The following is a 276722-nucleotide window of genomic DNA, read 5'->3' as shown; positions in this document are numbered from 1 at the left end:
TTACATGTAGGTCCGAAGGAGGCGGGGACCACTGTTGCCACTGGTGTCTCAGTGGTCCACCCACCAGAAAGGGTGCAGAAATTTGGGGCACTCGAGAGAAGAAGAACGTGGGTGAAAATGCCCAATGGTCATCACGAGTGCACCACACAATGACGCACCCGGCCCATGCCTTGAAGGCACCGAAGGGCGAGGAGGTAGAGTCCGGAGAGGGAAAGTTGAGCTCCTCCGGGGAGATGGCCGCTGACACGAACGTCAACAGCGGTGCATTGCTGCTTTCAGCTACAGGCCTCCAGAACTTTTTCGAGCATGACAGTCTAAACGCTCGATCCCTAAGAATGGCTTCTTCGACGCCTTCCCACGCTTCCGGACTGTCGGTGCTTTTGTGGCAATTTCGCGTCGGCGACGACAGCCGAGTCGAGAGATTGACTCCAAGAGAACTTCCACATTGGCGCCGTCCCACGCTGTTCAAGCCCATTCAACAAAAGGGTTGTCTAGCGAAGCATTCGTTGAGACCCAGCCACTACCTGGAACGTCTACAAGGCAGCAACTAGCCGACTGGGCGCCAATGGGGATGAAAGCATCCTAGCCGACCGGTTTACGCACAATGGCGTCTACCGAAATGAACTGCCAGGCCAAACGTAACAACGGCCGTGAGCGTGGTATGAGCGTGGCATGTAGTCATGTTTTACACGACACGCATTTCATGATTATCATGTTTGGACCTGTCATATACCTTCGTCACCCATTGAAATCACGTAACACCATATTTGGTATATGCGGAGCTAGCGAAACGGCCGCAAGCGAATCGTGAGCGTGGCATGTCGTCATGTGATTACATGACGGGCATCTTATGATTATCATGTTTACATCAGTCATAAACCTTCGTCATCCATTCACGCTACGTAATACTATATTTAGTACACCTGAAGCGCACCATGAGTGCATGACGTAGTCATGATTAACATGACATTAAATGTCATGCATGTCATGATTTCCACGTTAGGGTCCGCCACTTATGTTCGCCATGCAGTTATGTCATACCATACCAGTTTTGCAACATGTCACGTGAAAGAAACAACCGCAAGAGTGGCAAGACCATGAAATGTAAACCATGACACGTAAATCCTGACATAAATGTCATGACTTTCATGTTGTGACTAGTCAGTTATGGTCGTCATACAGTCATGTTATGCCATACCAAGTTCGGTATTCGTACCATTATCGAAACGGGCAGGAGAGCTAAAAGTCGTAGGCGGATAGATAGATAGATAGATAGATAGATAGATAGATAGATAGATAGATAGATAGATAGATAGATAGATAGATAGATAGATAGATAGATAGATAGATAGATAGATAGATAGATAGATAGATAGATAGATAGATAGATAGATAGATAGATAGATAGATAGATAGATAGATAGATAGATAGATAGATAGATAGATAAAGAAACGCTTCGCATTTAAAAATCACACACGCACCGGATGACCACAATTCACTTCATATACACAGAACATTGCATATTCTTCCCACCTGGTTTGTTTATTTTTGTACTGTGTCACGAGCCAGGAACTGTTGAATGCTTTTTTCTCACGCCTTGTCCACACTCGCATCACTCATATGGGTGCACAGCATAGCGCATATCGCAGAAGATAACCAAGGTTCCCACGTTGCGAGACCCAAGTTAACACACTCGCACACATGCATGTGGCAACGCTGATACCACGGCTTTTGCGGGTCATACATCAGAGACGCTTAATTCCACAAAACACAGACGCGCCAATTCCGCCTTCATTTTCACCTCACTGCACACGAATGAGCCTGACGAGCTCGTCGGGAATGGTCGCTTGATGCATCCGAGCGGCTGATGAAACAGACACCCAGTTGCTGCTTCATACTGCCGAAACGACGGAACGCGATGAAGCTCTGCCGCTTCGGTGCACTTCGAACACTGCTAAATCAGAAACGTCACAATCGAATGACGGCCAGTGCGTATGATTCTGAGTGTGAATCGATGAGATAGCTTCTTGACGAAAAAAAAAAAAAACATCCCGGAAAAACCGAATAGAAGCCTCCCGGTCCCGGTGCAGCGGCACATCAACTCTCGGCGCCATCGGCGCCATGCTGATTTTGTCATTGGTTCATCATGATTGCTACGTCATAGCAAAGAGCAGCCACAATAGGACCCGCATAATACAAATGGACTGCGATACACTTTACTTTTAAATGCGAAGCATTTCTTAGCGAACTTCAGTGACTTTCAGCGTATCTATCTATCTATCTATCTATCTATCTATCTATCTATATATCTATCTATCTGTCTATATATCTATCTATCTATCTATCTATCTATCTGTCTATCTATCTATCTATCTAACCTTGCCGCCAACGACTTTTAGCTCTCCTGGCCGTTTCGATAATGGTATCGATACCAATCTTGGTATGGCATAACATGACTGTATGAAGAACATATTTGACTACTCATAGCATGAAAATCATGACATGTATGTCATGAATGCCAGGATTTACATTTCATGATCCTGCAGCTCTTGTGGTGGTTTCGATCACATTGCATGTTGCAAAACTGGTATGGTGTGACATGATTACATGGCGAACACATGCGACAGACCCTAACATGAAAATTATGACATGCGTGTCATGTAACAACATGATTACACGCCAAGCTGACGATGCACTCGCGGCCGTTTCGCTAGCGTCACATATACCAAACTTGGTATTACGGTACTTCAGTGGATGACGAAGGTATGTGACTGGTGCAAACATGATAATCATGAGATGCTTGTCATGTACCAACAAGACTACATACCACACTCATGATGCTCTTGCGACCGTTTCGCTAGCTTCACATATGCCAAATTCGGTATTACGCGACGCCAATGGATGACAAAGGTATCTGACTGGTGCAAACATGATATTCATGAGATGCGTGTCTTGTGAGAACATAAGAACATGCCCCAGTAAGGGCGCTGATACATTTCGACGTGACCCGGTGCGCGTGCGCGCCGGCGTTGTAAGCCACGCCAAATGATGGTCCTGCCACATACACGGAGCAGTGCGCTGCGCTGCGTTTTTTTAACGCATGCGCGTTTCAGCGTGTGCGGCGTTCTCCGTCATGAAAAGAGGCAGACGCAGTGACGTCTGGGTAACGCATCGGCGCGAACTGCAGCATGTGACATTTCGCGCCGGTTGCCGTCGGGCCACGCCGACGGACGCTGGTCGCGTTTGTCGCGCCTGGCGTCAGACTATAGAGTGCCCGAGTTAACATAGCGTCGCTGTGACTAGCGTGTTCGCGCATCAGCGTTACGTTATACTATACTGGGCCCTTCATTATGCGCTCGTGGCCGTTTTGCTAGCTCCACATATACGAAGTTTCATGTTACGTGACTTCAATGGATGACTAAGGTATATTACTCGTGCAAACTTGATAATCCTGACACGCGTGTAATGTAAGAACATGAGAACATACCGCGCTGATAGCGTGCTCGTGTCCGTTTCGCTAGCTCCACTTATATTGAATTTTGTATCACGTGAGGTCAAGAGATGACGAAGATAAATGACATATCCAAACATGATAATCATGACACGGAAGTCATGTACGGCTTTATTTACCTCCACCTCGTAACGTTGTGCTAATTTTAAAATTACATATTAACTTTTCTCATTCCTGCTTCGCATATCAGTGATTGCCACTGTACGTAGGATCTGTCAATTGTTTATTCTTAGCTTGTCACCGACTATAGAATTAAATAGACCCTTTCATCATGATTGATATGTGGGATTTAACGTCCCAAAACCTACGTATAAGGATGAGAGACGCCGTAGTGGAGGGCTCCGGAAATTTTGACCACCTGGAGTTCTTTAACTTGCACCCAAATCTGAGCGCTTGGGCCTGCAGCATTTTCGCCTCCATCGAAAATGCAGCCGCCGCAGCCAGGATTCGATCCCGCGACCGGTCAAGAGAGGACACTTTCATAGGCCCCTGCGGCTGGTTTAGGTTCGCAGCGCACCAAACGAGCGTGGTGAAACTTTGCAGCCTCAGAGATGGCAAACCGCAGAAAAGACTGTCTTGAGGGCCATTTTATTACACAACCTCCGAGACTACATTTACGTGCGTTTTAATCTCTGAGGTCATACTTTATTTTTTTAACGCGTTGTTTGCATGCATGGGTGAGCTTCGTGTAAGCTGCACTGCTCGAGCGGCAAAAAAACAATGTCTAAGTGTGTCTATGCACATAATTTAGTTAAAACAGCAGAATCACTGGAAGAGCAAAAACTTTTATTTCCAAGTGATATTCTTGGTAAGCACATGCCAACTTCGTTAATGCTTTATGAACGCCGGCACAAAGAGAAGTTCATTGCACTGCGAGACGCGAGAATACAGCCGCCATATCATGATTATAAATTGCACTCAAGAAATAAACATATAGGCAACAATATAACAACAACCGCAGGAGAATAAAACTGCAATAAACGCGCAAAACTACACATACATCGCACAACGTGACACGGCATTAGTTGCCTCAGCACTTGACTCCGGCATGAACCTAAAAAAAGAAAAGCAAATTGTTGGCTACGTTTTTTTTTCCTACCTTTGCACTAATGTTATCCTGCACACTTTACATCACTCTTTCATGAAAAACAGCAGCAAGCAGTTGCCGCAGCAAAAACAAAGCAATTTAGGTGTCATGCAAGCTGTTAACGAGGCAGGATTGTTTACTCAAAGATTACGTCCTAGCTTTAGTTAGCAAACATTTTTTTCTAGATTCACCACTTCTCTTAATGTGCTCGTTCGAGCTTCAAACAATTTTTGAACGGCACAGATAAGGATACTGAGCATAGCTGCACTTTTCACAAAATTTCACTCATGCAGTGAATGCGAATACATTTAGCGGCACAAAGAAAATTTAACAACGTGAGCGGCGACTCAATTTCTTGAGCCAAGAAATAATTTTCTTGCAAACGTGCTGCGAAGCATTCCAGACAGTTTTGTTTCGTGTGAAGCAATCCACGAAAATAGTACGCGAAGTGAGGAGCCCCCCGAAAATTCGGCAGATTCCGCGTACTTGGGAATCAACTTTATGCGAAGCACGTGGAGGGAAGGGGGCCATGTTGCATTTTTGTTATTGAGCGACACATCATGAAATGACGCTAATTATATGTACAAATGTTGAACGCAGAGACATATGTTGAAGAGTTGCATATGTTTATATAACCAGTTGTTTGCACTTGCGCAATGATGTCAACTGGAACATGTGTATTAGCAACACCAGAAGCTGATATGAAGCGCTGATGCTCGCGAAGATGCTGGCCCTTGAAACTGCTACTTAAATCAAATTCTCCGCATGGCACCTCACCACAATTGACGTTACCCGACGTGACGGCTGTATGAAAGGAGTACATATGCGATGTTTATAAAATTGGCTAGGCAGCCATGCAACCACTATTGACGCTTCACGAAGATTGGCGTCGATTTGAAAAGTAGTTCCGAGACCTGGCGTATCTCTGTGGTAGAACGCTTGACTGCCACGCAGAATGCTTGGGTTTGATTCCTGCTGGGACTCTTAAATTTATTATTTCTATTGGTCGGGTGGCCAACGCTGCCTATGCCACGTTTTTCTTAACACTGACATTTATTATATGCCTTCGTTGGATCGACGCTATACTGATGTCAGGTATTGCTTAACGCTCACGCGTTAAAGAAAAATAGGAGGAAAAGAACGGCAGGGACGTTAACTAGCCTATAGGCAGCCGGTTTACTACCTTGCGCATGGGAGGAGGATGGGGGAGATTAAAGATAGAGAGCAGAGAGGGGAGAGAGATAAACACAGCACATTCGGCAGCACACGCACGCACTCAGTCATAGTCCAGTCTAGTCTTTCGCGGTGTGTGACATTGCTGGTACAGCCGCTTGTTCAAGTCAATGTCGCGTAGAAATTTCAACAGAGCTTTTGTTGCCTTCTGTTGCAATGTCTCTTCTGTGCTACCTCTCTCCGGCACTAGACAGAATAGTATCCACAGACCCTCGCGCGTTAAAATTGCACATGTATGTCCTCATCATTCCTCGGTAGATACAAAGTTTGTATCGCCTGTGGCACATACCCGCTTACCAGCGGCACATACCCGCCCGTGAGTATGTGCCACTGTCTGGCGGGGAGTGTTTGACAACGTACGCGACGGGATTGTGACATTATTCATGTCTTGACCAGTGCTCATATTCGTCAAAACATCTTACCCTCCTATGCTAATTTTGGTTCACGCCAGGTTAAGGGGATGACCACGAGAGCACACAAACGTAAGCGGATAGATAGATAGATAGATAGATAGATAGATAGATAGATAGATAGATAGATAGATAGATAGATAGATAGATAGATAGATAGATAGATAGATAGATAGATAGATAGATAGATAGATAGATAGATAGATAGATAGATAGATAGATAGATAGATAGATAGATAGATAGATAGATAGATAGATAGATAGATAGATAGATAGATAGATAGATAGATAGATAGATAGATAGATAGATAGATAGATAGATAGATAGATAGATAGATAGATAGATAGATAGATAGATAGATAGATAGATAGATAGATAGATAGATAGATAGATAGATAGATAGATAGATAGATAGATAGATAGATAGATAGATAGATAGATAGATACGCTCAAAGTCACCGAAGTTCGCTAAGCAATGCTTCGAATTTAAAAGATCTCTGCGCCAAACAGCACAATTCCAGAAACGTTAGGTTAAGGCTTTAATGACTAATGCAATACGTCCTTAACGTAGTATTGATGGCGTTCGTACCTTCCAGCAGCCAAGCTGAGAGGCAGCCGAAACAAGCGAAGACCACGATGCACATTAGGCACGTTATCACACATTTTTTATGGCATATCTCTGCTGCTGCCCGTTCTTCTTCATTGCCACAAATGCATATGAACACGGAGCGTCACAACGTTGCCGTCGTGCCAACGCCATGTGCACTTCTCTCGCGTCCGATTCATGCCTGATCCCAGCCCGACGATATCGCACCATACAATCACAGACGATAAAGACGGATTCAGGTCATTATCAAGGTATCGCATACGCAAAAATACGTAGACGTGTAATGCAATAGAAAATGTACTGCAGTAAATAACTGGTGCGCGTGTTTCCTTGAAGCAGTATAGGTGATGTGTTGCCGTCTTACGGCTGCGGTGAAGCTGCTTTGCTGAGCCGCTTTTTGGCCCGAGTGACCACTGTTGTCATTTTTTGTGTTACTATATGGTTTCACTGTTTACAAACAGAGACCCTTAGTGACATCCGGTTTCGTCCACCGATGTGCAATAACAGCATCCGTGGGCAAGAAGAGCTTTAGAAAATAGTCCGCCTATTTTCAACACTTTCCTTATTTCACGAAATGTATACAAATAAATGTTCTTTTCAGCTACATAAAAATTGTGAGAGATTCCTTCGAACTTTACGCACGTTTGTTATATCTCAAAAACTAAAAAAAGACTTTTTTACCCTTGAAAAAAACTTGAGAACGTGCTTTCAGTTTCGAAGTTAGGAGCTGGTGAACGAGATGACCGGAAGTTTTTGGGGGTACAACGCTTGTCGTCTTGAAACCACCTGTAGACAGTTTGCAAGCAGTGGCGTAGCCAGAGGTGACACACCGGTTCCGTGCCACCCAAGTTTTTTTTTCATGATGTACAGAGCCCACAATGAAATTCAATCTACCCGCTCGGTAACCACTTCAGATGAAAAGTATGCACTCCCCCTCCCTAAAAAAATGTCTGCAGACGTCTCTGCTGGTGGGGCACACTGTTTTGGCTTCTATCAATTACTTTAGCGTTAAACTACATAAGTGAACCTATTAGCGCATTGTCTATTGAGGCCTGGTCTAATGGGCTATAACTATATCACACATGTTATCGATCGCCGCAGGCAGCACCTGAAAGTAGGGCAACACTCTCGACTGTTTTTCAAATTCTATACACACATTGCATTGCACGACGTAAATAGCCATAGTACATACATGTTTGAACCTACGCGGGCACCAGCGATAACGCTGCAATGAACGATAACCCGGCTACGAAAGCTACGAAAGCAGGCGCATTTCACTAAAAGTCAAATCTTCAATAATCCCGCTCACCACTGTCATTGTACTGCGAGTGTTCTGTTTTGCCGGATACAAGTTGGCCCTGTAAACAGATAAATCTTTACAAGGCTCGGGCTGCGGCATTGTTCACATTCGCAGGCCTGTGACAATCCGTGGACTTTGACATTGCGATAAAGCGTGCAACAGTCGTTTTTTATCTATATTAGTGAAGAAAAAAAATTGCCCGCAGCTTCCCTCGGGGGAACACTGAGGAGGATGCGGACCATATAATTGGTTAACGGGGTGTTAAAGTGCGACTTACTTGGGTCGATGGCTAAATTGGTTAACGTGGTTGTGAAATGGGGTGTTAAATTGCGACTAACTTGGGTCGATGGCTAAATTGGTTAACGTGGTTGTAGGAGGGGGTGTTAAATGAGTGGACACGTACACACGTATGCGAAAGGGCGGCACTGGTCGAAGGGACGTCGATCATTGTGTTTGTGGATTCGTTGGAGTTCATTTCACCGCGACCTTGGACGTCGACGCGCCGTACAAACCAACCGACGAGCGGCAACTGAGCGAGCGAGCGCCGACCTTGAGTATATATACAGCTCGACGGCGCATGCACTGTCAGCTGTTGAATGTTCTCGAAGCGCGACGCCACATGCGCGTCCACTGGAGAATCAGGAGAATTGTAGATGTCGAACGCGGTGTGTAGAGGAGGAAGGGTGCACAGATGGTGGAGGAGTGAAGCGCGCGCGGTGTGTAGAGGAGGAAGGGATGCACAGATGGTGGAAGAGTGGGCGACGGCGCGACGGCGCATGCGCGCGCGTCAGCTGTCGAATGTTCGAGAAGCGGTGCGGACGGCGCGGACGGCGCACTACAAGGCGCGAGTATAAGATGCTCCGCATCTAAAAATGTCACAGCTTTGCCGCAAAGAGGAGACCGCCAGGGGCGCCGACTAGTGCGGACGCGCTGGTTTCGGCTCCTGCTTTTTTCGATGCTTTGGTTGGTTTCTTTCGTCGAAACCGAGTACATTATCCCCCGTATTCTAGAACGTCCCTTCACTCAACACTCCACCTTCACCTGAGAAAGCCGATGGGAGTGCCGTCTCTAGTCACAACAAGTCACTGCATATTGTCACGATGAGTCACGAGTACTGGGGGATATATTGAACGACCGGGTAGCTAGCTCTAGGACGATGCGTCAGTCGTGGCTGGCTCTCGAGCCGAGAAGAGACACGCAAATCTTCTTTCTTTCCTCAAGATGGTAGAGCCGCTTTTGCAGTCGACCCACTACGTGTGGGTGGCATTATCCCCCCTTTCGAAAAGAAAAAAAAAAGTCCCAAAAGGGGGAAAGAAAAGTACATAGCACCACCATGATGTTACGACATAGGCACGTGGAAAAAAAGAAATTAGAAATTCGGATAAAGTAAAAATAGAAATGAACGAGCGTGCCAATATAGGAAAAATCAGTGAACGAAGAAGCAAGTTCACAAAAATAAATAAATAACACAAAGAACGCTGTACGGCAAGAAAAAAGTTATGAACAACGCGCAATAAATGGTTTCATGCGCAACACATGAACGACGTCCGACCTCGGTCGTGTCCTACTCCGTGCCTGCGATGTTGAGTCCGGAACCACTTCGTAGTTCACGTCACTGACGCGACGTAACACTTTATAAGGGCTAAAGTACCGGCTCAGTAACTTTTCACTAAGGCCACGGCGGCGGACGGGCGACCACACCCAAACTTGGTCTCCGGGGTTGTAAAATACTTCACTATGGCGGATGTTATAGCGCCGTGCGTCTGCCTGCTGTTGCTGGCCGATGTGTAGTCGCGCGAGCTGCCGGGCTTCCTCAGCACGCTCTGCGAATTCATCGGCGTCAGTTGCCAACTCGTCTTCGTCTTGACACGGTAGCATTGAGTCCAGCATGGTCTGCACTTCGCGGCCGTAGAGAAGCCGAAATGGCGTGAATCGCGTGGTCTCTTGCACGGCGGTATTATACGCGAAGGTCACGTAAGGTAAGATCCGGTCCCATGTTTTGTGCTGTACGTCGATGTACATTGAGATCAAATCTGCGATGGTCTTATTCAGTCGCTCGGTAAGTCCATTGGTTTGCGGGTGGTACGCAGTTGTCTTTCGGTGTCTGGTGTTGCTCAGTTTGAAAACCTCGTCCATAAGCTGCGCCGTGAATGCCGTCCCTCTGTCCGTTATTATACTGGAAGGAGCACCGTGTCGTAACACGATGTGGCGCATGAAAAATTGTGCTACCTCAGAAGCCGTGGCTCGTGGGATCACCTGCGTCTCAGCGTAGCGTGTCAGATAGTCGGTCGCGACGATCACCCATTTGTTGCTGTCCGCAGATAGGGGGAATGGCCCGAGAATGTCCATGCCGACTTTGTCGAATGGCGTGCAGGGTGCTTCAATGGGCTGAAGCAAACCAGCTGGTTTAACAGATGGTTGCTTTCGACGCTGACATTCCCGACAGCTCTTGACGTACTTCTTGACGCTTGCCGAAAGTCCTGGCCAATAGTACCTCTCGCTCACTCTGGCAAGTGTCCGTGAGTAGCCCAGATGACCGGATGTGGGTTCGTCATGGCAAGCGAAGAGGACGTCGTCTCGCATGTCTCGAGGAACCACCAGGAGGTAGGTATGGTTGTTCGAACGAGCGTTCTTCTTGTACAGCACACCCTCTTGAAGGCAGAACGACGGCAACGAGTGGGATAAATGACGTGGTATGATTGTGCCCTGGCCCTCTAAATGATCAATAATCGGACGAATCTCTGCGTCATCTCGCTGCAGTTTACTCAAGTCTGATGAGCTAATGGCGCCCAGGAAGCCTTCGTCTTCCTCTGCTTCCTGACTGACGACATGAAGGGGTGCGCGTGACAGTGTGTCAGCGTCTTCATGCTTACGGCCGGATTTATGGACGATGGTGACGTCAAATTCCTGCAGCCGCAAGCTCCACCGTGCTAGCCGTCCTGAAGTGTCGCGCAGGCTTGCCAACCAGCAGAGGGCATGGTGGTCCGTCACTACCTTGGTAGAGTGTATATCAAAGGACATTCAGGAGTTAGGAAGAGAGTGCGAGATAATTATACTAGGAGACATGAATGCGCACATAGAAGATATAGATGGGTATATCGACCCGACAGGCAAAATGATCATGGATATGTGTGAAAGGCTTGATTTGATCATTTGCAACAGTACCGAGAAGTGTGAAGGGCAAATAACATGGGAGGTAGGAAGGCTTCAGTCGACGATAGATTATGCACTGATGTCACATAGGATGTATGATAAGCTCAGGGAAATGCACATAGATGAAGGTGGCTCCAGAAGTCTGGGTAGCGATCACAAACGTATCAAGCTAAGTTTTGGAAGAGCAGTGAAAGTGGGAAGGAGACAAGATGAGCAACTACAGGAAAATTTTTATCCAGAAAGGCAAATTGAAATAGCCACTAAACAAATTGAGAAATTAATCACGGAGGATAATAAGACAGTGTGGACATACACGAATCTAATTAGACTCTGTGAGATAGAGCTTGCTAAGACGCGTGACAAGTCACCCCGGAAAAGGAGACACAAACCCAAAAGTTGGTGGGATGAGGAAGTTAAGAGAGCCATAGCAAAACGTCAGGAAGCCTCTAGGGAACACAGACATGCTAAGCAGCGGGGTGAACCGACAGATGATGTGGAAAGAAAATGGGCAACCTTTCTAAGCTGTAGAAGGGATGCATCCCTTCTGATCAATGAAAAGATAAGAAGGAAGGGAGCTCAGTGGCTGGCAGAAGTACATAAAAAAGATAGAAAGGCAGCTGCGAAATTTTGGAACCATCTAAACTCCCTAAGAAATGAGACGAGCCTAGAGCAGAACTTTATAACTACAGCCCAAGGTGCTAGGCTAGAAGGGTACGAAGCTATTGAATATATAAGAACAAGGGTGACAGAAAAATTTCAACAAAGAAGTACTTTATGCACCACAATAGACAAAGACGAATCAAGTGGTGCAATGGCTCCATTTTCACAACAAGAGTGGGAAAGGGCTGAGAAAAGGGTTCCTAGTAGTACATCAACAGGCCCAGATGGCATTCCAATTAGGCTGATAAAAACATTAGGTCCGAAGTCTAAGCAGGCTTTGAGAGAGGCAGTGAGTACAATAATAATCGATGGTGAAGTTCCCGATGGATGGAAACTTAGCAGGATGAGCATGATCTATAAAGGAAAGGGGGACAAAGCTGACATAAACAACTACCGTCCTATAACAGTGACATCAGTGGTCTACAGGCTGGCGATGCAGATTATAAAGGAAAGACTGCAGGCGTGGATAGAGGATGAGGGGGTGCTGGGGGAACTGCAGAATGGGTTTCGGAAACACAGGAGGTTGGAAGACAATCTGTTCTCACTGACGCAGTGCATCGAAATAGCAGAAAAAGAACACAGGCCCCTGTGGCTAGCATTTTTGGATATCAAGGGAGCGTACGATAGCGTGGTTCAAGAGGAATTGTGGGGAATACTGGACACACTAGGCGTGGAACATGTAGTCACTAATCTTTTAAAGGGTGTCTATAAAAATAACAAGGTAGTTATAAAGTGGGAAAAAACAGGTATCCAAGCCTGCAGAGGTAAAACGGGGGCTTAGGCAGGGGTGCCCCCTGTCACCCTTATTATTCATGATGTACCTACAAGGATTAGAGGCAAAATTAGAGGGAAGTGGACTGGGCTTCAACCTCTCTTTAGTCAAACAAGGAAAACTTATTGATCAGGTACTACCAGCATTAATGTACGCAGATGATATAGTGCTAATGGCCAACAACAAGGAAGATTTGCAGAGATTGATTGACATCTGCGGTAATGAGGGAGATAGGTTAGATTTTAATTTCAGTAAGGAAAAATCAGCAGTCATGATTTTTCAATGACAACGAAGGTAGTGAGCTTAGAATACAGGAGGTCACGCTAGAGATAACAGATAAATACAAATATCTGGGTGTATGGATAAGCAATGGGACCGAGTATCTGAGGGAACACGAAATATACGTGACGACTAAAGGTAACAGGAATGCAGCAGTCATGAAAAATAGGGCACTGTGGAATTACAATAGGTGTGATGTTGTGAGAGGAATATGGAAAGGGGTCATGGTTCCTGGACTGACGTTCAGCAATGCAGTCTTGTGCATGAGATCAGAAGTTCAAGCAAGATTAGGAATTAAGCAACGTGGAATAGGTAGGCTTGCTTTAGGAGCTCACGGGAATACACCAAATCAGGGAGTACAAGGTGATATGGGATGGACATCATTTGAGGGCAGGGAAGCTAGCAGCCAGATAAAATTTGAGAAGCGATTGAGAGAAATGGGGGAAGAGCGTTGGGCTAGGAAGGTTTTCAGCTACTTGTACATGAAGAATGTCGATACAAAATGGAGGAAGCGAACCAGGAAGTTGACTGGTAAATACGTAGAAAACAGCAGGTGGCCAAACCAAAAAGAACTATCGGTTAAGAAAAAAGTGAAGGAAATGGAGACTGACATGTGGAGAATGGGCATGAATAAGAAGTTCGCACTAGAGATTTATCGAACTTTTAAGCAGGAAATTGCCAAGGAAAGGATCTATGATAACACTCGGGGTGGTTCTCTACTGTTTGAGGCCAGGACGGGAGTACTGCGAACCAAGACATATCGGGCCAAATACGAAGGGGTCGACACAGTATACAGTGCGTGTGGAGAAGAAGAAGAAACTGCCGAACACTTGATAATGTTCTGTAAATGGCTTCACCCTATAGTTCAGGATGATGGCGCAGAGTTTTTCAAAGCACTGGGATTTAGGGACAGCGAGGGCAAAATAGACTTTAAGCGGGTAGACTTAACTAGAAGGAGGTTATCTGATTGGTGGCTAAAGTCAAGGCACGAGTGAAAATTAAACCCTTCACTGCGAAGTACGAATCCTCAACTTCATTATTTAAAGGGAAAAAAAGATAAATGTAATGGTTAGTTCACTAAGTATTACGGCTAGGTGGCGTTAGCCGCCGCCCGATCTAAAGGGTACAGCCACATCCATCCATCCATCCATCCAACCTTGAAGGGACGACCATAAAGGTACGGGCGAAACTTGGTGATTGCCCACACGACTGCGAGGCACTCTTTTTCCGTAGTGGAATAATTCGCCTCGGCACGGGATAGAAAGCGGCTGGCGTAGGCTATCACCCTTTCGATGTCGTATTGACGCTGAACGAGCACTGCACCAAGCCCAACGTTACTAGCGTCAGTATGGACCTCCGTGTCAGCATCATCGTCGAAATGAGCGAGAACGGGTGCTGATTGCATGCGCTGTCGCAGTTCATCAAAAGCGGCTTGTTGCTCGTTTTCCCAGACAAACGGCGTGTCGTCCCTTGTGAGACGAGTCAGAGGTTCTGCTATCTGTGAAAATCCATGAATGAACCGGCGATAGTAGGCGCACAAACCAAGGAAGCGCTGGACGGCTTTCTTATCGACAGGAGCTGGTAATTCGGCAACAGCGGCAAGCTTGTCTGGATCGGGCCGGACTCCTTCAGCGCTAACTACATGTCCAAGAAATTTCAGTTCTTCATAGCCGAAGTGGCACTTCTGTGGCTTTAGAGTGAGGTCCGCCAATCGGATAGCCTCCAGCACGCTGCGCAGGCGCTGTAGGTGCTGCTCGAACGTGGCAGAGAAGACCACCACATCATCAAGGTAGACAAGACAAGTGTGCCACTTGAGCCATGTGAGGACAGTGTCCATCATTCGCTGGAAAGTTGCCGGCGCAGAACACAAGCCGAAAGGGAGTACTCGAAATTGGTATAGGCCGTCTGGAGTCACGAAGGCTGTCTTTTCGCGGTCTCGCTGATCTACCTCGATTTGCCAGTACCCGCTTTTGAGATCGAGAGAAGTGAAATAATGGGCACGACGAAGTCTATCCAGTGAATCGTCGATACGCGGTAGCGGGTACACATCCTTTTCGGTCACGTTGTTGAGCTTTCGGTAATCGACGCAGAAGCGTAGCGATCCGTCCTTCTTTTTGACAAGCACGACTGGAGATGACCACGGGCTGTTGGATGGTTCAATAACGCCATCGTCAAGCATCTCGCGAACTTGCGTACGTATCGCTTCACGTTCTTTAGCCGGCACGCGGTAGGGGTGCTGGTGTATTGGGCGTGCGTCCTCGTACGTGATGATCCTGTGCTGAGTGATGGACGTCTGGCGGATCTTTGAGTAACTTGCGAAGCAAGACCTGTACTCGAACAAGAGCGCTCGCAGCGCAGTCTGGTTATCGGTGGACAGATCAGGATTGATGTCAATGTTGCTCATTGATGTGTCTGCGTTATCCACTATTTCTGACGTGGGACAGTTGGTTACGTTTGCTACTTCGTGGGCAAACGCTATCGAAGTGCCACGGAAAAGGTGTCGATGCTCGTTGCTAAAGTTGGTAACGAGCAATTCAGATCGGCCGTCACGAACGTGTATTACACTTCTCGCTACACATATGCCTTGCTGCAGGAGGTGTTCTAAATTTGTCTCGGCCACCACATCGCCATCGCTCAAACCACAGCACGTTACGTCGACTAGAACACAGGCTCGCGGAGGAAGTGTCATGCTCTGTTCAGAAATACGGAGTACGTCGACACGCATTCCGTCATCCTGCACGTTGATTGCTCGCTGGGCTGAGAACGTGACGCGGCGCTCTTGCAGATCAATGATAGCTCCATTTTCCTGTAGAAAATCAACTCCCAGAATGACGTCACGGGAGCATTCACGTAGAACAAGGCAGCTTGCTACGAATGTGTACCCTTGAATCTGTACTCTAGTTGTGCAGGCACCCAGTGGAGTTACGACATGGCCACCAGCTGTCCTAATCTGCGAGTTATGCCACGGCGTGATTACTTTCTTCAGCTGCGTTGTCAGTTTCCCGCTCAGTATGGAATAGTCTGCGCCGGTGTCCACTAACGCACTAACTACACAACCATCAATTGTTACTGCTATGTCGAGTGAAAGCCGGCTATCCTTTGCAGCAGCAGGTGATGTCAGACCAGTTTCTGTGCGGTTCTGCGTCAATAGGAGGTCTTCAGCGCTTCGACGTTCAGCGACCCCGCCCCCAGAGGTCGCCTCGGCTAGTTTTCCCGGCGGGGGCTGGGAGATCGTGCGGTAGAATACCGCTGGGGCATTGATGAAAATCGCCTCGGTGATGGCGAGCGCGACTGGCGCCCGGCAGACGGTGGTTCATGCTGCTGGGAGAGGTAGTTTTGGATGTCGCGTGGTCTCTGACCGTAACGGGGGGGCGGCGAGTACGCAGAGAAGCCGCGAAGCCCAAGACGGCGATAAGGACACTGGCGGTACAAGTTATCAGCTTCTCCGAAATGAAAGCATAGAGGCCAGTGATCGGGTGCGCGCCAGACATCAGACTTCCGAGAATACGAGTGCCGATCGTCGATGTACTGGACCGGTTGTACCGAACGATGGGCAACAGAAGCACCACGGCCAAAGGGCAGGGGCGGTGGCGTGTACGTGCCTTCGTAGTATGGTATGTGCTGCGCTGACTCGAGTGAAACTGCAGGGACAGGATGAACGAACAAAGGCGGCGATGCAGCAGGGCGTTTCAAGGCTTCCGCGTAGGTTGTCTTACGGTGGTATTCAGCAGGAGCTGGCGCAGCTGTATCAAGAGGCAAGGTGTCCCGGAGGGCCTGGTGCAGCTCATCTTTGATGACAGTTGCAATAGAGCTAACCGTAGGATGAGGTGTTACACCAGCCTTTTGCAACTCTTCACGTACGATATTACGGATGAGTTCACGTAAGGAGTCATTGCTGGTCCCAGCGGCGGCGAAAATGTCAGCAGTGGACATGCCACTGACTTGCCTGTCGTATTGGTTTGATCGCTGCTGTAGCATTTTTAGATGCGGAGCATCTTATACTCGCGCCTTGTAGTGCGCCGTCCGCGCCGTCCGCGCCGTCCGCACCGCTTCTCGAACATTCGACAGCTGACGCGCGCGCATGCGCCGTCGTGCCGTCGCCCACTCTTCCGCCATCTGTGCATCCCTTCCTCCTCTACACACCGCGCGCGCTTCACTCCTCCACCATCTGTGCACCCTTCCTCCTCTACACACCGCGTTCGACATCTACAATTCTCGTGATTCTCCAGTGGACGCGCATGTGGCGTCGCGCTTCGAGAACATTCAACAGCTGACAGTGCATGCGCCGTCGTGCTGTATATATACTCAAGGTCGGCGCTCGCTCGCTCAGTTGCCGCTCGTCGGTTGGTTTGTACGGCGCGTCGACGTCCAAGGTCGCGGTGAAATGAATTCCAACGAATTCACAAACACAATGATCGACGTCCCTTCGACCAGCGCCGCCCTTTCGCATACGTGTGTACGTGTTCACTCATTTAACACCCCCTCCTACAACCACGTTAACCAATTTAGCCATCGACCCAAGTAAGTCGCAATTTAACACCCCATTTCACAACCACGTTAACCAATTTAGCCATCGACCCAAGTAAGTCGCACTTTAACACCCCGTTAACCAATTATATGGTCCGCATCCTCCTCAGTGTTCCCCCGAGGGAAGCTGCGGGCAATTTTTTTCCATGGTCACGGCTTCAGACAAGAACTCCGTGACCGTCTTCGGAGGGCTTCGCACGAGGCCGGCGAAAAGCTGGTCCTTGACACCACGCATCAAGTGACGCAACTTCTTGTCCTCCGTCATTCTTGAATCTGCCCGTCGGAAGAGACGCGTCATGTCTTCGACGTACGCGGTCACAGTTTCGTTTGGCGACTGGACGCGGGCAAGAATAGCTCGTCCAGCTCTTTCTTGGCGGTCAGCGCTGGCATATGTCTGCAGAAGTCTACGAGAGAATTCTGGCCACGTCGTCAGCTGCTCCTCTCGATTTTGATACCACGTGCGAGCCCCGTCTTCGAGATAGAAGTAGACACGACCCAGTTTCGCCGCGTTGTCCCAGTGATTCAAGTTGGCTACGCGCTCGAAGTCCGCCAACCAGTCCTCAACGTCTTCGCTCTCCGTACCATGGAACGTCGTCGGTGCCCGTGGGCTTTCCAACGTATATCGGTTCGACGACGTGCTTCCCGTGCCGGTTGGCAAGGTTTGTACCGAAGTGCTGGTCATGTTTGTTGACGTGGTGGTAGCAGTATCGTTGACTTCCAGAGGCAATCCCCTGATTCGGCGGCTCGTCCGATGCACGGGAGTATTGACTGGCACTGGACTCGTATTACGGCTTCCTGGGGGGGTCTGCAGCATCCGTGAGACTACCCAGCACCTTCCACCAGTTTGTCACGATGAGTCACAACTACTGGGGGATATATTGAACGACCGGGTAGCTAGCTCTAGGACGATGCGTCAGTCGTGGCTGGCTCTCGAGCTGAGAAGAGACACGCAAATCTTCTTTCTTTCCTCAAGATGGTAGAGCCGCTCTTGCAGTCGACCCACTACGTGTGGGTGGCAATATCAACGATAATTTGCTGCGATTCTTGAAAAGCGCAGCGTCATTTTCCGCCGAGCGATGGCCCAGTGCTCAACTCTGTCAAGTGAAGGGTGAAATTCGAGTCGAGGAGCGTTTGTGAATACGGGGGTATGTGTTAAACGACGCAGTGCGTTGCGAGGACTTGACCAACACCGGCCTTTCTACGGTGGGTGACTTTTCCCCTTTATGTGTGTGCAGCTCCGACCACGCCACGGCACAGCTAACCCTAACGCAGTAAGCCTAACCTCGGCGAGGCAGCGCAGGTAGGCCTAGGCCTAACCCTGCGACTGGAGGCGCCTTAGACCAAGATGGAGATCGTGGAGGGAGAAGAAATCTCTCAGGACGAAGCAAGCAGCCCCGGCTGGATGACGGCATATGGCCGCAAGAACAGCAAGGGAATGAGATGGCGACTACTACCCGCGAATGCACCCCAACGCGTGGCGGACGAAAGGGCGGTGGTCGCACCGCCGCCCCACGGAACGCGTACCAACGCATCGTCGCCACCTCGATGCTCCCTCAACTTCCGAGGGACACGTATCGCATCATCGCAAGACCGAGGGACGGTCTGAATGTGACCAAGGTCAGTCAAATACGTTTCGAGCAAGCCCTGGCCATGGCGGCGGCCCTGGCTCCAGCCAAAATTGAAGAGCACAACATTTGTCCCAATGGCACTCAAAGCATTTATGTGGTGTGTACTCCTTATGAGAAGAATGCGTGCGCGTACGTAAAGGCGCAGCAAGTCCGATTGGGCGATTGCACGTACCGGGTCTCTGTGTACCCGGCTCCCCCCGATGACACGTGCGAAGGTGTCATAAGGGGTGTCGACGTGGATATCAGCGAGGCTCAGCTCCGAGCACGAATTGTGAACCACCGCAACTTAGGAGCCATCGAGGTCAAAAAGAATTAAGAGCACCACAGCTGTGGTAGTATTGTTCAAGGGTATGAAGGTGCCCAATTATGTGTCCTGTGGCGCGAGCATGTTTCGCTGCACACTATACAGGAAACACACGGAGATCTGCTATGGCTGCGGAGGTTTGGGACACCGTGCTGACGTTTGCCCTAATCCAAACAGCAAGTGGTGCCGCACGTGCGGACAGAAATCACCAACGGAGGATCATCATTGCACTCCAAAGTGTTCGCTATGTGGAGGTCTGCATCCCACTGCAGACAGAGCATGCAAAGACAGATTTCAAGTCCCCTACATCGTCAGGAGACGACGCCAACGCCACCGGCGCTCCGAGAAGACGCAGATGGCCCTAGGAATGCAGTCACGTGAATCCAGCGTCTCAGCTAGCGTCTCTGGCACACGCAGGAGAGGTCGCTCCGTCACGCCAGCTGCGTAGCGGCACAAGAGCCGCTCGCGTTCCTTGGGGCGTTCGGCGTCTAGAAGGAGAATCCAGGAGGAACTCACATGGGCGGATCGAGTCAAGAGGAAGACCCCCAAGCCCAAAAAGGCAACGCGGTCGGCGTCGCCGGAGCATGATGAAAAGAGTGAGATTGAACAGTTACGTCAGGAGATCGCTAGTCTCAAAGCAGAGCTACGCAAGCAGACAGCCGCGCAGGCCATTTCCAGCAGAGTCGAGGGCGCGAACGTGGCGGATAACGCCATGCATAAAAGCACGCAGGAACCCAAAGTCGAGGTCAACAAGGCCCAGCGTAAGGCTCCACCTCCAAAAGATGAGAGCGACTCGGAGATGCAAGTGGAAAGCTCGCAGAACAAGATGCTAGAAGAGTTACTTAGGATTTCCAAAGAAAATCAGTTAAGCATTAATCAGCTCGCGCTGCGAATGGGAGCACTTGAGAGTAAAGTAGGAGCCATAGAAAATAAGGTAGTCGCACTTGAGAATAAAATGGCTATTAAGACCAGGCCAAAAGTTCGTACACAAGCTGCAGTTAATGATGATGCGGGGGCGACCCCGCAGGGTCAATAAATCTAAAACTAGTAAAATGGCGGGCACTCAAAATAATCTAGTAATTTGGCATTGGAATCGCGCTAGCTTTCAAAGGCGCAAGACCTCACTGCAACAGTACGTTACGATGACGATAGTTATAGCGCGAGAACAAAACGACGACACAGAGACAAGAAGGACACTTGTCTCTGTGTCGTCGTTTTGTTCTCGCGCCATAACTATCGTCATGCCATACCAACTAGCCCAAGCTGCCACACTTCTAAGTACGTTACGGCTCAGGCAGAAAGGCCCCAGGTGATTTTGCTACAGGAAACACTGCGACAGCGTTTCCGATGGAGGCGGAAACGTTGTAGGCCCGTGTGCTCAGATTTGGGCGCACGTTAAAGAACCCCAGGTGGTCAAAATTTCCGGAGCCCTCCACTATGGCGTCTCTCATAATCATATGGTGGTTTTGGGACGTTAAACCCCACATATCTATCAGTCAACACTGTGCGACACACCCACCTTCGCTGGTTACAAATCGGTGGCGGAAAGGGGGGAGTCCAAGAGAGGTATAGCTACGCTGGTGAGCAAAAAGCTCGCATACGTTGTACATGACATTCAGCCAGGTCGTGGCAGAATGGAGGCACTTTTCATTGAGGTTATTCTTAACCGGTGGCTTAAACAAAGCGTGTTCATTCTAATTGTTTACAGCCCACCATCCGATCAGAGACAGTCTTTCCACTCCCTGTTTATGAAGGCCACTACACTCGCTAGACAGTCACCGTTAGTAATCGCGGGAGACTTCAACGCCCCACATAACGCATGGGGGTACATCAGGCAAACGGCTAAGGGCATAAATCTAGCGCGGGCAGTCGATGACCTAACGCTAACAATCATCACTGATCCCCGGTTTCCCACGAGACTGGGCACGTCGGTGGCTAGAGACACAACCCCCGATCTCGCGTTTATCAAAAATTTACAGCAAACAGCCTGGGACAACAAGCAAGAAAACCTGGGCAGCGATCACTTCATCATTAGTGTTACCATTCAGGTCAGAGCCCCCCAGGCCAGGGAATTTAAAGTGACGGACTGGGATGCTTTCCGAAAGCTCAGAAACAAGGACACGGGCGAATACGACAGCTTCAGCGAACTTATTCAGACACTCAGGTCAGACGTTAAAAAGGCCACAAAAACTATTCAAACCGAGCTCGATGTTCCCAGGATGGATCCGCACCTCGCACATCTCTTGGAAGCCAAAGCCTCCATTTTGAGGCGATGGAAAACACAGAGGCTTAACCGATGGCTACGAAAGAGGGTTGCGGAACCTAATAGGGAGATCGAACAGTACTGCACCGAGTTAGCTCGGCTACAATGGGATGAGATCTGTTCAGCAGTCGAGTCGATGGACGCATGCGTACAGGGGGAAATAGAATCTTCTTAAACGCATGCTAGACGACACGCAGACCAAAGGCAGTCAAAGACAGGCACTGTGCCGCCTGATTCACAAGCACAGACAAGAGGGTGGAACGGAAGAAACGCTCTTAGACGAGGTAGCGAATAGATATCTCCCGCTAGGCGCAGGACGCTCAGAAGAGTATCTTGAAATAGAATGTGACACGGTAAAAGAGCTCGATGACCCCTTTACGGAGTCTGAACTTAGGGCCGTCCTTCACAACTTGAATAGCAGGTCAGCCTCAGGACAAGACGGCATCTCAAACAGACTGTTAAGGAACCTGGATGATAGATCAATTGAGATGCTAACGAAAGAGGTCAGCAAGTCTTGTGAGAGTGGAAGCGTGCCGCTAGAGTGGAAATCTGCCTCGATTGTGCTTATTCCGAAACCGGGTAAGCCCTTAAATCTTGACAACCTAAGGCCGATATCGCTAACCTCCTGTGTAGGTAGGCAAGGTAGCGGAACATGCGCTCCTGAATAGGATCTCGAACTACATAGAACGCAAGGAACTATTCCCACATAACATGATCGGCTTCAGGCCTGGCCTTTCCACACAAGATGTAATGCTACTTCTTAAGAAACACATTTTCGATAACAGCGCTAGGGACGTTAGGGGGATCTTAGTCTTTGACCTGACCAAGGCCTTTGACACCGTGTCTCATCGCTTTGTCTTGCAGGCCACGGCCAGCCTAGGTCTGAGAGCAAAGTTTCAGGCCTTTGTTAGGTCATTCCTGATGAATAGAACGGCTATAAGAATCGCTCAACACAAGTCAGACGAGTTCGCCTTAGGAGCCAGAGGCACTCCCCAAGGGGCGGTCATCTCCCCCTTGTTACGCAATATCGTCATGAAGGGCTTATCGGAGAGGCTCAGATCCCTGCCCAATATAGGCCACTCGCTTTACGCGGACGATATCACGATCTGGTGCCCGGGAGGATCACTCGCAGAAGTAGAAAACACGCTGCAATCAGCCCTAGACGAAACAGAGTCCTACCTAGAAGGCACAGGCCTCCAAATCTCTCCAAACAAATCAGAACTGTTACTTTACAGGCCGGCCAGGCAAGGCGTTTGGAGACTTCTACACCTCAACCAAATTCCCATCTCCTTTATTGCAAGAAATGGACAGCGCATTCCACGAGTAGATTCAATCAGGATCCTAGGACTACTGATTGACGCGAGAGGGTGTAACGCCAAAACCCTGACACACATCACGGCCAAAACCGAAAGCATGCTGAGACTTGTTGCTAGAGTATCAGGACGCAAAAAGGGACTAAGTGAAGCCAACCTGCTTCGGATCTATTATGCCTTCCTAATGAGCCACATTTGTAGCATCGGCGCTTACCTGGACTAGAACGGAGAAAAATAAGCTAGACACTCTCATCCGTAAGACCGTCAAAAAGGAGCTAGCGTTACCAGTAACCACATGCTCTGACAAATTAAGACAACTCGGTATGCACAACGAGATTGATGAAGTGATCAAAGCGCAGGTCACCGCCCAGGTGGTCAGGCTCTCGTCAACCAGGGCAGGAAGACGCATCCTGGACGAGGCTGGCATGGCTCCCAGAATGCTTGCTGAACGGGAAATTACCTTATCCCGGGAGGTCCGGGAAACCTTTGTGGTCAACCCATTCCCTCGGAATATGCACCCGCAATACAATGTAGGGAGGCGAAAAGCCCGAGCACGGGCGATATTACAGAACGCCGCCGAGAATCGAAAATCAACTGTCTTTGTCGACGCGGCTCAGTACGGCAAGTCTAGCACATTCGCGCTGGCAGTCATTGACGGTCACGTGAAATTACGCTCCTCAGCCTCGGTCAGGTTAGCTACGAGGGCAGTTGCAGAACAGGTCGCCATTGCCCTGGCCATGACCAACCGCTCACACACCACCGGATTAACAGACTCACGAGCGGCCATCAAAGCTTTTGAGTCGGGTAACACAACGCGGGAGGCTGCCTCCATTCTAGAAAAAAGAACAGACCCTGGCACTCACTTAATCCCTTGGTTTCCCGCCCATATGGGTGCGGACGTTCATCAGCACGTACCTAACCTCAACGAGCTTGCCCATGACCGTGCGCAAAATCTAACGCGCCGCGGCGGCATGGAGGCCTTATGGGGTCAGGATGAAATCCAGCATAACGATCCACTCCTTACGTTTAATGAAATCACATCTCACTATCGGCTAAGTGGAAGAGCCTATCCTCTTCGTCACCCGAAGTTAGATAGGTCTCAGTCAATTACACTTAGAATGCTCCAGACGGGCTCGTTCCTCTCGCGGGGCCTTCTTAGTCGTATCTCCACAGACGCTGACTCAAGTTGTCCGGAATGTAATTAAATTTATTGTTCCTTAGCGCACATGCTTTGGCAATGCCCCGCGTTATCTAATGGCCCTCTATCCAGCGAAGCCGACTGGAAAGAAGCACTCCGGAGCTTATCGCTTCAAGCACAAATCCAGGCAATCCAGAGTGCCCAAGAAAGGGCGGAACATCACGGTGTCCCAGCCCCGGCTTGGACGCGGCCAGCGGCTTCCGCGGGTCCCCGATAGGGGTTCCCACTAAAGCTCCTCAGGATCAAATAAAGTTCATTGTCTGTCTGTCTGTCTGTCTGTCTGTTTGCCGCAAAGACGAAGCGATGAACGTGATAGGTAGTAGAGAGTTTTAGTACTGCGGAATGGTGCTACGTACGCATCACGCAAGCGCCTTGCGTTACGTGGCGTCGTTTGCCTTTAATCGGCTTTTAGTACGTCGTAGTACCCGCGTACGTACCGAGCGTGAAGCTTGTTGTGCCATCAGGTAGATCAAAATAGAAGCACGTGTTGTTGGCAGCCAATGTGAGCCAATCCAAGTGTTATAGCCAGATTATGGTCATATTTTAAGCCACAGAGCCGGTCGGTGCTTGCCCTCGATGCCGCCATTTTGCAAAACGAAGTCTCATGCTGTCGCGAACTTGTTCGAGAGCGGCGCGGTCACCTCATACGTACGCACGCACGCATCTCATGCGTGCGTACGTAGCGGCTGCGTACGTAACGCGATACGTGCGCGTTCCGGTCTGCGCATGCGCACTATGCAGAACGTGGCGTCCTTACGTACGCAACGCCGCCACGTACGCAACGTACGCAGTACTAAAACTCTCTAGTGACCAATTGGAAGGTCACGCGTAGAATGGCAAGCAGATCTAAACGTGCCCCGCGTTTCTCACGCATAAATGACTCACGAAACGTACTCACAGGTACAGATGAATGTGAATAAGCGTCTCAGTTGTTACTTTGTTGTGTCAGAAAAGCACGCCCTTTTCGCAAACTGTGGCTGTGCAACGATTGCAGCGACCTTTGTGCACCCCGTAACTACAACAGAATCGTTCCAGTGCAAGCCCAACCCTACTTAAGACTTATGATCCTACCCTTCGGGAGATAAGGGGCGCGCGAGAAATCGTCCACTCCCCTCCTTTGCGTGGGCCAAAGTACGCGTGAGAGGTGAGAGCCGCCACGCGCTCATTGCTCCATCTTGCTGACAATGCTGAAAACACGATAGCACCCCCCCCCCCTCTCCGAGATGCCTGCGAACAGCGGTAAGTGGTAGATATAAATAGCTTGTCGTTTGATCGTTGAAGGAGGTGCCTTTCAGTGGCTCAGTGGTTAACGCCTCGAATTCACGACGCAGGTGTCCCACGCTCAATTCCGTGCGCCGGAGTCTTCTTCTGGATGTTTTTTCTTTCCAGTGTTTTTATATATATAGGTACGTACGCATATACGGTTAGTGACGGCCACGTCGACGACGACGCCGGCGGCCAAATCCAAGCCGAGAGTGTCCATATAATTGCTATCGCAATAAAACTTTGAGATTTCTAAGGTAGCATACAATTTAACGAAACAGGAGTGGCCCAGCGCAGATGATCGAAGCGTGACAGCTGATCGCCTTCACAACGCAAGAAACAGAGAGCGTGCGCTGACGTCGTGGCAGCCACCGTTTTGTTTTACAGACACTCACAGTAAAAGGCGTGCTTCTTATCTTGATCTGCTTATCTCTGCAAGAGAGAAATTGCGAATTGTACAACAGAAATTGTGGGATACTTAAGCTTCGCCTTCAGGAGTTGGACACGATAGTGATAAGCAGTTCCTTGTTTAGAAAAAAATTATTTACAGCATGTACAGAACACAAAGGCTTCATACCATTTCAGTAACAGGGCATATACACCTCGGTCCATCTATATTTCACGACTAACATCACTACATTACAGTGAAGACACTTGCTCTAATATACATGACAATGTTGGTATATATGTACACAAGAACTCAATGTGATATGATACTTCGCCTTAAGGGAATAGGCGCAGTAACGTGTGCGCCTTTTGTAGTAAGTGTGACAGGCTTTAAATCACAAAGCCATTATGATAACCACATGTTCTGACGCCCACTGGCAATGGACGCTTGCACCACACATTATTACTGCAATATTTCATGTTCCATTGTGAAGCATGTATAACAGGACGCGTGTGCCTGTAAAGCATTGCAGTTACTTTCACTGCATTTCCAAGCAGAGGAAGTTGTTTTCACTGTATTCACAAAGAGACACGTGGTTGTGTGGTAGAACACCCACTTGCCACGGAAACGACCCGGGTTCGATCGCTCCTAGGACCGAATGGTTTTTATTATTTATTTTATTTGCATTTTTCTTTATTTTTCGCTCACGCACAATGGCTTTTCGCTCACAACCAACGACGCCGACGCTGGAATTTCCGCGAAACCAGCACACGTTGATGCCACGTGAATACAGAATGTAGTGCCGCTCATGCACTCGGCAAGTTCTCCGCAGGCCGTCCGGCTCATGACGCAACTCTGGAGGGCGCACCCGGCGGCCTGCATCCGGTTTTGAGCAGGAAGTGCCGCGGAATCGTATGTTTCTATATAACATTTTAACTGTTACTCCCATAATGATCGCCGAAAGTGTGCGCATGTTTGTTTGGTATTATTACCATGATGTCACAGATTCCCCAAAATATTAAGTCTCAGGTACTTTAGCTGAAGTTCTTAAATTCCAAGCTCGTTGAGAATACGAAAGTTCGACGCAATCAGGGTACTATAGCATCTTCTTTAATAATGAGTAATATTGTTTATTTGGCGAAGGCAATAAATGTTTATTTTCTTCACTAGAAATGTTCTAGTTGTTAGGAAGAACCATTGAAAGAGTGGGAGTCGTTTTCAAGATAAATAAAAGAAGTAACTGAAATCATTGACGCCACTACGCATTTCATGCCGGTGAAGTTTGTTAAAGTTTGCTGAAGATAGTAAAGGCAGCACTACACTAAAAATTAATAGGCAAGTGAAGAAAAAGAACATAACACAAGTGTACATTTCGAGTGTGGGTTGCTTTTTTTTTCGTTTTATATTACGTGAATGCTGGCGAAATCTTTCAGTGCTTTCGGATACGTTTGGACAAGTTTATTTTTGATACGTCACAAAGACTGCCGCTCGCAGAGGTGGCTTTTCGGGTCGCACACGAGTCCTGGCTTGCATTCAGATTGTAACGGAACGCCGCTTGCGGGAAACGGACATGGCTGCTCCACTTCTGTAATTGAAAGAAGGCTTGTGGAAAACGAGCAAATATTTGTAGATTGCACGCTCGCTACCGGGTCCATCAATGAAGGGAGTATGTTGTTCTAAGCACCACATAACCGGCATTTACTATCAGCCGACTCGAGCAATGATTGGTCAATACTGATATCTCCATTGTACTCCTATACAGCATTGGTATCAGCTTTACCTGCATTCAAGTTTATACTCGCATCTACTCACACTTATTCTAAAGCAATATCCCTCATACACCATTCGAATATTTATTCATTAGAAACATCAATTACGGGGGTGCTTTAACATACACCGTCAACTCTTCCAGAGCAATGCTTGACAAATATATGTGCTGTCATCTCTTTCAAGAGAAATGTACACCGACTACGTGAAATATTGATTTTAAAAAGCATTGATACCATGGCTGAAAAAAAAAAACTAGTTATAGGCCAACGAACGCATGAGTCGACTTACTCGGACTTACACAGGCTCAGATAGAGCTGTGATTCTGTGTCTGAGTGAGTGCGCGTGAGTAATATTTTATCAGCTTGAGTGCTAGTGGATCCGGTTGAAATAAAAAAAACGTGAGTGTGAGTCCTAGTGAGACCGATCCACAAACATTTTGGTGAGTCTGAGTTAGAGGGAGCACTAGGCGTGAAAAAAATTATATTTCTTGAGTGAGTCCAAGTGAGCTTCCGAATTTTTGCCGACCTATGCTAATGAGCATTGGCAATCGCTGAAAAACTCGCAATGACCCTTTATGCATCCGTCTAAGACAACTTGGAGGCCAAGGTCATCTGCTTCTCACCCGCTGTACTGATCAACCCCACTCACTGCCCTCGGTAAGCTTCCCGCACCTCACGAGGTTTTACATTGCCTCCAAGATTCGAGGCTTCGCACGCTTTTAGCAGCTGTTCTGGTTTTCTACCGCCTTCGAGATCGGCCCGTCTTTGACCCAATGCAAGGTATGACCAGTCAAGGAAAGATGTCATCACGTGGCGCCGCTTTATGAGGTATCAAGATGTCGTTACCACTGTTGATGACCTGTGACGTCACGAAGACGTCACATGCTGAAGCAGTCACGTCGTGAATTTTGGCCTCACTCAATTTGAAGCCAACGCCGAGAGACACCGCTAAGTCCTCGCGTTTGACAAGACATCCAGAGTATTTTTACCTTAAAGGGACACTAAAGATCAAAAAGGCTTATCGCGTATTTGCTAAGTACAATTTCACAGTTCTGAAAACCCCAATCTTACAGCGACACGGCGCTTGGAAAGTGAGAAAACGCGCTAAAATAAGTGCGGCTGGAGGCGCCGCTGTAAGATTCTCGCACCAAACACCGTGACTTCATCATTTTCGAAGGCGTCTACTGGGTCCTACGTAGCTGTCAATCAATAAAACTAGAGCACATGGTCACTTATGGGGGCCATAAATCTAGCATACGAAGTTTCAGAAAATTTCGTCGAGCCAACGTCGCAAAGTACGAAAAATACATTTTTAAATTTTGTACGTCACACGTGGAGATTTCGACGTGAAATTAAAAAAATGAAACTTCCCCCTTGATTTTCTCCACTAATAATTGACTTATGACAGTGAAACCTGTTATCATAGTTTTCAGAGTGCCGTTTTTTAATCTAAAGAGAGTCATCGTTTCTATTTAGTATCCCTTTATTGTTTGGATAACATATTTAAACCAATCTTACGGAGAGAAGGATCCCCCCCTCTCGGGGCTGTTGCACGGGAGCACAAAAGTTTAAGTCACAGTTTCAGCCCCGCAATTACGGGAGGGGGGGCGGGTACGCATGTTAGCAAGAGCCCAGAGGGTTTTATGGCAGTGCCCAGAGAGCCTTCAGTAAAAAGGTGTATACTAGCCAGTACAAACGACAGTTCTGGAGCCCCGAAGATGTCTTCACGAGCAATATGCGCAGCAGTGTCCAAGAGTACAATACGCTGTGTTAAAGCAGCAACACGTAATGTGAAAAGTACGCGGAACACGGCACGATGTCACATCTTGCTGTACGCAAAGAGTATGGCATACCTATCCAGCGAATGCAGCCCGCGCAGCATTCGCAGAAGGTGGCTTCGGTACTTAAGCGCCCGGAACATTCTTCTGGTGTGAACTTGGGACACTTGACGGTGTCGCAGTAGTTGGGTGGACAGACGAAGCCGCAAACAGCCGACATGAACAGTAGAGTCCCGAACAGTCTCAGCATCATGGCGCTGCTTGCGAACATCAGCAAGTGAACCTGCAAAGTTAACAGCATAATTTATCTGATAGCAAACAATTGTGCTGTTATACAGTCGGCGGTAATTCTTAGGTTTCTATCGCGCTTGCAAAATGAGGTAATGTTCTTCTAGCTCAGCGTTAGGGCTCAAAGAATTGCTTCAAGAGAACGGAGTCGTCCTCCTCGTTTCTACCACGACGCCTGTGCAAGTTACTGGGAATCACCTTATGTTCTATATAGTGCAGGTTGAGACACACGAGAAAGCTATAAACTCAAGAAAAACTGGCACTTCTACTAGCTGGAAAAGCTAGTATGAGTACTGTGTTTGTGTCATCGACCTTTTTTGCGTTGTATTTTCCCAGCTAACAATGTACCAACTAACCCGAATCAAAGTCCTGCTCACGAACTTGTACTGTAGGCTGGGGCACATCTCGCAAAATCAAGAGCGCCTGCTGAAGCACTCGCAGCTGCGCACAGCGTACGTCAGTCACGCAGTGTGTCACTGTGTGGCCGTGGTTGCAAGCCTGTTAATTCTATCAGGACGTGCAAACACCGACACAAGAAAGTAGTCACGACCCCACAAGACGCCAACAAACACCTGAAGCAGCTCACAACGGCGCAAGAGATAGAAGGATCGAAAACTTCTCAGCACATGGCCATGCGAACCTCTAAGTCTGGCACGCGTGGTGGTCTGCCTGAAAGGTTAATGCATTTGATTTCATGCTTATGCAAGTTAACCAATGACTTGCTGACGCATGTGCCACCGTTATTACCGATGTGTCATGCCTCAGTCGTGAAGCACACTTCTTCGTTCCTATGCCAATACGCATTGATAGAACGTTTGCGTGCACTTACACTATCGACAATGAGATAAATTAGAATGTGAGTCTCTGGTTAACGATCTCTTACGTCCCATTAAAGTCTGCTTAATGTTGCTGTCGGTCTGTCCAATACGTATTCATGTATTTAGGAATGAATGCCTTCCATGCTAACCTCTCTGCTATTCTGAGTTTGCTGAGTTGCGCCCTTTAAATACTCAAAAATAACTTAATAAATGGGGCGATTGGATGCAATCAAGATAGCACACAATCAAAAATCAACGGGGCCTCACGATTAAGATTTACGTCCACATTTACGTCCTGAAGTGTCGATTATATTGTAAGGTTCGCCGTAGCGTACGTGTGGCAATGATAGTCTTATTTGACCACTAGATTGTTCTGGTCTCGTTCGAGCACTAGTGCGACCAACCAAATGCCGAGGTCACTCTTAAAAATGGGTTAGAGTTAATTACTAATTACGTTCATCAAATTTTCAGTGTATTTAAGTTGCATTACAAGTTTGAACTACCCAAACTTAATTATATTACACTACCATTACTCTTTAGAGATAGGTAAATTCTTTTTTGTTTCTTCTTGTTTCAACAAAAGTTGATTATTCATGCACAACTCATGTGCGCTTCATTTAGGGCACGTACGCTTTGAGATCTGAACATATCTTCGTTCAATTTCAAATGCCTTATACTCCGACAAACTCTTTTTGTTATCTTTTTTTTCCTCGCATGACCACCACTTTTGGTGATGCCATAGCAAAAGCGAAAATGCCATATTTTAATCGTAGTTGTGTAAAGCTGAAGTCATTCGAAGTTATAATCTATTGAGGGAATTATTTTGGTTCCAATTCGCCAGCCCGCAAAAGCTGAAAGTTTAGGGGAACGTGGGAGTTTGAAGCAATGAAAAACCCTGTGAAAAAAAAAAGAAAAAAAGGCGGGGGAGAGGGGGGGTGTACTGGAGCGGACGTTTCCATAAGCAGGCTTGTGTTTGCAAAAACAGCGACTGTTTTGACAGTGACAATGGGTTGAATGTCTAGCATGCATGACGTTAGCTTGCTGCCTGGAAAAGGGCATCTGCTTATTGAAGTATCGACTCCAGCGCCCCCTTATATTAAAAAAAAATTGGTAGATCGCCCGCCTTGCGGGAATCGGTTTCTTTTTTTTTTATTATTGCGACTAAGACTTGCCTTTAAGGCATAATATTTTTGTTAAATGTGTGCTGTTATGTCGGTGTTGTGTATGAAGTAAAGTAGTGTCTTGTAGAATCTGTTTTCATGTATCCAGCGGTTGTAGCTGGCTGTGTCGCTTGAGCGAGGTGACAGGAGCGTTCGGCCTGCAACCATTTACGTGTCCATAAAAGGTGTTATGTGTCTGCTTGCATCGCCGGAGTGGGACAATACGGACATGTATCACCAACTCGTAAATGTGACCAGTTCCATGACGATATAACGGCCGGTGTAAGGGCAACTACCTCCGCCCTAGTAAGGTGAGGGGGGAGAGAGCAGATACACGCTGGAATAAGAGCACGTGCGTCCTGCCGGAGAACATTTTTTACGGGTATGGAGTAAGTTTAGGGGCTGAAGTGGAAGGGGAATGGCTGGAAGGTCTACGTCTGGAGGGCAGTGCGCCTGCTGGTGAGCAGCAATGTTGTGTGGGTTCGCAGCATGGCCTTGAATCCAATGTACTTTTACGCAAGTAGCCACGCAAGGCAATCTGTAAAGCGTAGTTCATGCTGCATATTATTGGGTTTTAGCCAAGCGTTAGATGTGTGTTTTAAGTGTGGTAGTTGTGTGCACGCTTGACTAAGAACGCCGACTACACAGGCGCTTAAAGGGAAACTTATGGTGTTACCTAATGTCACCACCATGGTGGTCAGCACTCACATTCGGGCGCAGGCATTAGTGCACAGTGTCACCGAAACGAAAAGTATAAGGAGCGACAATGTCAATATCATCTGTTGGCGTATTCCTCCGAGTTCCAAGCAACGCTCGAATAACGCCCCGCTCGTCATGAAGCAATTCATTACTTATAACACAAACAGTAATCTCTGCCAAAAATTTTTTCAACACACGAGTGCTGTTTACAACCTAATAATAAATAGGAGATCAACCCTCACGATTGTGACGCGCTTGCCAGTCATCTGAGCAAGACGGCGTGATACAGTTGGTTCTTGTTCTAACAAATTAGTACTTTTTTGTTGATAATGTTGAACTTCGTGCATTATCAAATAAAAGTTCGTCGTCTCTTTTCAGAAATATTACGGTAAGCAGAGCAATGTTTCCATAATCTTTGCTGCGATTTGTCAGAAAGTTTGCGTTTTCGACCAAAACTTGTGACATGAACATGAGCCTGTAAATGTAAGTCGCCAACCTCAAACATGCTATGTGTTCAGGATGTTTAATCACTAACGCGCCGTTCACATTCGGGGTCTAAACCTCGTGTGAGGCCCCCGGGACAGCTTCACGCTCTCCCATAGTAGAGTACCTAGTACTCTGAATGGGAGAGCGTGAAGCTCTTTCTACCCCCCCCCCCCCCCGGGCCGACGGAATGGCCTTATGCTCTCTTATAGTAGAGTACCGAGTACTCTGAATCGTTAACTCTTCTTTCTGAACATCAACATGCCCTAGTTTGTTTTCGCGGGACGGCTCAGTGCTTTCCCATAGTTGAGTACTAAGTACTCGAAATCGTTAAACATTTTTTTTTTATAAACGCAGTTGGTGTACCAAACCTGATGTGTCATCATATGTGAGGCACACGGGACGGCTTTCTTGCTCTCCTATAGTAGGGTCCCAGTACTCTAAATCGTTAACAACTTTTTTTCAAATCACAGAAGTCGTACATGAAGACACTGTGTTACGTGTTCTGTTTTGTTGAAATGTTCTGTTGAATAATATTGACGTCTACCGTGTGACTCTAACAATTAATTTTTCCGAACACAGAGGGGATTTTTCCTTTCTTCGGGAAATTTTCAGCCATCATTTCGGACGAAAGGAAGAAAAATGAAATTTTTGCGATATTACCTTCTCTATGATTTTACAGGGAATTTCAGAGATGGTGAAATTCACCAATGAGGACCGATTTATTGCGGTGAGAGTGTGCCTTGGTCTTCTGCGATCTGTTCTGGCGCATGCAGTACCAAAGCATATACCATGAGACTAGTTTGATATATATGAAGCGTTTTTTTAGTTCACTCGTAGTGTTCCCTCCAAGCCCACTATTTGCGATGTAGTATACTTAGAGCACATGAGTTAAGAAAATCATGATTTCGTTGTGCACAGGTGCTGTAGTGTTGATTTCAATAGTTACACACACGTCACACACATGCATTTATAAGTATGTCCGTGTGAAGGGACGCACGCACATTACAGCTACTATGCAGAGAAATATTTTGAGAATTTCGTCAGCGTTTGCGGGGGAAAATGCCCGAGATAAAGAATTTTCATATCTCAAAATGGGCATTCTTCGGCGTAGTACGGAACTTCCACTGACAGCGATGAACATGGGAATAGTTTACATTTGTGGTTGTATTGCACTTAAAAATTTCGTGAACTTTAAATGAAATAATAATACACATGTAACCACTTATGCCCAGCCGCGGTGGTCTAGTGGCACTCGGCTGCTGACCCGCAGGTCGCGGGCTCCAATCCCGGCTGCGGCGGCTGCATTTCCGATGGAGGAGGAAATGGCGTTGGCCTGTGTGCTCAGATTTGGGCGCACGTTAAAGAATCTTACGTGGTCGAACTTTCCAGAGCCCTCCACTACAGCGTCTCTCATAGTCGTATGGTGGTTTTGGGACGTTAAACCCCACATATCAATGTCAATGCAACCACTTACTGAGGTTCCTTGTCACCGCGTCCTCGCAAAGTGGTCGTACGCACACTGGACGGTGGTCTATCTTTACGGGCCACTCTTATAACACGTGTTACGCCACCAACGGAGATACGGGCAGCACGCGACCAGCCGGTGAACCTCACAAAACAGTACGAGATAACGCACTCAACGGAAAAAATACCGGCTTAGTCGCTTATAATAACATGCGCCACTATTGTGACAAACGTTTATCTAGAAGTGACACAAGGATGTCAGGTGCAGCAGTCTATTGTATCTTTTGCTGTGGTCTTGATGACTTGCTTGTCGAGAGTGATAAGGCAAAAAGTATCCAGCTTATTTAAACAATTTCTGGCATAATAAACAGAATATAATGCCTACCAAGGCGTGTATATCGTGCTGCATGACATTTTTTATATATTACGCCCATGAAGCTTGCACATATAGTGCAACTTCTTTGTTTGTTTGTTTGTTTGTTTGTTTGTTTGTTTGTTTGTTTGTTTGTTTGTTTGTTTGTTTGTTTGTTTGTTTGTTTGTTTGTTTGTTTTGTTCTTCTGACGGGCCTTGAGTGTTTCATACTGTATCAATGGTGAGTTCTATTTTTTAATATGCATATTGTGGCTTCACAGTTCTGTATGCGAACGTCCCATTGTTTCAATTTTGCTGCGTTAAAGTGTGTTCCTTGTTTGTTTGCTTCTGTCTCAGAAATGTTGCCATTCATGAACCACGCCAAGCCTTGCTGACTTTTTTTTAAAAATTATCCTCAATATTCCCCGGTCGTCCTTTCAGATAAAATTTGATTTGACTGTGATTTTGCGTGCATTAACCACCACACGATTATAAATCACGCCGCAGTGCACTGCTACAGAGATTTCTATTCTGCGTTGCTCTTTAATTGCACTGACGTTTGAAAGTACAGCCCCGCCGCGGTGGCGTAGTGGCTCAGGTACCCTGCTGCTGACTCGCCGTTTGCGAGATCTAATCTCAGCTGCGGCGGCTGCATTTTCGATGGAGGCGAAAATGTTGTAGGCCCGTGTGCTCAGATTTAGGTGCACGTTAAAGAACCCCAGGTTGACGAAATTTCCGGAGTCTTCCACTATGGCGTTTCTCATGATCATATGGTGGTTTCGGGACGTTACACCCAAAATATCTATCAATCATTTGAAAGTACACGGGGTTTTTAGAACTGCTGCTCAACCAAAATACGACCACTGCAGCCGTTGTCAAAGCGGCGAGATTTGAGCGTGCACACACACACACACACACACACGCACACACACACGCACACGTGCGCGCGCGCGCTTACATTTTTATATATAGATATACAGGTAGACACGCGTTTTAATAACAACTGTTTATATTGCCAACGTGAAACTCGTCTTCTTCAAGGCTTAACAATAGTTACAACAGCGGAAAATCGGGGAAATGGAAACTTAAGAATAACTAAACAAAAAGACAAACACAAAAAAGAACAGGATGTCAAGAGGCTAGCCAAGCACAATATAGCTTCACGAGAACATTGTGGCTCGTACTTACGACGCGCCGTTTTAACACGAAAAAAAAATGCACGAAAAACGCAGGTAGAATACAACACGTGCGAGAACTAAGAACTGTTCATTTGATGGTAACCCGACACATATATAGACTATTTTGCGAATAAGTTTGAGTGCCATCACACTGGGCTGTTAACCTTTATATTTTGTATCTTTAACTACTAAACAAACGGTGTTACTGACAACGCGTACGTATGAGAGCAGTTGGGTTGGTGCGTACGATGTTTCATAGCCTTCCAAACGTACGTCGCGATATATAAAAACAAAAAAACCTCGAGTTAACAGCCCGAGATGGCGGCGCACAGATGCCTTGAGGGAAATCGCCTATACAGAGCAAAGAAAAAGAAAAAGAAAAGAGCGCAAGCTTGCGCAATGTACACGGTAGGAGAGCAACCATCTACGTCGAATCGCCGATTCTGGCCTTGTTAACCATACAAATTATCACGTAAAAAAGAAACTTATAATCGGCGGTCGAATGTACCAAAGGCGCATTAACACAGATATCACCGCCAAACTTGCGCATCGCAATATTGTGGCAATTTCAGATGCGATATTTTGACAATTTAGACTCCACCCTCCCTTCCCCCTGATCCTAAGTGGACAGTGTGATAAACCCACGCTTCTTGAATTGCAAATTCTGTAGTATTGCCCGGATGGCTTCATACCGCACACCATCAAGCAAGGTTAATTGGGAACGAATAAATCACGGAAGTAGTCCCGCATTTCGCTATTTCATCCTAATAACTTTTAAAATGATAAACCTAAAAAATTCAAAATAATAATAAATAATAATTCACCCAGAGCGTTCAACGAAATAATTTAAACTTCTCTTCTAAAAAATCTTCTTGAAAACGTGTGAGGAAAGATTTTTCTATATTTAGGACTGCCGTGATCACGCTCACCCAAATATGTAGAAACCATTTGCATTATTGAAAATGATCTGCGAGTGAAGGACTTGAAGCACCGCATCCTGTGGTCGACGCTTGTGCGATACAGAAAAGCTGCAAGAGGGTACAATTTTGAAAATAACTTGATTGGACTACGCAGGGGACCCTTTTGCTTAAGAGCAAACCACAGATCACTGTAATTAAAGCCAACCCGTTTCCTGTTCAGGAGGAGTTTGTTTAGTCATTGTTTTCAGAGGATTCAGGGACAGCCCTCTCGTAAGCTCCTTCATCGAGCCGTGACGTTTGGAGTCACTGTAGCTAACTTAACCATCATAACATGTGGTCCCATAAAACGTGTCGCGTTGGGCGCTTAAACGCGCTCGAATAGCTTTTACTGAAACTCCCTAAAGTGAACCTGGGAACCACCTGATACCGAGCCTGGAGAATGTTTGAAACTTTTCGTTACGCTTTGATCTCCACTTCTTCCACTGTCCGCAATGACCAATGGTGTTGGAACTATATCTGGTGAGGAGTTTTTAGGGGTGAAGCTCCTGTTTAGAAAAAGTTTATTCTTTCATAGGACGAAACAAACCTAAGAGACAAGCGTCTGTATAACAGGTACAATAACAAACAAAAGACAAAGCACAACATACACTACACATTTAAACTAAAGTGTCCAAGTCCGTAGCATGTCCATAGTCCGTTGTACTAATAACTGTACATATACTACGTAAATGCACTAATCACAATATGGACAATGTACATGATGATATATGTACAGAATTTACAAGACTTGGTGAAGATGTTAGAAAATATGTACAACAGGTATTAATATTCATAAAGGTTACATAACTTACAGCGTTCGAATGAAATGCATATATAGGAGAGCTAACACCCATATTGAACACACACAAACACATAAAAATAGTAAGCACATAGTGATTACATGCACCCATCAGACATTGACAGGTGACCTGGCTATAGGAACCAGGCCAGGTGGAAAACTAATTGAACGCGTCTGTCAACTACGGACAGAAAGCGGCACGACCATTGTCGCAGAAATTCTTCCTCCCCAAGGAAGAACAATTCCTCCGACAGAAACGATATGAGTTCAGAGTAGAGGCGTTCCAGTATTGGAAAAAGAGCACGACGACGATGATCTGCCGCAACAGCTTCGCACCTATTACGCCATAAACAAAAAGCTCCCGCAGCTATGAGAAGGCGTGCAAAGCGACTACGCGGGCAGCGACCAGATGTTACAAAGCGATTAACACCTAGGCCGCGAAAACTAGTGTTAACTGACTTCCAAAACACCTTTGCAATGACACATTGCTGCAGCATATGCTGGTTAGACTCCTGTAACGGGCAGTTAGGACAAGTGGAAGATGGGACCATGCCCCACCTCTCCCGTCTGTCCCGTGTTGGGAGTACTCTCCATCCAAGACGCCACATAAAGTCACGGAGGTGACCAGGCAAAAACAATGCCGTTATCGCGCTCCACGAGACTTGTCTCGATCGTGCTAGACGGGCTGGAGGAACCAGAGGAAGCAGAAGAGCCGCCGTTGTATCTACAATGCGGCTTTCAAGAATGTCCACATCGGGACAAACCTGCTGCGCGTGTCGATAAAAAGATACTGCCGTTGAGTAAAATGCAGGTACGTGAAGTGTTTGTGGTGCAGAATTAAGCCGTGCACCTGGTAGTAAATAGCGTAACTTGGTGCCTAAGAAGTAGCAGGCGAGATCACGCGCGGGGCACTGATCACCATGCAACAACCGAAGTAAGAATCGTAGGGCAAGTAGCCGGCAGCGAACAGAAACGGATGGGAATGCGAATCCACCGCAGTTTCTCGGTTGCCCAAGAGCTGCTCGGCAAACCAGCTCTGTTCCACCCGACCAGAAAAAGGAGCCAATGAGGGATTGCAACGACCTGGTGATTTGTAATGGGGGCTGTAAGACATGAGATATATACCATGCACGGCCGCAAAACACCGTCTGTGCTAGATACCTTCTTTCGAGCATCGGTAAATCATACTCTTGTGCTTCCCGGACGTGTCGTTTTACATCTTCGACTACTGAATTCCACAAGGAGGCTGATATGCCGTAGCAAGTATAATCAAGCCCTAGAATGCGAATAGAGTCACTCCTTAAGCCGTGGCTTCTGCGTTTCTCGTAGTACGTGACCACCAGTGGCACATACCCGAAATAGGTATAACATTTGACCTCCAAGGTGGTGCCGGTCAGAGATTTCTTCTGTGCGTTGTTTAACAATAAAAAATAGTGCTCAATGTACATGCCAATGGCTGCTAATGGAGAATGAGAGACAGGAGCATTCGGCTTTTAGTCAACGCGCACGCTGCGATCCCCATTAGCAGCTATTGGCATGTACATTGAGCACTATCCGACAAGAAAGGGTTGCTACGTTATACTCGCTGGGTGTAACCTCCTTAGTTTTAGAAAGGTTTAGCGAGCGTTGAGCCGCAGGGCCATGAATACAATGAACTAGTATATACCATGAATTAATTCGAGGTGGTTAAAGGGGGGAAGCAGATACGAAGCGCAAGCCGTAAGAAATTAAAAGCTGAATCCCCCTGTCTCTCATTTCACATTAGCAGCCCCTGGCATGTACATTGAGCACTATCTGACAGGAAAAGGTTGCTACGTTATACTCTCTTGGCGTAACCTCCTTGGTTTTAGAAAGGTTTAGCGAGCATTGGGCCGTAGTGCCATGAATACAGTGAACTAGTATATACCATGAACTCAAGGTGGTTGAAGGTGGGAAGTAGACCCGAAGCGCAAGCCGTAAGAAAGTGTGCGTGTGCCACCTCTAGTTTAGTCCTTGGAATGTCCACTGAATGGCGGTGCTTCTATATGGGGAATATATGATAAAAACATGCGAGATGGTGGGACTTGGAGTGTTGAATAGATGGATGAACGGACACACAGACAGATGCATGGATGGACGCATGAACGGACGCAGGGGCGGATGCATGAACGAACGCATGGACGGGCGCACGAACAGACGCATGGACGGTCACACAGACGGACGCATGGATGGACGAATGCTTCGCCCCACTCTCCATCATTCACTCCTTGTATATGCTGCCATTTTTTTTACCACGAAAGCGACAAACGTACTACTGAATTAGGTACTCAGTCGGTGAAAACAGAAGAATTCATTCCTATAGCCGAAGTCACCTGGACTTACCAGAATAGTCACGCTATTCCAGGAGCACAACTACAGGACTTTTAAGAGCCGGGTAATCATGGCTACAGACGCCAGAGTTCTCGAGTTATCAGCAGGCGCCGATTATTCGACATAACTTCGGCTGACTTAACTAGGACTATAGACAATGTATGTGGTGAAAAGCGCAGAAATGTCCTGCCCTTATGCTTTCCGGTCGGGAATAGAACTACGGTTGTTGATACATTTGTGGACTGTGAGGTGTGTGACGCCCTCACAAAAAAAAAAAAGATCACAGCATATCCACAGAGAGAATGATGATGAGTGGAGCGAAGCTTCGCAGGGTTTTATCGGTAAACCATGAATACACTGTCCGTCTGTCTGTCCATCTGTCTGTCCGTATGTCTTTCCGTCCATCCGTCCTTCCGCACCTGCTGAATGAGTCACAGAAGTAGCTGGTCGTGTACCAAGGAAGACATGCAAACACAGACACATGGCTTAAGGAGCTTCGTCCCTGAAAAACTCACGACTGTCATTTTGTATTCACCTAAGATGACTTGAATATAAAACCCATGCATTCTTTTTAGTAAATTTCACCACACCAATCACCACCGATATGTGCCACTCTGTATTGGCCCACCTAAACTGAAAATCCGAAGACACAGTCGGTAAGCACGAATTAAGATCATGCACGAAACGCCAAGCCATAACATAATGCCGCTTGCTTGAGCTTTACGACCTAAAACGAGGAGTTTATTATAAGGAACGCCACATATTTTGTTATGAGACACTGTCCCACTAAAGCGGTTAGATATGCACCGAGAAAGACGACGTGATTTTGGTGTAGGGCACAGCTCTTGTTCTCCATCTTGGCTTGCGCGTTGGCGATGTGTAAATATATCTTCAAACGCCTAGTTTGGCGTGTGCCTTCACGTAACATTTTGGTGGAAGGTGCCGGGTTACAACGCACGACGGAGTTACGCAGTGGACGCCTAGTCGCTGCTTCCAAACATGTCTACTGGCAGCGACGCTTCGTCAACTGCCGCGCCCAATGCATCAACGGCGCCGACCTCCCCCGTTTTTCTCGTGGCCTTTCCACCCCGTGATCCCGGCAACTTTTCGGGAACGGAATGCGAGGACGTGGATGAGTGGCCTAAACTCTACGAGCTCGTCAGCGAAAACCACATGTGGGACCCAACCTTTATGCTGGCAAACATCATTTTTATTTCCAAGGTACGGCCAAGGCATGGTTTAATAACAATGCGGACGCGATCACGAGCTTGGACGTATACAGGACCAATTTACGCGAGTTGTTTGGTCAGTCTGTCGGCTGCAAGCAGGCCACTAGGAAAGAGCTTGGCACACGTGTTCAGACGTCCACGGAGTCATACCTGGCGTATGTACAAGATGTGCTGACCCTTTGCCGTAAAATTGACCGAACCATGGCTAAAGCAGACAAGGTAGCGCACGCGCTCAAGGGCATCGCAGACGATGCATTTAACCTCCTTGTGTGCCAAGGCTGTTCCACCATGCAATATGTTAGCTTGGAGCGCCAACACTTTCAAGAGGCTAAAAGCCATCGCATTTCCCACCAATTTACGCGCCTTCCCAACACTGCTGCGACGTCAACTTGCGAAGATCTCCGTATAGCGACCCAGCCCAATTCACACTCCGGTGACATCACGAGAATTGTACGCCGCGAAATCGAGGTCATATCACCCGCACCCTTGAGAGCAATAGCAGCGAGTAATCGTCAGCCAACTATATCGCTAATACAGACCGCTGTTTGCCAAGAACTAGCCAAAGCGGGTATTCACATGGTCTGTTCTGTGCACCGTCCTGACGCTGTCAGTTTATCTACCTCTAGCCACCCACAGCATTATCGCCGCCCTGCTCCACGTAACCGTGACCCAAATGCTTGGAGGACGCCTGACGACAGGCCCATTTGCTTTCAATGTGAACGAGTGGGACACATTTCCCGCCATTGCCGAAGCACGTGGGCCTCGCCGTATCGGGCAAACTCGCGCTTCTACAACCTCCATTGACCAGCCCCTCTCTATGGCAAGGAACTACCATGGCGTGATGGCTCAGTTAATTACGACCCGACCACTACGACCACTGCCCAGTACAGTCGCTCACCTTCACCTCGACGTAGATTTTCCCGGTCTCCGCCGCCACCCCGTTTCCCGTCCCCATCCTCTGCTCGGCGGTTTTCTTCGGAAAACTAACGGCTGCAGCTCCTGGAGGTGACGCTGCTGATACGACTTGCTCTCCGATTCCTCTGTTGACACTCCCGACCAATCAGAACATGATCGACGTTGAAGTGGACGGTGTTTCTGTTATTGATTTGGTAGACAATGGCACCCATATTTCTGTGATGAGCTTGCACATTCGTGACAGCTCAAAGAAAGTCCTTACTCGAGCCCCTCCACGCAGTGTTCGTGTTGCTGATGGTGGTATAGCTTCTGTTATTGGCATCTGTACTGCACGAGTTACTATCGCCGGCAGTCAAACTTCAGTTCTCTTCACTGTCCTCTCTTACTGCATCAATGATGTGATTCTTGGTCTTGAATTTTTGTCCACTCATTCCGCCCTCATCTACTGTTCAGCCGGTACTGTGCAACTTGACCTACCGTTTCCGATTGATCCGCCCAGTCCACCCCAAGCTCGTATATGCTCTGCTGAGTATGTTCGTTTGTCACCGCAAACTGTGACCTGCATCACCGCAATGCCCTCACCACCTGTATCCGATGGCGACTATATGCTCGCGCACATTACATCCAATCTTTTGACTCACAGTGTTACCTTACCACACACTGTTATTCAGTTACGTGCAAACCGCGCCTTCATTCCTATGCTCAACTTTGCTCTGTGTCCACAAGTGCTCCCGCGTGGAATCGCCCTCGCCATGCTGAGTCCCTCTGACGAATGCGTCATCTCAGCTCTGTCTTCGAACGATGCTGAGCACTGTAGCTACACGCATGCTCGATCTTCGCAAGCAAGCCCGTCCGCTGACGTTAAAAAAATTATCGCGTCAGACTTTTTGCCGCATCAAGCTAACGTACTCCTTCACGTCCTTGAGTAATACTGGGACGTATTTGACTTTTGTGATCGTCTGCTAGGTCAAACCACTGCTGTAAAGCACCGCATCGACACCGGCGATGCCTCCCCTATCCATCGACGGCCATACCACGTATCTCCAACCGAGCGTCACATAATTCAAGCAAAAGTTGACTAAAATGCTCGGCATAGACATAATTGAGCCATCATGTAGTCCATGGGTTTCCCCTGTAGTTCTTGTCAAAAAGAAGGACAACACTTGGCAATTCTGTGTTGACTACCGACATCTGACAACATATTGGAGGCGGACTGCGCAAAAATTTGGCAGTCTAATGTTATTTCACGTGCTTCTAAATTCAAAGGTATGGGTCTACAACATTTCGACTCTATCGAAATGCAGACTCCGCCACAGTGATTCGATTCCACGTTTGGGTGAGCTGTCGAGCACCATGGCGCTGGCCAAGCCAGGCATGGTGACGCATGTCACCAAATGGAGGATGCAGCAAAAAAAAAACGCAAGTACAATGGTGTTCGAGCATGAAACTTTAGAGCAGCATACACAAAAATCAAAAATGAAAATTATCTGAACCAAGTATCACAACTTTATGCCGCCCTATGCGTGACAAGCGGCGCACTGCCCTCGCAAAACCAAGCGAAGCTGTCCGATGCTACTATTCGCGTGGATCAGATATAAAATCGTAACGGATGAAGCTCCAACGTGACCTATTCTTTCGTTGCGCATGCGCCCACTACGGTGGGGCTCTGCGTGACAGGGCATTTTGGTTACTCTCCAGGGGGCGCTTCCTTCAATCGCACGTTTCTGGGCAGTATACGAACGAAGCGTTGTCACGTGATGGCGATGTTTCCCTTTATTAGCGCCGACTATGCGGAGCCTCGCTTCAAAAGCGGCACGCTGGACGTCTTGGCCGCAGTCACAGATGACCGCGTAACGATCGACTCGTCGTCCAACCGCTGTGCACGAAAGCCGCTCCGCTAGTAAGCTCTTCGCCCCAAGCTTCGTCAACTGTGGACGTTGGTAAATAGTTTATTCGCTCGTAGCTGCCAGATTTTCCCGTTACGAGCACCCGAGCTTTTTTCGTCATGAGCGCCCGGCCAGCAGCCCCAGTTTGCCTTGAAGAACTCTCTTTCGCACGCGTTTGAGCACGCGTTTTCAATGGTAGTAAGCTGTATGTCGCTATACGACTGGTGAAGTCTTGCGCTACCATTCGCGCTGCCGTTGTTGCGAGGTCACGGTATTCGGTAACGTGATCGTTGCGGTTTTACGTGCCGAAACCACGGTGTGATTGTGAGAGACGCAGCAGAGTGGAGGACTCCGGAACGTTTTCGGCCACCTAAAGTGTACTTTCACGTGATCCTAAAACCGAACACACGGGCCTTCTTCAGCATTTCGTCTTCGTCGGAGTGCGGCCGAGATTCAAAACCGCGACCTTCGGATCAGTAATACAGCGCCGGGACCAGTAGACCACCACGGTGAGTCATGTATTTAGTGAGCTATTCGAAAGTATACGCATTCCTTCGTTACGGCAATACAGAAGTTTTCACAGCGTGTCACTCAATAAGCGTTTCGGCTACAGTGCTTTACCGTCAGATTGAGACATTAATGACAACGCATGTATTGGCACAAGCAACACCGACGTTAGCGCGAATATGACATAAGATACGTGCCTGGACGCACCGGTCCCGAGATGCAGCTTTTCTGCGCGCCCTGGGTACACATTACCAGCACACCACTTCTTTATCAATGCCCGCGACGATAGACTCGTAAAAGTCACTCGTTTTTCTTGTGCATTCTTGTTCCTGAACGCGCCACAATCTAGCGGTTCTGGGAGGATATGTACGTGGTTATACCGATTTACATTTAGTATACGGCCGTTCTTGTCTTTCTAAATGGGGCCTGGAATGGCAAACGCATCACGTAGCTGCGTAGCGGGATACTGTGACCATTACATGGCTTTTCCTTTCGCTTAACGACGCCCTTGCGTCTACATCACAATGCGGATGGCTCGACGAGATGTCGAACGTATACCTGATAACACGGTGGCTCGTTTACGCTGTGAGCAAATCTGTAACCATCGTTGTGTGCCGGCGATGCTTACGCCTCGATACAACTAAGCCGGTGAAGTTTATTTCTTTATTTGTTCACATTTAAATTCAACTTTTTGAGCAAGGTGCAGTCGTTAAAGGCGTATTTTGGGGGGGAAAGTATTTGAATAACACAGCCGCGCAAAATCGCATTTCGATAACCTCGAGAAAACAAAACGCAGCTGTGGCTTATCGTTCTGCTGTACCAGGATATACGTAGCGTGAGCTCAAGGAGCGTCGCTAAACTCGGCGTTTTACGCGTGACAGTAATTAAGGGCGTTAAGACATTCATTTACCGTAGTCTTTAACACACACGTCACACACATATCCGAGCGGATTGTTCCCGAAGTCCGTCTCAACGGTCCGAGTAGCACTGGCGTTTTCGCCCTGGCGAAGCCGCTTTGTTAGACGTTCCTCCATTTGCTTCGGTGTCTCCGCAGCTCGTTTAGCTTTCTTCTGTTCGTTCTTCCTACGCTCAACCGCTGATTGCCAAGAAACTACTTCGGGATCCGATGAGATGAACCTTTCCGCTCCTCTGAGCAGCAATATCGCTCTTCTCCTCCGTGGCTACATCATATACTGGCAAACGCGTCGTTATATTTACGTAGAGCCACGCCAGAACCAAGCCTCGATGTGCAAGAGCCCTGGGAACTATCGAAATTCGTATGTCGCGGCTATGACCTCGTTCCTTTAGAATGTGCAGACCGGCTAGGCGCGCGCGCAACACGGCTCTAGTACTTGCGTGCACGCGAAACCACTTTGACTCGGCCAGTGTTGCTAACGCTATTGTAAGCGCTTGTGTTGTGCGTTCTTTGTAATAGTGGCTGCGCTTCCTAGCAAGATGGATCCTTACCAACTGGCCCGATACAATTGTTTATTAACGCTATAAAATCGGCTCTTGAATCCAAGCACAGCTGTTTGACGCTTCCCGAGCGAGGTATCTTTCGCTGCGGCAAAATATGATGAACGCATCAACCTGAAAAGACTTCTTTTTTTTTAACCAGGTCCATTGCACTGGTAATACGGGATAAGCGACGTTGTTGCTCCTGCTTTGCCGCCGCTGCTTATCCAAACCTCAGGTGTTGCCCGGGATGCTGTGATGCCGCTATCGTTATCGCCAACGTTCCACTCACTCGAATAAACGCGCAACGTGAAAAAACCGCCGCACACACGAGCTGCGATTAAGATGGTGTATACGAGCAAGGGCGAGCAAAGAAGTTTCATCTCCAATCGTGGTGAAGGCTTTTTTTTTTTCTGTTCTGAAAAGTCGTGTGCTTGCGAATCCGTGGAACGGGGCATTACCCGGTGTGCCGTCATGAATTTCGCTCAGCAGTATTCAGTATTTCAACAGTTTCAATATTCAACAACGGTATTTATTGATCTAATGTACCCTATTTCTGGTCGACCGGGAATGCCTGTAGATACTATGGCCGCGTGAGTGACGCCATGGGCCCCGTACACTCGCCAAAAGCTCGTTGCGTTTAGCGCTCTCTGCTGCTAATTATTATTCCTATTGCTTCACGTGCGCAAACGTGTATGCGGCGGTGCACGCGTTGGGATTTCAGAAGGCCATGAATCGGCCACTCCATCACTGCGAAGGCGAGGAGTTGCCCGCTGCTTCGGCACCGCGTGGACTGCGATTTGACAAAACACCGAAATGTAATGTAAAGGTATATATAGCTGGTTGAGGTGTTATGAATGCATTTTGGGAAGGATTTAGCACGCACACACCACAGGCGAGTGCGTAACGAAAGCGGACAAATGCGCGCTCGAACTCGCGACTCGATTTACTGGTTAAAAGGAAGTACATGCACATATGCGTAAATCCTGGCGTGAGACCAGCCAAACGTTTTTACAACATATGGCAATGTTTTTTCAGGCAAGATATCTACAACACCCACCAAGAAGTAGCAGTCAAATTGCACTGGAAAAAAAAGGGAGGGGGGGGGGGCGTATTCACAATTGATTGCTGACTCGGCTATCTGTGCTCGTTTTGATATCAAAGGCTTAGGCTGTTTCACGGGTTAGTTTACTTGAGTGATTAAACAAGTTCTCAGTGTCGCACCACGTTGGATCACATCGGCAGTTCATACGTAATCGATTAGGTTTGAGTAATTACTTATAGCTAATGACCGCTGTTGTTCCTCAAGACGAGTTTAATTCATCGGCCAGTCTGACCGATGCAAGTATGGCCGCAAGTTGGGGATAATAAACTAATCCTGTCCTGCACCTCAATCTTCCGCTTTCTTTAGAAGAGCAATCGCACTTTTCCTCCTTTTGCCAAATTTATAGTGAATCGCACGGCCGATACGTTTAATCTTGTTCGGTTCACTGAAACAACCTTGAGAACAAACCATTTGGCAACGTGTTGAAGGTCATGTGAGAAGCGATAGATGTATGGTAAAAGAGCGAAGCATTTGCGTTCACTGGCTTGCTTTGCAGTGTTCTCGGGTTTGGCCCTTTTGATAGCTTGAAAACCTTTTCCAACGCCCCGCCGCGGTGGTCTAGTCGCTAAGGCACTCGGCTGCTGACCCGCAGGATGAAATTCCGGCTGCGGTGACTGCATTTTCGATGTGTACGAAAATGCTGTAGGCCCGTTTGCTCAGATTTGGGCGCACGTTAAAAAAAAGACCCCAGGTGGTCGAAATTTCCGGAGGCCTCAACTACGGCGTCTCTCATATATTCATATGGTGGTTTTGGGACGTTGAACCCCACATATCAATCAGATCTTTTCAGACGCTCTGCATTTTATCATCGCGAGCATCACCGGCAGCTTTTACAGCTAAAGCTGTTGTGAAATCACAGAGCTCTTGTCATGCGCAGTTGTGCCGCCGCCGGTGTTCATAACCACATCACGCGAAATTAGGTAAACCTAGCACCGAAGACACAGTGGGGCTAGCCCAGTGCCAGCCCAGTATTCTACCACTGAGCTACGATGGTGCTTGTGACTCGGTGGCAAACCTAGCCCTAATGACACAATGGGATTCGAACCCGGCCGGATCCGCTGGGTGCCAGCCCAGTATTCTACCACTGCGCTACGCTGGTGCTTGTGACTTGTTGGCAAACTTGCCTTAGGCAGGCTTGATGGCGGGGAAGCAATCCCGTTACTACGGCTTAAGAAGCGTTTTAAAATAGCGAAGGAACAACCTGTCGTCGCACAATGCGATGAGCGTAACGAGCGAGTCGTCCAATGCTCCAACACATTACAGAAGCTTGTTCTTGTTCATCTATAAACTGTGGCGCATACCGACTTCAGCCATAATTCCTCATCGTCGTTAGTCACTGTACGAACAATTGGCATGAAATTCCTTGCAAGCGCTTGGCGGATACCACGTTTCTCGGAAGAATGACGAAAAATAGCATAGCGAATGCCGGCCTGCTACCTAAAACTTTTATTAATGCCGTGGTAAACATCAAGCTAGTGTGCTGGCAGCAGTTACCCAATGAGTGCTTTGAAAGGCTCTAAAAGGCCGCTGTACCCCGCGTGGTGGTCTAGTGGCTAATGTACTCGGCTGCTGACCCGCAGGTCGCGGGTTCGAATCCCGGCTGCGGCGGCTGCATTTCCGATGGAGGCGGAAATGTTGTATGCCCGTGTGCTCAGATTTGGGTCCACGGTAAAGAACCCCAGGTGGTCGAAATTTCCGGAGCCCTCCACTACGGCGTCTCTCATAATCATATGGTGGTTTTGGGACGTTAAACCCCACGTATCAATCAATCAAATGGCGCTCTTCTAGCTTTCGATGTGACTGCGCGGCGTATTCCACGCAAACCTGGCGTTTTTTTTTTTTTTTTTTAAGGGCGAAGCTCCTTATGGCGTGGCTTGTGCGTCCCTCGTAGTACGTAACCACTAGTGGCACATGCCCGAAATAGGTATAACATTTGACCTCCAAGGTGCTGCCGGTGAGAGATTTCTTCTGTGCGTTGTTTAACAATAAAAAATAGTGTTCAATGTACATGCCAATGGCTGCTAATGGGGAATGAGACAGGAGCATTCGGCTTTTAGTCAACGCGCACGCTGCGATCCCCATTAGCATCCATTGGCATGTACATTGAGCACTATCGGACAAGAAAGGGTTGCTACATTAAACTCGCTGGGTGTAACCTCCTCAGTTTTAAAAAGGTTTAGCGAGCGTTGAGCCACAGGGCCATGAATACAATGAACTAGTATATACCATGAATGAATTCGAGGTGGTTATAGGGGGGAAGCAGATACGAAGCGCAAGCCGTAAGAAATTAAAAGCTGAATCCTCCTGTCTCTCATTTCACATTAGCAGCCACTGGCATGTACATTGAGCACTATCTGACAGGAAAAGGTTGCTACGTTATACTCGCTGGGCGTAACCTCCTTGGTTTTAGAAAGGTTTAGCGAGCATTGGGCCGCAGTGCCTTGAATACAGTGAACTAGTATACACCATGAACTCAAGGTGGTTGAAGGTGGGAAGTAGACCCGAAGCGCAAGCCGTAAGAAAGTGTGCGTGTGCCACCTCTCGTTTAGTCCTTGGAATGTCCACTGAATGGCGGTGCTTCTATATGGGGAATATATGATAAAAAGATGCGATATGGTGGGACTTGGAGTGTTGAATAGATGGACGAACGGACACACAGACAGATCCATGGATGGACGCATGAAAGGACGCAGGGGCGGATGCATGAACGAACGCAGGGACGGGCGCACGAACAGACGCATGGACGGTCACACAGACGGACGCATGGATGGACGAATGCTTCGCCCCACTCTCCATCATTCACTCCGTGGATATGCTGCCATTTTTTTTAATCGGCAATAGCGAAGCGGGAGTGCCAACTTTGGGGCCTTGTCTCCATTGTTTCAGTCAGCTGCAGCTACGAATCGTCTAACGTATACATATATAGGACCCGAACTATTTGCCACGCACCCCTGCCATAAGGTTCTGGCAATGTCGTACATTGTTTTCAACCCATAGCGATATTCAAACGTTGCCCTTCCCGGAGCTTTTCTGCAAAACGCCCACAACATAAAAAAAAGCCATCCAAACACCCTACGTATATTCGAAAAACTTTGACGGGGATTCTACCTACTTTTTGAGCTCACCAAGAAGAATCGCGTTGGAGTCTTTTATTTTTTTTTTGTCTTGACCGCATGTTAACGTGCTGTTTCGCTGCAATTGGGTTACGGTTGTCTCTAGCTACACACGCTAGCATTGTTTTTCTCCATTAATTTGGCCGCTGCGAGACTGTCCATAGGTCTGGTAATTTGTGTAGTAAAATTATATGGACCAGAATGTTCAATTTTTCTCTGTTGCCTCCCTCTGCTAGCCTTTCTGACAATTATCATTCTTTAACGAGACACATCTTTTTACCGCTTTCTCTGTGTTCAGGACAGCCGCGGTTTCCCAGGGAGGTGTGCAGCAGATATGCATCCACCGAACTACAGCCACGAGGCCCATCGAGGTGGACAAGATGGCAATGGCTTCAACGGGTGTGACCGCTACCAGGACTGCCGTGGCAATAGCTTCAATGGAAACGCAAATTACAGGACTGGGCCGTTCGCTGGCCGCTTCCCTGCACCATTCCGTGGTCAGACACCACGGTTTCGATTCGGAAGCTGGCGTGGCGGCGGGCCCTTTCGCGGCGGTGGCCCTCCGTCCTTCCGTTGCCCACCACCATTTCAAGGGAGGCCTCCCCCTTCATTCGATCCTTGTGGTCGTCCACCATACTCCTTCAGGCCTCGACGTTTCCTTTCTCGACCCCCCTACTTCCAGAGGGAATGCTATCGGGGTCACCACGGTGAATTCGGCTCATCGCCGTGCAACGTCAACTGCTCCGACAGCGCTCAGCCGAAGCGTTGTGCATCCCCTCAAGTCGGAAGCCCCAAGCAGGCTTCACAGTCGGAGCCTAAAAACAATATAGTTCGAAAGGATAAAGACTGTGCGCATTTCGAGCCCAGTGCTTCAGCAGCTGGTACCAAAAAGGAACTTCCTGAAACATGCAGAAAAAGTGTCGCAGGAAAGCCGAAGCATCTTTTGTCGACTCCTTCAGAGCGGCCTGTGAATGGTAATAGAAGTCCCCCGAAACGAATCGACGAGCGTGACTCGACCAATGTGGACAAAGTGCGTGTGAATCGTGATCTTAGTTCGAGACAACGTGCTTGTGCAAGTAGGATAATAGGTTCAGGTGGGAGTGCAACTAAAATACAGCGTGGTTCCAGTGCCAGTGTTGAAGGTCGTGACATGCAATGCCCCTCAAAAACCAGGACTTCTGTCTCGTGTTCTCAGCCAAGGACCAAGGCGCTCTCCCCGACGTCAGTAAAAAGCAAGGCAGGTTCCTCAATTAAGCTGAAATCTGTTGTACATGTGCCAACAAAGAAAACTTCTTTGCAGATTAAGGACGGCAAACATACGACTAGCGATACAAAAGCTGCGCGCCGTCCCACTTCCTCAAATACGTTGTCCTCGACAGCTCCAAACAACGAAGAAGTACTGAAATCGTCTATTGGAAGTACCAGGCTAAAATCGAGCCTCCATGACCAGCGATGTGACAAAAGGAAGTCAAAGGTTCAGCTGCATGCGATTTCTGGTACCAAGCAGCGCCCTCATAATTTGGTTGGGGCTCGCGTTCGTAGTGCTAGCCCAGATAGTACGACACCTCCCTCCCCAAAGAAGTTCTGCCAAGGAGGAGCTGGGGAGATTACAAGTAGCGATACCACTGTTTCCTCTCCGTCCCAAGAGGTGGAGACTCAGACTGGCAAGGCTAACCACGTGTTACCCGAAAGTGCCACTGAGAATGCAATAAGCTCAGCCACAGCAGATGACGTTTCCTCCAAAGGCACCGGTGAAGACGCACCTGGCAATTCCAGTGCTAGTCCCTGCTCGGGATCGGACTCTACTCATCAGAATGACGTGCCTGATGTTGTGAAAAAAGCTTCTAGTGTTCTGGGTGACGAAACAAATGCGGGAACTGAGACTCGCATTAACACTCTTTGCGCACCACAGGAGTCCACTATTGGTACTACGGGAGATTTTATGGTCAATCCACTGGCATCGTTTCTTGATAGAAGAGAAGAAGGCATTGCTGCGGTTCAGCGCTGGCTTGCAGTCAACATTGACGGTTCCAAGACCAGCGATTGCGTTCTAGAATATCCGACAAACGTTTGTAGATATGGTGCTTATGCAGCTCAAGAACTGCACAATGTCAATCGTAACACCACATCAGCTCCTGAAATACCTAAACAGGACATTGTACCCTCTCAAATGCCTGTGATGCCTGAAACTCCTCTTCCTGCTTTGCTGCAAACAACGACACAGTCCAAGATTCCTGCACCTCTTTGCCCTACGGCCAAGATCGATAGCGACCAAGAAACTGCGTCATTCGCATCGACGGAATCTGATGATGACTGTGTAATCTTGAGGTGTGAAAACCTTACCAGTCAATACCAGGGATACCAACAATTCAATACAATAGCTAATCTTCGGCCATCAACGTACCCATTAACAACGGGACGTAGCTTACCACAGGCCACGGTGTCTACACAAGCTGGTTTTGGCATTTCTGTAGAAGACGTCCTCTTTCAACTCGACTCGTACACAAGGCTTTGCGTTTTGGAAATTTGTGGAGACGAGACTGCAAAACGGCAAGTTCACGCTTTGTATTTAAAAGGAATGCGCTCAGATTCGAAATCGACCTACACTAAAGAGATGCAAAAGATTGCTAGTGCCGCAGTTCAAAAAAGGCGGGCCAAGTGGAAACGTTCGACAGGTGTGCTTCGGAAACTGGCAAAAGTGAAGTGGACACTTCCCGAAATAGGCTGCGCGCCAAGAATAAGTGAACTTTATGAACTTGAAAAAAAAACATTAGCTAAGTGACACAACTGATAACTACAATATCGACAACAGTGAGCTGCATTGCTGTGTACAATAGACCATTCCACAAATAGTGTTTTATGTTTCTCTAAAGCTTGAACCATTTAGTTCCCTGTTCCTGTTCCACTTATAGTCCCTGTTCCACTTTATAGTTGTAGTACACATTTTCATATTTTTTTTGCAATCTTTTCTCGGAAATGAAGTGCTCGCGTTTACTCTGGAATTCTCGACTGTACTATGAGCAAGAAGTAGGCAGTCACTTTTATATAAGGCTACTACTTGCTCATTCTGGCAGGAAAGCGAGGGTTTTCTTCTGCACGGCAGTGTGAACTGCTCTATTTATTCTGTAGGTGCTGACATGGTCATTTGACACACTCGTCATCCACGTGTTACCTTATGTGTAATAAATGACTGCTAGTCATCTGTACATTTATGTCTGTACCACACGAGATGCCCCCAGGAGATGTTTCTGCTCTATCCAGAGACTGCCGAAAGTTACCCTGCTAAAATGTCCTGCTGCAGCAGCTATTGAAACCAACAGACACGAAGTCAAGGAAAGCATAGTGGGCGTTGTTTTTAAACGAACACAACATAGCTAAACGATTTTTTTCGTATTAGTAGAATACGCTTTCAGCAAAACAAAAAAAAACACTGTGCTTGAGGTGGAGAGACGCTTGGAAAGCGAGAAAACGCACAAAATGATTTGATTGATATGTGGGGTTTAACGTCCCAAAACCACTATATGATTATGAGAGACGCCGTAGTTGAGAGGTCTCCGGAAATTTAGACCACCTGGGGTTCTTTAACGTGCACCCAAATCTGAGCAAACGGGCCTACAACATTTCCGCCTCAATAGGAAATGCAGCCAGTGCAGCCGGGATTCGAACCCGCGCCCTGCGGGTCAGCAGCCGAGTACCTTAGCCACTAGACCACCGCGGCGGGGCTGAAAATGCACAAAAAGAAAGTGCGGGTGGCGATGCCATTTTGAAATTTTCTTCTCATTCCCCATGACGTCCCATATTTTTACGGCGTTTACTAGACCGCACATAGATTCTAATCGGCAAAAATTAAGTGTATTGGCAGTTCACGAAGTCTATGAACTTAACATATCAAATTTCTAGAAATTTTACACTGCAAGTGCAGCTGAAATGCAGCACATACACTTTGCAAAACGTGACGTCACCCGCGCAAATTCTGGTGCGATATTTAAAAATGAGACATTGAACTTGATTTTTTTTCTCTTAAGAATAAAGCCCAAACTCCATAAGCGCGAAAATGCACGCGAAAGCGACGAGCGACGCGACGTAGATCGGCGTCGCGCGATCAATCGCTAGCGCAGGCAAACCTCATTCACGCGACGTCTTCGGCGAGCGAATTCCACTGTTGCTGGCATGAGGCCGTCAACTCGCACCAAGAAAACCGCGTAGCGAGCGGTTTCCAATTTAAAAATACAATATATTGTTGTGTAATGGAACGGAAAGTGTTTATTATTGCCTTGCAGCACTTTTTTATATACACATGCGTAATAAACATTGCGTTATTTCTTGTTGCGCATACGTGACTCGAACAGGGTCACGTGCACCTATGTAGTCTGTGTCTTTTCCGGTATTTTGCTATTGGCTGCTTGAGCCCAGCACTTCCGGGCGATGAGCGACGGTTTCCAAATCTGGAGAACCGAGCGATCGCGCGAAAACGAGCACGCGACACGTCGCGCGAACGATATGTTTCGTCGCTCATAGCGTCGCTCATCGCTGTCGCGTGCATTTTCGCGCTTATGGAGATTGGGCTTAAACCTATGGCGATAAAATAGGCAATGTAGAGCTTTCAGAGTGCACTTTATCAATCTAAGCCAATTCATTGGTTATCGCTGGTTTCCTTTCAACTTTCACGTAATTATTCTCACTTAACTTGAAAAGAAAGTGAAGTGGCGGAATATCGCCCTTTCTGTCGGTGAGACTCAAACATAGAACCTCAGAAATCGCGTCTGAAGCCCTGTTTAAGCTACAACAGAGGGTGCTCTCGTTTCCTTTTTTTAGGATATTTTACGATTGCTTAATACTTGGTAGGGTTAGTAACACCCACTGCCCCCCCTCCCCCAAAAAAATACGCCATGGGAAAAGAAAATACGTCGCGCAAGCCTCGTGAACTTGAGCACTTTTTCTCTTTTTTTTCCTCTTAATATGCGGCTTTTCAGTACGATCTGCATGACCACGATTTGGGACCATTAGAGTTACTGTATATGCTACCTTTAGCTACCTAAAGGTAGCATATACAGCAACTCTAGGGACCATCTGCACGTAGCACCATCTGTTGTCGGTCACAGCGGTGGCCTGCCGTAACTGAATGGGATATAGGTGAAAAAAAAATCTGGCAAAAAGAGCTAGTTATCAAAAACGACTCCCAGTTCTATACAGTATAGATATTTATTTGAACAGTCAAGGAAAGTTACAGTGCCGCACTACAAACCACGTGACTTCTCAGAGTGTTTAATATTTAACAATGGGGTCCCATGTGTTTCTATGCGTGGTGTTCAATTTTCCAGGGAAGTCACGAGTTTCGGAATGCGATACTGTAATTTCATCAAGATATTCCAGTGTATCACTGCTACGTATAACCAGGAGTCGTTTTTTTATAACGGTATTTTTTTTTCAAGGGACATCATTTTTGTCATCTATTTCCCATTCAGTTATGACAGGCTGCCATTCCCGCCGCCGAGAGATGATGTCACGTGCGGATGTCCCCAATTCCTGAAAACACGCGCGCGTGCACGCGTGGACAAGTCGCGGCCTTCTGCGGTGGCCCTAGTAACGGCCGAGAACGCCATGCTCAAACCATCCAATGGATGATCCAACTGCTGTGACTAAGTATTTTTGAGCTTGTAGCCATTTTTCGACAGAGGAGAAAGGTAATGTTTAGCTGACTTTGATATTTTGTTGTGAATTCAGTGCCGTATGCTGCGTTATAATGATTGGCTCTTGTGTTCTCGGGAACCTGGACTACGATTCGGCAGTGTTTTCTGACCATGCTCAAGAAGTGTTGAAAGGCGGTCTACTGGCACATTTCACAGTGCTATCCCATTTTTTTTGCCAGATTCTGCTTTGACACGCCTGCAATATTCATATTTCGTCACTTTTACGTCACCTGTTACGCCGCACGGAAGACGTGACACCTGACGGCTTCCATTCGTGTATTTCCTCTATTGTAACTCCACTCTGAAGTGGAATTCCACTAGCGGAGTTAGCGTGCTGAGCCAGAGGCCGAGAGTACTCCCGCTCCATAACAGGAACCACCATAGACAGACTTCGTGTCTCATTTTGCCAGGCAGTCTTGTCCTATCGTACACGCATACTAGCGGAATCTACAGCTCCAGCTAGAATTCCAACTCTCCATGGTGTATGACTCATCCGCAGTTTCGACTCACGGTTCCGGGCATACGGTCAAAATCCCGCTCTCGTCTCTAGCGCTAAAGCAGCTTTCTCTTCTCCAGTTGTATGAGAAGTACAGGGAGCATAACCACCTATATACTGACGCTTCAGCTACAGTAGATGGGTCAGCAGGGTTGACTGATACATAGATGAGTGGTGCTTAACCTCCCAAAACCACTATATGAATATGAGAGACGCCGTATAGTGGAGGGCTCCGGAAATTTCGACCACCGGGGGTTCTTAAATGTGCACTCAAATCTGAGCACACGGTGATACAGCAATTTCGCCTTCACCGAAAATGAAGCCGCCGCAGCCGGAATTCGATTCCACGATCTGCGGGTCATCAGACGAGTACCTTAGTCGCTATTGACCACCGCGGTGAGGTGGGTCTGCAGGGTCGGTGATATTTCCTGTAGCTGCGACCACCACGATGATTCGGCTAACCCTCGACAGCTGCGGAACTTGCTGTTCTGCGTAGCGCACTTGAAGTAATTAACATCAACGAGCCGAAAAATGGAGCGTGCTCACAGAATCCGACAGTGCTTGCTATTTGTCTTACACTGTGTACCTCATGTACAACTAGCACTGTAAATTAATGAGCTCCTCCACCACCTATTCATTGAAGGACATGAAGTCGCGTTCCAGCGGCTTTCACTGCGGCATATAGGGCAACGAACATGCCGACGCAGCTGCTCAATCCGCACACGAAGACGATGTAGAAGAATCTATCCCTTTCTCAAGTACTGATTGCTGCCATGAAACTACGACAGATTGCTAATTAAGATGTAGAATTGCTGAGGAATACAGCAAGTTAACGGTACACGCGTATTAATATATGCTGGACCCGTCTCGTCGACTTCGGTCTCCGTGGGCACTCTCTCGACATGAGACAGTAGGGCTTTCCCGACTGTGGCTTGGTGTCCCTTTCACCAAATCTTTCACCTTCCGAATCGGCATGGAATACAATGCTGCCTGCGATAATCGCGGCAGCGATAAAACGATAAAGCACGTTCTGCGACACTGCCCTCGCTACAGCGCACACAGACTGCATGCCGCTAGCTGCAGTGTTAGTCCACCTTGACGACAGACCTTCGCGGGAACAGTCGGGGCTCGAAAGCCGACACGATCTGTCTTCCCACAGAAAATCAGTCAATGTCCTATTGAACCTTTCACGTGGTCCATTGAATAGGCTATAGCACCTCCACTCTCTTTTTTTTTTCGCGAGTCTACTTTTCTCTTAGTTTTCCTTCTCTTTCTTTTCTCTCCCCTTAGCGCAGGGTGGCAAACTGGATTGTATACAATTCTAGCTGACTTCCTTGCCTTTCTCTGACTGTATTCCTTCTCTCTTGTGTGGATATGCTTCGATTTTGCCAAATCTCTGGTCAGTGATGTTTTCTCACTCTACGGTGATGTGCATCGGGAATTTCTACATGCGGCATCAAACATTCCCGCATTATCGCTAGCTCTCGCGTAAGCGCTACGCGTAATATTCCCCTAAATATCTCAAACTATAGCGAAGGTTCTAAGATAATGTTGCATGCTCAGTGCCGTACGTTGCTAATAGCGTTTCATGGGTGAAAACTCGACACATCAAAATAAAGAAACATGTCATGACTGCACTAAGTCGGGCCCTCGCTTTACAGACAAGCCTGTGTTTCGCAGCGAAGCATGGGCACGTCGTCAATCGTACTCCGAGTCGACCGACGAGTCTCCGTTCAAGATGCGTGACTTCTTCCTCGGAAATGCTTGCCTTCTTAGGACGTCCCCATGATAGACACGATCGATCCGGAGCTCTGATATTGATTTCTGCATGTTTTCCGATGGCGGCACGTACACTCCCTGTTCCGATGTGTGGATATTTGTTTCATTGATCGGTGGTTCTATTCTGATTCCGTGTTGCCACTGTCAGTCCTGGGTATTATTGTTCATTTGCAATTACTCTATTGGTCTCTGAAGACGGAGGTGCACCATGTTGTACGTCCCGGCAATGGTTTTTTACTGGTCCTGTGCATGACCTACATTATACCCAGTACACGTGATTGCAGTGATGCACAGGCGCTTAGGTACCCTGCTGGATATGCAAACGTGTGAAAACAAGCGGGCGATAAATTACTAGGTCCATGCTAAGTTAGTCCTATTACCTTTTTCAGTGTCGGCACAAGTGCACAGAACACGTTAGTAAAATGAATTCGCGAAAAGCTGTCATTTTTATCGTATTTCTTGGGATACTTTGACGCAGAATTTTTGGTCTGTCGGTCGGTCGAATCGGCTAGTCGGTCGACCGACTAGCCTCTGTCTGTCTGTCTGTCTGTCTGTCTGTCTGTCTGTCTGTCTGTCTGTCTGTCTGTCTGTCTGTCTGTCTGTCTGTCTGTCTGTCTGTCCGTCCGTCCGTTCGTTCGTTCGTTCGTTCGTTCGTTCGCTCGGTTCAGCCACCAGAACTAATGTTGAAACTTTCGTTGAGCGACCCCCCATCTTAATCTGGTTGCGTTCATACGAGTGAACATTATCAGTCAAAAAGCAAATATCCACATTTGGGCTGAATATCAACCCGTGACCGTTAAGTGTGTTACTTTGTTTTAAAAATGCATATATGCGTATTCCTACGGCAGTAACAAGCAATGGAGTCAACGTGGGAGACAGATACCGCCGATGGTGTTATTTTTATGCGAAAGGGGGTGGGGAGTAAATGCCATGGGTTGTTCCGGGCACTACTGGCGCTTACCTTTTGCACCGCGGTCAAAGCTATTCTATATTCGCTGAACAGCTTCCTTATTTAAGGACGTCACGCTAAGCTTGATGGGCGCGTTTATTTATCTTTACAAAAGGTATCAAAGGTGGCTTAGCAAACAAAGAAAAAGTTGACTTTCATTTCATAGTCGTACGTCTTCGTCAACAACATGATCAAGAAATTAAAATTCGACAGGAACCACTCAGGTTGTTGTGATGGGCGTAGAAACATTGCTATCCTGATACTTAACAGGATAGCAGTCATTCCTAATCTTAATAGGACATCGCATGGGCTTAAGTAACTCAATAATTGATACTAAGTCGTTGTGCTTTCCTCGGCCAAAAGTAAACTGCAGTCCATTTGTTCGCGCATGCGCATAGAGTTTCCACAATGCTGTATGAAACACAGCAAACGGTTTGTGGACGGCGCAATGGGCATCGTTTATATGATTCCTTTTTAGCTGTGGAAAAGTATGTACATAAGACAGTCGAAATGGTGCATCAATGTTCGTCTCAGAGAGCACAATTATTCTTTGGGATCCTCAGGGGCATCGCATCTCGAGGTTCATTGCAGAGAATGTGGCTGCTATCCTGTTTTTCAGGATACTGAAGTTGTTTTTTTTTTCGTTCTAACAATCAACTCATGAGTGGACAGACGCTTTCCACGTAAGAAAAAAAGAGAGCAGAACAATGCGTCAGTCACCTTCAGTGGTCCTACACGACAAGGGGTTCGCTTTTCTAGATTATGTTTCTGGGTAATCTTTCTGTTTTTTATTGACTGTTCTCGAGTTGTCATAGTTGTACTTCTTTCCTTCACACGCATGCGTAGATATTGATTGCCTGCTTATATATTGTTACGGTTGAAATAAAGGATATGTGGATTTATTTAGAGGGTGAGGATGAAGTTTAGCAGTCGCGGTAAAGATGGAGTCCTCAGGCCGCACCAGACAACGTCGTCTTTCTCTTCTGCCTTCCCGGTACATACTGCAGTATGTGCCGGGTAGGTAGAATGCTACGGTGTGAGCCGGGCTGTACCGTCATACCAGACGTTGTCTGGTACGACGGTACAGCCCGGCTCATACCGTAGCAATCCGCGGTTCACAGACGAAGCCCGCTGGGCGAGTTTAAGTCACTGGAGGAATGAAACTTCTTGAGGCGAGCCACGCGCACCAACTGCCTTCGATTTGACCGACGAGAAGGTGTCCTCAAGCGTGCCACAAAGTACGTCAAGTCAGTCAAGCGATCCACAATGATGTAGGGGCATGTGTACTGCGGTAAAAACTTCTGACATAAAGCTGGTGTTCGTTGGGAGGTCCACAACCACACGAATTCACCTTTGTGGAATGAAATGGCATCATGGCGTTGATCGTATACCGTTGCTTGGAGCGATCTTGTGATGCCAGTGTGCGCAAGCGAGCAATTTGGCGGGCTTCTTCAGCCCGGCACAATGTTTCGGCCATGGACTCTTCGGTATGGAGCCTAAATGGGAGGATTGTATCAATGGAGCTGCATGGTGATCGAGCGTAGATCAGATAGAAGGGCGTGAAGTCCGTGGTCTCGTGCTTCCCTGTATTGTATGCGTAAGTAATAAATGGTAAGATCTCATCCCAGTTTTTGTGATTGGATGCGGCGTACATAGCGAGCATGTTAGAGTTTGATTGGTACGTTCTACAGGACCATTTGATCGTCTTGGGATGGTATGGTGTCGAATGTCTGAACTGTGAAGTGCATAGGCGAAGTAATTCTTCCACAGCGTCCGCGATGAATTGGTGACCATGGTCACTGATGATTACTTGAGGTGGACCATGGCGAAGAACAACGGAGCATAACAAAAAGGCAGCGACACCATCAGCTGGGGAAGATGGTATCAAAGCGGTTTCGGCGTATCTGGTAAAGTGGTCGACGCACACTATCATCCAGCAGTTGTTCGAAGACCACGGAAACGGGCCCAATAAATCGATGCCCACTTGCTCGAAAGGCGTAGTAGGCGGTTCTACGGGGTGAAGAAGGCCGTGCGGTGCACTGGTAGGTCGTTTGGGACGCTGGCAGTTCTCGCAGCTCGAGACGTATTGTTTCGTAAAATCTCGCATTCGAGGCCAGTAAAAACGCTGCTACACTTGATGCAGGGTGCGAATGAACCCAAGGTGTCCTCACGTTGTATCATCGTGCATAGTACCGAGAACGTCGCATGCAAGACTTTGAGGTACAACCAGTAAATAACGTGCGCGGGTTGCTGAGTAATTCGTTTTGCACAACAATCCATCACGAAGGCGAAAGCGACCACTGCCTTTGAGATTCCGAGCGTCAACGAACAAAGGGTATAAAAATAAATCATTCAGTTGTTCTCGTTTGAAGATATTGGCGTCAGGAAACGTGTGAGAGACCGCATCAAAGCAGATGTTGAGCGTATCTGCACTGTCCTCCGTCGTGGTCATAGATAGGCGAGAAAGGCAATCAGCGTCCGAATGACGTCGTCCACTTCTGTACGAAATGCTGAAGTCAAATTCTTGAAGGCGTAAAGCCCACCGAGCAAGGCGGCCAGAAGGGTCTCGGAGGGTAACAAGCCAACATAATGAATGATGGTCTGTCAGAATCGTGAATGGACGACCGTAAAGGTAACATCAAAACTTCTGAATGGCGAATACAGCCGCTAAACATTCTTGCTCTGTCCCCGTATAATTCATTTCAGCCTTGCTTAGAGATCGACTCGTATAAGCAACAATATGCTCAGCATTATCATGGCGCTGAACAAGCACACCTCCGACGCCAATTCCACTTGCGTCACTGTGCACTTCTGTAGGAGCAGAAGGATCGAAATGACGACGAATAGGCTCAGATGTCAGTAGAAGTTTCAGTTCAGAAAATGCGGCATCACAATCAGGTGTCCATTCGAATGGGCTGTTTTTTCGCAACAAGCTCGTCAGTGGGTGTACTACGTCCGCGAATCCGGGCACAAAGCGGCGAAAGTAGGAACATAGGCCCAAGAAGCAGCGAAGTTCCTTCAGTGCCTGGGGTGCCTTGAATGTGCCGGCTACTTCGAATTTGCGGGGATCTGGCCTGACGCCATCTTTGTCAACTAGGTGACCGAGGACTAAAGCTTGTCGTTCACCAAACCGGCACTTCTTAGAGTTCAAAATTCAGCCAGCCTTTCCGACACAGTCTAAAACAAGGCTTAAACAGACGTTGTGCTCTTCAAAGGGTACACCCAAAAATGACGTCGACATCCAGGTAGCATAAGCCCACCTTTCTATTTAAGATCACGAAGGACAGAGTCCACAAACCTTTCAAAAGTGGCGGGGGCGTTGCAAAGCCCAAACGGCATCACACTGAATTGGTACAGTCCATCAGGCGTCACGAATGCGGTCTTCTCGTTGTCTGAAGGGTGCGTAGGTATCGGCCAATATCCTGATTGTAGGTCTATTAAAGAAAAGTACGAAGCCGAGTGTAAGCAGTCAATAACATCGTCAATCCTAGGCAGCGGATATACATCTTTTTTGGTCATGGCGTTGAGTCTTCTGTAATCAACGCAGAACCACCAGGCACCATCTTTCTTCTTAACCAAGATGACCGGTGCTGCCCACGGGCTACACGACTCCTCAATAACACCCTTATTCAGCATTTCCTGAACCTGGTCGGCAATAACTTTTCGTTCTGATGACGACACTCAGTAACGCTTTTGTTGGATCGAATGGGCAGAGCTGGTGTCGATCCTATGGTGAGCGCGAGAACATGGTAAAGGTAGTGGCTTCTCCTCTTGGCAAAAGTCAAACACAGAAGCATGTCGTCTCAACAGATGGCGTAACGTCTGCTGTTCGTGTGACTGCAAAGTGGCACTATTCATGCCTAGTATCTGCGACTCGTAAGAGCAACTACGCTTGCCAGAGACTGTACCTTTCTCGCTTTCATCGTTGTTAACGGCCGCTACAGGACCTTCAGTGAAATATGGAGCACAACCGGCATTGGCGAACAGTTCAGTGCCCACAGAAAGGTTGCTCCTTCATCAACAGATACCAAACAACGAGGGACGAGTATGCCTTTCTTAGCACATTGAACGACGGCAGGTTCAACGATGGCGTCAAAAGATGTGGCAGATACTGGGGCGAACACCGCAACTGACCTTATTGACCATGGCGGCATTGTCAGCTCATCGGAAACAATCAGAGCGTGCTTCGTGGCCGGCGGCGCCTCATCGACGAGGGCAGGAACAATGTCACCGCTGACGGAAAGTTCACCGCTTCCACAGTGGACGAAAGCGCCACATCCTTGGAGAAAGTTAAGACCGAGAATCACATCATGGGTACAACGTTGCAGCACAAGAAGCTCTGTTGGGAACACCTTTCCTGCCAATATGACATTGACGGCACAAACTCCGACAGGATGAAGTACTTCCTTCCCTATGTTACGACCGTCATCATTATTGGAAGTTTTTCAGGCTTTGTGAATGGGACGAAAATATTTCGACGCATTTCAAGCCAGGGTGTGCCGCCAAGACGGGTTGAATTTCTTTCGGTTCGGCACTGGTTTGCGCAAAGGAAACGCACGAGCCAAGAGAGGCCATTGTGAGCTCGACTCAAGAAAGGTCATTGTGTTTGCTGCGAGCAAGGCTTTTGAGGCAGACTAGAAGGCAGCTGGGCCATTTTCGAGGTCACCGAGGATCTGGAAATCTCAAAACCAGCATGGTATTTGCAGTTCAGGCTGAAAGCTAAAGCCAAACTGGTTGTGGCTGCATCTTGTGAGGAGAAGCGGAACCCCGGGATATGTGCAGCTAAGCCACAGATTCTAGCAAACAACCAGGAATAGAATGTGGGGGTGAAGAAAAGGATAATGCACTATCTGCTGCGGCCATTGCCAGAGCCCGCCTCGGCGACGAGGGAGTAGTTGACTATTCCTTCCCCCCTTTCTCCATAGGATCGGCTGAATGGGGTAGCATATTTCGACGATATGCTGGCCCACCACTACATTGTCCTACCCGAACAGGCACTGCGCCGTGCTCCCGACCGGGTTGCAGAAATTAGGTGCCTTTTCTCATCTTCTAACCACTACCACCACCACCAAACAGTCAGGCAAGTTTGACACGTGTACTGGCAGCCGGTTTTTAGAACATCACCCAGCTGCCAGAAGAATCTTGGAAACCAAAGTCATCGGACGTGCGCGAAACTTGGTGACGTGTGCGAAAACGTCGGTGCAGTGCTTTGGTGACCATATTTGGGCATCGTGTGGACTGTGCCCTCTCCACATGCATTGTGCGGTGTCTTTCCTCTCATTCGTGGGTGGAGCACCTAGGTCATGAAGCGCCCTAATGGCGGAAGCCGCGGACAATGTGCCCAGGGTTGGCAACGAGGCGCTATATAAGCCGAAGACTTTCGTCTGTTTGAAGTTCTACATTTCAACAGTTCTCATGTACAGTTTTTGACTTCTCCTTTCAAACTCTTAGTTACTAACCATGTAAATAAATTGTTGTCGTTTTTACGAGCGCCTCATCTGACTTGTTCGACGATGGGTCCTAGGACGGGGGCCCGCTACCAAACTGAGACCCGCAGAACCCGGAGTAGCAACACCCACCAACACCACGAAACCTTGTTGATTCGCCCCAAGAAAACATAACTTTGAGGGCAATGTGACTTTTGAAAGAAAGACTCATAACTGATATTGTAGCACCAGTGTCCACCAAAACACTTGTACAAAAGCCATCTATTTCCGCACGTAGCTTGTTCTTGGACTTCATAACTAGCGGAGGCATCTGAGGCAAATCCTGTTGTGCGACCTCACCTCCATTGGTCGCGCTGGCTAGTTTCCCGATGGCGGCGGTGATGACAGGCGTCGTCCCGGCGAAGGGGATCGATGCGGTCGGCCAGATGGAGGAGTCAAACTACGGTCAGAAGCGGGAGAACTGCCAAGGTGATTTCCCCGCCATGAAGTACTCCTGGAATAGCGGGCCAATGACCGTTGTTGTGACCAGTGACCGCTGGCGGAAACTCTGATGGGTAATGGTATCGGGATGTCGGCTCTCTCTGTCGACGACGGAACCGAGCTATATGCCCGGCGATACCACAACGGTAGCACACAGGAGCTTGGCGGTATGCATTGTACTCCTGGAAGGCATTGCGCTGACGTTGTGGTGGTACAGGTACATCTTCGTTCGGGTCGTAATAGGTGTTGGCTGGCTGATGGGGGTAACTGAAGCGGTCTTCGTACCTCGGCAGCGGGTAGTTATTGCGCTGTGACCTCGGTGGTGAGGGTGGCCTGTAGTTGCAGTCATCGATGCCTGCTGCAGCAATTGACACGGGAAGGCGAGAGGGAGGCGGTGCGGGTGTAGGCTCGTACGGCGTCGGGCGAGCGTGTCGAGTGAGCTCTTCTCGAACGATCTGGCGTATTGCCAACGCGATATCAAGCGGCGTGTATTCGTCAACACTTGCCACGGTGGTTACATTCGGTAGGCGACCGAACTTGGGGGTGATATGTCGCATCTTCAGGGTCTCAAATGTGCGACAGTGGCTTATGACGTCGTTTACCGTAGCAAGGCTGTCTTTGCTGATGAGGAAGTGATACACGTCCTCGGCAATGCCCTTCAACAGGTGGCCAACTTTGTCTTACTCTGACATAGAAGGGTTGACAATCTTGCAGAGCTTCAAGATTGCCTCGACATAGTCGTGCACGTCTCTCCTGGGATCTGCGCTTTCTGCAGTAACGTTTGTTCCGCTTGCTTTATCTTAGCTACGAAGTCTCTGAAGCACGCTCTTATTTCGGAAATGAAGTGATCCCATGACGTGAGGGCATCTTCGTGGTTCTCGTACCACACGAGTGCTGTGCCTGAATACTACATTGGTCATCTGGGTCGCCGAGTCCCACTGGTAGTATTTGCTCACCCGTTTGTAGTGTGTGAGCCAGGCTTCAACGTCCTCGCCAGATTTGCTACCGAATGTGTGAGGCACTATCAGATCTTCATGCAAGCAGGAACCAGCCGGACGCGAACCTGGCACTAGCGGTGCTGCTGGGACTGGTAGAAGGTCTGCAGCTGCGGGGATCCGGTTTCCTTCTTCGCCGTGAGACATCTCAGCTGCCAGTGGTAAAGGGGGCAGTCCAGCAAGGCGGTGGCTTCGTCGTAAATCAGGCGCTTGAAGCGTCGCGTTGCTTGGTTGATTACCCAGCACCTCCACCACAAAACTGTTACGGTTGAATTAAAGGATAGGTGGATTTATTTACAGAGTGAGGATGAATTTCGACAGTCGCGGTAAAGATAGAGTCCTCGGGCCGCACCAGACAGCGTCGTCTTTCTCTTCTACCTACCCGGCACATATTACAGCCCGGCTCATACCGTAGCAATATTCTTTTTTTTTCAATATTTTTAGCTGCGAAAAGCACTTGTCTTGCGCTCCTTTCTGTTTTTTCATGCGCTTAAAACACAGCTATACCATGCTTTCAATTTTGTCAAGGAAAGCTTTTCATGAGTTTCAGATTTCAGTGGCGGTGGGCCGGTGGCGTCATGTGCCAAAACACCCGACGCCAGCGAGCGTATGCAAATTCCGTTTCCGATGGTGCGCCGACCATACGCGCATTTGTACGTATGTGAGGCCCCCTTGTCCCCCTTGCCCCCCTTCCCCGGCTGATAAGCCTATGGCATATGCTAAGTGTTCACAGTCAGATGACAAGAAATCTTGCCATCTGACTGTCAAGAAGTCTTTGTTTTTTTGTTTTTTTTTTTGTTTGAGCTAGTGCAGTTCGATGACTTTTGCTTTTTGCTACGTGTACACTGTAAAAGAATTTGTGCCAGAGTTTTGTGCCTCTTTTGAAGTAAGTGTAGCCTATAACTTCTTTTATTTCTTCATGCCAAAGCACGACAATGAATTGACATCGTAAATACGTTACCGTGGTGAAGGCGACGTTCTAAGTGTTTCGCTAAACGTTCAGCCAACTGTCTCACGGCTGAAGCTGAATTTGCAGGTACAACCAGAGCAAGATCGAGAAGCGTCGCCGGGACAAGATGAACATGTACACCAGCGATATGGCCTCCTTGGTACCCATGTGCAAGGCCATGTTCCGGAAGCTGGACAAGTTGACCGTACTGGTCATCAAGACCATACGTGATACATGATCGTCATGATCACTTGGGTCGGCTTAAAATGTTCCTTCGAATGCGTGTGCTTTACAGAAACTTAGCTGGACATTTACTGCACTGTTAATTACTGATGATTGCACAGAAAACGATGCCTTGCATTCGTTCAGCGACTGTTCGTTGTGCTGCGATACGTCGCAGCGCTTGCTCACATTACCAATATCAGTCCGCCAATCAATCTCATTAGTCGACTCATGGATGTTGGTGGTGGGTGGTTGTATTCAGTTCATACCAATAATTTGTCTTCAATCGTGCAGGTTCCATGAATTCGTACATAGAAGGGCACTACAAGGCCCCACGGTTGTCGGACGAGGACGTCAAAAACGTTGTCTTACAGGTAAGTGATAGCATAACTTGAATTCTGAAAGTTTATTCCCCTAAATAACCTTCGTGTAACTCACGTTCGAAGTTACCCACAAAGCTTATTTTTACTTGCGATCAAGGTAGCAATCCACTAGCAATCTCTCGTCGTATTTACTGCAGCTACTCTGAGACTGTCTTTATCGGACATTGTTTGGTGACACGTCGCACATTCTTCGGTACTCCCGCACGGATGAGATTCTGCAGCAAAAACCGCAAACGTTTTCATCAGATGATAACCACGCGGCAGAAGATTTACTCTCTGCGAATGCTTATCGTGAAAAATCGAAGTTCATAAGCTATAGCTAGTGTGACGTGAGGGTTTCCTACAATGACTTTAATCGAACTCTTTCAATGAGGCATTCAAGAACATGTAGTATAAAGACTGACAAAACCATTTAAAAAGGTCTTACCTAAGGTATTTCTGATGGTTTCTTTTTTTTTTTGCAGGGTGCTTATGGTTTTATGTTTGTTATGAGCTGTGACTGCGGTCGCATCCTATTCAGGTCGGAGTCGGTGCAACAGACGCTCAACTACACTCAGGTCGGGGAGAAAACACCGTGGCATTCTCTCACACGCATCTAGGTGTCGGCGTAAAACACGTGGTTGATCCCTCTCCTAAGGAATCATTATAACACAATAGTGAAACGCGTCCTCACAGAGGTACTCGGGCATTCATAGTGCATCGTTTCATACCAAGGGCGAAGGAAAGAATGCTGCAGCAACAAACTGCAATGTTCCGCGAAGAATGGCAAGCAACCCGAAATTCGCAGCGCGCACCTCAAGCAGAACGCACGCACGAATTGAGCATATGCAAGATGAATTCGGACAAACAACTGTCACAAATTTTACTTGGTGTGTGAGTAGCTCGCTTCTTTCGTAAACACGGCGGTGGTAGTGATCGAATAGATGTTGGTGCTCTCTTCAACTTTAACTTCAAAGCAAATGTACGGTGGAAGCACAAGAGGTACAAAGCACCCAAATCCCGAGATAAGCGTGCGCGTGAATGAGCCACTACACTAGAGAACATCTAACGCACTTTAGTGACGCCGACCACGCTATGTGGAGGCGCTAGGGAGCCTTTATGGGCGCGTGCCTCGGAGCCGGCGCCCACATGCACAGCGACGCGCGCGTTGGCATGGCACGACGACCTTTGAAGCGCGCCCGCCCACCGTGCGCCCGTTGTGCCACATCGTAACTGATTACTAAAACGTGCTGCAGTTTTCAAGCTCTGAAGACCGCCAGCGGTACATGGTGTATATAAATGGTTCTCCGGCAACATGTTGGAGAAGGGTCGCTCTGTGGTTTAGTGGTTAGCGTGGCGCACTGTGGAGCGCGAGGTCGCTGGTTCAGCGCCCCGCCGCGGTATTATTCCTTCTCTTTTTTTTTCTTTGCAATATGTAAATAAATATTTCACGACACCATATTCGTGACGGAAATACGTCATAGATCCGTGGTAGACCCCGGTACAAAACACTTTCGTATTAAAAAGACGGAAATAGTGCTGCAGTTCACTTATCTTGTTTTTCATAAATATGTAGTAGAAAAAGACTCACAAGAGCTTCGACGACCAATGTTTCCGAGTCCGAGTTGGGAATATGTGACTGAAAGAGAGAGAGAAGAATGTAAGGAGGAATCATTGAGAAGTTGAAGTAGAATTCTGTCGTGTTGAAATCCGCTCGAAGTGATCAGTTAGAGAAAGAAAAGGGAGAGAGAAAGAACCGGAGAAGAAAATCGGGGAGATTAAGCAAGCTTTGGCTCGGCTGGCTACCCTACACTTGGGATTGGGGAAAAGGGGGAATGATGGAAAGGAAAGGATAAAAGATGAACAGTAAGAAATGGATGAGCACAGTCGTGGTGCGTAGTTTTCATAGGAAGAAAGAACTAATTATTATTAGTAAAGGGGACAAAAAAATAGGATGAATAAGATGTTCTTGTCCAAACAAATTAGGTAATAAAGTGTCACTACTCCACAACGAGAATCGCCACCTTCCCGTCAAAATGAAACCAACCCAGCCCTCACGCTTCACATAAGTGGTAGCAAGGCAGATATTTTCACATGATTTGCCTTGCTCGGGTGAGTCGGTTACCCATGGAGATAACTTTTATTAGTGCGACACATCACATATAAAAAAACGAAAAGACGACACAGACGTCAAGAACGGTAGGCGTTGATTGTAAACTCGTGAGCAGGACTGGCCGGTAGAGACGAACTTGGTGGTACAGCTCAGAACGCGAGATCTTGCATATCACCTCTCAGGACCCTTAATTCTATCACCACGACACTCGTCTAGGATATGCAAGATCCTGAGATGTACTGCCAAGTGCGTCTCTACCGGCAAGTACTGTTCATGATTTTGCGTTAAGCGCCTACCTTTCTTGACGTCTATGTCGTCGTTTTCTTTTTTTTTTTCATATCTGCCGCGTTAATACAAGCCTTGGCTCAGGGGGTGCTCGCTTGAAGTATTGGAAGATTTTGGCTTCTCCTCGAAATGAGCGAATCAAGGTTACAGTGACGGTGTGTGTTCATGCGCGTGTGTGGGGTATGAGTATTGTTTCATTATACCATAGAAGGCGTTACTAGTGTTGTAAAAAAAAAGCTAAACGAGAAAGTCTTTACAGGTGACCGTAACCAAAAATGATTTATTGATATGTGGGGTTTAACGTCCTAAAACCACCGTATGATTATGAGAGACGCCGTAGTGGAGGGCTCTGGAAATCGCAACCACCTGGGGTTCTTTAACGTGCACCCAAATCTGAGCACACAAGCCTACAACATTTCCGCCTCCATCGGAAATGCAGCCGCCGCAGCCGGGATTCGAACCCGCGACCTGCGGGTCAGCAGCCAAGTTCCTTAGCCACTAGACCACCGCGGCGGGGCAACCGTAACCAAAAATAAAAACACCGTTTCTTGTAACTATACTGCGAACAAGATCATTAACAGCTAGACAAACAAGGCATCGTTGACTATTTTACGCGTGCGCCTGGTTGACACTATTTTTTACTCATAACCTTGCCGTACCAGTACCACCTAAGTTTACGCCGTGCTACAAGATAGAGCCATATGCACAAAAACGAATGTGTGAAGTCGGTGTCCCGTGAGCTTGTTGTTCTCATGCCACTACATACAAGGCTGAGAAATCGATAGTGCAAAAATCCAAAATGGCACCTCCCATGAATCGGAAGTACTATTGTTCATGTATTGCTAAAATCCTTTCTCTCATTAGCTTTTTGTAACGAAAGCCTGAACTCTGGAAATTCTGAAAAAGCAAAAGTCCAGGAGAACAGTGTAGGCTGAAGTGAAGGAAAATTGGTATGCACGGAGGGTCGCTCGTGCCGATGTTTCGGCGAGTAGACTTGCCTTACAGCCTTGAAGTTAGACATCCTGTGCTCCCGATTTTTAAAAGTCTTTTATAGCTCTGTAAAAGCACGTTGTCCTTTTTGAACGTACGTTTATTCTTCTGTCGTATGCATATGTCGGCGAACTCACTCATAAGTCAAATCAATCGGACTCACCCAGACTCAGATCGAGCCGTGAGCCTGAGCATGGTCCTGTGTGAGTCCGAGTGAGTCAGGCTCAGAAAAAGGTTGGTAAGTCTGGGTCCGAGTGAGTGCAGAGCCCTAGATATGTTTCATGAGTAGAGTTTGAGTAAGCTGCACAGTTTCTGCCGACCTATGACCCTATGTATTCGTCATGACACGTGACCTATTGGGCCCAGTTCACGCAGCGATGCTGCCGCTGGAAGGGGAATTTCCGCAGCGGCAGAGCAGGCTGTGTCCCGGTGTTCGTCGCTTCTTCTTCTGTCGGATGAAATGCAAGATGCAGGTGACCGTCAAGGAGGAGGCCTACACCACGACGGGAGGCCAACGACGCCGCAAGTCGCACACCTTCGACCACCGCTACTCGGTCGTCCACTGCACCGGCTACCTCAAGTCATGGACCATGCTCAGTTTGTCCGAAGACGCCCCAGCGGACAACAGTGAAGGGTACGAAGACTACGCAAGCGCATTGTTGGTTAGAAAAGTGGCGGCGAGGGCCAGTTGGTATGGCAGCGCTCGTCTTTGTTTGTCTATTTGTCGTAGTCGTAAGTTCATGCCATAGCAGTCATCATGAATACACCATCTTTCTTTTATTGCGATAGCAATTATATGGACACTCTGGACTGGATTTTGCCGCCGGCGTCAGTGTCGCCGTCACTCACCTTATATGTATACGTATGTATATATTTGTTCAAACAGCAAGCTATTTATATCTACCACTAACCACTGCTGATGGGCATCTCGGGGGGAATTATCGTGTTTTCATCATTACCAGCAAGATGGCGCAACGAGCGCGCGTCGCCACATCACGTGGCGGCGCGTGCTCTAATCTCCCATGCGTACTTTTCTCCGCTTAGAGGAAGGGAGCCTCACTCCCGTGTACGTCCTTCTCTTCGGTGGGGAGTAGGAGAGAATCGTAAGTCTTGGCTGGCCTTAAACTTTACCTGGAACAATTTTGTTGTAGTTACCGGGCGCACAACGGTACAGTATACTAGAAGGAGGCAGTGGAATGAACGAGGCGGCCGCGCCGCATCTCCGCTTATTCTCCAGCTGGTGACAGTAGCGGCGGCGCTGTAGTCGCATGGTACTGAATATTTCGGGAGCGTCTACATTGGGAGCGCGCGCGTCGTATCCTGCGAAAGCATGTAATTGCTTGTTTTTAGCGCATTTAATGCGTTTCAGAGGCTTTATGATTGTATGCACACCTGCTACGCGCCATGGTGCACGAGTGAATATGCACGCTTGCCTAAATTGTGTTAAGACATCCACTGTTTCAAGCAACGTTAGTAGATTATTATCTAGTAACGTCGGTTTCAAAAACCTGCCGCCCCCCCCCGCCCTCCCTCTAAAAAACACGTTTACAATCGAAATTTGCACGGATCCGCCTAGCTTCTCACTCAAGGAGCGCTTTGATAAACGCTACATCATAAGTGGCTATATACTGGCGAACTATAAACAGAGGAGAAGTATTAAAACTACGATTGAATCATACGCTCGTTTTCTCGGCAGTCTCTAAGATATCCAGACCACTGTTCTTCACATGAGTCCACATGCGCTCGATTGTTTCATGAGAAGCCCGGGAATAAGTATTGTTGTCAGAACTTTTATATCTGCGACGACTCAGTTTTATCATGCCAGTTTTGGGGAAGATAATAATTAATGCTTTCTGAAAGGCTTATCTCGTTTTAACCGCATGCTTTCGTGCGTACTTTGCTTCTTTTTTTAAAGCTCCAAGGGCTAATAATACCAAGAGGCCGAGCCAGGGAGCCGAGATGGAGGAACGGCTGTACCTCCGAGTCATGAACTGTACGCAAAAGGGGTTATCTTAAAGCTTTATATATAACCCGTGTGTTAATCAGCGTAAATTCACTGTAACCAGTTCTCATTTTGTATCGACAGCTTAAATTTTGTTGCTTTCCAAGTATTTTAGTGGTGTAACACATATTGAAAGCCAGCAAATTTATAACAATGTTTTGTATTATAAGTGCTGACCCGCAGGTCGCGGGATCGAATCCCGGCCGCATTTTCGATGGAGGCGAAAATGCTTGAGGCCCGTGTGCTTAGCTTTAGGTTCATGTTAAAGAACACCAGGTGGTCAAAATTTCTGAGCCCCATTACTACGGTGTCCCTCATAATCATATCCTGGTTTTGGGACGTTAAACACTAAGCAGTATTGGCTGAAAAAAAGAAACATGTCGAACAAAGACTCTTCACACGACGAGTAATACCATCATTGTCTACAGTTCTCACGGTGGCTACTTGTTTTACTTCCAAGACAGAGGTGACAGTTTTCTTCTAATTCTTGTTGTTTCGAACGACGCGTTACTTACATGCCGGAACCCAAGTTTTTTAAAAGGGCACGAACGATTCTAATAGCACAATAAATATGCAATAGCGAATACGTGAAACAAGTGCATCAACAATTTCTCGCTTAAATAAGATTGTGATCCACTCGCATATACTTACCACAGTAAGAGAACTTGCCTGTAGTTTTACGTTCTGCTTCTTCATCCGAGATCTGGACCTGCTGAACAGCTTCGTGAGTCAGGACAGCCATGGCGGTCATCATAAGCTTGCTGGAAGCGGACGCTGAACTTGGTGGACCGGTGGAATTCAGTGGCATGCCGTGGCCCTTCCCTTGAAGCACCCGTTCGCACTCCTGTTTGCACGGACCTCTCGCGAACCATTTCTCGCGTCGAACAGAGAAGAATACAGCATCTATAGACACTCATGCGAAGACATTGCATCTAGTCTGTAGTGACTCCGAAGTTTGTTACGTTACCGCGCACAACTCTATTTCACGCTTCGGTAAAGACCAAGCCCAGCAGGAAACGTTTCAGAAACTGACGTCCATCTCTTCCAGCACGGTTCGCGGTACACCACATGGCGTGCTTGTCGTAGAGTGCTGATTTTATTATTTAGGTTCCGCTGTGTTTTAACAGCAAGTTCTGGTTCTATGCAGCGATGTCGGTTGTGCTCTACTATTTCCCTGTCCACAGATTGACGTGTGACCATGTCATATAGCCGCTTCGCAAGCATCGTTAAAATAAACTGTATACCCTTGCTGCGCATTCCCTGAATGCGTAAACTCACACATTTGGAATCGCAGGCCTCCGAAAAAGATTTACTAAGAGGCACTGTGACGGAGCACTGCGCTGACAGTGGTAGAGATCACTTGCAATCGGACTGGAACACGTTAGAAGCAGCTTGTACAGTATACTCGTAAGCAGGCGAAACAAATGTCAGATTTACCTCGTTTCTGTGTCGTCTTCTTTGCAAAGTGTCTGCCGATTCCCAAACCGTTAGCCCTCGAAGGCACGTGATCTGTTGCGGGCTTTCACTGACACGCAGATGGAAGTAGTGATAGAGGTACGATTCTGTATACGCATCATGCCATATTCGATAAGCCTAGTCATCGCAGCCATGTTGGCGACGTGAGCTGTGATACCACGGAATATACCAAAGCACCACTCTACTTGCGGCAAAGGCAAATATAGTTAAAACCGAGCCACAGTCCGAGTCACGTTGTGTAAGTTTGAACGGCGTGCTTGAATCATGTTGTGTTCAGTGGCGTAACTAGGGGGGGGCAAGGGGGTACAAGTGCCCCGGGCGCCACTAGGGAGGGGGCGCCAAGCCGAGTCCTCGGGTTGGCGCCCCCTGGAAAGGTTGTCAATGTTTTTTTCCGTAAAACCGCCTGGAAGGGGGGAGGGGCGAGGTTGTAATGTACGACTGGAAGTGGGGATGGTGGTGAAGGAAAGGGTTGCCGCAATGGCTTTTGCATCGGGAAAAGGATCCTCTATTTTCATTTTGCTGCGCTACCTCCGTGCCTTCCCATGACCCTCGGCTAAGCTTTGTTTTGTGCTCCGCAGCACTGGGTTAGATGAGTTTCAGCGAACCCCACCAGCCTCCCAAACCACTTACTGAAAGCTTCCCTGAAACCAACCACGTACGTAAACAAAATAAAATAAAAAAGTTCGAATGCACCTTTTTTGAGTAAGAACAGAAAACTCCAACGAAATAGCCGATCGTCCAACGACTAATCGTCCACGCAGCGGCGGAAGGAAGGGCGAATATAATCCGTGACCTCGGCACCAAAGGCTAAACAAAGGCGTTTATTCGCAGAGTTCTCTGGAGGAAAGACGGAGAAAGCGTGACACGACGGCGACGTTTGTTGATTCCCTGCATCGCGGGCGCCAGCAAAGCAATAGAAGGGCGGGGGTCAACGTTTCCCACATGCCATCCACCGCCATGGGCAGGTTCATCCTTTGGCCCAAAGAACACGCACCTGCGAAAAAAGCGCAGAGCGTAGTGTACCCGACAGCATGTGCCGACTGCCCCGCTTCGTACGTTGGAGAAACCAAGAACTTCCCTGAAAGAATGCGGCCGCACAAGGATGACCTCCATCAATGGAACAGCGAACGGAGCGAAACGGCAGAACACTCCGACCAGTTTAACCCCCATACCAGACCCGAGGGCGCGGTGTCTAGCTGGTTGCTTTGTTTTGTACTCACCCTGCATTCCTTGGGATGCACAAATAGCGCGAAAGCTTAGGTACGAGAAACTTGGGCCTGGGAAGCGCCCGTGCCGTCAAGATTTTTGCAGTGTGGACTGGAAGAGAACAATGACGGGTAAGGGACTTCCGGAAGTTTGAATAAAAAAAGAAAAATACTATACAAAAACGCGGGCGTAGCTCATCGAAATCAGAACTGGTGGCCCTTGGCCTCCGAAATGGCCCGCCGCGCGCCAGTAGGCAATCGCGGAAGCCTACATTAGCGCTTTTAATGGGGGGGGGGCGCGGAAATTATCACGGGCATAATGAGGGGCGCGGAAATATATTTGCCCTGGGCGCCGTCCTATCTAGTTACGCCACTGGTTGTGTTTTAACCACTGTGACCTTAACGATAATCGTGAAGGCTTTGTTCGTACCCCGCCGCGGTGGTCTAGTGGCTAAGGTACTCGGCTGCTGACCCGCAGGTCGTGGGTTCAAATCCCGGCTGCGGTGGCTGCATTTCCTATGGAGGCGGAAATTGTAGGCCCGTGTGCTCAGATTTGGGTTGGGTGCACGTTAAAGAACCCCAGCTGGTCAAAATTTGCGCAGCCCTCCACTACGGCGTCTCTCATAATCATATGATGGCTCTGGGACGTTAAACCCTACATATCAATCATTCAAGGCTTTGTTCGTGTCATAAATTTCCCAAGCAAATGAAGATATGCAGCCAACTAAATTGAGCGATGATTCTGTGTTCGCCGTAAGGTGTCCGTTGCGACGGGTTCAAAATAAATGAAATGGTGCAATAATATTCCATAGTGTATATGGGGAAAACCCACGGAAAGTGTGTGCGTAAAATGAAAAACCGAATATGCGAATATTTGTGCCGAGATTAAGGTCATTACATAAAGACGCGATGTTATTGTTCCATGGCCTATTGTATTAAATCTATTCGCTTTCTTTTATTCAAAATACGCGTGTTTGAAGGATTATGACATATTTGTTGTTGTCGTCATTATTATTGTACCCTTGTGCCATTGCAGCGTCGTTTTCCGCAACGAGCAATTCTGTCCTTCCTTCCTTCCTTCCTTCCTTCCTTCCTTCCTTCCTTCCTTCCTTCCTTCCTCCCTCCCTCCCTCCCTCCCTCCCTCCCTCCCTCTGGGTACTCATAACACAGGTAACACACGATCCCGATTTGAAGCATTCTATTAAGCGATGAATTGGCATTTGAAACTTCATTGCAAAATGTTCACGTGGAACAGTGCACTACGAATCTACCCGAGGGTGCTACTTTCTTAATCGGTGCACATGTGGCTATCGGGGAGCCTTGTTCAGCGAGTGAGTTCTGCAGAATCCCGCAAGGCTTATATGAAAGGGACCAATGACAGCCACACTTTGATAGCATGAACCCACGAAATCCGCAAGGATTTCTTGAAACAAAGCTCTTCTAGTTGAAGGAAACTTCGTCCTGGTTCCCGAACCAGGACAAATTTTTCTTCAACAAGAACAATTTCATCTACGTACTTTTATTCTTTTGTTTATGTGGGAGAGAGAGATAAACGAAAAAGAAAGGCAGGGAGGTTAATCAAGCTCGGAGTTCGGTCATTGGGCTACCCTACTGTACTAGACATCCATTGCAGTAAAATGGTTCACATGGTAAAGTATCTTCACTAAAATTAGGACCTCAATTCAAAGGTTTCAACTTCGCTCAACATGTCGCTATAAAGCGAACAAGAAAGACTGCACGTCCATGTTACATGATAATAGAGTTGTCAAAGTGGAGAACTTTGCAATTTGTTACGTTAGCCTAGAGCCTGTGCTTATTGGGAGAAAGTATGAGAAATTGGAAGACCTTTACACTTATCCATGCAACTCCTCTTTCATAAACACATTTTTAGCTTCCAAGCTTTCATAGCTCTGCTTCTGGCCTGTTTCGGATATCGCACTGAAATGTGTCAGGCTGCCTTTCAGGAGGAAGTATGCTGTATTTCCAATGAAACACCTGCAGTGATATTTGTTAGAGTTCTTTTTACGCTTTGTAATTTTACTTCGTGCCCTTCAACTAGCTGCTTTTAACTTTATATTATTTTTGAAAGGCATGTGTTCATACTTGTCTGAGACGGTCTGTTTCTTTCCAAGCTCAGCAGTCTGCCATTATAAGAAGTGTGGCTGCAGTTAGGTTCTTTCTGTCCTGTACAGAACTGTACATCTAGTATATTTAACCTACCATATAAGCTTTTATGTAACCTTGAGCTACTAAGAACAAAGAAAAGCATGGAATGAAGCTGCATAAAGTAGTTATTGTTTGTAAATCCTTCTTTTTTGTGTTGCTTGTTGCTTTTCTTAGATGTCTTACTTATGTGTTTTGTTATGTTTTGCTTCTTCGTGTATCTTGAGTAGGCAGATTTGCCGTGGTAGAATATTCTGAAGAAGGCGACAGCTTGGCTGTTGTGCATGCGTCGTGGCTTAATGACGGTAGAAATCAGACGCATTGGCCAATCATAAAAAGTTCTACAAAGCTTTGTCACGCCATCACCGAGGGAGCAACAACATCAGGTCCAATTGTGTGGTGAAAAGCTGGGCTGGTATGATTGCACTTATGCTTCTTGCGTTCCCTGCACTGATATGTATATTTTTCAGAAACTTATGAGAAGGCATTAGAAATTCAGCGACATTTGGAATACTATTCAGAAATGAGCGAGGAGGAAGAGTTGGGCCGATGTAAAAGAAAAAAAAAACTGCCTTGCCACCGAAGAATACCTACCAATGAAGACGAAGCTGGTTATTGATAGTCGCAACAATAAATCATTTTTCTGGTCACTTGATGTTTAATTACTTGGTTTCTGAATAATTGTCTAGATTTATTCATGCTAGAAAAAAAGCGTGTTGATTGGATGAGGAATATGCTTTTCTATAGAGTAACTGGCTCCCTCAAGTGAAGACAGGGGGGGGGGGGGGGGGTGGATGGCCCACCCTTTCGGCAAGTCTCTCAAGTATGAGCGCAGCCAGAAATGATTTTCGGAGGGAGGGGGAGCGGGTTCATTTGTACTTTTTGCTTGTTCATGCATGTCTTTGGTTGTGTGGGTGTATATATACACAAGCAAAATGAAAAATAAGGGGTGGGGATTAACTCCCCGTACCACCCTGGCTACGCCCCTGTATCCCGATAACATCCCAAACACTTCCTATTTGAACATCCCAAACGCTTCCAATGTGGGACATCCCATATTGGTCTTTTTTGTAACACTTTGGATGTTTTTTCCATTTTGTGAGGGAAGTTCTTTGGATGTCCCGAACTCCCAAAAACGAAATCATTTGGAAGTCTTTCGGGCGTCCTTGCGTTGTCTGGGTAGTTGTCCGTCTACAGAATGAGCAACTAGCACATCTTGTAGATCATTTCGAAATGGGAATATGTATGTTAAATCGAATACTATCGGGCTTAAATATGTAATAAAACTCCTGTGAGGAAATAGTAAAAGAAAGATACGTTAGTGAGGTCGGGTTCCGCACCTGGGGCGTAACGGTCCAAAGGGGAGTGTCTGCTCCACTCAGCTAAGCGTTAACGTTGATCGAGTGCCAATGTATTTTAACCATATGAATACTCTGCAACAGATATTAAAAAAGAACACAAGGGAACACTTTTCGTCAGGACATTGGTGAAGTCTTTCGTAATGTGGGGTTAAAAGCCCCTTCCAGGTACACTAATATTCAACACACCAGCTCCCGGCTTTGCGAAAATTTATTTTATTGCGATATGGACTCTCTCGGCTGAATTGTAATCGAGCCTCTGACCTCTCAATTGAGAATGCGAGGCTACTGATCCACGAAGGAGCCCCTCTTCTAGCGTCGAAACAAGCTATTTATGTCCACCACTTACCGCTGGCGATCGCCGCCTAGGAGGAACTATCGCGTTTTCAGCATTACCAGCGAGATGGCGCAATGAGCGTGCGTCACTCAAGGTCCCTGGATAAAAGAAGTAGCGTCGCTTAGAGATACTGTATATGCTTCCTTTAGGTATCGTATACAGTATACCGGCCTTAAATAAGGTATGGCATTTGAGAGAAACTTCTACTGGTGGGCTGCTTTTTTTCTTCCGCAGCTGTCGCCAAATTGTAGCAGTGCGCATATGAACATTGCGATGGAAAGGACTCGGCGATGCGGAGAGGCAGCGCTGCAGGTCTAACCACTGTTCACCAATATGGCCGACTAGCTCCGAGCAGTGACGTCAACGAAGGCTCCCTGGGCGCCGCCATATGTCCCTCTGGGCTGTTAACATGCGTGACCCCTCAAAAATGCACGACCGAAGCTGTGACAACCACTTTTGTACTCCCACGCAACAGCCCAGAAGGGGAGAGGGGATTATTCTCTCTGTTAAAAAAAACGTCTGATTCGCTCCAACTATGAATAGTTTTCCTGGTGCAGTGAGTGCTCTGGATCAATAGTAGCGTTGAGACGCGTGCACGCGACACAGTGAAAAATACGACCACACGGCCTGAATCTCAACTCTCAACAATTTTTTTTTCTCTTCCCTCACCCTCACCCAACCTTTTCCCTCGTGGTGAGGGGTTTGTAGGCGAAGGGAAAACCGGTTAGCAGAGAACTGCCGCTCCTTCATCGCCTGTCTCGTTCACCTTACCGTCCTCTCATTTTTGTGTTTATATTGCCATATGGATGCCACTGCAATTTTTTTTTCCACAAACAGCCAAGAACTTAGGTTTCAATGTTAACCAATTTGAACTAATAATTTGACATTTCAGTACATTGGTAAGCCTTCACAACAGGAGGATTTCTGAGAGACCTTTAACGAACGAGGTAAGAGGGACTAGGGAATTTTCACTCGTAAAATCTAGCAGACTCCTCCAGGGAAAGTTGTATTCACGGTACACTCGGTGGTGCCAGTTGCAGTGCAGCCCCGTCCTTCCACATTGGACACATGAAAGTGTATAGGAAGACCACCCTGATCATTAAAGCCCGAACAGCGAATGCATCAAAGCAGGCTGGTCCATGCGCCGGACGGCAGCTGTCCAGTTTGTGAAGTCTGTATAGCATGCATGCTCATTGGTGCAGCCTTGTATCCATCCTCCTCTTAAGCAGGAAATGGCACTGCCTTCTAGAGTTGCAACTTTCATGACTTTCGTGTTGCGAAATGTGATGCAATTATCGCGCGCAAGACATCGTACACCTTGTGCTAGTCTGCGCTGAATGAGCGATGCTTGCAATGAGCAATTCTATTGAAGGCACTTGCTGTACTGTGATGGACACACGGTGCTTTGTGGTCAAATGAACGATGACGGTGACATCCACAAAGGAGGTACTGAGAAAGTACTGCGCTCAAAGACTCTCTTAGAGATAAAAATGTACTAACTTCATTAGTTAAAGCTCATTTAACTCTAACAACACATTCCTACAATGCTTTGATAATGTTTCGCGCGTTTGAAAGACATTGTGTATTTGCGAGGCCCTTCTTTTCACTCGGGTTCTCCTTCATGTCCAATCAGTCCTTCCCAAGAACGGCATAGCCAACCAACCGTAGACCTGCTCCAACTTTTTCTCTCTCAACCATTCCTATGATGTAGCCTACAGGCCTATGGCTTTTAACATCGCTTTTTGCTTTTTTGTTGTCGCTGCTTTATCGTGTCTCAGCTTGTCAGAGCTTGAAAAAATAGAACATGTGGGAATTCGGACCAAAGTGAGATTCGAACTCTGTACCAAGATTACAGAAAGGCTTAGCCACACTATCAGCGTAACCTGTCACAGTGTGCCGTAGATGATATGTGCTGAAGATCAAAAAATTGAACAGCAGACACACGTAGGCATGTATACATATAGATTTTATATATTATATATATATATATATAGGTCTCTTCAAACAACAGCAACAGACTCTGCATCACATGTGATGTCACAAAGCAAAAGAAAACAACAAAGGAAAAAAAAAGAAACAAACAGTCGCCAACAATCCACTGAGGGTTATCACAATGGTTTCCTTTTTTTTTTCACAACAGCCCTACTTTACCAATAGCAGTCATTCGACAATACCACATAAGACATGGAGGGTGAAACAGAGAACAGAACACCAGCACTTTCGCGCCCGCTATTTCTCATGGTGGGCACAAACACTTCAGCTCTTGACCATAGGCACCAAACCCTGCTTGCAGCCGGATTTTCGTCATTCCAGCGGCTGCCCCAAATGTGACAGCAAACTGTTAACGCTGCAGAACACCTAACTGCCAGCAACTAGATCCTTATCATTTAAGTGAGGCAGTCGTGCCCCAAAAATGGAGCAAGTACGTCATCCATTGCATCCCAAGTGGCAGATACAGCTACGGCTGTCCACAATAAGAGATGTACTTTTCGTGCAATCGACAAGTCTCGCCACATGTTTCAAGTCCAATGCATTTGTTGAAAATGGGATGTACCACCATTAAACATAAATGTAGCTTTGGCAACCTTATCGCGTTTGATTTCAAGCACATACAACAGAGGTACAGGCTAATTGGTGATGTTTTAAGCCATTCAGTGCAAAATACGGAATGGCAACTTTCTGTGTGCACGGGCAGCGATTGTTCTCATGCAGGCTAACTGGTGATGTTTTAAGCCATTCAGTGCAAAATACGGAATGGCAACTTTCTGTGTGCATGGGCAGCGACTATTCTCATGCAGAGAACCTCAATGGTTCTTGTTCTTGACACCGGCAGCCGAGCTACCTTTTCTGTAACGACACAACTGCGCTAACATTTCATAGTCACCGAAACTTGGACACAAGTTTTCAGCACATACAACAGGGCCCTTATACATATGACTGGCGTACTTAGGGACAGATACATTTAAATTTCAGCCTTCCTTCTCTTGGAACAAAAGAAATGTGGTTGAACAAGGAATTCAGGATAGTCGGAGTGTTCCTAATATCGTAACAGCAAATGATGAACTGAAAGCCTTCAGTTTTGTCAAAACCAGGTGCCTCTGTTTCACTGCTTGATGGCCAGCATGATAGAAGCCAGTTGTAAAAGAGTCAGCTTTTACGATATTCCGAGCCGTAGCTAAGGGGTTCAAAGTGTCCAAGCATGACAAAAAAAAACATGGGCAGCTTTCGTACCTTAGACAAAAGCGAGACGATTAAAGGAAGACTGAAACAACAAAAGCCCACTGTAACTGTTGTTTCTACATAAAAGCAAAATCTATGCATGCACAACTGTTAAAGCGAATGTCAGCTTCCCACAAAGGCTGAATTCCGAGATGATCCCTTTCAGCGACAAAGGTGCTTTGTCAGACTTATATCTTCACGTCTCCAATTAATGCAGTGAATACTTGCTCGCTTTCGTCAGTCAGACAATCAGCACATAATGGAACCAAATTTTTGGCAGTGTCTCCAACTCGGAATACAGCCAGCCCTGAACTAAAGCGTGTAGTGATTCATTAAGTTAGGTTACCCCCATTACTATACCAAGAAACAAAATAGATTTACTGTTGGGTCCACACGGTGTCCCTTAAGAGACGGAACTGTTTCAGAAAATTTCACCCAAATTTTTTAGGGATATCCCGATATTCAACTGTGCATAAATAACCACGCCAAAGTACACATCATTACCCTAGAAGTCTCTAAAAAAAAAAGACCAGCACATTCCAGCCAAACAAACACTACGTGCCCCTCACGTGCAAAATAAGTGAAAGGACTTCCGATCTCTATAGCACGCAGTGCTGCTGTTTGCACGTGCCCATTCGTCAATCGCCAACCACACTGGCTGGACTAGATGCATCTGAACTAGTAAAGTACAGATGCTACTGTGATGTAAAGCCAAACTGCCAAGTTACCGAAAGTGGCCACACAGTTCACAGTATGTGCCGAGTCTCCACACATATTATCTCTTGCGACCTTTAAAAGTGCCCACATTCCTGCACAACAAGCCCGTACAGTGAAAGATGATGCTTAAATAACTGTCACTAGGCAATGTATCCTAACAATTAACGCAACCATCGAAAAGCAGTGCTCACCAACAGCAACTACAACTGGCCAACAAATGGTCCAAAGCTTAACTGCAGTAGCTTGCCAGTTAATGGGAAGCAAAATTAGGCAAGCTGGCTGGGTTCACAGTTAAATGCATGAGAACAGTGCTAACAACAAGGCATGAAACTGAAGCCATACATACACAAGCAATTGTGCACTGTCTGCTTTGTTTTACGCAGATTCTCGGCACTATCAACTGCACTTCCGGAATGAACGATCAGTCACTTAAATTTTTCTTGGGTTGCAACAATTTGATGACAAGCAAGTCAATAAAATTGGGCGACGGCATTCCAGTTCCCTTTACATAGACCGTTCACGCGAGAGACACGTCAGGATGTCAAATGCACACAAGTTGGCAATAGTTGCCACACGCTTGATAGGACTAATGAAACTCCTTTGCAAAGTGGCCCACTGAAAGAAAGTGAAAAATGAACCAGAGTATCTGAATAAGCATCCCCCGTCCATTGGAGCTCATTTAACTGGTAACAATAGTCACCAGTTTAAAAACAAATCATAGGCAACACACTGAACACTCCTACGGACCATATTGTAATGAATGCATGGCAGAGAGCAGCGGGAAAATAAATACGCTTGATTGTGAGCGCCAAATGTGACAGAACCTATAACATGACAAAAGAAACCCACTAAAAAAATCCACTCCAAAAAAAAAAAAAGAATTCAGATTTCAGATCCAAATGTTAGAGATGACACAACACAAAGGACAATTAAACAAAAACCACAGCAAATGGGTGACTGGCAAGCACACAAGCTGAACAATTTTCTTCGTGAACCAAGTTTCGAGCATAATTACAGCATGAGTAAGCTCAAAGAATGTACTTCAAGCATGACAGGTCAGTCCCTAACCATAGCACAACACAAGGATTGACACATGGGCACTATCGTATATCATAATCAGGGCAGATTCCAAACTATGTTAGATGTTGCTGCACAGTTTCTCTTGATCACGACTGCACCTAAGCAGGAACATGATTAACAAATTGTGATCCGGTTCCCTGATCATGTTTTAACTGTGTGTGCCAAAGTCGATCTGGATTAGTTTGAACTATGCAGCAGCAACTATTAAGAGAACTTCTTGTCGAGATAGTTAGTACCTGGTCATATCATTACTTTTTTGGCATTAATATACATGCAATGCAAGGAGAAGATGGCTGGAGACGCTCTGCATCATAGTCTCAACTTTCTGAGCGAGAAGCAGTTATGAACAGCTACAATTCTCCATTGCAATCAAGAAAACTGATCCAGATTAGCCGTGGTTGAGATCATAAGTGCCCATGTAAACTGAACAAGCTACTGAGGAACTCTACAAGTCATAAATAAAAAAAAGTCATAAATAAAAAAAAACTAGCAAATAACAACTTTAAAACGTTCGTACAAATTCACAGAGTCACTACTACTGCCTCACGCTTCGAAAGTTGGCCCCCAGTAGACCTTTTTAGGAAAAACAGAAGCCACCTAGAGTGCCCACAATAAACGACGAGAACTGGTTCCAATACTTTTTGCGTATTCTGGTAACAGCTAGAAGAAAGTGTTGGTTTCCCAAGAAGGTCTGCCTTCTGAACAAACACGCTTGCAGCCATCCACTATGGCACGGCAGCAACAACGATGACGTCCTGTCACAACAAACTGAATTAAAAGACGCCAAAAAGAATGCAGAGGCATTTTCGCATGCTCTCTCATTGTTTACCACGTCAAACCAACATGTTTGGGTTGGTTTTTCATCTAGTAACATAGGTTTATGATTGGGCAATTCTGCAATAAAGTTATTTAACTGAGTGCTCCATGCACCATGAGGGGCACAAACAGTACCAGAAGTCGCTCGCTGTATGCCATAACAATGTCTAATCTGCTGCTGCTGAGAAGAGCCACTCATCTTGCTACGGATGTTTCCCAATCCCAATTTCAAGCTGCGTTGACAGGTAAATTTTACGTGCTCTTTTGTTAAAAAGGCCATTAAACATGTATGGTAGTGTTTGTGCCATAAAAGGGAACAATGGCAGCACATGTGTAACACACAATTTTGTTTAGATAGTATTCATGTATTGCACTTTGGCAGCCATTCACACACACACTGTTGTGTTAAAACTATTGTATAGCGAGAACGATAACAGAGGGGCCGGTTCAGCCCTGCTGTGCAGACATGCAACGTAGATGGCTATGCGATATTCCGCAAAAAGCATTGCTTATGTCACACCAATACAGTGGTAAGACGGCTTCGCACGAGAACTGAGGCCTGCTTTGTTAGTGGCACAGCAATGGGGCATTCAGTGCCCGTAGCAACAGCTTCTGTAGGGAACCAGGCAAATAGAAACAAACCCACTTTTTGGGGAGCTACCATCATTGCAAATTATGCAACTACAAGAATGATGACCTGTCCAACCTGAAAAGACACAACAGGATTCATACAGGCGAGCGGCCATACAAACACATTGCACTTTTTTCTTCTTTTTTTAAGCCTTCCGAGACTGAGTCCTGAGAAATCTGGGCATTCTGAATTGGATTCCTGTATGCAAGGACAGACCAATGAAAGAGACTGCAAAGCAGGATAACGCTATGCAGCTTCAAGAAACGCTAATTATGAAACGCTGTCTTTTGATGAAAGGACTGTCGAAGGGCACACGCCGCCTACGAGAAAAAGACCCAGCGAAAATGCGCCTTTATTTTCCTACAGTGCTTTTGTGAGGATAACCAACCACATGCTGCAACGCACACGCAGAGGCAAATAACAAGATATGTTGCCATTTTTTTACAACTGCCCTTGCCAACATTTAATAATTTACTAGTTGACACTTTGCGGTGGCAGACCAGAGAACGCACATGTTTGGTGCGCTCCATACGCTCTGCACAGTCTGTACACCATGCCTTTTTTTTTCACACTCTGTATGTATTTACATTCTATTCTTCAAGAGCCAGTGATTGCACGCTGACAATGTGTTTCAACAAGTTATAGATTTCACATATACCTTGGAAACTTTTTTACAAATCATGGCCACGAGAGGCAAGTGATGCGGAAGTGCTCATGTTTTCTACCAACACAGCGATCTGTTCTTTTGTGCTCATGGATTCGCTAACTATGAGAGAATTCGATTTGTTCTAGACCCATATCTCACAAACCAGTAATATTGCGTACAGCAAGGCAAACTTTTGGCGAGTATTCACGTCAAGGGCAAAAATGATGCAACATAGCCCTGTACTTTGATCTGTTTGTGTGTGCGCCCCACTCGCTGTTTCAAAACTAACAAATCACTCGGCTAAGCACAAATGTATTGCAACAACTCCTCACTCACTCCACCTTATTTGCGCTAAGCATCAACGATCCGCCAATCACATTCGCCACAAGCCTCTCTGTTCCAAGGGCCAAACAACAGCATTTAGGCTTAACCTTGAGTAATTTTCGTAATTGCTAGAACCACGTGAGCACAAAAATATTTCAAATAAATAATCACAATGTGTTGTGCTCGATTGGTTCTGAAAATTCAATAGTCACTATTTGCAAGACAAATATTTTTCAAATAGTTTACAAATATTTCCAAGTGCGCAGTGTGAAAATTCACAAAAGTGGTGCACAAGCAGGATAGGTGCTGTTAGTTATATACACGTGAATGATGACCACTTACATAACGCAGCATTACCGTCCGACTCCCTGGGGAGTCAGGCAGCAACTGTTGTAAGAACACCTGCAAGCCATGTTCAGACTACGTTTATTACGTGTGGATACTCGGTAAGGATCGCAGGCGTAAACGCAAGCAACGTAATGAGCTTGTTCAGACGTTGTATCAAGCGTAAATGACCTAACGTTTGGGACGTAAATGTTGGTGGGCCCGCGACTTCAACAACACCCACTGATGCCACCGTTACGTGCGACCGATGGGGCAAAGCAGTTTCTGTTTTCACTTTTCGCTCGCGAGGCTTCCGGGCCTGCCCAGATTTTGCGTCTACGTGCGGGTTTCAAAAGCCATGCAGTAGCGTGTCTCTGCAGTTGTCTTCCTGGACTAGAGGGCAGACGCAACGTGTGTTAAGGAGGGTGCACGTCACCATCCCCCATTTAGCCAAACCAAACCAGCATTTGCGAGCCTGGATAGGCTGCAACAATGCTAGTGAGGACACAACGCAGGTGCATAGTGGTGATTGGCGCGCCATAAAGAATGTACCTTACTGAAAAGATCAATGTGAACATATGTGGTCGCTGGCTACGAGAACAGGTGATACAGTGGTTATGCGATACGACACTTATGACAGATGTGACTGCAGCCTTAACGCAGCTCAACTATCCGAATAGTTCTGTGCATGTGAAGAATACGATGGGGCTTTCAATACTAAAATTGTGAATACCAGGATTCAAAAATCGTTTCATGATGGATGTGAGAATGGCTGCTCAGCATTTGGAAACTGGTACCATCAGAAAGCTATCCAATTCTGCGACTAAATTCTCTTCTGGCACCAATGCAGAGGTCTTCGACTTGGTTTCAAAAATTATTATATGCACACCCATAGTAATTATTCAACCGTAACCAGTTATTAAGCATACATGTTCCAAGTACTAACAGTCGAACTTTTGTATTTAGGAATGCGGTGGTCAGGCAATTGTTTCTGGGACGCTGAACAGGTTTCCAGAATAGAAACACAAAACACGCTTAACAATCAGACACCCAGCAAGCTGTATAAAACAGTGCAGACTACAACGAGTATCTATCATGAATCCATTAAATCAAGATCAGTGCCACAAAATCAGCCCCAGACTACGCCACATACATCTTAATAGCTGACCACAGCATGGCATCTCAACGGCCAACAACGAAAAGAGACACCAATTTAAACGTGTTTGCCAATCGGTCATGTGTGCACTTCCACAGCATTCATAGTCACAACAAGCGATCCGCAGTACATTTACTTAAATTTCATACTTGACTAATGTGGGCAAAACGTAACCCACTTTAACATTAAAGCTGAACTAATGGATTGTACTAAGACCACACAATTGAAATGACGCATGGATGCTGTCGGTACTGAAAACGTGTCCTGCCTTCCCTTTCCCTTCGTATGACATGTTCTACCCGGTCCCTCAAACAAAAAAATATTAGTAATGCAAACACTTGCTTCTGCTGACAAATTTCTTGAGTTGTCATAAACCTATGCTTGTGCGAATATTTGAGCACCGACTGTTTTAATGCATATTACAGAATTAGAATTCACTTTGACACAAGCTTTAATTATTCCAAAATTCTATGTATTCTAATCTAATTAATAGGTATATATTAGTCTGCATGTAATCCTCTGTAAGGGTGATTTGCTGCAATGGAAAGGTGATACACCATGAATACACCTATTCTGAGAACATCCGCACTGCCGCAAAGCCTTACATCAAGATTAAATTAATATATTACCCGCACATAAATTCATCTTTTGTCTTTCATTTTAAAAGCTTGCTATAGCAGCTTATATGCTCTGGGAGTAGTAAATTTTAAAACGATATGTATTTTACAAATTATCACTTGAATTCTACCTAAAGTTATATCCTGCTACAATTCAAAGCTGCTTCCACTTTTTTAAACCAAAAAGAATGAAATTTGCACATGCCTTCTTTCAATCTTTGAAAAATATTGCGCTGCTTAGTTGGTTCCTGACAAATATGCATGAGCATAACAACACAATCGAGAACACTGCAATTGACGGACACTTTGCCAACCATTGTAAGAAGTGTGACGCAAAGCAACAGTGTGTTCTACTATTCAGTCAGACAGTTGTTTTGTATCAGCACCGGGAAAAAGCGACTCCAGAAAAAGCGACTCGTAGAGGCGGCAGAGATAGCAAGTGCAAATAACAGGTGTGATAGTATCCCATCTATCCTGTTATCTGTTAAAGAACATGAACTTTTGGCGTGGACACATGTCCTTTTTTGACATTCTAGTATCTTTCCTTTTCGTTTTTCTTTCTTTCTCTTTTTTGCGGTCCCCATGGGTGTATATATGCTCCGATCCCGCAATAAAAAGCTTCAGTTGATAGTGAGCGCTTTTCCTGACCTCTTTCTGTCCCGTGTTTTGTGCTTTCTGTTTTATAAAGAAATATGCACATTTTCTTTATAATATGTAATCTGTACATTATTTGCATTCAGTTCAAAATTATTCCCCGAAATCACTATTCACTTTCAACCTAATTTATCACTATTTGCATAAGCCTACATAAAACAAAACGGGGCAACTGTTTTTACACATTATTTTTGAACGGAAATGCTGCATTGCCACTATGATGTGCAGCAAGCTACTTAAAGGGCCAGTCAACTGGCTCAGACCTTTTTTTTACAACCCCAAACAAGCTCGATAATTCGTAGAGTAGACCGCAGAGATCATGTTTTCTGAATATTACAGCAGAGCCACCATTCTGAAAAACAATTCCCGCGCTCCTTTCCTGCGTCTGATCAATGCTCCTTGCACGCGCAGTGACGACAGCTCGGGAATAGGCGACGTGACACAGCACGCAGCTCGTCGATTAGTCTAAACCAGGTCTCAACAAACAGTAGTGAAGTTAACGACAGTTCCTGTTCCTACCCACAACTACAACAGAGCTATTCAATCATACAAGTTGCAAAACTACCTATGCGCTCCATGCATTAAAAGCGGGACACTTCACTGACCCAGTTTTCTGGAGTGAGCAGGTTGTCATGCCACCTGTTGATCAGCACACCCACTATTAGGCACATTATTTGTGTTTTGTGGTGATGCTCCCAGATGGCGCAACAATCCGCTCCCATAAAATTGAACTCAATAAAAATCAGGCCACCTTCACCTCCGAGTTTTGGAACGCAATTTTGCTTAAAATAGTCGGCTGCAAATCGAGCGACTGGGCTTCGGAGAAGCATCGGCATTGGGTAAACAATAAACAACCAGGTATCCCAGCAAGCGGAAGTCCGTTGTGACCGATCGAGTTCGCTGAAGACGTCAATCGCTGACATCACATTGCCGAAGTAGACGGAGTCCCAACGACAGGCCATGCCTTCCCCTCCCTCTGAAGGAGAAGGGTAGCGAAGCCGCGCAGAAATTTGAAACCAACTGAAAGCGATGTTATAGCACCTGTAACTTCCTTAATATAACAAGTATTCGCGAAATTCTTGCGGCAGCAAGTTCCCGAAGTAAAAATGCACATATTTCTCTTTACAAAAATTTTTGGACCTCAGGCTTGTTTACTGGCCATTTAAAGCAGAAGTTAGCCCAATTTTCAGAGCAAAGGTAATTTAAGCAGCCCCACTAGTGCAAACACTGCAGTTAACCCATCACTAGAACGTATTCTATTCCAGTTTTGGTCTTGAAGCATGGGCCAGCAAGCTGGTCATCCTGAAATACTACGTCGAATCCACGAATTATCACATATATTGAACTACCATAATATCGCCTTAAATATATTATAGATAACCAAATTATTTTATATATTGAATAACCGATTTAGAACTCTCTTGTGAACCCCTTAAGATATGATATATCCAAGCTAAACTGTACTACTTCTGAACAGAACACACCGATCTTAGTACAAGCGTCGTTTCTACAAGTTTGATCAGACGCTCTTCTTTGTAGGCAAGTGGCGAACTTTAATGCTCACTACTACACTTTTCCCTGGATGTTACGATGGTAAGTTGCAAAGTCTAGCACAAGCTATTCAGCTGCAGATGACATCTGTGTCACTACATTTACTAGGAACACTGAAATAGTTCTTACCACATAACAAAGTCCGCACTGAAAAGTCGCCTGATTTTTTTTGGAAGCACTTGTCGTGTGACAAAAGTCTTTTGCGAAACGTTAGATGGAGTGAAACCAGTCCAACTGGCATTCTTTAGTGCCATAATGCACGAAGTACAACCGACAAATGCAAGAGATGCCATCGTACATGCCATTCAAATGTGTTCTTTCGCATTTGCCAGGTTTTTTTTGTTTGTGTTTGTTTTGGTGTATCACGAGATTAGTTCCAATCATAGTAGAGGAAAATGATGATCACGCGTACGCTTGCAGCTTGTGTTCGTTGTCCGCTGATATGCAGTTGTGGCCGAGCTATCGATAAGTAAAGATTTGTAACTGTCAGACTGTAAAGACCTGTAACCTTGAACTCTCAAGACCTGTTCCGTGGTTCTCGGCCTCATCTTTAAGACGTGTATGGGCCAGCCGCAGCCTGGAACCCCACAAGCGGCGCCCAATAGGGAGAACTCTGCTCTGCGACCTTCGAGATAGACCCGACACCGACCATCACCACTGACCAATGACACTTATTGATTATGGCCCACTACCAGGAGGCTTCGCCCACGACGAGCTGTGGGAGCTGCAGAAAGCTCTCTTGCACCTCGATCAATTTGGCGTCGTAAACCCCTTCTAGCCGAGTTGGCCGATCCTGGCGCTGCCGCGCTATCACACCTCCAGTCGCATGAGTCCTGACGACGTGAACACACCACGGCTCTTAGTACTGTTAGCAAGCCACTGGCATTCTGGGGGCAAGCGGCACGACTACGAGCGCCAAACCGACTTTCGACGACAATGAAGGCGGATCGCCGAAGACTGGCAACAACCCGACAGTGAGCGGTGAGAGTCATGGAGGCACTGCTGACGGATGTCGTGTCTGCCGTCACCGAGGCACGCACCATGGATTGCGTTGCGATTCACGCAGAAAGTGCAGAAGACGTGGTGGTCTTGTGCAACAAGGTGAGATGCAAGGACAACAAGAGACGCAGTGACAGGGCATGCACTGACGAGGGCACGGAGAACATGAACATCACGGACAATGACCAGCAAGAAGCACACAGCAGTGGACAATGTGGTCTTCAAGGATATGGTCAGTGATGGCGAAGACAATGACAAAGAGGTCGGTGAGACTCGGCACTGCAGAGGGCAGGTCTTGAAGTCACAGCGTGGTGACGAAGAGGTCGGGAAGTCCAGGGATGGTAAAGCGGTGACTATGCAGCTCAAGATGACTATGCAGCCATCTTGAGCTAGACGTAGAAAATTTTAAATGTGCTCTTGCACTTTCTTTGCTTTTTTTGTCCACTTCTCACGCATTTCTGGAATTTACATTGTTTGCGTGCCGAGTTTTTGTCATATGCGTTCTGAGCTGTGTCAGGCATGAGCATATTTCCGAATATCAGGCAAACATGCGTAGTACTCGCCAGGAGTGGACCGTTCACACGCGTCTTCGATGCATGCACACTTGAGTACACAGTAAGCTGCATCCCGATGAAAATAGGTATAGTTCACTATTCAACTGCTATTGAGGTTGGAATTGGATCTGCGCTGTGGCTTGTGTCGCAGCCATGGACGGAGCAGACAGCATAGCAGACACCACAGCAGATGCAAACAGCATCAAGTGCACAGATGGTCCGAGGCCGCACGGGCTGGCTAGGGACTTTTGGATCACGTGCATGTGACATAGCGACCTATGAGCCGAGGCATCCTCGAGCTGCTGGCGACTGGTCCGGGACTTAGTAAATCAATAAAGCTTATTGGCGTATTCCTAGCAATTCAACGACATAGAGGAGAAACAAAATCACGTTGAGGTGCAGTAACAGACGACATATAGTCGGTTACAATTTAAGAATAAATGCATGCTCTGCCCCCAGTACTGCAGCACACGCCTGTCATTTATCCGTGCAAAAGAACAATGATTGGCGATTTCTGTTCTAAACATAAGCACATTTCCGCTGGTAATGCAAACACTATGCTATTATAAATTAAAAGTTCGTCATTTCTTGTTAAAATGTTTCGCTTTGCAGAGCAGTGAAGACAGAACTTTTAATGAAATTTACCAATAAAATTTCTCAACTGAAAACTGGCGAAATGAACATGATCCTGTATGGCCAAGTGATATGCCTGAAATCTGTGTAATCTGCCTGACATCATGTAAATAATCAACTGCCATTCAGCAAGACATATATGTAAATTCTGCCTGGGTGGAACGGTGACCGCTGTAGGCGGAGCTTGCATTTATTTTTAGGCTGTAATCGACCACAGTGCCAACCTCGGCGAGGGCCATGGAGTCAGCGCTAGAGGTTACGGGAGCAGCAACCGCGAGCGCGCCGATCAGAGGTAGAAGAGGAGGACGAAGATTGCGAGTGCGCTCGTGGCACACGGCAACAGCTGGCAGTGGGCAGTTGCGGCTAGGGCTTAGCGGAATAAACCCAGTTCCTGGTATGGCTCTGCGTCTTCTCTGCGGGGTTCTGGGTTGAGTAGCCTCAAAACCCCATTTAGCGCCCAACAGGAAGAAGGAACCCTGCCCGTGGGCCATGGGCACCGAGGTACCTATCAATCTGCGACCATGGCTCATTCAGCGATGCCACCCCTGTTTCCAGCAACACCTGTTGTGCCACTCCTTTGCTTCCCTCGAGGAGCTTGCTCACTTTGCTCAGCAAATTGCTGAGCTGTCTACTCCGACCTTACGCATCGTCACGGAGGAGGGAGGTAAGCTCAATAGAGGCAAGGCAGAGGCCCGTTGGTGTCAACAGCGTTCATGGGATGTCGCCGACGTTGCAGCGGATGCTGACGCCATGTGGAACATTGACACGACGCGAGCCGGCTCTGCGGAGTGAGCGAGGGCAGCGATCATGAATGCAGTCACAAAGTACCGGGATGACGAAGCAGCATATGTGAAGAAAAAGAAAAAACGAGGAATAAAGAGGAAGAAACCAAGAGAAACAGAGTGCAAGGACACGGGAATAACACCAGATGAATCATAGTCTTGTGCAGAGGTGGTTCACGCTTAAGGCTTCCCTTGAAGCCGAAGTGGATCGTCTGAAGCAGGAAACACTGTGGCATACAACTCACAACAGTCAGTTCGAATGCAAGTTACGAAGCTAGGCTGATGGACGTGATGGTTTCGAGCACAAACATGACGTCTACAAGTCCAAGGCAACCACCATGATTGACGAGAAGAACCACCACATTTCTGAAGAGGAAGAAAAGGTCCGTACACTGGAGGACTGGCTGAGGACTCGCAGGAGCACAGTTGCATGAAGAGGCTGCTTGAGGAATTTAAAAAGCATCTCAAGGATCAGCAGGAGGAGTGTGCCAGGTTTGAGAGGCAGTTGCTGGAGAGAAATACTGAACTGTCAAACATGCGGCGAAAACACGAAGAAGAGCTTCAAAGGCAGTGTATAGTTCAAGACTCGCAGGTAGATGAGCTACTAATGCAAGTATCTGATCTCTTTGCGCAGCTCGCCCACGTCCAGGAGGAGCACGACTGAGAGGCAAATCAAGTGCAAGCACTAACTGTGAAACTGAGCAAGAAGGTAGTCGAGTGCAGTGAGAACCAGAAGTGCATCCAAGGGCTTGAGCCTGGCCAGAGGACTTTGTTGACAAAGATCTTCGAACTAGAAAAGCAGCTCAGTGTTCTGTGGCACACTTTAGAGAAGAAGGAGATTGAACAAAACAGCATCCAGAAAGAGCTTGCAGAGCTGAAGCCGGTGCTTGTCTCGGCCGAGGTGGAGAACAAGCGACTGATGGAGGAGCTAGTGGCAAGGCAGCAGGAGGCGGACAAATATCAATCCCGACTAAAAGTAGTGACGCAGATGCAGGAATCCATAGAAAGAGCGATAGAAAAGGTGGAGCAGTTGGAGGAAGCTGCAGTTAACATTAGCAATTACAACAGCATGACCTTCTCTTCACATGCTCAGTCTAAAGCACTCAAACAGTTACCTTGTAATCAGCGCAACACAACTTCAGTGATGTATCACTGTATTACCATAAACTTGTCCTAATTTGTGCAGAAGTTGGCCGTCAGTTAACACTGAAACATTGAATTTCCAATGCCATTTTTTCAAGGAATCGCAGATGTGCATTTGTTCATTCTTAGAGAATGATGCAAGGGTAAATCGTAATACGTAAAAGAAAGACGTGGCAGCCTTACACACAGCTCTGGCTTCGATTTGTAACAAGCAGAACACATGATAGCATGAAGTTGCCAGAAGCACGGGCTCAAAGACAAATTTCTTTTCACTAGTGCTACATCCAGTCATAATTTAATTTTTTTTTTGCCCGCCTTCGTGTGGCTATGTTCTTTCATCAGGCTCAAAGACGGTAGGGTAAATCATTTAGGGCTTTGCACATCCACAAGAAAAAAAATAATAAATGCATCAGCCGCCTGTTGCTTGCGTAGCACTAAAGAGACTGTCTTGTTTCGAATCAATAACATGCCTGCTGGTTGTCTGTGAATGCCTACGCATTGCTGTACAATCTGCCCAGTGTTGAATGAAACTTGAGTGGAATTTGTGTTTGCCACGTGTTCCTAAACGTCGTGCTTTTTTTCTGTGGCGCCATCGCCCGAAGACTGAGCCGAGATCATTAAACCAACCCTCTGTACCTCTGCAAGTGTCGCCACTTTCACCACGCTGGCCTAATTTCACTTTAAAGGTATCTGCTGCTTCTCTCTAGTTCAAGGACATTGAAACGAATGTCACCAGCTAACAGCTGCACAGCGACACGAGCAAATAAATTAATTGAAGCTTCAGAGTTTTACAGCTAGTTACGGGCACCGACAAATGGTGTGGACACTTCTCCCCCTCCCCCTCCCCCCTCATAAATCGTAGCACTCTGACTTCATGAAAAAGGTTTTATTTATGGTCGAAGGGTTACCTAAAGAAAAATTTTTCTACTCACACACGATTTGGCAAGCTCAGATTGGAATTTCAACACACCGTGAAGTGCAACGACACACATGCCTATTTCCTAAGGTACACACGCAATGCCAAAGCGCACTTTATGAAACTACACTCACCAGACCACTGCGCACGTATCGCGCTGAAAAGATGCATGACTCACTCACTCACGGGGAATGTAGTAACGGTGCGATACTGTTCAGCAGGAGTGAACACTACAACCACACTGCAACACACGGTTACTCAGTGCACAAAGAAGAGCAACGAAATGAGGAACGAAAAAAAAAGAGACTAAGTTTCGGGGCTTCGCTTTTTGAACGTGCCCATCATGGTACACCTCCCTCGCAAGCCAAGGGGCAAGAGACTGGCAGTCAGAAAAAGGGTCGACGGTAAAGAGAAGCCAAGTTCCGAGGGCTGGCGGTCGCAGCGCATGGTCTCCGGCACCTACGCTTCTCTATTTCATCACGCAACGCATTACTTGACCTACAAACGAGAGTGAGAGTGACTGTGAGGCCCACAATTGCACCGACATGTGCTTAACGAACTTCAATAACTTAAGAGACTAAGTCAGTGGGCCATAATTGCCCAGAAGCTTCCACAATTTTAAGAGCCGCTGTGGAAACGATCAGGCAAATGCTTCCACAAGATATGGAGTGAGCGGCAACCCCCTCCCACGAGACTGTACAGCATGCATGACCACAGCTACGTAAGCTATGAGACACCAGAATGATGTGCAGCGGGGAGAAACCGCGGTGGCTTGAGTGTCTGCCACAGGAAAGTCTCCGTGAACAATCGGCAGCTAAGGACCGCAACAGTCCCGCCTTGAATAAAACGGGTGCGTCACGGCACCACAAGGGGAAGAAGTTAAGGAGTTGACCTAGATGTGCGATGACACTCCCGGACCAGGGCGCCGCTGTCATTGAAAGATGTCCGGCAGCGTCGTGGTGCCGCTGGTCGCGGTGACAGCGGCCGCTGCTGTCGCGCCCGCGGCCGCGGCAAGCTTCTCCTGGCTTTGCACCACGGCCACTATGTTCTGACAGATGGTGGCGACGGCCGGGTCGGTGTCTGGGTTGTCCAGCATGCCTTGGAGCACGTCGATGCCTCCTTCGTCCCGCAACATGGTACAGTAGCGCTTGGCTGTGAAAAGGACCAAGGTTGCTCAATCAATGCACAGTATCACACCATTCTAGGGAGGACGCTATCCTGCTTGTCAAACTTTTTTTAATTCTTGATTAACTTCTCAGAAACTTTCTTTCTCTATGCATATTTGCACACTGACCTCAAGTATGGAATTCTTTTGTTATATGGTTACAATGTATCGCTATAAATTATAGAATGTTTTATACGCCTTTTTGGGAGCAAGCTTTTTCTGATGGTGAGAGAGACACATACCATTTCTCTCTTTTACAAGAATGTACTGTCTTGTTATGCACTACCTTAGACTGAAATACTGGTGCTAAAAGTTCCCTGAAAAAGTACACTTGAACTGATTAGGTCTTCTTCTTCGTGCCCATCTGATGTAAGCGACCGTAAATCTTCTGAAGATCATCCCTGACGCCACCACAATAAGAAAACAACAACAACAATGGCCCGCAATTGTGAAATTTTCAGGCCTTGATCTATCACATGCAAAGCACTCCTTAGGTCACTTTTGCCGCAGTACTCTGGTATGATGCGGAGGAGCGTATGAAGATTATCAAGGGGCTATTAGCTGTCACAGGTCACAACATACCTCACTGCTTATTTATACACGCGTACACGGGCCATATGTTAACGAGGGCAAGTAAATCGCTGACCTCCAAGAGCTTCACTTGCAATCATTTTGAACTGTTCACGACACTGATGGGGTGCAAAACAACGAATGAAAATAGACCTTTTTTTATTGTACACTAATTTTCCTTATTTTTTGGTGATACGAATGTTGAATGATATGAATATTTTTGATGACCCCTGGAGATTCGTATCACCTAGGTTGTATTGTATAAGTGTATTGTTCGGTTCAACATTGTTTGACTTTTACGTATCAATTTTATTTAGAAATTATAAGCATAGTAGCACCTTGAATACGATAGTCACTCCTGTACTTCAACCTACAGTTACAAAATACTTCGCAGGTTCTAGTTGCCACATTAGGCAAGTTACCTTAGTTTTCATAATTGTGGTATTTCTTGCTGTTTAAAAAGTGCTCGCAGTGTTCCTTTAGTAAACTGACAAATACTTGTTGCAAATAAAATTTTGTGGTACTGCAGGGCTCTATTGAAATTGTTCCTTTAGTATTAAAATACTATTCTAATATTACATGAGTCATATTCATATTTGATTCGCTTTCATACTGTTCTATTTATATTCAATGCAGTTTAAGAAATTGGTAAACCCACACCCCTACTAACGAGCATGAACCTTTACAGGACCGACATGCAGGTAGACAAACTACATAGCTTACAAGTGAAAATTAAATTACGGTGTTAAACATGCAAAACTCATGGTCAGATTATGAGCCATATTGCAACAGAAATACAGATCGTCTTTGATTACACAGGGCTGTTTAACATGAACCTCCTCCTAGCTGTGTGATCATGCAAAGCCTCGTGATTAAACACTTAATCACTTTCACAGTTTGTCTCTGTGAAAGTGAACTCACAAAAAACGGCTCCTGATTCACTTCCAAAAAGAATTTTTTCTTGTTTACTTTTCTCCCCTGTTCACATCGTTCAAAGGAGTGTAAAATGACCTCCTCAACCTATTAAATCAAATTTCAGGCCAGAGAGGAACCACAACACCTCATAAAAGAGCCCGCAAAGCCTTATAAGCCTTATAACAAGTTACAGACATGTATTCCTGACACTTCGACTCGCACAACGCAGAAAAGGAGGCAAGAACATGCACATACGGTTCTTGGAGCAGACGTGGTGCATGGCCCAGACCGCCCACAGCTGCACTTCGCAAGATGTGTTGCACCGAAGCAACGGGAAGAATGGGTTGAACGACCTGAAACCACGAGATCGAAGAGCCTTTACCTCACCGAAATAGGGAACAAGCATCGTCACCGCATCACCGACACCCAACACGGCGAGAAATGCAATCGTACACTTCTTGTGGGAACTTGATAAAGTATAATAAAATGGGTTGCCTGAAAATCAAGATGCATGAAAACAAGCATACTTGGTGACAAATTCTTAATCGAAACAACAGCACAAATCGAACAGAGGTAATCTTGGAAAGTAAAAAATATGCTCATTAGAGAAATTGTTGAGGTGGCCCACACTTCTCATTTGGCAGAGGCATTCATCAGCATGTATTTCGTTGACTTGCCCAAAAATGAAGCTGATTATATTTTCTATGCAAATGCTCTTCAGGATAGTGTTTTTTTTTTTCATTGTCAATTTCGTTTCTTGTTAGCATTCATGTGCAGTGGTTGTCGCATGCTCTTGTGAGCAGCACAAATTGTCACTACATATATGTGTATTTCCCTAACTAAACATCTGTTTAAAGTCGGCACTTGTCCATGTTAGCTCTCTTTTCGTCCATTCGTTGTTGTTTTTTTTGTCACGGTGTCGAAATTTGTGACATGCATATGAAGTTATACTGCATTGCATAGCACATTCTGCAGCGAAACGTCCCTCTACACCCCAATGCACTGCCGTGAAAAGTGATTCATTCTACAACACTGCAAGAGCATGTCAACAAATGCAAGATATTATTCTTTACAATAAGTGTAAAAGTGTTTTTGTGGAAGTTACAAACAGAATCTGCCATCTCCTCACTTACGGGAGCGTTCTTAGTTCATTTAAGGGGCACTGCACTTGAACACTTTTCTTGTAAACCAATGATCAACTTTTATGAAACTTGCAGAGTATTTTCTCCAACTGCTTAAATTATGCAATTCTTTTTCACACAATGGGCAGTATTTTAGATAAACATTTTGTGGGCCTTCTGGGGAGTAAATTGCTTACAAAATTGAAAGATGAAGTAAATCAGCACGTTACAATAACCTAGAATTGGAAATGTATGTAGTGAACCAAGAAATTAAAGTTTCAAACCCATTTGAACAAACGTTACAGTATGTTGAACATTCATAAACAAAATTCGAGCTTGACGTCAACTCACTTGCAATGTTCAACATATAAACTAAAATATAAAGCTAATAAACTCAAACCTTGATGTAATAAACCCAGATAGAACAAAACATCATTTATAACGAAGTGAATGAAAAATAGCCATGCAATAAATGTAATGCTAGAAATAAACTTTTATAACGAATTTTTTTATATAACGAATTTATTTTCGTGTAAGATGCAACTTTGTTACAATGAGGTTTGAGTGTACCTAAATCATTTCCATGTTTGTACTAATCTAATCTGTTCTTGCATGCAGGCTTTCTTGAATTACCTTAGTTTCAAAATACAAGCAAAAGCTCCCTTTTGGCACTAGCATTATCACAATTTCCAGTGAAAATGTGACCAAGTTAATGTACAAGAACAGACTGCTACTATAATAGATTGGCCGCAAAAGTATTAAAACAATGTTATTCCAGAAATCCTAACCCTGGGTTTTTCCCTGACCTACTCTGCTCCCTTCTTGTCTCTTATTTAAGGTTACACCTACCATTTTCCTTTCCATCACTCGCTGCGTCGTCCTCAATTTAAGCTGAACCGTTTTTGTAAGCCTCCAAGTTTCTGCTCCATAGGTAAGTACAGGCAAGATGCAGCTGTTATATACCTTTCTCTTGAGAGATAGTGGCACTATGCCATTCACAATATGAGAATGCTTGCTGAATGTGCTCTACCCCATCCTAATTTTTCTAGTTACTTCAATCTTGTGGTTCAGCTTCACGGTTATTACCGGTCTGTGATGTGATTGCGCGCGTTTAAAAAGTGCGCCACTCCATCAGCCAGAAGAAGATGAAGATAACGCTCGGTTGTGGCACGTGTGGGCGTGAAAATTTTGCTTCAATGAGGTCCTTCCACGGAGATTTCAAGGCCCAATGGCTGGGTACCACGAAAGTACAGAATCTCCAATCGGGACGAGACAAGTGGGCCAGAGCGGCAGGAGAAGCCTGAGCAGAGCAGATCAAGGGTAGTTCAAGAAGACGGGGCAAGCGGAAGGTCGTCACCGGACCGGGCGCTGAAGATGGGCCGTCGGGCGTCAGACCCGAGCCTGCAGGACTTCGACCGGCCGGGGCCTCCTGCTGTCGTGTTCCCGCTCGAGAGCACCGTGGCCATCCGGTCCTGAACTCCTTCCTAGGACCGGCGGACTTTGATTTCAACAGGCGAGCAACAGCCGTCGGGCTACGGGCCTGAGCTGTGCGCCCAGCTGCTTGGCCAGGTTGACCCTGGTTCGCTGACGCGTCGCCACCAGCCTGCGTTCTCTCGTCACCGACGGTTCCACAGTCCTAAAGCCAGGCAGACGTGGCCGAGTCGGGACAGAGTGAAGAAGGTGGCCAGGGCGCGGGAGTGGCGGCCAGCAGAGCTCCTGCATCGAGGTCCCAGCGGGCTCCCACCTGGACACTAAGCTTCTTCTCGTCACCTGACGTGGGCCAGGCTTGTTCTGGTCTTCTGGCGTTGGCCAAGAAACGTCTCCGGCTTCGTGTGCGAGCTGCGGTTGCCGAACGCCGAAAGGTCACTGACTTCGACCAGCCCGACGCATCCTGCCGTGCCAGTCAACCACGTGAGCGTCTCAAGCTAATCACCATTCTTTACCTACTGCGCAAGTGCGTCTTCACCATTACTCGGTCGCATCAGTTGCAAGCCCCGCATCCCCGCTGTCGTCGTTTACGTGAGTGCGTCCATGCATTGGTAGCACAGCTTTCGCTGCAAGCACCTCTTCCAGCTATGTCGTGACAAAGTTTATTTTGAACTGAACATTTATGTAATGCACTGTTCACGTCTTTAGCCGTTTGGTCTTTTTGCCAACCTCTTTCTAGTTATGTATGCTTTGTTCTTTGTCTGCTATTTGTTATTTAGGGGTTTGTAAATATATTGACTGTTGGAGATTTGGGTGGGAGCAAATGGTCTCGTCAGCTCATTTCCCGATGATGGTTATGTCGTCGGTGGTTTTTGCTTTTACACGAACCTACACGAGTGCATGCCCGTTAAACGGCCTCGTGACAAATTGGCGTCCGCGACAGGACGAGACCATTTTTACCACTTACCTCTCCACACTAGAACAGGAACATGAGTAGGGCAGACCTAGAGGAGTCGGCAAGACGCATGGGTCTAAAGGCGATGAAATGGAGGCTTGATGTGGGGAACGTGAGAGGCGCATTCGCAAAGAGAGGGAGGAGGAAATGGAGTTTGAAAGAGAGATGAGAAAGAAGGAAAATGAAATTGAAGAGCTAAGGCAAAAGGAGGAAATGGAGTTTAAAAGAAAGCTGAGAAAGAAGGAAATTGAAGAGCTAAGGCAAAAGACGTTTCAGTTGCGGCTGAAACTGGCAGAAGCCGAAGCAAGAGTACTACAAGGTAGAGACTGGCGAGCGGAATTTTCGTATTTGAGCTCCAAAAAGCGGGTAATCGACATGTGCTTTGATAGTAGGACCTTTATTAGCAATTTCGACGGCAGACTTGGAACGTTTGTGATGAAGGTTTAGGTGCAGGTTCCCTACAAGTGAACGGCAGAGTCGAAGGGAAGGGTGATGGCGAGAACAGTCGAGGTTTGGTGACCGTGATCAATGCGGCTTCGCAGGAAGTTTCAGAGAAGGGACAGTCAAGTTCCTTATATATCCATGTGGCTACACGAACTGGTGCAACCAAATCCACAGTTTTAGAAGGGGTATGGAGTCCTCTAGACAACCCTGACGGAAGGGCAGTTGATGTTCGCGTAGAGTGCACATCCAAAAACCAAGGAGCAGTCTCTAAAAGAGATGCGATTCTTCCAGTGCACGAAGTAAGACAAGTGACATTGCAAGGAGCGTATACCTTGTACGTAACTCTGAGGCAGTAGCCGCAGAGTCATCCTGCGTAACACTGTCAGATGTAAGCAGTGGCACAGGCGTGGTCGAGAAACATACAGTTATCTCGCCTGAACATGGTGCAATGATTGCGTCATGTCAAAGTAAAGAGCATAGCATTCCGTGCGAAGAGCAGGAACCGACTACGAAATCATTCAGTTTGGAAAATAAAAAGAAGTTGTATGAAGGAGCATGTGACCTGTGTGCAAGCCAAGTAGAAAACTCAGAGGGAGTTGTAGCAGTGTCTGTCTGCATGTCTCCAGCTGTAGTGACAGATGCCGTTGACGGGGCTGATGATCATGTGGACAAAATTCCGAGGCAGAACTACAGGCATATTTGTGATCGAAAATGCTGCAAGATTTTCGCTTTCCATTCAGACGAAAAAAAAAAACAATTCTGTTTGCCTTGTGTGGGACGCTATGAGCTGAGAGCTCAGTTCAAATAACCGGCCGCTACATCTAGATTTAGACGACTTGCACAAGGACTTACATTGGTTGTAAATATGCTGTGTTTAAAACTTTATTTCACAAGGAGTGTGATTTTCTTAGTTTTGGGCAGGACACGCCATAGCTTGGCTGTGAACTCTGCACTGGGCTTTAAGGAAATTCGGTCCAAACGCACAAGGTATAATAAGTGGATTGATTGCAAGATGGCAGTGAACGTTGGACAGCATATGTGTTGTGTGTGGTGAAACGCGCACTTATCTGCAGTTTTTTCATTACGGGAAAAAACTTTTCGAAAGGGGGGCTTTGTGATGTGATTGCGCGCGTTTAAAAAGTGCGCCACTCCATCAGCCAGAAGAAGATGAAGATAACGCTCGGTTGTGGCACGTGTGGGCGTGAAAATTTTGCTTCAATGAGGTCCTTCCACGGAGATTTCAAGGCCCAATGGCTGGGTACCACGAAAGTACAGAATCTCCAATCGGGACGAGACAAGTGGGCCAGAGCGGCAGGAGAAGCCTGAGCAGAGCAGATCAAGGGTAGTTCAAGAAGACGGGGCAAGCGGAAGGTCGTCACCGGACCGGGCGCTGAAGATGGGCCGTCGGGCGTCAGACCCGAGCCTGCAGGACTTCGACCGGCCGGGGCCTCCTGCTGTCGTGTTCCCGCTCGAGAGCACCGTGGCCATCCGGTCCTGAACTCCTTCCTAGGACCGGCGGACTTTGATTTCAACAGGCGAGCAACAGCCGTCGGGCTACGGGCCTGAGCTGTGCGCCCAGCTGCTTGGCCAGGTTGACCCTGGTTCGCTGACGCGTCGCCACCAGCCTGCGTTCTCTCGTCACCGACGGTTCCACAGTCCTAAAGCCAGGCAGACGTGGCCGAGTCGGGACAGAGTGAAGAAGGTGGCCAGGGCGCGGGAGTGGCGGCCAGCAGAGCTCCTGCATCGAGGTCCCAGCGGGCTCCCACCTGGACACTAAGCTTCTTCTCGTCACCTGACGTGGGCCAGGCTTGTTCTGGTCTTCTGGCGTTGGCCAAGAAACGTCTCCGGCTTCGTGTGCGAGCTGCGGTTGCCGAACGCCGAAAGGTCACTGACTTCGACCAGCCCGACGCATCCTGCCGTGCCAGTCAACCACGTGAGCGTCTCAAGCTAATCACCATTCTTTACCTACTGCGCAAGTGCGTCTTCACCATTACTCGGTCGCATCAGTTGCAAGCCCCGCATCCCCGCTGTCGTCGTTTACGTGAGTGCGTCCATGCATTGGTAGCACAGCTTTCGCTGCAAGCACCTCTTCCAGCTATGTCGTGACAAAGTTTATTTTGAACTGAACATTTATGTAATGCACTGTTCACGTCTTTAGCCGTTTGGTCTTTTTGCCAACCTCTTTCTAGTTATGTATGCTTTGTTCTTTGTCTGCTATTTGTTATTTAGGGGTTTGTAAATATATTGACTGTTGGAGATTTGGGTGGGAGCAAATGGTCTCGTCAGCTCATTTCCCGATGATGGTTATGTCGTCGGTGGTTTTTGCTTTTACACGAACCTACACGAGTGCATGCCCGTTAAACGGCCTCGTGACACGGTCCTAAGTAGACATAGTCTTTTACAACTTCTAGAGCACTATTACCTATCTCGAAGCACTGTTCTCGTCCAAGGTTGTTGTACATTACTTTCGTTTTCTGCAGATTACGTTTAAGACCTACCTTTCTGCTCTCCTTGTCTAACTCCGTAATCATGAGTTTCAATTCGTTCCCTGAATTACTCAGCAATGCAACGTCCTCAACGAAGCACAGGTTACCAAGGTACTCTGCATTAACTCCTATCCCTTACTCTTCCCATACTAGGCCTCTGAACGTGCATATATATATACCCATAGAGGGTATATATGTGTATTTAAATGTAGGAGTGTCAGTCAGTGCCGCCTGCTGCCTATAAGGTCAAAGGTCGCAGGTTCACTCCTTGCTGGCGGTAAGTTATCTTTTCGTCCACTTTTCTTTCTTCACATTTACATTACAACTACTTCTAATAATATTCCCTATACTTCTCTAGGTATCACTGTCTATTCATTCTCATTAAAACATAAGATGGCATCACTGCCAATATGGCACATACCGATTCCCGACTGTACAACATTATCGGAAAAGGACTGAAGAAAAGCCATAACAAGCCTAAATTTCCAAGGCCAGGAGATATGCACAACAATTTTTTTTCATGCTTGTGCACCGAGAAAAGCGTTGCAAGAAAAAAGTAGCAATCGCAGTCATTCACATGCGCTGTGAAATCCATTTCACATCTTTTTTTCATACTAATCTAGAGATGGGAGCACTTCTGTTATATTAAGCGCACATAATTAAAGGGATTATCGGGCAGTGTTCCATTCTCAACTGGGTCTCTTGTTCCCACAATAAAAAAATGCTAATCGGTATGTGCCAAATATGCCAGACATTAGAGCATCAACATTATTCTAAGATAAAGCGAATCCACACAGTATTAGAGTTCCCATTTAACAAATTTTGTAGCAAGCCTCACAAACAGGGAGAAGTGCTACCCAGCCTCCACAACTACGGGCTGTGATCTTTCAAATTGGGATGGAGCTGCTCACCTGTAGGCCACCATTTCAGTTTCCGGGCTCTTCCAGCCTTGAACCACTTCACCCTGTAACAGACACAAGACAATCTAGATAGATTCTGCCCAAAAATCACGCTGTCAAAGCAGGATAAATTTTGTACAGTGTGCAACAGGTGTCGTTTATTTAATGGGACACTAAAAACAAACATTAAATCGATGTTGATTGCTGAAATAGTGATTCAGAAACCTTATATTGCTAGTTTTGTATTAAGGAAGTGCTTATTTTGATATAATATCAAGTTTTAGAAGCTCGCACTGTGTTAGGGCACTTCAAAAACCCCTGAAAGCCGTCTGTCTCACGTCAATGTTGCAGTGCACAACGTTGTCCGGCTTTACTGCGCTGCCACCGACACTAGTAGCAGCACAGCGAAAGTAGCCAAAAAATTTTCTGCCATGGCCTCCGAGATGGCAGGCGTGCTTGGTTCAATTGAGCTCCAATAGATGGCACCAGCTGTCCAGTTTAACCAGGCGAAAATGGAACTTTTGAACCACTCGCACCATTCCCCATAGTAACCAGCAGCAGTTCTTTTTTCTATAACTCAAACAAAAACAAACAAGCAGCCTTTTATTACGCCCCTTCATGCACAGAAGGTTCTCTTCTTTATCGCATTACTATTGGTTAACTGTAGTCTTCTTTCTCCTTCTTTCTTCCTTCATTTCCTCTATGCAAGAAGCAGGCAGGCGTTGTGCTCCTATAGGTGGCAGATGTGAGCGTGTTCCCTCCCTATTTACTCTATATTCGTGGTTTTCTATGTACTCTGACCAAATATTATTAATAATAATAATAATAATATTAATAATTGTGCTCGGTCTCTCACCGAATTGGAATCCGTTCCAAAACATCCCACTCATGGGGCCCGTCAAGAGATACATTTAGCTTAATTTCTCGCTAAGTAGAGAACTGCCGTTGATAATACTAGTGCCGTTTTAGACGTCATAAATTGAGCTTTCACTATGACATAAACTATTTACCTTTAGCGTCCCTTTAATACTGCTGCCTAGTCGTCATATACTCTCCTCCGGGGCAGTGTGTACGATTGTACACATCAACTTTCGAGGTGCTTCACGCCACAGAGTGTTTCTTCATATGGCTTAAAATGCAGTGTGCATATTTGTACAGCCTTTTTGAGTGGATGAATAGCAGTCAATCATTTTTATCGTGCTGTGTACTGCTGCAGTAATGACTTTTCTGGAGGCACTACCATGATTGGCGATCGTTTGATGGGCTGCTCTCCAGGACCAAGGGCATTATTAGATGCGAAGCAGCTCTTTGATTAGCCTGTGTAACGCTGTCCGTCCGTGTCTTCGTGCCAACAAACCGCACCGCGCTTCCCTCGCCGCAGGTGTTGGGGCAATGCCAAGTAGGTGAAGCCTTGCCTCAAAGTGCACGGTGACATCACTCTCTCCCTCGCCTGTCGCGCGCTCTCCACATGTAATCTCTCTCTCGCTTTTCCCTCTCCACTGCTCGCAATGTTTGAGGGCACATCGATTGAACACTTTTTCGGCTCATTTGTCAGCGATGGAGAGGACACCGGAAAGCAAAGCTTTTTCGCCCGCCGAAACATGCGCCGAAGCGATTTGGTCTAACCTGGCCGTCGCTGACGTTTCGGGTTTCAAGTGCGCCAGACTTTGGATCCTAAACTCACCAGCTCCTTGAGCATGTCCTTGAGGCTGACGCATTCTACATTCCAGTGCTCGGGCCCGTCACTCGCCAGGTGTGCCACGATGCCAGCTGCAAAGTAGCTCACGTCGATCTGGGTCGAGTGCAACAAGTTCCTGCATTTAAAATAAACACAAAAAACTTTTCACCTTTGCATAACTCGTTCAAAAACACCTGTTCATTTTGCTTATAACTTTGGCTCATGATAACTAATGAAATGTCTTCTAATTTACACATGGACAATGTATGTTCTGCCTTTCACTGTGTTTTATAAAACATAAACTTAGAAATTCTCCTTGTAGCATAAAACTACACAAAGGTACTTTACGTACATGAGACATTTACGTACAGGTGCCCCTTTACTAAATTTAACATCAAAAACTTGAAGCAGTACAAAAAGGCTGTTAGGCTTGCTCATTCTAAATTTAAAATTACAGACTCACTGACTGAACTCATGACTACTAACAACATTGAAACACTTGCATTACGACGATAAAAGAACCACCATAACTTTCTCTATCTTCTTGTTAATCTGGGTGCATATCTGTCTTCTTTATCCACTAGGCATCCATACCATCATCATGCCCATTCTTTAACCTCATATTTTGTCCTGTTATCTGTTATGCATTCTGATAGTATGTGTTTTTTGTTTATATTCTGCCTCTTGTAACTGCCCTGCTTGGACCAGTTCTTGGTCTGCGTTTGCAGTATTCAATAATTAAATAAAATAAAATAAATCACATTTGTAGCACATTCTTCATTATATGCATTTTTAATAATTATCAATGCATTCGTCGAAGTGCACTGTTCAAAATTGTAAAAAAAAAATCAACTTCCCCAAACATGGTTTCATGTATTGCTGACCAGACTCATTCTGTACAGAGAAAATTACACCAGTTTAAAGGAAGCCTTAAGGGGAAGGTTCAGTTGAGCCACAATATAACAAAGCAGTATGGACATGATAAATTAACTCGTTATAATATCCAATAATAATTTTACCTGTACAGATATAAATCAGCACAAAGAAAATGACAACCTCGCTTACATGAAGATCCTATATACTATAAAAACGAATTATGCTAGGCTTTAAAGCCATTATAAACGAGATTATCTTTATCCGTCTCCTAGTAGCACTTAAGCTAGGCACACAAAAAGATGAGAAGGTGCTTTAACAACAGAACAAAGTTCATTTTACAAAGCAGGCCTGCATTCGCATTTATCCTTTCCAACTGTTTCCTTTTTATAGCCGATGTCACAGCGCTGTTATACAAACAATAAATGTGATTGTAATGAAATGTGGCCAGCCAAAGTTCATATTTAAAGTCGACGTCCGATTTCCCGGACCCTCAAGGGACCGCGAAAATGTCCGGAAAATTGGGCAGTCTGGAAAAACGAATGCACGTGAAAACGCACCTTTTTTTTGTAGGTTATTTTGCTGACGAAGAGGGTAACGGCCGGAGTACAAGATTCCCATTGCAATTCAACCAATGCATCGTTTAGGTGGCTCTGAAAAGAACCGTTTATAAAAAAAATCCGCAGGCCAGAGCTACCTCATAGGTCAGCACTTGGGTGCAAAGAAGTCACCTATTTTCTTTAGTATGGCGTTCCGCTTGCCCGCGATGAAGTCTTCCTCGCTTTCAGTCAACGTCATGTTGCCGCTAAACACCAATGACAGTTTAATCAGTGCTCGCGTCAACTCTGAGCTCATTGGTTGTGTAGGAGATGGCTCTTCATTCTCGGTGTCAGAGTCATTCGAATCCTCCGTAACGTGACGAATTATTTTGTTATCGGTCAAGCCTGCACATAGCTCGAGGTCTTAGCGTCGGCGAACTCCTTAAAGGCTATCCCACATGGAATCGACTTGCCGGCAGCGCGCAGTTCGTCGAAGGCAACATCCGCGGTGGCAGTTGGTCAGCCACGCTGTCCACTTGAGGCGAGACGGCCGTCTCGGCGTCAAGTCTGAAGCCCGCGTGGCTAAAACAATTCCACAGAGTCTCTTGCGTAACTGCCTTCCACGATTCTGATAGCATGCCGACGGCAGACCTGAGGTTGACAGCGTAGCTTTTCTCGTTGCCAAATCAGGGCACCATGCAGCTGAGCACGCATGATTTGTAATGGTGCTTCAAGTTCCAAATCACGCCTTGGTCCATCGGCTACAGGATTGCTGTGGTGTTCGACGGCAGAAATTCAATCTGTATAGCTTTTAGGTCCTTGTTGTAGCCATGCACAGCGCAGTTATCCACAAACAGCAGAACTCTTCAATTTTGCTGCTCGAACCATCTGTCCAGCTTGTGCACGTACGCTTCGAATAACTGCTGCGTTACCCACGCTTTCTTGTTAACTTCATAGAGAACAGAGTCACTGCCCCCTTAAAACATCGAACAGAGTCACTGCCCCCTTAAAACATCTTCGATGCTTCGACTTGCCTATTACTAGTAATGGAAGCTTCTCGCTGCTTGACATGTTGCTGCCAACGAGGACAATGAGCCGCTCCCTGCTGTGCTTGCTGCCGTGGCAGGGGTCACCAGAAAATGCAAGCCTTTTCTCTGGCAGCAGCTTGTAGAACAGTCCAGTTTCATCGCAGTTGAAAATATCATTAGGTGGAAACTGCTGAAGCAAGGGCTGCAGCTTTTCATCCCGATATTCAGCGACAACGGAATCGTCGACGGCACCGCTTCCCCGCACATCTTCCTTCAAGTCATTGCAGCTCTTGAAATTGCGAAGCCATCATCCATCGCTGAACTTAAAGTCCTTCATGCCCATCTGAAGCACCAAAACCTCCACGTTTTGCTTCAGGATGTCACCTGACACCGGGATTTTCTTGGCCATCATGGCACTAAGCCACATGACGAGCGCTTCCTCGAGCTTCAGGTAAACGCCCTGGCTTCTTTCCCGCCCCGGTTGATTTGGCAGCCACTTCCAAGATCTTCGCCTTGTTTTTGATGAAGTCTGAAACAGTTCGCTTCGAAATTCCGAGCTCCCTCCCCACCTCTGCCTGCCTCCGGCTGCGTTAGACCAGTTCAATGATGGTGGCTGTCTTCTCCATAGTGAGCCTACGAGGGGACTTTGTGCGCTTTGAAGGCACGGATGAAGACGAAGGAGCAGTCGGTTCCATCGCTGTAAACGGCAAATTCGCTCGACCAAAAGCGCAGTGCGACACAGCTAGGACATCAGTGGATGCTGAAGGTGAGGAAATGTGAAGATAGCGCGTAGCAGAAAACGATCGACCGCAGACATGACCGCAGAGCTGAGAAAACAACACGTGAACGAACACAGCAAGGTTTGGCTTGGCTAAGCTACTAAGCTACGGCTGCCAACGGATCGACACAAGCGGTTTCGAGGTTACGGCAGCCGCGGCGTGGTGCCGTAACCTTGAAACCGCTTGTGTCGATCCGTTGGCAGCCGTAGCTTAGTAGCTTAGTGATGCTGACCATACCTGCGATGCGAGTATGGCGGGTTAGAGAATATGAAAACAACCAAATTACGGTATCGGTGATGACTTTGGGTCGGCAGTTAACAGTAAAAAGTCCGGGAAATCGGATGCCGAAGGCTATAAGCGTCCGGAATTTCAGATTTTTTTATTACATTGACTCTATGGGGAACTTGACGGTGCCACAGATGAGTCCGGGAAATCGGGCATGTCCAGAATTTTAAGCTTCCGGGAAATCGAACGTCGACTGTAGTTCACACCAAAAATCGCCACTATACCAGTGTTTATTAAAATGAGTTTCATCGATAGCTACCATTCCGCACTTCAAATTCACATGAATGGCTAATTGCCCCGTTTATACAACCTTCGAATAGGTTTGAATACATTTTCTTACATTTGAAAACAAGAGCTGAATTATAACAAGTGTGAGAAGTATAATCTTAATTTAGGGTCTCTATAGTTTCACAGAGATTGTCTAATCACTGTTAAAAAAACTAAAATCCGAAATAAGCATCAGTTCTGGAAACTGCATTTGTTCGACTTATGCACCTGAAGCACGTAAATTTAGCATATGTGAGCTTACAGTTTCCACAAAATTATGATACTATTACATTGAGAGCATGCCAACACCCTGAAGATCGCAGGGCATTCAAGCTAGGAAAAGAGGGCGCACAGCAACTAGTTAAGACCAACTGCTCGCAACAACCAATGACATAATGCATCTACCAACATCACATCACACTAACATTTCCAGCAAGTGAGCGACTGACACCGATGTTCAAGCACGCAGTCACCAGTCGGCGTTCTTGTGGCCTACGTACGAGACCACGCTGTTTTCTAATAATGTTAATTGAGGGGGCACATCCCAAAACCAGAGACTCTGTAGTAAAGGGCTCTGGAAACTTTTACCATTTGGGGTTCTTTAACGTGCACCTATATCTAAGTATGTGGGCCTCGAGCATTTTCACCTCAATACGACTTTCAGCGTAAGACAATGGTAGCTAGACGATTTAGTTTTTCACCTTCATAGCGTAATACAGGCTAGTAACACCACAAGTATTACACGAGCGCCGGTGAGATTTGCTTCAAGTTCTGTACTCCTACCAAGACCAGTGGAGCATTGACATAACAGATAAAATGACTGCAACCTATGGTGACCCCGCTACTAACTGCAGCGGACGATCACCGCGGGTTCACGCTTAGCGAGCCACAGGGCCGCTACTCCGTTTACTCGCGTGTAGCGCACAGCTCCGCGCGCGCTCAACTATAAGGCGTTTAGCGCGGCGCGGCAAATAGACAGTGTTCTAATGCAAAAATACACAACACTTTATTGCCTCTGGCGGCACCCCGAACAACAGTACAACGTCCGCTCCCGGGACGCGGGTAGCAAAGGCACCCGCACGCGGACGTTCACAATAAGGGGAAAACCGCGAGCACGTCGCAGCTCACAATGGCGAGCTTTGACACGCCGGTCGGGAAAAGGTCCCTCGCGGCTATGCTGCGCACTCTCACGATGGCCAATGGGCCTGGTCGCGAGCGTTAGGGCTAACCTCGTACGCGTAGGCCTACGGCAAGTGCGGCTCGTTGTGGTACGACCACTTCAAGCACTAGGCACCGCTGTGGGCTTAGCGTACGCTACCGAAGCTAGCACTCGAGTAAACACGCCTGCCGAGGTGCCCAAGGCCCCCCCAGGCAGGCTACAGTCCGGCGATTCCCAAAGGGGACGCGGACGAAGGAAAACACGTGCTTACCCGGCGCCGACCACGGAGAAGAGGGCGCTCCCTCGGCGCGCGCGTACCACGTGCCGTGCCCGCACGTGGCGCCATCTATCGCCACGCGTCGTTATCAGAGCAGGAAAAGCAAAAGGGTGTGGCCGTGCAGCGGAATGCCCGCGAAATGGTCGCAGGCGCGCCTCAGATCCCCACATCCTCCTCTCCTTAATTCACCCTATATACTGGTCTGCAAAGGCAGCCGGTCGTCGCCCATGCATACAAAGGCGTCATGCAATGGGCAACAGCTAGCCTCAGCCTCGCTCTGCAACTGCTGCTGAAGAAAAAAAATAAAACAACACAAGAATACACTTGAGAAATACAATGGCTCCGCGGAAGAGGGGTAACCGGAGTTCATGATGCTCACGCAAGAGCGCGTCCACGGCTCGGAGGGGCAGCGTCACGTAATGTTTGACTTGGGTGACTGCGTGGGTGCGAGAGTGCAAGGGGAGGGTTCTGGTTGAGGCCCTCATGCGAGGAACGGGATCACCTTCGTCTCGTCGATGTTGACGACAGCCGTGCGAGTCCGACGAACGCCGCCTCGGTGGAGGTTCGGATGAACCTCGCAGCGACAGCCGGCCCTTCTGCTGGAATAATGGTCGCCAAATCCACTGGCTGCGAGGCGTCCTGCGGCGTCGGTCGAGTCGTGCACAGCGTCTGCGACAGCTGGCCTCGTGCAGGAGCCTTGATAGAAAGGCCAGCAGAGCTTATCAGCGACGGTCGGGAGCAGGGCGCAACCAGGCTGCCTAACGACCGCAGGCCTCCGAACACCTCCAGAGTGCAAGGGTGGTGTAGGGGTCGGTGACTTCTTAAGTTGTTGCCACACGCACACACACATGCACACACACCTCCGATGGTCGAGTCTCTCCAAACGCGCACCGCAAAGGAAGTGCAGAGTGTCCTTTGTCCCTCTCCCCACGCTAAAGCACCAATTCACAATCCCCTCCTCCAGCGAGAAGAAGAAAAAAGAAAACACGGAAAAAACATCAAGTAAACAACAACACTCAAATGACAATCAGCAGCAGTAACTGAGCGGAACCGACTTCTTTGCACGCACTGGCTGTAAAGAAGTTTGCTAACTGAGACTAGACAGTATAAATGAGGGCCTTCGGTTGCGGAAATAGGCCCGCCGTCCGGCACGAAATCACTAAGGTGACTGCTTCCTCAGATTATACCAGTGCGTGGTCCGAATGCGGTCCGCCGCGCCGGGTGTGCGCCGTTGCTTGCGCGAAGAGCCACTGGGCGCTGGTGCAGGCTCGTCAGACCTTGACGCAAAGGCTTTCAGGTCTGCGATGTGGGCACGGCTGAGTTTTCCCGAAAGCGGGTCCTTCAGCAAGTACGCGATGGAGTCGAAGCTTTCTCCACTCGGTACGGACCAAGCCACTTTGGAGCAAGCGAAGTTGAGAAACCCTTGCTCGCGTTGCTAAGAGCGTGGTTGCGCTTCAGGACAAGGTCACCTACTTTAAATGAAAGGTGGCGACGTTTTCGGTCGTACTGGGCCTTTTGCTCGGCCCTGGCCGATGCCAAACTCTGCCTCGCTCTACTGAGAGCTCCACAAAGCCTGTCCCGAAGTGTGGAAGCGTAAGTAAAACAGTCTGCCGGTTCTTCCTCGTCTCCGAGCTGGCATTGCATGACACTGGTCACCGAATTTGCCAACTCCCTTCCGAAATTAAGGAAGGCGGGAGAGAAACCAGTAGAGCGGCTCTCGGATGTTCGGATTGCAAACGCGAGTTCACTCAAATGGTCTGCCCAGTCCTTTTGACATTCGGCAAAGGCCGCCAACATCGGTTTGAGCGTACGATTGGTTCGCTCCGTCGAATTGGACTGGGGATGGTAGGGCGAAGTGGTGCAGTGATCTATTCCTAGGGAACGGCACGTATCACCAAACACCTGAGCGGTGAAATACGACGCATTGTCCGTGATCAATCTTTTCGGAAAGCCGAACCAACAAAACACTTCCTGTAGCCTCTCTAGCACCGCTCGCGCTGTCACTTTCCGCAGCCGAAACAGCTCCACCCATTTGGAAAAATGATCAACAACTACCATCAGATGTATGAACCCCTGCTTACTCTTGGGGGACGGCCCCATTAGATCGCAAGTGGCTACTTGCCACGGACGCTCACTGACAATCGGTTTCATCAAGCCGGGCGGCTTGCCACCCTTGATTTCACCGTTTGACAGACGTGGCAGGAACGGCAATAGCGAAAAATGTCACGCTTCATGCCAAGCCAAGTCACAACCTTGCTCAGTTTCGCAAAAACTTTAGAGCCACTCAGGTGACCGGCAATGGGCTCATCGTGAGAGGCTCGCAACAGTGCGCCTTTCAGACTTTTGGGCACAACCACCTTAAACAGGTCCACTGACTCCTCATCGGTGGCTATGTATTTCAGCAGGAGTCCATCATGGTCTAGCAAGTATGTATCCGCGGGGGACCCAGCGACACACGCCGGTTCCCGTCCCCCTGCGCCCGTCGCACTATCAGCAGCGTCTCGGCGCTCGTCTCTCTGAGACCGTCGCTCAACTCGCGACAAAACGGATCATCTTGCTGGGCCTTCAGTAACTCTTGTCTGCTGAAAGCGATTCCCATTCTCCCAAAGGGAAGCTTGGTTTCGTTCCCACTCAGGACTGCAGCCATCGCCTCCGCTCGCATTGGCGTCACGGGTTCGCTTCCCCTTCGCTCCCCCTCTCGCCCGCTTCGCGGCGTACTGCTTGCCTGGCCCGTGGAAAGGGTTTGCTTGTCGGCGCACTCTCCCTTTTCTCCACTTGGCGGCTCCGCCGCCGTTCTGCCCGCGCCGCTTGCTTGCGCAAAGGTACCGCTAGCGGTTGTCGCACCGGGATTCAGGCTCCTGGTAGACACTGGGGCACGAGATAGCGCGTCAGCTACCACGTTAGTGCTCCCCTTCTGATACTGCACTGAAAAGTCATAATGCTGTATTAGGAGAGCCCAGCGCGCTAGCCTGCCTGCAGGCTCACGGAGCTGCATCAGCCAGCTAAGCGCGCTGTGATCTGTTTGCACCACAAATTTTGTCCCATCAAGGTAGACATCAAACTTCCGCAGTGAAAACACGATGGCGAGACACTCCCTCTCGGTCACGGAATAATTCCTTTCTGCGGGTATCAATGAGCGGCTGGCAAAGGCCAGCGGCTGCAACACACCATCGTATTCCTGTAGGAGAACTGCTCCTAATCCCAGATCGCTTGCGTCAGTCTGGACAACAAACGGTCTGGTCAGGTCGGGGAGCTTGAGCTGCGCCGTCTCCACAATAGCGCTAGAGAGACGGCAAAACGCCTCTTGCTGCTCAGGTCCCCATTGCCACTCATCTGACTTACCCAAGAGCTTGGTCAAGGGCGCCTGCACTCGGGCACAGGACGGAATGAACGACCGGTAAAAATTGGCCATTCCGAGAAAGCGGTGCAGGCCGCGTATGTGCTTGGGCGCGGGGAAATCGAGGATTGCTCGAAGTTTCTCCCGATCAGGCTCAACGGAGCCTTCGCCCAGCGTGAAGCCAAGTAACTGAACTCGGGTTTGCGCTAGTTGGGCCTTTGCGGGATTTAACGTCATCCCGGCGGCTCTCACCCTCTCGAGCACATCGGCAATGTGGGCCAAGTGTTCTTCGAAGGTTCGTGAATAAATCACGATGTCGTCGAGGTAGCACATGCAGTAAGACCACTTTGCTTCTCCGAGGACGCGGTCCATGAGTCTCTGAAAAGTCGCAGGAGCATTGCAAAGACCAAAGGGCGTACGAGTGAATTCAAATAACCCTCTGTGGGACGTGAACGCGGTCTTGCACCGGTCACGCTCATCCATCCGGACCTGTAGGTAACCTTTGGAGGCATCTAATGTGGTAAAATACCGCGCAGTGCCGAGGTTTCCTACGATGGAGCTAATCGTGGGGAGCGGATAGGCATCCTTACGAGTCACTCCGTTCAGACGGCGGTAGTCTACGCACAGGCGATGACTGCCATCTTTCTTAGGCACGAACTTAATTGGAGACGCCCAGGCGCTGGACGAACGGCGAACAATGCCAGCTGAAAGCATCTCGTCCAGCAAGCCGTCAATTACCTGCCTTTTGGCCTGGCTGACGGGCCTGGGGTTGCACTTCAAAGGAAGCGCGTCGCCAGTTTCGATCGAATGGCTCACCAAATCGGTACAGCCGGGTTGATCGGTGAAGAGCTCATCGTATTCGCGTAACAATGCCGACAGACGAGCCTTCTGTGTATCATTCAATTGAGTCGCACAGGCGATCAAAGGATGCGGAGCCTCTTCGTGTCGTGCCGCTCGATCCCGATGGGGATTTTGAGCCGACGAGTGCATAGCGCAGGGGCCTGCCCCCGAAGTTTGCACGTGACACGGTTTCGACGCTTCAACTGCACAGGCAACAGAAAGCGCCGGTGGGCTGATGAACGGCTTTAGCTCGGAAAAAGGTCCGTCGCGATAGCCTCCATTCGCAATGTCCACTACGATACCGGTTTTTCGGAGAAAGTCCCGGCCGAGAATCACAGGAACACTGAGCCCTGGAAGATGAACGAAATGCGCGCGTCTCATTCGGCCTCCCCATCTGACAGTCAACCTCGCGGCGCCCGCCGACTGGGCCACGCCTTTCGCGAGGGTGAATGTCGTTCGGCTGTCCCGCAAGCGCACCGAGCGCTTCTGCAAGTGGGACAACACCTCTTCGCCAAACAACGAAGCGCTTGCGCCCGTGTCCAGCAACGCCAGGAATTTGCGACCGACAATGGTGACCAAAATAAACGGCACGTGCGCACCAGACAGACTGCTTGCCCGATACGCAGAGGGGAGAAGCAAGGGTTCGGCCGCTCGTGCTTTCACGAACGGCCCACGCTCCCGTTTCGCTGCCTCACAGGAGGCACAAACGCGGAGCACTCCCTCGCTATGTGCCCTCGTTGATGGCAGCGGAAGCAGCGCACTCCATCGCGGTCCCTTTCCCGAGACGGAGCAGCTTCGAGCTGCCGGGGTCGGTTCGCCGCGTGATCAAAGGAACCGCTCTGACGACCGTTCCAGCGATGATGCGCTGGGTCGGATTTCGTCCCTGCTCGCGCACGTCGAGTTGCGATGCAGCACCGGCTGCACGCCTCCCGTACATGTAGGGATCTAAAGCTCGATCACTTATCTCCCACGTGCGCCCACCTGTAGCGGTAGCCGCAAAGGCAGCTCTGGCGGGTTGTTGCCGCTGAGGAAGGGCCATGGCCCCTCCCCACGCGCAGCGCGGTACGACGGCCTCGCTGGCTGGCGGTGGCGGGCGACAGGAACGCGCGGCGAGAATGTCGCCTTGGATGCGCTTTGCTTCGACGGCCAATTCCTCCAAATCACGGAAGCGACTGCCGCGCAGGTATGCCGAAAGGGTCGGGTGTGCCTGCCTAATCACCCGTTCGACGCGCTCCTCGTTCGAGGCTCTGGGCTCAGCGATAGAAAAAAGGTCTTCCATAGCGCGTACGTACTCCTGAAGCGACTCATCAGGAGCTTGTGTGCGGAGCTCGAGCTCGCGCCGCATCCTACTCTCGTAGTCAGCGGGTAAGAATTCGCGCAGGAAGGCCGCGTGGAAGTCATCGAGGGTTGCTACTCCGTGGCCGGAAAGCCGATGCCACCTGGCCGCCGTGTCAGCCAGTGCAGCCGGGACGACGCGTCCGAGCACTTCCTGGTCGTCTAGACCCATGGCTCTCTGATAACGTGTGAGGGAGTCCAGGTAATCTCTTGCACTTTGCAGATCACCATACCCACTGTAGGTCGGAACGGCCAACATGACAGCGGGATGAGGGCGTTTCGAAACAGCCGAAAGCGTTTGGACTGCCCCCGTGAGTGCCTGAATCATTTGGGCGGCATTTTGCAGCAGCGTCTGTGCACCCGCTTCAAAGGAAGCTGTTGGTGCATTAGCGGCACGGGCGAGCGATGGGGAACTGTCTCCCAGCTCGATAAGCGGCGCGGTTTCAAAATGAATACCGGCCGTCGCGACTTTGGGGAGCGCCTGTTTTTCACAGCCGACTCTTGGGGCAGCTTCACATGAAAATGCTAGGCCGCTTGCGGCTAGCGGTGCAGGCGCGTGCTCGAAATGAGCTTGGCTGCTAGGTTGCGTAGCAGCCAGCGGGCAAAATTCGGCAACCGCTGAGGCCGCGGTGCCGATCTACGCCCCTGAAGCTCCACTGAGAGCCGTTTCGGAGCGCTGTGACATGGAACTGCCATGCATTCCAAAGGGAGCAGTAGTAGTCCAATTTGCCCTTGTGCACTGTTCGGGTTGGGCTATGGCCCCAGACCCAAAACACGCTACCTCTCCAGTGGGAGCTGATACGTAGCGCCTCGTGTCATCCCGACTGGGGCTTGTGACAAGTGAGGGTGCGTGATTGTGATGCTCAAGGGGGGCACTGGCCCTGTTCTCGAGCAATGCGGTATCTGCTAAAAGCGTCAGCGGACAGAACTCACGCGGAGCAGACATAACGCGGGTAAACGCGGCGAGCCTGATTCGCAAAGGCGGGCTGACTCGGCTAAGACTAATCAAAGGCTTAATGAGCCTTTGATACTGCGTTGGGCGCCAGTATGGTGACCCCGCTACTAACTGCAGCGGACGATCACTGCTGGTTCACGCTTAGCGAGCAACAGGGCCGCTACTCCGTTTACTCGCGTGTAGCGCACCGCTCCGCGCGCGCTCAACTATAAGGCGTTTAGCGCGGCACGGCAAATAGACAGTGTTCTAATGCAAAAATACACAACACTTTATTGCCTCTGGCGGCACCCCGAACAACAGTACAACGTCCGCTCCCGGGACGCGGGTAGCAAAGGCACCCGCACGCGGACGTTCACAATAAGGGGAAAACCGCGAGCACGTCGCAGCTGGCAATGGCGAGCTTTGACACGCCGGTCGGGAAAAGGTCCCTCGCGGCTATGCTGCACACTTTCACGATGGCCAATGGGCTTGGTCGCGAGCGTTACGGCTAACCTCGTACGCGTAGGTCTACGGCAAGTGCGGCTCGTTGTGGTACGACCACTTCAAGCACTAGGCACCGCTGTGGGCTTACCGTACGCTACCGAAGCTAGCACTCGAGTAAACACGCCTGCCGAGGTGCCCAAGGCCACCCCAGGCAGGCTACAGTCCGGCGATTCCCAAAGGGGACGCGGACGAAGGAAAACACGTGCTTACCCGGCGCCGACGACGGAGAAAAGAGCGCTCCCTCGGCGCACGCGTACCGCCTGCCGTGCCCGCAGGTGGCGTTATCTATCGCCAAGCATCGTTATCAGAGCAGGAAAAGCAAAAGGGTGTGGCCGTGCGGCGGAATGCCCGCGAAATGGTCGCAGGCCCGCCTCAGATCCCCACAAACCTAACCTAACCTAACCCACCATTTTTGATTGTATCTGCCATCTCTTTCATTTCAGATCTTTCCACAATTCAAACGAGTCCCAATGCAGAAGCAAAGTTTTTTTAAATGAATTTACGTAAGGAGTTTCTCGCAATAACTTAGAGAATGCACTGCCACTGCGATGCTGTACTATGCACAGAAATCCTAGAAAGCATTAAATTTAGACTGTCATAGTTCACGAAAAAGCATGATCAGTGTCTGGCTGGCAGCGTTCCTTGGGTCACAATGACTCATTTTGTATTGAAGCAGCATTTAAGCTGCTTCAGTACAACACAAGCGAACGAGATTCGTTTATGAGTTTTAGTCTTGGGAAAGCTGGATTTGCACAGCTGAATCTACATTTTAGGCTATGCTTTGTTCAACGCCAGCCAACACAAGCCCTCCCCACTTTGCCATTTAGGCACAGCATGCCAAACTCGCATAACGCATAAATGGTGGTGGTACATTTTCATCTGGGCATTACTGCGAGAAACTCGAAGGGTTTTAAGAGTGAACCCCGCCTTTTCAAACCCTCATTTTATGCTACAGTCAATGCGGCCTCCTGAATTGACCAAAAATATCTAAACGAGAGCAGCGACAACTCCACACTCACCGCAAGATACACATGAGGTTGTCCTTCATTAGGTCGCTCCGCAAGCTGGGCACCTCAGCAATGTTGTTCTGAAAGAATAAAAAAAATTCACTCAATCAAAGAAAGTTTGTACAGAAATTTTATTTTAGCTGCCAACTTTTAAAGTGACTAAAGTGAGTAGATGAAACGCGCTATTTCTTTACATTTCATGTTTTACGTTTCATGCCACTTATCCAATGTGAAATTAACAGAAGAATATCTGAATCCATAAATGTCATGTTGAGAGAATGCTGTGGACCTATGGCGGCTGAATCAGGGAATCATCACTTAACAGGGCACGCCACCATCTTCCACTATAATCGGGGACAACTTTCTGTGGCAATGAAGAAAAAGCTGTGTGGGCGGAGCTACTACTCCTGTACTCCTCCGCGAAGCAGTCCGGTTCGACTCGCGTTTGGAATGACAGCCATGTTCAAGTAATTCCACTGCACACAATTTGATACGTCTGCTTACACAGCCATTTGAGAGTGAAGTTCGACACAAGCTCCTTCGGCGAGTCGTCGGATTAGCAAAAAGGCATCGCGCGCTCACCTAAAGACCAAGACGCCATTTCGACTGTGAGGTGTACGTAAAACGTGCGACGTTTTGAGACGCCCAAAAAACGCGAAATGACTCTTCAGAAAGCAACAACAAATAATGATATCTCCTCGGTGCGTGCAGCGTCCTTTTATAAACGGCATCTAGTTGAAAATAATGTTGCTCTTTTTTACTATTTTCACGCGGCAAACACAAACGCATTTGTGGCACTATTTTTAACAGCGGTGGCACATGCCCACTTTGGCTCCGCAGCCTTCCCTTCATTGCCATAGAAAGTTGTCCCCAAGTATAACATCTATTGTTCAACCCTCTGCTAACCACTTGAGACGCACATATTTTACTTTAAACATTTATCCTCTATAAAGAAGTCATGGTCACAGAGGGCATATTCAGTAGCCACACACAGTATAAACTCAATAAACCGACACCCAAGCTCTATTTACTGTGTAAAAGGTGCATTTGATGACAGTGGCCAAATGACAAAACCATCCAAATTAGATGCAGTCATTACGTTTAAACAGTATAATTCAATGAAAAAATAAAGTGGTGTTGCCAATGTACCGATCCCATGTGACAAAACCAATTTCAAAGATGTGCTTGGAATCAACAGCACGTAATTTGACCATTTTACCCCTGCTACCTCCAGCTGGCACAAGTGGTTTCCTAACCAGCCTCTACTGCTGGATTGTAAAAAAAAATAGTTGCGGCAGCAGTGAAATTTCAATATGTCGAAATTGTGAACTAGCACATTTTGTAACTTTAATTATACAGTGTTCCATGAATGAGAAGCAATAAAATGATAAATACTTTGTTACTTAGAGAACTTTTTTATACTGGAGCTTTCTATACACAGGTTTAACTGTGACTGCTATTACAGTTGTATCAAGCACAGAAAGATAATCCGCTTACATTTTCCTACAATCAGTTCTACCTTAAGTGCAACGTAAAAAAAGTTCGTGGTGCTGACACAGCAGTTGTAATGATGGTCTAGGCCTGGCCATTTCATGCAAAAAATGGCAAAACGTGTCACAATTCTTTAAAGAGAGCCTTGTCGCGTGACTTACCACAAGACCAAGGACCTTGGTTTCTACGGCACTTTCCCCAAGGAACAGCTGCGTAAAGAAGGAGGGGTCGCACTCAATGCCAACGTAATCATCAAGCACATACATACTGTACTTACAGTAGTAGTACAGCGATGACTCATCAAAATCAAATTGTAATTCTGCCCACGAATCACCAAAGATAAGCCCAGGCAGGTAACTATGTCAGAACAGGCATGACCCCACCCTTTTACGCAAGCCTGATAGGATTTCGATGTCATGCCCATTTGTGAATGTATTCTATTCCAAACCTGTATTCTATTCTTCAACCTCGATATGCCAAATCCGTATGTAAAAATATATGAGTTACAACAAAGTAAATAATACTCCTGCAACAGACCATGTTGGGAATATACCTTTACAACAAATGTTCGAGTACTATAACAAACTTACTTTCGTATAAGATGCCGCAAGTTTGTTATAATTAGGTTTGAGTGTAGTTACAGCCTTTTTATATATTCAAGTTTGCAGTAAGCATCTAATCGGAAGTGTTTAAAATACATACAGCCCGTTCAAAACATCACCCCTTCTGCCATCGCAACAACTGCATACGGCATGCCTGAACAGCTTGTTTAATGGAGTGCTAGCTCCATAATCATTAAAAAGTTCCTCTTGTAACAACTTCGGCTCGAGCGTAGCGCAGCAAGTGCTGGTTCAGATATCGTTTTTACATTCATTCTCGTACAGCTTGTTCAACTGTCAAGTCAACTCAAGCGTGTGACAGATGCCAGTGCAGCATCGCTCACCTCAAGAACATTAAGGAAAAGCTCCATGCCTCCCTTGGACAAGAACACCGAGCACGTCTTGGGCGACTCATCTGCACAGTCGAGACAAGAAGATCAATCGCCAAAACGAGATTCTCTAGTTGAAAATCACTGAAAAGTGGGGACGGGCGAATAGCAAATTTTAGGCTTCGTCGAATAATTTCAAACTGTTCAAATACATATATCACATGGTTCAAATAGTCTGAGCAGTATTAATCGCATATTATAAAGAGAAACGAGCATTTTTGTCAGAATTTAACTGCCTTACATAGTATTTAAAATAATTGCGAGCTTGACTAAGCTGGGAAGCTTAGTAAAACTCACAAAAGCTTTTTTTCTTTTCGAGCCTTCTACTTCCTGAAATTGTAAAATAAGTTAATTGATTGATTGGTCAGTTGATTGATTGATTGATTGATTTGAAAATACGCGAGTGCGATCGCCCCATTTTGATTCGAAAAGAAGGGGCAGCAACACTGAATAGCAGTAAGGCTTGAAGAGCAGTTGATTGCAAGTCATGAGAGGTAAATACATTTCACAAGTGGTGAGTGGTAAATATTGTCCAGTCACATTAACGTGACCACCACGCACTTTTGACGTCAATGTTAAACAACCAATCACAGAAGGCAGGTGGCATAGCAATGCAGTGGAGCGCATGTAAAGAGTGTGTGAGAGATTTGGGAAACACTGCAATTGCTGGCGTAATTCGGAAACGGAGCGTTCTATTAGACATCTAACAGGGGCATTATCATTGCCTTTTGGGCCAAGGGTGGCATCATCTCCGAAATGGCCAAGTCTGACCTATTCGCGTGCCGCCACGATAAAAGCGTACTGTGCCTGGCAAAATAGGGCTTTTCAGTGACGTGGAAAATGTGGCGCACCATGGGTCACAGATGACATAGGTCAACGACAGCTGCGGAGATGCGTTCGGGTGAACAGACATGCCATTGTTAATCAACTGACCGCCCATATGAACTAAGGCGAAACCAGCAGTGTCTTCCAAACTATTCCGAAAATTTTGCTCGATTTTGCACACCACTATCGCAACTGGATGTCCACTGAGTGGTGACAGATGTCATTTTCCAATGAATAATGTTTTATGCTCCATCAGACAGATGAATGTTGGCTCATACGGCATGAACTGTATACATCATGTTTTAAAATTTACTTAATTCATAAACACCCATATACCACAGTTTCCAACTTCAGAAGTTGTTTAGGAGAAGGCACATAATATGCGCATAACATGCACAGTCTTGTATGTCGCCTCATGACAATACAGATTTGCCCTCGAGAAATGGCTTCATAACAATGCACTTCCACATTGCAGTGAATTTACCTTTACAGGGGCGTTATGTATGTTTGTTTATTTTTAAATACTTCAAAGTTTCCATTAACTTAAATTCAGGTCGAGGTGAATTCAAATACTATAATATTTCTTTCGATATTCTAAATGCTCAAATATACACCCATCCTTATGAAGAAGTGAGACCTTCCTTATTTTTATCATACTTGTCTCTGTCGTACTTGAAACAAAATCCGGCATTATTGTACACTACAGTCCACTGTAAAGGAAACACTCGAATGAGAACCTTTCACGTAGATGGTGTCCTAATGGCAAGTCGTCGTGAAAAGACTGATTGTGCATAGCACTAGTCTGTCAGAAAGAGTCACGACTGTCAACCACCAGTTGTCTAGTGCACATCTAAGCGACTATGCTTTTACGGGAGAGGCAACTTCGAACATGCTTTAAATGCAAGTGTTTTGTTCAACAGTGAACCTGATGGCACAATCTTGACAACACAAGCAGGGGCATGCTGGTTTGTAATCACGGAGAAACAGTTTAGGAAAGGAATAACAACTATCCTACACTGACCAACACGACAAAGACCAAGGGAAGAAGACCACAAGATAGCATTGATCTCGACACAATTTTCGTTGCATCTAGAAAATAAAGAACAATAAAGACGTGACAAAACAAGCTATGTTCTACCCCGTTTTAGATGCTATCAAAATCTAACATGCACTGCCAGCACAACCGAGAAGCTGTTCTACTTTTTGTATGTGTGTGTTCTCACCGTTGACACTACGATCATTTCTTTCAATATGTATTGGCCAGCACAAGAACATGAACAGGGCTCATAGATTAAAATAGACTATAGCAAAGTGATTTGGGTAATTTTCGTTCCACCATCTTCAGTTTATGTCATGTCGACAAAATTTTGACTCAAACAGCGGCATCGTAATAACTATTTGGGTTTAACATCCCAAAACCACAATATGGTTATGAGGGACACTCTATTGGAAGGCTCCGGAAATTTCAACAACTTCAGATTCTTTAATACGTAACTAAATCAAAGTACATGGGCCTCGAGCATTTCCCCGTCCATCGAAAATGCGACCGCCGTGGCCGAGCTTTGACCTCCCAACCTCGAACACTTGCACCAGAGCCAACATCGCCCTTAGAGTCCAGATTTACTGCGACCTGACACAGTTATCTCAAGCTACCAAGTGCGCAGGTTTCTATAGCAAATGTTGGTCCGTATTCAATCTGCCACCACTGAACACTGTTGCGCAACCTCATAATTGCGTTCCCGTTTCTAACAGACGTCAGAGGACATCACTCAGTGCAACAAGAACAGGACAGAGATTCCTTTCGTTGCAATCCTCACCCGTCAGATTCCAGAGGGCACTGAGCGTAAACTTCATCATGATGTCCACCTCACCAGCATACAGTTTGCTCTTGACAATGCGCAGCAAGCGTTCCATGTACTCTGGCTTGGCACCCAGGGACGATGTCTCCGAAGTTGAGATCTGCAGAACGATGGCGAACGTAAGGACCGAAATATTGAGGTGCAAGTTCCCTGCATATCATACACCTGCTGCCCGTCTTTCACTCGTTCTGGCGCGAAGATTTGGTGAGCCTACCAACACAACCACAAAGGCTCGGCAGCAAGAACATATTAAGCCTGCCATTCATTCGTCCTCAACTGACAAGACTTTAGAAAAAGCAATAATCTAACTTTCAACTTCATGTCGCCTCACATCAGTGCACAAAATTTCCTTCCGCCTAGGCCATAGAGCCACATCTTTTCAAGACTTATTACACAAAGCATGAACCAGTTGTGTTAGCATAACAGCAGCCCTTGTTACAACCTTTTTGCGGAAACATTCTTTCTGAGCAATTTGAAGCTTGTCAACACTCAAAAGGGGCCCTGAACCACACACCTGAAGCACATAAGGAGACAGTCTCAATATTAGTACATGACTCTTCTCGAATCACATGATATGAAAACACAGATTCCTTCACGAATGAGCAGAGTTGCAGAGACTCGTCACATGCTTCAACCACCTTTTCCTCTCCTCATAGCAAGTGTGCAGAAACCTACACAGGCAGGGGAACGACAACAGGGAAAGAAGATGCGTTTCTTCATCAGCAAATGCCATGACCTCGAGCCCTTCCTGTTCCCGTTCTTTGAACGCATGGCTGCAACTGCAAGCACGCCCGTGGTCACATGGCGGCATCTTGCGGCGGCCCATACTATAGCTACGCAGCTCACAGTGCTCAAATCAGGGAACAGCAGTTACTCTGGGTATATATTGCAGTAATTGGGTAGATGGTGTAAATTAAAGATATATGAAAGGGAGTGATATTTAGCCAGTTTTGACGATTCATTCCAAATTCCATGCCGCGTGCTACACTATAATGTTTGGCTTGTGTGTTTTCGGGAGCCTCGACTATTAAATGGCAAAGTATTTACACTATGCTCAAAAGGTGTTTCTGGGCCACTTTATGCATGTTTGCATCCATACACCAAAACTTATTTGAAGCATGTCCATTGCATGAGAAACACGAATCGGTAACTATGTATTTCAAGTATTACCCAAATTTAATACCCTAAATTCAACATTCTTGCTTGGTATAATTAGAAGTGTAGATATGCAAACAAATCTTCAGATGGAACTTTTTTGGGTCAACTCCTCTTAATGCTATTTGCTATAGAAATGAACAAATTCAGTTAGGTTCATCATGTTCAATTCAGTGAACAACATTCCACAGGTTAGGTGAAACAAGCTTGTCAGCAATGTTAGTGTAGTGCATTCACCTTGGCAGCCAGGATGGAACAGATGGCCACCGACATCCGGTTCATTGATGGGTCATCAAAGGCCAGCAGAGAGTCCATCACGAGCCGAGCGCAGTGGTACCGATCAAACGTCTGCGTGCCCAGAGGAACAAAGAAAGAATAAATGCAATTGCACTGCATTAGTCTATGCTTTTGCATTGGTTACCCGGTTCAAACAGTTAAAAATATCAGGGTTTCTGACAGCACCACCAATTTCCCCAGGTGGCTTAGCAGGCTCAAGTGTTACAATGCCAAGATCAAAGTCATGGGTTCCATTCTAGGCCGTGCAAATGTAAATCTAATGTCACGCACATCAATTTCAGCATGTAAATGTCACGACACATATGTTCCTGCTTCTAGCCGACAAGGCATAGCCCTATATATTCTTAAGATAACTGAATCATCAATGCATCAATTCTAAAACAAATGTTATAATAAGGCTCATGCAAATATACAAGCACTTTGAATTAATAGTAGTGTTTGAATTCGCTTCAACACAAATTTAAACTATTATAAATTTCGGATTATCCTAAATTAACGAAAAATTGCATATTATTCCACATATTCCCCCTGTGAAGGTGGCTTCAGTGCAGTGGCGTAAAACTATAGCTGCTTTTTTGCGAAGGTTAACTTTAAGGTTATGCAAACACACCTTCGCATCGATTCATCATTTTTTTAAGTCTACAAGCTTGTTATACAGGCTTACATGCTCCAAGTATAGCAAATTTAAAACATAATGTATTTTACCTGTTATCACTTGAATTTTACCGAAAGCCAAAGCCTGCAACTATTCAAAGTAGCTTCCGCTTCACTTTAGACCAAAGAGAATGACAGTTGCACATGCCTTGTTTGATTTTTTTAAAAATGTTGCTCAAGTTTATTGGGCCATGACAAATTTGCTCATTTTCTTTTTTATATCTGATACATGGTAGTCGAACTTGAGCTTAAATTATTCGACCAAATCATTATTTGCCTTGAATTGGCTTCGAACCTAAACTTAACCGTTCGCACACGCCTAGTTTCAGCACAAGTATTTCGGAATGAAATGCTACGTACCACATCCTGAAGGATCCGGTCGCTGCACAGCGTGAGCAGTGTGTTCTTCTGGAGCTGGTGGAGCAAAAAGACAATGTTTTACAAAACATGGCAATATTGCACAATTCGCACTGCTATTCACGCACTGCGGTGGCACCTAATTTTTCCATCATAATCTGCGTTAGGTGAGTTGATCCTTGTGTGTTCACAGACAAGCTGGCAAAATTTTAGCACATTTGGATGCGCCCCCAATTTATAATTGAACATTTTCATAAACACGCGGGCTGCCCGAGAGCCGGGCTTCATGATGCACTCGGAACAGATTCGAAACGAGCGACTAGATGCACAAGCCAAGTGCAAACGCGCGCTAATGAATGGCAGCCATCATTATTAGTCTGCCTAAATTCAGAGAGTGGTATTGACGCGATGCCCCATGTAGGATAGGACTGCTGGCGCCACACATGCACTCAAGCGCTTTTCCACGGAGATCCGATAGACGTGTATCCCTCTCCAATATCACACATCTGTGATTTCTTCCTTCGTGCTTCTTCTTTGCTGCTCAAAAAAATGTTGCCCATTCCTCGTAGCGCTCTTAAAGTCAGCACATGCAGCAGCGTCGCAGCGACACTTCCGTGGTCAGCTGCGCATGAAATCGAGGTAACTTGGCTTTCTCCAGCTGGGAACTGAAATCTAACAATTTGCAGCGGCTGAAATTCAATAAAAGACTACGGCTCCGCTCCTTAGAGCCCATGACGTCACACGCGCCATGGAAAAACGACAATCGCAGGCAGTGGGCAGAGTTTACGGCCGGCGACTTTTATGGCTTGTTTTGCACTGAAATATTCTCTTATGACGCACTTTTTCATATCTTTATAGGCCTAATACACCCTCTACTTCTAGCCTCTGCTCAAAACCATGAATAGTTGGGTGACCATGTCATGGCCCCTTTAACATTTTGCTGGTGACCGTTTTTCAATGGATTGTCTTCACTGTGAACGAGCGACAACATTACAAGAACACTAGCATGGAAGCAAGTGCACGATAAAATAACCAGGGTGCACAGATTGGAGAGAGCAAATTCTTCATCCTGTACTGTTAAAGTCCCTGAAGAATGATTTGTGATTATTTGTTCGGGGACCTTTGGTACAACAATAAGCCTCACAAGTTTCTCACTTTCTGCAGTCGAGCTATTTCCCAAAACATGGCACATACACGCAGTTGTTATAGTGCAATACAAAGTTACACATATTTTTTATTCTGTTATGTTACTTCTGTGCTCTCGAAGCGTTTTACATTAATCCAGTGCACCATTCAACTTGCCAAAATTGCTATTTCGATTTCCTTTTTTTGATATAATCAGCCTTTTCTTTTCAATTTCCCTAACAAGGCAAAAGCCCCTCCCAATTATTTCCAATTTACCTTGTCTTACGCAAGCATATTTTATTTTATGCCGGCAAAATCTTGAACATTTCACCCCCCATCTAACTTTCTGGACCTGGAATGTTATTCCCAACTCTTTCAAATTACTGGTGATCAATTAGGTACTCATTTCATTGCTCTTAACTGACTGCCAGTAATTTGACTTATGCATGACGCAGCATGCTGCAACGTTCTTCCCCTTCGTGTGAACCGAAATATTGGTTATCCCAATTAACAAGAAGCTGCACGAGAGGCATCTACATTTTAAATATTGTTAAATGACATTAGTTTTACAGCAAAAATGTCCAGTCCAATAAGATTCTATGTGCAGCACACATGATTCCGCACACTACCAATGTACGCAAACTCCCAAGAATAGCCGAATTTCTGGTGGGACATCGACAAAGCAGTTAACTGGGATTGTGAGATTTGACTTAACGAGTGCCAACCGACTGTGCCGTTCTCACGGTGAACCGAGTATTGCTTCAACACTGTCTTGCATTAGACAATGCAATGTCGTTGACAAGCTCGTAAAAAAGAATCCCCGTTTTCTTAAAGGCAAGGCAATTAATGCGATAACAAGAAATTGTAATGTTCTACGAAGTAAGGCTAGCAGTCAACTCTTTTAGTATGATGTTGCAAAACTTGACAAAGTAGCCGCTCCCGATTCAAAGCGGTTTTTGTGCTGTCAGTTCTCCAAACGCCAAATAAGCATTGAGAGCACAGCCAATTTACGAGCAGTCTCTTAATGCCTCAAGAGACGCAGCCCTTCCCCTACCATCCCTTCATGCTCCTTACGAAAGACGGGCGTGGCGTTTGCTATCTTCTTGAGGAGTGATCGAGGGCAGACCTCACACACGATGATGTTATCACATACGCTCTCTGTGTGAGAAGACAGCCACGTCAATCGCCAGCGCTCGAAAGCCTTTACTGGTACGTAGAACATACAATGCGCAAGGTCATCTTATAAATTAGGACTCTATAGAGAAAATGATGGAGACAGCAAATACCCATTTACAATGTCCATATATTTGCTATAGCCACAAAAAGAGTTCATCGGCAGAACGTAAAACAATACATGCATTACGGTATCGCATCGCATCCCATACCTGCTGGTTCCGAGGGAAGTTCTCCATGGCTGTGAGGGTGAGGTCAACGATCTGGCGGAGCCACCGCGGGTGCACCTTCTGCCCCAGGGTTCCCTTGGACAGGTTGTACAGGCAGGCCGTGGCTGCCATCTGGATGGCCAGCACCCGCGGGTGCTCCGCCATACCCGGCAAGATCAGCTGAAAGTGCAATGGTTGTGAATGATATGTATATTTGTGTGCTGATTTCAAGTATGCAATTATTATTCCAGCACCATACATTCATTTTTTATTAAATGTTAAGCATTTAATTTCTAAGCTCACTTGCCCAAAAAGCATTGCTTCCTCAACCAGTGACAAGAAGCACTACGTAATATTTGTAGATTGTGTGCTGTGTTGTCTGCAAGTTTTAATTATCATGTAGTAAGTACTCTAGCGGCCAGATTGAATGGTGCCTGAATGCCTCATTACGCAAACACTGCTACAAGATAAAGGAGTCATGAAAGGTTGCTCCTAAAACTACAATGCAAAAACTCTCAAATCCACAAGCACTAGCTAGGTGACGTCAGCATAAGTAGAGTAGACCTGCATGAAGGCACTGCCTGTTGAGGAACGTGGAACTCCACGATACTTGTGAGTGTGCACAAACTAATTATCTATTTGAAATCAGCATAAAAACTTCTATTAAAATTCACAAATTCACAATACTCTTTCACAAATTCCATTGAAGTCATAAAAAAAGTTCCTAAAGTTAAATGCAGAGTTGAAAATATAAGGACAGAGCAGGGAGAAACCCCACAAGCACTAACTTTCAACAATAATTCATTGTAAGCCGAATCACTGAATATAACAATCCATCCGACTTATTGAACATGTTAAACCAAGGCCAACAATGCATCGTAGTGAAAGGAGTGCTCGATTTTCTCCTTATAGTTCACAGTCTTTCCACTTCTGCCAGTGTCTTGCAACACGTTCGTGCCATTTGTATGTTCCTTTACGAAACGACACACATTGCAACATCTGACCTCCTTGAAGAGAACGTAACTTCACCTTGATGACGTCGACCCGTGGCTGTGAGTAGGTCAGTGTGTACTGGTAGAGGTAGTAGAGTGACTTCTGTACATAGTAGGGCCGATCGGGGTACCTCCTAAGGGCCTCCAGGATCTGCCGTTCATCGGCACAACCGGTTATCTGTGAAGCAGGAAAAGCACGTACATTAAAGTGACTGCCCCTATGATATTTGACAGCCCAAAAATTTGCTCCTATTTCCACAAGCTATGCTCAATATAAATTTTTTTGGGAGATACAGATCTCAATTAAAGGCTTCCATGTAGCTTTGCTCTGGAAACCTGTATCTCAAGATGCGACTGTCAATGCAGGTTTCGGCATCACATGAACAACCAGCAGCATGTGCAACAGCATATCATGCGGGCATTGTGTACAATCGATATTGTTAGAAAAAAACACCGCCAATCTGTTCCCCAAGGCAAGAGGCGCATGTATACAGTATAACCTCATTACAACAAATCTGCTTACAACAGCTTTTCAGACACTACATACCAACTGGCGTCGTTATAGCGACTACCCTATTTGTTCCGTTGATTGAGCTCCGTTTACTACAGATTCTTGTACAACGGACATTCGGATATTATTGATTAAAATGTGAGGACAGCAAGGAGGTCAGGACTCCTTTACAGCGGACTTTTCTACCACAGACAGTCCCAAATTCAATAACTCCTGACTCAGACATCGGCATACGGGAGGGGAACGGCGCGCAGCGGATATTGATGTACCGATTTAAGAATAGAGGCCACCGATGTGCAGTCTGTTAATGGTCAGTTATGCCTAACTAAGGCAACGAAAAAATCAGCGCGCAGCGTGCTTGGTCTTGTGTTTTGGGCCGTTGATGCTCGAAATTGCTAGCCGCTGCTCCGAGCGGTCACTGCATAGCAAACTTGGCCGGGGGTGTCTGTCACTGATGCCCATCCCCGGTTCCGAGAAGCCATCAGGTGATATATTTGTATCCTTCGAACCTTCGAAGAGGCACATTACAGCTTCTTCACTTTCGCATGTCTGCTAACGCGATGGTCTTGCCCGCAAAGTTCAGAACAAAGTTTGGCCTAGTTGCGATTTCGGGCGAAAATCTCGGTTGCGATGTGCATGGCAGCGGTGCCCTCTGTTTTAAAGCATGTCATACTCAATTGTGAGTGTAAAGAGTTGTCCAGCGATGGCCTTCGTCCCAAGGTCCGAGTGCTGATAAGCAGCGGGTCCGAAGAGACGCTATTACAGTGGGTCCAAGATGCGCGTCTGTGACGTTCGCGACGAATTCGGCGTGCTATTGTAATCTGATAACTGAACTTCCCCTTTCAGCTGCCTTAACTACATCGCAACTCGTGAACACAGAAGGAGTGCAAACACATTAATACGTAGCACGATTCCTGACAGTTATGCCGTTCAGGAGGTACAATTTTGCTTTAAAATGTGTTTTTTTTTTTTTTTCATGACTTCCACAATAATTTTCGCCACCTCCGAAGGTACAAAACATTTTTATAGCCCTTCTACGAAGTTTTCAGTGAAGATATCTTGGAACCACATTATAAAAAAAGAAGGGGGGGGGGGGGGGGGGACACAAACTAAGTGCGATTTTCAAAAAATAATTTTTTGTATGCCCCCGTTGAAAGTAAATTTGTTTATGTCTTGAACTCTTTCTGGTTCTAACAGACATTTTCATTGTTTATGTAAAAGTCTGTTGTAACAGTACTTGGATTTTACATACTCCTTTTACACAAGACCAAAATCGTATTCACTATGTAATGAAGTTATACTAGGCTACACTTTTCCTAGCTTTTAGCATCAAAGCAGCAGAAAGCAGCGGCCGTCAGCTACAAAGCCACAAGTGACATCAATATCGCCAACATAACGATGGTAGGAACTCGGCGTTGTCTCTTGCACTTTGAGGACTTGTGTACTTGTTGCCTCATTACTGATAAATCCTCATTCTGGAGTTGAACGTAACTTTAAACCACACTTAGCGATAAAAATTATGATTGGTGCTTGAAGCGATGTCGAGTAAAGCACCGTCATAACCTTTCCTTGCAGGCTAGGTGACAAGTTCAAGTGCGTCATGAGCCCTGACGGTGCTTCAGTGAATTCTGCGACTTATCAGTGTTTCTGGGCACCATCTCGGACACAGAGCGACTTGATTGGTGCAGATGACCATGTAGCTGTATAGCGATTAGTAGCTGTTTCTGACTGCATCGATGCTGAGATGCCGTTCCCAGTGCTGCAGATGTATACCCGTACAATTATGAATATGCCAAAGCTTTCGCTGCCGCCGCTAAACAACCTTTTGCCACGCTACAAAGCTTGCATCGACGTCCTGTGTCAATCAACGCTGTTGTGACTGAAGGAGCTGAATTCGCTGATTTGAAAAGCTTCAATGATATGAGGATAATGGAACGCAAGAAGCAAGACAAGTTTGCGGACTATTTTAATATGAACGAAAGTGAGGTCATTTGCAATTCACACCTTGTTCTTCATTATACTGTGAGTGAATCATTATGTTGGCACTTGCAGCGATTTCCGGAGCCTGAAATGCTTGAACTTAGGCCTTAAATACACATATTTTGTATTTCAAATCATCGATATATCGAACTATTTCGGGATCCCCTTCCAGTTCAATACATCCGGGATCGACTGTATTGGAACAGCACAAAATGAACGAGGACAGGTGAGAGGACACAACACAGGCACTGTCAATGTTAAATCATTAACTACAGTTGAATATCATTAATTCGAACATGCATAATTCGAACTTCCGGTTATTTCGAACTCACCATGAGGTCCCGTCAAGGCTATGTGTATTCCAATGGGCGAAAACATCCTGTAATTTGAACGCACAAGCACTTGCGACGATTAATTCGAACATACCAAGCTCCAAAAATGCTCTAAGCACCCCCCCCCCCCCCCCCAATCTCGCGGCAGCACCTGCGACACCTCAACACTGCGCGCGAAGGAGAGGAAAAAGAAAGAAAAGGCTGCATTGGAATGTTTGCTCCCTCTCAAATGCCGATCTGCGACGCACCTGTGTCACGGGGTTGAATGAATGTGTGGTTGAAGGAAAGGAAAAAGGCACTATCTTCTGCAGCACTGGCTTTTCGAACAGACTTTGAACTTGCAACACTTCCATGCTCGCCAGTACTTTTCAAGCAAGCAGTACCTTTATCCGAAGTGGAGTGCTTGCTTTGGCGTTACAGCTGACATCCTTATGCTTTAAGAATCTTCCAGGCTTTAGCAGTTCAGCCAATCCAGCTCGCGAGCTGTAATCAGGGCGGCGGACACTCACCACAAGGTCGGAGTTTGCAGGGAGTTCTCGAGTGAAGAAGTCGTCGAAGCACGCATCCGTTTGCACCAGGCCCAGGAAGGTCATCTTTGGGTGGGCCTCCAAGAAACTCCTGCACCCGAATGCAAACAGAGGTTTGAGACAAGAAGCTGTACACTCCCTGCTAGTATGAAAAAGAACAATTCACCCGCACTCAACAAATGACTGACGTCGACATGCAGAGCTGCAGAAACACAAGCGCGAACTTTCAACTGGAATTATTGGGTGGAAAAGTGATGCTTTTACGGCACCTGCTTCAGTCATTTTTTGCTAACTGCAACCTATGTCTGTCTCCCTGAAATTTAAGGCAGACCAATTTGTAGACCTCTTCAGATTCCATGCATCCGGGTTCAATGGATAATCGATGACACCTCCGCACCAATCACGGCGGACTATATTTAAAATCTGTTCCACATGCGAGCGACAAAGTCGCGGTAGCCGCAGCAATGAGCGACAGCAGGACGCCCAGACGCAAGCTCATTTCACATGCACCGATTTTTCAAGGCACGCATTTCTGCGATGTGCCGCGACAGTTGTTGGAGAAAGTCCTTGTCTAGTTTGTTTCCTTGAAGTTCGCTTGTTTTAGGGTGCTTAGAGTTGCACCAGCTTTCTTCTTCGGCGCTCAATTTTTAAACCTTGAATTATGAAAATGTACAGTGCATCGAAGTGTGATCAAACAACTTCAGTAGTCATATTTATTTGTGTCCATCTTTTTACTATGCAAGTCTTGTTGCACGTTCATAGACGTGGCCAGGTAAAATAAAATACAGTCAGCTTCTGTGGTTCACTAGGGCAGTGGTTCTCAAATGGGGGTCCGCGGAACCTAGGGGGTCCGCGAAGCCATTTCTATGATCCGCGAAACCCTTACCCGCTTTTTGTGTGTGTGTCACATGTATTGATGAACTGACCAAAATGAAGTGATGAGGCCCGTTTGTTTGATGTTTTTCGTAGCAATAAAAGGCACCTGTTTCACGCTCCAGTAGTGTCAATTCAACCTTAGTATACAGTAACCACCCCACTGAATGCCATGTTACCACTACGGGACTCGCCCCCCCCCTCCCTCTCCTCCGCTGCAAGGGGTCCGCCATTACTTCCACCAGTCTACAAGGGGTTCCCGACACATCCATGGCAGAGAACCACTGCACTAGGGCGTCGGTGGATTTTGTTCTCGAAGACCGTAAAGCGGCGGTGCACCGTCTGGACAAGCAAACCAGTCAACGATAATGTGAGTTGGTGAAGGAGCTCATCTCTCGTTTTGCATGCATTCCAGTAAAAAGGCAGTGGTATTTATTGTCGCGCCGCCATTCAGAGGAAGAAAACTGCAAAGGCACGACGTCACAGTAGTACAGTCGAACCCTGCTATAACGAACGCCACTTCAACGAAATTCCCGCTAGAACGAAAAATTCACGGTTCTCCGTCAGCAGTCCATAGGAGTCAATGCATAAATATTGTCGCCACAACGAACACTTTCTCTTTTGCCATCCCGCTTCAACAAAATTTCGCAATACGATTCCAGGCTCAGATATTTATTGCTATACAGTAAACCTAATCTGTAACATTTTGATGCATTTTCAGAACCTGGAAATACGTCGACGAAGTCTAAAACGCGCGTTGGCACCACCAGAAATCACCGCTGTTCAGCAAGCATGGGCGCCACCATTGCTCGATAGCGATGGCAAAGAGACTAACCTGCTTTTGTGACTGGCAAAAGCAGGACAGTCTCATTGCCATCACTATCAAGCAATGGCGGCGCCCATGTTTGCTGAACAGCAGTAGTTTCTAGTGGTGCCAACGCGTGTTTTAGACTTTGTCGACGTATTTTCAGGTTCTGAAAATGCAACAAAATGTTAAACATTGGGTTTACTGTATAGCCGCAGACGATCCAAAGGTGAAGCTCAGTTGCGTAGTTCATGGTTTCCTTCGCGCAGCTGCTGGGTGCATCTGCGGAACGATGCCTTTTCCGATTCCAATGCTTATCATTTTGTTCGCATTTGGCCAGTGTGGTCACTAATCAGAGTGGCTGTTCGTTTGCATTATCAACAAAATCAGCTAGCCGCGAGTGATGGACGATAAGAATGACATAAAATAAGGCAAAACTCCCTGCTCCATGATATCCTGCTGTTATCTCGGTGTTTTGACAGCGGACAGCTGCTGGTGTTAACGTGTTAATGCAACTGTTTGGTTCGTTCACGAAAGCGGTTGTCACTGTTTCGGCGTGCTTTTCACCGTGGCCTTGCTATGCATGGGTGAGAATCGCGTCTTGACGCTGCTGGGATAGAATAAAAAGCAGCGGACCCTTATTGAATTTTGAAAATAAACGTACCTTTGTTTTGCTAGTTCAGATCGGCTATATTTTCTCGATTTCGCTACAACGAAATTTTCGCTTCAGCGAAATGTTTTCCGCGCCCCTTCAATTTCATTATAGCGGGGTTCGACTGTAAACAAGAAAAAATAGCAACATGTGCGGGGTGCCGTAGTGTCCCTTATGTAGGACCAGTGTAGGTGCCGCCATGATTCAACAAGGCAAAAAAAAACTGAATGACAGGTGCAAGCAACTTGACTGCCTCGATAGAAGCGTCAGCGAGAACCACGATAAGCACAGAACAGCTCGCTGCAGCAGATGTCATCTGCTGCGAAAACGAGTTCCTCCTGCTGCACGCGTGCCCACTTCTGGGATCCACACCTGCAGCAGTCACTTGCTCCCCAGGCCACTGTTCCCCATTGGTTGTTCTCGAGCAGACGCTCTGCCACAAGAGAATTTTTCCAACTCTAGCGATGTTAATCACCCCATCTAGAAAACGCTCTAGAAACCTGTTTTGGGCTTGTGGTATGGCTGCCGCTCCGCTCTTGGGGTGAAATTTCTCGCATGTGAAACAGGCCTTAGAGGGCAGCTCTTAGGCACCTGTTCCAGCGCAGAATGGGTTATGCCAACATATCATAATAGATATTTGAGCCCACTTGAATATAGTAAGGCATATTTAGTCGGCTTGTGTGAATAGTAAATTCTTGGTTCGAAGTGATTTCAAAGCGAATAGTGATTTGGTCCAATAATTTCAAATCAAATTTGTATGACATGCATTCCATATTATACAGAAAATTAGCACTTGTCATGACTCAACTAATCTACACATTTTTTAAAAACTAATCAAGGCATGTGCAAATGCAATTCCTTTTGGTTCAAAGAAAGTGGAAGCAACTTTGAGTAGTATCAGGATTTGACTTTCTGTATATATAATGCAAGCAATAATCTGTAAAATATAACGTTTCAAAATTTACTGAGAGAATTTATGCTGGTACAATGAGATTTTAAACTTCAAAAATGATGAATTGATGTGAGGGTAATATGATCAGTCAACCATGAAGTGGGGCTTTGCGGCAGTGAAGATTTCTCCTGGATATATAAACTCTCGGTAAGGCGCCCCTCTGCTGCAGTGAAACCACCTTTACAAGAGTAAACTTGCGGTTTAATGCGTATTTGCTCACTTTGAATCATTTGTATTCGAGTTGAAGCGCATGCGATCACTGTGATATTCATTCAAATATTTGCACAAACCTAATATTTAGTAACATGCCCACTCATACTACCTTGAACACCACTTCATTAACGAAGAATCCCACATGTTTTTATGGAACACCGATCACAGAATAAAGGCAACACACCTGAGAGCTTCGACGGTCAGTCCGTCTTTCCCAGACAAGTCCAGAGAGACGAGGTGCGGGAAACTCTGGGGGTCCCGCAGTAGCCACGAGACATCATGCCGCAGTGGGTGCAGAAGATCAAGCGGGTGGTCCCGGTCGTCCGAAACGTCCAGGTGCTGCAGCCGCTGCAGTTGGCACAGTACCGCCTCCTCACCACCACAGCTCTTCAGGTTGTACATGCTAAGTGACCGCAGGCGGTCACGGCAGCGGAGAAGTGGAGAGATGTCCCTGCCGACAGAAAAAAGACTAGTTTTACAATGGATCTGTTAAGGTTTTCATTATGCCAGTTCACGTCACCATAATTATTATCAGGAGCGGGTGTTAGCCACAGAAAGCAAGTAATTCAAGTGAAACTTTCAATAGGTCTAGGGGAACCAGGTTCAGGAAGATGCTATTATGACCAAGTACATACTGATTAAGTACATTTAATGCCAATTAACAGTAAAACATAGTGTGGAATCAAACAATAATTACTTCATTAACTTGTGTTTTATGTGGTCTAAATACACTAATTATTCCCAACTAAGCCATACTGAGCCAAGCTAAGTATAACCAAATCTAATCAAACATAGCTGAGCATGGTATCGTGACAAGCAGAGCATCATCAAGTCTAATTATGCCAAACAATAAAGCCCAATTAATCCAAGCAATCAAAGTAACATTCCCATTAGGCCAGTGATGTCAAGCTTGAAAAGATACCACATTTACTCGTGTGTAAGGCAAGTTTTTCCAGGTTTCGGTACCTGAAGTCAACCCTCGAACTACAATCAAATGCCAAAACTCAGGTTTGTTTTTTTTTTAATGCAATGATGCATACTAGTATTCTCTTTTTTTTTTACTTCCTCCTTCCTGAAAAGTATCCCCTGGTGTTACACTCGTGGTCATGTTACAGCCGAGTAAATGTGGTAGTATTGACTGAGTCAATCAGAAATAAGTAAATTAAGCCATTGGTGTTATTGATACTCATCCTAGTTTGCCCATACATGCTCCAACTTGTAAAAATAGAGAAAACAAATATCTTTTTGCACAAATAGGGCACTTCCTCAACATCCTCAGCAATGTGTGTGAAATTTTTACTTACTGTCAGGTGAGTGAAACAATGATTTCTAGGCTGCCTTAGACGTAGGACACAGGGCATATACGGTATGTGCCGGTGCGGTAAACTTTAAAGCATTTCATATGCACACTGTGAAAAGTTTTCCGATGAGTTTTGTTTTCTCTCGACAGTGACAGCACCTTGTCTATTTGAAACGATGGGGTGACATAACCGCCAGTGCAGTCCCGAGCACAATGTGCCTTAATGGCGGTCTGGCAGGACTTTCCGTGGGATCACTTGCACACCTATTTCTTGGGGATGGCCAGTCCAACTGACCTCTAAAAGGAAGTGTGCTCAATGATGCCATTCATTTTCTCATAAAGGTGCACAGTGTTTTTAAAGATGCAACGAGAAGGTAGGCAAACCAAAAAGATCACTTGTTTCATTTCATGGCATTTTTTTAACAGCATAAAGATTCTCTGCTGCACAAGAAGTGCAATGACGACACGATCAAATAAGTTCTTGAATGCTTCTGCTGGAGTTAAGAAAACCTTTCACAACATTCACCACACGACCACCTTACTCTGGTGTAATCTCGTCTTCCCAGCCTGACCTTGTCCGTTGGGTGCTTGATTTATGAGCTTTTCGGCTGACTGACTATTATCGTTGTCTTTGCTGCACGAAAACCACTTTAGGGACCTTCTGTTTCCGCTCGAAATACTCTTCCGGACAAACGAGCACCATTAATCCCATTTTTCACAACCACTTTTCGAGTCGGTCACTACAGCCACAAAAGTTCATTTACATCAACCCCCTCCAACGTTTTATACGTCCAGTGTCCTAATTAAAGAATGACTTGGTTTACTAAATTGTAACATATTGTGATGAAGGTGAGATGTAGGCTTAATAGACATTTACACCGGTGAATTGGTAGCTAAAATAACAGGGCTGATGAGCCCCATGCACAAGCGCTTCACATTTACTTGTCGTCGTCATCTTCGGAGAGCATCGCATCAGTTCATGCTCGTGATGCACCCTAACGTCACCCTCCCATGACTGCCACCGTGCCTTTCAAGGCAACGAAGAGCTAGCAGAGGGGTATGACCTCCCGACATTCAAACGACACAACTGTCACTGGTTAATTTCTCACCTCCTGTGAGCTGGTAAAAAAGTATTGGAATAACTTAAAAACAAAGAAGGAGCCATAACTTTTTTTTTTGCTCTATGGCATATGTCATACAGTGCGGGAATTCACCAGGATGAACCAGTCCTTACTCAGCAATGTTAAGTTAGCCCATGCTTAGGCACACAACTACTTGATTCACTGTAGGTGGCACTAGCTTTCAGCTGAAGGAGTAGTGACTTAAAGCACATTAACGAACCATTTTACATGTAGGAAGCTGGACACGTATCAGTTAAGGCTGATTAGGTTGTGTGTGATCCAACTAAGCTGACCTGAGATGAAAGCTCCATGTGGCTTAACTGTGCGATCAAGCCTAATTAAGCTAATCCTAATAAATCCTAATGGAGATTGAGCCAAGCTGGGGCTAGCTAAGAGAACACCACCTCCAATGAGACTCACTCTTGCAGGTTTAGTGCAAGCTACCCATATTTCTTCAATGCATGAAATTGCATGGCAAGTCAATCAATAAATATTGTGAAGACTGGACTCCACTTAAATGGCTGATCCTCCAACAATCAACTAAGATGACATCAAAGCAAACGTCTATACAAATTCATAATGGCAAATAAGTTTTGTCAAAGCCTGCAGATGGACAAACCTTTGAGAAGGAAAAAACTGCTGTACTTAATGAGAAGTTGTGTTGCCATTCATATATGGTAACGAATATACCATATTTACTCATTTCTACACACAAGGCATGACTTTTCATTGCATCTTGGAAGAAAAATCAAAACTAAAACACAAGGACTGTGAGCATCACACTTTTAGGCAACTTTAATTTCGGTATTCGATTTTAATGCGACATTCGACTTCAAGTATGAAAAATATGAGAGGATAAAAACATGTTACATTAGAGTAAATACAGTACGAATACATAAAGTTTTCAAATATGGTAAAGCATAATTTAAGTCAGATAGATGCAATTTTGTTCTAATGAGCTTACATACTATATATATATATATATATATATATATATATATATATATATATATATATATATATATATATATATATTGTCACAGTACAAGGCGAAGATGACACAGGTACACCTTGAGACAGAGAAAGCAGCATGTTCTCAATAGCTCGGCCGCAAAATCGTCTTCTTCGTTCTCGAGTAAAACCAGAGGCCCACTACCTGGTGTCCACTAAATCCGCCATCGTTTTCGTTCGCATGTAGACACGCGGCATTATCTCCCTCTCAAAGAGCATCACCTCAATGCGAAGTCATAAATGCAGTTTTTTTTTTTTTTTTAAGAAAAATCTCACGCAATTACTCGCTGACGTACGGCTTCATGCGCACTACGTGAATGACTTCAGGATGGTGCTGGCGACGTTTCGTACTACACAAACTGCCGGGAACGACTTCGTAAGTGACATCACTCAGTTGTCGCAGCACTGAGTGCAGTCCAAAGTATCTTCTTAAGAGCTTTTCGGAAAGTCCTCGTTTCCATAGGGGCATCGAAATCCATACTTTGTCGCCAATTTGGTAGACGACTGTTTTGCGGTGAGCATTGTAGCGGCCTTCATCGTACTCTTGCTGCTGACAGATCCGTAAACGTACAAGTTGCCTAGCTTCTTTCGCCCATTCAGTAAACGTGTCAGCATGCGAGTCGATGTCGTCGCCTTCGTACGGTAACATCGCATCTAACATGATTTGTAGTTCCCGTCCATGAATGAGACTGAACGGGGTCATGCGGGTCATTTCTTGCTTGGCCGTGTTGTACGCAAGCGTTATGTAAGGCAAGATTTCATCCCAATTTTTGTGTTTAACGTCTATGTACATTGAAAGCATGTCTTCAATGGTTTTGTTTAGACGCCCTGTCAGCCCGTTCCTTTGCTGGTGGTAGGCGGTAGTCTTGCGAAGCGTTTTTCCGCTCCGCATCAAGACCTGGTCCAAAAGAGCTGCCGTAAATGCGGTTCCTCTGTCTGTGATCACGACGGTTGGTGCACTATGCCTCAGTAAAACATTCTCGAAAAATCTTGCTACCTCCACTGCTGTACCGCTCTGACTAGCCTTTGTCTCGGCATACAGGTCAGATAATCCGTCGCTACGATAACCCAGCGATTTCCTGCAGTAGAAGTAGGAAATGGGCCCAAAATGCCCATGCCAATGTGGTCGAATGAAGTCACTGGGGCCTGCATGGGTTGAAGAAGGCCAGCTGGTTTAGTAGGTGGTGACTTGCGTCACTGGCAGTCGAGACAGGTACGAACATGGTGCTTCACGGCTTTGGTTAGTCTTGGCCAGTAATACCTTTTCTGTACTCTGGCTAACGTTCTCGCGTAACCCAAGTGGCCAGAGGTCACCTCGTTGTGGCATGCTCTGAGTACTTCGGTGCGAAGGGCTGCTGGGACGATGAGCAGATAGGCGGATACCGCTGACGAAAAGTTTCTCTTGTAGAGTACTCCGCCCCCTAAACAAAACGATGGCAACACTCCTGCGAAAATTGGCACCTTCTGAGACCTGCCATCGGAGTACTTAATTAAGCCAAGCAACTCAGCGTTGTCACGTTGCTGCGCAAGGGCGGTCGTGTCGAGGACACCAAGAAATGCTGTTTTCTCTCCTCGGGTAGGGTTGCCGACTCAATGGGTGAACGGCACAGAGAGTCAGCGTCCTTATGCCGCTTCCCTGACTTCCGTACAACTGCCATATCGAACTCCTGCAGCCTGAAACTCTAACCCGCTGATCGGCTGGTAGGGTCTTTAAGATTTTCAACCAAACCAACACAGTGAGTGAGTGGTGGTCGCTAATTACTTAGAAAGAGCGGCCATATAAATACAGGTGAAATCTTGTAACCGACTAAACCACGGCGGGACATTTCTTCTCTGTCATGGAGTAATCAGCCTCAGCGTGTGTTAGCGTTCTGCTTGCATAAGCGATTACCTTTTCTGTGTCCTCTTGCTGCTGCACAAGCACAGCTCCCAGACCAACATTGCTAGCACCAGTGTGAAGCATCGTGGCGGCTCTCTCATCGAAGTGGGTAAGGACTGGAGGTGTTTGTAGTCACTGGCAAAGATCGTTAAAAGCAGCTTCCTCTTTGTTGTTCCACTCAAACGTGACGTCTTCGCTTATGAGGCAAGCTAACGGTGATGGGATGCGTGCAAAGTTCCCTATAAATCATCGATAATATGCACAGAGGCCAAGAAAGCGTCTGACAGCCTTTCTATCAGTCGGCACAGGGAACTGTTCTATGGCTGCGATTTTTTCAGGATCTGGACGAACACCTGCATGACTGACGACATGACCAAGAAATCGCAGCTCTTCGTAGCAAAAGTAGCACTTCTCAGGCTTCAACCTCAGGTCCGCGGACCGTATGGCTCGTAAAACCACCTCAAGCCTTTCAAGGTGGTCATCAAACGTTGCGGAGAACACTATGATGTCATCCAGATATACTTAGCAAATTTTCCACTTCAACCCAGAAAGCACAGTATCCATGAGTCTTTAAAAGGTAGCAGGCGCTGAGCACAAACCGAATGGCAAGACCTTAAATTCATATAAACCATCTGGTAAGCTTTTTTTCGCCCCCTATATATGAAAATAACCAAAAAGAAAAAGGGGGTAGCCCGTACCACCAGGAGGTATAACGGCTGGTGTCACAAAAGCGGTCTTCTCGCGGTCTCACGTCCACCTTGATTTGTCAATATCCATTCCGCTACTCCATCGAAGAGAAGTACTGGGCATGTCGAAGTCTGTCGAGAGAGTCGTCTCTACAGGGTAATAAATATACGTCTTTTTTGGTCACCTGATTTGGCTTACGGTAATCCACACAGAAGCGCAGGCTGTCCTTTTTCTTAACGAGGTCCACAGGCGACGCCCAGGGGATCTGTGAAGGCTGAATGACGTCATCTTCAAGCATTCTGTCTATTTGCTCTTGTATTGATTCGCATTCTTTTGGAGCCATGTGATAAGGGTTCTAGTGAATAGGTCTCGCCGTTTCCTCACTAATTATTCGATGCTTAGTTAGAGGCGTGAGAGTGTACTTGTGTTTTGTTCACGTATCCCGCACCTCCACCAGTGTCGCGGTACAACACGAACAAAACACAGGTACACCTTGAGACAGCGAAAGTGTTCTGAACAGCTGAGTCGCAAGATCGTCTTCTTCGATCTCGAGTAAAACCAGAGGCCCACTACCTGGTGTCTGCTAAATCACCCCATCATTGTTTTCGTCCACATGTAGACACGGGTCAGAGAGAGAGAGAGAGCGTGTGTTTGTGTGTGTGTGCATGTGCATGTGTGTGTGTGTGGCGAACTGTCCCCCCTCTCCCAGCGCCACCTTCTATGCAATAAGCGGCACCGTGCAGTTCCACGGATAATGTCGCCTCTTCCGCCGAGCCACCTTGCAGTTCCGGGTATGGCTGTGTCTCCTCCGCCGAGCCCTGGGAACTGGTCTGAGAGAAGGGACCAGAGACGTTATTTAAGGTCGTGCCGGCCCCATGTTTAGAGGATTTTGCCCTAGCTGACGTTGTCGTGCTGGCCGGATCTGTACAAACGACAACCTGCTATAGTAAACGCTCCTTCTTGTTTCTGTTTTCAAAACTGATTGCCTCCCTATTTCGCCTCCGAGCGAAGACTTCAGCGAAGTCCGTTCGACTGCTCGCCGCTCTTCGCCACCGCTACCATCGCGACATAGCGACTTTTTAACAGTGATGGCAGCGGTGGGATGCCATCGGCATCGCAACAAACAGGAAATCCTAATAGTGGTGGCAGACATGAATGCCATCAAACCCACATTTAGAACAGTGGTTGGCAGCTGCAGGATGCGCTACCCCTGTCCTCAACGTTTTGCTGCTCTGGGACCCGCTACCCCGATCTCAACGGCTGAAAAGTTGGATCGTATCCCTGGAAGCCCGAGAACAACCCCCGTGATATCGTTTTGCTGCCCTGGGACCCGCTACGCCAACTTCAACGGCTGGAAAGTTGAAGCGGATCCTTGCAGGCCCGAGGACACCCACGACACCGCTCGACGGCAGCGACGAGATGACCGCTCTGGTTGGGTGAGTGCCTCACGTTCGTCTTTCTCTCGTCAGACCCTGTTAGCACAGAGTAGCCAAGTGTGTTCTTTTTAGATGTTTAGGTGGCTAGTGTATGGTTGGTTCTCGACTTGCTTGACATTGTTGAATCTAGCTTCTGAGACAAAGCTCTATCAGAAAGGAACATGCACGAGTCACAGTATACAATGGAGAAGCTCAGAGTTAGCAACCTTCTCGATGTTTGTGAGCAGCTGGGTGTTTCCGTTGCTAAGACAAGCCGTAAAGGAAATATTCTTGATGCCATGAGAGCGGAGGGATTAACTGAGGAGAAGGTTGAAGACGCAATGGAAACAATTAAAGAAAGACTGCAGGAGGCTGAGGAGTGTCGAAAACGCGAACGCAAGGAGGCTGAGGAGCGTGAAAGGCAAGAAGAGCGTCAACATGCTCTTAGAATAAAAGAGCTAGAACTTGAGCAGATTGGCATAACTTCAAAGCAGTCTAGTCCGCTATCTTTGGCAGACGAAATGTCCAGACAGAAAATACAAGATTTGATTGTGCCGTTTAGGACGGGTGGAGACATCGCGCTTTTTTTAGTGAACTTTGAGTGCATGTGCAAGAAAATTGGGATGAATGAAAGTGTCTGGTCCCAGAAACTTCTGTCAGTCATTCCGGGAGAGGCCACGGAAGTAATCGCACGGTTGTCTAAAGAAGACAATGACGACTAGGCTAAAATCAAAGCGGCCCTCCTTCGTAAGTACCGCTTGTCTGCCGAGGCATTTCGGCAGCGCTTTTGGCAAGCAAAAAGGGGCAGTGAATCATGCACAGAGTTCGTGTACCAGCTTAAGTCTAGTTTGAAAGAATGGCTTAGAAGTGCGGATGCTTACAGTAAACACGACAGGGTGATTGATTGTGTGGCCCTCGAGCAATTCTATCGGGTGTTGCCTGAAGATGCCAGACTCTGGCTTTAGGACAGAATGAAAGGAACAGACATTGACAAAGCTGCTGAGCTAGCCGATGAGTATTATACACGAAGGAATTTTCAGTTGGACGGCGAGGATAGAAAAGAGAAGAGGGACTCCTCAAGACTGCTTGCTGCTCAAAATACAGCACAAAAGATGGCTCCGCCGCGTGACGAATTCAGTCAAGGAGCGACTAACAATGAGAGGGAAAAGATAAAGCCAGGAGAGGCACCTGAGTCGTCAGCAAGTGCGAGGGAACGCGTCGACACCGCTCGAGCTTTTGAATCGAAACGCCCAATTGTATACTGCAATTGTAAAAAGGAGGGTCTTATCTCATCAAGCTGTAGGCAAAAGTTTGCTTTCACTAGCATTCGCGAGTCGAACGAGAACTTCAAGTTACTCGAGCCTTACATGCGCGAAGTTGTGTTCAACAAAAAAGAAATGCCGGGCACTCCGCGATTCAACTGCGACGATGGACATAGCACACCCATCTTGCATCTCCCCTGGCGACTATACTGGCGAATGCGCCTGGATCAGACAGGTTGCAGAAGAAAAAAGTGCCTGTTTGCCAATTGCTGCTGTTGTTCTATAGGGAACGTTTGGAAAACAGCGCACTGAGGCGGCCGTGAGCCCTAATTTGCCCCAAGATTTCCCGTACCTTTTTTTTCTAACAAATCCGACCAGCCCCTTAAAAAGTGCCTGTTTGCCAATTGCTGCTGTTGTTCTTGAGGGAACGTTTGGAAAACTGCGCACTGAGGCGGCCGTGAGCCCTAATTTGCCCCAAGATTTCCCGTACCTTTTTTCTAACAAATCAGAGCAGCCCCTTAAAGAAAAGGGCCAGTCATTTTCATCTCCCCTTGCGTGCATGGCACTAACGCGATCGCAGTCCCGCGCTCTCGCAGGGAGACGTGAGATCTCGCTTTCGAACAAGGAGGCGGTTGAGCGTGAGACCACTCCCCAGGGAGACTCGGGCCGAGAGGCGGCTAGGGTATCTCAGGACATCGAAGACAGTAAGGTTCTGGATACGGTATAGGCTGCAGAACGCGACGAGTCTGCTGATGCGGATGAAAACAGGGCGCTCCAAGAGACCGACCTCTTCAGTTTTCCACGTGAAAGCGACACGCCAGCTAGCAGGCTCGTACAGCTTATCGCGGAAGAACAAAGTCTCACGGAGAGTCAACGTGATGATCTGACCAAAGTAATTAGAGACTACGCGGACGTGTTTTGTGACAAACCAGGGAAAACCTCTTTGGTAGAGCATGACACTCAGTTATCAAGCGAAAAACCGATCTCTAGCAAGGCTTACCGCGTATCGCCGAGGCAAAGGGAAATCATGGAAGCTGAGATCCGCCGCATGTGTGACTTGGGGGTCATCGTTCCAGGTGAAAGCGATTACACCTCCCCACTCATACTAGTCGACGTTCCGGGAAAAGACCCTAGGCCATGCGTGGACTACCGCCGACTAAATAAGAACACGTTAGATCAGGCGTAGCCGATACCTAATATCAAGGAGAGGGTAGAAACCGTGGCAAAATCCACATATATCTCCACCTCAGATCTGGTACGGGGATACTGGCAGGTCCCGTTGACGGAGCTAGCCTCTCGTTATGCCGCATTCATTTCCCCATTGGGAACATTTCGCCCTTTAATGTTTGTTTTCGGCTTAAAGAATGCTCCCTACTGCTTCTCAAACCTCATGGATCAGGTGTTGCAGGGTTTAGGAGATTTCGCCCTCCCATATCTCGATGATGTGGTGATCTTCTCTGATATGTGGGCCGAGCATGTGACTCACTTGAGGACCGTTCTGGCTCGACTACGTGATGCAGGCCTCACCGTGAGAGCGCAGAAATGCCACTTAGGGTGTGCAAACGTAAGTTATCTCGGCAACGTCGTGGGTCGTGGCCAGCGTAGCCCATTCGAGCTGAAAGTTGAGGCTGTTTTAGAGTATCGTCGTCCCACCACAAAGTCGGAATTGAGGCTTTCAAGAGCCTGAAGAGCGCTCTCGCAAAAAGACCCGTGCTAGCGGCTCCAGACTTTTCTCAGAGTTTTATTATTCAGTGTGATGCCAGTGACTATGACCTAGGAGCAGTTTTGTGCCAAAAGGATGCCGAAGGGCACGAGCGGCCAGTTTTTTATCTCAGCAGAAAGCTCAGAGTCAGCGAGGAAGCTTACAGTACTTCAGAAAAAGAGTGCGCCTGCCTTGTTTAGGCAATTGGTAAGCTAGCATGTTTAGACTTGGTTGCACAACATGTCGTCTAAAAGCGGTTGCTTACTTAGGTGGAGCTTGACGCTTCAGCACCATAACTTTAGTGTGCCCTATAAGGGAAGCTGCACACAAATGCAGATGGTCTCAGCAGAGCTTATTGAAGTGCAGCCCAACTCCCTCAGCCAAGTTGAGGCACATCCTTCTGGTTTGACGTGTTTTGCGTACTTTTAGTGTCTCTTCTTTCCGTTTTGCTTTAAACTGCATCAACGATTTCGCACTGCACTAGCAGATGTATTTTGTTTGAAGTGTACCCTAACTGATATGTTAGCAGGAAGGCCAGCCTCTACCACTTGGGTAAAATTGTTCGAAAAAAAAATTGCACAGAATCGCTTTTTTCGGCTGCCTCAGAGGGTTCAGACCTACTCGTATGGCACTGAGGATAGTTTTTTGCAATTAGGACACGTATCCTTTCTTAGCATCGGGACTGCGCAGTGCAATCACAGCATTCGTGGGGGGGCGGGGGGGGCAGTGTTTTGAGCTCTCTAAGGAATACATTTTTGTTGCTGTTTTCAAAACCGATTGCCTCGCTACTTCGCCTCCGGGCGAAAGCCTCAGCAAAGTCCATTCGACTGCTCGCCGCTGTTTGCCACCGCTGCCATCGCGACACAGCGAATTCTTAACAGAGAAAGAGAGAGAGTGTGTGTGTGTGTGTATGCACGCACGCACGTGTGTGCATGTGTGCAATAGCATTGAAGAGCTTGTTTCGTAGAAATTCCGGCTTCGGTGTTATCGTTTGTGTGTGACTGTAGAATTGGAGAATCCAGAGAATGATTTTGTCTGTGACCGGAGAATCGACAAAGATGCAAATATAATAAATAAATTCTGCGTCCGAGTGAGGATCAAACCTGGGTTGTTTGAGTGGCAAGAAAGTGTGCTACCACGAATTCACGAGTGTGCTTTTAAATGCAGTGAACTGCTTCGGCTTAGAAATGCAGTGAACATAGCACTCAAGCTTCACAAACACATACGTCCTGTATACAGGCCTCATGATATAACATGTAAAACTGTCATAACATTGCCTGGTACAAGCATACGTTGCCATCCATGTGAGGATGTGCGATTATCGTAAAAACTTCAAAGTTTAAATCCAGCCATGCACTACAAACGGCCCACACATTACTGCACCTATTCCCCTGAGGCCGTGTAGCAGGTGCATAGCAAGTTCAAAAATCTCTCCTGGGCGCTAATTGCTCGTGGTTTAAAGCATGCTAGCCATTACACAAAATGCAGCCATATAGGAAAATTTCACTGACACAAGCCACTTTCAACTTCATTGATTACAGTAGACTCTCAGTAAACGCAACCTGAAGGAACCGGGAAAATATGTTCCATTTAAAAGGAGTTCCGTTTACTGAGATGTGAACATGAGTACAGAATACAGGCCCAAAACCAAGTATTTTAGAGGCAATAGTTCCATTTAACAGATTTCCGTTTACTGAGAGTTTACTGAAATTGTATATTACATTATAGTAATGTATAATTTCTACTTCTCGAGAACCGTCATACAATAAAAAATATGCACGAAGTGGTTAAAATAGAGGGACAGGATATCACTATCACGTTCAACTCTTAAAGGGGAAGCTTAAGGTTCCCACAAACTTTTTATGACACAGCTAAAGCCAAAGAAGCAAGCCACCCACTTGATGCGAGTGCCCGAGATGTCGAGCACCTCGAGGAGGGGCAAGTCCTGGGCCACGATGTCGAGGCCGTGACGGTTGAACTCGGTGCCGCTGACGTTGAGGGAGGTGAGTCCCCGCAGCTTGGACAGCGCCACCACGACGCAGAACTTAGAGCTGGTGAAGGCCGTGCGCGCCACATTGAGCAGACGCAGGTGGGCCAGCGACCAATCACCCAAGCAGCCGATCAGGTCGTTGACCGTTACCCGGGTCAGGCCAGTGGCCTCTAGCTCCGTCAGCTTGTGCGAGCGCAGCACTCGTAGACCCCTGCAGTCCAACGCCAGCGGAAGATAAGTGGGCAACTACGCTCTGGATCCCTAACTTTACCAGCCAAAAACATTAAAGGTCGGAAATTAGGGCAAGTTTGTACGAGTTTCAATTGAACAGGGAGCGCAAAAGACGGGGACACAAAAAGGACCAGGATAGGAAGACCAGATAAGCACTAACTTCAAACTGAAGTTTATTATCAGAAATCAACTCCAATTTATCTATCAACACTGACCCCAAAAGTGCATCCCATATGAACACATCATGCCATGCTCAAAACAATAAGGTGTGAGATGCAAAAACACAGCAACAAAAAGGACTTATCTTGCAGATAACCTGGCACCTTTTGTTTCATTAAGGTAAAAGCTCGAGTTTGAGCACGCGTCCCACAGTTTCAAGCTTTCAGTTTTGAATATTTTTTATTACCCGTGTCGCATTATTCTGTTCATCTTTAGTTCAAGAGAACAACCAAGTTGATTTGTGTTGTTCTACCTTATAATTTTGAAGAAAGGATGAGGTATTCATGTGCAATGAGGTACTTCTAAAATCAGGGTTCAATATTAAATAGGCGTCGATATACAAGAGTAAACTTTAGTTTAAAGTTGATTTTCATCTGGTCGTCTCATTCCTTCTTGTATACCCATATCTTGTACTATTTGTTCAAAGCAAAGTAATTTCAATATTAAAATTCATCACCAATCTATGGATGCAACAGTGATCACACACCTTATCAATAATAACTTCTGGAGTTCTATGTGCCAAAACTTTGATATGATTATAAGGCAGACCACTGTAGAGTGCCGGACAATAGGTACCACTATACTCTGTTTCAGCACTACCAAAACTACGGGGTGTAAGAAAGCCAGACGCTTGCGCAGTGAAACATAGTTCCATATATAAGTTCCTTGAAGATGTCAGGGTTGTCTAAAATTGGTGTTTGTTTGGTGTGTGTTGCACCAAATCAATGCAAGATATGTTTTCCTTCATCGCATTTATTTGCTACGCATTCGATTATTTGTGTCGGTTACCGGACGAAACTATGGTAACAAATCAACATGGCAGCCGCCATGCAGAAGCGATTGCCCGCTTCAATACAAACTTGCTCCTGCTTAAAAACATCCACAGCCCTGACAGCAACAAATAAATCGTGAAAACAGCCATCGATTTGTTTCATCTTGATTTGAGGATGAAGCATCAGGTACATAGGTCGTTATTAACGCGATATGCTGCTTGCGTAGCCGTATCTGATAAGCTTAACGTGCTGAGGCCAGGGCTTCGGCTGTGTCTCCAGACCAAGAACGCTGCATCTCCAAATATCGGACATGCAACCTCGCAAAGTGGTCCGCGCGCGTCGGATGCTCTTTCGGTGAAACAAAAAAAGATACGATAAAAGCATCGCAGCGAGAGACGGGAGAAAATGCTTTGACAGAGAAGCAGTCATGCCAGAGCCACGAGCAAGGTCCTATAGCCACAAAGTGAAGTTATCCGCCGGCATGGGCGTCTACCGCTCTTCAGTAGAGCCACAAATCATATTGTTGAGACGCCACCAAACTTCCTGAAGTTGAAGTGTAATGACTTGTTTGACAGTTTTACATATTTCTTAAAGTTAATAAACCACCCCTGTTACATGCAATGAACGTGCAAGGACAATTAGGCGAACAGATGCCGTGTAGACGGTGAGCAGACGACAGGGCGCAGATGAATACATGGAAAGGGGCTAATCGGCTTTTCGATTGGCTGAAGGCCTTGTAGCCTCCACAGTGCTAAAGGAACTTCTGAAACAGAGTATAGGGTTTCTTTACCGTGCACTGAAATCACACAGTACAAGACCCCCTCCAGAGCGTCAATCTCCATTTAAAATGCAACCCCCGCAGCTGGAACCAAACCAGCGTCATTTTGGTCAGCTGTCAAGCCGTAACCACTTAGCCACTGTCGCAACTAACCACTGTCGCAACCCTTCGGTTAATGTTTAGCTGTAGCATTTGAGCAGCACCAAATACACTCGGGATGCCGATAACTGAAAGACAATCAAGTGACTTATTCTTAGTCACATTGTTGCCAATATTATGTGCTAAGGGCTGGTGAAGGCCCCCTCTCCTTCCATGAACCTTCCAAGAAGCTTGAAGCCTATTGTTCTTTTGCTGTCAGAACTTCTCCATGTGTATGAAGTAAGACGGCAAACATTCTTAACAAAGTGTTTTCAATAGTGATGAGGATCAGAGCGAAGTAAATGCTTGCAAATGCAACACTATGCGCATGTTGACAACCAACTTTCTTTCTTTCTTTCAATAATAATAATAATAATAATAATAATAATAATAATAATAATAATAATAATAATAATAATAATAATAATATCTGGTGTTTAACAAATTACGACCACCATATAACAAGGGAACACGGACACAAAAAATGGTGATCGCACGTGATGTCAATGTTTGTTATCGCTGCAGGGTACTTTTGTTTCCTATTATTACCTGCTGATGAAACCGCAGAGTTAGCTTCCATGGTTGGTGGATAGATATCGCGTGCGAAATTCCAACGTAGTTTCCGTGCCACTACTTCACAAGAACAGCATAAAGGAATAGCAAAAATAAAAAATGATAGATGAGTGTTTGTAAATTTGGCATATGAGAGGCATTGGCATCATACAGAATACCTGGGGAAAAGAATACATATTTGTACAAATTGCTTCAACTACCGTGCTATACATCAAAAAGTTATTAACGTGCTAAACATAGAAAAGCTAATGAAAGTTATCAATCATTATGCAAAACTTTAGCTTTAATTACATTGATATTGTGACTTTTTGTTGAGCTGTCATGTCATGATTACACATGTCATGTTTGCATGATCTCGGAAAACACGTTTTATCGGCAATTGCAGTCAGCTGTAAATGCCTCTCTGTACCCATGCAGCGGAAACAAAAAATATACGAAAATGAAACAGGAACACCCAATCACATTCACTGCGAATGAAGATGTTACATGTGCCATGTTTTGGGACACAGTGCACGACTCAGTTCAGCGCAAGTACAAGGTGACTCACTTGGTGGTGACGTTAGCTGCATTGTGTATGCGCACCCTCTGAAGACGGGTGTAGCGCGCATCAAACAGCGTCAGGATGCTGTCATTGAGCAGGCCACGTGTGCTGAGCGTCTCCAGCACCTGCTGTGACACCTCCCGGTGGAAGAAGACGTCCGGGTCTCGGAACGAGTACCTACGCCCATCAGCAAATCCGAGCCTAATAATCATCAAGCTGCTACCGATCCCAATCATCAATCAGCTTATTTATGTCCACTGTAGGCCAAATGTCTAAGTTTCTCATGGTGCAATCACTTGCTTACAGCTTTTCTGTTTTTTAAATACGTTACAGGCCTCTTGACCATTGTGTAGGGGTGTGCTACAATGACAACATTGCATGCAAAGAATTATCAGAAACAACTAAAACGACTTTAGTTAACACATAGCATTTGGATACATGATCTAAACATAATACATTAAACATACGTAATACATGTTATACATAATACAAACACAAAAGTTTTTCATGTACGCACAAAAGGTTGACTGAATGGTAGTTTCTTGTGTGCAATGCCCACTTTACTAGTGACAACGATTGTTATGACTTCCTGAAGACCTACGGATGATGTTGGAACCTGCTGTAGTTGACAGTGCTGTCAGTTACATGGAGGGGCGGCTCGGCCCAAGGGGCAGCACTCAGTCATCCCCCTATTTCCCAAGCTTATCCAAGGGCGAATGTTGCCTCCCCTCCTTTCCAGCGACATATGTAATTTAATAACTGTTATTACTAGCTGCCTTTTTATATTTCTTCACATGCAAGTAAACTGCTGAAATGAACCATGCTTAAGTACACTTCAGAATCGTGGCCACAACAATGACAAAATTATTTTCTTGTAATAGAAAGTCTAACTTGAAAAAAAAAAAATACCTTCATCATGCACAAGATCCATTATGAACACTAAAAACACTACGTCTGCTGCACTTCACGCGAGGGGAAACAATTTTTATCAGCACTGTTACGTCCAATAGTTTTCTCCCAGTATCTAGTAATTTCCTGCATCAGTGTTTGAATACATTGAGCACAAGGAGCTTGATGTTGGCGAGTTGGCGTAATGTACTTGAAAGTCCTATCCCAAGTTGGGCCAAGCTTGTGGCATGCTTTAGGGTTAGATTGAAAACAAAGTGTCTAAAGGCTTTCACACTGTGCACGCCAAAGGCGTGTGCATTAGCCGTCCATCAGTGGCACTCGCAAAAAAAGAGTGCATTTATGTCGCATTGGGGCTTCATGACATCGCAATGATGATATTTGCTTTTCTATTTGCGAGTACCCAGGTTTCTTCGAATTTAAATTCAGTTGATAGTTTCCACTCACATGTTGCATTTTCTTCTGGCCCTCGTGTTTTCTTATTGTATATTTATTAAGGGGGCCCTGCAACACCTTTAGAGCATGGTCAGTAAACGCTGCCGATCGGTAGCCGAAACTACCGAGAACACACGAGCCAAAATTTAGAGTGCAGTACGTGGCTTACAATTAATTCTCAAAAATTGCTGCCTCTTTCCCCCTCTGCAATCGATAACATATACCCAAATTATGCCCCACACCATATACCTTGAGTGACCGCCAGTGACTGGTTTAACAACCGTAAGAAGCATAGTTACGGTGACCACCGCAAGACGCCGCCACGTGCTTGCAATCGTACTGAAAGTAAGCCTCAGATTCAAAAAAAAAATGAATTGCTCAAGGTCATGATCACAATAAAAAAAAATGCCGCCATATCCACGAAGTGAATGATGATGGGTGGGCGAAGCTCCGGAGGTAAACCTGGTAAACCATGAATCCTCCGTACATTTTGCCCACTCGATTTTATTGCAACGCTCCCCCTAGCGTACGTCGCCGCACTATATCGAACGATGACACGCGCCACATGTGGCATCATTCCTATTTTATAACACCTCGCATCTTTCATAATCAACTACACGTACCGCCGTCTAGTTTATAACATCTTGCATCTTTTGGACGGACGGACGGACGGACGGACGGACGGATGGATGGACGGACGGACGGACGGACGGATGGATGGACGGATGGATATGGCTGTACCCTTTAGATCGGGCGGTGGCTAGCGTAATACTTAGAACTGAACGAGAGGTGGCTACATACAGGGGACGCAGAGCCCACGCCTTAAGGAGCTTCGCTCCTAAAAGGGCTGCATCTTTTTGCTTCTTGTGATCCCCTCCCCCGTAGCTTTGAGCGTGCTTGCTAGTACGAGAGGAGAAAGCGATTGAAGCGTGCAGCAAATGCCTGCAACTCCGTCCATACTTGAGGCTTTCCAGAAGTGTTTGTACCATCCGATTCGTGAAGCATCATGCGCTATTAGTGACACTATTTCATTTTAACTGAAAAAAGCATTGCAGGGTCCCTTGAAGTTTCATATATCAAGGTTCTACCAAGGTTTCGCATCAATGCAAGAAAAGGCGGAACACAAGTAACCACATAAATTCACTCACCGCGCCGCCTGCTGCTGCTCATCCGCCTGGACCTCACATATGGCATCAATGTTATCACAGATGAAGTCTATGCAGCACTCCTGGAGGGACGCCGGCGAGTCGTACATGCTGGATTCAGGTGGCTCAGGCCTCTAAGGTAATCATTTCCGCACTTCGTCGGGCCTCTCCCATTGGGCTCCAGCAACGAGCATGCCCGCCGCTCCAGTCAGTGCTGTTTCGAGGCAGCAGACAAAAAAGTGAAATGTTGTGGCTTCAGTGCAGCCCAAATTCTAAGCTTTAATGGAAGTAATTGCATATGAAATCGCCAAATAGAAGACAAGAGGTTGCAGTCTTAAAGAAGACAAGACCTTTTAATAAACCATTGACTCTGGCAACAACCTGTGTTCCAGTATTTTCCATCTTCTCCTGAACTTTTGCCGTATTCCGTCGTGAAAATGACGTCTAATAACGACATTGCAGACTGTAGTCACCGAAACGAATGTCACAGATATAGAAGTGCTCACTAAGGACATTTTACTTTCAAGCTTATTCAGTTATTAAACTGACTAGGGCCGATAAGGCATAAAAAAAAAAGTTGCACTTTCCTTGCCTTTTCCTTTTTCTTTGCCTTTGCAACTTCACAGCAGGACTGCTTTATAGAGTTTAGGTCATTCAATTTTTTATGCTCGTCCTGCGTCGTTACTTGCCTGCATTGGTGGAGCTTAATGGCATTAGAAACCCTAAGTATACAAAAGTGTGCATGCTGCGAGCGGGTCATTTCTAGAACATGCATGACATTTCTACAACATGCATGAACAAACAGCGCCTCACGAAATGGTGGCCATGGCATCTCCATTCAATGTTTTCGGCGCTCACAGAATAGTGTCTCACAAAATGGTGTCCATGGCATCTCCGCTCAATGTTTTCGGCGCTCACAGAAAGGCTAAGCGTAGCCTTCAAAATTGGTGTTCCCTACTCCGAGGCACAGGCCAAAATACTCATTAATCAGTATGCCCCCTCACCCTCATTTCACAGGGTACGAGTGATAAGTGGAGTGATAGGAGGTGAGCACGAAGGGCGAGTAAGTTAAGGTCAGTGAGTGCCGCTCCGTGCATGTGCACTAACAGGAAATCGAACAAGTTCTACTTAAAGCAAATGAACTTAAGTGTGAGCAATTACACATCCCAGGAAATGTCTTAGCCAGTCAGTGACTGATGCATCAATGCCAAGCATTACCACACCATCCCAGTCATAGAAATATCTTGCTGCAAAATTTCAGCAAACTGAAAGCAGCGACTGCTATATACGTTTATTTTTTATTTTCGCAAATATTTTCAAGATACCCTACACTGCTGGTTAATGTCTATGCCACATCACTTCTTTGCTAAAGGTTGCAAGTTCAAATAAAAGCCCTGTTTGCAGCAATGTGACAGGAACAGATTGGAAGAACATGAACGCGCAAATACGAGTATGTGACCCTAGGATAACATTAAAGAACATTCTAAGTTTCTTTTTAGGATAACACTAAAGAATATTCTAAGTTTCTTTTGGTTCCCCCGCTACTCCTCATTCTCTAGACCACCTCCTTCACCAAGGCTTAGGTCCTCCTTGGATGTCACACGTTGAACCTACCTGTGCAAATTTTCAGCATGTTCCCTTCCCAAGCAAGAAGAAAATTGCTATATATTCATAGATGGTTCCACAATACTTGTCCTCCTACAAAGACACTGGGTCTATGACTCAGTTTTCCGAGTTGCACTGGGTGCAACTCTGTTTTCCGTCAATACCTAGAGAACCAATACCCCTATAGAGCAGAAGTCTCAAACATGTAATTCGTGGCTTCACACGGAATAGTTTTGTGATTATGCTAAATAGTACTGACATTATTTTCTCCCCTATTGCAATTTAGTGTTTTGTTTAGGTAAGCTACAGAGAGAAACTGAGCTCTCTCGTTTTTTGTTTCGTGAAGCACCTTATGCAGTCACTATGAGGCAAAACATCATCATAGAACAAAAACTCTTTCAGAATCAGTGTCATAGTGCTCAGTATTCATAGTGATTATGAAAATCGGTATCCAAGTGATTTTTGAAAGATGATGTCAAATACTTTTCAGAAATGACCCGTATTTGGGATGTAGGTAAAGCGTTCTTTCAAATGGCAAGATTTGATGACCATTTGATCAAACTCTATACCCCCCCTGCTCCCTCACTCGCACCATCTTCACTGTCCCTGGCCTTGTGAGACTAAATTTTGGGACTGCGGCCCGCTCCATAAGGCGAGTTTGATACCCCTGCTGTAGAGGGACAATAGGTCTCAAGAGAACATCAAACCACATCAACAGATTTATTTTCAAACTACATTACACAGAGATGCACCTTCGCTTGAAGTTCAGCAACTCCATTGGTTATGAGCCCCAGATAACACAATCTATCTCAGCAACCAAAGGCGGCAACGTCACCATCAGATAAGCCATGCCTATCAGTCTCGGCAATTATTGTTGGGTGCAAACGTACCACACAAGATAAAACTATCAAAGCCCCTGAGGCTGCACATGCAAGCCCCAATTGCACAAGACCTCCATTTACAGTCACACTGAATACTGCATTCCAACAGGATAATATCAGGTGCGCAAGGGGGTTTTTTTAGACTCTTCTGTATTGCAATGATCCAACCTTGCTCCAATCCCTCTTTAAAATGGACTTCGGTACGATTGCGTGAAAACGCGCAAAAGTGAAGTCGAACGCAGGTGGAGACAAACGGGAATGCATCATTGCATCACAATGTAACAATGCAGCATTGTTGTAAGCTCTTGCAAAAATCTACACCTATCCCATCATCCATGCTCACATGATCACAGACGACCAAAAGTGCCTGTATCTTTTGAATTCTACAAGTTGTCATGACAATTTATTCATGGGTGCTGCCTCAGCAAGCGAGGCTATCATACCATTTTGTAACATCACCTCTGCGTTTTGGCGAATGAGTGCACTTTTTGCATAGAGGAATATGATGCCTACTTTCTCCACATACTATGCAGAGCTCTGGCTTCACACATTTAGCCATTATAGTTAAACAATGAATGTGTTTGTCGAACTCGCAATGTCTCAGTAGTGAACTGTCCTGGGACGGCTATGTATGCTGACGGTCTGTAGGTTTGAGGAGATCAATTAAAAAAAATTCATCTGAAAAATGCCCCCAATTTCCTTGAGGGTGATGTGTAACCATAAAGTTTTATTGTATGTTGCTGCTTTCCCTAGAATGCTGCTTTTTAGTGGTATCAGCATGGCATTACTCTTTCCAGCATTCGTCAAAGTCCGAGTGAGTTGGGCTCAGGAACATTTTGGTTAGTCCGAGTCCGAGTGAGCCCAAAAGAGCATGATATATTTTTTGAGTGAGTCCGATTTTTTTTTTTTTTTTGGGCAAAGCTCTTAAAGGCGTGGGTCTGTCCATCCCTTGAATGTATGTATGTATGTATGTATGTATGCATGTATGTATGTACGTGACCTCCTGTAGTTCCACCTTTGTCAGCTGCCCACTACTTCGTCCTTGCAAACATCCCACTATGCCCCATCACCAATCCACCACTTTAACAACCATGAAATAAATACTGTTGAGAAGTAGCCAATATGAAATGCAAGATGGTCGTGTACTTGTAGGTGCACGTTAAAGAACCATAGATTGTCTCACGGTGTCCATTCCTTGTTTGTACGTGACCACCTATAGTTTCACCTTTGCAAACTGCCCACTACTTCGTCCTTGCAAACATCCCGCTATGCCCTATCACCAATCCACCACTTCACCTACCATAAAGATGTTATAATGAACGGGGAACCGAAGCAACGTACAGCTACCCCTTACGAATTTAGAATATCTTGTATAAATATATACAGTATTTGTATATATATAGCCCTCCAGTGCTTCGCCCCACTCATCATCATTCACTCTGTGGATATGCTGCGATTTTTTTTTTTGTCGACCTCTGGTCATATCTACTCATCTTCAGCATTATTATCCGCCTTATCTGGATTCAAGTTTATGCTCACGTCTACAGACACGTATTCCAAAGCAGTGTCTTGCATACACCATTGAAATATTTATTGATCAGAGGCACAGATTTTGTAGAAGAGGGCCTTGACCCCCCCCCTGCCAAATCATCCAAGAAGATTTTTGATAAATATATCTTATGTGTTCATATGTTTCAAAAAAAAATAACCTTACTTGTTTAAGAGCCCTCGTTCTTGAAGATACTAAATCGGAAGATGCCAAGAAGAGCACCAATTACGTGAAATATCAGTGTTATAGAGCATTACCATGACGGTCGACGATGACTCTGGCTGATAGACTCACGAGTCAACTCTTTCAGGCTCATTCAGACTCAGATGGACCTGCGTGTCTGAGTTTGAATGAGTCTGGGTAAATAATGTTTGGGTGAGTGAGTTCGAGCGACTTCGGCTCAGGAAAATTTTTGCGAGTCTGAGTCCGAATGAGTCCTAACCGCAATACATATTTCATGAGTGAGTCTGATTTAGCTTCACAAGTTTTGCCAACCTATCAGTACAGGCAAAGGGCACAGGTATGGTTTTACAAAATGAAGCAGCTATGCGGTGCCGTGATGTTCGCAAAACATGATCACTGGAGCCTTCTGCAGGAATTAGAGAGTTTATTTTGGAGGTGTAAAAAAAAAAGTTGGAGCCTGTTTACTGGATCTTTAGGACACTTGCACTCAAAGTATTCGGCCTAGGTCTAAACAAAACCCCGCAAAGAAAAATTTTGCTTGGTTACTTTCTTTGTGGCGATAACCATCTTGTGTGATAGACGGACAATCACAAAGTTGACGTTGAGATGACCCAAAAATGCTTACGCATTCATAACATGCACACAAAGACAATCTGTCGCATCAGTTGGACAACCCGAAAAAGCAGACAATACATGCAAAAAGCAGACAATACATGCAGGTTAGACCTTCGTTACTAACCAGTGAGTGTGCCGCTATTGGTTAAAGGGGTACTGACACAAAAACCTTGGCCTCGCGTTTTTCTGCTGCAATGCGTTGCTGGGGGCCTGTTAGTCATGACACGACACATTGTTTGCTGCAGCAAATGACAGATAATTATTTACAGGCCCCTCATTATCAATTTGTTTCAGTTTCGGTTTGAGAGAGTTCCAAAAACTGTGTGCAACTGTTGCCACCTAGCGTGTGCAGCTGTTGACCACGTCAGCACACAAAACTGTGACGCATATCCGCACGGTCTGCATAAAGAATTACTTTTGAATAGGAAACAGGACTGGAATGTCACCAAACACATAACTTTCCAAGCGTGCGCCAAAACCATGCACGCGCAACCAGCCACCGAAAAATGTAGAGTGCGGGAACTAATGTAGCAAAACAAAAATGGCGGCTATGACGTTATCTTAACTTGTTTTGTTGAGCGTAGCTTGGTGACGTGAGGGAAGTAGGGGGTCACCTCGGCGTCCTCTGCGATGGTGTCTATAATGCTATGAAGTCGGTTGCTCACGCAAACTTCAAATTTAATTTAAAATACCTTTCAAGCTATATTCCCTGTTGATATCTTGCAGATGATATACGAATGTTCACGAGAATCAATCCCACAGGCTATCTTGGCCCCAAAATTTTGTGTCAGCACCCCTTTATTGCACCCGAAAGCGAATGACAAAACAGTCATTTAGTAAAACGGTCAACCGTGTCATATTACACGGTTGTAGGCCCATCAATACAGCATAAAACCTCTGCATTTAACATAAAAACTTTGAGTTCAGCATAAACACCGTGTACAGCCCTGGTTGCCAAAAGAAGCAAGCCCTCGAATTCTAAATAAAAACGCATGTAAACAGATTGTCAACACAAGAAAGCGCAGAAAAGGTGATTGTTATTAAGAAACAGCTTTCTGTCACAGGTACTGAATGAGTTTTCCACCCACTGAATGTGCCTTGACCCTTTATTGTGGAGTGTCGCGAATTCACGACATATAAAAAAACATCAAACCAGCAAGTCATGAAAATGTGTGCTGCCTTTAATGACAGCTGTCAAGTACTCGCGGGAAACGTAGCTTTCAGCATGAAATATTTACCACCGTCACATGTAAGGAATTTATGCTAGAATCAATTGTTATGTGGTTGACGACAGACAGTGTGTAGCACATACAACAGCTCTCACTTCTTCGTTCTTTCTCGTATGGGAGACAAAGTTATGTCGTCAATAATTTTGTTCATTTGCTGTCAACCCACCCAAGAGATGGCACACGACATGTTACTTAGTCCTAAAGTACGGTTTTTGTTGCAAGGTTTTCGCTTCTGTGGCATACAGAGAATTTGCGACACACCTCAACGTGTGCACTAAATTTAACTGTGGAAACAATTTAAGCTTGCTGTTTAAAGCTGGAAAATGAGAATAATTTACATTTTGTTTAGCAGAATCATAATTACGGCATTGAAGGGTTAATTATGTTTCACTTTCATTTTGCAATTCACACACTTCTCTTCAACCAAAACATTTTACATTAAAATTAAGTGATCGACATCCCGCCGACATTTACAGTGCAAGTGATGTACTCCAAGTGATCCTGCTGATCTGGCGAATTTCACTACATAACACAGGCAAGCTTTAACCCTCTTTGAAGAAAAAAAAACAGTAAAAAAAGAAACACATCCAAGTGTGGAAACTACGAACACAATGGTTGACTTGCAAGTAAAGTTCCCTTTCTACGCACATCTAAAAGTGTTACTTGCGTTAGTGTGCACCTGTAAACAAATAAAATTTGTTTCATTCTATCAACACTCCAACTTTCCCTCAATATCCACTGGTCATCAACACATGCCTGCCGACACGTGAACTTTAGCAAGAGCAGTCTAGACAAATATGGGGGTGGAATAGCGCGCACTTTTCATTTCAAGTCTTTGCCGAGCACACACCTTTTCGGCGAGATGAATGTATGCGCTGAATTAACAATGAATAACCTTTACACCCGAACCACAAGCTGTAGGAACCTTTTGACAGCAAAGAACAGTGAATTGTTCTAACCATGGTGACATTTTCTTTAACATCACTGTTGCCCCATTTCGTCACCTACAATAATGCGTTTCGCTCAAACTTATCACTCCGATATCCTCTCACAAATTCCCAAGGGTGAAATTGGAGACTGACGAGTGAAACATTAAGCAAACAGAATTACCCTTTTCATACCTTGATGCAACATCTGTAAAATCATGGAATAAATGCGAATTTGTAAGCTCTATCGAAAATGTGGGCTGTTGATGGACAAACCAGCAACCCTACGCAAAGGCTCAGCCATCAGCAATCATGCCCACATCTAGAAACAGAAAACATTTGAACATGGGCAAAACAGTTAACTGTGGTATCAAACATAAGAATGTTGATATCGATCTTCCTGAACCACAACTGAACAAAATGATCCTCTAATTGCTGGGTGCTGAACCCTATAAATAAAAATTTTATTTTTTTATGAAGGATGTAGCAGAGGATTATTGTGCATGCTCGAATGCATTAAATCAACAAGTGCCCACTAGTTATCGCTGTAGAGCTGCCATTTTTGCCGATAAAAATGGACACGCCATGATGGTTTGGGAAGTCGTTAGATGTATTTTTAAAATTGTACGGCATAGCAAAATAATAATGAGGGAATGATATAATGTGGTAATTTAGCTTTAATTTTACACAATTAAAGCCTACTGAAATACTTTGTATGAAATTGGGCACTTATGTAATGCCTTTACTGCTTGCTCTTGCCGCAAATACCGCATTTGCTGAATTTAACAAGACCACAGTCATATCCAAAGGGTGAATTTTCATAAAGCCCGCGAAGAAAAATTGTAAAAATGGTAGCATTTGCGACGGGAGAATTGACTATATGTCGCAAATATTTGCTAAAAAACACGTTATATTCAAGTAGGTACGGTAATTGGTTCATATGCTTTCACTTGCAAACAACTCAGCAATATGAAAGTAAATGTTGAACTGGAACACATGACATTTTAGGAGCAGAGAGTTTCATCATTAGGAATCGATTCATCTGCTACAATTTTGCCAGTCAACTGTCAGCTACATATGAAGGCCTACGCTTTGCCATTACAATAAGCCGATTTCAGAAAAAAAAAAGTAAGAAAGCTGCCAGCAGCGGGCCAATGTTGAGGATGAATCGACATTGCCTATATGTTTTGGTGGTCAACAAAGACCAGGCTCCGAGTGGGCAAAAACGGCTGCGCCCATTCAACTAGTTAAGTGATAACGTACCGGCTGGCTAGAGGCAAATGACCTATCAACTCGAGCTCACTCGAGTCGTCAGAAGAACAAAGGCACGCTCTGCAAAACCCCGTAAAGCAGAGCTAGATGTGCGAAATGAAATGCCCTTAACCGCAGAAATTACCTTTACAATTTGATGAGTTTAATATATCACGTGGGTTTTTTTTTGAATCTCAAAGGTGGGTTATACACAGTACAAAAAATGATACACATAATTAAGGAGAACTAAGCATCACAATGATACCACTATAATTAACGAACTGCCTTAATTGTCAATGACAAACGTCGATAACTCTTCAACTGATGATCATACGGTCTTTTTCTATGCTCAAAAGTCTACGGCTTTTTGGACGGCATGCAAAACATGTCTTTTCCCACTGATACTGTTTGCTTGACAAGAGCATATGTCGCATGTCAGAAAAAAAAAAAAAAACGCGCTTTCGTGAACGTAGACACAAATCTGTCATTGCCCGACGGACGGGTCGATTGCACTTTCGGTTCACTTTACATGACGTAACGTGAAAAAAAAAGCATTCGATACACCATCGAACGACATCGGGTCAATGCGCGGCGGCCAGAATCCATACACGGACATACGGCGATCCTTTTGAGCTCCATGCCATTCCACATACCGTTGCAACGTGAGACCTTTGTGGTAAGCTGCTGCCCCGTTACAAAATCGCACGTCCAGTCACGCGGCGCTAGCGACAACAAACGCGTTGCGAAGCGCACACAAAAGCAAAAACCTCGACGCGAAACGTGCACACCAAACAATAAAAACCATGACAGCCTTGGTTTCTCTCGTATTCGGACGACAAAAAAAATGTTCATCTGGTATCCGCACAAACCAAGGAAGTCGACCTTCGGACGTTGAAAAGCAGCTATACCAGACCCAACGAGCGACATGAGTTGGGGGCAGTATTGTCCCCCCCCCCCCCCCCCCACTCTGCGATCGAATGCCGTCGGTATTACCATATACTGTGCGCTTTTTTTTTCTTTCATAAAATGCGATGAGAACGCATTGTGGCTGCTCGTCCACATGGCTAATGAACTACGGAAAATCTCACGGCCGATTCCACGCACGCCTGCACACGCATATGCCACTGGAGCAGCAACGAAACATCAGGCTGGCGTTTCAAACTCCCTTCAAGTCCCTTGAATCGAGAAGAGGGCGATATTTAGCCTCGTAGATGTTAACATATTCGTATGTACTGCGGCCTCAGTGCTCAAAGCGGAGATATCGAACGGTTTCTTTTGGAGGGCGCAAAAAAAGCAACGTAGGAGGTCGTGTAGTCGTACAGCTGTCAGCAAACCGTGTGCGTTAATAAAAGTTCCGTTCCGTACGTCAAGCTAACGCGTATATCAGAAACAAACATCTGCGCGATGGGAAAGAATAAAGAAAAAGGGCAGGATTTGCCGTGCTGCGCGCGACTCGTCCGACCCCCACTCGCCTCTTCCCGAAAGAGATAGCAAGGTGAAATGTGGACCAAATTAACAGCGGCGCATGTTTAAAAAAAGGAGGCCGATCGTGACCTCGTGAGCCGATGACATGCGAGACCGCGGCGGACGCGTTTTGGAAAAACACACACGGCGGTGGAAATAGAGCTGACCGACTGCGGGTTCACGGGACCCCGGAGGCGTCTGCATCGTTCATCTGCGGTTTCAGATTGCTCGTTGCGTTTGGACCTACCGCTCAGTTGTGTCGCTGCAGTGAGAAGTGCGGGCGTTCCGGTAGCCCAGTGTCCCCCATAGCGTAGCGCCCCAGTCGACGGGATGCTGCCGTTCCCCCGAGGCGCGGGAGACGTGGTGTCGACGGACGCGAAGCTTCTCGATTAACGTTGTACGGTGGCTGCTGCTTGCGAGTCGTCCAGCGAATGTCCTACGGAGGGGACTGTGCTGTGAAGCCACTCGTCTCGTCGGCTGCTGGGCTGGATTGTAAACAAGAAGAAAAAAAAGCAGTGCGGACGCACGCTGCTGGGTCTTCTTCGGCTTTCTTCTTGGAGCCCAGCCAGACAGCGAACCTGCGGAGTTTTCACACGGGGTCGCGAAGCTGTCGTGTGGTCATAAAAAATACACCACAAAACCGAAACATACCTGCCTACCAGGCCTGATAAGCTACTCTAAAAGTATTTGTGAATAACGCCGCTAGAGTCGCTGCATGCTGACTTTAAATATTATTTTCGTTTTTAATAGTGAGTTCACTCGTTAAACTCTACGACTCGCGACAAATGACACAGTGGCCGCAATCTCTCTATTTATCTACGTATCTATCTATCTATCTATATTTCTATTTATCTATCTATCTATCTATCTATCTATCTATCTGATAATCTATCTATCTCTTCATATATCTATGCCCCGCCGCTAAGGTACTCGGGGCTGACCCACGGGTTGCGGGGTCGAATCCCGGCTGCGGCGGCTGCATTTCTGATGGAGGCGGAAATGAAGGCCCGTGTGCTCAGATCTGGGTGCACGTTAAAGAACCCCAGGTGGTCGAAATTTTTTGAGCCCTTCACTACGGCGTCTCTCAAAATCATATGGTCATATCAATCAATCAATTTATATATCTATTTATGTATCTATCTATTCATCCACCTGGGTACTCCCATAATACTCATAATCACTTACCTGAACTCTAATGAAAATGAGCAAGCTGCAGATAGTTGGTGCGGTGTCAGTTCCGGTGGTAAAAGTCACGTGTTTTCCGAACGCTGCTTTCGCGGACGCCAGTGGCGCCAGCTGAATGCTCGCTTTTGCCAACATCTCTAAGATAAAGTTTCATACAATTATTGTAGGAAACTCCATGTCTCTAAGTAACGCCGGTGTGCGGTAGTGCATGCTCGTACGTTCAAAATATGCGGCCAATATGATACATGCTTGGCACTTGTTCACAGCCAAAAGCAGAAATTTTGGGTCTTTAATTCGGAGAAACCGTGGCTTAAACCAACCAGGACAGGGTCATGAGTTGGCTCGATTAATTTCTGGCTTCAATTTTCTAATACGAAAATCTCCCTTAGTTCGTTTCATGGAGCTGAATACCATTATGTCATTTTGGGAACTACACGGTTTTCTCCTTTGCACTATTCTTTTACATGCCAGTGAAGCAGCACATGCATGCAGACTGCCAATGACGCTGCTTACGGGTAGTTTTGTTATAATTGGCGAGTTACGGTGCAGAAATTGGCCGCAATTGCACCGAGAAGTATTGAAAATTGGACCTTAGAGAATGGCCGCAATTGCTTCTGCATCTGTAAAATATACTAAAAACACATCTAGCAAATGATTACCTTCATCATCAATAATGCCTTTACACAATGCAGCCTCGAATTGTGTGAGGCATAGAGTTTCATACAACATGGTATGAGGCATTTCAAATGCTTACTTGAGCGCTAACTGCTGAATCCTTCGTCTTAGTGGCTGCTACTTGCAAGTCGTCCGGTGGCTAACCATTAAAACCTTTATCGTAAGCGTTTGACCATGTGGCTCTTTGCACGAGCACACATATATGTGGGTGTTCAATAAAATTCAGTTGATAGCTTTCACTCTGAACGTCTGGTCCTTTTTTTGCCTCGGTTTTTTGCGCTTATTTCTTCAATCTATGATGGTGTGGTCACAAATTCCCCTTCACGGCATTTCGGAGAATTCAAAGTAATTTTGCAACACCAAAACACTGATATTATATTTGACATTGATATTACATTTGCAGATGTGCTGGCAACGAGGGAAAATTCTTAAATACTGCAGTGGAGATGCCGTTTTGGCTCAACCTTCCGGATAATTAGATTGATTCTGACATTCCCGTTTCTGACATCCTCATTTTCTGAAGCAACTATTTCGCGTGTCCCTTGAATTTGATTTTTCTTTTTTTCAGTCCTGCAGCCAACTCTTACCAGAGCCCGATTCCAATATTCGCTGCCAGAACTAAAGATAAATTACAGGCTTTTTCTCAGTTCCTGAAGCAGCAATTTCACCAGTGGAAATTTTTATTCCAGCCCTGCACACTTCTTCTCACCTTCGTGCAACACTAGCTGCTGTCACCGGACAGATATTACAGCATTTTTCTATTACTTGAAGTAGCGATTTCCCTGTGTGTGTTACTTCCATGAAAAATTTATGTTACCACTTCTGTACAACTAGCCTCCATTAGTGCCCCAGTGTAATGTAGGCTGCCATCACCAAACATATCTTCCATTTTTCTTTTTCCAGATTTTCTGATGCAGCCACTTCATCATGCATGTTACTTCCACTGAAAATTTAATTCGTTGGAGCCCAGTAAAGCCAGTCTTACCAGTGCCTCGGTGTAACATTTATTCCATTATCAAATGCTTGATAAAGATTTTCTTTCACAGTTCTTGAAGAAACATTATCACTATGAACATTACTTTTAGCGGCAATTTATTTTACTAGTTGTAGTCTTACCAGTGCGTTGAGGCAGCATCGGCTGGCTCTTTCACATTTCCTGGAGCGGTAATTTCACCACGTGTTACTTGGCTGGAAATTTCTTTCACGTCCACCGTCATAACATTTGTTGCTCTCGCCAAACATGAAAGCCTTTTTTCACGTTTCCTAAAGCAGCGTGTTCACCACAATTGTGTTTATTTCCATTGGAAATTTATTTTACTACAGTCCTGTACATCCTGTGCATACAGCCATGCCATAATCTTTTAAATCGCCCAAGTGACAAGTGCCTGTTTAACAGATCAGAACAAAAAAAAAAAAAAGCTTGAAAAGTCACCACACCTCTACAGCGCGCACAATTCAGGACGACAATAAAGCACAACAGCACTCGAAACCCCGAATTGCCTTCTTCATGTCTTTGGTTTCACTTCCAGTCACCGATGAGACGAAGCTCTCAAAGCAGAATCGAGCATAACATACACGGCACACAGTCTGTTGTTTCGGTGCGACACAAGCTACAGTACAGTAAAAAAAAATTACAACTGTAACAAATGCTCCTGAGCCGTGAAAGAACAGTCAGGTTTTGCTGCAGCGGAATCGCTGAAGTCCGCAGAAGCAGCAGTGCCCTGCCTATTCCGACAACAAAAACAACGTAAAGAAGAATGTGTGCTGGGCACCTTTGGTGCCTCACAAACTATCGGTGCAGTACGGTGGGTGCTTCGAAGACGATGTGCAGCATGGCAAATCTTCTTGGCTAACCGCCGGCCAACGCCACTCGACAAATCTTGTGAAAGCAAGGTGCCCATCCCAGCAAATGCTTTTTATATGAGTCCAGCATGGCAAATGACTTGATGCGTGGCAAACACAGATTTCCTGCACAGACGACGGTCAGACCACCGAAACTGCGGGCAGCGGTTTCACCAAACATTTTGTACGAACGGCACCAAGCAGGGGATCAGAAAACAAATATGGCAAGGAACTGTCGGGAAGGGGGGGACTTCACGCACGGCTACTGCCGGTCCCGACCAAGTCTTCACAGACTAGCCGCAGCCAAGCATGCGTCACTGGAAAAGCGAGGCACCTTCTTAAATGCGACATGACACGCAATGTAGACATGAAGAAAAGTAGAGAGAAAAGAAAACAGTGACAACCGTATGACAAGAAAAAAAAAAAAACTCCGAATTGCCGTTTTCGAAAACAATGACATGAAAACACTTTCTCGCATTCCCGAGGTGCAACTCTCTTGACTAGCAAATGCAGTTGACACTTGGAGCTTGTTTAGCTAGACAGCAATGCCATCTGGTGAAGAAAAAACAAAGTTACCGGCAAACACTTTAGTAACAACAAACGTTACAGTTGATACAAGAACAACACATGCCTCTTTACAGTTGTAGAAACATAGAGGGCATATTCTCAGCCCATTCACTCGCTCTTGTACCAATAAGGTATCAAAGACAGCCCAAAAAGAAACCGACACCGTCCACGTTACCTGGGAAAAAGATAGCACGCAAACGCAAAGTGTAGAAATGCCACGAGAGAACCCTGCAAGTGTTGCCCGCTAACGCGACAGGCAATAAAGGCGAGAGGAAGTAAATATATGCTATAAGATCTGCGGAAGAAATAGAATGGTGAGAAGACAACAATACTGTTTGTGCTCCCAGCAAACATTGCACCTTCCGTTGAAATCATAACCTCTGCCAAACATCCAACAACACACAACTCACGCGTCCTTCAGAGGTGAGTCTTATTACCAATTTGTTCTCACGCTAATCAGTACGGACATATAGACACGATCACTAGCTTTCCACATTTTTGTCAGAAACAGCTTGTAAAATGCAAGCCAACAATGGTAAAGCTAAAAAAAAGATAGGCAGCTTATTAAAAAAAAGATGACATTGCCAGTGGAGATTTAGAAACGACATTCTACAGACACGAGGTCAGCTAAGGCATCTGGTGATGATGCTTCTGTATGAAAATTCGGTGATTGGGCCAGTTTTCATTTGCTCACCGAAATGAGACCTCTTACACTAGTGCAACACAGGGCAACAAGAACCGTCTTCTTCCCATGGATACAACGCACAGAATGTTCAATTTGTGGCACCGGTGTCTGGCAGTGGACGAGCAGTGCACTCTGGTCCTGGAAACACACACACACCCAGATGTGATCCACTCTGACAAAGAGAAAAATGCTTAGTGGTCGAGGCAACCGTTCAAGGCGATGGCATTGCCGATAACCACGACCAATCCAGTGGGTAGCTGAATGTCCGTAAGAGCTGCAAACATTCCATGGTCGCGACGCAGCTGACCCTCCAAGGAACAGGAGACTATGCTTTGATTGAATGTGGAGCTACGCCTCTTACCAGAAGTTGTCGATCGTTGCAGCAATGAAGCATTCACTATATCACTCTTCTTGCGCGTTACCTTGGTGCAGTATTTTGATGCCAGCATGACGTTAGGCAGTGATGCCTGTTGTGGTACCAATAGTATAGCCGTGCGACGAAATATATCTTGAAATACATTTTCTTTTTTCATTTCCAACAGCTGGCACTGTGTTCATTCAACCCAGCGGCGTCATGCACGGCCAGGTAGAGTGACTGGGGAGACTGTGGTCTTCGTTACTGCAAACAGCTCTTCACCACCCGTCAAGCAGCATGACGAGACATTTACACCGGAGGCATACCAAGCGGCAATGCTCAGAGCAGCTGCGACACTTGACACAACACGTCGTGCCCGAACGAAACGGTGAACCGCGGGCACCACGGGTGCAAGTGACGCGAGTGTAACTCTGCAAACGTAAGCGCGATGAAACACTGGTCCCCGAACCGCACCGGTGACCATCACAACCAGCAGCCCCTGCCGGTCACAGTCCGGCAACGTCATTTCCAGCCCTCGCAGTGGCAGTGATCGACTATAACGGGTCTGTGTCGTGCATTAGCGGCAACGTCCCACAGTCGCTGCTGCGCTTGTGAATGACGTCGTGGTGAAAGAGCTCCAAGCCCCCAACGCGAACGGCCTGGTGCGTTGCCCGCGAGCTGCCCGCGCTGCGCGATGACGAGCCACTGGCTGCTGAGGCAGTCATTGACGCGGCAGTGGGTCCCGTGTTGTCGGGGATGAACGCCGCCACCAGCAACGCCAGCATCACCAGCAGGGCACCGAAAACAAACGGTGGTCCGGGAATAAACTGCAATAAAAGTAGAACACCACAGCTATGTCAGTCAATAATTTATTTGACATTTCACAAGAGTGAAGGGCATGGGAATAAGAAAAAAAAAATAAAGGCAGATCTGCGCTAGTGATGCCAGGTCTGAAGGAAAGAAGTGTGGAGTTGGGCAACCTTCTTCATTTCTCTTTGGTTTACTCTTTCCTTCCTCCTCTTTCTTTATTGTTCTCTCTTCCAGTTTCTTGTGTTTATTTTCTTTCTTTATTCCCATTTCTCCACTTTTATGGGGTTTTTTTCCTTATTTTTATATCCCCTTGCTATACGATAGTACAATACTCGCATACCTGGATGGTTGAGTGGTTATGGTGCTTGCCTTCGAATAATGGTTTGACCTGCACAAATCACACCTTGCAAAGAACTTTTTCTCACCAAGGATTTTTCTGTCAGGCTTTGTTTCGTTCTCCCTCAGTCTCTTTCTTTATTTTCTCGGCAATCAGACTTGCACAATTCAATGCCGAACAAATCGGCACATGTGTTCTGCGAGAGAAGCTGATGATGAAGAGGACGAAGAGAACGCATGCTTGTTGACGATCATCTCTGTTCACCCTTCATGAACCAATGCTCGGTTCAATGAGATTCACCGTTAAGAGCTCTACTGACCATAATTAAGCTTCCCAGCCTATCTGAGTTCAGCAGCCTGTATGGTCTGTGCAAAACATCAAGCAAATCCACATACACTAAGCATATGTGCAAGTGTGAAAAGGATGCAAGAAGTGCAAACAATTGAACATAACAGCAATTGAAGTGCACCATACCTATAAGCTAATTAAGACCCGTAAAAAAAAGTACTGCTACAGACTTCCTCTATGATGAACTCAAAAGGACCTTGAAAACTTATTTGCCAATTCATCATGCTCTACTCGACATTAGTCCACCCCCAAGATTAAAATAAAATGTAGAAATAAGGAACCCCACACCACAAAAACCTCATCTTTTCATTCGAGCTTGTTCAACATAATTTCGCTCAATTCATTCAGTCTAACTATACTTGCAGCACTACTTTGACGAAAGTGAACTTATACCTCCCATCGCTATAATTTCGCAGGAAAATGGCACGTTTACGTTAACTTTGTTTCACGAGTTCTATCATCACCCTTCTCTTCGAATTGACTTCATTTCACAGCTTAATTAATTTTGCACTGCGCTGACCATTGCTACAAAGGCGTAATTTAAACATAAAATACTAACACCTTCAGCCATTCCGCTTTCCCCGAAACAACCGGGCAATAGAACCGCCTTCTCTATGACACTGTCGCCACTGATGACAACAAACTTCTTCACAAAGCTGTAGGTAAAAAGTATAACAAGAAAATTTTGATATGTTTTATTTATCGTTTTGCTGTCAAGTTCTTTAGCTCAAAAAGGTTGACATTGTATATACTAAAATCAATATTGTGTTACCTTGTGTCTCCTTTGTACTACTGCCAAACTACATATATGTGACGTAGGAAGCGATGGTTGGTAGAGGCAGAGGAAGAAGAAGGGCTTTTAGAATAAACATGACGTATGAGCCAGGCCACGTCACCCAGTCATCGTAGCGTCACACGAGTCGACAGGATGAAGACCACCCAGCCACTTCATCAGTATCTCATCATCGACGCAGTTCTACACAAGACGCCCTGACCATACATCGACTACGGAATCATCTCCTAGCCGCACACAGAGACCAGCACCATGACAGAATCATCGACCGACCTTCCCATCCCCAAGTACACCGGAGCAGCGGACGATGGACCTGTACAGGACTGGTTCGACCTGTTCGAGTTCCACGCTACCGCTGCATCTTGGTCGGAACTAGAAATGGTTACGAACTTCAGCGACTACGTTACCGGTGAGGCATTTAAATTTTACCTCACCCACATATTCGACAACGATGAGTCTTGGCAAAAGATAAAACAAGAAATGATAGTTTGGTTTAAAAAATACGATGACGACTACGACAAAGACTTGCTTGTAACCCACCATCTACAGACAACTGCACTCAGTCGTCAATTTTACAGGCAGTCTTCAACCATTCGAACGCACAACAAGATTCGACCTCTGACAAAAGACGAAGTGGCACAAGAGTTCAGTGGCAGACGACAACGCGTATTTTGGGAAAAACACAGCCATCGAGCGCACCTCCCTTCTGCACGAAAGTCGGCATTTGCGAAGTCATCGCTTCAGCATATGACCCCAGACGTTGCCCAACCACCTGATGCCGTTCACTCTTCGTCTGGCATACGTGGTCCACCACCTGGGTTTTCATCACGCGGTTATTCAAGCGCTCCTAACGCTCACCACTTGCCTTATAAGGATGCCTTGCTCATGGTAGACCAGCTGACGCATGAAGAAAATACCGAACAACGTCATGACTACTCGAAGAGTGAAAATCCTGGTTTTACATCACTTTGCTCTTTCGTCGCTCAAAACACCCACCTCGCGTCTCACACGCCCACTTCGGTCGGGATAGAGCTTCGGAACTCCGAATATACTCAGCCAAGTCCAGGGCCAACCGTACACATTCATGCGTCAGAACAGCTTACCTCCAAAGTTGCGGACACAGAGAAACAGCCCCAAGTAAAATCTGACCAAACCAAGCCTCTCGCTGCGTCACCGTCGAGTTCACAGCAACCCGAGAGCCCAACCAACACAGGAGGCTTGGAAGGATCAACTCCGAAGCTCTGCCCTGTGCCAGGAACGCCCATCAAGAATGACATTGCAACAGCCTCAGCAGATTTTTCTGCCAATTCTGGCGCACTATCTTCATTGCCTGACAGAAATCGAAACACCCTAACAAGTATCAACTATTTGCTGGTCACGTCAACCGACAAAGAAAAGCGGGCTCATGGATCCAAAGGAAGTCCACCCCGTCAGACAGTGCAACATCAGCAATACCAAGAAAAGCAACAAGAGGAAGCCCAACAGCTAAAACGCCTACACCAACATCGGCAACGAACAACTAAAACTACATCGCCAGGATACTTGTGGCCTGAAGAGCGTCGTGATCAAAAGACTGATTCCGCATCTGAGCTATCTTCGCACAAAGAAAAGCCAAGGAACTTTTCCGCACCAGCGTTCAAGATTGCGCCTTCGGTCTGAACATCTGCGTCATCACCATAGTAAACTCCCCAAGAGCCACAAAACAACCGCTTGTGCTCTGCAGGAACACAAGCAGCGCCTAATCAGCCGCGATCAACGGGCGCGCAAATTGCATGCACAGCATTTGCATGACCCACGACAAAAAATGCGACGCCTACGAAACATCCAATCCTGCAAAGCGTTCCAACCTCGTTCGTTCTTTGCAAGAATACCGGCTGTATTTCCATCTGTTTCCACGTCCAAAGCATTTTTGTGTTATCCAGGACGCAACCACCAGCCTCGCCCACCAGAACTCCTGCGTTAACCAGACTGCTGCCGTTTCCCCTGAAGTCTTTGAATGTTTACGGAACTCCCCTGGAGCACAGAACCAATTGTGAATTTTTGACATTTGTGAATTTTTAACCTCTACTTGTCAACTTTTTCTTGTTCGTAATCAATGCCTTCTTTCCGGGGGAGGGGGAATCGTGTGACGTAGGAAGCGATGGTTGGTAGAGGCAGAGGAAGAAGAAGGGCTTTTAGAATAAACATGACGTATGAGCCAGGCCACGTCACCCAGTCATCGTAGCGTCACATATATATATATATATATTTATCTATGAGAACTAACAGACAGTAATGCCAGGGATAGTATAGGAGATGTTATTAGAAGTAATTGTAATGTAAATGTGAAGAAAGAAAAGCAGACACCAGCAGAATCCGAACCTTCCACGTTCACATAACACGTCTGATGCTCTACCACTGAGCTACGGTGGCGGTCATCTTTTAGTCCACTTTATAGGGTTATATATGTGCATTTAACCATGGGAGCCTCAGTCAGCGCCACTTGTTGCCACTACGGCGAGTGAGGAACACTCTTTCTTGCCTGTTTGGCGTCACATAGCACATGATCTTATTACGAGATAGCAACTGACCATTTATCCCTCACATATCACCTCGAAGTCTGCCAGAACGAGATCAAACAGGCAAGAAAGACTGTCGCCGCAGTGGCAACAGGTGGCTCTGACTGACGCTCCCACGATGAAATGCACATATATACTAGGCTGGTGCAAATATTCAAATGCTTTGAATATTCCAACAAATTGTAGAGTATATTAATTCGCTTATAATCAAATTGATGAAAATTTTGAAATATTTGGAATGAACGAATAGGTGTATATTAAAGCGCATGTAACCACCTGTAAAGGTGGTTTCGCTGCACTGTAAAGGTACAAAGCAGTGTAAAAATCTATCCAAGAAAAATCTGCACAGCCGTGAAGCCCTACTTTAAAGTTGAAGGGGCCCTGCAACACTTCTTGAGCTTGGTCAGAAACCGCTGCCGATTGATAGTTGAGGCTGTCAAGAACACTCGCCAAACATTATGGCCCAGCACGCGGTGTGCAATGCACAATAAATTCTCAAATGGCTCTCTTCTCTGCAAGTCACATGCTCACATGCTCAAAAATGACGTCACATGCTCAAAAATCACTCGTCAAAACCATTGCATCAGCTATGGCTGATTTGAGCATGGCGCGCTCGGTCGTTACTGGGGCCGCCCCGGGAGGCCGCCACTTTCCCACGCATACGTGCGCAATCGCACTGAAAAGCCGCGTAGCCGAAGAAAAAAAAAAGTGCTCAAGGTCACGAGGCGCACGTGACGTATTTTTTTTCCCCTATGCCATCGCTCCCTGCTTAGCTTCCGGCGCTTTTACCGGGACGAGAAGAGAGAATGCAATTTAAGCCTGCCACAAATATTTGCAACTCCGCTCATACTGGACAGATTCTAAAAATCTTTGTGGCGGTGAATTCGTGAGGCAATAAGCTTCTTTAGTGAATCCATTTCATGGCGACTTGAAAAAGTGTTGCAGGTCCTTTTGAAATGAACATATTAACCCCAAATCAATTCATTATTTTATTAAGCTTAAAAGCTTGTTATGGCAGCTAATGTGCTCCAAGTATAACAAATTTTAAAATGTCACTTATTTAACAGGCTATCACTCGCATCCTACCGAAAGTGAAATCCTGCTACTACTCAAAGTTGTTTCGACTTCCTTTGAATGAAAAAAAAAAAGTGGCATTTACATAAAAGCCCTATTTAAATCTTTAATTTTAAATACTGTGCAGGTGGGTTAGTTAACCATGAATATGCCCATTTTTCATTATATGCCATATATACTATTCGAATCAATATTATTCGACCAAGATCATTCTTTGCTTTGAACTTAAAATTCACTATTCGCACAAGCCTAATCTGTACTCCATTAAGTGGACAGAGGGATGACTGCCACTATAGCTCAGTTGTTAGAGCATCGAACCCGTTATGCAAAGGTCGCAGCGTCGGATCCTGCCGGTAGCAAGTTACCTTTTCGTCCACTTTTCTTTCTTCACATTTACATTACAATTACTACTAATAACATCCCCTACACTTTCCCCGGAATTACTGTCTGTTAGCTCTCACTAATAATATTGTGTCTAACAAAGAAAAACAAGCCTTTAAAGTTAGGCTTCCCTTCATTGAATATATATATATATATATATATATATATATATATATATATATATATATATATATATATATAGGCATTACTAACGCAATATCTTACTACTCCTCTGTATTACTTTCTTGCTGTATAGCATTACTAACCAATTGCACATCATTTTCCTTTTAACACTACCCTCTATAATGCCCTTGTACCTTGATGAGCAATAAATAAATAAATAAATCTGGCAATCATGAAACCAATAGAAGAAATGCACATTATTTATCTTCCACGATAACTCCACTCACCCTAAGCTCATTGGGCACCACAGATCCATTAGAAAGGGGTGGGGCGGTCATGGGCGGTGCCTCGTTCAGGTCCACATGGAAGAGGTAGAAGATGAAGCCGAACACGGCTGGCCCCAGACCGTTGCAGAGGCCGCGCATGCCTGTGATCATGCCTTGCACCAGGCCTGCACGCAGACAAACAGCACAATACAACACCAGTCAATGTCGCGAGTGCTGCCTCGCACCCAAGTAACGGCGATTTGAAACGGGTACGACAAGGCACGTCCGTCGGTTGACCGATTCACAGCACAAAGATGATTGTGTCAGCCATCCTTCCATTGTCGCATCAGACAAAGAGGTGCCCCTACTGAAACTGCTGCTTGGGCAAGCTGGTTCATGTATAAGACAGATTTACCAGTGCTAAAAGACTTGAAAAGAGACACACACACACACACAGCACTGAACTCACAATTGATTTTTAACATTCAACGCAAGGCCTTTTTATGGCAACTATCAAAACAGCAAAGCATGTGTGTGTATGTGTGTTTCTATATTATGCAGCGCTGTGTGTGGGTCTCTTTGTAAGTTTCTATGTTTTTGCGCTGGTAAATATGTCCATATCGCCTGAATTCTTGAGACTGCTTTTTCTATTGTTTTCACAATGTACGCTGAGATAGCACCAGAAGTGCCTTGCACAGTTCTGTTTGAACAAAGAGGCTTAGCTTTCCGGTAATAAAAGCAGTTGTTGGAAAGCGGCATTCCCATGTGTATTCTCTGCTTTGTCCCAGTCTTTCTTAGGCGCATCGTAAGCATGAACCGATTCCAACTAGGCCAAATAGCAGTCTATTCTCATACAGTTGATCCTGAATATATCAAAAAATTGGCTGAATCGAACAGCTGCGAAATCCCCTTGAATTTCCCATGCAAAAGTATGCGACCGATGCACCCGTATACCAAACTCTCGCACATCAGGACATCCGCTACATCGAACACTGCAGCACGCCATTCCTTCTTCACACACAGCTGACGAAAAGGCGGTGTTATTCTATCGCGCTGATTTGGCTCATTGTGCAGCGCTTGCGAATGCACCAGTACGTTTGATGCGTGATCTGCAGGCCTTAATGCGCGGGCATGATGTTTCGCAAAAGACCGATTGCTGACGATACCAAACTGAGAATGCGAAGAGACTTGGCAATCTTGTTGCAATGTTCGCATTCCCTTCCTCGTTTGTAAGTGCACAATGGCATGCGAGCCTGAGAAGCCTGGCCTTTTGACATGTGCAACCTCATGATGCATTTTTGGTGTTTTTGGTTTTAAAATACGTGTTTCGGAGGCTACACTTTTTTTAGCTTTTCGCATCAAAGCAGCTGAAAGCAACGGCTGCCAGATACAAAGCCACAAGTGATATCGACATCGCCAACATGTCGGTGGTAACTCTGCATCATGGCTTGGCATTGTCTTTTGCGCCTTGTAGACTGTTGTACTTCTCGCCTCGTTCAAAATAAATCTTCATTGGTAGTTGAACAGAACGTTGACCTGCACGTAGAGATAAAAATTATGACTGGCGCTTGGAGCGACGTCAAGCAAAGTACCGTCATTAACTTTCCTTGCGGGCCAGGTGAACTTTGGGTGCGTCATGACCGCCGACAATGACATACGGTGCCTTTGAATTCTGCGACTTATCAGCATTTCTGGGCCCCATCTCAGATAGTGAGTGACATGACTTCTTCGGAGTAGATGACGACGTAGCTGTTTCCGACTGCATCGATACTGAGATCATGGCCGCCGTAGCCAGCGCTGCGGAGGTGTACCCGTGTGACTATGAAATGCCAACGCCTTCGCTGCCGCGCTAATCAACCTTTTGTTGTGCTTCAAAGCTTGCGTCGGCATCGTCCATCAATCAACGCTGTTGTGGCCAAATGAGTTGAATTCGCTTATTTGAAAAACTTCAATGATATTAAGGATGATCGGAACTTGACGGCACGCAAGAAGCAACACAAGTTTATGCACTATTTTCATGCGAAATTATGCGCGGTAACTTGCAGTTCTCACCTTTTTCTTCATTATACTATGAGTGAATCCTTACGTTCAGCACATTGAGAGATTTCCAAGGCTTGAAATGCATTAATTTAGGCCTTAAATATGTGTATTTTGTATTTTGAACTATCAATATATCGAACTATTTCGCGATCCCCTTCAGGTCCAATATATCCGGAACCGACTGTATTAGTTAATATAATAACTCAATACGACTGTATTAGTTAATAACTCAATATATCAAAATCACTGCACTTCCTGAGAGCAAAAAGGAAAATAAAGAGGCAACACTCCCTTGAACTACCCGCACCAGCTAGCCATGATATCACAGGTTTTCGCAGCATCTTGAAGGGCCAACATGATATTTTGTTGCTAAAAATTACTTTCAGTGCGTTTCGAATGCCACAGTCTTAAACAGCACGTTTCAGAAAATTCCATTAGCCCAACGTGGCTGAAATGCGCAAACAGACTTTGAAATTCATGATGTCCCACTGGCACTAACTTTGTGAAGATTTAGCAATAAATTCAAAAATGAAAATCTGGCCTTAACTTGTTCTTTTAATAAGTAACACATGATTGCAAAATGAATGAACATTGAGTTCTGTAAAAACATTTTATCTGTATATATTGATTTAATGTTCAATTTTTGTTCTGAGCTAGTAATGCTATACTAATACGGTGTTACTAATTTGTATTGTTATCATTTATGTTTATTCTTTATTGCTATATGATATTTTATTGTATGTAACAATTTTTTTCACCTTTTTAAGCTTGCGTATTTATTTTATTTCATTTCTTTTCTTGTGCAGTTGTCGTACTAGAACTATATTGTCGCAGTTCAACGTAAGCAGTTCACCGAGATGTTGAGTCCGAGAACCGACAGCGTGTGTTTTTATGCAGGAGCCAAGAGCAAGAGAGCTAAAACAAAAGCATGTCGTCTTCTTCAGTGTCCCTTTTCACGGTGCTCTTGACGCGCACATCGTCTTCGTTCTCTGTTTCGGGCGTGGCAATATTTAACTCTATGTATAGGAAATTAGGATATTTCTATTTAAATTGTTTTACTTATTGGTTTCCTCGCCAATGCACAGAACCGCTTGTTGTTACTGCCCAGTATCTTATAGTACAGTCTGGTCGTTGGGTCTCGTCAAGCTACTTATGTAGCTTTTAACCCAGCGGAACCATCCAGCATGTTTAATCTGGAAAAAATAAAAATTGAATTGAACTTTCATGTCCAAGGATGCCGTGGCTTTTGAACGATTTTGCGTGACTCGGGAGCCAGGCATGTTGACATTTACAAGAGTAGCACTGGCCTTCAAGTTAACTGCCCAGAGATGAAGTGCATCGGCTTTTATAAATGTGCTATCAAAGATTTCAGCGTTATCACTAATGGCTTTGTAAGCTGTCAAACCAGACAAGTTGCACTATGTTAGCAGTCTTAATGAATGCGTGTTAATCGATCGCAAGCAATCTCAAACGTTGTGGTGCAGTCTATATCGAGTGTTGCTGATTCTCTTTGCGGGTAAAATCTGTATACAGCAGACTCTCTTTAAATGGAACCTGAAGACACTGGGAAAATATGTTCCATTTAATGAGACGAAAAGGGGTGCAGGATACAAGTCCAAAACCAATCATTACAGAGCCAGTTCTATTTAAACAGCAGCTACGGCTAATAGATTTCTGTTCACTGAGAGTCTACTCAGTGAACAGGTGGAAGATATCCAAATAATTTACACAAGGATATATAATAAACACATTTTCAAATCACGTGCAACTTCATCACAACGAAGTTAAACCGCCTATGCCAGGCTGAGGAACGTGACGCAAGTTTCCGGATACGAAATGTTGGTTCGACACATTAGCGCCACAGGCGTGGCACTCACCTTGCTTGTCCGCCTCGGCGTGCGTCGAAACGAAAGAACTGATGGCCGGGTAAGTGATGCTCGCGACGGCAGCTAGGCCACCTGCCGACCACATCATCCTGGGACGAAAAAAACAACACGCCAAACTGAGCGCCCAGTTTCGGATGCACAGCACCGTGGACAGGCAACTTAGGACCTTATGGTGTGCCAGATAGCATGTCACAATAGCTTATGGCAGCGTATATCATAAAAAAGAATTACACAGTGCACAAGAGCAGTACATATATGTCAGCACTCAAATGTATTTTGGCAGAGCTTACCACCAGAGGTGGGCTTGATGAAAAAAGACATTTACTATTTACAGTAATTATGCGACTGTAACACAACCACAATTGATACGTGAGGGGTGGCATTTCAATGAGTCCAGGATCAAAAAATAAATCAAACTTAGACCACTTCCCGCTAAAGAGAACTATGTGCAGATGAGAAGCAGCGGGCGCCAACGCATGCACTAGCAATGGTGTTGACGCTGGCGCTCATCGCAGCGTTGCGCAAGAGAGAAACAAGGGGAGGTGCAAAGCACGCAGTGATAGACCGGTGTTCCCTACTGGAATATGCCAATGGTTGCTAATGGGCAGTGAGAGGTGGAAGACACCGATTGGACACAGAGACACGCATTCCACTTTTAGTTGACGCGCACGCTGAAAATTTTTATTGCTCGACAACGCACAGGAGAAATCCCCTACCCACACTACCTTGGAAGTCAAGATCCAGTGCCTACATATGAACAGTTGTGCAAGATCCAGTGCCTACAGTGAACAGTTGTGCAGCCTGAGCAGTCAGTTTTTTCAATCAAGAAACTCCCAAGCAGCGCTGCCTGCATAGGCATTGCGAAGCAAGAGAGAGGGAAGTGTGGGAGTGGAGAGAGGGGGGAGGGGACACACATGAACAGTATGGGTGATCATGCCGCACACCGGATTGAGCTCGACCATAAGATGCTTCACATCTAAAAATAAAAGAATTGTACACACCATTGCACTATCTAAGACAACTTGAATTTCGGTATTTGATTGTAATGCGAGGGTCCCCTTCAGGTAACAAAAATTTGGGGACAAAAAATTGCATTACATTTGAATAACTACGGCATGTCCCTTGCCTTGACTGTATGATGTATGTTGATCATCCGATTGCATGTGTTGTGGTGACTACGCAAAATCAATGCCGCCATCTCATTTCTACTCAGATTCAGTTCACAGTACACCATAGTGTACGCACGGCCGGTCATATTGTCAGCTATGTTGCTTTTTGAGTGTGTCGTGCAAGTGTGGCAAGTTGTGCAATATGGCTGCGTTTATATTCTAAGAGAACTTCTTTACCCATTAAAAGAATTTATTAACGAATGCACGCATGTTGCCCACACGTTTTAATATGTTTTTATTTCTCCCAAAGCCACGGCTCAGAAGGGCTAGGATCATGGTCATCATTTCAATATTACATTTGTTTTCATTGTGTGTCAGCAAGCAGATAAAATGACATTATATTTGCCGTGTGACAGGGGTATAAGTCGCATACAATGCACAATTCAGTCAACGTCAGTATAACAATCGATGTAACAAACTATGGGTATGTCAAAGTAAATTAAGATTGTCTCACTGACATTAAAGATATATGCACTTATATCGAGTATCAGATATGTGGCAAAAATACATATGTGTCCGTTTTGAGGTAGTTTGAAAGGTGTTGTTACATTACACCACTTACCTATGTGACCGACCTATTGACTACTCCCATGAGGCAGACCGCCAGCGTCTGTCTTGGGATACATAGAAAACTAATAAGTCCCTTAATTCAATTAAATAACTTCAGTCAAGTGCTGAAGGCTGCATTCAACAAATGTCCTTCATGCGTGTACGAAATATGCCTCTTTATTCCTTCAAAAAACGTCTACCACCCTAAATTTATATGCAATATTGCATGACAGGTTAGCCGAGTGTTAGTGTGAACTTGTGATATGGTGAATTCCAGTATGTGAAACTGTAATTAATTTGGGGTTTTGTTTAAATTACTTTGGCTTCGTGCTTTATTGCACCAAATTCAGCAATCCTTTCTCTATTCAACCAACAAAAGTCCACTTAGCTCAGAGGGCACATATTGAGTTTTTTTAACAACGACAAGATGTCAAGTCAAATCAAGAAAGTTTTCTCAATAGCTGTCCACACTTATGCCCATACTCACAAATCAATCCAACCCTTGTCTCATTTTCTTTATCCTTTTGTGTAGGCTTGTGCAAACAGTGAATTTTAGGAGAGAAGCAAATAGTGATTTTGGTAGCATATTTTATAATCGAATAACCTACATATTTCATAACACAAAGAACAAAGGGCACATTTATCATGACCCAACTAACCTGCACAATGTTTTTATCAAAACTGAAACAAGCCTGCGCAAGTGCCATTCTTTTTGCTTCAAAGAAAGTGTAAACCAACTTTGAATAGTAGCCGGACTTGACTTTAGGTAGAATGCAAGTGATAACCTGTAAAATATTTTATGTTTTAAAACTAAGTATACTTGGGGCATATAAACCTGTAGAACAAGCTTTTAAACTTAAAAAATGATGAATCGATGTGAGGGTAACATGTTCATTTAACCTTGATGTCGAGCTTCGCGACAGTGCGAATTTCTTTTGAATAATTAGAATGCAAGTGATAACCAGTAAGATATGTTACGTTTTAAAACTAAATATACTCAGAGCATATTAACCTGTAGAAAAAGATTTTAAACTTAAAAAATGATAAATCGATGTGAGGGTAACATGCTCATTTAACCTTGATGTTGGGCTTTGCAACAGTGCATATTTCTTTTGAATGGATGTTTTGATGGCTTAACATTTCTTTAATACAGCGAAACTACCTTTACAGAAGGTAACATTAGGGCTAGAATGCACTTGAATAGGTGTTTTCATGACTTAGCACTTCTCTACTACAATAAAACAACCTGTACAGCGGGTTACATGCGGCCTAATATACATCTATTTGTTGATTTCGAATACATCAAAATTTTCAGTTATTTAAATTTGAATCAATGTGAATTCAAATACAATGATATTCGTTCGAATATATTCGCACAAGCCTAGTTTGGTGCAATTAGCGCGCAAAAAGAGCACGAAAGCGGTAAGCATGGTAAAAGATGATAAAAGAGAGATAAGAATGATCTTTGATAGTACTGGTGCAATCTGTGGATGAAGCATGTCAAGGGCACAAACACTACAAGAAAGATGAGAGATCATGATAAGGTTTGCTAGTGAAAGCAGTCCTAATACACCTAAAACCATTTCATTATGCTTCCTCGTTCTTTATTCCTGACACAGCAGATAAATACAGTCGGGCCCACATATACCGGCCCCACTTAAAACGAACTTTCGCTTAAAACAAACGATATCCGCGTGACCTTGAAAATATACATTGGTTCAATGGCACAAAATTGCACTTACAACAAACGGCTCCGAGCGCCGCTGATCGGTTACAGCGAACGGAGTCAGCGGTCTGCCAACTTCCCGGGAAACCGATTTCGAACACCAATCAAGCATCGGCGAGGTGCCCATGCATTCTTATTGTTAAACGCCGACCCTGCCTCCGGAACCCTCTAGTTGCCGCTCTCCCCAACCCACGGAGGAAGGAAAGCTGTGTCCTCCCTCCATGCCCCGTCTGCTTTTTGTTACGCAACCCTCCGTCCCTTGTCCGCCCGCTACTCTGAGCCCCGCATCGCCAAACGAGGCCCGTGTTTTCACACTACCACTGATCTTTCGAAGACCGGTCCGCCATCTACCCCGTTTTTGATCCCTGGTACTGACGTTCAGTTGGCATGGCCGGCCTGGAGTGACCAGACCATTTGCCAACATCGTCTGCCACTGACTATATCCGATAGTCTGCGTCTAGTGCACGTGCATTCGCTACCCCACCGATTCTGATAATTCGCGATTCGTTTCGTGTTTAGGACTTGCTCTCGCTCACTTCACACTCATATCAGCATGCCTTCCGCACGTGCGGAAGTGCGAAAACGGCAGCTAATTTGCACGGAATGAATCGCGAAATATCGAAGTTCGTGAGGCCACGCAAACCCGCCGGCGCAACAAAACGATTTTTTGACCACGGCCACTGATTCTTCGAACACCGCCGCGTGCACCGATCCAGGCAGCCATGCTTTGACTTCTTCACACGCAGGCACTCTTTCCAAGTTTCTCTACGTACGAGTTTCGCGGACCTTTCAAGCAAGCTACCCCACCTGCCTCCTTCCCACGTGTTTTGGTTTTCAAGGTCGCCCTCCCGCATCCTCCCCTCTCTTTATCGCAACTTCTTGCCCTTCTCTCGCAAGCCTGCTCTCCTCTCTTGATCACAACCCCTTCGCCCGTCTCCACAACTCCGCGACGCCCGCCATGCTGGCTCGAATTAGTTTCGTTTTCGAACCCAGAGCTTTCCACGCATTCTGGCCCGTGTGTCACGTGTGCGCGTCTTGCTCGCTCTTGGTGTGCGTGTGTGGTCATGATGGCCGACGGGAGGACTAGCACGCTTTTTCCTGCCGCTCAACAAAACGTCGAAAGTGTGATCGCTTGACTTGAGGGTAATCCGCATACTAAGTGCCGCATTGCGGAGTGCTTGCTCAGCTGTTGACCACCTGGCAGCCACTTGCCACTTCGGGCAACCCGGTATTCAGCTGCGGAGATGGTGAATATTTCGTGGGCGGCGGTGACAGCTACATGCGCATGAAACTGTTTTCGCTCGCCGACGTCGGGCCTGATGCCTAGCATGATGCTTCCGAACTGCGGCAGCGATTTGTGGCAGCGCGTCGTCGACTTTGACCTGGGAGAGCGGATTAGACATCTGTTGCGATGGTTTAATTACGGCCGATGATTACCGTAATTACTCGAATCTAACGCGCACCTTTTTTCCGGTTAAGCGAGTTCATAAATCGCATGCGCGTTAGAATCAAGTACGAAAAAAAAAATTAATACGGTCGTTCTATTGCCATCGGCATTCCGAAATGGCCGCCCCCTATGTGCGTCGGCATGGCGCGTCGGCCATTTCTGCCTATGTGTTTCTCATGTGCGGCACTTCGTACGTGTGCTGAGGAGTTCGTCATCTTGGTGCGCATTAGCATCGACAGGGTGGAAAGGCCGAATCCAAAAACTCGACGAGTGCACCACCGTGTCGCTTTTAAAAGAAAAGCCATCGCGTGTGCCGAAACAGACGTAAAGCGGGCTGCATCGCGGTCGTTTGGAGTTCCCGAAACGTGCGTTCGGGACTGGCGGAAACAAAAGCAGAAGATTGTCGACAGCAAAGCTTCACGCAAAGGCTTCAGTGGACCACAGCAAGGTCGGTTTCCACAAATTAAAGAGCTGCTCGGCGAGTATGTGCTTGGGCAGCGAGCGGCACGGCGGCCCGTGACGACAGAACTGCTCCAAGTGCGGGCTATGCAGTTAGCCTTAGAATAGAAAAAGGGCTAATGCGGAGCCAGTTTAAAGCGAGCAGGGGCTGGCTAACTAACTTTATGAAGAGGAAAAGCTTTTCCCTTCGAAGGCGACCAGGCATATGCGAAAAGTTTTGCGGAGGAGTACGATGAAAAGCTTCACAGTTTTCAGAGGTTCGTCCTAAACTTGCGGCACAACAACAGCTACCTGCTTGGGCAAATCGGGAATGCTGATCAGACGCCTCTTTACTTCGACATACCTGGCACAACTGTCGAGAAGAAGGGGGTGAAGCAAGTTCGCGTGCTGACATCGGTCCACCGTAAAACTACAGTGACGGCAATGCTCTGTTACACGTCAGATGGGGAAAAGCTTTGTCGTACCTCATATTTAAATGGAAGACGCTCTTGAAAGGAGTCATTTTTTCGAGCGGTGTGGTCGTGCAGGCCAGCGAGAAAAATGGGTGCGCGTTGCAATCAATGTCTTACGTTTTTTTTTTTCGTCGTGGAAATCGGGTGCGCGTTACAATCGAGGGCGCGGTAGAATCGAGTAAATACGGTATGCCGGCACTGCAGAACCGTGCACGGATTGGGGCATTGTGAATGAAGTACGTGGCGAGAGCGATTTGGAGGAATCGGATTGCGAGAACAACGAAACTTTGGAGCCAGTGCTTCATGCAGCTTATGCCACGGGCCTCGGCGAGTGAGCATCCTGCCGTTTTCAATGAACTCGAGACTGCCCTTATCGCTTCTGCTCTTTGAAACACGTGCATCACGGACTTTTCGGAACAAAGTTTGTGTTTTCACTCGAAACTTTTTTTAAAAGCTGTGTTTCATTTACTACGAACTTCGGGATACAGAGAACGGATGCCGTATCATGCTCAGGTTCCTTATAAGCGGGCTCGACTGTACGCTACCTGTTCACCATTTTCAAGCTGCCCGAAAAAAGATAATTGTTAGAAATGCCGTAGCCGAGGGCTTCGGAAATTTCAACCACTCGTGGTTCTTCAACGTGTGCCTCAATCTAAGCGCTCACATCTCCAGCATATTGCTTTCACAAAAATGTGCCAGGATTCGATCCCGTGATCTGCAGGTCAATCTCCCCAAAACTTAATGTGCTCAGTTGCCTACCAAAGTATTCAGGGAGGTTTAATTGGTGCTAATGAGTTTTCAATTATGGAACATTGTATTGAAACTATCTTCCCATTCATTTCAATGCAACAGGTGTAAGGTCTGGCGTTGCAGGCCACGGGAGCGAGTCTTCTCGGTCTCAAAAGGGCACGCTTCCCAAAAAGCCTATTCTCGGGAGACGATAATCTCGGCGTAAGCGCGCCCCTTCTGGCAAGAATACCGCGGTCAGTCGCCGCTTCTAGCAACCAGCTAAATGGTCCCCGGACTGCGGATTGCCGGCGGGTGACGGGAGGACAGTGCATAGCCACCCATCCGTCAGGAGTAGAGTCCGCGGGACGGCTGTCATGCTGGACAGCGTAGTCATCTCGCGGTAATGCAGGAGGCCCGCAGCCGAACGGCGCCACCATTGTGTGCGTTCGCACAGTTCGCGGAACGTTGGGTGCAGGCCGGTCCTTTCGTCTCTCTCTTTCCGACCGAGCAGTCGAGTGCGGGAAGAAGAGAGCGAGAGGAGGGGACGGCAGCAAGTGTGTTGTCGGTCCAATAAACGGACTAAATTGCTTTGGTTGGCCGTGAGGAGAATCGGGAGGGGCAACCGAGGTATTAAAACCTGGCTTCCGAGTCCTCGCGGGGGGGTCTGGTCGCAACAAAGAGTGCTCTACACTATCGGCTCTGCCGAGGCAGCATGCGACGGTTCCGACGGTGAAGTCTTGTAAATATGTACATAAGTTTCTGTATATAAAGTCGAGTTGTTGTAACGGTTGAAATGTGCTGGCCCCCATCCCCGAACAAGCAGCAGCAGCGACGATAAAACAGGACGGACACCGAGAAGCAACCAACCTTCCACTCCCTTCTGTAGCAACAGCCGCTACGCAGCTGGGAGAGCTCTGCTCAAGGGAACAGAGGGAGTGGGTAGAAGGTTGAGTTTTACTACAGGATTATTAAAAATTAGGATATATGCCCCTATATTATTACACTTTTTAAGGCTGCCCTGATACCTCAGCCCTGGCACGTCAATGCAAGGAGTGAAAATTTTTTTTTTTTCTTTTGTGGAGCCATTGTTGCTAACTAATGGCTCATGAAGCTTTCTTGGTAAAGGTGCCAACGAATTGCTCTCTAAACAACATTGCGAAAAATACTCTACAAATCAGGGTACACCCAGAGTTTGATACACTCACCAGCGTTGCGAGCCGAATCCATACCACACCAGCTGCAGCATCTCAAAGAGCAGTCCCACCATGATCGTGTGCTTGCTGCCCACCGTCTTCATCAGCAGCGTCAGCACCATAGTCTGCGCATGCGGGAAGAACGTCACGAAAACATCAGGAGCGGCCACACTGATTTCTCGGCACCAAAAGCCCACTATCGTAGGGTCGGGGTGCCATGTCAGGGTCTTTCCACTAATCTAAACGGGGGAAGGGGGGGGGGACTTTTAACTTTGATTACTTCTTAGCCTGCAACACATAAAAGGAAGCTCCCACAGCTCAGTTGAAGTGACAAATTTAACATCAAAGCTAACATTCTTTGGAAAGAACTTGGCAGTAGATCCGGTTTATATTGTTGTAAAAGCAGAAAAACACAAAAGGTGAAATCCACATTTCTCTGCTAATAAACTCTGCATCTTATTTAAGTAGGTTCTATTTTATTTTAGCATAAAAACGAAAAGGGGAGTCTTCACAGGCATCACATTTAGAGCATTGTTCATGTCTTTCATGAAGAAATAAATGGCGAGAAGGTAGCACCTTCAGCAAGCGCTGTGAAGGCCACAAAGGGAACCCTCTTCCATCTTCAAACTCCGAAAGGTTTAGAGGCCCTTCGAACTAGCAGTTCTTTTAAACCTGGGCAGAACACCAAACATCCTGATACTCCAAAACACTGCAAATTCTCGGTGCATTGAAGGCAGTTGAACTCTTAGGATCTTATGACATTACAGAACAGTTAGATGAATCATTAACTAGAATGTCGTGCTAATCTGAAACAACCAGCCAGCCATTTTGAAGAGGAAGCTAGTCGGGAGACCTGGCAGTAGAAACCCACCTGCGCAATGACGGAGAGGAGGCCGACGACGGCGATGAACAGGGCAACTTCCTCGGCCGAAAATCCCATCAGCTGTTAATGAGGAAAGGGGGACACCAATTGTAAGCAGGAAGAAAGGACAGGCACCACCCGATGGCAAGAAAAGCGAAGTGGTCAAGTTGTCATGTGACATTGTGACTAGCCAAAATGTTTTCTTAGGCTGGTTGGTTTTATGACTTCTAGGAAAAATCGTATGGCTAAACGACACAAGGACAGACAGGTACAAAAGATGAGTGCTATAAACTGTAACTTCTATCCATTGTCACTGCTGCAACTTCTGCTGTAACTTCTATCCGTCGTTTATTGAAGAAACTGCAGTTGGAAGTTAGTACCAGTCCTGAATATCAGTCTGTCCTTCTGTCGTTTTGCCTTACGATTTTTTTGTTCAGAAGCCAGTACGACGTGACATCATTACATGCCATCATCCCAATGTAATGTGATGTGGATGTCCCAACAGCTACAGACATATGCATTCACTCGTGCAATGAACCCACCTTCTTTTCAAAAATGTTGATGCCAATTTGGGGGGAGGGTTCATTAAGCAGGAGAAAAAAAATCATGGGAGTTATGACAGCAAAAATATCGCATGTCGGTATTAAGAAGATCGCTGTCCAATTAATACAGAGACTCTATTCGAGAACTTCGCTCTGCACAAGAAAAACTGTCTGTTTTGGCCTGCAAAATGCGCGATAATTGTTTTTTTTTTTTGTAGCCCGAAGCTGTTTTCTCCCGTAATGAACACGTACAGTGTGTCATTCAGCCGCTTGGTTCCATGCTCTGGCACATTCTCGACCAACTTTAAGTTCAAAAGCGGTTGATTGTGCCCTGTGCAGCAGATGTCCAACGACGTTCACTACCATAAACCCAACATCAAAAATGCAGCGTCAGATGGCGGCGCATGCATGTTATGGCCTTGCGGGTGAACCGCGCAGAAGCACTTTTTTTTTGCTTTGTTTTCATGCTGTTGTGCTTGCGTAGCGCCATAAGCAAACAGGTTTTTTCAACATTTGACAGATGGCGCTCTGCCACAAATGGCAAGACTTTAAAGTTTTAATCGGTGTCGTGTGCGCTCGTGCTGCTCGCAACTGTTTAGCATGGTTCTTAAACTATGTTCTTACTTTTACTGAGTCGTTATTTCGTGATATAATGGTGTGATTTAACATTGTTTCGGTCGTCCACAGCACTTGCTTTTTCATCGAAAGAAAATGAACAGGCACAAGAAAAGGCTGATTTCTTTTTTTCCAAGGACCAAGGTGGGGGGTGGGTGCGAGTAAATACAGTATATATTTTTCACATTCAGACCCCCCCAGCTGTTAAATTCAGTGCATGTAAGCCGACTTAAGTGCACTTGAACTTCTCTCATTTTCACTGTTTCACCTAAATTATTTTACTGCATTAATTGCTCCATCAAATTTATTCACACAACTTTCATACCATTCCTTGCCGCCGGGTGATTTCAATGACAGCTGTGCATCATCTGGCCATAATTTTTATGCAGTAGCACGCAAGTTTCTAATTGCTACATCAGACCAATAACTAGCCCTGTTTTTAACGTTAAAATGCAAAAAAACAGTGAGAAGATAGGCCTCTCTGCTGCCTTTGCACAGCCATATTAGGCCTAATTAGCAGAAAATGACTGCAATAGCTTCCAAAAGTGCACCACATACTACATATGCACAACTGTTATTCACAAATTAATGGTAATTAAAGGACTGACCAGGCGCAGGTAGACAAAGAAACAGGAGTACTGGCCAGCCTCGGGCAGGTACGACAGGAAGACGGTGACGCACAGCATCAGGATCATCGGGTCCTTGCCCACCTTGCGCAGTGCCTGCATCAAGACGTAATGAATGGGCGCTCACATTTTTCAAGCACTAAATGGTCATTGATTGATTGATTGATATGTGGGGTTTAACATCCCAAAACCACCATATGATTATGAAAGACACTGCAGTGAAGGGCTCTATAAATTTCGATCACATGGGGTTCTCTAACGTGCACCAAAATCTGAGCGCACGGGCCTACAGCATTTTCGCCTCCATTGAAAATGCAGCCGCCGCAGTTGGGATTCGATCCCGTGACCTGCGGGTCAGTAGCCGAGTACCCCAGCCATTAGACCACACGCGGCAGACCCTAAATGGTCGTTCACACTGACGATTCGTAATGGTTGGGCATCGTAGTTCGTCGAAAGTGGTCGCTTTTGTCGCAAGGTGACCAGTTTAGATGGCTGCTTGGTGCACGATTTTACAGTCGTGCAACGGAATCGACAAGCCTTGTGAACCCATCAGATGCAGAAAAGCGGGACGTCAGCTTCGATTTAGCAAGACGGTGGTGGCGTGAGGAGACGCGAACCTTACTGAATGTGAGGCACTTTGTGCGGAGATGTCTGAACCATGCTTGTCAGTGTGAACATCGATTGCCATAAGTCAACTCGTGGTTGCTAATCACAACCGGTCACTCTACACATCTTTGTCAAAATGCACTTCATTGGTTCCTGAAGGTTCCGTTGAACAAAATTCTACTGTAAGTAAAGCAACTGCACATGCGAGGAACCAGAATAAGCAGTACAAAGAGATCTGCCAGCGCATTCAAAGCGGATCGGTGCAAAGAGCACTACACCCACCGAGAAAGGGTCGGCCTGTTCCCAAGAGATCGGCGAACTCCACGAGCCCACAGGCCTGAGCTTCTCGGGCAGACTCTCGGGCACCGCGACCAGTATGAAGAGCACGTCCAACAGAGCGATGGCCGATGCCAGAGCGGCCACGAGGGCGTCCGAGTACTGGCGAGCCAGGTAGGCGCCCAGCGCGGGACTCGTCACAAGGCTGGCGGCAAAGGTGGCCGAGACGAGACCGTACGCCGCGCTGCGGTCCTGCTCGTCCGTCACGTCGGCCACGTAGGCAAACACCACAGAGAAGGTGACCGCAAACACGCCTGACATGGAGATCATGGCGAAGTACCACCAGGTGTTGATGCGCATCAGCGGGATTGGAGCGCACGTGAAGAACACGGTGACCAGCAGGAAGAACTTGCGGCCCCAGACGTCTGACAGGGCTCCCACCAGGGGAGCGCTCAGGAAGGAGAGGAAGCCCTGAGAGCATGGGCGAGAGTGGTGGCACAAGGCCAGTTAACCCTTTGACAGGTGACCTATGAAGAACTGTTGGTGAATGTGCCAGGTTTACACATAATGCATCAAGGAACTCAATATTATATAGCAACAAAATGACATAATGACTTATGTCTTAGGGTAACTAATCTTATTTACACCATAATTACACCATAACACAATTCATACATTAATTAGTGTTAATTACACCAGGGGTAATTATATCATTATTGAGTTTATATTTCACACTAAGTAGTCTTAATTATTTGTAATTAAGTATCACTGCATCCTGAAGTCTAAGTTCTGTTTTCACATAAACAGAATCAAATCTCAGGGCAGAAGTTTAGTGAAATTTCATTTTTGCTGATGTTCATTTTAACCAAAGAAAAACCATACCTTTGAGCTGGCTTGTGGAAAGCGGTGCACATTTAACCACTCGCCATACATGTTAGTGCCGTCAGCAAAACAATCACATGTAGCAATACAATTCAAAATTAATTTTAACGAAGATACCTTTATTGCCCAGGAGGTTAAATTCATTCAAACCTCAATTCATCTGGCTCTTCCTTGGCCACTAACAAACACAAATAGCAAAACACAACAAGGTCTGCACACAGGCAACGTGTTGCTATTATAGCACGGTTTAATTTAGTCTGCATGCAGATTCAGATACACTCAGACCTCAATGTAACGAAAATGGATATAACGAAATATTGGTTATAATGAAGTTAATGAAGAGTACTCTTGCGATAGACATAGTGCTAGGAATATACCTTTGTAACAAAATTTCGGTTTAACAAACTTATTCTCGTCTAAAATCCAACTTCGTTGTAACAAAGTTTGTGTGTAGTGAACAAACCCCATCGAAACACTCCCTTCTAGCCTGGCGACGTGAACACACTACATACAGTTCGTAAAGTAAATCAGTGGCTGAAGTTATAACGCCCTTTCTTTTTAATTGATGAGCATGCACTAAATTTTTGTTTTATCATGATTAATGAGTTCAATGAGCTTTATTGTTCTCCCCAGCAATGATAAAAATGGATGAAGAAAAGTGGTGCTCAGGCAGAATTTCCACCATGTTTGTCAGTTAAGCAAGTTTTTTATGGCACAAAAGCAACCATAGTGACACTGAGCCAGCTTCCCTTCATGCAAACAATAGTGCTTTTTATTTCATATTTAAGACGCTAGACGGCACTACTTTGGTATGCGGTGGCAGCCACCAATAATGTATAACCCTAGAAAACAGTTGTTCACATGTTCTAGCACTTTTTTTGTTATTTTTTCATCAAATGATAGGCCAAGTCCCCGAGCGCATAGAAAATGTACAGGTAAGCAGGAGTATGTTCTGAAAAATTCATTACAGCATGCTCTTAAAATCCATTTTTTGTTCCTACTGTACCCTGACGTTCCGACATGGTATGAGCAGCATTACCTGGCGTACGTGTATGTGAAAAGTGTATGTGCACATACAATGTTCGAGACTCCGCTCACTTGCTTCGCAGGTACGTTGGATGACAGTGACTGCATGACTGCACGGCATGAGCAGACGATCAAGGTGACGCGCAAACTGCCATTTTTTGTGTTCTGGTGATTGACGTTATCCCAACTAGCCGGACTGCTGCGTGAAGTCACCGGGATTAGTACTGTAGCCCGACGTCAAGTTAGTGTCGATGTCGTTATGTGTGCCACGAGAAAATTGACTTTAGCATCAACATAAGATATCCTATCAGCATTTGCTGAGCGTCACACTTGCTCAGAGCGCCACACTTGCTCTTTATACAAGAGAATTGTATGGCAGAGTAAACTCGCCTAATCACACAACAAAAAACAGAAAAGAGTAAGGTGGTCATCTCAAAGACAACTCATTAAAACACTCCAAGTTAAACTTAAAGATAACGAGCATGTCTTGGGTCTCATAACTTTTCTCGTCCCCTTTGTGTTGTCTCTGCCACTTCGAAGTCTCTGCCACTTTGAGGCTGAATCAGTTTACACTGAGGTATTTGGGCCAAATGAGACAAGTCAGTAAAGTAGACGATAGAAAATGGAATCATGCTCTTGAGGGCATGCGCAGCTTAGTCTAGCTCGCCATTTTGCCGACACAGCGCTGTGCCTCACTACAATCCATGACCTTGGACCTTTGCAAACGTAGTGTTTAAGACACCCCTGCATCTGTCTGCACTTCATGCTATGCATTCGTTAAAAAGACAACAAACCCACATTTTAACCAATTGCATTGTTGAAATAGCTTTCAAAAAGCCTTGCAGCACCGGTTTTATGCACAAAAAAAAAATCACAGCATATCCACGAAGTGAATGATGATGAGTGGGGCGAAGCGCTGGAGGGTTTCATCGCTAAACAGTGGACCATTCACGACTATCGCTCACTGCATCATCAAAGACTTGACAAACAGTGTATATATTTATACAACAAATTTTATATTTCATAAGTGGTAGCTTGCAAGGACGAAGTAGTGGGCAGTTTGCAAAGGTAAAACTGTAGGCAATCACATACAAACAAGGAATGAACACAGTGGGACAATCTATGGTTCTTTAACACACGCTTGAATACAAGTACACGACCATCTTGCATTTCATATTGACTACTTCTTAACAGTATTTGCTTCGGTGATGAGGCGTAGTAGGATGTTTGCAAGGACGAAGCAGTGGGCAATTGGCAAAGGTGGAACTGTATTCAGGCGGTCACGTACATACATACATACACATACATGCATGCATGAATATATACATACATACATGCATACATACATACATACACACATACACGTGATAGACAGATCCACACCTTTAGGAGCTTCACACCTAAAAGAAGTCAGTCCAGATAAGAACGCATTCAAGTGCTTGCATGCTTTTAGCGCAATCTAAACAACGTAACCCCAGCAGGGTGAATGACATTGTATGCATCTTCGCTGTTCCTTCTAATATGGGGTGCTATGATTCATCACCTGTAACGCAAAAGGGTGGCCAGAAAATGAGCTTGCAACATCACACGGGGAAACAGCATTTCACCTTACTGACAGATAAAAACATAAAACGACTCTGGGTCTTAGCCTCTGCAATGATGAAATACGGACAGTGCCTAGATAAGTCCGACCGCCTTATCCCAAAAGGCACAATGAAATTTTACAGTTGCGACAGAAAGGTGGTCCGTGAGAGAGAACTCACCTTGATTCCCATAATGAGGCCATTCATAAGGAAGGTGTGATTTGGGAATGTTTCGTTTAGGACCTGCAAAAAAAGATGATTATTATGAAAGAGGAATAACTTTAGATTTTGAGGTGTTCAAGAAATGAAAAATGTTGGTTTCCAAGTAATATCATGGCAGAAAGCTATAACGAAAAAAATACCCGCATACTCACAAAGTGAATTCTGATGATGGGGCGAAGCTGCATGCATTGGATCATGAATCGTGGCCTTCTGTTTTGTTCTGGCTAAGGGTATTTTGTTTTGTTTTTGTTAACCTTTTGTTCTGTCTTATGATCTGACTGATGGGTGGTTAGATGTTGGTGTCTAATAACAGCCTTGTTATAACATTTTTTGTTCTTTACAAATGCTTCAGTTTCTACATCTTCTCTAGACACCAAGCGGCAATTTACGGAGGGGAAAACATAGTGCAGCCTTAAGGTGCTTTGTACCTAAAAAAACACTTTGTACAAGTTTTTTTTAGTATATAAAAACACACGATCAGGCTCACTTGGCCAGCAAAGGCACAGAAATGAAAGAAAATGTGATAGTGCCATGTTAAATTATCTACACCATCTTTCCATACCCTCACATTTTGTTAGGGTTGGCTAGAGCTTAATTTATCGTCCACAAGTAAAAAAAGATTACACCACATCCTAAAGCAAGTATAAAAAGTAAAATGCAGGTGAAGAGAATTTTAATGAGCCACCATGGCTCAAACAGGAAAAAAAAAACCTGTTGAAACCCACTGAAGTTTTGGCATGAAGTTAAAAAAAATGTGATTTCAGTCAAGATTATTTTCTCTTAGTAGCCAATCAGCCAACTATCGTAAAATGGACGTAAAATTCTCTTTGCTGAATAGTCTGTAATGGTGTTTTACAGCTTCACCTCTACGTTTTGGTCAATAAAAACGGTTTTTACAACAGGGAATCAATGGAGAGGGAAGCTATCTCCCCGTGCGTGGAGGTGCTGCCTTTTAACGTCCAATCATGAGAATTTAAAAAAAAATCAAAATTGGTTTTACACGATCATAATGTCCAATTTGGTATTGAACATTGTATTAAAGGAACCCTGAAATGGTTTTGATGACTTTTTACAAATACATTGGGCTGGTAGACCAAGTCTCAAGGGTAATCTAAAGACCGATCTGAGCTTTCCGCATAAACTGTGTAATTTATTACAACGCTTTAAACCTGCGAATCACTCCAGATCGCTGCGACTCGGTTAAACGCGTTTTCAATTGCCCATACACCAAGCAACACGCTCTACCCCACTGACATCATCGATGATCTGATTGACTGTGGAAGGTGCAGCACAGAGTGCCGGTATCGGATCGGCGGTGGGATTCACGCATATGCAGTCTCACACCCCATCGTGACGCAGGCGCCGTGAAGGCGGAGCTTAACACCGAGCGCTCGAAGGAAGAGTTGAGGACAGTTGAGGGTGAAAGGCAGAGCGGAGGAGGAGGGTACTTTTTTAGTACTGGTAGCTCCGTTAATAATGGGTGTTTCGATTTAACTCTGGTGCCAATGATTTGCTCCAGTAGTGGTGGTATGTGAAAAAATCGTTTCAGGGACCCTTTAAAAAGAATTTATGTCAGTCAACAGATTGCCCTGCTAAAGGAACAACTTTTTTCCTTTTACATACCAGGTTTCTGAAGATTAACTTGTGTTATGAACACCTTTTCACAGCACTTCGTAGACTTAAGAGTATAAGCCAATCAATTAACATCTTTGGAGAAAGAAAACATCGGTTATAGAAATTGACTGCCTGTCCACCTCACACAAGAAAAAAAAAACAATATCATGGTATTTCCGCAGTGCCAAAAAAACAAGTTATAATGTACTGAAAAAATAAAAATATTTTCTTCAGCAAGGGCCAAACAATAAATGATAATCAGTACATATTCTGAAACCTGTGACACCCACGCCAACAGACTGGTGTCTCTAGTTTAGGAGTGATGTTGTAAGTAATTTATGGCTCTCCCATTCTGTTAACAAATCGTTTTTTCTTGCCAACACAAATTGAAATAATCTTGCCATGGACTATGTTTCCCAGTATACAAAGTTTTCTTTTGCTACAGCCGACACTCTTCAAAATCCCACAGCAGCATATTGAAAGGTTTAGTCGGTTCGGCTGCATTGCCTGGAGAGCCCAGCTACCCCCTATTTCAACTACTAAGTGCACCTAATATTATTATTATTAATAACAATGAATAACATTATTGGTAGTACAGTTGTTATGCTGCACAAGGGATTAAAATGTCTATGTGCCAAAACAAAAAGTGAAATTAAAATTAGGCACACAAAAATTATTACACAGTGCCTATTGCAAGATTCCGCCCATTCAGATTAGCATTCCTTTCATAATGAACTGCAACATTCAGTTGGCTAATTAAAAAGACTCACGCTGGCCACAATTGGCTTTTTCAGTGAAGCACATCTCTCAATCCAACCTGTTATTACCTAGGGAGCTAAACGTTACTTGCATGAGAAATTTTAACTTCCTAATTGCTAATCAAAAATGATAGCTAATTAATTTGTGACATGTTCTCTTTAGGACTCCTGCTCCAACTGCAAAAATCACTTCGTACAGAGACTTTCAAAGCCCCATTACCAATACAGTACCGTTAACAGCCAGCTAAAGAGAGCACGAAATCAAGGCCCAACTTCCAGTCTTGCATTTCGCATCAGAAACGTGGCCCCGGTAGGTCAGTGTAATGTCATGACAGTTATCTGTTCAATGCAAGCCACAGTGGTGCGGTAAACGTTCTCACGATTAGCAGACATAATTCCCAAACTTATTTTTTTAGAGCCGTTAATAAAGTGTTACATCATTGCATATGCAAACATATATATGAGCACGAGGCAGATGAGGATGAAGAAAAGCGCTGTAGACAGGGCGGACGCCAACTACCAACTCTGGTATCCACTATGGCAGAGTTGGTAGTTGGTGCCCATCCAGTCTGCAGTGTTTTTCTTCACCCTTACCTGCTTCACATCTACCGTAAAATACCAAGCAAGTGCCCCTCCCCCCCCCTTTTCCAGATATTTAAAATATGTGCCACTGACTGAGCAAGCCCTGCAACCTCTCATTTGCCATTTTTCTCAAACTTATTTCTACTACTAAATCTAGCAGCTGTGGTTCCCAGGAAGCAATGTTCTGGTCTTTAGATATGTGCATGATTGCTTAGAATATTTACGGAGTGGTGCCTAGGGGTACATTCTGAGTTGTCACGAATTCCAAGGGGAAACGGCGCAAAAACGAAACGAAGGAAGAATGATCACACAACACGAGCCCTTCTTCATCTCGTTAATGCACTGTTTCTCCTCTGTATCATGTACCAACGGGCCCTTCAAGACACCCTTCTGTCACAAATTGACGGAACATTAGAAGAATGTTCCCCTTGCCATAACGCGTGAAACTTCACACAACGATTCGCTTTGGCTCAGTAAAAACGGTAAATGCATGCGTATTCAACAAAGCGTTCCATTCGAAGCACTTCATAGCAGGGTCTCCGCCGCCATTTAAAGTTTTGGTCCATAACCTGACAGGGACCCCTCCTCCCCATCCTGCCCGATTATCTTCCATCCCAGGAGAAGGAGACAGGAAGATGTCTTGCTCGCGATTTTAGGGTATATGTTTCTATAAGATTAAAACCAAATAGCCCAAATCAAAGCTTTGCTACATCACCACACTTCTACACTGTAGTGCTGCTGGCTTTCCCGTAAATTCTTCACTATCCACACCCATCTGCGCACTGGTTCGCGAGCTTTAAGGTGGCCATGATATGCGTACATGCAGAGACACTGCCAGCTGTGAGCACAGAAAGAAAGGGGGGGGGAAGAAGGGGCGAGGGCCCCACCAAACAGTCACCCCCCCCCCCCCCTTTTTTTTTTCTTCCTTGCCCCCGATTGCCATCCAATGGGCTAACATAATCAAAACACAATGCACAAGCTTCCCACCTTCTGACACCCCCTCCCCCCCTCAGAAAAAAAAAAATCTAGTTACAGTCCTGGCTGAATGTTGAGTCTTTAAATATTAATACATGCAGAAGCATTTTTTTCCTTTATTTTTTATGTATTTTTTCTTCTTATTTTTAAGCACCCATGGAATTTCCTGTGTCAATCCTACACTGCAGGAGTGCTGGACTAATCAGGTTGCCAAACTGGATCGTGGTTTTGCAAACGCCGCTCACCGTGATCATGGGCGTCGTCAGCAGGCCCCAGGCAAAGAACTCGAGGAAGATGACCACTACCGCATGGTAGACACTTGGCTCGCCGAACCCTGACGTCTGCGCGAGGCATCAGGAAAATCCTTTAGTCTTTATAAGAGTAGCAATCATGAAGCGCTCCTGCCTTGACTGACGCTTGTGCAACAAACTGATACAAATTTGTTCATGCCATTCTAGTGAATCAACATATTGCAAAAGTGTTCTGTGTTCACCCAGCACATCTTATCACATTACTTCACTCAGGAACAAACAAAGGGGCCGTATGAAATGGACCACAAGCTTGCTTCTTTGTGAAGCACAGCCTAATGAATCTTTGTCCATTAACTTCCTCTTGTTCCCCAGGGCAAGTATTGTTTGTTCAGTCATGCATTCATTCAGCTCTTCATTTCTGATAAGGAAGTCTAGGATATAAGGACAAAAAGCCAATGTGCTTCCCTTAACGAAACTCCCTAACACTTGAATGCACTAACTTGGAGCATGCACCAACAAATACAAAGACATTATATACTATCAACACATACAGAACAAAGTGTTATACAAATGAATAATGGAACAACGTGCATATTTTTACAATCATAAACGTTGACAATGCTTTTGATTCTTGCAATGGCAGAACCCACACACCAAGCCAAGGCAATACCCAAGTCACTAGTCGAATTAAAAGGCCTATCTATCATAAACTTCATATTAAATTACGTAATGCTCTGGGCCTTCAGAAGTAATTAGAACAAATAATTGTGTTCAATGGCAGTATATCTCAGTTTCAGTTTCAGTTTATTCATTCATTCAAAATTTGTATAATGTAGTATTCAAACGAGGGTCCCAAAGTCAAGCGACTGCATTGGGACCCTCGGTTAACAATAACAATAAAATAATAATTATAACAGCACGTAAAATACGCAACATAAGTGAAAAGTAAACAGTGAACTTACATAAAATAACATCAAGTAAACAAAAAAGGCAGTTAGAATGCGACACAAGAACAATAGTAATAAGTTATACAAGTAAAACATAATCACGCCATAAAGCAATAATCTAAATTTGCAAAGGCTTACCAATTTCATGCCCGGATACATAACAATCGTTAAGTAATCATCGTTGTTAACCTAGTTATGCAAGATTAGATGAGATTCTGATGAGATTAGAACATGTTGAAATAAATTATCACTCGCCAAGAGTATGATGATAATAAACTAAAACTTGATGTTAGGGGCCATATGAGACCCTCATTCACAATATAGAGCATGCATAGTTCCTTCTGTTTACGAATGGGAGAGACGGCTATACTTCTCAGAGTACGCTCATTTAACATTGTATGAATAATAGCGAGTCATACATCCCGGACAAGACAGCACCAATGCGTTCCTCTCAAATTCCTTGTATCCCTTGGCTGAAAGCCTTTGCACGTGTGGTGTTCAAAACAAGACAGTTTCCTACGGGGTTTATGAGAGGGAACCCAGGTGCTAGTGCTTGTCGAAGCTGGAACGCATAGAGTTTCAGCCAGCATAGGAATGACAGCTGGTACACAAATTTGCCTCAGCTTCTTTTTTTTTCCAGTTGTGTGTGGCCTGGAGCTCGTATGTGGCAAGACAAAGTTCAGCAAAAGTTCAATAGTCCCAATTCCTCTTTAGGCTCACCAGTTCAAACTGGCTCACACAGTTCACAATGATTCACTGTTTCATCTGAAACAAACACCAAGGCACAACAATCAAACAAAGCCAAAAGTGCATTCGAAGCCTCAAGCCCAAAGAATCAGCAAGTCCATGTCCTACCTACCCATCATTCCCATGGAGGCTGAACCATCACAGCAAGAGTTCCCACTAACTACGCATAGGAATCTAAATGTTTGAACCTACCCAAGGAGCTGCCCGAACATTTGAGTAATTTTTTGACCATGAGGACTGATTTGAATAACAACTCAATGACTTCGGTTAACATATTACAATGGTGCGCTTTGTTCGACACGCCGCATCACACACAAAAATGACCCAACTGAGACAATCTTGGTCAAGGCTCCACCTTTGTCGAGAGTCTGATATAGGGCAGCGTGTCGTAGCTCAAGCACTCAGCGGTGAAGAAAACAAATTTCGCACGGGGAACTGTTACATGTTCACCTAAATACAGCCAAATTAACAAGCACTGCAGACATTACCCTACTAACCAATGTGAAGTGCTTGCGGGAAAGCTAGTAACGTAATTTAAATGATGGCACAATAAATTCCCTAATTCAACGCGCCAAAACCTTCACACAATACTGAGGCATGCTGTAGTGGGCAACTCTTAGTTAATTCTGACCACTTGGCGTTCTTTAATGTGCGCTGAAATCTAAGTTAACGGTAGTCGGTCACAATTTGCTCCAGTTTAAATGCAGAGCGTAGAATCGAGGACGCTTGCAGGAGCCCTAGTTTCCAAGCTACGCAGCACATTATAGGGTATCTCAAAAGACATTGAGAATTGTGAATGCTCTGTGGCCAGTCAAATGGTTTAAAGAATTCCTTCAACTGAGAAACCTTTGATGCTGAGGTTAAGACTTGTAGGTCTACGCGACGGTTATGCTAATTATACAAGCAACAACGTGGCTAGCATGGTGTGATGAAGGCGTAGGTGTACAAGATCCAGAAAAGCGACGGATGAAAATGAAAGGGTACAGCACAGACCCCCAAAAGACAAAGCAGCGAACAGCTGTGTACCATGTGTTGCATAAATGAAAGCTGGCAACATTCCTTTAACAGAATAATTTTACTTCTAGAACAAGAACAAGTTCATTTAATGAGTACGTATTCAACAAATAGGCTTTTGACAGATGTTCAGATTAGATTGTTTCCACATTGTAGGCATGTGGTAGAACAAAGCCGGCAATCTCTTTCGAGCTCTGTGAAGCATGAGCAACATGCGACGAGACGTAAAATAGCTGTTTGCTGGCTACAGATCACAAATGCATCAACTGGCAGCTGTAACGCTGCAAGCGTCAGCCTCTGCGATTCAAGCCCCATCTGCGTCAACTTTTTTCTATTTTCGTTCCTTTCCATCGACGCCGCTGTAACCGCTAAGGCGAACATCTGCAGCGAATAGGGAAGACCTTTAGCTGCGTGTGGCTTAGAGAGGTTTCTTATGTGACATACGAAACAAAGCAGATTGTTATTTTACCTCGGAAGAAAAAATACGCGGAAATGTAAACACAGGCACCCCAATAGAACGCAGAACGGCGGGACATGCTCAATTTGGACACAAGTTGCAGAGGCACTTGACGATTCACTTCACGTATTCGACTCGAACATTACGCTACGGCCTTACGGATAGATGTTCATCGCGTTGCACTCAGTGCTCATGGAACGAATGCAATGCGGGTCGTCTGTTGCTACACGACTTTTTAAATACCGTCTAGACTTCCTATCTTCTATCACAATCGCAGTTCATGATTGCTCAACGATCAACCTGTTACCTCAGTCGTCCAGTTGGACTAGTTGAACTTCGATCCTCCATCGCGATCACGGTCGGTGTCGCAATAATTTCAACGAAAAAGCGGAGATTGCCACAGCGTTGCGCGGGTCGCTGGAACAACTGGGAGTGGCGTAGCGTTACGTCGACTTAAATGCCTAAGGCACAGAGCGCGTACATTCGGGAATGGAATGCGAAAGCGACCGACCGCTCTCTTTTATATGAGCGGCGATGTGAACGATAAGACTTACGATGAAGCCGTCCTTCATGATGGACTTTCGGCTTCGGATGATCATGGTGGCAACTTTGCGGGACACTTTGGCAGGCATGACGAGCGCTCGGTTCATGGGGGAATCCGTCGGTAGATTCACCGGGCCCCACCGAGGGAGCCGCGAACCGCGCGATGGTGTTGAAGCGATTAAACGGCGAAACCACGGGCTGTCCCTTCCGTAAGGACACGAAGCGCCGCAAGGAGCTCCGTGCCGCTACTTGCGTGGTGGTGCAGGCGTTCGGCAAACGAGGGGGATATCCCTTCGGTTTCACAGCAACAGCGGTAGGCCTAAAACACTCCGCTCGAGTCGGCAGTTTCGGCGATCTTCCCGTCGGTCCGATGACGAAGACATGGCTCGTCTTTGTGGTCAACAAGTCCGCGACTCCACAAACCACCGACTCCCTCGCGTTTCGGGCCAATACGGAGTCCCCGTCGGTGGCGATTCTAACATGTTCTCGACGATATCCGAGTTTCCATTTGTCGTAAAACAGACGCTGCTTGTGGAGAAAGTCACCTGTTGAGGTGGTGGACGAGAGGAACGCGGCTACAGGCAAAGATTGTTTATGACTTCTCTGAATAAACGAACGGTCACGTAGAGGCCGCTGCTAACGTGTCTCTAAAATGAGCTTGCGCGAACGGACGCCGTCAGACGCTGCAGTAACACTGGTTTCGGTTTCGCTTTATTAAAAAAAATTGCTTTGCCAACTGTTTGAATTTCATACTTTGCAGTGTGCTTTCTCAACTGCTGATATCATTGTCATTTTCGCTACTGCCGTTGAAGTAGTGACCTGGATAACTTCAAATAACTTTCTTAAGAACTACTCCACAAACGTTTTGGCGGTTCGCTCCAATGTATGACGCATGCGCAGTGGCAACAAACACATAACTGGTTCCTTGCTCCAAGACTGGCTTATTCCAAACAGCCATTTCATGGGCCTTTGAATCACGTTTAGACATGGAGGAACGCGTTTAGACCGAAAAATAATTTGGCCTCTGGCGATTTTGTAATAAACAAAGCAGTACATTCCCTGAAAACTTTCATTAACGTAGTTGTAAGTTCTGATTTATATTCAAGTCACATATTCCCTGAAAACTTTCATTAACGTAGTTGTAAGTTCTGATTTATATTCAAGTCACATGTACTGCTTTGTTTATACATAGTGCTCATGTGATGTCACTGCCGCCGTTGTCGCCCTCTCCCGCCATGCCCGGGTACCTCGCTGGGTACCTACATCAGTTTACCTACACCGTGCTGCAGCGCGGTTTGTTGGGGGCTCGTCACTGTTGCTGAGTACGATGTTGAAAGGGAAGCATTGTTGTTTTTGTTGTACTTCAACGAGCCCATCGGATATGGAAGAACTCGCTTGTTCACTCGATACGAGACCAGAAAATTCAAGATGTGCAACACGTATACCAGCCACCACGTACACTGGCGGCCTTCCACGATCTACGAGGGCCCATTATCTCGCTTTCACTACAAACACTACAAGTTGCGTGATCCAAGAACAAGTGAAAGCTCAAAGTATCTCAAGCCACAATATTAAGAGTGGATGAGCGAAGTGCAGCCGCTCCCATCGAAAACGAGTCGCGCAGAGCTCCGTCCTGCTCTCCGTACGCAAACGTCCTGCTCTCCGTACGGCTGGCCTGCTCCAACCTATCGACATTCCCCCGGAACGATTCTTCCGCGTCGGCCTCGACTTGATCGGACCTTTCCCAACGTCCGTGTCAGGCAAAAAATGGATTGCTGTCGCAACTGGCTATGCGATCATATACGCTATAACTCGTGCCTTGCCAAGTAGCTGCGCTACAGACGTCGCGGACTTTCTACTGAATGACGTCATTCTGCGGCATGGGGCTCCGCGCCAGCTTCTGACGGATCATGGCCGCTGCTTCTTCGCAAAAGTTGTCGACGAAATCCTCCGTAGCTGCTCTACCGAATATCAGCTTACTACTGTCAACTATTCCCCGACCAACGGTCTCACAGAGCGCCTCAACTGAAATATTACAGACACGTTGTCCATGTACGTCTCTGCTGATCACCGTGACTTGGACGCAACGCTCCCGTACGTTACGTTTGCATACAATTCGTCAAGGCATGACACCGCCGGCTATTCTCCGTTCTTTCTTCTGTACGGCCGCAACCCTGCATTGCCATTCGAAACACTCCTTCCTGCTGATACTACCGAACCAACGGTGTATGCTCAGGACGTTGGTTCTCGAGCCCGCGTCGCTCGCCAAATCGCGCACACTAAGCTCACTGCTTCTCAGGCCTCACAAAATGTCCGCTACGATGACTGGCACTGCTACGTTGACTACCCTGCTGACTCTGTCGTTCTACTTTGGACGCCGCATCGGCATGATGGCCTGTGCTAGAAGCTCCTTCCACGATACACCGGGCCCTACAAAGTTCTCCGCAAGGTCACCGACTTCGACTACCTCATCACTCCCGTTCAACCACACTCATCTTCTGCCACACCACCTACTGATGTTGTTCATGCGTAGCGACTAAAACGCTACTACACTGCCAGTCCTGATCGACTTAGCGGCGCCGTGATGGTGCTTCGTCCGCCGGGGGTGATGTTACCAGGCAGTGGGCATGGCTCCACTGTCGTAGAAGCATCGATGAAGAAGAAGCGGACTCGAAGCGCGAGATGCTATTAGCCCTGGGGTGTCACACCTACCTGTAAATATTGAAAATACACTCGTTTATTTGTATGCATTACATTTAGCAACACACTTTCCTAGGCTATCGGTAATCTTTCTGTTAAACCTCCATCATTCCAAATCTGAACAGTAAATGTTGAAACCACTTGATTCTTGGTCAATCCCCCACAGTGGGTATGCGCCACTAACAATAGAACAACAACAACAACACTCGTTTCTCTCCTCCGTGTGTTTGTAATCCCCGTAACAATATATTGTGATACAGAACAGCCACCGCCACCTTGCTGCATGAAAGAGAAAGACGACGACGGTTGTTGGTTGTCCGTAACATTGTTGTCCGTAACCCGTCCGTGACATTGTTGGTGGAGATACTGGGTACGGGTTGGTTAGGGATAGGTTATTTAATTAATCGGAGCGCTGGGTGAACAAAATGGCCCTAGTCCAACAACCGTCGTCGTCTTTCTCTTTCATGAGGCCAGGCTGTGGCTGTTCTGTATTATTATTTTTGTACTAACTACTGGTCCTTCAAAGGACGTTTAAATAAATAAATAAAACAATAAATCAATAAATAAATAGCAGAATCAGCTGGAACTCTAGCAGCAGAAATTCTCGTGGAAAGTGCAGAGGTACTTTTTGTCCGAAAAAAAAAAGGATATTTACTGATACAATGAGTATCACTTTCATCTTTTGTGTACCTTTATTGTTACTCTCTGTTTTCTTTCTTGTCACCGAGCTTCCGCAGCAGTGGGTACGCGTGACAGTCCCGGAAGTCCTCGTCGTCGTCAGTGCGAGATGCTCAGGATTTAAGCGAGCTTCAAAATTTTATATAAAAATGTAATATTATTACTCTATAACCTCCATTATTCTAAAGTTACGTAATAGTCTATAAAACCAGTCAATTCTCGGCAATCCCTACAGTGGTTGTGAGCCACAGTAGCAGGCGAACAAGAACAAAGCCCTTCGCCATTTGCCAGGCTGCATCTGTGCTTCCGCAGAAAACTTCAGGTAAGCCCTGGCGCTAACGCCTACTCAATTCCCCACGGAAGTTCATCGTGTCGATGAGCTTTTGAATAAGGATATGGTGCCCTAGGACAATATATTTGGGACAGCTAAGAGATCCCACTAATCGTCCTCGCCATTAGGACAGTCACTTACAACCTAACAATAAGTGTAAGTTCCAGACAATGCTGGGCCCTAGAACGAATTTGCATAAATGTTACATTCGATTGCGTTTAATCATTTCGATGGCGCCAAGTACTTCATTTCCCATGTGTCCGCGGGTAACTTTCCCATTGTGATGACCGATGGCTTCCATGCAGTGTCTGGACGGAGGCGCGACGAGCGCCTCGGTCCGACACTGGGTCCGAAACCGACGCGTCTCGTTCCCGGTCCAGACACTGGGCACAGCCTGGACAGGAGGACTGACCTGCCTTCTTCTCCCGTATCCCAAACAAAGACTGAGCCGGCGAGCTGCCATTTATGTTACAAAGGACCAACATGCCACATGTCTACACACATCATTGGTTGGTTGCGAAACTTTGTTGTGGTCATGCAAGGCGCGCGTTAGCGCGCAGCGGGCAACTCCCACGTCGCGACCATTAGGCCAATCCTATCGGCCGCTCCGCGGGCCTGCTGGACGGCCCAAAGTTGGTCGGCCAGGAGGGAGCTGCATAGGGCCTCCTCCCGCCGGACCGATGTAGTGTCGGGGTTAGTGTACATTGCCTTGCACTCCCAGAGCATGTGCGACAACGTGGATACATCCCCACATGCGGGGCAAGCGTCATTTGGGAACACGTCAGGATAAATAGCGTGAATGGATCTCAGGTGTGCTTAGAAAAAAAAAATGTTCGACGATTCAGAGTATACGATGTACTCTTCTATTGGAAAGCCTTAAACTGTCCCGGTGCATGGCCGGATTTCTAAATGTGTCAAGAATTGATTGGTGTGTTTAGAAGAAGTGGGGAATAATTTAGAGTACTTTGTATTCTACTATATGGGAGAGCTGAAAGCCGTCCGGTGGCCTGTCACTTGATGAGTCCGCATGGATTGTTTAGAAAAAAATGGCAGCATGTCCACGGAGTGAATGATGGAGACTGGGGCGAAGCATTCGTCCGTCCATTCGTTCTTGCTTCCATCCGTCTATGCGTCCGTCTGTGTGACCGTCCATGCGTCCATCCGCCCGTCCGTACGTCTGTTCGTGCGTCCGTCCCTGCGTTCGTCCATGCATCCGCCCGTGCGTACATTCATGTGTCCATCCATGCATCTGTCTGTGTGTCCGTTCGTCCATCTAGTCAACACTCCAAGTACCACCGTCTCGCATCTTTTCATCATATATTCCACATATAAAAGCACCGCCATCCAGCGGACATTCCAAGGACCAAACGAGAGGTGGCACACGCACACTTTCTTACGGCTTGCACTTCGGGTATAATTCCCACCTTTAACCACCTCGAGTTCATGGTATATTTCACTGTATTCATGGCACTGCGGCCGAACGCTCGCTAAACCTTTCTAAAACCAAGGAGGTTACGCCAAGCGAGTATAACGTAGCAACCTTTTCATGTCAGATAGTGCTCAATGTACATGCCAATGGCTGCTAATGGGAAATGAGAGACAGGAGAATTCGGCTTTTAATTTCTTACGGCTGGCGCTTCGTATCTACTTCCCACCTTTAACCACCTCGAGTTCATGGTATATTACTAGTTCATTGTATTCATGGCACTGCGGCTCAACGCTCGCTAAAGCTTTCTAAAACAAAGGAGCTTACACCGAGCGAGTATAACGTAGCAACCCTTTCTTGTCAGATAGTGCTCAATGGACATGCCAATGGCTGCTTATGGGGAATGAGAGACAGGAGAATTCGGCTTTCAGTCAACGCGCACGCCGCGAATTTTTTATTGTTTAACAGAGCACAAGAGAAATCTCCCCCCGGCACCACCTTGCAGGTCAAAATGTAACACTGGTTACACACTACGACTACGAGGGACGAATGGGTGCCACTTTAAGGAGCTTCCCCCTTAAAAAGTGCTTAACAATTGAGAGTGACTTGGTACTCCACTATAGCAGAGTTTAAAGCCGTCCCATGGGCCTCACACATCATGAGGCACATCATCAGAACTCGCAAGTGTGTATTGCGATCACCTATAGTGCGAGCACTCCCGACGCTGCGCCATACACCGCAGACGCATGTTCATGTCACTGCCTCTTATAGCCGAAAGATGAAACTTTCCACAAATTTCAGATAAGGTTCCGACATCATTACAATGCCAAGCCCAATACTTTAAATAGCGACGACGAACTTTTAATCCTTATTGCGCTTAGTACGTTGACATTAACTGAGAAAATGCATTTAAACTGTTGGAATAGAAACCACCGAGCATGGCTATCTTCCACAGATAAATTGCAGGCGCGCCGTTGTTCAGGGGGTGGAGCTTGTATTTATTCTTAGATGGTAACTTTAGTAACTTACTATAGTTAATCCTCCAGTTTTAGAGCTAAGGTCTCCTAGATGTCTTTGCTCAAACGTCTCCCAAGGTTATTCATCGTGTCGCAATGACCTTGACTGGCCAAAGCGCGAGCGTAACGGGCGTGACATCACTCCACGTGATCCGCTACAGGAAGGTGACGCCAAAGCCTCGTCACTCTTTCCAAGCGAATGTTCATGGACCGAGTGCACAGCGTTTGCAAAATCAAGCTGCATACTTTTCGTCCGTGATAATTATGTTGAGAAGAGTTCTACCTCCGCCGCATTTCGGCAACGTTTACCAACCGCGTGCACAGTTGCATGAAATTATGGCCCTCTTTAATAACGCTTGTTCTTTACTTAGGCTTTCTGGGGATTTACGCCGGCCGGAATAGTAATATCGCTACACGAGATTTCTTTCAAGCCATAGCCATTCTTTTCTGGCCGTAGACACTGCAGTGGATGTCGTGCCAAACGGTTCATATACACGCGATGGCACAGATGGGCGCATCACAAACGTCCAACTGTGCAGGGCGTTTCATATCCCGAAGAACCTTTTTTTTTGCAGGTCACGTGCACCGGTTCATCTTTCTTCATCCCTTCTGGCACCAGCAACAGGGCATGTAACTAAGCTAAGCTTAACGAGGGGATGTCGAACGCACGCGCACACACTTCAGCGTCCGTAAGTTCACTCAAAATCTGGAGGCGACTCTAATCTTCGACTTACGTGCCCAGTAGTGGCCCTTGAATCTCAGCGTTCCTCTGCCCTAGAGCATTCGTTGGATTGCGTTTAGTTGCATTATCGAAGCGAATCTCGGAAGCCACTTAGAAATAAGCGTGAGTTTAAGATGCGTGCCGCAAGGCACTGCAGCTTACTCGACCAGCCATTTTATGTAGGCTTTTAAGCTGCTCATATTCTCCCAACTGCTTTCAATACATTTCGTGCCCGCCTCTCAATGAACTCAATAAATTAATTTGAATTGTTTATCCTTTAAGTAAACTGGCCTATAAATCATGCCCCGAAATTACATGTATGTAAATAACTCTTAGATTGAACCAGAACCGTTTATTTGGTCTACTAGTCTGAATTATTAAAACAAATCTGAAACAAGAGTCACTGTTTGCTCCGCCCACTAGTAAAAAAAAAAAACTCATACCGGGACCACTTTCTAACAGCCAATCGCATTTTTCCTTATTTTAGACTTTGGATACGCCATCGAAGCAAGGTAAGTTCCCATTGAGCTACATATTACTATAACAGTATGCATGTACTCTGTTCCACGATTAATGGCGTTCGTTTCACTGGCAACCTTTCATTTTCTCAACAGCAAAATATGTATTACCGTGAGTATAAACTGCTCTTTCTTGCTTTCACCCTCGCTTTTATCTATATATGAAGACCTTGTAATTATATGTCGGAATGTCGGAAGTATGAAATCCAGAATCCCCGACTATCATCTATCATCACGGCCGTCGCAGCATACACGATATGAGGGCGTTTTAACGGCGAAGTGGTTCAAGAGACTGTCTTGACGTCGTCTCATGCTGGACGTCGTCTCATGCTCAGGTCCCACGTTTGATACACGTAAGCCTATACACCTTTTCACAGGAAGGAAAAAAACACCGCCATGATGGGCTGTGCGCGGGAGTACAAAGGCTAAGGGCGCAGCGTTGTCAGTGCATTTTCGAGGGGACGCGCCAATTTGCACAGCCCAAGGAGGGCTATGGCGGCGCCCTGGGAGGCGTTTATGAAAAGGTGAATAGGAGACTGCACGTTCGAAATGCCAGTGCTTGCCTGGCCGTGAACGCCATCGTCGCCAAAGGGCTTATTCGTCTGTCGAGCCAGTGACGTGACATGAAGCGCCGGCGCCGGTCGTTAAGACCAGACCACACGTATACCCGCATCAGCGCGTCCGCGCGTTCCACCGCCACGTGGCCTTCTGACGCCACACCCTCTTCTTTTAGGGAGAGGGAGTGTGACTAGCGAAGTTGCGCTCCCACTTTCTCCATAGTGTGGGAGAGTGGCAGAGCGTCAAAGTCATGCGCTGACGCGCTGCAACGGATACGTCTGGTCAGGCCACGTATGCGTTGCAGTGCGTCCGCACGTGCCTTTTTTTTTTATTTTTAGAAGCTTGCTTTTTGAGTGCCGAGCCAAGCCCTCTCCCTATGAAGAGAAAAGGCGCGCAGCATCGCATTGCCGTTACGTAACCACGCACCCTCTATTTCTATAGGTAGAGCACGCGGCACGTGTCATGAAGCCGAGCGCAGACGTGTTGCAGCGCGTACATGCGGCTAGGCCTTAATCGCTCGTACGCGTTGCAACGTGTCAGCGCGTGGCCTGTATGGGAACACAGCAAACAGTATGTGATAATCACAAAACAAATCAGGTAATGACAAGAAAGTAACAGAAACGAGTATAAAATATCACATAGTCACGCGAAAAAACAACAAAAGAGCAGAAAGGCACAAGAACAGAAATGAGCAGATAAAAACAAGGGAAACAGGTTAATCAAAGCTCCGCAGTCAGTCTAGTTTTCAATATAGAAATAGAAAGGACTCTGGTTTTTTTTTAAGGAAATACAGATTTTTTTCATAAGAACGCTCTTACAGTCAAGTTCCCGTCATCTTTATTCAAATGTAGTCACGTCATTTTCATTGGTACTCCCGGTCTGGCGCACCAGAGGGTGCGTCTCTCACGCACGCCATCATGTTTCGATATCGCCATGAAAATTCCGTAAAGACGATCTCAGATAACGTGCAGCTATTGCGATGTATGAAAAAAAAAACTCTTGGTAAAATTACTGCCATGAGGTAGATAATTATTTATTCAACAAGTTTTGTTAATTAGCCACCTGAGTGTTACTTTGGCCACGCAAAGACTTACCATCTCGAAAGATAGGGTTTGTCTGCTTAGACAAGGGAAAACTTGTGTTTACCCAAGAAAAAGACACATTGTATTTCAAAACAGTCGAACTTCAATGAAAATCAACACGGATGTAGCAAACAATCTGGTATAACACACAAATGAAGTTTCTCTCAGCCCTTCTCCGAAGTAATGGATAGGCGTTCATAGGGGACGCATGCGTACTGTATTCATGTTGTATACAAAGAAGTTTTTTCTACACTTGATCACAATCGTCGATTGCAATTGTGTTTCTTAATAGAAAATTAGCTTAATGTTTCTGTATTGTCTGTGCAGCGAGAGTGCAGCAGCGTCCTTACCGTAAGTAAAATGAAATATTGATTTGTGTTCGCTGCATTTCTTTGGATAGACACGTTAATCGAATGCACTATCTCGAAGTGTTCCTTCTCGTTCTAGAACGCAGCTTTGCAGGGGCACTGACACGTGAATTTTCAGCTCTTTTTCTTGTTCTAATGAAAGACCGAGCTCAAATGCCTAAAATTTGTACTGGTAGGAGCCAGTGCGCCATGAAAAAATTAATAATAATCGAAGCATGTCGTAAAGCTTTGGGGTGCCAACTGTACCCTGACGTAGAAAACCACCAAGTTGGGCCAGTTGGTTGATATTCATTTCTTCACTCAGCTACAGCTCAACACTCGCGAGGACAATAAAAGCTTCTGCTGTCCTCGTTACTGTTGCGCTGTAAACGAGTGAAGAAACGTACTATGACGTCAGAAAGATATATAAGGTCGATCGTCACGTGCTTGAGCACGATATCGGGACGCTTTCACGACAGCTTCGCTCCGCGGCTTCGTTAGTGACGGCACGAGTGGCCCATGACAAGCGAATTCTTCCAGGGGCGGGGAACATATGCGACGTGGTTTCGAGAATGTTCGCTCTTGGGGTGAGGGGGGAGGGAGGCTCCCTTTTAGCGCAGGTCCTAGCCGCATCTCCCTCCAGTAATGGAGAGGTGGAACGATAGGCGTGCGCAGGGTTTCCTTTAGGGAGGGACGAAGGTTCGTCGAAATCGCCCCCCTCTCTATATGTCAATGTATGCGGCTGACTTTGCACCCCCCTCCCCCGAGTCGCAGCACCCCCCCCCCCCCCCTATTCATTTATGTCAATGTATGGGGCTGACTTACCACTCCCCCTCCCAGGTAACTGTGAAGGGGTAGAGAGGCGCTTAAGGTGAAACTCTAAGCAACTCACTCTACTAGGCTATCTATATCCGTTCATACAGTCGTTTTATCCACGTTGTTGTGTTACGCTAATGTGGATATTGTTGAATTCCGCCATATTCACAGTCTTCTCAGCTTGGTCTCAAATTGAATTTCCAAGGAGAGCTGTTGCGGCCGTTCTGATTAGCTAAGACTACCACCGCGAGATAATTTGAATTTCCGTCGCTTTCCAGATTATACACACCTCAGCACAGCCACCCGCACACCTGTAGTTCAAAGCTTGCTTCGCGAAGTGTAACCTTCAGATTCATGCAGTGTATATTCACTTCTTGGTCGTGTTGATATTCAAATCGCGAAAATTTACGTGTGTTTGCAACATTTGTTCCTTATTACAGGTCCGCCCCTCATGCCCACCAGTAAGCACCTCATAACACTGTTCGTACTCCAGAGATGTGCAATAAAAAGGCAAAAACCTTCATGCTGATATATGTCGCTCATATAGGCGCAGCGCCACCACCTAACGCTAAATAAATTCATTCTGATACCATATTATGTGTTTTCTTATGTATAACTCACACCCTCAACAGCAATTCGAGCAAAATCTTGTAAGAAATGATGCCCACGTGTTGCCCCAAAGCTTGCTTCTTTTCACGACTTTTAGTAACTGCCGCGAAGCCAACGTGGCGAATCGGAATATTTGTTGTTTTATTATGGTAGATCCAATAAAAAAAAAAGTTCGCTGTGTGTAGCATGGGAAATCAACGGTTGAATAATGACCAGTTATATCAAGGGTTATCCAACGAAAATATAAACTGTAACATCGTGCATGTAGTTTCTTATGTTTGGCGTTATATATGCCTACTGCAGCTTGGTTACAAGACTTGGTTACACAGTTAGTTCGGACCAATCACTTAATAGACCATTCGCGCTTTCTCCCCTCAGTCACTGTGAAGGGATGTTGCATAAGTGTAGTCTAAATTTCCACATCATATCGCGTATCTTTGTATGTTCATAGACTGACCCGCACATCAGAAGCGAGCGATAAAAGAAGATATAACTGCTTACATACGAAATTTCTCCACCCAGGTAGATACCCTTACCCAGGGACCGGTAAGTACGTTTTTCAGCAGCATCCATTCCGCGGATAGTATATTTTCCCTGCTTTAACAAGCTCTGTGATGCAACGGGTTTGCCACTGTCAACCAAATTGGAATGATTTTTTCTTGTAACCTATATGTAACTGGAGGGTAAGTGGCAATCGAAACATGCAGTGTATCTGAAATACGATTTTAGAAGTATAAGTTATGCCCCATCTCAATTAAAATTTGTTTCGCACGTTCCTTAAGGAACACTTCTTGCTTGCGCGCGCTCGCAACTTTTCTTCTTATCTTTATTTTCAATTCACGGGTGCCGCCATCTTGGGCTGATAAGCGATTGTTTTACCGGCTTTATACGTCGTAATATGAAATGATCATGGTCATGAAATGTCAAATGTATATCTGCCCAAGCGTTTTCGTGCGCGCTACGCTAGTTAACGGTAACACTGCTTCTTCATTCGATACCGATACAAAACTGCGACATTATCTGTCCAATATGGCGGCGCTTGAGCACAAATCTTTGCGAAGACACACGATATTGTGAATTGAACACTCAGACCAGTGCTTCTCAGCCACGGAGGTTTCGAAGGCCTCTTATGGACCTGTGTAAGTGACGAGGGCCCTCTCGCGATGAGAGAAAAGGGGAGGAATGGGCGTGTAACTTAACACAATGTGTAGCGTGAAATATAGTGAAATATAGGCGAATTTCATGTTTCACCGAGTGATCAAACTAAAAGCCGCACCGATTCGATCTCAACAGCTTGTCAATAAGTTGTGCGATCGGAAGCCATTTTGAAGCTGTTTCTAGCTATGTTTGCTCCTGAAAGATTCAAATCTGGAAGAAAAAAACTATTTTGACGTGCATATGTCGTAAATAACCATAACAGAAGCTTTACGAATATCTCCCGAAGGTGAGAAACATATTAGCTCCGCCGCAATACAGTATCATTGTGAGGTGAAGCGTACCAAAAAAAAAAAATTACGGCATATTCACGGGGTGAATGATGATGAATGGGCGAAGCTCGCACATCGGGATTCTGTCTGCGAGCGCTCGCTGCTGCCGCCTTGCGCTCTCTCCGCTGTGCAGCCTTATCCATCCGGCGACTCCGAGCGCGCGCCAACAGCGAACCGATTTTATTACAACGCTCCCCCTAGCGTACGTCGCCGCACTAAATCGAACGATTGCCTTCAACCAATGACACGCGCCATATGTGACATCATTCCTATTTTATAAGATCTCGCGTCTTTCATCAACTACAAGTACCGCTTTCTAGTTTATAACATCTTGCATCTTTTCATCATCAGCTACAAGTACCACCATCTAGTAAACACTACAAGAACTAAACGAGAGGTGGCTACATACAGGAGACGGTACCGCCATCTAGTGAACACTGCAAGAACTAAACTAGAGGTGGCTACATACAGGGGACGGTACCGCCATCTAGTGAACACTGCAAGAACTAAACTAGAGGTGGCTACATACAGGCTACAGGGGACGCACAGCCCACGCCCTAAGGAGCTTCACCCCTAAAATCAAAGGGGGCTGCAGTTCCGGCACACTGTGTTTGGTTTGGTTTCGGAAAACTTTATTGTGAAAGTCCGAAGGCGTGCGCCCTAGCACATGGCGCGCCACTCTCACGCTGGGACAGTAAAACCAAGACCTAGTGCCGCATCGTGGGCCCTCTGGACAGCCCTAAGTTGTGATGATATGTCCGGACTCCGAAGGCCAGAGTCTTACTTTCTGGACGATGCTGTATTGTTGCCGCGTACTGAAGGGCACTCCCAGAGCATGTGATGTAAGGTGGCTAAACCACCACATTTTGTACACGAGTTGGTTAAATAAACCTCAGGGTAAAGCTTGTGGAGAAAGGCAGGGTTAGGGTACGTTTTTGTCTCAGAAGAAGCCATGGCTTATATTCTAAAGCCTTGTTTATAAAGTTCGCATGGGCTATTGCTTAGGAGCTATGATGTGTGCATATACCTAAATAAAATATGCTTGTTTTCATACAGCTTACAATGTTGGCACCAGTAAGTGTTTCATAGCTTTTTTGTTTTTTTTTATTACATCGCAACCTCAATGTAGACTGGTGTATACGTTTGTTGGTGGTCCATGTCAAACTGTGCCTTTGTGCTGGCTCCACACACGGCACTGGATGCCAAAAGTACTACCTGCACCACAGTCATCAAGTGTAAAGCACTTCCCTGAGCATTCTTTGTCACCGCATTACCGTCTCATGCATGCATGTGTTTAACAGTTAAATTGGTCACAGACAGTCGATTCAGTAAAATTTAGAGACAGCTTGTCTGGACGTAATTTGGTGCACTGGCCGTTGTTCTTGATGTTAACTTACTTTGTTCTTAATCAGGTGCACTAGCCTTTGTTTAAGGCATTAACCTGCATTGTTATTTTGTATTGGACTATCTTACACAATGCCTCTGAGAGACCTGTAAGGTATATGAAAATAAATTTAAAAAACGAACAAAAATAAATTTGTCATTATAGAGTCATGCAGTGTGCCTTTTTTCGCGCCAGGATATGTTACATGATGCTTTTTTCTTTAGTTTTTCCTGCTAAAAATAAAAGGAAAGGGGAAAAATGAGTCAGAAATGAAGGAGAAAAAAAAGGGGAGGATGTGTCATAAAGTTTACCACCTTGATTTTTTTGTATTTTGTTTCCTTGTACCTTTTGTATTCTTTTAGGAGTACAATGCTTTCCGCACCCTCTTTTTCTTTTTGTGTGTGATGATACTCCTTAGTGTGTCAGATTAACGATGTATTAATGTCTCTGTTTCCTTGCTTTGATTATTTGCCGTCTCTCTTATCACATCGTGGTTTAAAGAAAAGATGTCAAACCCCGACAATTATCATTATTGCTGTTTTGATAACTTTACCATTGTTGTTACTTTTTACGCCTCGTATTTCTTTGATGTGGGGTATTGGCGCGGCGTTTATACTGCATTTTTTTTTTCGTCTTTCAAACTCCACATTGTATTTGTTTCTTGGAGGAGAGCGAACATGTAAACAGGGTAGCACTGCGACGAAATAAACTGCAAACTTCAATATCTCAAAATTTATATCGCGGTTTATTCAAACTTCTAGCAAATACAGCGCAGTAAATAATCGGATTGTTGTAACCAAGCAGAAATAGGGTAGGAGGGTAAAATGCGAGAAAAATGTTAAAATTCTGAATAATTATTTTTATTTCACATCTTACAATTAAACATCAATACATAAACTTTCCTTGGAGTATGGGGTACAAGGTGTGTTACATGGATAATTACGTGTCGCTACAGTTCAAAACATTATTTAAAATATAAATAAAATGCCCCAGATCTCTCATTTTGCCCCAACCTGTGGGGTAAAACGAGACAGTGTGAACAAAATTCATTCCTTCGGGTTTTACAGTATAATGACTTGAAATCCACTCTGTGGGCCCATACGCACTCTTAAGGAGCCCAGTCCTTGGACTCCACGCACTCAATATAAACAGAACGCATTGTTGTGTTGCTCCAAATCTCCTAGCAGATCAAACACCACCAGGGTGTTTTTTTTTGTGTGTGTGTGTGTGTGTGTGTGTGTGTGTGTGTGTGTGTGTGTGTGTGTGTGTGTTTGTGTGTGTTAATGTTGTCGTTTGTTGAACGCTTGCGCCTCATTGGATTACTAAACACGCGGAGGCTAGACATGTTCTGACACATTTGCTTCACTTCTTTTTACCGCTTTGATGCCTGCTCAGGTGTTTCACGGCTTTTAACTTCGTCCGCCACACTTTGAGGCAATGAATTTAAAACCGTGCTAGATCCAGATTTTCTAGCACTTGCTTTTTTTCCTTTCAAATAGAGTATTGGAGAAACGTCGTTGAAACTCAATCCCAAGACATGTTAGTGAACGACTAGACTTGGATATTCCGCAATACCGTATGCGTCTCTTGAGAGAATTTTTGGGAACACACACACACACACACACACACACAAAAACGCGATGCAGCGCGGGCGGAGGAAGTCGTGTCCTCAACGGAAATCGAGCACCGCCTCCACGGAGCGCGTTCTCTGCTGCGCCTGCGCTCAACATACTGGTCATGCTGGCGAGGACGAAGGTCACTTCGCGCGCTGCCGCGGCCGCGTTTACAAAAGGAACGCACTGTTGAAACACGATGCAGGAAGGATTGTGCACAGTTGGTCACGCTTGGCCTGTGCATAATTGTGCGCTAATTTCGCGCGTCTTTCTTCCTGCTTGAACAGCGCGCTATAAGTGTCGAGCTGTGACAACTGTTAGTCCACGATTATCCTGTGTATGCTTATTTCGAGAATGATTTCGGCTTCAAGTGTGCTTGCCGTTCTTGACGTGTCAATGAAATTTTTCACTGTTGCCTAAACAATGCACAATGAACGCTGAGCTACCTCTGAAAAGACACGTTTAACTTTTGTCTTATAACGATTCCTATATATATGGGGATCAGCCAAGTTTTTTATAACTGTTTTTTTACGAAACCAATGACGTGATAGCTGCCGAGATACCGGCTGTAACGAAGTTAGACAAGGTTCGCGTGAGGCTCAAAATATAATTCAAAACTGCATTTTTTTTTATCGAGAAAACTCTTAAACGTCGCGTGTAGTGGATATGAGCTCTAGAATAATGCATTTTTGAATCTATAGGGTTTTTGCGAGAGCCAGATTGGCACGTTATTACAGTTGATTTTTTTCTTTTGCATCTACTGTTACAACGGACATCGGATATAACAATTTACATTATGGTCCTAATGCTATATTGTTATGATGAGATTTGACTGGTGGAATTCAGGGATGCGAAAGCGGGACTAATGGCGACAATTGCGTATACATTCTTTCACTATTGCACAGAGCTGAGCCGAAGCGCAAAATTTGTTAAAATTGCGCCACAATCAGTCAAAATGCCCGACCAGCCTCAAAAATTTCTCAGGCGCACTAATTAGATCAGAAAAATGGAGGCCACGATGGCAACCGTGCACTTCAGGCGTCATCGTCCAACTTAATCCAGATGTTTAGACCCTAACGCCGACCACATGGCAGAAAAAAAAAGAAGAAAAAAGAATGGCGGTTCTAAAATTTTCCGGCCTTTTTCTATCGCGTGCGCTATGCTTCTTAAGCCGCTTTGCCACAGTGCAACAGTTTTTTTGCGTGAAATGGGGTTATAATGTTTAAAAGTGCTAGCTTACACGGGACGACAACCGATTGTGCTCCTTACTTTCTCATGCCTGCACGAACCGTATAATTACTAGTTCTACTGTGATCACCTACGTCTACAGGATTAGGCTGTCTGTCAACTACAGGATTAGGCTGTCTGTCAATCGTTCAGAGGCGCGCATGAAGTTTCTACGACCTTCAGAAACAAACGAATACGTGACGCAGTTTTCTTTTTTAAATGCGAAGCATTTCTTAGCGAACTTTGACGACTTTGAGCGTATCTATCTATCTATCTATCTATCTATCTATCTATCTATCTATCTATCTATCTATCTATCTATCTATCTATCTATCTATCTATCTATCTATCTATCTATCTATCTATCTATCTATCTATCTATCTATCTATCTATATATCTATCTATCTATCTATCTATCTATCTATCTATCTATCTATCTATCTATCTATCTATCTATCTATCTATCTATCTATCTATCTATCTATCTAGCCGCCTACGACTTTTAGCTCTCCTGGCTGTTTCGATATTTGTATCCATACCAAACTTGGTATGCGATAACATGGCTGTATGAAGAACATATTTCACTAGTCGTAACATGAAAATCATGATATGTATGTCATGAATGTCATCATTTACATTTCATGGTCCTGTAGCTCTTGCGGTGGTTTCGTTCACATGGCATGTTACAAAACTGGTGTGGTATGGCATGATTGCATGGCGAACACAAGTGACAGATCCTAACATAAAAATCATGACATGCGTCTCATGTAACAACATGACTACATACATGCCAAGCTCATGATGCGCTACGGCCGTTTCGCTAGCGTCACATATACCAAATATTCGGTATTACAGTACGTGAATGGATGATGAAGATATGTTGATGAAGGTATGTGACTGGTGCAAACATGATAATCATGAGATTCGTGTCATGTAAAAACATGACTACATGCCACGCTCATTATGCGCTGGCGGCTTTTTCGATAAGTTCACATGTACGAAACACAATATTACGCGACGCGAACGGACGACATAGGCAAATGACACATTCGAACATGATAATCATGACATGCGGGTCATGTAACAACATGACTACATGCCACACTCATGATGCACTCGCGGCCGTTTCTCTAGCTTCACTTATGCCACATTTGGTATTACTTACGTGACGCCAATGGATGACGAAAATATCTGACTCGTGCAAACATGATAATCATGAGATGCGTGTCGTGTGAGAACATGACTACATGCCACAGTCAAGGTGTCGATACATTTCGCCGTGACGCGGTGCACGTGCTCGCCGGCGTTCATTACGTCGCACCACGCCGGCGTTTCCTCGCCAGGCGCTGGTCCTACCAAATACTCCCAGGGGCGTGCCGCGCTGCGTGGCTTTGACGCATGCGCGTTTCAGCGCATCCGGCTTCAAGAGGGAGACGCAGTGTCGTCTGGGTAACGCATCGGCGCGAAACGCAGCATGTCGCATTTCGCACCGCTTGCCGTCGGGCCGCGCCCACGGACGCTGGTCGCATCTGGCGTCAGACTATGGAGTGCTCGCGTTTTGCTAACGTAGCGTCACTGTGCCCAGCGTGCGCGCGCGTCAACGCTACATTGGAGTATATTGGGCCCTTCACGATGCGCTTTCGGCCGTTTTGCTAGCTCCACATATACCGAAATTGGTGTTACCTGATGTCAATGGATGACGAAATATACGACTGGTGCAAACATGATAATCCTGACACGCGTGTCCTGTAAGAACATAACAACCTACCACGCTCATAGCGTGCACGCGGCCATTTCGCTAGCTCCACATATACTAAATTTGGTATCACGTGACGTGAATAGATGACGAACGTAAACGACACATTCAGACATGATAATCATGAAACGGAAGACATGTACGGCATCGTTTACTTCCACCTCGTAACTTTGTGCTAATTTTAAAGTGATATATCAGCATTTCTCATTCGTGCTTCGCATATCATCGATTCCCACAGTACGTGGGATCTGCCATTTTTTTTCTGCCACTGCGACTCGCTACTACCATAGTCGTTCAATACGTTTGCTACTACTTAACGAATTTCCGAAATTGCGAATTCGCCAGGTTGGCAGGTTAATGTTAGCATTTGCAGTGCCTGTCAATTGTCTTGAAAGGCGCAGTAGGGTGAAATGATTTGACAGACGCTGCGAACGCTAACGTGGACTTCACATTTGCTTGCGCTTTTTTTTTGTGGGGGGGGGGGGGGGGCGGTCAGCAGATTGCTTTTATTGTAGTAGAGCTCGCGTACACTGTGCACGACTCAGCTGATTTTGAATTGTTTGTACGTATTTTTCCTTTCTTTTCTAAAAATAAGCCTTTTTTGTTATATTGCTTCAAACGTGGGATTTCGAGCAAAATCGTAACTTGCTCCTAATTTCGATTTTCATGCTCCAAAAGCTACATTTTGGTGCCTCTAAAATTGTTCCGAATCTCAGCTGTTACAATCCTATAGCAGATACGGCAGCCGTGTTGCCGAGAAAAAATATACCTTACGAAAATATATTCAACTTGATGTAGTTGAGAATGGTGATTTTAACGTTGTCCAATCTTCTCTTTTCCTTCAGGACCATCCGTCGTTAAGTGAATGACGCTTCGCTGCTCGACGAGCGGCTCTAGCTGAAAGCGTTGACCCAGGAAGAATGATAAAAGTTTTGCAATATAAAATCACTGAGTATCTCCAGTTAGTTCTTGCGCAATGTGCAAGAACTACTGGAGCCAACAGCTGTAGGACAACGTCGCATCACGGTTTTACATTTTTACCACACTTATATACATCAACCATCAACCGCGACAAGTTGGAGTCCGTTATTCTGGTGGACCACGTCCGCCGACAAAATGACGCATCGAACCACAATTTTCGGCGCATCTCGCCTTTATAGGGTGTCAGTATAGCCACCGCGCCACCGCCAATGCCTCTCTCGTATGTATCGCGATACCCGGAGGTGACCTTTCCCTTCGCCTTCGCCGATGCCTCTTTCCTGAGATGGGGTCACAATACTCAGTTGTGGCCCTCACCATCGTCCGCAAGATGACTCTGTCATGAGCGTCGCGTGATACTATAGGTGGCGAAACTTCCCACCAATCGTTGTGACCGCTTCGTCTCTTGACGTAGAGATCGCGCTAGCGCCACTCTTAGCCGTTCTCGGTTGGGACGCATGTGGTTCGCTTCGAGGTAGAAAAACGTGAATTGAAGGAGCGCCAACGCGCAAAAGCGCCAATGGGCGCAAAAAAAAAAAAAAAAAAAAAGACGCGAAGCTACCGCCGCCGAACGTGGAAATGCTACCACTGGCTTCTCTAGCTTCCACCTTCGCAGCCGTGAAGTGCCTCTGAACATTTCTACTGCACGTACGCGTTATGTCAACCTTCATACACTTTCGTCGAAGGAAACGAAATACACCGACAAAATGAAATCTTGAAACAAAATTACGTTTCGGCTTCCACACAGAAGCCTTGTTCACAATCATTGAACAAGGCTTCCAAGTGCGGAAGCCGCAACATCGATTTCTTTCAAGTTTCCTTTGTTTATTTGTTTCTTTCCTTGAAAAAGTGGCTCATACCTACTCTGAGGGACTGGTCAAGAAAGCTTAGCACACTTTTTATGACCATTACAACTTTGTTTATGAATCAATTTCTATTAAAGTGCAGCTAATGCAAAAATACTATACAGAGAGAGAGAGAGAGAGACATAGAGAGAGAAAGGGAGAAAAAATCAACCGGGAAAAGTGATTTTAAATATTTTGAGGCGTGAGATTTCGAGATGATAACACAGCTGCGTTTACTTCACATAACCTTTCAGAAATTATGAGTTCAAACACTTATTAGAGTAGAGTAAAACGTTCGGAAGCCCGAATAAAATCGTAAACCGCATTGGATGTGGCCCTGTGGCAATGTCCCAAAACTGAGACACCAAAGTTCAGCACAGTTTCAACCAAGACTTTATTACCTACCTTCAGAAAGGGAATAACTAGAAGCATTTTTCTAAGTGAAGAGTATCGGCTGCAAGACAAAAGAGAATGTTGTTTCTATTTCTCCGCAGAATGCACAGAGGGGTGATATCAGCCAACCATTTCTCTGTAAATATAGATTGAGAGAGGCCACACGGCATCGAAATCTAGTAATCATAAGTTCGAGCTTTCTGGACTGACTCCACTGAGGTCGCCATGGAAACTTGACGTGGTTATAAATTCTGTCCATGTAGTTATTGTTTCTATCATATCAGTGCAAATTGCTGTTCTTCCATATCTAATCGGGGTTATGTATTCTACTTTTGGGAGTACGTACATTATTCCGCCATCAAGCACTGCTAGTGCTAAGGAATCGGCCAGTTCATTTAATCTTAATCCGCAGTGACCTGGAACCAACAGTACCCTCAGTTGTTTCAACTGCGGCGGTATTTACTAATGCTCGGGATGTCCTTAGAGTTCGAGAGTTTCCAGAAGCTGTCAGAGCTGCACAAACTAAAAAGGAATCTGCCATTAGGACTGAACTGTTTTCATTTGACGAAAGTTTTCGAAGTGCTAAAATAACCGCCGTGAGCTCAGCTTCAAAAACTGGAGTAAAATAAGGCAGTCTCACTGAGAAGGGCCAGTCTACCAGGCAAATCGGAGGCAATTCCAATGCCGCCTTTTGATCATTCACTGAAGCATATGTGCCTATTATATTATTTGTTTCTACATGGACCAAGTAATCTATTAATATGTTGTTTAGAAATCTGAGAGATTGAAACCTAGCTCTTGGGGGAAAAGACCATCATATTCTAAAAAATCGCTACGATTCGAGCCATTCTTTGCGATTGATGTCCTCAATTAAATCATAAATAAACAAATATTAGCGCGACGTAAACAGGGACGGAAAAGAAAAGACAAACTTTCCCGTCCCTGTTTACGTCACGCTAATATTCGTTTAATATGGAAGTGCACCATTTCGCTCAATTGTCCCTTTCGATGATTCACATTAATATTTTCTAGTTTCTTTTGAACAAACGTTATCAGGGGTGTGCGAAACGTAGGCCAAAGCGCAAGAAAGAAGCTGTCTGGGTCTGAGACAAAGGCATATTGATATCTTGTTGCCGGTAAGCTATAAAACTTCATTTTGTCGGCATACCTCATTTCCGTCATGCATGTTTAATCCGGACCAGACCAGTTTACTTTCGATTCATACGCTTTCGTTAGCCTGCGATTTCTCGATTTAACACGCTTACGTTATCCTACTCGCTAAGTCGTGTGAGTGCCATGACGTCTACTTGAAGCATATTGTTCGGTTGTTTTAAAAGTAACCAAATTTTCTCATTACCAACTATGTATTTTGCCAAAGAGGCTGTTTTTTTTTTGAAAACCATTTTGTTTCACTCAAAAGATGCTGTTGACGTCCTCCATCAGAGTACGCACACGAGTCGACATAAACACATGACTCACCGAAATTTCCGTTTGCACACTTGGTCAGCGCTTTCTGTGGTATATGTGTTTGCAAGGTGTTAGTCAAAAAGTCGATATCAAAGTGGAGTACACACTTCATGCAGGTTACTATGAACCGCCCTCAAGTAAGTATTTCCAAAGCGTTTGCGTCACAGGTGCACAAATTTTTCTTCTAAGTTTACATGCTACGTTGAGATAGCGCACTACTGCGGGTATGCAAAAACAAAATCGCTGGCAATGTATACTTACTGCAGTGGAAAAAAAAAGATATTGCTGGCCTTGCTGTTACATTTTAATTTGAGGCAAAGTGTGCGTGGAGGGCACACCAAAGGTTAAATAAAAAATGAGCACAGAGTTTGTTACATTTCACGTTTCGTCCTTTCACAGTTCCCATTCAGCCCTTTTACTGGCGTCTGCTTTGGCGATTCACTAATTACTTGCGAAAATCAGGCTGGTGCAAAAAAATGACAGGTTGAGTCTGCACGAATGAATTTCTTGTCGATGAGAACCTTTCAGAAGTTACACTGCCATTTGCAACGCCTGGTGCTTCGGAGTTTACGAAGGTAATCAAACCTTCTGGACTTCCTTCCCGGTAACATTCTGCAAGCGATGCCATTCCTAGATGAATTATGTAGTCTATGTCTTTGTAACGCCTTTCAAGCAAGCGATTTTTCACGAACTGTGCAGTTTGTTGTGGTAGGTATGCTGCACCGTGAAGGAACCTTCAAAGCCGAGCTAGTTTGTACGAACGCCGTTCCATAACAGAAAGGGAACATTATTATTCACAGTGCAGCCTATCTGGACTCCTATAAGTGCGGGCACGCATATTGAGCAGTAACGGGTGAAGTGCTTTGTGTGCGGTAGGAACTACAATTGCGAAAACGTTGCTTGTTCGAATCGGCCGCCATGGCAACGTCTTCTCAAATGATATCCACTCACGTTCCGTCATATGTTCCCACGTCAGACTGTTGCTTTACATGCATGCTGTTTCGAAGAAGATAGGGAGCCCCTCCTTTCAGGACTGGGGCACGGAAGCGCATACGGTTGAGGTCACTGCCCCGGCAGTGAATTTCACCATGAAGCTGTTGAAGCCAAGCTAATTTCGGCACAGTGAGCCGTGAAGCTGCCAAAGCCAAGCTAATTTGGGTACAGCGGTGTTGGTAGGTGTGCGCCACAGAAATCAATCAATCCTCACTGTTCACGCTAACCGGCTCACCGGATAGCGCGCGATTTCACGTGCCGCGCTGTCGCGAATAGCCATGCTCGTAACGAAGTCGGCATTTACAAAGATCCGTTGTCTACTTTTCATGACATTGTTTTCCACTACCGTCTGGTCAAAAAAAAAAAATTCCAACCCCCCACCCCGATTTCACCAATCCTGAGGCGAGCACAATACGACTATTTCAAACCCGTTTGTATCCTACTCCTCGATCCCTTAACCATGCAGACCCCGACCATTCGCAGTCGTGCCCCAAATGTGGCCACGACTCATGTTATTTTATTCACATTATCTGGCTGTGCCCGGCCCTTAACACCTCTCCGCCCTCCCCGAAGGAGCAATTGGATGCGTCTCTGAAGAACAGCAGCTTTCATACAGAACTCGAGGCCGTCCAGAAAGCCCACAACACAAGAAAGCCACAGCCGTTCAGAAAGCCACCGACTTGACATGGCGGGAGGCTTATGGCGCCCCTAAATATCCGCCCCTCAGGAACTAAATAAAGTTCTTGTCATCCCATGTGATGTCACTAGCCAGGCGGATATGTGCTACAAAATTTGGACAAGCCCCACCACTGAGCTTCGCATTATACACGGCGCAGCGTAGCCCAGCCGGGAGAGGGCAAGTGCATAGTGAGAGGGAAAGCGCAGCGAACGGCAAGTATGAGCGAGAGTGGACCCTAGTATTGCGAGGAGAGTGATGCGGAAGCGAGAAAAAGGAAGGGGGAGAGAGAGTGGAAAAGGGTGGAGTGTAGATAAGCGGGGAGTTGTCTGGACAGTGAGAGGAGAGGAGTGCAGGTGGCGAAAGCAGCTCATGAACTTGCTATAGAAAACCAAGAGCCAAGAAAGTAACAAATACAGCCACCAAATACCCGAGCAATAGCGATAACCAATGAATCGCCACCGCAAAACATTAGAATAGCGGGAGTGGAGATGATCGAAGGCAATGGTTACGAGATACACATCAAGTCTCGTTTAGGTTGCAAGGGGGAAAACATACGTGGTGCAGCAGTCAATTCAAATGAAGCGGCCACGTCAGTGCACGTATTCATGATACAAAGTCTCCTGAGATCTTTCAATGAGGTTGTACACATTCTTCCTGTTAAAACGTTACAAGGTGATGATCTTCATGAGATGCTCAAGAAGGTTATCTTGCACTTAGAAGAGATTGGATACAGGGTCGTAGCTGTCGTCTGTGACAACATACTTCCTTGAGAGTCGTTTCGGACAGTACAAGTAGATGGCTGGCGGGCAGTACCACATACCTGCTGGTCAGCTTAGCAAAACAGAGGGCAGGATTCGTCTTCAGAATAACTTCCCAAGGATGAGCAGCGACGACCTCAAAGGCATTGAAGAAGTACATAAAAGATGTGGGCATGTATTGTAGTGTTGAAGTTCATGATGTTGACCTCCTGATGACATTTCGATATATATTGATTTCATGATAACTTTTTGATATATTCACTTCTTTGTCGTGTTGATATTCAAGTCGCTAAATTTACGTGTGATTCCATCATTTGTTCCTTATTCAGGTCAGCCCTACTCGACCACTAGTAAGCACATCAGAACACCGTTCCTGCTCCAGATATGTGCTATTTTAAGGCGAAAGCCTTCATGCTCATATAGGTCACTTAAATGAGTGCATTTTCATCAACTAAGGGTAAATAAAGACATTCTTATATCACGTTACGTGTTGTCTCACGTGTCGGCCGCACCATCAGCAGCAATTCAAGCAAAATCTTGAAAGAAATGGCGCCCGCGTAATGCCCCGAAGCTATCTTCCTTGCACAGCTGTCCAAAACTGCCGTGAAGCCGACTTTACAAACCAGAATATTTGTTGTTTTGATTATCATAGACCCATATAAGCAAAAAAAGAAACATGTTTGTGCGGGCTGCACACAATAAAAACGCTTTAAAAAAGCGAGATATATGAAATAGGTCATCACACAAAAATATTAACCAGAATAGCAGGCATGAAGTTTACTGTCTTTGGCATTCGAAGTAGGCAGCTTGGGCTAGTTGGTATGGCATGACGATAGTTACAGCGCGAGAACAAAACGACGACACAGAGACAAGAAGGACACGAAGGACACGAGTGCTCGTGTCCTTCGTGTCTTTCTTGTCTCTGTGTCGTCGTTTTGTTCTCGCGCTATAACTATCGTCTTTGGCATTCGATATGCCCATTGCAGGCTATCATTACTTGCTTACACAGTTCGTTCAGACCAACCACTTATAGCACCGTTAGTGCTTTCTTTCCTTAGTCACATCGAAGGGCTGTTGCATATATGTAGTTGCAATTTCTACCTGGTATTGTGTAGTTTCTTCATAGACTGACCCGTACGTCAGAACCGAGTGAAAGGAGATGTAACTGCGTTTCGTTTGGACTTCGTAGTATACATTGAAACTCCACCATTCCAAGCATTTTCATAATATTTATGTAGTTCAAATAAAAGGACAAAAAGGAAATGTAATTAGTTTTTTGAAGTATTTTATATCGCAGGTTATAAGTAAAACTTTCTCGATAGGTCAAAGAACTCTGCCGTATAACCAGATCCAGCATGCAGGCTTCTCGGCATCACTTATGCTAATGCACCGTTGCCCGTTTGCTTTCGTAGACAAAATTTAATACATTGCCAAAAGCGTTCATTTCATCGGATACGGGACGGCTTTAGGCTCTCCCATAGTCGAGTATTAAGTACTCGAAATCGTTAACCACTTTTTTCTAAACACACGAAAGTGTAACACGTAATACGAGGGACGCCCAAGCCACGCCATAAGGAGTGCCGCTATAAGGAGCTTCGTCCTCGTTGTCGTCGTTAGCGTCTCAGGACGTCCCTGGGTTGGCTGACGCCCGTAATGGCACGCCAGCCCCCGTAGAAGGCGCTAGCCTTCGACGTAGTCATCCCCGAGCGGACTAATCCCGAAGACGTCGTTGACGCGACGTCTTCAATAGTAGGAATCGAAGAAGTGTACTGCGTTCAGCACTTTGGAGGCCGGAACTACCAAGTTACCGTCAACAGTGAGGCCGCACTGGCCCAAATCGTAGACGCGTCGCACCTCATCATCCGAGGAGAGCGCGTCGCCATCGTACCCCTGGGACCCCAAGTGACCCAAGTGACCGTCCTGTTCCTGCCGTGCCGCGTACCCAGCGAAGTCCTCGCACAAGCACTCTCTCCCTACGGGAAGGTGCTGCACATCACCAGAGGACTCATGGGATCGCGCCCAACCGTGACCACTGGGACGCGATACGTCCGCATGGAAATGAAGGCTTCGTCACCGGTGCCCAACTACCTCAAAGTCGCGGGCCATCGAGTAACCTGTGACTACAAAGGCATCCAGCGAGTGTGTCGTCGATGTGGAGACAGTGGTCACTTCCGCATGAACTGCACAGCTCCATTTTGTGGAAGGTGCGGCGTTTATGGCCATGACGGGAAAGGCTGCTCGCTGCCGTGTCGCCGTTGTGGGGACCCGCATGCCACCGTGGCCTGCACCATCAGGCCATCGTATTCCGAGGCGGCATCCAAGGATTTCCCCCCACTTCAACCAGGAACGCCATCTAAGAATAAGTGCGACGATACGTCAACGCGAGCCGTGGTAACCGACCACGACCAAGGCGTGCCAATCGCGACGCTGCACCAGACGCCCACTGCGTTTCCAACGATTCCGGGCCTGGTAATCCCTCCAGGTACTGAAAACTTAAGTTCCCCGCGTCCCGTGGCCATTTCTGAGGAATCGCAGGCCAAGCCCTTGTCAGACGAAGCGCCTCGTGAAGACGGCGTCTCGGATGGGAATATTGCATCTGAAGCTCCTCGCGTTGCTGCTCAGTCGACAACAAGTTCAGGTGTCATCGAGGAGTCTACACCTCAAGACGACGACGCCTGCATCTACGAGGACTCCAACAGCACCACGAGTGAGGCGCCCCTACAAATTGACGAAGACGCCAGCTCCAGTGACATAAGCCAGGACAGTGGAGACGTCTTTGTACCATCCTCGCTCAAAAACCCGGACACCAAACGCCACCGGATAACTACTCGTGACTTAGAAGCCCCCACCAGAGACAGAAGTCCCCTGCGGACTTCGACGCGATCCCGGAAGCCCCGAGCCTCCGGTGGATCGCCTGGCCGGAAAAAATGACTCAGCCACTTGCGGGGCATTGGCTCCCGCACCTGATAAAGGTACCCCTGCATTTTCGTGATCCTATAGAATGTTTTCACTTTCCCCATGGCTCTTACTCTAAAAGTTATTACTTTTAACGTTCAAGGTTTCCGAAATCCACAAAAACAGGCTGAGGTATTGGCTTTCGCACGTTCAGTGCATTGTGATTTGCTGTTTGTGCAAGAAACAAATTTTTTCAAGCTTTCTGATGTACTCGCTTTCAAGCGCGCGTTCAATATTGATTGTTTCTTTTCGTACGCCAGCACGCATTCGACTGGCGTCGGAGTCGTTATTTTTAACCGAGGTCTTTTACGTGACCATCATGTTTCCTTCGATGCCTTCGGACGCGTGCTGGCGTTCGACTGCACCTTTTTCTCGTTAAGAATAAGATTTGTTGCCGTGTATGCCCCAGCAACACGCGAGAACTCAAACGCGTTCTTCCAATCTCTTGATGCGTTTCTTTTAAATTCCCGACATGTGGTACTTTTAGGGGATTTCAATTGTGTCTTAGACTCACACGCAGACGTTCGAGGTCCGGGTCGCGGCCGGTCAAACTGGAACGCCCGAGAACTAGAACGTCTAGTGCAGCAATTGGCATTGAGTGACATTCATCAAAGTGTGCATGGCAATAATTATGCCTATACTTGGCGTCGAGCAGCGTCGAGCAGCCGAATCGATCGCGTGTATGCATCCCCCGGTCTCATTACCTACGTTCACGACACCGGGGTAATGTCATTTCCACCGACACCAGTATACATTAGCGACCATCGGCCGGTTATGTTCTCTCTCCGCCTGCCAGCGGGGACGCCCAAGGTTCACAGACCATGGCGTCTCGATTGCCGCGTCCTCCAGGACTCTCAGGCTACGGAGAAATTATCCCGAGCGTTACGCGCATCGCTCATTGGGGCCGATGTAGCTGATTGGGATCGCCTCAAAGAACAGTGGCGGCATCATTGCAGTGCGTCGGGCAGAGGACTTTGCACCCGTATGTCGAAAGATGCGTCATTGTTAATCCAGAAGATACGCATTGCCAATCGAGATCCCAGTCCTTCCACTGTAATGCGGGCATGGCAAGAGGAGCTCGTTGAACGGTACCAGCGTATTATGCGCGCTTCTTCACTCTCGGCTGCAGCTTGGCGCTGTAGACGTGCACCCTGTGCGCACCCTGAGGTGCTAAGGTATGCACGCAGAGCTCTGCTTTGTCCACCAGGCTCGCCTGCCCACTCGCTGAACTCCATCACCCCAGCTGCTGCGGGTACGCGCGACTTTCAGGATTTCACTCAACACTTTGAGTCAATGGCTAAATCTGGTGCTAATGTCCGTTACCCAGGATCCGTTTCTTCGCACACTCTGCTAACAGATTTACCTCATGATTCCAACATGTCAAATGACATCCTGCTATCACCGCCATCCGATGACGAAATCAAAGGCGCATTAGACTCAATGAAAAAGGGATCGGCCCCAGGGCCTGACGGACTTCCTGCAGAGTTTTATGTACAGTTCTGGCCTATCATTGGTCCAACTATGTCACGCGTCATTCGCAGGTGTTTCCAAGATATTACACTTCCAACTTCTTTCCACAAAGGCCGTATAACACTAGTTCCCAAGAAAGACCCAATGTCCACGCGGCCAGAAGATTGGCGCCCTATTACCCTGCTCAATGTAGATTACAAGCTCTTGGCTAACATTTTGGTGCGCCGAATCAGTCCATTTCTTGCAACATTAATCGCTCCCCACCAGGTCTGTTCTGTTCCGGGCCGAGAAATACACACCCATACGTGGTTAACGCGGGACATCATTCAATACACTATTAGCCGATGTGCGCAAGGACTGTTGGTTTCATTAGATCAAGAGAAAGCTTTTGATTTCATAGAACATGGCTACATACTAAATGTTTTACATGCATACGGATTCCCGGATAAGTTCATTGACCTTATCAGCGCGATGTACACTAATTTAGAAAGTACCCTTTACTTAGATTCCCGTGAGAGTCACGCATTTAGAGTCACGCGTGGGGTCCGTCAAGGGTGTCCCCTCTCCCCAGTGTTATTTATCCTTGCATTAGAGCCCTTCTTAAGGGCCATTGAACATCACCCGCAGATTCGTGGCTTACCTCTACCCGGTAACACTCAAGTAAAGGTCGCTGCATATGCAGATGATATCACTCTATATGTACATAATGAACAGTCGCTGCAGCATGCTCTTGATACGTTTCATGATTTTGGTATTATCTCCGGTGCAAAGTTAAACTTTTCTAAAAGCCAGTATTTTTTCATTGGCAACCCCAGCGGTCGTATCAACATCACGTCGCCTTTACAGTGGTCTCCTGATATTTCAATACTCGGAGTTACTTTCACTGTATTTGGTATACAGGATAGCATCTGGTCATCCGTTGTACAAACTCTTCTAAATGATATCAAAGCAGCCAGGCACTTCGAATTCCCTCTCTTGGAACGCCGATACTTAACTCAAACGGTGTACCTAGGAAAATTTTGGTACCTTTGCCATTCTGTTAAACCACCGCTCCACGTCTGCAGGAAAGTGCAAAGCTGCATCAGTTCATTTTTTTGGTCTGGTGGCACAGAATTGTTATCGCGTCCAGCGTTAGCTCAGCCGCGAGATCAAGGCGGTTTTGCATTCCCTGACGTTTCCGTCGCGGCTTCTACATTGTGCCTCCGCACTCTATTGCGAATACTAAGCGATGATGACATGCCCGCTCAGACACTGGCTCGCTACCATCTGGGGCCATCACTACGTGTCTTCTTGCCGGATAGCCAAATAAACAAAGGTCCCCAATCAACTGAATTACCATCTTTGTATCGAGCCCTTCTGGCATTTCACCGACGTTTGGAAGCTACGTGCCCAGAGATAGAGGTGGCCGATTCTAAAGTGGTGGACACAATGGCCGCCCTTCTACGGCCCTTGGTGCCCCAGCATCGTCAATCTGTATTGAACCGCGCTTGGAAACCAATAACTGCCGCAGTGTTGCCAGGGCACCTCAGAGACTTTGTCTGGAGGTTGGGCTGGGGCTTGCTCCCCACGCGAGATCGGTTGCAGCGATGGCAGGTAGTTCGCACTTCCACTTGCCCCAACTGCGTCATGGTAGAGACCAATCGACATGCGACGTTTGAATGTGTGGTTTCCCGCCTTTTTTGGCGTGCGGTTAATACTGGTTTTCGGGGACAGGGTGTGCGAACTTTCGTGTCCAACGGCCGATTTCCGCGTAGCCGCTTCTCCGCTCTCTTAATAGTTGCGGGGCTGTTCAGCCTTTGGAGAAACCGATGTGAGGCCGTAGCTGCCAATTGCCGCCGGCGTGCCTTGTGGCCGATACTGGGGAGAATGAGACGAGAGATCCTCGCGTTCCTCTCCGAAGAGCTTTTCTTCCTCGGGGAGCAAGAGTTTCTGCGGCATTGGTCGTGCCCTTTCGTGAAGGTGGAACACGAAAGGATACAACTCATTTTTCGACCGACTTGGTGCTAAGCAGCGCCCGTTGAGTTGTTATATATGATTTCATTTGTTACAAATTGTGTTTCATTTGGATCTATTGTATCGTTATACCCTTGTATCGTGATATCACATTGAATATTTGTGTACATGTATGCCAACATAATCATGTATATTAGAGCAAATGTCTTCACTGTAACGTAGTGATGTTAGTCGGGAAATATAGATGTGCTGATGTATATGTGCCCTGTTACTGGAATGGTATGAAGCCTTTGTGTTCTGTACATGCTGTAAATAAACTTTTTCTAAACAATGGAGCTTCGCCCCTAAAAGAGGACAGGGTGCTAATAGGGTAACAATATGCAGCGTGAAATGGGTGCTTTGTCCTCGCTGCAAAGAACGATCAAACTAAAAAGCCAAACAGACTAGATCTCAACTGCTTGTCAATACGTTGTGCGGTCGGCAGCCTATTTGAAGCTGTTTTTAGCTATGTTTGCTCTTGAAATATTCAAACCTAGAAAAAGTATGTTTACGTGCATGCGTCATAGAAAACCGCAACAGAAGCTTCACAAGTACGTCCAAAAAGTGAAAAACATATTAGCTCCGCCGCAATTTGAAAACGTTGTGTGGTGAATCATACCAAAAAATCGGAAGGTGTCGCAGTTTCGGGCGACAGTGCGGCTAAGAATAAGTAACTAAATAAATAAACTTTTTATTATAAACTGAATCATTTTTTTCTTTTTAATAATGGGTTTTGTGGACTTCTATTCGAGAACCGCTGTCTCAGACGAAACCAAGGCTTGTATTCCGAGCAGCCTTGCTTAGTGCACATGTGAAATAGCTTAGGAGCTATGGCGTTCGCATATACTCAAATGAAAAATGCTTGCTTTCATCCAGGTTACAGCGTGGGCATCAGTAAGTGTTCCACACCTTCTGTGCTTATTTTAAAGACATTGTAACCTGAAAGTTGCTGGCTGTGTGTTTTTGTCCACCGTCCATAATAAACTGTGCACATGTGTGTTGGCTCCACTCTCGGCGTCAGATGCCAAACACACTTCTTACACCGCAGGCATCAGGTGTAAAGCATTTGCCTGTGCCTTTCCTTGTCATCACATCACCATAGCATGCATAATTTATTTGTCATTAGATCAAGTGCGTCTTCTTTTTCGACCGTATATCTTACATATGATGCATTTCTTTTAGCGTTTTCCAGTTTTTATGAAAAAAAAAAAGCGGGAGGGGAGAGATAAGGAAAAGTAAAAAAAAAAAAGATGGGGGCAAATAAAGAGAAAATGTGACGTAAAACTGGACAACTCTAGTTTTTTTTTTATTTTGTTGCTTTTTATTTTTGTATTTATTTGGGAAATGTACAATGCTTTCTGCACACTCTCATTCTTTTCTCTGTAACTATACTTTTTATTGTGCCCATTTAGCCATATATTCATGTGTCTGTTACTTGTTCGGACAACTTTGCGAATGCTGTCACTTTTCCCGCCTTGCATTTCTCTGATACGGGCCTGTAGTCCATATGGCTTCTTCTCTTTTTCGCGATTAGGACCACAAATTGTACATTTATTTCTTGCATGACTGCGAAAGTGTAAACGAGTTAAAACTGTGACGAAATAAACATCAGACTTCGAAATCTCATTACTCACAACATGGTTCGTTCAACATGCCAGGAAATAAAGCTCACTATAGGAACGTCGGCTGATTGTTACCAAACAGAGACACGTGCATTATAAGTATACAAGTATTGAACGTCTTGAGGAGCAATGATTGAAAATGGTGATTTAGCATTTTTCGCTTCTTTTTTTTTTTTACAGCGGGACCGTCCACAGGTGAGTGAATCACGACGTGTTTATGACAATTGGTCAACAGTCGCTGAACCCGTTGTGTCCAACGAACTTAACTTTTTTTTTTTCAATAGACACGGCAGTTGCAGTAATGAAACGCTAGTTCTCTTAAACCTCGCTATAACGAACACTGATATAGCAATTTATCGGTTGTGAACTAAATGCGAACTGAGGTTAGTCACACTTCATATTCATTCTTGTTATCGAAACGTTAAACATGAGAGCTGCCTTGATATTGGCTATAACGAAGACATACTATAGGTTCGCACGAGGCTCAAGAGACCATGCAAAGCTGCATTTTTTACAATGTTATTGACACATTAAAGTTTGGTTAAAAATGGTGTTACGAACTCAGCCAAAATTTTGGTCATCCAGCAAAAAAAGAAAGGAGAGCAGCGAGAATTCGACAGGTCACACATGAACAGAACGGCAAAACTCCGGAACATCGATTATAGTGGGTTTGGAGCCTAAAATAGTGCATTTCTTAAATCTAAGATTTTTGCGCGAGCCCCAATGCCGGGTTATTACAGCCCATTTTATTTACCTTTACTGTTACAACGAATATTGAATATAACTATTAACGTTATGGTCCCAATGTTATAGCTACTACGTTGTCCGAATCGAAAAATTCAGGATTGAAAGAGCTGCGCCAATTTTATACAGCTCCTTACTTTTGCACAGAGCTGAGCTGAAACCGTGAAATTTCTTAAAGACTGCACCAAACATCGCCAAAATGACCTGTAACAATTTCTCATGCGCGCTTTAACAAGAAATTGAGGCCGAGATGGCAACGTGCAGTTCGGGTATTACCATCGAATCCAATCAAGACGTGTGTATCATAATGCTGACCACTCGGTTAAAAAAAAAAAACTTTGATTCTAAAATTTTGTGACCTTGTTCTATCGCTATTTTTTTGCGCAAAAGATTGCTAAAATCTAGAAGCTATCAGTACTAGCTATCTTGGGACGACACATTTTGCTCCTTCCTTACTCATGCCTGCATGAGCCATATTTGTATAAATTCTACTGTATACAAGTTCTACTATAAATGCCGACGTCTAAATAGTTACTAGCACTCATTTAGAGCCGTGTATGACGTTTCTGTGACATTCAAAAACAATGAACAAAAACGCACGCCAGTTTTATTTTTTCACCACCCCAATTCGCTCCTCGACCCGCCGCGGCGGTCTAGCGGCTAAGGTACTCGGCTTCTGACCACCAGGTAGCGGGATCGAATCCCGGCTGCGGCGGCTGCATTTTCGATGGAGGCAAGAATGCTGAAGGCCAGTGTGCTCAGTTTTGGGTGCACGTTAAATAATTCCGGCTGGTCTAAATTTCTGGAGTCCTCCACTATGGCGTTTATCATAATCATATGGTGGTTTTGGGACGTTAAACCCCACATATCAATCATATCATTATCAATTCGCGCCTGCGTAACGAATATCCCAAATTTTGAGGTCACGAGGTTTCAGGTTCATATTAGCATTTGCAGCACCTGTCAATTCGTTTGACAGACAGCGTCAAATGATTTCACAGACGCTGCAAAGGCTAGGCTGCGTCATTTGCTTGCAGTGTGTGTGTGTGTGTGTGTGTGTGTGTGTGTGTGTGTGTGTGTGTGTGTGTGTGTGTGTGTGTGTGTGTGTGTGTGTGTGTGTGTGTGTGTGTGTGTGTGTGTGTGTGTGTGTGTGTGTGTGTGTGTGTGTGTGTGTGTGTGTGTGTGTGTGTGTGTGTGTGTGTGTGTGTGTGTGTGTGTGTGTGTGTGTGAGTAAGTGTGTGTGTGGGGGGGGCAACGTATTGCTTCTATTGAAATAGTAGAACTCACGTGCACTGTGCACAAGTTAGCTGATGTTTGGTTGTTTGTACGTTTTTTCACTTTCTTTTCTGAAAGTAAGCCCTTTTGTTATATTGCTTCAATTGTGAAATTTAGAGCTAAAAATGAAGTTCTTTTTCGTAACATAACTGTTCCTTTACTTTTGTGCTTCGTAAGCAACATTTTGCTGCTCCAAAAATTACTCCGAATCCCGTCTCAGCTGTTGCGGCCCAGGAAGATACGCTATAGTCATGCTATCGAGTAGAAATAAACGCTACGAAAATATTATTAAACTTGATATAAGTGAGAATGGTGATTTCAACGTCTTCCGGTGTTCTCTTCGCCTATAGGACCGTCCGTCGGTAGGTGAATGACGCTTGGCTGTTCGACAAGTGGTTCTAGCCGAAACCGTTAGTCTAGAGAGGATGATAAAACTGTTACAGTATAGAAGTGCACTCGGTAAATCCCGTAGTTCTCGTGCAACATGCAATCTTTCTAGATAGTGTTAAATCTCAACAGCAAAATGTAAGGCCACTCTGCACGACCTTACATTTTGCCACACCGATACACGTCAACCATATATACCGCGATGAGAAGTCCGTCATTGCAGCGAATCACTAAACGGCTAGATTATATGACGAATCACGTCCGTGGACAAAATGACCCGTCGAACAACAACTTTCGGCTCCACTCGCCCCTGTTGGCATCCATAGCTTCATCGCCACTACCAATGCATCTTTCGCGTGTATTGTGAAACCCGGTGGCGGCCCTTCTCCTCACCCCCGCTGATGCCTCTTCCACATGTGTCGAGTGATACTCGGGAGGCGGGAACTTCCCGCCAATCATTGTGACCCCTTTCTCACGATGCGTATAGAGATATGTCGCTGGAAGTCCGGCCCTTTTGGGACGCGTGTGGTTCGCTTTGGGGAAGAACAGCGCGGAATGAAAGAGTGTGAACCAACACGAAGGCGCAAATGGGCGCGGAAAACGACGTGAAGCGCCACTACCGCAGAACGTGGTACCGCAGCCACCGGCTTCTCTAGCTTCTATCTCCAGAGCAGTCGAATGGTTCTGAACATTCCTACTGGTGACTTTATGTAAACCTTCACACGCTAACGTTAAAGAGGACGAAGTACACCAACGAAAGGAAAGCCCAAAGGAAAAAGACGTTTCGTTGACCACGCGGAAGCCTTTCTTCACAATCATTGTGAGCAAGGCTTCCAAGTATGGAAGCCGAAGCATCGTTTTCTTGCAGTTCGTTTCCTTCATCATGTTCTATCCAGACCAGCAGACCAGCTTACTTCAAATTCTCGATTTCTTACGCTTGCGTTATCCCACTCGCTAAGTCATGTGGCTGCCATGGCGTCTACTTCAGGCATATTGTTTGCTCGTTTTGAAAGTAACCAAATTATCTGGCTACCAACTGTGCGTTTGCCAAGAAGACCGCTAGTTTTTTTCTTTCTTTAAGTTACTGAAAACCGTTTTGCTTCATTCAAAAGATGCTCTTGGTGTCCACCATCAGAGTATGAACACGAGTCGACATCAACACACGACTCACCGAAATTTCCGTTTGCACTCTTGGTCAGCGTTTTCTGTGGTACGTGTGTTTGCAAGGTGTTAGTCAAAAAGTCGATATCAAAGTTCAGTACACACTTCATGCAGGTTACTATGAACCGCCCTCAAGTAAGTATTTCCCAAGCGTTTGCGTCACAGGTGCACAAATATTTCTTCTAAATTTACATGCATACATTAAGATAGCGCACTACGGCGGGTATGCAAAAACAAAATTGCTGGCAATGTACTTATTGCAGTGGAAAAAAAAAAGATATTGCTGGCCTTGCTGTTACATTTTAATTTGAGGCAAACTGCGCGTCAAAGGCACACCAAAGGTTATATAAAAAAAGAGCACAGAGTTAGTTATACATTTCACGTCTCGTTCTTTCACAGTTCGCAGTCAGCTCCTTTTACTGGCGTCTCTTTTGGCAATCCACTATTACTTGCAAAACCCGGTATGATTGGTGCGAAAACATGGTACGTTAAGTCTGCACGAATTACTTTCTTGTCGACAAGAACCTTTCAGAAGTTAAACTGTCATTTGCAACACCTGGTAATTTGGAGACAACGAAGGTAATCAGAACTTCTGGGCTTCCTTCTAGGTAACATTCCGAAAGCGATGCAATTCCTAGATGAATTATTGAGTCTACTTCCTTGCTTCGCCTTTCAAGCAAGCGATTTTTTACGAACTGTGCAGTTCGTTGTGGTAGGTATGGTGCACCATGAGGGAACCTTCAAAGCCAAGCTAGTTTGTACGAACACTGTTCCATAACAGAAAGGGAACATTATTATTCACAGTGCAGCCTATCTGGACTCCTATAAGTGCGGGTACGCATATTGAGCAGTAACGGGTGAAGTGCTTTGTGTGCGGTAGGAACTACAATCGGGAAAACGTTGCTTGTTCGAAGTGGTCACCATGGTAACGTCTTCTCAAATGATAACCGCTCACGTTCCGTCATGTTCCCACATCAGACTGGTGCTGTATACGCAGCCTGTCTAAAGGAGATAGGGAGCCCCTCCTTTCAGTACTGTGGCACAAAAGCGCATACGGTTGAGGTCACTGCCCCTGCAGGGAATTTCACTGTGAATCTGTTAAAGCCGATCTAATTTAGGTACAGGGATGTTCGTAGGTGTGCGTCACAAAATTTGATCAATCCCCACTGCACACTCCAGTGTTATATAAAAAAAAAGTGAAGATTGTCACTAGCCAGGCAGGTATGTGCCACAGAATGTGGGCAAGCCCCACTAAGACTTCCTGATTATACCCCTGTCACACGGTACATCTAATGCCATTTACAGCGGATGTCATTAAACGGACCTAATATCATTTTACCTGCGTGCTGTTACACGATGACAAAAAAAAATGTCGTTTTGAAATGATGACCATGAAGTTAGCCCTCCTGAGCCATCGATTTTGGGAGAAATAAAAATATAATAAACTTGCATGGAACATGCGCGATCCACAAAACTAATTTTTATGGGTAAAAAGGTGCTTCCAAAACATAAACGTGGCTGTTTTACACAACTCGCCAAGCTTTATACAGCTTGGCAAGTTGTGAGTCGTATATAGATTGGCAAGAGTGAGTCGTATACAGTCGTATACGACTCACTCGAACACCAATATGGCCGACAATATGCGCGACCGGGCGTCACTACACATAGGTACAGTTAGTACAGTCAGCTGAAACGGGGTGCACGATTGACTTTCCGGCAGCGGAAATGAGACGGCGGAAGCGATTTCGTGTAGTCACCGCTTTGATCACCGCAACACGTGCAATCGAACGATCAACACCTGTGATACAGGCAACAACAAAACAGAGCAAATATCAAACATGGTCGGCATCCAAAGCAATAAAACAACCACTCTCAACTACAGCGGTTGGATAGCCCTGGTGTCTAGACTACTCATTCGGTCCGAAATTGAATGCGAATGTGTTTCGAGAACGCATGCATTCGACAGAAAATGTCGTTTTTATTAAATTACTTTAGTGTCTCCGTGTGACCGAAAACAAATGACATTACAAACGAATTCGTTGTAGATGACATCATGCTTGCCATGTGACAGGGAGATTAGAAACGAGCATGTTCGCAGCGTAGCCCAGCCGGGAGAGGGCAAGTGCGCAGTGAGAGGGAAAGCATGGCATACAACAAACATATGAGCGAGAGTGAATCTTGGTGTAGCGAGAAGAGTGACGTGGAAGCTAGAAAAAGGAGGGGGGAAAGAAGGTAGAAGAGGGCGAAGTGTCGATAAGCGTGGAAATGTCCAGACAGTGATAGGAGAGGAGTGGTGCAGATTGTGGAAGCAGCTCAAGAACGTGCTGCACAAAGATAACAGCCAGAAAAAAAAAACAAATACAGCCATAGCATACCCGAACAATAGCGATAAGCAAGCAATAATCTTTGGAATAGCGGGAGTGGAGATGGTGGAAGTCAATGCTTATCTCATTTGAACATTGCTAACCTACGCTCTACTATGCCTATAGCTTTTCATTACTTTGCACTCCATCACTGATGCTTCTCCTGAGCTACGCCATCCTTTGGTGTTTACGAGGCATGCAAGTTTTCCACAGCCTGCAGTGAAGATTATCGCACCAACCAGGGAGACTTCGTTTCAGAGGTGTATGAGACCAGGGAGCTTACAACAACAAAAAGCTTGAGGCGACGATATGGCGAAAAAGGATTGTGACACGATGCGCACGGGCTTACACTGCTTATCAAACTGCGTAGTTTCTTAATGGGCCATACGCGGACGTTTTTTTTTTTGAAAAATTACTTTCTATACGACGCTTCGCTCTTTCTAAACTATACCACGCGCATGCCCCGTTTTCTGTTTCTTTGCATCTTGAAATTGTAGCGTTAAAGCAGTGGCGTAGCGTATGATGTAGTTCGCGAATGAAGGAAGAACATGAGAGAAGGCAGGGAGGTTAACCAGACACATGGCCGCTTTGTTACCCTACGCTGGAAGAATGGGAAAGGGGAGTATAAAGATGAGAGAGTGAGTTCACGAATGCAGCGCTAAATAATCTGTTTGGCAAGTGACTGAGTTCTAAATGAACGTTGTGGACATCTTTTCTTTTTTTTTTTGCTTTACACCTTTCTTCAAGTGTACGGGAGACGTAAGTATCCAAAACTCTTTTCTTTTTGTTGCATAGAGTCACTGGCAATTCCCGGTGACACAATACGCATACGACCTCCGTGAGACTTCATATGATCTCACAGTGAATATGAGATATATTTTATACAATTTTGGGGGCTCATCTATTTATTTCTTTGTAGCCCCGACAATGCCGTCGAGCTATATTGCCCATGGATGGTCTCCTTTCCTCATACCTTCCAAAGTGAATCTGCATTTTCATGAGAGAGAAAGCAGTTCCACGCAAACGATTACTGTAGGATCCAAGCCTCCGCTGTAACATTTGACATATCAAACCATATGTCGCTTCTCAATAAATTCAAAAAGAGATTTGGACTGCAAAGTTCAAACCTCTTTAAGAAACTGCTGAATAGGGTGTTGGTAAACATTTCTTTGCTTTCGAGTTATCTATTTGAAATACAAGTTACTATACTGTGAATTCTTTTTCTTTATAACGAACTGCAGGGCATTCATTTTGAAACAAGTGTTTGTTTGTTTTTTACACAAACAGTGCGTTGCGAAGTGCACTTCACATGTATTCTCTCGTTTCATGCATTGTTTTCTGCCCGCTGCCATCAATGTAGTACGTATTCGTTTAGTATTTTTGTGAAACTGCTATATATGCCTTTAATTCGATATTGCTATACGATCACCTTCGGTGCCTTTTTGGTGTAAGTCACACACACACAAACAAATATCTGAATCTTAAAGCCTCTGATGTGCCAAAGAATACAGTGTCTTCATCGAACGTAACAAGAAAAGCACTTGAAAGTATTCATTAAAATGCTAAATGTATATTGAAAAGAGCAAGAAAAGAATAAATCTCGTAATTTCACAAATAATTTTACAGCTATGAGGAATAAAAAACTATAGGGCACAAATAAATACAGAACGAAATTACAGCGCTGTACGCAGATAAAGTTTGGATAAGCTCCTATAGATTATAAATTCTTAAACCTGCAACAAACAAAGGGTTTGGCCATGCTGCAAACGGCGTCCGTCGAAACACATTAGTGGGATTACTTCGGCAGACCATTTTGCGAGGTCAAGTCTGGACGATGTCCACAATTCACAGTCCTTTGTCAGATACAATAGATGTAATCGAATTTCTTCACTTAAGAAGTTCAATTAGCTGATTGGGGCCACATCGCATTATAGTGGTGTCAAGCCGGAGGAAGAGCTCACGGTTTGGCGTCCTTTATACTCATTTATTTTCATTTTTTTCTCTTCCTTTCTTTTCCTGCGTCGTTTTGTCATTCTCGTCCCAATCATTTTTGTCCTTTCTTTCGTTCTTTCTTTTTTTTCTTTCTTTTCATTTTTTCCTTATTTCTTTCTTTCCTTCCATTTCTTCATTCCAATTTTTTCTATTACTTTTTCTTTTATGATTGTTACTCTCTCTTCTTTCTGTCTTACCGTGCATTTTTATTATTTTTTATATATTTTATGTCTATTTTTATACCTTACGTTCATTTCATTTTATCTTTCTCTGCATTTCGTTCTTTTCCCTTTGTTTCTTTATATTTCTCTCTTCATGTTCCTTTGTATCTGTTTTTTTTTTCTATCCCTTCGCGCTCGTTGTCTCCACCATTCGAGTAATTGCATCCCACGCCGGTCAAATTGGCGTTGTGGGAGAGAGTGCTCCGGATTCACGTGTTTTGGGCGCGAAGCAGCAGCTGAAGAGAACAAAGAGGGCGTGCTAGCTGAGTTAGCGCTGCACGCTATGGAAAGGCAGGTGCCGTTCATCGTTACGATAGTTTTCTTGTTAAAGCGTGAATGACAGAACGGTGAGTTTAAGCAGTGATTGCTGTTAAAAATCTCGCTGCGACAGAGGTATCGCCCGAAAGGCGATGCGATAGCAATGAATTTGACGGCTAATAAAAAAAAAAAGTCGGATATCGATCGGCTCTTTATATTGTTATATCAGATGATCGACGACTACGACGGCTGGCTTCTTTAACGCTGGCGTTATGAATAGCACGAGCACGAGTGAGCAAACGCATCTCGATTCTTTGAGACAACGCAGGAATAAATAAATAAATAAATAAATAAATAAATAAATAAATAAACTGTTCTGTCCTGCCCGGCACCCGAAGATGGCACGTTCTTTCGCAATCTCCCTTTCATCCCACAGCGTGCCGTGCGCAGAGCGTATATCAGAAGATCTACGTCACGGGGATCGCCAAGACAACACCGTGTTGTATAGGTAGAATTTTCAAGAGATAATTTACTTTCTTGCGACGTGTTTGCCGCCTCGATAAAAGTTCCTGGCTAATTCTGCTATGGGAAACCACTCAAGAGTGCGAGCCAATAAACCGAGGGATATAAGCACGTACTCATACACTCGTGCGTTATTGTGTTATAGACACTTTCACTGTTCACATACGCAGTTCCTTGATGACATCCCGTTTCCTTCAATTCGGTTTCCTCCACCAATGTGCATAAACCACATCGGTGGGCAAGAACAGCTTTAGGATATAGGCGGCTGACTTTCTACGCTTTCTTCCCCCTATTTGGCAAAATATATTCAAACAAATACTTTTCTTTGAGCTACATGAAAATTATAAGAGATTCTCTTGACCTTCACACACGTTTATTTTATCTGAAAAACTAAATGAAGAAATTTCTTACTTTTAAAAGGAACTAGGAAACGTGTTTTCAGTTTCGACGTTAGGAGCTGGTAAATGAGGTGACCGGAAGTTTTCTCGGGTACGACACTTGTGACCTTGAAACCATCTGTATTGTTGCAATAGCAGACAGCCAGCACGCCAGTTTACACAAACGCGGGTGTTATGCGAGTGAATGTGGTGCAATCGACGCAAAGCAAAATATTCTTACTAATTCATCATGTAGTGTGTTTCGCCTTATTCACAGATTTGTCATAGTTTGTTACATATATACCGTTTTACACGTCTGCAGGTTTATGTGACCCAAACTAGGGAGGATTTTCGTTTGCGTGTACTAGAAAGACACCTGCGTCTCTAAACTCCTGTTCACCTCCGGTAAAGTGGCTCACATCACTACAGCTTTTAACGTGTATTTGAATATGTGGCATCGAAGACAAATTCGAGCTAAATATTATGATTGTAAATGCGAACCGCAGATTTTAGAGACTATTCTTAACAAAAAGCGCCAATGGAAATAAACACGTGTACTTTTATTATTTTTTGAAGAATTCTCGCCACCTCCACAACGTAAGTTGGTTACTTTCTTAAACTCGTCTGATTAAGTCGAGCTAGTGTCGCCATCATAATGAGTTAACTGTTTGTACTGTACCAACAGCATAAACAGCGCTTTGAATTGAACAGGCTTAACGCTCCTTCGTTCTGATTCCATGCATGGATACTTTCGGTAGAGTACGCACAATGTAACCATGAACTGTTTTAATGATCCGAAGGACTTTCGCTTGCTGCTTCTCAGGGACGATGGCGTTCTCTTGTCGTGTGCGGCCGTCCAAAAATGCTGTCGCACGGTGCGGTCGATACGGTGACGGCCGCTTATTTAGCCCCTGTCCATGCGTCGGTTCCTTTGCTCTAAAGTACGTTTGGAAGCGCTGCAGTATACGGCATCGCACGAGCACAATCACGTGGTCATGTTTCTTTAACTGCTAAAAATAAATCACCATGCATCAAGTACGTTGGCACAATAAAAAGTTAATCGGACATTTTGGAATGTCCTGTGCAACGTAATGAAATCCGTTTGACCTTATAAAAATATTTAAAATGTTGCGTAATTCTTATTGGTTAATTAAAGTAATTGCAGTATAAAAATACCTTAGCGCCGAGAGCCACTTGATGCCAGATAGAGTCGTTTGTTTTGTTTAGCGCAAGTTAACTGATTTTTCTAAATATTTGGTTCTAATTATGGCAAACACCCTGTATAAACACGGTACAGGAGGCATGTCACTAAAGGTAATGACAATCAAGCATGATGTATGTTCAACTTGGTCGTTATGGTCAGGAAATATTTAACTCGGTGCCTGTAAAAAAATAGCATAAAACGGCTCGTAGGGACACTCTCAAAAAGAATGATGCAGTTGGTATTATAATTTTTTCGATCACCTGCCTCTGGATGACTCTGGTGGTAAGATAAAAAAATGTCACTCTTTAGTTCAATTCGGGTGGCGTATAGTGACTGCCGAGCGAGTTGGTGACGCCCTCTGACGAAAAGTGCCCGAACACGTTGCCGACGAAGCGTAGCTCAGCCGACACAACAAGCCGATAAAAGCGCAGCACTTGTAGCACACCGAGTTCGTATATCTGCGTAGCAAGATTCTAATCATGCCGCGGGGAGACCCCTGCATGATCATCTCAAACGCTGACGTGACTGGCGCCTTTGTAAACTGCGCATCGCTGAGTGCCCGTGTGAGGCACTTCTTCAGGTTTATTATTAGCCGAGCTGCCGTATGTTTTTTTTTTTATCTTTGTTAATAAATGACACCGGACCTTCACGGAGAACATTAATTTATTATCAGTAGACAATGTGCACATGCAACTCTAATAGCTCGAAGGCGCGTACTATATTGGATTGACTGCGAGGAGTTAGTGAAAAAAAAAACAATAAAGCAATGAACGAAAATACACGGGCAGAAAAGTTTGGCAGGCAAGAGAAGCGTAAGCGTAGTCTAACTAGGGAAGTCTATGGTTATGGCCCCTCCTGAATTTTCTTTGTGTGTGTGTGTGGAAGGAGGGGGGGGGGGGGGGGGTTGGAGGGTGGAGAAGGCGTAATTATTATGGCGTTGTTCTTGCGTCAGATTCCGAAAACACGTCCATCCCGCATTGTCAAAGCACGTGAATCACACTAAATTTTTCAGAAGTATATATTTTTCCGGCTTGTATGTGTTACAATATTCCGTGTCGCGTTTACATGTGCGACTGTTCTATTATCCCTAAGTACGTTGACAAAGCCTTCGGGATATATGCCCCATGAAGTGGTCAAGGGTAACATAGTTATCTAGTCGATGTAAGCCAATACCTTTTCGTCCACAGCCGATTCTACTGCTCCAACCAAAGAGGTTAATCTTTTTTAAACATCCTTGGCTCCAACAGCAAAGCATCCCAAGAGAACTTGAATGCAAACTCACTTCGCGCATAATTGATTGAGTGAAGGAAAATTATGTACACGTTGCGAGTTTACGAAGAGTCACTGATGTCCATAAACTGCAGTGACTGCGTGTGACACACAACCGCGATACTAAACCAGCCCACGTGAATAGGTGAAAAATAAATGTTTAATCCCTCCGTCGTAGGTAATCGGTAAAACACGAACGTAAAATGAGTCCTCACAGAAGTGGTTTAATGTTTACCATACATTGCTATAAAACATCTTGTGCCATGTCTATTGGTTTTTGACAGCTATAGCACCACTTAACGTCCATCCACCAACACATCCATCCCGACGAATGACATCCATCAATAATCGCCAAACAAACCCTTGTGGTCATAGCGATGTGACATCCCCAAGAACGCGACTGATTTAACGGTGAACTTGGGCTAAGGTCACCTACTCGCAACATGTTGGATTTATTGAACAGCACTGCCCCACCAGAGGGGAACGCAATGCACGTTGTGTCTTGTCTGCTGGCTGGCCACGATTTTTGGCGGGGCGAGCCAACGCCTCCTAGAAAACGTCGCTCTCTTTTCAATTGGGAGCCTCCTGCCAGCACGCCATCTCGGAGGCCATGCCTCCTGCCTTGTGTTGCGACCGGCCGCCGCGTGAGACCGCTCGCCTCCGTACCGCTCAGTCACGTGAAATTACCGTACCGCTTAGAGTTAGTGGGGCTCTTCGATTTTCGGATTCCTGGGTTGGTTCTGGAGACCCGTGAGCTCCCGGAAAGCTACCGCTGCATCCGGTTCTGATAGGAAATGACGTAAGCTGGCTACACACCCGCCCGGCGACAGCCCGAAGGTCGCAAAATCGAACGCAGGACAGCCAGCGCAAACGTAAACGAACTCCACCGTCATGTCAGCAAACAAAACTATGCGCCGCCTGTATGTTGGTTTTTTTCTGCATTGCCCGCTTGGAAATACGTAGCTAAGTTCGCCAAAAGGCTGAAATAATAGAGAGTTTTAGTACTGTGGAATGGTGCTACGTACGTATCACGCAAGCGCCTTGCGTTACGTGGCGTCGTTTGCCACTAATCGGCTTTTAGTACGCCGTAGTACCCGCGTACGTAACGAGCGTGAAGCGTGTTGCGCCGTCTGGTAGATCAAAATAGAAGCACGTGTTGTTGACAGCCAATGTGAGCCAATCCAAGTGTTATAGCCAGATTATGGCCATATTTTAAGCCACAGAGCCGGTCGGTGCTTGCCTTCGATGCCGCCATTTTGCAAAACGAAGTATCGCGCTTTCGCGAACTTGTTCGAGAGCGGCGCGATCACCTCATACGTACGTACGCACGCATCTCATGCGTGCGTACGTAGTGGCTGCGTACGTAATGCGATACGTGCGCGTTGCTGTCTGCGCATGCGCACTACGCAAAACGTGGCGTCCTTACGTACGCAACGCCGCCACTTACGCAGCGTACGCAGTACTAAAGACGCGGGAGCCATCGAGTACAGCGTACGCAGTACTAAAGACGCGGGAGCCATCGCCTGCCGTCGCGGCCGCGCCGTGTTTTTATACAAAGATAAAAAAAAGAGGCACCCGTGCTGTCATGTTTAGACGCAAGGGGTCAAAATTATGTGCTATAGTCCGCCACCACTGCGGGGCGTTGCTTCGGTACACTTTACTGTGGCGCAAAGAACATTTCGTGGAAGAAAAAAAAAAGGGGGGGGGAGCTTAAGCGAAGAAAGTGAAGCGCGAAAACTACCAACTGTTTAATGACAGCCTGAGAAACGTGTACAGAAAAAAAAAAGACAGTAGGGAGTTTTAGTGCTGGGTACGCATTCTCTTGGGGCCTTGCGGGCTTGGGAGCGTGCGGCGTTGCGTGCCCAACCCATACCCAACCGGAATTCCTTTTAGTTGGCACCACGGTGGCACGCACGCAAACGCAAGCCGCACGAAGGTCACACGCGCTCGCAGCGCCATAGCGTCTTGTCGCGTAAGTATTATTTAGGTATTTTTATTATTTAAAATGTTAAATTAAACATACATAGTGATCAGGACACTTTTTATTGTGTACAGTATCCTGGTATACGCAAAAAGTGAAAAGACAAAGTTAATGTAACGGCAGTGTCGACATCTTGTGACACTTCGTGCAACCACAGTCATGAACATGTTAGCTTACGCGTAATGTTTCTGAGGTGAAAATGAATAAAATCGTTACTCATTTGTAATATTGTCGCTGCGCAGTTTTTGTACCAGATGTACCATGCACAATGTTTCTGCAATAACAAAAGTGTGGTTGTCTGTTTCACTATGACCTCGCTAGATGGCGCCACCTAGTCAGCTGGTCGGGAGATGGCCAATTTTTAGTTCTATGTTCCAGGCCATTCTAGCTGTGGAAATCTGGCTGAAACCGTGTAATCGCTATAAGTGCTCGCACTCTGGCTTATTTTAACTCGACGGCAAGAGTATCCGCAGTGCGGATACCGTGAATTTTCGCGAAGGTGGACCTTACAGGGCGGCCGATCCATGCTGTCCGAGATTTCGCGACTTTGTGCCATGCTATTCGTATAGTGGCTAGCCACTATAATATTTGCGCTTAAAACTTAAAAGTCAAAGTGGTGGCTCAGGCCAGCCTCAGCTTTGCTCGCCGTCAAGGTAACATGATGCGCCAGCATGTGCGCCACGGCAGCTTATCTCCGCTAGGAGGCCAGTGGTGGCAGCGTTGTTTATGGCCGCACAGACGCATCGCCCCAGCGATCTTGCGACGCATCTCTTTGGGGCTTCGCGCATGCGCAATACCGCCGCCCCATAGTCCTACGTACGCAAGCCGCCTGCGTACCCAGCACTAAAACTCCCTCGAGCGTACGCATTTGGGGTACGACTCCGTCCGCTCGCACGATCACTCGCCGCGTCCGCGAACGAAACAGCCAGCTGGCGCACGCTGCCTCGAGAACGATGCAAGGTGAGCTGCCGCGACGGTGACGGCTTCACAAGCTCACGTCTCTTTTAGTACATGTATCAGTCACTGCACAACACGATGCGAAGGCACGCGAAAGTGATCGTGTCCCCAAAAGAGCTTGAATCATATATACCTGCTCAGCTATCGCATATCATACGTCGCAAACACACGTTGACCAACTTAGGTTTTTGTCTAAAGTTTATGATATGCGCAGGTATCGGTACCACGAGTGCGCATCGTATATAAAATAAACATTTGCATGACACATTCTTGATCCATTTTTAAAACTTTCCTTGGCCTGTTTTTCAATCCTAAGTGACACTTAACGAATGTCATGTATGTCAGCTTTGATTCAACCTACTAGGTCATAAAACCGAACAGCGCGGCATTATTACGAAGAAGTGAAAAAAGACAAAACCAACGATGAAATAAGCCACGAAAGGATGTATACATTCTTGATTCCATTCTCTGCCTTTTTTTTTTTTTTCTCGCACCGTATCGTATAATATCATACCGCATATGCTGGCTCATAGATGGAAATGGGTTCGCACGCTGTTCGCGACCAGCGATCACCACCAACAGTCGCCATCTAGGGCCTTCTATCACCATCGAAGATCAATCGTGTAGCCAGGACAGAGGTTCTAAGAGGTTCACGTACGCAAACATACGACGGAGCGAGCTAGTTTGATCACAATCGTCTTCGCCAAGTGCACAGAAAGCAGGCACAGCTTCACAAACGACTACTACGAAAAAAAAATTAACTCGGAAGTTGTCTCCATGCGTGCGTACGAACGTGTACTACGTTCTTTTAAGGCATGTGCACGACGCAGTCAACAGATAACAGTTCACCGCGTTGTTCGCAGGAGGAAGCTTCACGGGAAACATAACAAATGCGATGAACAGTACCTTCAAACACTCGCCGCCACTCGTGATCGCCTCTTCTCACAAGGCGGAACAGGCTTTAGAAGATAACGTCACGCGTAATGACAAGCGAAGGCGCAGTCCTCAAGCGCCCACATAACAATCCATCGAGTCCTCACAAAGATGGCACCGAGCGCGCATCGTACCTTTTCGGCGTCTGCTAGCCCGAAATCTGCCCAAAACCTTCCAGAAAGCTTCCACGACTGTGTCCTGGAAGCGTCTGGTGACCCTCTGGCTCCCCGCGGGTCGCCAGAACGTCCAACCCGAGAAAAACGAACGCCAACCGGAAGTGCGCCGCAGGGGGAGGGGGGGGGGGAGCAGCTCGAGAAAAACGAGCGCGCTATGGCTGGCTCTGGCAGCCCGCGGGTAGCCAGAAGTCGAAAATCGAAGAGCCCCAGTATATGCTACCTCTAGGTAGCAGAGTTGCACGCCTGTTTTCCGGGCGCTGCTCGCTCCGCCTACAGGAGTTCAGCGCCTCTATTCGCCGAGCGCCGTCACGTGCTCATAGGTGGTTCATTTGCACTGCGGAGAAGCCAACGCTACGTAGATTCCGGGCAGATCAAGAGGGGTTGACAACGGCTGTTGTCATTCTCACCACGCTACTTCGGTAATGTAGCCATGCTGCCTGTTGGTCACGAGAAATGCGGCAGCGAATGCATTCTGTGTTGAATTGTACTACGTATAACCCATGCCACTAGACGCGGGTGCAGCGGGTGTTGCTATAGAAAGATTAGTGTTCAGTCGGAAGGAATAAACGCTTGGTCATGTTGCCGTCGGCAGAATTTTCTCTTGGGTGTGCAAACCATTGTTGCATTGCGGCTTTGGGAGAGCGAGAGCACTGGTCTAGCTTGGGTATGGGCTGCTGTGGCTTGAGGGGGCAGGGGCCCTTTTTCCGCTTGTCTGCTGACGCCCCATGCGCTTGGATTTTTTTATCTGTTCACGGCAATGCAAAACTTGCTCTACTTATATTAACCACAGATGCAGTAGTGAATACGTTATACATGCAGAGTTGGCCAGCATGTGTCAGCTGCATATGTCCAAATTAGTTTGGCGGTCAAAACGCTAAAAAATAAAAGGAGAGTTTAAACTAGAACTATTTGAATCGACAAGGTGTTGCTGCTAGTGCGTGAATTGAATGCAGCTTTGAAACCTTAAGTGAAAAGAATGTTGGACACGACAGGGTTGTTGAACGACGATTCTCATCAGTCGTCGTGAGCCGCGATTGTAATACGAGCGTAATACGAGATGCGCGCTTAACGCGGGCGTCGCACGGCCACTCTCGATCGCTATCCAACTCGATTCAGTTGAAGACTACCAAGCTTTAGCTGGTTAACTCACACAGCTAATAAATGAGCCATACGTGATGAAACTATCCCATCCCTGGCTAAATGGCGATCAAGAGTAAAAAATAATTGGAAAATGGGAAAAACAGTGCAAAAGAAGCCGAAGCTGATGCGTGGCCTACTATAAGTACACATATGTACCACTGGGTCGATGCGCTGACGCACGGTTTTTCATCATTACTTACCAAAAACGTAAACATAAAATCAAGGCTTCCAGGCGTAACCAGACCAACTGAGTTGGTCTCGTACCTTCATAAAAATTAAAAAAAGCAAAAACAAAAATAAAAATAAAGCAACGCTATAAGTGCGAGTGCTACTCCTACGCGGGTGGTCAGTGGCTTTCCCGCAAGACCTTTGAACCCAAGATGGCGTACCTTAGCGCAACTCTGCTACCTAAAAATAGCGTATACAGTAAATCTAGTACCGCTCTGTCAGGTGTTCTGTGGCTCTGTCAGTTCTGTGGCTCTGTCGCGTGACCTCCCGGCAGCTCGAAGGCAACAGTGAGAGCATTGCTGTGTTCGCAGGGGCGGCCGTCGGAGATGCTCGCCTTCGTACCGAAGGAGAAGAGTAAAACCAGAGGGTAATGCAGCGCCTTCGTGGCTGATGTTCCGTATAATTTTTTTTAGGAGGCGTTGGGCGAGCGTAAGCCGGATGTTAGTACATCCAGACGAAGCAGGTGCATTCTCCTATGCGTTGCAGAGCTATTTTAGGGGCGAAGCTCCTTAAAGCGGCACCCGTTCGTCCCTCGTAGTCGTAGTCGTAGTCGTAGTGTGTAACAGGTGTTACATATTGACCTGCAAGGTGGTGCTGTGGGAGATTTCTCCTGTGCTTTATTGAACAATAAAAAGTTCGCGGCGTGCGCGTTAACTAAAAGCCGAATGCTCCTGTCTCTCATTCCCCATTAGCAGCCGTTGGCATGTTCCACTATAGAAACGTTAGTAGAAGTAGAAGTATTAAAAGCCGACTTCTGCTGTCTCTCATTCCCAGTAGCAGCCATTGTTTACCTCCAAGGTAGTGCCTGGTGAGATTTCTCCTGTGTGTGATTAAACAATAAAAAAAAAAGACAAGCACTTGAACTTGACTCGCTGTCGTTAAACTTAGCTTGCTCCTTCGCGGTGACGTGAGCGTGTCATGCGTGGCACGGAGGGCATGACTCTAATACTTCTCGGACGTTTTAATGCCATCAACCTATAATTAGTCTTTATTTATTTTTTCAGCACGCCGCTAACGTTTACATATGACAGTACATGGCTGCTACTGCTAGATACCACATCAAAACAACAATTATATGGCTTCCATAAACGTCAACACACCACATCGATAGAGTGCGCGGTAACATGTCGGCAGAATGAGACTACCTCGAGGCATGCGTCGTATACACGGTGTTATCAGGGAGGACCCAAGGAATACGTTTCGTAGTGGCTCGGGCGTCCTCCTCTTCCGTCGTCTGCTCCACATCATAAACTTGACTAACAAGCTGTACTCCTTTTGTTCGATTCGCTTCTCGGAAGCGCTTGTCCAGCTCAGAGATCTTTGTGAAGCCGCACTGCAGGCGGTACATTGTGATGTGACTCAAACGCAGCGCGCGCTCTCTACACGAGCACGTAAGCGAGCAGCAACGCATGGGAGCGAAGGGAAAACGCGCCATCTACCATCCCTAATTTCTACTTTTCTACCAAAGATAGCGCTGCCTGTCCAGAGCCGCAGCGCCTCCATACGTTGCTTTGGCTTCCTATAGTTACACCGCGAACGCGCTCAGGATGAACCACCGCTTAGTGAGGAAAAAATTGGCAGCATATCCACAATGATAGAGGGTGAGGCGAAGCATTTGTCCGCCCATTCGTTATTGCTTCCGTCCATCCATGCGTCCGTCTGTGTGACCATCCATGCGTCCATCCGCCCGTCCGTGCGTGCGTCTGTTCGTGCGTCCGTCCATGCATCCGCCCCTGCGTCCGTTCGTGCGTCCATCCATGCATCTGTCTGTGTGTCCGTTCGTCCATCTATTCAACACCCCAAGTACTACCATCTGGCATATTTTCATCATATATTCCCCATATAGAAGCACCGCCATCAAGCGGACATTCCAAGGACTAAACGAGAGGTGGCACACGCACACTTTCTTACGGCTTGCGCTTCAGGCCTATTTCCCACTTTTAACCTTCTCGAGTTCATAGTATATACTAGTTCATTGCATTCATGGCACTGCGGCTAAACGCTCGCTGAACCTTTCTAAAACCAAGGAGGTTACGCCCAGCGAGTATAACGTAGCAACCTTTTCCTGTCAGGTAGTGCTCAATGCACATGCCAATGGCTGCTAATGAGGATCGCAGCGTGCGCGTTAACTAAAAGCCGAATGATCCTGTCTCTCATTCCCCATTGGCAGCCATTGGCATGTACATTGAGTACTATTTTTATTGTTCAACTATACGCACAGAAGAAATCTCTCACCGGCACCACCTTGGAGGTCAAAATGTTATACTTGTTACATACTACAACGGCTACGAGGGATGAACGGTTGACGCTATAAGGAGCTTCGCCCCTAAAACGTGTTTAACGATTTAGAGTACTTGGCACTCTACTATGGAAGAGTACACCCGTCCCGTGAACCTCCCACCACCGCATCCACGGCGAAGCTGTGTGTTTAGAAATGGTTAGTAACGATTTAGAGTAGCTGGTACACTACAATGGGAGAGCAAATAGCCGTCCTATTCTCGTAGCGATGAGATCGAAGAGCTCCTGTGTTTAGAAAGTGTGGGTACTCTACTATGGGAGAGCGTAAAGCCGTTCCGTGAGAATCAGAGCTCCTACATTACGAAGATCTATTTACAATGGGAGAGCAAATAGCCGTCCCATTCTCGGAGCGATCAGATCGAAGAGCTCCTGTGTTTAGAAAGTGTGGGTAACGATTTAGAGTACTGGGTACTCTACTATGGGGGAGCGTAAAGCCGTCCCGTGCGAAGCCGAGCTCCTTGTTTAGAAAAAGTTTATTTACAGCATGTACAGAACACAAACGCTTCATACCATTCCAGTAACAGGGCACATACACTTCGGCACATCTATATTTCACGACTAACATCACTACGTTACAGTGAAGACATTTGCTCTAATATACATGATTATGTTGGATTGTTATGTTTTGCCGCTCATAAGTTGATCGTTCGGATGGGACAGCACCAGAAGCTACGTTATTCAAAGCTTCTTTCTCGGATCTCACTCGGCAAGGTCGGAAATTGCTTCCTTTGAGCATGGGACGACAGCGCGGGAAGCTACGTTATACAGAGCTTCTTTCTCGACTCTCTCTCGGTATGCCCGTGTAACTATACACCACTTATCCCCTGGAATGCTAACTACGTCCGTCTCTTCCGCTGCTGGGGACAAACACACAATGTGAAACGAACCCGCTCTGCCAACCGGCTTGGAATGTTTGTGGTTTAGAGACAAGTCGCCGCTGCTGGGGGCAAACGCAGAATGGGATTAAGCGACCCCGTCCTGCCTCCGCTGCCGGGCGCCAGCTCAGTGGGAGTAGGCGACACGCTCTGTTCTGGCGATCAGCTCAAATTCGCAGCGATGCACGACCCGAGCACAAGGAAAGCGGAGAAAGTCAAAGGCCGCTTGCTACCTGCGGGGGCAATAACTTTCCGCGCGCAATCATTCAATTACCGACTTTGGAGGTTCGTCTCGGCTCGCTGGGTGTGGGAAAGGGCATGAATGTACGGGGTCTACAATGCCGATATCTCCCGAGCGTTAGAATTCCTGAGCGCGCGGGAGGTGGAGAGAGAGAGAGAGAGACATGATGGGAAAGAGTACTAAAACGCCTGTTTAAACTGTAGAAGCGCTGCTGTCGAGAGTAAGGTCAGCCCAGTAGGGAGTGACTTAATCTGAGTGGAAACAGATTGGATGAGAGAATGTTGAGGCAGACCAGCAGTGGCCCCCTCCCCTTTTTCTTTGTTACCGCAAGATGCTTAAGACTGGAGGGAATCCGTTTCTCTTCAGTCGAGGCTGCAATCACTTAGCTGATAGATCAGTACGACTCCGTACGATGCAACTTTTGTCTGGGCCGTAACCACTTGGTGGTCGAACAGTGAGACTAAGTACGTTGTATGTAGTAACAGTGTTCTAGGCTCTAACTTAAGAAAAGTTAAGAGAAGAGTAAGACGCTGTTGATGTCTGTGTTATCATGAGTGTGCTTAGGCAAGATGTACATTTGACTTTAAATATTTCGCTGTAATATACCTTCAAGTTTTCATTACCTCTAACCTGCCTCCTGCTTCATCGACGCCGATCATCTCCTTGACGGGACTTCAATCCATATCAAGGAGATCAACGAACGAGAAGGAAAACTTAACTGGAGAGCAAATAGCCGTCCCATTCTCGGAGCGATCAGATCGAAGAGCTCCTGTGTTTAGAAAGTGTGGGTAACGATTTAGAGTACTGGGTACTCTACTATGGGAGAGCGTAAAGCCGTCCCGTGCGAAGCCGAGCTCCTTGTTTAGAAAAAGTTTATTTACAGCATGTACAGAACACAAACGCTTCATACCATTCCAGTAACAGGGCACATACACTTCGGCACATCTATATTTCACGACTAACATCACTACGTTAGAGTGAAGACATTTGCTCTAATATACATGATTATGTTGGCATGCATGTACACAAAAATTCAATGTGATATCACGATACAAGGATATAACGATACAATAGATCCAAATGCAACACAATTTGTAACAAATGAAATCATATATAACAACTCAACGGGCGCTGCTTAGCACCAAGTCGGTCGAAAAATGAGTTGTATCCTTTCGTGTTCCACCTTGACGAAAGGGCACGACCAATGCCGCAGAAACTCTTGCTCCCCGAGGAAGAAAAGCTCTTTGGAGAGGAACGCGAGGATCTCTCGTCTCATTTTCCCCAGTATCGGCCACAAGGCACACCGGCGGCAATTGGCAGCTACGGCCTCACATCGGTTTCTCCAAAGGCTGAACAGCCCCGCAACTATTAAGAGAGTGGAGAAGCGGCTACGCGGAAATCGGCCGTTGGACATGAAAGTTCGCACACCCTGTCCCCGAAAACCAGCATTAACCGCATGCCAAAAAAGGCGGGAAACCACACATTCAAACGTCGCATGTCGATTGGTCTCTACCATGACGCAGTTGGGGCAAGTGGAAGTGCGAATTACCTGCCATCGCTGCAACCGATCTCGCGTGGGGAGCAAGCCCCAGCCCAACCTCCAGACAAAGTCTCTGAGATGCCCTGGCAACACTGCGGCAGTTATTGGTTTCCAAGCGCGGTTCAATACAGATTGACGATGCTGGGGCACCAAGGGCCGTAGAAGGGCGGCCATTGTGTCCACCACTTTAGAATCGGCCACCTCTATCTCTGGGCACGTAGCTTCCAAACGTCGGTGAAATGCCAGAAGGGCTCGATACAAAGATGGTAGTTCAGTTGATTGGGGACCTTTGTTTATTTGGCTATCCGGCAAGAAGACACGTAGTGATGGCCCCACATGGTAGCGAGCCAGTGTCTGAGCAGGCATGTCATCATTGCTTAGTATTCGCAATAGAGTGCGGAGGCACAATGTAGAAGCCGCGACGGAAACGTCAGGGAATGCAAAACCGCCTTGATCTCGCGGTTGAGCTAACGCTGGACGCGATAACAATTCTGTGCCACCAGACCAAAAAAATGAACTGATGCAGCTTTGCACTTTCCTGCAGACGTGGAGCGGTGGTTTAACAGAATGGCAAAGGCATATATAGCAAAATTTTCCTAGGTACACCGTTTGAGTTAAGTATCGGCGTTCCAAGAGGGCGAATTCGAAGTGCCTGGCTGCTTTGATATCATTTAGAAGAGTTTGTACAACAGATGACCAGATGCTATCCTGTATACCAAATACAGTGAAAGTAACTCCGAGAATTGAAATCTCAGGAGACCACTGTAAAGGCGACGTGATGTTGATACGACCGCTGGGGTTGCCAATGAAAAAATACTGGCTTTTAGAAAAGTTTAACTTTGCACCGGAGATAATACCGAAATCATGGAATGTATCAAGAGCATGCTGCAGTGACTGTTCATTATGTACATATAGAGTGATATCATCTGCATATGCAGCGACCTTTACTTGAGTGTTACCGGGTAGAGGTAAGCCATGAATCTGCGGGTGATGTTCAACGGCCCTTAAGAAGGGCTGTAATGCAAGGATAAATAACACTGGGGAGAGGGGACACCCTTGACGGACCCCACGCGTGACTCTAAATGCGTGACTCTCACGGGAATCTAAGTAAGGAGTACTTTCTAAATTAGTGTACATCGCGTTGATAAGGTCAATGAACTTATCCGGGAATCTGTATGCATGTAAAACATTTAGTATGTAGCCATGTTCTATGAAATCAAAAGCTTTCTCTTGATCTAATGAAACCAACAGTCCTTGCGCACATCGGCTAATGGTGTATTGAATGATGTCACGCGTTAACCACGTATGGGTGTGTATTTCTCGGCCCGGAACAGAACAGACCTGGTGGGGAGCGATTAATGTTGCAAGAAATGGACTGATTCGGCGCACCAAAATGTTAGCCAAGAGCTTGTAATCTACATTGAGCAAGGTAATAGGGTGCCAATCTTCTGGTTGCGTGGACATTGGGTCTTTCTTGGGAACTAGTGTTATACGGCCTTTGTGGAAAGAAGTTGGAAGTGTAATATCTTGGAAACACTTGCGAATGACGCGTGACATAGTTGGACCAATGATAGGCCAGAACTGTACATAAAACTCTGCAGGGAGTCCGCCAGGCCCTGGGGCCGATCCCTTTTTCATTTCGTCTAATGCGCCTTTGATTTCGTCATCCGATGGCGGTGATAGGAGGACGTCATTTGACATGTTGGAATCATGAGGTAAATCTGTTAGCAGAGGATGCAAAGAAAAGGATCCTGGGTAACAGACATTAGCACCAGATTTAGCCATTGACTAAAAGTGTTGAGTGAATTCCTGAAAGTCGCGCGTACCCGCAGCAGCTGGGGTGATAGAGTTCAGCGAGTGGGCAGGCGAGCCTGGTGGACAAAGCAGAGCTCTGCGTGCATACCTTAGCACCTCAGGGTGCGCACAGGGTGCATGTATACAGCGCCAAGCTGCAGCCGAGAGTGAAGAAGCGCGCATAATACGCTGGTACCGTTCAACGAGCTCCTCTTGCCATGCCCGCATTACAGGGGAAGGACTGGGATCTCGATTGGCAATGCGTATCTTCTGGATTAAAAATGACGCATCTTTCGACATACGGGTGCAAAGTCCTCTGCCCGACGCACTGCAATGATGCCGCCACTGTTCTTTGAGGCGATCCCAATCAGCTACATCGGCCCCAATGAGCGATGCGCGTAACGCTCGGGATAATTTCTCCGTAGCCTGAGAGTCCTGGAGGACGCGGCAATCGAGACGCCATGGTCTGTGAACCGTTGGCGTCCCCGCTGGCAGGCGGAGAGAGAACATAACCGGCCGATGGTCGCTAATGTATACTGGTGTCGGTGGCAATGACATTACCCCGGTGTCGTGAACGTAGGTAATGAGACTCGGGGATGCATACACGCGATCAATTCGGCTGCTCGACGCTGCTCGACGCCAAGTATATGCATAATTACTGCCATGCACACTTTGATGAATGTCACTCAATGCCAATTGCTGCACTAGACGTTCGAGTTCTCTGGCATTCCAGTTTGACCGGCCGCGACCCGGACCTCGAACGTCTGCGTGTGAGTCTAAGACACAATTGAAATCCCCTAAAAGTACCACATGTCGGGAATTTAAAAGAAACGCATCAAGAGATTGGAAGAACGCGTTTGAGTTCTCGCGTGCCGCTGGGGCATACACGGCAACAAATCTTATTCTTAACGAGAAAAGGTGCAGTCGAACGCCAGCACGCGTCCGAAGGCATCGAAGGAAACATGATGGTCACGTAAAAGACCTCGGTTAAAAATAACGACTCCGACGCCAGTCGAATGCGTGCTGGCGTACGAAAAGAAACAATCAAAATTGAACGCGCGCTTGAAAGCGAGTACATCAGAAAGCTTGAAAAAATTTGTTTCTTGCACGAACGACAAATCACAGTGCACTGAACGTGCAAAAGCCAATACCTCAGCCTGTTTTTGTGGATTTCGGAAACCTTGAACGTTAAAAGTAATAACTTTTAGAGTAAGAGCCATGGGGAAAATGAAAACACAGTATAGGGTCACGTAAATGCAGGGGTACCTTTATCAGGTGCGGGAGCCAATGCCCCGCAAGTGGCTGAGTCATTTTTTCCGGCCAGGCGATCTACCGAAGGCTCGGGGCTTCCGTGATCGCGTTGAAGTCCGCAGGGGACTTCTGTCTCTGGTGGGGGCTTCTAAGTCACGAGTAGTTATCCGGTGGCGTTTGGAGTCCGGGTTTTTGAGCGATGATGGTACAAAGGCGTCTCCACTGTCCTGGCTTATGTCACTGGGGCTGGTGTCTTCGTCAATTTGTAGGGGCGCCTCACTCGCGGTGCTGTTGGAGTCCTCGTAGATGCAGGCGTCGTCGTCTTGAGATGTAGACTCCTCGATGACACCTGAACTTGTCGACAGAGCAGCAACGCGAGGAGCCTCAGATGCAATATTCCCATCCGAGAGGCCGTCCTCACGAGGCGCTTCGTCTGACGAGGGCTTGGCCAGCGATTCCTCAGAAATGGCCACGGTTGCGGGGAACTTAAATTTTCAGTACCTGGAGGGATTACCAGGCCCGGAATCGTTGGAAACGCAGTGGGCGTCTGGTGCAGCGTCGCGATTGGCACACCTTGGTCGTGGTTGGTTACCGCGGTTCGCGTTGACGAATCGTCGCACTTGTTCTTAGATGGCGCTCCTGGTTGAAGTGGGGGGAAATCCTTGGATGCCGCCTCGGAATACGATGGCCTGATGGTGCAGGCCACGGTGGCATGCGGGTCCCCACAACGGCGACACGGCAGCGAGCAGCCTTTCCCGTCGTGGCCATAAACGCCGCACCTTCCACAAAACGGAGCTGTGCAGTTCATGCGGAAGTGCCCACTGTCTCCACATCGACGACACACTCGCTGGATGCCTTTATAGTCACAGGTTACTCGATGGCCCGCGACTTTGAGGTAGTTGGGCACCGGTGACGAAGCCTTCATTTCCATGCGGACGTATCGCGTCCTAGTGGTCACGGTTGGGCGCGATCCCATGAGTCCTCTGGTGATGTGCAGCACCTTCCCGTAAGGAGAGAGTGCTTGTGCGAGGACTTCGCTGGGTACGCGGCACGGCCGGAACAGGACGGTCACTTGGGTCACTTGGGGTCCCAGGGGTACGATGGCGACGCGCTCTCCTCGGATGATGAGGTGCGACGCGTCTACGATTTGGGCCAGTGCGGCCTCACTGTTGACGGTAACTTGGTAGTTCCGGCCTCCAAAGTGCTGAATGCAGTATACTTCTTCGATTCCTACTATTGAAGACGTCGCGTCAACGACGTCTTCGGGACTAGTCCCCTCGGGGACGACTACGTCGAAGGCTAGCGCCTTCTTCGGGGGCTGGCTTGCCATAACGGGCGTCCGCCAGCCCAGAGACGCCGTGAGACGCTAACGACGACGTGAGACGCTAAGACGCTCCTTATGGCGTGGCTTGGGCGTTTCTTGTAGAACGGGGGGTGGGTTAGAAAAGGGGGGTAACGACATAGAGAAATAAAGGTTAAGAGTGGACACTCCCGTAGACCCCAGCGGCCCAATCGACCCTAGCACACCTAGTGGTTGGTGAGAGCAAGTGGCGTGCGCTTCCTGTTTTGGTTTCACTGGCGCAAATTTTGAATTACTTTGCATAACCGACGTTTGGCTATGACGAAAGTTCATGATTTCAGACCACTATTCATAGCCCAAATGGATAGTTTTTGTAGGTCGTTTTGATTTAGCAATTCCCTGTTTTGTTTTGTTCAGTGGTTCGTGCGAATCGGTCGTGACATAATTTTTATTTCGATTAAGTTATAATAAAAAGAGATGCAGGTAATGATAATTCATTACGGTTTTATTCATCGCGCTTGTGTTTTTCTTTTGGAACGAGTGATCAATGTATATATCAGTCAAAGAGACAGAGTATCCGTAATGTTTTATTCAAAGGCAAGGTAGAGTCTGAGAATATAAAAAGCACAATATGTCAAAGGTAGACAACAAATGCATCTCGCCTTACAAATAAATTGTAACAAATACAGAGAGAACACAGACAACGCACACATCGCTAGAGTTGGCAGAAGCCGAGAAGCTGGTGAAGTATGACACACCGGGCCAGTGGGTAAGTAAGGATCTATGGCAAAAACACAGCGCACAATGCTGATGAAGAAGGAAGAAGTGACATATACACAGCAATGAAGTCGCGAATCACGCCTGGGGTCAACCGAAATAATGCATAGAAAAAAAGAGCGCACAGAAACCACACGACACAATATAGCAGAAAGGCAAAGGTGCAGTGTGCTGGCTGTGCTTAAGAACAGCTAGCCCAAAATTAAAAAAAGCAGACTTGATGCCTGCTTGTCCTCAGAAAGGTAGGGCTTCGCAGCTTGCTCACTACGTGAAAGACAAACTTTATACTACAAAACTGGCAGGTCTTGTGGCTCTTCTTATGCGTCGCCTTCATCAAAAACTTAAGAGCCCAAGTGATTTGCGTCTGGGTGTTGCTGTGACGCTTGCGAGCTAAAATAGATTGTAGTCATCACTTATCCAGAATTGTGGACATTAATTGGTGTTACGAGAGCGGTATCACAGGGCTAATAAATAGCAGAAGGAAACCACTTTGGCTCATTATTTTTCACAAAGGCTCTACATATCGTACGTTATCACTCAAAAGCTATATAAAAATAAAATGGCAGCGTCCACAGCCCCATCAAACGCTACAAGTTTGAGTATTCTTTTGAAAATTTTGATGGGCGAGATGAGGAGGTTGATGAGAAGCTAAAATACGAAAAGCGTGATAACGTGAACCGTGCCCACTTCATACTGTGTTCCTTACCCGCTCAAAGACATTTCAACAAGCGGTTTTGTTATCAATATATTACTTGAGCTGGAGAGATAAAGCATATACAGTGACCAAGCGAGCCACAGTAAAGTGTACAGTTCGCCCGCATTTGCTACAAAAATACAGACAGGATACCCAACATTCTTTTTAAGGTTATTCAAATCACTTCGAGCGAATACACAGTGTCCCTACTCCTCATAGCGGGTAACCTAAACAATGTATGCAACGAAGGAGTGGATAGTCCAGTTGAGCTGAATATAAGCATATAAGACCATAATGAAGTCTGCTGTAACGAAGTAATAACATAACAAAGCTATTGCAGGATTCGGCTCAACTCGAATACTTTAGTGTAAACCCGCCGCTAATTGCTAACCTTTGAACTTGTCAAGCTGTATGCCTGAGATTGAAGACTGGAACCTAACCCTATCTCAGTTTCGGTTCACAAAACGCACATGCCAACATAAACGAACCCGGCAAAACATTTTCAGAAACTTAGCGCGACACCCAGCAGAGCAGAAATGAAAATCGCCAACACTTGACAGATGGTGATACAAAACATCGCACACTTTCAGGTGATGTGCAGTGGCCTCAATTATGGCAAGAAAGTGAGATTCAAGTTGTTGTACGTATGCAAAAGCTGCTTCTGATGGCACAGTGAGATTCCCAAAAAGTTTGCTGGGGACGTGGAATGCTTTGAGCATTGTGAAATACTGGTGGGTACCCTTAAGCGTCTCACTGTCGTCTTTCAGTAACTGTGGGCAACTGCAACCGTCACATGCATTCCGAAGGAAGTGTTTGATGAGAAAACCAGCTACATAATATGCAGCGGAGTCATCGATAATATGGGAGTGAATGTTGGTCGCAAGTTCAGAGAGATCGTCTAGAGCGGGAAAGTCGTCAGGCTGTGGCTGTGCACACTCCTCATTATCCACAAGAGATGCACTGGTGAGGGAGAATGGCGAGAGCTGCTCCTGGAGGAGGTCACATTCATCATCCTCGACATTTCCGTATTCTGACAGCTTGAAGAGTTTTCTTATGCAGATGTGCTTCAGGCCACAAATAAATTGTGCTACATTGGGGTTGGTGTTGCAACCCTGTTTTTGCCTAATGTGGCCAAATATGTTCTCCAGAGGATCCTGTTGAAGCCTGCGTGTTAACAGGTATTCAAAATTGTAATTTTTGGAGAGGTCGTCCCATAGTTGACAAATTGCCTGAATTGTAATTTGCCAACCTACGATGGTTTGTGGTTGACGTCTGCCAACAAACTGCCATGATGCAATCCAGGGAAGCTGGCCTCGGAGGAAGTCAATCAGCTCTGAATCATTTTTCATGATTGCATGCCACAGCTTTTGCGAAGTTCTTTTTTTACTCGAGCTGTTCAAGGGATCGAAAATCCTGTCCATACGATCACAAAATTGAGCTGTAGTGATGGCCGAGGCAGGCAGCGCCTTCGCATACACCAATGCCGTGATAGCAATCGAAACTGATGCACTGAGAACCTGTGTTGCTCAGCTGACCTTCATATTAGAAAAAGGTTTCTGATGAACGTGCCGTTCAGTCAACTTTGGAGCCAATCGCAACCGCAACTCATGTGAGGATTGGTAAAGGCTTACAATGTGCAACCAGTTAACGATGTCATCCCCAATGTATAACTTGTGTGCTTGGACATTATTGCGCGTTGTTTTAATTAAATGCGGAACATCAAAAATGTAATATACCCGCTCACCATTAACTTCAAAAAAAGGCTTTGCTACAGTCACTCTTAGTTGGTTAGCGAGACTTACATTTGAACTGCCCTGGTCACAAATGACTGCTTTCACTGCAATATTAATGCTCCTAAGCTCCAAAATGAGTGACACCAGCAAGTTATACATAACAGATGATGGTGTTGATGTGTGCCCTATAGTAAAAGCAACCGGTTGAACCCACTTTCTCGAAACGCCAACAAGAAGAAAAACCAGTGCTCGATCAGCGATGGTTGAAGTGCGATGAGTGCCATCATCTGTAAAACCCTGGACAACGTCTCTTGCAGCATCATAGTACAAATTCTTTTTGAGTGCTATTTCGTCGAAAACTAAAGCGCACACTCGGTCCCGTTCATTCCAAGCTTGAGTATTTGTTGCAATGGAAGAAAGGATTCCTGGAATTATGCCTGGAGTCATATTTACATTAGCTAGCCACATCCTTAACGAACGCCGGGAGGGCAAAGAAAAATATGGAGCCAGAAATCGGTATGCTCGCGGACCTCGGAAGTTTAAGTGAAGAGCAAATTTCTTGAACCACACGGGAAACCGCTTGCTCTTGCGTTTGGGCCTCAAGCGAACATGTGCAGAAAGAAGTTTAAAAACCTCCTCGGTGACGTGCGGTCGGATAACTTCAAGGGCCTTTGAAGTCGATGATGGTGCTTGGTGAGGCTGTCTCCGCAGTCTTTTGATAGTTTTCCGCTGTGCTGCTACTTTGGCTTGCAGATGTTTAATGGTTTGCTTGTACTTCATTGATGGAGACATTGTCACTGGCACACAGGAACGAACTGCAATAAACAAAAAAATGAATGTAAAAGCGAAGAACAACTAATCCCATACGAGCACTTTCCTCGCTCTTTCAGACCCAAGGTGCACAACTTTCTGTGGTTCAAAGTTTTCGATTCCACTACCTAAAAACAAACCATTCACAATGTTGACAATGCACAAAAAAAATAAAATCACTGAGAGCCCACCCTTACATTTTGTAAGTGCACACGTAGTGTCCTTTTGGGGATAGTTTCCTCAGAATGTCCTAAACATAAAATAGCACATTAAAACAGCTGCAATAAAAGCATAGTCACCATTTTCTCTAGGGCACTCAGGTGTGGAGCTGTTGGCGGAGACGTCTTCTGGAGGGTTTCGTGAAGCTTGTTCAGTGCCTCGGACAGTGCTGTCGGAACAATCTTGCGAGCGGCCTGCGGAAGTCTCTATATCAATCCACTCTGGTGTTGAAGTGAACATACAACTTACCGGTCACACAAGTTCCTTTTGTGACAGCTGAATGACTGGTTAAGGTTTTCTCCGGCAAGACGAAGTCAGCGAAAATTCTTTCACCAGCTACAAGGGAGCTGCCACCTGCAGAGGTTTGGTCAACAGTCAATTTCGGTAAAAAAAAGAAATCGCGACACTGAACGCACCCTGTTCATCGGGGCACCTCAATGTGTGGGAGCCGCTTTTTGAAGCCTCTGCCGCAGGTCCTGAAGAAATGAAATTACGACAATGTATCAGTAAGAGGCTTAAAATAACACAAACTGAAGCTCATCCGCACCTTGCAGTGCAGCTTCTGCAGCCATGTCACAGTCACTACTTGAACCGACGCTCAGAGAACCTGCATATATGTGCAGTTGGTACAAGTTACAAAGCTTGTAGCATGGGGAAACTTAAACAGCTCTTTCAAACGCATAAATTGGTCGAACGTGGAAGAAAAGAGAAGGCACCAACTAGGAAACAAGTAATTTGTGATTTTTGGAATTATCAACAGTGGCAGCTTTCACTGATGAAAGGTATACGTACATGTGCACTCAGGCTTGAAGATAACGTGAAATAGCCCTTTAAAGTCTTTTAAAACAAGTTGCGCAGGTCAAGAGCATCAAAAAAACGACAGAAATGTAATGCTGCTGTTAGGAAGGTCATAGCCCACAATTCACAAAATTTAAGACTTTCCAAGTGTTACTTCTATAGTGAGGCTTCTCCATCGGCTACAAAGATCTTCACGGTTAACTGTCGCCACTGATTCAATACAAGTGGCTGCTATTGCACATATTTGAGTTTCAGTCAATCACTTACATGGTGCAGCTGGTTGCACACTGGGAACAGCCATTCTTGTAAGCCTTGTGTGCCCAGGGTCCATGAAACTTTGAGCAGTAAAATGGTCGCTACAAACCCTGTACGTTGCGTACAATAGGCTGGCCGGCTTACTAAGGAGATCATCGCGTCCAGCATACTGCATCCATGCTTTCATCCTGCATTGGCAATGAACTATCAGCTGAAAGGGGAAGTGCTTCAATAGTGATTTTTTATTGTTACCCTCACTGAGCAAGTACGAACAGTAAGCCTAAAGACATGCAAACCATACAAAAGCTTTACACACCTGCCGTCCCGTGGTATGCGGAAGAAACTCGTCCCAGGCTTCTTGTGGGTTCTGCCATTGTTGAAGCACCACGATACACAGTAGTAGCTGCCGTAGCTTGGACCGCCGGACGGCATGGCGTCAGCGCGGTCTGAAAATGTTAGTAAGTGGATGCTTCGCTGTCAAATTACGAAAAAGATATGTGCACGTCATAAGTGTACCAACAAACCCCTTTGAATGATTAGCTAATCGATGCACAATACAAAACCAGTGATACATCTCTGACCCATAAAACTCTGACTTGCAAAGATATACGTCAAGACCACGTACAAAGATCTTCAGAAGTTTCCAGGCCGCTATCCCTTGTAATGCAATGGTATCGCGGCCTGGGAACTTTAGAACACCTTCGTGCGTACGCAGTATCAGCACAGTACATTGGGAAGAAAAATCGTAGTTAAAATTTGTGCGGTAAAAGTATATTGGAAACGTCAAAAAAATTTGTGGGCAGCTTGCACTAGTGGCACAAGGCTAGCGAAGAAACGAAGATAATGGCCACTTGGCTAGTCCAGATTTGCCTCCGGCACACCAAGAATTATTCGTGTTGCGAGCCTTCGGGAAACGTGTCGTGAAGCATGCGAGGCCCAGCGAACGCTTCTCAATATTTTGCACCGAGCCTATGACCTAGCTGCCCAGCTACGCTCAGCGAACAGACGCTCGCGTCCGTGGCAGACGCAGCACGCGTCGCCTCGGCTTGACGCCGTGCCGCCTTTGCTATACTGCATACGTTGCACAATGTTCCCGTCTAGCCGCCGCATAGAGCCACAAACTTTCTTTTTAGCGAACCTCCCAGTCCTTACAAGCTTCAGAAAAAGGTTACAACTGCGTGAATGAGACGCCACGTAAGAAACAAACTCGCACACTCGAAGCGCAACGTGTGTGTGTGCATCTTTCTATGTTTGTTGCATGGTGTCTTATTCGCGCAAGTGTAACCGTTTTCTCAAAAAATTACCCAACAAGACCAACAACATGTCATTCAACAAGCTTAGCTTGAAAACGTGCTTCACCTGTTATCTCACGCACGAAAACGCCGACGCAGCCGACGTTGACGAAAGCGACGAAAGCTTCTCGCTGTCAGTCATGCATGGGCTTGTCGCTGGGTAGATGGTGTTTATGACAGTACGGCTGAAGAAAAATAATCGCGTAAGGTGTGTTGAATAAATTGTTTTTATGTATAAAGAACATACCAAATTTGGGCGTATAATTATTATTTTGTAAAAACAATTTTGTTGCATTGATTATAACTGTTTTTTTTGCGCTTGCGCTCTCTGACGTTTGGTGAGAGCACTAGTTCGTTACGTAGTCGTGACGCACTTCCTGAGGCCAGGTTTCGCGGAGTGTCCGCTCTTGTCTTCTTCTTTCTCTATGGTAACGATTTAGAGTACAGTGTACTCTACTATGGGAGAGCTTAAAGCCGTCCCGTGGCCTCCAAAACACTGACTTAGTGCTGTCACATAATGTCCTTGGTGAGACCAGACATGGAATTCAAAGGAGGCGTCGCAGGTTATTGTGTTTAGAAAAAATTTATTGCCACAAACGTCAATAACACTCAACAGAACATTTCCGTCTTAGACATACTCTAACGATGATGACAAGACAGACGTCATTTACATGAACATGGATATGAGATAACGTTGAAAAAACACGTACATTCGATGGTTCACTCAAACACAACCACAAAATACTTCAAGGTAAACAAGAGACAAATAAAACATAAATATGTACATTTTGCATATTTACATGTTGGCATGCCATTTCTGCCGGCGCATCGACAGATCAGCCTACCAATACCAGGCCGGCCGAAAGACAAGTTTCACTCGTCCGTCATAGACCGACACAAAAGGGCAAGACCAGTGCCGAAGAAATTCCTCTTCACCGAGGAAGAAGAGCTCCTCCGACAAAACAGACAGCAGCTCCGAGTACAATCGTTCTAGGATCGGGTAGAGCGCGCGGCGGCGGCGGCCCGCTGCAACCGCCTCGCAGCGGTTGCGCCAGAGGCAGAAAGCGCCGGCAACAATGAGAAGACAAGCGAAGCGGCCTCGCGAACAACGCCCAGAAGAAACGAAGCGATTTACTCTGAGGCAGTGAAATCCAGCATGTACGGCTCTCCAAAAAACGCGAGCAATGATACAATGCCTCAGAAAATGCTGATTTGTTTCCCGAAGGGAGCAGTTCGGACATATTGCTGACTGGACTATTCTCCACCTTTCGAGGCGGTCGAGAGTGGGAAGTACACCCCATCCCAGGCGCCACATGAAGTCCCGAAGGTGTCCAGGCAGAAAAGAAGCCGTTAAGGAGCTCCAAGACACCCGTCTAGAGCGAGCACGGCGGGCTGGCGGGACCAACGGAAGCAACAAAGCAGCAGTTGTCTCAACTATGTGGTTGTTCAAAACATCTATGCCAGGACAGCTCGACTTGACATGGCGAAAAAATGCAACAGTTGTTGCATAAAACGCAGGAAGTGTTATTGACTGTGGCCCCCTGTTAAGTTGCGCATTAGGCATCAAATGGCGAAGGTGAGTACCCAGAAAGTAGTATGCAAGCGTTCGTGCGGGAGATTCCTCCCCTTGCACTAGGCGCAAAAGGAAACGCAGTGCCAGCAGCCGACAGCGTATGGACACTGAAGGGAAAGCAAAGCCTCCTTGAGCACGCTGCTGTCCCAGTGCCGCGCGAGAGACCAACTCAGTGCCGCCTGACCAAAAAAAGGAACACAAAGCAGACTGTAGTGATCGCACGATACGTAAAGATGGTTGCACGACGTGAGAAAGGTACCAAATGCGACCGCAAAATACAGTCTGCGCAAGGTACCTCCGCTCAAGAAGCGGGAAGTCAAAATCCTGTGCATCCTGAATTTTCAGTCTTACTTCCTCGAGAGCGTTTAACCAAACAGATTCGCAAATGCCGTAGTGGTTGTATGAAATACCTAAAATACGAAGGGACGCGGCCGGCTGAATGGGAACACCGGCGCTAAGCCTGGAGTTTGGAGAGCCAATGAAGAAATACCGGGATTTGGAGATGTTCGACGCTGCACCTGAAATGTCGCCATACTGGGAAAATACATGCAGGCTGCGTGAAAGGCTATCTTCATCTGAAAGGTACAAGGTTATATCATCAGCGAAAGCTGTGACTTTCACGACACCGCTACCAGGAAGCGCAAGGCCCCGGACACGTGAATCCGCGTCAAGAGCACGCAAGTATGGCTCAAGGCTGAGGACAAATAGCACAGGAGACAGTGGACAACCCTGACGGACCCCACGTGTTATGGAAAAGGCAGCACTTTCCCAACCATCCAGAACTAGTGTGCTTTTCAGACCAGTGTACGTATTTTTAATCATTTCCACAAACGAATGAGAAAAGCCGAAGGCTGTGAGCACATTAAAGATATACGCGTGCTCTAGTCGGTCAAACGCTTTTTCCTGGTCCAAAGACACAAGGATACCACGCGCAGATCGCGACAAAGTATAAGCTATGATATCCCGTGTCGTATATGACAAGCTGTGTATTTCTCGTCCAAGCACTGATGAAGTCTGGTGATGACCTATTAGGGTGTTCAACAGACCCCTCAAACGTTGAACGGCTACCGCCGCGAATATCTTATAGTCAACGTTGAGGAGCGTGATAGGTCTCCAATCTTCAGGATTAACAGAGGAAGCATCACCCTTTGGAATAAGCACAATGCGTCCATCTCGAAAACTTGATGGAAAGACACCGTCCTCGTAGCATCGCTGGATTACCGCGGTAATTGTAGCACCAATCTCATCCCAAAATGTCAAGTAAAACTCAACAGGTAAACCGTCTGGCCCTGGGGCCGTTGCACGTTTCATAGATTTCAGTGCCACCTTTACCTCTTCAGCCGACGGAGGGATGTGCAGGCAATCTGCAACTTCTTGAGGAATACGGGGCAAACTTCTAAGCATTGGCGGTGTTTCATCACAGTTAGTCCGCATGGCCGAACACGACATTGCTTCAAAATGCGCCAAGAAAACAGATCGATCACGCGTAGGAAGCCGCTGCGCAGGTGGTATTTGTGCTGTCATAGAGACAGGTGACTCTGATTGCCCAAAAAAGGAATGTCTCGCGTAGCGCAGCACCTCGGGATGTGCACATGGGTTGTGTCTACAGCGCCATGCTGCTGCCGCCAGGGACGAAGCAGCAGTCAAGCGCTGAAAGCGTTCACGCAGTTCACGCTGCCACGCTCGCATAAGAGGAGAAGGCGTCTCGGCGCGGAAAGCAATGCGTAACTTCATCGCGGTATCAGCAAGCTCTTCAGAAACGCGTCGACGAAGCGAACGCCCCTCCACTGCGCAGCGCAGGCGCCACTGTGTTTTAAGCGCATCCCAATCTTCAGGACCAGACGCCGTGAGCGACACACGTATTGCGCGTGACAAATCTGATCTTGAGCGCGCGTCCTGCAGGACGCGAACATCAAGACGCCATGGCTTTTCTGAGAAAGAAAATGGAACTTCGAGCTTCAAGACAATAGGCCGATGATCAGATACGTACACAGGAGAAGGTGGGAAGGACGGAACGCATAAATCAGAGACAAACGCCTCTAACGCTCGTGGGATATAAGCCCGGTCGAGCCTGCTGGAGGATCGTCCACGTCGCCATGTCCAAACAAAGGTATTTCCGTGCACTACATTGTGCGCGTCTAGTAATGAAAAGTGGTGGACAAGGCGGCGAAGCTCGCGTGAATTCCAAGCAGACCGGCCCCAGCCAGGACCTTGTACATCGGTTCGCGTATTTAGAACGCAGTTAAAGTCGCCAATCAAAATGACGTCACGACCGTCGAGAAAAAACACATCCAGGTCTCTAAAAAAGTCATTAGACTGTCCAGCTTGCGCTGGCCCATACACACACAGTATCCTTAATCTGAAAGAAAAGTAGCTACAGTCTAAAGCCAAAACCCTGCCCACGCCATCGTAAAAAGCATGATGATCCCTTAATAGAGCTCGGTTAAAAATAATAATACCTACTCCCGTAAAACGAGATGTAGCAAAAGAGAAATAACAATCTAGGTTGAACCTTCGTTTAAAAGCAAGTACGTCGGATAGCGAGAAAAAATTTGTTTCCTGGAGGCACAAAACATCACAATTTGCAGCGCGGGCGACACTAATCACTTCAGCCTGCTTTGCCGGACTGCGAAAACCCTGAACGTTCAATGAAATAATATGCAGTGTAGTAGCCATAATAAAAAGTAAAGACTAACCTGGACGCATAGTTCTAGACGGTGTCCTGGAAAGTGTCCAGGGGACACTTGCTCGACCAAATTACAACGCACTGTTCGACCCTCCAGAAGAGGGTCGAGGTTTTTTGGGCCGTTGGGATTTACCACGGCCATCACTGCGTTCATCGGAGCAAGAGCTGGAAGTGTGCCCTCGCTTTGTTTCACGTGGAGCTCCCATTTCAACGTCAAAATCGGCAAGGCTAGACAGTCCGATGCTACTATCCAGTCCCAGGCTGAAGCCGTCTTCCGAAGACGTGTCCTGAGGAGGTAGGGACTGAGCCGCCGGCAAGCTTGGATCCACATTCTTGATGCTGGCAGCACTGTCCGCGTCTCGGCAGTCCGGTGTAGGCACCCTTTGTGTGGGCGATTTTTTACGTGTACGACGCGATGTCGAAATGGTCGGAGCGGCCGCAACAGAAGAGGCTGTGGTGTTTTCGCCACTGTTTTCCAAAATAACCGGGGTCGTAGGGCCAACTCCAACAGCAGCAGCCTGATAACTGGGGTCATTTGTGCACTGAACATCAAGTGGCGTCAAAGAAGAGACGCCGACGCCGTTTTCAGGGCAGTGCGTTGCGTCTTTCGAAGCGCACGGTTCCTGCACCAGCGGGGAGGCCGACGCGCCAAGCGTCGCATCGACAATCGCGCTTTCGTTGTGCGCTTCGTTTGAAGGAACTTGTAGGGGTGAGGCCAGCACAGCGTCGGTGACCTCCTCTGCGTCCCCCGAGTCGGTAGTTGGTTCCATTGCCGGTGTCAGTGGTGGAAAGGCACCAGCGGCAGCGTCTGAGTAAGAGCGGCGGACAGGGCAAACCACAGTTGGGTGGCCGTCCCCGCAGCGTCGACATGGGCGGTCACATCCTTCACTAACGTGACCGTGCACACCACAGCGACCACAATACGGTGTTGTGCACTGGGCTCGTAGATGGTCCCCTGAGCCGCATCTTCGACATACACGCTGAAGACCACGGTAGTCAAACGTAGCACGGTGACCGGAGATGCGCAGGTAGTTCGGCACAGGATTAGCGGCGTTCATCTCCATTCGAACATACCGCGTTCCAGTGAGTACGCCGCGTCGCCCACTCATCAAACCACTGGTGACAGTGAGCACCTTGCCATATGGGGATAACGCTTGGACGAGAGCTTCGTTTGAGACGAACGATGGCAGGAACAGGCAGGCGACGTTGGTCACTTGTGGGCCAACGGGAACGACTTGAACACGCTCGCCGCCGATCACCAGGCAGCCAGCATTGACGATTAGAGACATGGAGGCCATGCTCTTAACGGTGACTTGGAAGTTTCGAGC

At 46.2% G+C, this 276722-nt stretch overlaps 4 protein-coding genes across 4 annotated transcripts; 1 reads left to right on the top strand and 3 right to left on the bottom strand.

The window, feature by feature from the left end:
• The first annotated feature begins 64993 nt into the window (after positions 1-64993).
• LOC142774309 (protein cycle-like) lies at positions 64994-74282 on the top strand. Its single transcript, XM_075874705.1, has 7 exons — positions 64994-65055; positions 67080-67219; positions 67509-67588; positions 68062-68154; positions 68833-68893; positions 71340-71598; positions 74261-74282. Exons 1-7 carry the CDS (start codon positions 64994-64996, stop codon positions 74280-74282), a joined length of 717 nt encoding a protein of 238 aa, XP_075730820.1.
• A 7168-nt stretch (positions 74283-81450) lies between these two features.
• LOC119180783 (protein zyg-11 homolog B-like) lies at positions 81451-167533 on the bottom strand. Its single transcript, XM_037431917.2, has 18 exons — positions 167119-167533; positions 157172-157382; positions 154689-154859; positions 151338-151640; positions 139247-139513; positions 135550-135658; positions 132255-132395; positions 131229-131405; positions 128722-128775; positions 127648-127758; positions 126214-126355; positions 123527-123597; positions 122745-122792; positions 121105-121172; positions 107935-108064; positions 106263-106315; positions 99173-99270; positions 81451-97419 (listed from the first exon to the last, which is right to left on the bottom strand). Exons 2-18 carry the CDS (start codon positions 157276-157278, stop codon positions 97199-97201), a joined length of 2271 nt encoding a protein of 756 aa, XP_037287814.2. The 5' UTR covers positions 157279-157382; positions 167119-167533; the 3' UTR covers positions 81451-97198.
• Positions 118037-119891, bottom strand: LOC119162806 (uncharacterized). Its single transcript, XM_037414825.2, has one exon. It carries the CDS (start codon positions 118973-118975, stop codon positions 118037-118039), a length of 939 nt encoding a protein of 312 aa, XP_037270722.2. The 5' UTR covers positions 118976-119891.
• Positions 167534-172459: 4926 nt separating the features above from the next.
• LOC119181305 (hippocampus abundant transcript 1 protein) lies at positions 172460-206131 on the bottom strand. Its single transcript, XM_037432512.2, has 10 exons — positions 205660-206131; positions 201935-202030; positions 197719-197781; positions 194054-194518; positions 193148-193261; positions 191392-191463; positions 190533-190645; positions 182788-182885; positions 178892-179055; positions 172460-173007 (listed from the first exon to the last, which is right to left on the bottom strand). The coding sequence occupies exons 1-10, from the start codon at positions 205753-205755 to the stop codon at positions 172735-172737; spliced, it is 1554 nt and encodes a 517-aa protein (XP_037288409.1). The 5' UTR covers positions 205756-206131; the 3' UTR covers positions 172460-172734.
• Positions 206132-276722: the final 70591 nt, after the last annotated feature.

This window comes from Rhipicephalus microplus, chromosome 10 (genome assembly GCF_043290135.1).
Source record: "Rhipicephalus microplus isolate Deutch F79 chromosome 10, USDA_Rmic, whole genome shotgun sequence".
In the NCBI taxonomy this organism is placed as follows: Eukaryota; Metazoa; Arthropoda; class Arachnida; order Ixodida; family Ixodidae; genus Rhipicephalus; species Rhipicephalus microplus.
The sequence above is the reverse complement of the archived record's forward strand: the minus strand, read 5'-3'. Positions and strand labels throughout refer to the sequence as shown.

Coding starts and splice junctions, on each gene's coding strand:
- LOC142774309 (XM_075874705.1), top strand. CDS start 64,994: ATGGAGGAGTCAAACTACGGTCAGAAGCGGGAGAACTGCCAAGGTGAT. Junction 65,056..67,079: donor GGTGATTTCCCCGCCATGAA/GTACTCCTGGAA, acceptor CTGAATTTGCAG/GTACAACCAGAGCAAGATCG. Junction 67,220..67,508: donor ACTGGTCATCAAGACCATAC/GTGATACATGAT, acceptor TCAATCGTGCAG/GTTCCATGAATTCGTACATA.
- LOC119162806 (XM_037414825.2), bottom strand. CDS start 118,975: ATGATTCAGGCACTCACGGGGGCAGTCCAAACGCTTTCGGCTGTTTCG.
- LOC119180783 (XM_037431917.2), bottom strand. CDS start 157,278: ATGTACGACTCGCCGGCGTCCCTCCAGGAGTGCTGCATAGACTTCATC. Junction 135,659..139,246: donor CTGACCGTCGAAGCTCTCAG/GTGTGTTGCCTT, acceptor ATTCGGGTGCAG/GAGTTTCTTGGAGGCCCACC. Junction 106,316..107,934: donor AGGACATGCTCAAGGAGCTG/GTGAGTTTAGGA, acceptor TGTCTGTTACAG/GGTGAAGTGGTTCAAGGCTG.
- LOC119181305 (XM_037432512.2), bottom strand. CDS start 205,755: ATGAACCGAGCGCTCGTCATGCCTGCCAAAGTGTCCCGCAAAGTTGCC. Junction 194,519..197,718: donor GCCTCATTATGGGAATCAAG/GTGAGTTCTCTC, acceptor CCATGCTCTCAG/GGCTTCCTCTCCTTCCTGAG. Junction 191,464..193,147: donor TCTTTGTCTACCTGCGCCTG/GTCAGTCCTTTA, acceptor CCTCATTAACAG/CTGATGGGATTTTCGGCCGA.